Source organism: Diceros bicornis, chromosome 23, assembly GCF_020826845.1.
Source record: "Diceros bicornis minor isolate mBicDic1 chromosome 23, mDicBic1.mat.cur, whole genome shotgun sequence".
In the NCBI taxonomy this organism is placed as follows: domain Eukaryota; kingdom Metazoa; phylum Chordata; class Mammalia; order Perissodactyla; family Rhinocerotidae; genus Diceros; species Diceros bicornis.
Window position 1 is genome coordinate 49240999 of NC_080762.1, and position 288358 is coordinate 49529356.

The 288358-nt window shown below is 37.9% G+C and overlaps 1 protein-coding gene across 8 annotated transcripts; it reads left to right on the forward strand.

Annotated features, from left to right (window-relative positions):
- The first annotated feature begins 28580 nt into the window (after window positions 1-28580).
- Window positions 28581-158337, forward strand: IBTK (inhibitor of Bruton tyrosine kinase). Of its 8 annotated transcripts, none has more exons than XM_058566713.1 (29): window positions 28581-28745; window positions 37951-38647; window positions 43935-44031; window positions 52761-52885; window positions 56086-56196; window positions 57754-57924; window positions 59430-59547; window positions 59637-59817; window positions 62109-62232; window positions 64356-64533; window positions 67537-67714; window positions 69163-69762; window positions 70641-70727; window positions 71573-71655; window positions 71740-71777; window positions 72255-72351; window positions 79725-79826; window positions 82356-82473; window positions 85069-85129; window positions 85685-85806; window positions 93742-93854; window positions 97720-97868; window positions 99240-99403; window positions 100827-100919; window positions 101474-101617; window positions 117414-117563; window positions 126118-126189; window positions 126580-126712; window positions 156782-158337. In XM_058566713.1, exons 2-29 carry the CDS (start codon window positions 38327-38329, stop codon window positions 156836-156838), a joined length of 3987 nt encoding a protein of 1328 aa, XP_058422696.1. In that variant the 5' UTR covers window positions 28581-28745; window positions 37951-38326; the 3' UTR covers window positions 156839-158337. The 8 variants fall into 8 exon arrangements, with proteins under 8 accessions (XP_058422696.1, XP_058422692.1, XP_058422694.1 ...); XM_058566709.1 differs by lacking the exon at window positions 156782-158337 and adding an exon at window positions 129027-130299; XM_058566711.1 differs by lacking the exon at window positions 156782-158337 and adding an exon at window positions 129027-130299 and having other exon boundaries at window positions 97765-97868.
- The last annotated feature ends 130021 nt before the right edge of the window (window positions 158338-288358 follow it).

Consider the following 288358-nt stretch of genomic DNA (forward strand, 5'->3'; position numbering starts at 1 on the left):
GGATCATGTGGTAGTTCTATATTTAATTTTTGAGGAACTGCCATACTGTGTTCTATAGCAGCTGCACTATTTTACAATCCCACCAACAGTGCACAAGGGTTTCAATTTCTCCACATCATCACCAACACTTTTTTTTCAATGGTAGCCATCCTAATGGGTATGAAGTGATATCTCATTGTGGTTTGATTTGAATTTCTCTAGTGATTAGTTATGGTGAGCATCTTTTATATGCTTGTTAGGCATTTGTATATCATCTTTGTAGAAATGTCTATTCAAGGCTTTTGCCTACTGTTTATTTGGGTTATTTGTTGTTTTTTCTTGTTGTTGAGTTGTGAAGTTCTTTGTATATTCTAGATATTAGCCCTTTATCATATATATGATTTGAAATATTTTTTTCCACTTTTTAGATTGCCTTTTCACTCTGTTGATTGTGTCCTTTGAGTCTCATAAGTTTCAAAGTTTGATATAGTCCCATTTGTCTATTTTTGCTTTTATTGCCTGTCCTTTTGGTATTGTAACCAAGAAATTATTGACAAATTCATTGTCATGAAGATTTTCCTCTATATTTCTTTTAGGAATTTTATAGTTTTGGGTCTTACATTTATGTCTTTAATCCATTTTGAGTTAATTTTTGGTATTAACTTTATAGCATAAAGTTATGCTATAACATAAGGGTCCAGGCTCATTCTTTTGCATGTGAATATCCAGTTTTCCCAGCATTTATTTAAGAGACTATTTCCCACTGAGTATTCTCAATACCTTTGTCAAAGATCATTTGACCATATATGCGAGGGTTTATTTCTGAGCTCCAGTTTATTTTTGAATGGACTCAAGTCTACCATGATTAGGCTACTCCTTGTATAGAGATTAAATGCATGGCTTCTTGTATCAGTCTGCATGAGCGTAAGTACTCCATCATTACTAACTGTGTGATGTTAGACAATTTACCTTTCTGTGCCTCATTTTCCTTCAAATTTTCAGATCACAGCAAATCTCTCAATTCTAGATGCCAACATTATTCATGCCTACCAAGCACTCCCATTGATGTTTCAACACCTGCGGATTTATTTTTCATTTTATCTTAACCCCATAAGATCACTTAGCTTTCCATATTAAAAGACCATCCCACACTTTCCCTAATTGTAGGAAATAAAGAATGATCAATATTTGCCAGAATATAAAGGAATGTAAAGCTCTTTGTAGTTTCTCAAAGTTGGTGTTTAGTATGTATTGATCCATGCACCTAAAATAGATTTGAAAAAGATCAAAGACTTCCTCCCTTTTCTGTGGCCTATTGTGAAGTGACTGAGGTCAGGTGGAGAAGGTGAAGGGGAAAACTAAGCTCTTTGGTACAGCTTAGTTTGAAATTGACAGGCAGCTGCCACAAAAATCTACCTGGTAGATTTAGAAAGCTGCACTGCCCAATTCCTTACCTAACTGATACTGCTGCTTGAATAAGGATAAAACAAACTTATGTTAAACAAAAATGAGTGTATTAACCATAATAGCAGCAGAATACATTACAGCAACCAGGAAAATTGCATAAATCTAAGCAAAGATGAGACTTAGTATTTGTTGCATCCATTGTGGTCTGGTGCAGCTGGGGTTAGCCATGTCTGTATTTTCAGACAGAGCCATATCTCTGTACTCTCAGTCCTTTTCAGATGAATTCTTTTTGTTAGAACTCATGTTGTTTCCATTATCTTCTGATCTCCTTCCCTTTCCGTATTAAAAGATGTCAGGAAAACCAGAAGTATAAATGTTGTTTATAAAAATTTTTCCTGGGTCTGGCCCCGTGGCGCAGCGGTTAAGTGTGCGCGCTCCACTGCTGGCGGCCAGGGTTCGGATCCCCGGGTGTGCACTGATGCACCGCTTGTCAGGCCATGCTGTGGCAGCGTCCCAATAAAGTGGGGGAAGATGGGCACAGATGTTAGCCCAGATGGGCACAGATGTTAGCCCAGAGCCAGTCTTCCTCAGCAAAAAGAGGAGGATTGGCATGAATGTTAGCTCAGGGCTGATCTTCCTCACAAAAAAAAAAAAAATTTTTTCTTGTCCCAATATTAATGTAAATTAACCAGCTATGCCTGAAACATAAATGTCCAACTAATCTCAATATAAAAAAACTCAGCCATAGTGAGTTTTAATTAAATTTATAGCTATCATTAGCTCATATTATTTCATCTCAGAAAAGACAAAAATGTCAAAAGTGGATATTAAACATTAAGAAAGCTTTTATTCTTAAAATACTTAATACAGTATATATCAGTATGTAGTTGTCAAATATAGAAGGTTAATAACTTTTAAAAACCTTAGAACATAATGATTGCAATGTCAGAGAAAAATTTCATGGAAATTCTTAAAGGTAAAGACTCTAAATATAATTGGATAATATTACTTTTGAAATGAACAAAACTTCCAAAATTATTCTAGATACCAGCAAGGTAAGGTGTTTCCTTCACCTTCCAAAAGTTCTTCTTATAGAAATAAAGAACATGTATTCTATGGTATTGAATCAAGACCTATAATCTTAATTATAGGCTTCCATTGTTTCTCTGATTAAAATGAAGTCAAATGTAGGAGAATCGCACGTTATTTCAAATCAAATTCTTATGCACGCATGTGTGTGTGTGTGTGTGTGTGTGTGTATCATAATTCACTTTTGGGTTTCCCTGCATTTGCTAAATCCAATGCTTGGTCATACAGCCAGCAAGATGCACAGCAAGCACATTCAAGAGACTCATTCAATATTTAAATAAGTGAATTATTTTCTTTCAATTTATTTTCTGGAAAAAATTGGTTTCCTAATGTTTTTTGTTTTAAGATTGGATTTAGATGGGATCTAGTAAAGATGGCATACAGCCATTGATCCAAAGATGTCAATTTTAAAGTTTTATTTATATATGTAATAAGGATAATATTTATTGCTGTTTGGTTCTCAGTAATTCCTGTTTCCAAGTTACAACAAGGCTCCCATATTAAGAGCTATACTTGGTCCGCTCAAATCAGAGTTTCTTTCGAGGTGTGGAAGGACGACTCATCCACAATTAAGGCTGAGCCACTGTGCTTAGTGCCACAAGGAAAAGGAAGGATAGGATGTAAAGGAAGTCCCCTGCAGGGAGGAAGAAAAAGAAACAAGTCTCCTCCCTTCCAGAGGAAAATAGTCAAGTTGGATGTGCAACCCTTGCAGTGGAGCTTTGAGGGAGGATGCTGATGGGAACAGCTAGAGAACCACAAATGACTTGGTAATACTTCAATGGACGCTAGTCCAGAGACTACTTCAGACTACCCACCAGGTGGCAAAGACGAATAGAAAATAATTCATGAATGCCAAGTGCCCACATTGCCAAGAGTACCTTCCCCTATGGACACTATCTTGAGTAGAAAAAGAAAGTGGGAGGAACATTCCCAACAGGGAGCTAACCTTTAAATGGACAAAATATTTACCTGAACACAACTCTTTAATCCAGAAGTTATTTTAGTTGGCAAGTTCAAGTGTCTGTTATTCTGTCACTGAACTGTACACTTAAAAAATAGTTAAAATGTTGTGTGTATTTTACCACAATTTTTAAAAATTAAGTTCAAACAAGTGTCCCTTGTTCCTTTACCTACTTTCCATCCCAGTTATAGGAAGTAAAGATGCTATATTTCTTTGCATATCTGATTATAATACAACTAAATTTTAACCCTGAATACCACCCACCCACATACACAAAATCACATATACTTTCTATTAAGATTCATGAGGCTTTCAGTCCTAGGACCCTTTCAAACTTTTCTTTCTTTTAAGGGTTCTCCTTTTCATGAGTGGAATTCCTCCAGGATTTTGGGTTCCAGGTGTGATCTGGGACTGGTTTTTTTTCCTTCTGAGTCCTTAAAGATCACAAATCATATTCACTCATATCTCACTAATAAATATAAAAACAAAATTAGGCCCAGGCCTGTACACTAGCTTGTCTTCCCTATAAATCTCAAAATCTAGAGTATTTGAGGAAGTGAGAGCTTTGAGGAAGTCATGTCTACATATCACATTCCACAGGGCACTTTGGGGGTGGTTTGGTCCACAAAGTCTTTTAATAATAATATGTACCCTTATCAGTATTTCTCGTCCACCCCCTTCTCCATCTCTAATATATACTGAGAGTCCATTTTCCCAACTCCTGCTTTCTTCGTCTACGGTACTATTACGGCCCACCTCAGAAACCTCTACCCCTGGATAAACGCAAGTCAAATGAAATGGAATGTGAAGCCAGATTGGGCTGTGCCACTCATAAACTGTATGACTTTGGGCAATTACTCAATCTCTCTGATTTGTAATTTTCTCCTTCATAAAATGGGGATAATTCAAACTTCATGAGGTTTGTTGTGAGGATTAAACAAAATAATGAATACACAGTGCTTACTCAATAATCTATGTTTCTGAGTATCTCCTCCTTAAGTTTACCCCTCTCATTTCTATTTCTGTCTTATGAAACACTTGTGAATAAACTCCTCTGTACTTTCAACATTTTCTTTTATTCCTTTATTGGGCACCTACTACGGACCAGATAAAATACTAGTTTCTGGTGATCCAAAAATGAATAAGATACAGATAGTTCAAGATGCCCTCAGAGTAGCAGAGATGACAATCAAATGCTATAGAAGCCCAGATTAGAAAGCCACTGAGTCTGCCCAGAGTGGGAGGAGGGTGAAAGAAGCCCTTCTAAAAGAGAAAACACTTGAGTTGCACAAAAGAGAGAGTGGGCAGCTCATAGTGTGCTCCTTGGGCCTCTTCCCTATGAAGAGGATGCCAAAGTTATCCATGAGTCTCTGAGTTGCAGTTGAAACTTTGCCGATATCTCTGAAAACCCTCTACAATAAGACTGAGACACAGAAAAGACAAGTTTCTCTTCCTCATGGAGAAATAAAGAAAATCATTGTTGTTGTTCCCTCCTTCTCCTTCATGCATATATTCCTCCATTCTTTTATGCTCTCAACAAACATTTATAGAGTATCAATTAAATACCAGGAACTGTGATGCTAGGGATACAGAGAGACAAGAAACTCAGTCTAGTGAGAGAGACAAACAAGAAAATCAAAGATTAAGTACCTTTATGAGAGCTCTAATAGAAGTATACTCAGGGGATGGGGGGAGAAGCATTAGGGTGACAAACCACCCCAATGTACCTGCTACTGCCCCATTTTAGCACTGAAAATCCCACATCCTAGGAACGTTCTCAGTCCTGCACAAACTAGGATGGTGGGTCACCTTAGCTCCCGGCACAGGGTAGTTTCCCCTATTGCAGACTGGGATGGGGGTGGGAGTATGGTCATGTCAGAATTGATGTCCACCATAAACTTAATGAAATACTAGATGGATGAGGACATTGGAACATTTGTTAAGTGGATGAATTTAACACACGGGAACTAGATTACATTGAATGCTTAGGAAAACCCCAGCAATGTGCCCACAGTTCATGATGAACGTTATTCCTAGAGCTGTATGGAGATGAGGTGATTTAAATATTTTTGAGCATCAGTTATCTGAAAAGATAATTCTGACAAAGTCACAGCCTGCAAGAAGCTAATAGTTCAATAAAGGATAGAGCTGTATATACGAATAATGATAAAGTAAGCTAGAGAAGGTACCCGAAACTTTATCTGAAATTCAGGTGGGTGTCTTAGAGGGCCCAAGGATGACTTCCTGGAATGACAGGGTGGGAGAACAAAGGAGAATCGCAGAGAAGATGGGAGAGAAGGCTCCCCAGTGAAGAAGCAAGAGCTCCTCCATAGAAACAAAGCCAAAAATCCACCTGAAACCTTGGGCCCTGGCACAACAACTGAAGTCGTGGGACAGAGACGCATCCCAGAGTCTCCTCCAAGCTTGATGTTCTTGCCCTCAAAATTTCACTCCTGCAAAAGATTTCCCAGGGATTCTGCAAAAATGTGCTTATTTGGAGTCAGCTGGACAATGGTTATGCTTTTTTTGTAGAGTCAATAGACCAATATTTTGTTACCTGAAGGCCTTCTTCACAGCGCTAACAGGAGTTTAGTTGAGCATGCTGTGGACTCTTTAGTAACTGTTCCCAGTGTGTGTTTATTAACCATAAATTTTATTTTTCAAGCTAAATCTGAATGATAATTGATGGCAAAATCCAAGTTTTGTGATTTGTTTTTCCCAGTTGCTGGTGCCTCCCACTTTCTCGCTCTGAACTTCCATAAATTCAACCACACTGTTCATCCTTGTTCCTCTCTCTGCTCCCCTCCTCCAACTTTTGCTACCATGAAATGCAGTGCTCACATCTCATTTTTCAGCAAAATTATGAGATGTGTTGAGTAAATTCACATTAATAACATTTTAGCTAACAACACTTGGAAGAGTCTACAGACCATTTACCAAGGAAACTAAATTATTTCAAATAGTTGTGTCAAAGTAAATGAACCAAGTCTTTTCTGATGTAGTGGCCTAACATTTTATTGTGGGTATAAACACAACTCCCTGATCTCCAAAATTCAGCAATCCTTTTTAGGTTGTTTCTTCATTAGTGAGGGTAAAAAATGTTCCCCTATAGCTTTTTCCATAACTTTTAGTGGTGGAATAGGGCATTTCTTTCCTAAAGTAATTCAAACTAATATGAAACTCTTTTCTAATATAAAAGTGTCTTCAGAACACCTTAGAATTATTTCAAAAGATAAGTAGAATTTATTAAGGTTATGAATCAAAGAGAAACATTGTGTGTTCCTGTTGCCATTAAAAATTTAGAGGTTAATCTTTTCCCCATTTTTTGGCTTAGCAATGACTCTGTTTTTTTTTTTTTTCTCTCCTAATAGGTTCACTTTGGTTCCAAGGTATTCCCCGCTGCTGAGACTCATAAATTCTGTCTGAATGGCAGGGTGACCTTTTCAGAGAGGACCAATGTTTGTCAGCTAAAATACGAAGGAAGAGAAAAAGTTTACAGAATGACTGTGTGCTGGAAGAAGGAAGCTCATTCAGAGCAGCCCTCCTCCACCCTCACTCCCACTCCCACCGCAGTGTTCCGGCTCCTTCATCTCTCCATTCCTCCACGATCTTACTGAACTAGCAGAGCTGCCAGCTACGAATGTGGCAGTCCACTCAGGCTCTTTGATGTCTTTATAATTCTGCCTCAGTGTCTGCTTGTCTCTTGCAGGGAGGAAGCAGCATCTGGCACCTCAGTTCTCTTAGCACAGCTGACTGCTCCTGGGAGCGGAGTCAAGCAGCAGCTGACCTGCCTTAGGAAGGCGGGCGACTTGGGTGACTCCTACCCACTGCCAGTCGCACAGATTACATTTTGTCTGGATACGACCAGATGTCCTCAATTCCCCGGGCCTGAATACATTTAACCTTGCTTCTCCAAACTGCTGTGATTTTCTTACCCAACCCCTCCTCCCCTCCATTCTCAGCTCTTAAAAAAATATCACAGACACTGCAGTTATCACACATCTTCCGATTTTTCATCATAGCTTTGCATACCCCTTTCAAATATTTTCTTCGTTTCTCTCTCTTCTTTTTAACCCCACAATTTTGCTTTTTGGCAGCCAACCAAAGATTTCTCCTTGTGACTTAAAAGAACTATTACAAGACAAACCCTCTCCTGGTATAAGAGCTACAGAATTATTTGCATATAATCTCTTCCTGTGCCTCCTGCTAGCATGGGCCTTTTTGTCTCCAACCTTCCAGGGTCATGGTGTAACAAAAGAATAAATTATGGTACTACCGATAGAACATTAAACTGACAATCTTTTGAGGCACTGGCAGTTTTAATGGAAACCAAAGAAAATTCAAGATTACACATTTTCTTGTAAATGTATTTCTTTCTCCTGTCTGCCCTCTCACATATTATCAATTTTCTTGCCTTCTTATTATTCAGTTTCCTGTCTGCCAGATAACAAATCTAAAGCTGCCTTTGAGCCAATCTCTCATCAATGGAACTCTACTTGCTGATAGAGAATTAAAGTATTGGCAAATTGGTTACAAGGTGTTTAGGCTTATAATTTAAAGATTTAGTTAAATTAACAAACCATAGGAATTTTTTTTTTTTTGTGAGGAAGATCAGCCCTGAGCTAACATCCACGCTAATCCTCCTCTTTTTGCTGAGGAAGACCGGCTCTGAGCTAACATCTATTGCCAATCCTCCCCTTTTTTCTTCTCCAAAGCCCCAGTAGATAGTTGTATGTCATTGTTGCACATCCTTCTAGTTGCTGTATGTGGGACGCGGCCTCAGCATGGCGGGAGAAGCGGGTGCGTCGGTGCTCGCCCGGATCCAAACCCCGTGCTGCCAGTAGTGGAGCGCACACACTTAAGCCACGGGGCCAGCCCACAAACCATAGGAATTTGAAAAAGACTAAAAGGGTTACCTTGCCTAATATTTTGCCTCCTTCCTGACCACTTTGGGAAGACAGAAAAAGTGAAAATAAAGGTGTGTATATAGTGCCATCTAGTGGCAGATACATTAAAAGCTCTGTTTCATTTAGGGATGATTTAGATGAGCCTGGAAAACAATTGCTGCTGTTAGGGTCTGGTTTGGAATCTCCAGGTTTAATTCCAGTTTTATTTTACCTCCTATGGGGATAATCCAATCCTGGGAGCTGTTTTTGGTGTCACTGAGTGTTTTAATATTTAATCTGCTTTGTGGAGAACCAAAAAAGATGAAAACTCTGAAAAGCCAAGGAATTACTGCCTTGGTATTTTAATAAGTTTAAACTTTTCCTTGCCACTCCACTTCTGTCTTGCTAAAATAAAACACTAATTCTGCTGAGAATAGAAAAATGTTAATAATCTAAGAAAACTGCAGTGATGATGCCACTTAAAATATAACACTACTTCCCTCTTCCAACTCTTCTCACCTAAATCTATCGTTCTTAAGTTTTAAATATATGAATGTGAAGAAACAAAGGTTTCTTCAATTATATTTGTTAAAGAGATATACATCTATGAGGACAAGATCAGTTTCAGACTTGGTCAACTGTTAGCAAAGTTGAAAATCAATAAACAACCTGCCCCCTACACACATATAGAAAGAAAACAAAATTAGAGCAAGTGGCCAAATCAGAAACTGTTGTCTAATTTGTTCGTGTTTCCAACAATCAGCTTGCCCTTTCAAAGATTGATCTCTAACTCATAGTTGAGGCTAGCTTTGCTCTGACTGTGAGATACTACTGGGATCAAGTCTCCATCCTGACCTTGAGTTACTAGCTGCTGTTTCCAAAGCACTTCGGCCTTTTTACAGGGCTCTCCTCAGGTACCAGCACTGAGAGGCTGATCAAATCTTCATGTGTCAATCGTCGCCTGCTTCCCAACTGGTGACAGAGGTGAGTTCTTATCATGTTTACCTCGAGTTTCTCAGGACCTCTTCCTGTTGTGCATGCTTTATTCTGTCATGATCTTGTGGATAAACTAATAGACGTGAAAGTGAATTGAAATATAAAACACGCTGCGCAAATCTAAAATGCTTTGAATAGGAAGAGGTAGTTAAAAGGATGACTCTCAGACCTCATATGATATCTGCTGAGATACATATCTGCTAAGTCAGGTGGCCGGATCCCTAATTTTCCAGTACAACCCATCATCTGGAAATTCCTCCTTAAATAAATTTGATCTTCCTCCCATGGTTCCCTGACACTTATGAAAGGGTTTCTTTGGTCTTAATTTTTTCTTCATTCAGATACTCATGACTGTGAAATAAACATAATTTTTCAGGATCACAGATTTTAGAATACTATACTTTTATTGTGTTAATTAGAATGAGAGTAACTGAATGAGGGACACCTGTCTAAAGCAGTTTCAATTAAAAAACTCAAAAGTCTCTGTTTTTAATTTCAGATAAACTACCATAGAATTTTTCTGTCAGAAACAGGATAGTGATCTCTTGATCGCTATGGTTTCAGTATCCCCCCACAACCCTTAGTCAAATGCTCCCATTTTATTGGTGGTGTTACCAGCGATTTCATAATTGGTGGTTAGAATTGACATGCAGTGAAGTTTAAGTGGTTGTTGGGATCTTTGTTGAGTAAAGATTTTTAAATTAAATACCAGTTTAGTATCTGGCGCTTTTTGAAAGGGCTAATCTTCCGCAGCAGGAATTTTAGTGGAAGAATGCCAAGCCATGCTCACTTCACATCCCACTTCCAACCCTCTCTAGTGGTGCCAAGTTTATTATGGGTTAGAAACCAAACTGGATCAAGTGGTCCATCTCTAAAAAGTAATCATTTAACTTTCATAGAATTTTACGAAGGCAGTTTATTTTATAATTATATAACCAGAACATATGATTCAAGGTCATGATGAATATACTATCTTCCAACCTTAAATACGGCCAAAAAAAAATCTTAATCAAATCATATACCAAGATTCAATTAAAGTAATACGTAGTCTGCATTGGCATCTCTTTTTCTCTTTTTCGAGCAGCATTAACTTAGAGATTTCCTGGGGATATAGTAAGCAAAGGCTTTGTTCTATGTTAGTCTGGTTTCTCTTAGAGCATGAGCTTTCTAGTAACCTATAAGACACTATTTTGTGCTGCTCTTAAAAGTAGAATGAGACACAATAGTAAGACAGAATAGCAACCATACATGAGAGAACCCTCCTCTGGGAATTTGTCTGCTCCTTTCTGCTCAGCTCTCATCAACGATGTGCAAATAGAGCAGCATATATGCTGGGCCGTGGGCTTCATGCCCTCACTTCAAAATGACAAACAAAAAGCATGTCTGTGCTTCCAAAAAATATTTCTAGAATATCTAGTTTTCTTATTAAAATTTCATGGGTTTGATGGACATAATTAAGAGGCAAAAGGACATTTCATCTTATGAGACAACCTCATACTCTGAGAATTCTAGGGTACCAACGATCCCTTGTATTACAGTTCTCCTTTTCCTCAGAGGGATTTTTATGCTTCAGGTACTAAAGAGAAGGTGACTGATGGGAATAAACATAAACAGATATTTGTATCTTCATGGTCTAGAAGCCACAGTCTATAGTTATCTTGTCTAAGGAAGCAATATAACTGTATATTCAAAAAAGGGACAAGGTGATTCCTGTGTGTTAGGGATAGGAGTGAGAGGAAGGTGCATGGGCAGGAACTGGGAAAAACAGTTATTATGAACTCCACTGGGAAAGAGATCCAAGCCTGCTTGGACATCATGCTCTGCAGAAGAGACCTCAGTGGGAGAGGCAGTGGAAGTGCTGCTGACAACCTGGGCACTAGGGCTGTGGCTCCAGGAGTCTACCTGAAGTGTCTGCACTGAAGACAAGTAGTGGGGAGGGACTATACCAACAGCAGACAGTTTCGCATGTCTATGAACAGGAATTATCGGCATTGCTATCAGTTATCCACAAATTATAGAGTTATAAAATAGCTCAAAGACAATGAAAGCCCCAGTGACCCTATAGAATCAGCTAATTCACCTAGTTTTCCATCAAAGTCATCCAGGAATCTTTTTGGTCTATTTCAAAGTCTTTCACAATTGTTGCCTACACTGGCAAACGTGAAAATAAAAGAGTGCTTTCAGATGCTCCACAAAATCCCATTCATCCCTAAACTCCTTCACAAATAACTCAATTTAGCAGTTTTTGCTGATCCCCTCAACCTATTGTGATCTCTCTCTTGTGCGGCTCCACGATTCCCTTGTCTCTCTTCTATGGCAGTATTTCTTTTCACCATCAGTGATAATTCTGTATCTATCTTATTCCCCATACTGGATTTTAAGTTGCTTTTTCTTTTAATCTTCTGCAGTAGCTATTAGAGTGCCTATATACATAGTGTGCTCAATAGATATGTTTCATTGAATTTAGTGTAATTCTTATATCCATTCAGCTAGTCCTGATTAGCTTTGCTTATAGGTAAAGATGGCAGCTTCCTGCAAAGTAAGATCCCAGGAACTGATCTTTACATGGAATCCTCTTCCACAGAGTTAAGATAAATTGAATAACTCCAGGCCATGCTTGCTTTAGATCCAGTCTATTCCCAAATCTCTCCCTCTTGAACTACTATGAGCGCCTAAAAACATTTCCACCAATGGATTTACCAGCGAATTTCATGAATTATGGCATCATCTCTAAAGTCTATTTCAGTGCCCCACTAGCCATTAGCTCCCATTAATAGGTCAGCATGGAGTAGTTTACCAATTTGATAGATTTCAAAAGAATGGTAAAGAAAAGGAAGGGTTTTCCCCCCTTCTTTTAAACAGTAAATGAAGAAATAGAACACATCGAGTTGGGCATGTGCTGGGTTCACAATCATTAAAGATGAATAGAAGTCCTTCATGGTCATCCTTATGAGAAGACTTTACCGTTGTTTTCTCCAGTGAGATTAGAAGTTTAGAGAAATATTTTCATGAAAAGTGTGAATAAAAAATTTTTTAAAACATTTTGAAGGATGCCTCTTATTTTTTGAAGTGCAGGTTAGATCGTGATCATCAGCTAATATTTATGGGTTGGTACTAGATTGAAATCTTCTTTATGTCATTGGGTATGTGAACAGATTGAGGAAGTTTAAAACACTGCCTTCCAAACTGGAAATTATTGCATTGGGACCCAGAAACAGTTGGCATCCTTGCATAAAAGACACTTGGTACCAATTATTTATGCACTAAATGGGTCTAGAATCCCAGATTAAATTACCCACAGTTTTGATTCAATTAGCTTTTGATTCAGTGCCTATGTCTTTAACGATAAAGTTATTCCAGGAAAAGTTGAGCCCTGAAAAAGTTTTACCTAGCTAAGAGTCCCCTGAAGGGAGGATGTGAGTCACACAGTACTCACATTGGCAAATAAAACCACAGTGCGTGTCTGCTCCCTGTGGATTTTAATTTGCAGCAACACTAAACTGCAAGTAATGGGCCTTTGGTTAAATAGTTGAAGGTAAAGTTCAAATCAGAATTGAAGAGTTGTCTTGAAAAAGGTGAGGTAAATGTCATAGGCCAAATGGTCTGAGAAGCCTTACATACATGCCTCCCCTCTCACATCTAGCCTAGTTTTGTCTCCCACCACAGATATCTTTATAGGAATCTTTTCATTTTAACTAGTTCTTTTAACTCAGGTTACACCTTGCACTTACAACCCCAGGGGAAAGGAACAGTGAATGTGACTAGGAGAAAATTTTAAGCTGTCAAAGAATGAATTTCCCAATCAATACCTCCCCTTTGGGTACACTTTCATCTCCAAATATAGGGCTCATTGCTTTTCTCCCTCTTCATTTATTCATTAATTTATTCTTTCATTTTTATATTATTTTACCTATTCATTCATGTTAAATTATTTATTCCTTCAATAAACAAATACCCTTTGAGAACCTATGGTGTTTCTTAATGGAGATGCTATTGGCATTTTGGGGGAGATAATTCTTTGTGCAGTACTGTCCAAAATATTGGAAAATATTGTAAATTATTTATTACCTCTGGGTCCCATCCACAAAGCAGTTCTCAACCCCTGAGCAACCTAACTCCACTTTCCACTTCCATTTCCAAACATCAGAGGAGAAGAACCGGAGTATGACCACTGCCAGAGGATGTCAGGATGAATAAGATGGTTGTGGACCTCAAGAAGTTGGTAGCCTCATAGAGAAAACAGATAAGTAAATACAGTACAGTGTCACGCATGCTGTGAGAGAAATAAACATAAACTAATGGCTCCCAGAGATATTCAAGAAGGCTTCTCAGTGGACAAAATGCTTGAGCCAAATCTTTAAGAACAAGTAAAAATTGTTAGATGAAAAAGATTTTTTAGGCATTGGAAGAGGTCCAAAGGTCATGCCAGAGTTCAGAAAAATGCTTTGGACGAGTTTCAAGCAAATTCATTAAGGGTGGTACATGGAATTAAAATTGGAGAAGTAGTGACTAATAAGACAGGAGGTGTGATTGTAAGGAGGGTGTCACAGGCCAGGCTAAAATGTTTAAACTTTATTCTTACGAATAGGGAGGCATGGAAGTGACATGATCAGATCTGAGCTTCAGAAAGATCACTCTGGAAAGGACCCTGGGATGTAGATTAGAGGAAATAAGGCTGGGGATAGGAAAAACCATTTTTGAGGATGTTGAAGTAATTCAGAAGAGAAATGAAGGATACTTCAATGGATACAGTAAGAACTGCCAACACCCTCCAGCCAAAGACCACCAGAAACACGCCTTTAGTTGAACAAGTTGGTGTTATTACTCATTGTAAGGGCCATGAGGAACTGAGGGGTGTTTCCATATGAGAGTGTTACGAAGCACCTATTTATTGAATTTGAGCGTTAGTTGGGTAATTTTGGGGAGAGATAGGGAAACAAGGATTTACTCACGATGAAAAAGTGACGGCAATTCTATAATTGGGTACCTCAATAAATCTTATATATAGGGAGGACAGACTTGGAGGATTGGTAAAGAAGTAGTAATCATTCATATTAACTGAGAGAGGGTCAGGATTGATATTTTGTGGTTTGCAGTGACCTTGTTTTTGTCTCACTTTATCATGGTTTACATTGTGTGTAGACTTCAAGTACTTGGCTGTGAGAGAAGATAAACAAGGTAATAATTAAGTGGTATTGCTTTGAGTGAGTTTTGTTCATTTTTGTGAAAAGAAATATTTCACCAAGTTAATAAACTGAGGAAAAGCCCTTAGTAGAGAGTGAAATATGAGAGGGGAGAATAATTAACGTAATAAGAAGCCTGCAGACATTGGAGATCACAAATTTTCATTTGTGCATTACACATGGTTGTTTGATTTCTTCTATTAACACCTCTCAGCCAAGATAAAGTAGAGAACATGTGTTAGTTATTTCTATAGTATCTTATTTCCTTCTTTCCAATAGCTACTAATTTCCATTTGGGATCCATGTGATTCCAGAGAAATTGATTTCATTTCCAGCTCCAATATGGGAACACAAAACTGAATTTAAGCTTATCAGTTTATCCAGTTTACCTGCTCAGAGTGATTGGTTCAATGGACACATGACCTAGGACTTTTACCGAGTATACTGGAACATGTTTGCTTTTCCCTACCAGATATGAATAAAGGATTATTTTGAAATTTTAAAACCATAAGGTTTCTAAGAGGGAAAAATAGGTCACATACCAGGACTGGGAACAAGAATGGCATCAGAATTCTCAGTAGCACTGCTGAAAAGCAGAAGGCAATGGAGCAATGCCTGGCCTGAGCATGCAGCCACCCCTGAGGAAGGCAGAGGGAAAAGACAAAAAGAAACGTGGTCTTCTTCACATCATTTGAGCTGCAAGATCAAGTCTCATTTGAAGTCAGTTTTAACATTTGGACTTTTCAGTCCTAATACCCTTTATTATTTAAGCAAAAGTATGCTAATCTTTCTGTTGCTTATAATCTTGTCTCTAGCCTAACCAAGGTAAGGAGTGAAGACGGCTGACTTGTAGGTTGATCCAGGGTTATGACTGAGGTGGGCATGCATAACAAGAAGGTCAAAGGAATTAAATGTCTTGGCAAAAGAATGATTAAAATGATGGTGATGGATGAAAGGACCTGGTCTACGTCCAGTAAAATTTTCTTTTTCTCTATCTTATCTTCTTAACACCAAAGTCTGTATTTTCCATGCTGACTGTTATCTAATTTAATTAAAATCAAATAAAAAATTATTTATAAGCATTGCACTGTGCTAAATTTTGTGAGAATACAAAAAGTCTAGGTTCCTGTTTCTCATACTTGTACTATATAGTTAGGGAGCTAACATACACACACACCATTCATCCATTCACTTATCAAACTCTTAAAAGTAAGACAAGGCAAAATACGAGGAAGAGCTCTAGCGAATTTTACAGATGGCAAGTGCAATGGGACTTGAGAGGAAGTAGAAGGCACTCTGTGCTATTCAGCTAATGTGGGGTCATTAGAAGAAATTCCCCAGGGCTCTCCTTTCTCCCATTTAATCTGTGAGCAGCAGAGAAGGCAGCAGACTTACTCCCTATTTCTGATGTGAGCAATGAGGGATCTTTTTACTTAGCTCTGTGACCCTGAGCAAGACAATTAACCCCTTTGAGCATCATCTTTTTCATTTTAAACTTTTTGATAATAATTTAAGTCCCTATTTCTTTCTCAGGATTGTTGTAGAGATGCAAAATCATAATGGGAAACGAAGGATGTTAAAGTACATTCCAAACTGGAAACCACCAAAGAGAAGTAGGCAATGATAATGATAATATATGGTGGCCCTTGGTGGACCCAGAGCTACCCCAACTTCCCTGTTTTTTTGTTTTTTGTCAAAAATCTAAATATCTAATGGTGGAAATTTTAGAAGCTGTAGAAGGAAGAATGACAAAGCTGTGAAGAAGAAATTGTTACACAAGTCATAGCATATGTACCTCTGATAATCCTCTCTATAATCTCCATTTTTGGGCAGGCCCATTGGGCAATTATGTAAAATTTTAGAAAGTGCTTATTCAGCTACATTTTACCCACAAACATAAAACCGGGATCAAGAGACAGATGTACTTGAAGACTGGCCTTTTCTGTTTTGGACTGAAGAAAAATTTCATTCAAATTGTTCATGTGGTTCTGCTCTTGCAAACTTTGTAAATTAATTTCTTCATATTTAAACCTAAGTAAATTAGGTATAAAGTCCCAACACCAGCAAGGATTCAAACCCACATACACATTTAATACAAAGCAGTAATAAGAGTAATAGAGGAAATATTGACTGTAGGGTCCTTAAAGATCCTGCCCTGGCTCTCTTCCTCCTCCTTCTTTTACTTAAGCCAAGCTAATTTCTGTAAGTCTTATTCCTTTTTTCTGAACTACGTTTCATTCTTTTCTCTTACTTTCTTCTCTGGTCCTTTGCCTGTCGTCTTGTTCACTCCTGATCTTCTTACAACATAGGGTAATTGTAAAGCTCTCTTCCACATCCCCCTTTCAGAGCCCTTATTTAAGCTGTACTGAAAAGCAGGAGGGTTTCCAGACACAGTCTTCCTTCAATCTAAGAACCAGTATGGACCACCCTTAGGGGGTTTCGGGAGAGCAGTGTTGCATATCATTAGTGAGGTAGAGAAGAAAAATCCATGTTCTGGGCTCAGAAGTACACACAAGACTTCTGGTTTCTTAGGGATTTCAAAATAATAAAAAACCTCAGAAAGTGAGGGCCATCTGTAATTGCAAGGCAGCATCAGCCCCAGTTCTCTCTGCTCCTAGAGGTAACTAAGCGGCTATAATCAGGCTCATAACAAAGAAATTCTTGAGGAGTATTGCATATGTGTTTATTACTTTCTAGCCTGATATCAATTTCTCAGTGGCTTCAGAGTGTAGAGATATATTTTAGCTTTACTTATCACTCCTTAAAATCCCTCAGAAAATTAAGGTACACAATTGAAACGATCAGAATAAATATCAGCCAGCATTCAAAGCTGCAAACAGAGCCCACATTGCCTAGTGTAAGCAGAAAAGAAAGACTGTATTAAGATGTTGGCCACGTTACCAATCTCCGAGAGGGCTTTATAATCAGGTTTACAGGCTTCGTGGCCTGTAGTAACCAGGCTACTGGGCTTTCTAGTGAAGACCCTACCCCTCTCACTTCTGGACAGAACAGAAGCTTGCACTTTCGCATTGTCAACACTGGATATGGGACTCAGCTGCTAGGACCTTCACCCTAGCTACCTTTGAAATCTGTATGCCTTTTTTTAAACTTTATTTCCATTTCTTTACTTTTTAGAAAAATTTTTTATTTCACAATAATTATAGATTCTCAGGAAGTTACAAAAATAGTTCAGAGAGGTCCCTTTTACCCTTCACCTAGTTTTCCTTAATAGTTACATTTTACATAACTATAGCACAAAATCAAAACAAGGAAATTGACATTGGCACAATCCATAGACCTTATTAAGATTTCACCACTTTTACATGAACTCATTTGTGTGTGTATGTGTGTGTACAGGTCTATGCGAATGTATAGATTATGTAACCAGCACCACAATCAAGATACAAAAACTGGTCCAGCACCACTAAGATCTCCTTTGTGCTACTCTTTTATAGTTACACCACTTCCTCCTGTCCCTAATTCCTAGCAATCATTAATCTATCTCCATCTCTATACTTTCGTCATTTCACGAATGTTATATAAATGGAATCCTAGATGACCTTTTGAGATTGGCTTTTTTCACTCAGCATATTGTCCTTCAGATCCATCCAAGTTATTGTGTGTATCAATAGTTAGTTCCTTTTCATTGTTGAGTAGTATTCCAAGGTATGGATATACCACAGCTTGTTTAACTATTCACCCACTGAAGGACATTCTGTTGTTTCTAGTTTTGGGCTATTACAAATAAAGTTGCTATGAATATTCATGTGCAGGTTCTCTGGTCAACTTTTTTTGCTGAGGAAGATTGGCCCTGAACTAACATCTGCTGCCAATCTTCCTCTTTTTTTTTTTTTTTTGGTGAGGAAGATTAGCCCTGAGCTAACATCTGATGCCAATCCTCCTCTTTTCGCTGAGGAAGATTGGCCCTGGGCTAACTCCGTGCCCATATTCCTCTACTTTATATGGGACGCCGCCACAGCATGGCTTGACAAGTGGTGAGTCGGTGCGCACCCAGGATCTGAACCTGCAAACCCCGGGCCACCAAAGCACAGCATGTGCACTTAACCACTACGCCACTGGGTTGGCCCCTCAATTTTCTCCTTTTTGCTTGAAGATTTGCCCGAGCTAACATCTGTGCCAATCTTCCTCTATTTTAAATGTGGGTCGCCGCCACAGCATGGCTGCTGACAAGTGGTGTAGGTCCGCGGGAACTGAACCCAGGCTCCCGAAGCAGAGCGCACTGAGCTTAACCACTAGGCCATGGGGCCAGCCCCTGGTCAACTTTTAAACCAATGTCTTCCTCAGGTGGGTCTGCTTAACAGAGCCCAGGCCAGAGTTTGTGCCCAAGCCTCCTAACAGATCTCCTTTTATCATCATTAGCTCCTACAGGTCATTTTCAGTACAATTTCTAACATATACAAAGTAGACAGAAGTGTAAAATGAACACCCATGTCCATCACTGAGCTTCAATAATTATCATCATTCTGTCATTTTTTTTAATCCATACCTCCACCTACATTCCCTACCAACATTTGATTTTTTTGAAACAAATTTCAGCGAGACAATATAATTTTATCTGTGGATATTTCAATATGTATCTCCAAAAATTAAGAACTTTTTAAAAACACATAATTAAAATGCCATTATCCCAACGTCATTCTTTGCATTCCTCCAGAAGCTTATGCTGAAACAAAGACTTGAATGCAAATAGTCTATTTGAGAGGGAAGACACCCATAGGGAAGTCAAAGGAGTGAGACAGAAAAGGGAAGGTTGTAACTTAGACATTGGCAGAAGGCTGCTTTGGCAAGCATTAACTCCTCAGCACTTGCAGACAGCCACATGAGTAGGCAAGGATTTCTGCAGGCAGAGAAAGCCCTTAGGCAAAGAAATTCAGGTGCTGACAGCTGAAGTCTGGGTAGCATGCACTGAAGTGGTAAAGCTGAGGGACTATGGGCCTGGGAACTGACAGCATCTCCTACACAGGCCTAAAAACAATTAATGAGTAACCAGTCAGTATTCAAATTTCTCCTAGTGTCTGATAATTTTTTTTATTTTTACAATTTGTGTCCAATCATGATCCAAATAAAGTTCATATCTTGTAATTGATTTATATGTTTTTTTAAGTCTCTCTTTCCTCCAACATTTTATTTTGAAAATTTTAAACATACAACACATTTGGAAGAATTTTACTATGAACAACTATATATCCACCAAGATTACACCATTAACATTTTGAATATACTTGCTTTATCACATATCTACCATCTATTCACCTATCCAAATTATATTTTTGATGTATTTCATAGTAAATTGTAGGTATCAATCTACACTTACTTTAGCATAAAAATCATTGCTAAAGTTTATATTTTTTTACTTTATTTTTCTTTTGAGGTAATTTACATACAACAAAGTGCACAAATTTTGAGTGCACATTTGTTGAGTTTTGATAATGTATACACCTATGTAACCCATGTCCCTGTCAAGATACAAAATATTTCTACCACCTCAGAAAGTTTCCTCATACCCTTTCCCAATCAATCCCTATCCCCAACTCCTCAGAGGCAACCCACTGCTCTGATTTTTCAACCTAATGTTGTGCACAGTGTTCTCTTATTTTTCCTTCTAACGTCTGTAGGATCTGTAGTGATGACTACTCTTTCATTCCTGATATTGGTAATTGAAGTTGCTGTTGAGAGACAATTACCCATAAGTCTCTTCACATTTCTGCACATCTTGTGACAGAGGCACCGACAGCCTTTGTTCTCAACTATTTTCTCAAGGATGTTGGTACAGCAAATAGCCTTGGTAAATACAAAGTTGGCTTCCTCCAGAGCAGAGGACAGGTTTGTTTATCGTCTAGTGTAATAAAGATAATTCCTACCTCAGGGTTATAAGTCAGGCAAGTTTGCTTGCAGACTACTGCAAGCAGTAGTAGGATGCCAACCTACTACATTTGCAACATTTATCTTGCCACTCTTTGTCAGGTCTTAAGGGACTGTTGGGCCCAAAAGAAGTGATGTGAACATAAAGCTCACGCTGCTTGCTGTGCCATGAGTAATAAAGTTCTGTCTCTGACCCAGGAATCTCATTTAGTCTGCCAGCATCCAAGAAACTAGCAGGCTAACTTGTTAGCTTTGCAAGTAGGGTATAATCTAAACTCTTGAAATTCTTGACAGTGCTCAATTTTTATTTTTTTCTTGACAACTAACTCAATCAATTAGAGTTTATCAATTTTGTTGCTCTTTTCGAAGAACAATATTCAGCTTTGCCAATTTTCTTTATTGTTTGCCTATATTTGATTTAATTGATTTTTGCTCTTATCTTTATTATTTTCTTCTTTCTTCCCACTTTGAATTTACTTTGCTTTTCTTTTTCTAGCTTCTTAATGTGGAACCTTAGGTCACTGATTTTAGATCTCTCTTCTTTCCTAACACAAGTATTTAAAGCTATAAATTTCTGTATATAAGCACTGCTTTAGCTGCATCATACAAATGTTGATATGCTGTATTTTTATTTTCATTCAGTATGAAATACCATCTAACTTCCTTTGTGATTCCAATCCTTTTAAATTTATTAAGACTTGTTTTAAGACCCAGTATGTGGCCTATCTTGCCAAATGGACCATGTGCACTTGAAAAGAATATGTATTCTGCAGTCATTGGACCACAGTCATTGGGGACCTATACACATTAGTGAGGTTGTATTAGTCAGTGTTCTCTAGAGAAACAACCAGTAGAACAGAATATATATATATATGTATTTATAATGTTATATATATATTATATATAATTTATTTATTTATATATATTTATCTATTTATTATAAGGAATTGGTTCATGTGATTACTGAGGCTGATAAATCACAACATCTGAAATCAGCAAGCTGGAGACCCAGGAGAGCCAATGGTGTAGTTCCAGGTTCAGTCCCTGTCTGAAGGCCTCAGAGGGAAAGCAGATAGTGTAAGTTCAGACTGAAAGGAGGTAGCCTGAGACTCAGGAAGAGCTGATATTTCAGTTCAAGTCCAAAGGCAGGAAAAAAACAGATATCCCAGCTCTAAGGCAGTCAGGCAGGAGGAGTTCTCTCTTACTCAGCCTTTTCTTTCTACTCAGGCCTTCAAAGGATTAAATGAGGCCCATCCACATTAGAGATAACAATCTGCTTTACTCAGTCTACTGATCCAAATGTTAATCTCATCCAGAAACACCCTCACAAACATACCCAGAATAATCTTGACCAAATGTTTGGGCACCCAGTGGTTTTAACCATCACAGAAGTCAATGTGGTTGACAGTATTGTTCAAATCATTTATGGATTTCCTAATTTTTTTGTTTAATTGTTCTAACTATTGCTGAGAGATAGGTGTTAAAATCTCCTGCTATGATTATAAAACTGTCTATTTCTTCTTTTAGTTCTGTCAATTTTTGCTTCATATGTTTTGAAGCTCTGTTGTCAGGTACATAATATTCATGATTAGGCACATACACATTATTTCTTCCTGATAAATTGATCCTTATCACTATTAAATATCCCTCTTCACCTTTGGTAATACTTTTTGTCTCAAAGTCTATTTTTCTGTTATTATAATAGCCACTCCTGCTTTATTACGTTTATGGTATATCTTTTTTCATCCATTTCCCTTCAATCTGCCTCTTTATATTTAAAGTGAGTCTATTTTAGACAACATATACTTGGGTCTTTTTTTTTAAATTCATTTTGACAATCTCTGCCTTTCAGTTGGAGTGTTTATTACTTAATCATTTAATGTAGTTATTATAGGGTTGGATTTATTTCTATCATTTTATTATTTTCTATTATTTGATTTTTGTTACACTGTTTCTGGTTTCTTGCCTTTTTTGGATTATGTGAATTTTTTTATAATTCCATTTTAATTTATGTATGGCTCTTTAGCTATCCTTCTTTGCATTAATTTTTTTTTTTGCCGAGGAAGATTCGCCCAGAGCTAACATCTGTCGCCAATTTTCCTCTTTTTGCTTGAGGTAGATTCACCCTGAGCTAACATCTGTGCCAATCTTCCTCTATTTTTTATGTGGGTTGCCGCCACAACATGCCCACCAACAATTGGTGTAGGTCCATGCCCAGGAACCAAGCCTGGGCCGCCAAAGTGGAGCATGCCAAACTTAACCACTAGACCATGGGCTGGCCCTAATTTTCTTTCTTTCTTTTTTTTTTTTTTACCAGCTGCTTTAGGGATCACAACATGCATCATTAACTTTCCACGGTCTACCTGAGTTAGTACTGTACCAACTCACATAAAATATAGAAACCTTGGCTTTGTACCACCTCCACCCTGTCCTTTAGGCTATAGTTGTCATTTGTATTATGTCTACATACATTATAAACTCACAGGCAATATCATAGTCTTTGCTTTGAAGTCATATGTATTTAAAGGCATTGCTAGGAAAATATAAACTTTTATATGCAGTGATTCTCATTATTTACAGTAGTTACATTCTATAAAGTTGCCACAAACACCAAATTAGTGAATACTGAACCATCACTCCTGGGGGAAATACAGGGTTAGATTCCTGGGAGCCTCTGGTCACAATATTTTTGTCAACTGATCCATACATAACCCTGTTTTATGTATGTTTCTGTTTAAAGACACCTTGTTTAATGTATATTGTTGATTCATTAACATTGAACTGATGGCCAATAGCACTATAAGTGATGCTTGAACGAAGCTTACCTAACACACATATCTTCTCCATAAAGCATATTATAGCCTTCTCGGATGTAGGAACACTAGACAGCACTTCAGCGCTACATTTGGGGGCCATTTTAAAGAGTGAAATCATCAACAAAAAAAAGCACAAAAATACAAAAAACATGGCAATAGATAGACCATGAAAAGACACCTGTTTACATTATGAGAGCTGAAACAAGAAGGCAAGCATTGCCTTGTTTCTACTCAGCTGGGAACGTGCTGGGAATATGTGCACTGGGTGACTCAGATTTTTTGCTGTTCTGCATATGTCCTTGAACGACTGTGAAAGCACTCTGAACACTGACTTTGGGATTACCAATAAATTTTAGCGAGTAGGTGAATTCACAAATACGGAATCTGTGAATAATGAGGACTGACTGTATTTCCTTGAATGGTTTCCATTTCTCATGTTCTTCCTTCTTGAAATTTTGAGTTTCCACCTGGCAGCATTCCCTTCAGGCTGAAGAACTTTCTTTAGCATTTCTTGTGGGGCGGTTCTGATGGCGACTACTTCTCTTAGTTTTCATTTCTCTGAAAATATCTTCATTTGCCTTTATTACTGAGGGACATTTTCTGGGTTGACAGTTTCTTTCTTCCACTCTGTAAAGATAGTGACTTACCGTCATCATCATAGCTTCTGATGTGACATCCATGGTGATTCAAATCATTCTTCCTTTTATGTAATATTCCATTTTTCTCTGAATGCTTTTATATTTCCCTTTATCTTTGGTTTTTAGCAATTTGACTATGATGTTTTTAGGCATAGTTATCTTTGTACTTATCCTGCCTGGGGTTTGCTGAGCTTCCTTGGATCTATAAATTTATGTCTCTCAGGATGTTGGCTTTCCTCAAATCTTTGTTGATTCTTGGTTTTGTGATCATCTGTGTACTTGAGATTCTTTTTTAAAATTGTTTATGCAAGAGGCTGTGTCTGTTGTTCACTCTCCGTGGGTGTGTGTGTGGGGGGGAATAGGACCTGTGGCCCCTGCCTGAATACGTGCCTTTCTTTAGGGCTATAAGGAAAGGGTGGGGCATGCTGTGAATAGGAAGAGCTAGTAGCTAGTGTTCTGAGTATAGAAGTTCCTGATTATTCCAGGTTTCACCAGCCACATGGACACTATCCTATCTATTAAACTGAAAGTCCTATATTCCACCTAGAGACAGATACCCCTATTGCTGTCACAGGATGAGGGGCTGAAGAAGCTATAACTGGCTCACCTGCTCCTGTTGTGATACTCCAATTAATTACTTTGTGATTTAGTCTGGACTCCTTGCTGTTCCTGGTGGCCACCTCTAGATGTGAAACACTTTGGCGCTGCTACTACCTTCCACAGCAGCCCTGTTTTCTTGTTATTTGGGACTGTCACTCCTTTCTTCTGTCCAATGCAGCCTCCTATCCATCTTTCAGGGAATCCTCATAAGTTCCTGACCATCAATAGCTAAATTTCTTGTTTTTCAATGCATTTATAAATTTAATTATTTTAATTAAAATAATTATGTCTTTTCTGCCAGGTCTAGGGATTTGTGGCATTAAGTGAAGGCTGCAGTATGTGTCCAGGCTGCCATTTTAAATCAAACTTGCTTTTCTTCTTCTTCTTCACTTTTTTTTTTTAAGAAAGCAGTGGTGACAACAGCCTGGTTTAATTATGTAGTTAGGTAAAGAAGGAACACAAGCAATTCTAAGTAAGATGGTCTGAGAAAGGAACACTACAAATTCTCAGTCGTAAACTGGAGAGTTTGGGAAGTTCAGATTGTTCTGATTATAAAAGAATGCTAAGCTTGCAAAATTCATAGGTTTGATTTCTTACAAGTTTTCCTTGTTTCACGTAGGGTTTGAATTTGTCTTGAATATCTCTAGTATTTGCCTTGAATTTTTAGATTTGTTGGTGACCTCTGCTTTCCAGCTTATCCAGTTCTAAAGTTATATTCAAACACCGCCATCCTGTGGGTCATTCCTTGTGTCTCCCCATCCCACCCCTCAAACTCTCTCATGCAAATATACCCATCCAGAAGAGTTCAGGTATGTCAACTTTTATTAAGTGCTAACAGCTGTACTAAAAGCTTTACATATATCATCTCACTTAAACTTCGTTAAGGACTTGATGAAGGAAGTACTATTAATTCCATGTTAGAGATGAGGAAACTGAGGCCTAGAGGGTTTTTATAGTTTGTCTGAGGTCTCACAGCTAGTAATAATAGGAGTAAATTTTTATATCCTCGCAGTTTGTCTTCAGAGCCCTTGCTTTAACTGCATCCACATGCAAAACTAATACATCTAAAAACAACACAGTGTGACACAATAATATAAATAAGTTACAGAAGTAGTAGAGAAGAAGGGATAACTGTTAGGAAAGGGCATCATGGAAGGCTTCACAGATTTGTGAGAAGGTGGCATCCTCTAAGTGAGGATTTGAAGGATAATCCCTATGTGGGAAGAATGCAGCTGGGACCATATCTCCCGGATCTAATAGTATAGAAACACCATATAGTTGTTTATTGTTTGTTTGCCCTGCACCCTGCCTTCTTTTGGGGAACTACTCATCACTCGGCTTCTACCATATGACTCTAATAGAGGTTATCAATCATGATACCTTTGACTCCTCACCTAATCTGAGCCAATATGAATACATCAGGGCCCCCGGAATTTTTGTGCTGGAGGCAAGAGGGCTCAGTGCTACCTTCTCTAACAGCAAAGCTGAGGTGTATATCAGAATGCTGCTTCTAGTCACATGTTCTCACATGGAAGACAGTTTGGAGTAGAAGAAAATAAGGCCAAACAATAAGGTCCAGTCATCTCTAGGCCAGGTGCATTGCTGACCTTCCTGTAGTAATAACCATTCTTGCCTCATCAGGTTTAGGTTTTGATCCACTGCAACCATACAAGTTCTGATAATCTCTCTTTTGTCACCAGCTGAAGTAGGAGCAGCACTGGCATTCTTTATACAACTTGAATGACAGCACAATACATTTTTATTGTGAAGGATAGCACTATTAATTCATTTAGGAAGAATGGCATTTAGGGAGTTTATTGCAAATAGCGTGGCTTAAAAACCTTTCTGCAGTGCTCTCTTCTGGCTTCATATCAAACTCCATTCCTGATGTCTAGACTATTCTCCTACTTCTCATCTAAATCACGGCAATCTTCTAAAGTCATCTCCACATTTATATCTTCTTTAAGTCTACTTGAGAAATTCCAGTCAATTATTTTCCTAAACTTTGATTTTTTTAAAGCAATCAAGTAACTTTTAACTATTGCAAAGGAAAAAAAACGACAAAATTCAAAATGATAGAAATTAAGACTCACCCATAATCCCACCACACAGAGATAATCATTGTTATTGGTATATTTCTATCTCTTCTTTCTTCTCTGGGTAAACACAAACAAAATTTTTTAAAAAACCAAACAAAATGGCTAATTTTGATCTCTTCCTCTCCTAACCACACCTAAAACGTATTTTTCATTTAATTGTATTTCATTTGTACTATTTCCTAATCATTTCAATATTCTGTCCTGCAAATAACCAGTATCTTTGACGCCACCTAATTTTCTAGGGAAATGGGGAACAATTCCACATCTCTTGTGCTGGAATGTTCTTTCTTTCCTGCTTATCTAGTTATCTCCTACCATTCTTCTGATCTTAGTTCAAGTGTCACTACTTTGGGAAGTTAGACTAAATTTATCATAGTATTATTTGCAGTACTTGTAAAAGTTATAATCTATTCTTATGTTTGAGATTTTCTGGGTCTATATGTGTTTTTCTTTACTACTGGATCCCCAGTGCTTACCACAAGTGCCTGGCGCTTGGCAATTGTTAAAACGAATGAATGACTGCTTGGAATAATTCTGCTGCTTAGAAAACACTTCTTTATTTATAAAAAGTAATATCTACTATTTATGAAGTGTTACTGTGTGCTAGGCACTCTGCTAAGCGCTATATATCTCTATCTATATAATTACATTTTCACAATCCTAAAATGCATTATTGCTCCTATTTTACAAATGAGGAAACTGAGGCTTCAGAAAGGCTAAATAACTCGCCCAGAGAGAGAGAAAAGATTTGAACTTAGGTCAATGCACTTATTTATATTATTAGCTTCACTTGCCATTCCTGGCTTCTTTGTTCCTGAGTGTAAAAGTCATCATACACAGCTTATTTTCAAAATCACTCAGTTTTTACATTACAGACTGGCTTTTGTTACGTCAAAGTAGGAAGCAGAGCACCTAGAACAAGGGGCGAGGAGACAGAACACTGTGTTGTGAAGGGCAGCAGGAAAGGTAGTTCTCCCTTTCTCCTTCACTGACCAGCTGCGTGGCTCTGGGATTCCACAAGGAAGGCTACAAAAAAAGAGTGAAGCTGAACCGGCCGCCCTTAAGAAAACATCTAGTCCAACTCCTTCATTTTATAGCTGAGCGAGACCAAGTGGCTTGTATAACTGACAACGTGGCAGAGCTGTACAGCCAACTCCTGACCGCTCCTGTTGTTTGTTCTGAGTCACACTACCTCTCCTTGAACAAACATTAACTGAGCGCCTGCTGTATTAGGCATTCGTCGGCAGCATGTTTCCCATTCGGTATTCTAGTATCGATTATTGGCCACTTTCTTTCCTCCCTAATTTTTTTTCACCCGACTACTTTTTTAAACGGCCCTTGGACGCAGAGTTAAAGGGGAAAAAGCGTAGTGCAAGGCTGGCATCAGGCACTGAGTGGCGTGACCTGGTGAGTGGCGGTGAGCGGGACGGCAGCTGGTCCCCTAGTAGCGATCTAAGAAGGCAGTGACACCTTCCGACCAAGGGAGGGACTCCCCGATAACCTGGGTGTAGGAGCGGGCCACGTAGGAGTGAGGCCGCGTCTCCGCGAGACAACGCCTGTGGCTTTCCAGTGACCCCACTGGTAGGGCGACGGGAGGAAACTCTTTTATGCTAGAAGCCCAAGCATTTGGCTTCTGCTGCGTGGGGACCGGCTGCCCAAGGCAGCGGGCCAGATCTCCAGGGCTCCGTCTCTGCACCCGGGTTTCTCCTGAATTCCGAGTCTCCTGCTGCCAGGAGAGCTACGTTTTACCTGGGCGACGGCTGAGCCCGAAAGGGACATTTCCACCACCGCTGTTGGCCTAGAGTCCCCGGGCGCTGCCTTTCCCCGCCCCCGGCTTGCGCAGGCTCCCCCAAGGCCGGCAGGGTCGTGCTCCCTTGGGACGCCAGGGAAAGGCCACAGCTTAGGCGCTGTCACGCGAGGCCTTCTGGGCAGACACCAGCCAATCGTCATGAGGCATACACGAGCCCCAGCCAATCCACGCCCGTCTTATTCCTGGGTCCCGCCCGTGCCGGTCCTCTCTCCCTGCCCCCTTCCCGGTGCCTGTAGTCGCGGCTGTCGCTGCAGCCGCCTCCAGAGCCGACCCAGGTCTGGGGACTGGCCCCTCCTGGCGCCGCTCGGTTTCTCCTGTTGCTTTCACTAAGGATGAGTCCCTGCGCGGCTGTGTGCCCACCCCGCGGAGACTACTGGCGCACTTTCATCTAGCGACTGGTGAGGGACGGCTCGGCGCGGGCGGACCGTGCGGAGCGGGCTGAGGCGACAGCGTCCCTTCAGCCGGGGCCGACAGCACAGTAGTCACTTTCTGGAGGGTGCGGGTGACCGCGGACGCCGGTGGCGCGGGTGGACCGTGGGGAGGGGCCAGCGGCGCCGAGGCTGTGGGGCTTCGCGCGAGGCGGCGCGGGCCGGCCGAACGGCCCGGCTCCCCGCGGCCGCCCTCCCGCCGCCTCCCTCAGCTGATGAATGGTCTGTTGAGGCGGCGCGCTACGTTGCGGTCCTGCCTGACACGCCCTCCAGCGAGGTGGCATGGCTAGTGTCGGAGACTTGTCGGCTGTTACTTCCCTTCGAGCCTTGAATTTGAAGCCATTTCTCGAGGCGTTATCCCCTTCGTGGGGTCCCATAGGTTTGGTCCACTCCGGGAATACTAACTGCAAAGTTTAGTGTGAATTGACTATTGTGTGCAAAGGGACCGGTTCCTTTTAGGAGGGATGGGGGAGACAGAGAGGATAGAGGCCTTTTGTTCGTGTATCATGTTATCAGGTTCTGAGAAAGTTTTAGTTTAGCAGCGAAATAGGTAAGCCAGGACATCCTTGACTCCTGTTTAACAAGGTAGTTAAAACTTCAAGTGTGTTAGCCAGACAAGATATTTTTCATGAAGTAGCATCTTTTTTTCTCTTTTCTTGAAATAGGGCATTTGAAAATCAAAGCAATCATTCAGTATCAGAAATACTGAAAGGATGTGACTTTTATGAGTGGTTGTGTTTCTACGCCCATGATGTGCCAATTCACATCCTTGCATAGCCCCTTCTTGATCTTTTCACTCCTTTTACTGTTTTGAATTCCTTGATTTTCTTTTTTTTTTTTTTTTGTGAGGAAGATTAGCGCTGAGCTAATATCCATTGCCAATCCTCCTCTTTTTGCTGAGGAAGAATGGCCCTGGGCTAACGTCTGTGCCCATCTTCCTCTACTTCATATGTGGGTCGCTGCCACAGCATGGCTTGATGAGCAGTGGGTAGGTCTGCACCCCGGATCTGGGCCTGTGAACCCCCGGGGCCACCAAAGCTGAGCACGTGAACTTAACCACTATGCCACCAGGCTGGTGCCCTGAATTCCTTGATTTTTACTGGTTTTAGGGACTGATACTAGGGTAGATGAGAGCAGAAAGAGCTGTTTTCTAAAAAGAATTTATTGCAGACATTTGCAGAAACTTTAGTCAATGCGGAGTTTGCTTCAAGAAATTTTTAAAAATGGCTGTTTCGTTATTTAAAAAAATTTTTAATAACTTGTACTGAGGGCTTTCAGTATACTAAATTCTATGTAAGGAATTTATTACATTTTTAACCCTCATTATGCTTCAGGACCATAAATTTCAATAGACCATGAATGAGTGAATGTACCTATTAAATAAAGGAGCTCAGTATTACTTGGTTAATTACCATAAATGATATCAAAGTTAGTTTACTATCATTAATAGGGCAGTAATTCTTTGCCCCATCTAGAGATGTGCTTGCCCCTTAAAATTTGGGAGTTTTTTCTATTGTGAAACAGGGTATGGCACTGATGAAGTATTGAATTGAAGTTTCTCTCTCTTGTACCAAGAGAATATTTGAGGAAACATTGGAATAACATACAATATTAATAAAGCTAAATCATTAGTTTCCTAAAGTAGCAAGTGCTTGTGTTTTAAAATTGTGTGAACTATTTTCAAGGCTTACAGAAGGAATTTTAAATTTTTAAAATTCTTTTGTTATGAGTTGCTAATTTGTAGCTTTGTAAGTTATTTGAATTTTATATAGATACAAGTTTATAGGGAAGATATTTTGGTTTTAGGGAGCACTTAACAAAATAATCCTGTTTACTGAATACATATTATATTTTGTGAGAAATATAAAGAAATATGGCATTCTCCCCTCTCTCCTCCCTTAAAGAGCTTAAAATCTTTATGTGTGGACAAGATACACACTTAACAAAGCAGGTTATTATCATTTTGCAGATGAAGTTGAGGATTAGGGAGATTAAGTTACTTGACCAAGGTTTTAGATAGTAGGAACCCAATTCTTATCACTACAAATAAGGGTACTTTTTTTTTCTCCTAGTGTATTCTACTTCTCATGAAGATTTCCTAACTGCATTTTGAGGGAGCAGTTTGGGGGTAGAGTAGAATAGGTAGAATCTAGAGTACACTTTTCTATCTGTGTGATTTTGAATGGGTTCAACTTGCACATCAATTTCCTCATTTAAAATGAAGGTAATCATATATACAGGGGCAACAATGAGGCTGAAAAGAGGATTAAATTAATTAATTTATGTAAAGCACTATACTTATCCATACAAAAGTTCAAAAGATGGTAGATATTATGTTCATAAGCCATGGCAAGTTGGCAGCCTTGTAAAGTTTTGGGTGAAAAAGCCTTACAAGCAGAAAGGACTTGAATATAGTTATGCCATTTTCTGATCTGTATACCAGTATGTCCCTTCCCCCCTTTTTCTTAACATTTGTTGGGTGCTTACATGAGAATGAATTGTCTCATTTATTTTTTAGAACTATTCAGGAGATAGATAGTTGTTATCTTCTTTTTACAAGTGAGAGAATTGAAGGTTAGGAAGTTGTGATGTGTCCAGGGTCATTTAGCTAGTTAGTGGTGTACCTGGGTTACTAGCTCAGGTGTTCTGAATTTAGAGTCTGAACTTGATATGCTACATGCTCGTCAGGCCTAGCTGGCATCCTCTTCCTGAGGTCATAAAGCTATTCTTAACACATGAACTATAGATACTGGTTCATTTTGGGCTTGGATATGTCAGAGAATAGCCTGATCAGATTTGTGTTTTAGGGAAGTAACTCTTAACCAAGGATAAGTAGAAGGATTGGAACCTTTGTTGAAGGCTCAGCCACTACTGGCAAACACCCTTGTGGTGGGCCAGTTTTCCAAATTGAACAACTGCCTGTAGCTAGCTATGCTCCTTCAACTCAATTTCCCATTATCACTTAATATATTCATCACATAAAATAAATTTTCACCTTTAATTTTTATTTGTTCTTTTAAGTTTGTTTTGTTTTTTCTGATTTTCAAAGTATTTACCCCTTACTCTTCTTCCCAGCTGCCCTATCTGTAATCAAGCCAAAAACCTAGGAGTTATCACCACGTTGTATCAATTCAAGATTCTAAATATGTCTCTGAATTGCCCACTTTCTTTATCCCTAAAGAAAGACGTGTAAGGCTGTCTGTAATCTGGTCCATCCTTGTGTATATATTAGGCTTTGTTCGTTTTGGTCTCCTGAATTACTTGGAATTTTCAGAATAGACTAAGATGATTCTAGTGCTTTTATATTTACGGTTCCCTCTGCCTCGAATGCCTACCCACCCTGAATTTGTCAGACAGACATATACTCATCTTAAGACTTGGTTTATACATCTCCTGTGGGAAATCTTCTCTGTGTCCCTCTTTCCATTCTCCATTCCTGTAAGTCACTTGTTTTATCTTTTCCGTAGGTTTATAGCCATGATATATTTTTATCAGTTGCTCAGATAAAATCAGTCAACTCTGCCAAATTGTGACCCTTTGATGGTATAGACTGTGTAATAGATAATAAGTTTTTTTCATTCAATATAGTTGTTAAACGAGCTATATTTTCACTTAAGTATTATCTGTTATCCATGAACCTGTACTTTATCATTTTATCCACAATATTTAAGTCCTATTTATTTTTGTATTCCCAGTGCCTTGTGACCTATTATGAATGCACTGGAGAGGCAGTGTAGTGTAGTAGAAATAGCTTGGATTTTGCTGTTAAACAGAAGTGTGTTTGAATTCTAACTCCTCTTTTATGGGTGGTATGATTTGGGTGGCTCACTTAACATTTCTGTGATGTAAAATATCCAGTATGTATTATGAGCTTAGTAAATATTTATTTGCTTTCTTTGCCTTCAGTAAGCGTTTGTTGAATGCATAAATAAGATTTGCACTAGACATTTGAAATATGGGCCTGAAATTTAGGAGAGATATAAGGGCAAGAGACAGATGTGGGGATTATGAGCATGTAGATTCAAGTTAAAAACATGCAAGAGATTAAAATTATCCAGGGAGAATATGAAGTAGTGAAGAAAAGAAGACTGAAGATAGACTGAGAGAAGCCTAACGTTTGAAGGTCAGGAGAAGGGATAATATCTTTGGAAGAAGTGGTAGGAGAGAGATACCACGCTTAAATGCTTTAGTAGCTCCCTAGTCTTTCAGTATCTCTTCTAGATTCCTTAGGAAAATGTGGTGTTAATGACTCAAAAGCAGGGAAGTCAAGTAAGATAAGAACTGAAAGTATCCAAAAGTATTTGGCAGTTTGGAGGTCATTGTTAACCTTAATGTGTGGAGTTTAATTGGAGAAGTATGTATGGAAACCAGGTAGCGGAGACTTTGAAGCTCAAACATGAATTTTGGGATTAAAATTTGTTACCTTTTTGTTCGCTGAAGAAATAATAGTGATAAAACCTACTATTTGTTGAATTCATATTTGGTGCCAGGCACCATGTTAAGCAGTTTCATTTTATCATTACAGTAACCCTGTGAGATTGGTGGGATTGTCTCCATTTTCAGATGAAGAAATGAGAGTTTGGGGAGAGAGTGTAATTTTTAGAGTTACATAACTGGTAACAGCTGCCATTGCTATATTTGAATCCAAATAAGTAGGACTCTAAGAAACGCTAGCTTTTAGTCACTTCAATATTTATGTTCTTGTGCTTCTGTCTCTATGTATTATAGTATGGTATCACTTTTACATTTAATATTCTTCTTTTTCTCTTTAAATGTTTCCATATAGTAACAAATTAGAGAATTCTCTTCTGTTGTACCTTAGTTCTTTCATGTAGAGTTTGAGTGATTCACCAATCAGTAGTTCCTTTCAGGTGTTATGAATACATTGAAAATACAAAGACGGCAAAATTTTAGAGCCTCAAAAGAATAAAATTCACTACATGTGACTATTTTGCCATATATCGTGTTTTCCGGTTTTACCATTTTAAACTACTTGAGGCTTTGGTACCTTTTTCTTTATGTCAGAAATATCTTTCACTACCAAACACTTTGTTTATTTTGGTTTAAAGCAGTACTTTAAGGTGGGGATGGTTTTTAGAAGAACTATATCAAATTATAAAATGTATAACTAGTAGAAACAGAACTGGAGCTAGAAAGGATTAGGAATCATCTAGTTCTGTGCTATCATTTCCAGATGGGGAAATCAGAATAGTTAAGAACTAGTTAGATTTAGGACTTCTGACTCTTAGTGTGTTTTGAAATGGAAGTAGAAAATGCAGATTTGGAGTGTTTCATATCTAGGTCTGGTACATAGAAGTTTCTCCTATACATATAGTAAACTGATGTATGTCCCTCTGAATAGTCTTCTTGTAACTGGTTTTATCAGTCATTCAAAGGATATATTTTTAAAGTGAAATGAAAAAATATTTTTGGGAATTTAAGTATTTTTAAAAAATTTATTCAATGTACTTAAACTAAAAAAAAAACAGAAAAAACCGGTTCACCTATTTCTCCCACCTCCCTGCCTTCCACCTCTGGCAACTACCAATCTGTATATATGATCTTGGTTTTTTTTTTTAGATTCCACATATAAGAGAGATCATACAGTATTTGTCTTTCTCTGTCTGACTCATTTCACATAGCATAATGCCCTCAAGGTCCATGCATGTCATCACAAATGGCAGGATTTCCTTCCTTTTTTATGGCTGAATAATATTTCATTGTATATGTACCACCATTTCTTCATCCATTCATCCATTGGTGCACACTTAGGTTGTTTCCATATCTTGGCTATTGTAAATAATGCTGCAACGAACATGGGGGTGCATGTCTCTTTTTGAGTTAGTGTTTTCGTTTTCCTTGGATAAATACCCAGAAGTGGAATTGCTGGATATGGTAGTTCTATTTTTAATCTTTTGAGGAACACTCATACTGTTTTCCATAGTGGCTGCACCAATTTACATTCCCACCAACAGTGCATAAGCATTCCCCTTTCTGCACATCTTGCCAACACTTGTTATTTCTTGTCTTTTCGGTAATAGCCATTCTAAAAGGTGTGAGGTGATATCTCATTGTGGTTTTAATTTGTATTTCCCTGATGATTAATGATGTAGAGCATCTTTGCATGCACCTGTTGTCCATCTGTAAGTCTTCTTTGGAAAAATGCCTATTCAGATCTTCTGCCCATTTTTTAATTGGATTTTTTTTTTTGCTATTGAGTTATATGAGTTCTTTATATATTTTGGATCTGAGCCCCTTATATCAGATATATGATTTGCAAATATTTTCTTCCATTCAGTAGGTTGCCTTTTTATTTTGTTGATGGTTTCTTTTGCTGTGCAGAGGCTTTTTAGTTTGATGTAATCCCACTTATTTTTGCTTTTGTTGCCTTTGCTTTTGGTGTCAGATTAAAAAAAATCATCGCCAACACCTCTGTCAAGGAGCTTACTGCCTGTGTTTTCTTCTAGGATTTTTATAGTTTTAGGTCTTATGTTCAAGTCTTTCATCCATTTTGAATTAATTTTTGTGTATGGTGTAAGGCAATGGTCCAGTTTCATTCTTTTGTGTGTAGCTGTCCAGTTTTCCTAGCACCCTTTATTGAAGAGACTGTCCTTTCCCCATTGTATGTTGTTGGCTCCTTTGTTGTAAATTAATTGACCATATATGTGTGGGTTTATTTCTGGGCTCTCTGTTCTGTTCCATTGATCTGTCTGTCTGTTTTTATGCCAATACCATACTGTTATAATTACTGTAGCTTTGTAGTATAGTTTGAAATCAGGAAGTGTGACGCCTCCAGTTTTGTTCTTCTTTCTCAAGATTCCTTTCGGGGTCTTTTGTAGTTCCATACAAATTTTAGTATTCTTTATTCTATTAAGTATCTGTGATAGTTTGATACCTGGGAGAAGGGAATTTATATAGAATTTCTACTATAAAAGCTTTAAAATCTAGACATTATGAATGGATTGACTACTCATTTAAAATCCAAAGGACAAAAATACTGAAAGAAGATAAATAATTAGGTGACGATAAATAAAAAGATGGTGGAGAAATGCTTGGTGTAAAGTAGTCTGCTCTAGATATAAGATTTCTAATATATTGGTGGGTAGTTTTCTAACAGAAAGTGAAGAAACTGAGGACTGGTAGTTTATCAAATAGTTGAAAAATGATATTTCATTTATCCAGATTTGAATGGGGCAAGGCAGACAAAGTAGCATATTGGCAAAAAGGAAGCTAGAAATTCATATATGATGGTTGAGTTTTCTATATTTTCCTACAGCCTCTCTAATCAATATGTTAGCATTTATTTATATTTTTTAGACGTTTATTTTTGAATAGGTATATATACACATGGTAAAGCATTCAAAAAGGGGTTCGTAGTAAAAAGTAAGTCTGCCTTCCATTCCTGTCTCCAACTATTGGTGCTCTTCCCCAGTGCAACCACTGTTAACCATTTTCTTGTGTATTGTTCTAGACATCTTTCATGCATATTCAAGCATACACATGTACATACATATATATTTTTCTCAAATGGTATTATAAATACATCTCATTTAAAAAATATTTTATAATCTTGCAGATTATTTCATATCAGAAAATATATAGCTGTTTTATTCTTTTTGATACATGAGTAATATTCTATTGCATGGACATACCATAATTACTTTTAACTATTTAGATTTTTTCCACTCTTTACTATGCCCATCAGTGATGTATTGAATGTTCTTGTACTTATGCCATTTCATACATAGATTTATTTTTACAGGATAAATTCCCAGAAGTAAAATTGGGTCAAAAAGAATGTGTATTTTACATTTTTATAAATACTACTAAATTGCTCTCCATAGAAGTTGTACTGATTTATACTCTCACCAGCAATGGAGTAGAGTTCCTATTTTCCCACAACCTTGTCAATATATAATAATATCAACCTTTTTGCCGTTCTGATAGATAAAAAATAGTATCTCATTGTAGTTTTAATTTGCATTTCTTTTGAGTGAAATGAGCCTCTTTTCTTTTTAAATAAAAAGTCCAGTTAAATTTTCTTTTTTTTTTTTGAGAAATGTAGTCATATTCTTTGACTTTTATTCTGTTGATCTTTTAACGATTTGTAGAGACTTTATTAAGGAAGATTTTTCTCTTTTTTTTTTTTTTTTTCCTTTTGGTGAGGAAGATTAGCCCCGAGCCAACCTCCATTGCCAATCCTCCTCTTTTTCCTGAGGAAGATTGGCCCTGGGCTAACATCCGTGCCCATCTTCCTCTACATTATATGTGGGATGTCTGCCACAGCATGGCCCGACAAGCGGCACGTAGGTCCATGCCCAGGATCCCATCCCCCGAACCCAACCACTATGCCGGCCCCAGATTTTTCTCCTTTTTTGTCTTTAAATTTTTTGTATGTGTAGGTTTTAAACTGATTGAATTTATTAATCTTTTATTTTATGTCTTTTGGATTTCAGATCATACTTAGAAAAGCCTTTTGTGCTTTGAGATTATAAAATAGAGTCTTCTATGTTTTCATTTAGTGCTTTCTTGGTGTCATTTTTTTGTTTGTCTTTGACCCATCTGGAATTTATATTGATGTAAGTTATAAAATAAGTATCTAAGGTTATTTTTTTCCAGACAGCTATCTAGTTGTTTTGATACCTGTTGTTTGATTATCATTTCCTCCTATGGTGAAGGACTTTCCAGGCAGAAAGAACAGTGTTAGCACAGTGCCTGGCTTTTAGTGAAAACTAAATGATGAGAGTGTTGGTTATTGTTGTTGTGGTGGTGGATGGTGGTCATGATGATGATGATATAGTTTTAAGGAGTAAAGGTTTGGGATGGGATTCCTATAAAGATGGTAGATTTAAGTGTATTTACAGCTTGTGGGGACATAGCTAGTAGAGTGTAAAAATACAGAGGGAGAAGGAATGAAGGTTCTGGAAGGAAAGAGGTGGACTCCAGAGTACAGGCACAGAGGTTAACCTTAAACATGAGGCTGGAAAAAGAGAGGTGAAGATAACTGATGTAGATACAGAAAACTGTAGATGTGAAGGTGAAAAGTTGATAGACTCATTTTTTTTTTCTGAGATAGGAACTTAAATATGGAGGTAGTTGCATTATAAAGTACTTGAGGAGAGTGAGAGATAATTTTGTGTTTTTTGTTTTCTCTTCCTTTCCCCTTCTTTTATAGGTCACCCTTGCAATTATGGATATTTAAAAGGATCAGACAGTGTGGAGGGGGAGTTCCCCTCCTCACTCCCCCTTGGTGCTTAACTCCAGGAATAATTAATAAACTGTGGAAAGTTTTTTTTTTAACATAAAGAACTTGTATTTGATATAAACTTTATAGAGCTATTTATAATTTTTTGATTTAAGTGCCAAAATAAATTGTACAAAGATATATAGTTTTATACTATTGCCATGAGGATTTAAATTATAATCCTAAACAGGCCATTTATTCTCTATAAATCTTTCTGACTAGCATCTTTGTGTCCTGGCTTTTTCATTTTTTAAAATTAGTCTTAACTGACTATTCTGAAGAAGTAAACAGTATAAAAACAATCAGGATGAATTCTTCCATCCCTGACTGCACATCCAAGTGTCAATCTCTGAAGCATGCATTGGATGTCCTTTCTGTGGTAACAAAGGGGAGTGAAAACCAAATTAAGGCCTTTCTCTCCAGTCATTGTTACAATGCTGCAACTATCAAGGATGCCTTTGGCAGAAATGCCCTCCACCTTGTTTCCTCTTGCGGAAAGAAAGGAGTGTTAGATTGGCTTATTGAGAAAGGAGTGGATCTCTTGGTGAAAGACAAGGAGTCAGGATGGACAGCTTTACACAGAAGCATTTTTTATGGACATATTGATTGTGTTTGGTCTCTATTGAAGGTAAGTGTCATTTGTTTATTTAAAACTATTTGGCCTGGCATATGTTTTTCTTAATCTTTTTCATACACCCCACTTGACTTTCCAAAAAAAGATTTCAGTTTGTTATTATCAGTTGTTTGATATCTTTTACTATTGTAACTTATTGTTAGAATTCACATCCCATATATCCTTTTTATTTAAACTTTTTATGATGTAAAATTTTAAACATATACCAAAGTTTACAATATATCGTGAACCATTGACCAATTTTGTGTTATGTGTGTCCCCACTGACTTTCTCCATCCCGTATTATTTTGAAGTAACTCCTAGACATTTTATCATTTAATCAGCACTATGTATCTTCAAGTATTTTTAAGAAATATGGTTTACTTTTATGTAACTATATTATTAGCTACTTTGAAAGGGCACTAGTTATTGAAATACATAACTTAGGGACTCTGTTTTTGAGTGGTATATTTATTTCTTGTTTGGCTAGGATAAAGTGTTTATAGTTCTAAAAAAATTTAATAATTAGAATCAGCTTAATTTATTTGAAATTTCCTGTCAAGTAGATTAAATCTAGGTTTGTTGTACTGTATAGCCAAATAATGAAGTGTTTTGAGATATACCCCAATGTCATTTCACTAATGATTACAAATTAAAAACTCACTATTAGAAGTCATGAGTTTTAAATTGAACAATATTCTTTTGTATAGGCATTTTGTCATGTTTGTGCAGGACCCAGAGAAGAACAAAATGGTCCTGTCTTCAAGGAACTTGTGGTCACATTAGGGAGCTTATCTTTGGTGTCTTCATCTATTTTTGACTTTTAAAAAATTATTTACATAGTGGTCTTTATATAGTAACATTTACTGATCAGAATAATTTTCAATATATATGAATGTAAAATATCCTTTTTTGGAACTAAGCTAGCTAGGTTTACTACTTAATGAGTCATCTTGGACAATTAAATCTTGAACCTTGGTTTCATCTATAAAAAGAGAATAAAAATAGTACCTTTTTTTTTCAGGGAGTTTCAGTGAAGCTTTTCTTAAGTTTGTTAATAGTACTGTTAGTTCATCTTAAATCTGAAAGCTTTGGGTATTGGTTTAATTCCCTTACTGTAATCTTTTTTATAGAGAAAGCTTGGTTAGCATGAGTTAAAGCATCTACCAGCTCTACTCCTACCCTTTCCCACCTCTAAAACCTTAGCTTTTTTCCAGTTTCTGCCAGAAAATGGGATGGCTAGCAATCCTATCAAGCTTGAGAGGTCCTTGGATTTTCTGCTATCCTAGGGATTTCCATTCAGGTGTCAGGATTTGGGGCTTCAGTTTGAAATAAGGTCTGGCCTGAATTTTGAACCTTCTCTTCTTTTGGGGTTTCATTTTGCTTTAGAAATCCTCAATCATTTTCACCACTTTGACTAAGAGAAGCCAGGAAATTGTGCCTTGGGCCGCCTTGCCCTTGGCTTGACTGTCTTTTATCATCATCGGAGTCCTACTAATCAATGATAGATACCTAACAGGGGATGCATTCCACTGATAAAATTTTCCCACAGAAAATTTTATCCGTTTAGTATTCACGTCATAAGCTATCTGCATTTGTTTGGTACATCCTTCTTTCCTTTGGCCTTTCAACACTCCTGTAATTGGAAGGGCTGCAGTGATAAGAGTGTTCATGTCAGTTCCACTTCTGATGAAAACTGTAGCACTTAAGGTATTATGGATTGGCAGGAAGAGACCATACACAAATACATATTTTAAATGAATTGCATTTGATAAAAACTTTATAGCTATAAAATTTTTTAATTAAGTGCCAAAATATTCAATAAATATACACCTATACTATCAATTCTCAATAGCTAAAGATAAAAAACCTTAGCAGAAACTTGTTGTCTACCAAAAGCTAGAGTAGAGACAGCATATCTTATGCAGGTTTTCTCTGGCTCCTTGATTGCATGACAGTATGCATGGCTGGCAAAGACTGATTATGCTTGTAGGTTCCTGCTCTATCTATTATCGCTTTACCATTGTTTTTTAATACTGGTTTACTTACATTACTATTCGGGAAGAACTTGCTTTCATTTTCCCCATTTGTAAATAGAACTAACTGAATCATGCAGTTGTGTGGATGAAATAATATACTATTCGTAAAGTATTTGGAACAAATTTTTGAGTGCCTGATATGTGCTAGGCAGTAATCTAGGTGCTAGGAGTATTGTAATGAGCAAGACAGACAGAATCTTTTTTTTGTTTGAGTTTTTATTCTAGTAGGAGGTAGACCAAAACCAAATAATTAAATAAACAAATAGGAAAGTGCTTAATAAATATTGGTGTATTAGAGTTCTTTTTTCATGCAACAGAAGCCAACTTCGGTAACCTAAGCAAAAGCTATTAGAGGGATATCAGATACCTCACAGAATAGAGAACCAGGTCACAAACCAAAATAATGCAGTTATCTGTCAAATTATAAACAATAAACAAATCTCCTCAAACTAAAGTAGAATAACTATAAACTAAATAGAATAACTGATCTGAAGTCCCACCGCCACCTGTCCCCCCCACCATTCCCGGAGATAATTAGATAGCAGGACCACTCGTTTATTAAAACTCTTCCTAGTTTTTGATGTTAAAACCATGTCATTTGAATATAAAATGCTTATTTTTCTGTTTTCTCTAGTAGGAGGGCACCTAGTCAGTTTATCCAAAAGTACTATCAAAACTTTAAAGAATAGGCTTGAAAGAAGGAGAGTAGAATACATTCCTATTTTACCCCACTGGAAATTACGTAGTCTCAAGCTTTTGTTCCTGACTTTTTTGGCAGTATATGAGCAGCAGTAGCCAGAGAGCCGTATTAAACTCATTCAACTTAGCTCTTAACGAGTTTGGAAAGATTAGAGCATCAGATGCTTTGTGTTATCTTGGCCTCATCTCTTACTCCAGCTACAGCTGTGGCGACCAGTTGTGCACAGGCTTCTAGCAGCTTTGTGTAAGTGTAATCTGCACCTTGTTTCTAGTATGTACTGCATGCCTCTTATTTTATGCCCTAGGGCTTGGCACTTATGCGTGAGCAGCCAAAAGTACAGGAGAGTTAAAGCCCCTATAGAGCAACTCTTGGTTAATGAAGAATGGGAACCAGTGGTAAATACTTCCCCCTTTTATCCCTTGACTGGACAATTATTCTGTGATTTATTTTATAAGGTTCCCAGAATATCCTGGCAGGATCACGCACAAGCTTCCTTAGCAGTGGCCTACTCGATAACACATCCTTGTATTTGTTTTTCCTCCTTTCTTGATTTACTCTCCTGCTCCCTCACTACTGCTCTTTGGAATCTCTTCCCAAGGAGATTACCTGTATGCCAGTCTTTATCTTATGCTTTGCTTTTGGAGTAGACAAAACAAATAAAAACAGTTCTCTGTATTTTCGGAAAGACGTCTCCAATAGTATTACCAATGGTTTTTAGTGGAATAGCTGTCTAAAGTCCATCTGCTCCTTGTTGTAGAGTGTTGGCATGAAATGCTCAGGCTTATAAGCCTGGTATATGCTTAGATGCTATTTTTAAGCTAATGAATTTACCTGCTGTTTTGGGATATGTAAAGAGTTGATCTTTACATATAGACTACACACTGGTCCTACTACCTTTAGAGTTTAAGATGAGCATATTAGAAAGTGTCAGAGCCCACCATATCTAGGGAGCTCTAAAGGCAAAAAAATGTCCATAGTCCTTTATGGAGTTGGGGCTACTTAGGTAATGCAAATGTATGTAGTCTTACTAGGGTCTGGTTGGTATATATAAAGTTTAGGACAAATTTATAAAACTGGCAACATAAACTCTCCAGGGATCTAAGTTTCTGGGATCCCATTTGTCAAATTCATAGCTTGGAACACTCTGCCCTGAAATCTGCCCTTCTTACTCTTATAAAGGCCAAGTTCAGGTCTTCCCACATGGATTTATTATATCTAACTTTTTAAAAGTATTAGGCTACATAGAATTTTAAATTTATTAAAATCTTAGATCACTTCTGATTTTGAGTTTACTTGTTAGCTCACTAACTTGAGCATTTTTTGTTCTTTGACAATCCTTGTGAAATCAAGTATTATAACCATCTGGAACACAATGAAGTTAGAATTGATTTTAGTTTATTAGGAATCCATTGTTACAAGATAAGAGATTTCTCTTTCCTAAGTAACCCAAACCAGAGTATTCCAGCATACCACAGTTAGAATTTAAAACTTTATGGTTCATCTCAGCCTGTAACTACTCAGGTAAAATGTGTATCTAGACAGGAAGTGATGATTTGCTCCAGTTAAAATAGAGGTAAGTCTAAGTAATTGTTGAATGTCCTGTTAAACTATCAGCAAATACTACAAGTTATTCTTGAAAAGGAGTACATTTTATATTTAAAAAACTTTGATGAAGTAACAATAATATGAATTGAATATTGCTTTCTGTCTACCCCTGCCCCCCATTATATTTTAAAAGACAAAAAATGTGGTAGTAGGTGTAGGGTGTGCCTTAAATAAGTGGGACAGAAAATGTTCTATTTCATGTTTGAATTTGAATTGTGGAGATATAAAACTACAGATTACTTTAAATTCATCCTTAAAATAGACATATGCACATTCTTAGACTTTTTTTTTTAGATACGGTCTCACTATAGGTGATTTATAAGAGGCCATAATTAAACAATGCTATAAAAATTTAAGTAGAAAGATGAAAAAATATGTATCACAAATATAAATAAAAGAATATAATTGTGTTAATGTCAATAAAAGATATAAAATTCAAGGCAAAAAGGGATGGGGTATAGGTGATCACGTTATATTCATAAACAGTAAGTCCTAATGTAAGTTTTGTTCTGCCATTGCCTTGAGATCTTTACAGCCCTTACCTGGACATGGAGTATGGCTCTTTAAGTACAAAGTGTGCACGTGTGTGCGCATGCACACATAGACACAGGCCCAGAGCTAGGGCCTTCTAGGCAACCCGACTTGCCTTACCGTGGAGAACTTCCACACCTAGGTCATTTTGATTTTAAATGTTATTTATTTTATTTTCTCATATTTTCTGGTCCTTCTCCTTATTCCGCCAAGAGGATATTTGGTTTTTCTTAATTTTCTCTTCTGTGTGTGAGAAAAGAATGTGTGTGAGCATAGGAGATAATTGTTATTAAATGTTTATTTTTTTAATGTATTTATGGGCTTGATCATCTGATTTTTTGATATATAAGAAATTATTGATTATAGATATATGGTTAAAATATATATATACACACACATACGTGTTTTTTCTTTTTTTTTTTTTTAGCATGGTGTTAGTCTGTATATTCAAGATAAAGAAGGCTTGTCAGCTTTGGATCTTGTAATGAAGGATAGACCAACTCATGTAGTATTCAAAAATACTGGTAAGAAAATTCCACAAATATATTCCATTAAGGTACAGCTTAGAAAATTTTAATGAAATTTTATTCTTATTAAAATACCTGAGAAAATTTATTTGTGTGTGTATATCTGCAAAGAACTTTTACTTTGGTATATGTTGGTTATAATTTTGGTTTTCTATTCAGAACACTTCGATTTATTTTGCATTTTTCAATTTTAATCTGTATTATGTCTATAAGAGTAGAAACACAGCCTAAAGTGGGAAGGCAGTTAGAATTATAACTACTGTAAAGTAATTAATGTGCATCCAGAAAGTAACATCAGCATTTGAGGTAGAGGGATAAAGGAAGAGATTCTTCTACCCACACATATCCTCTAATTTCACTTATCCCTCCAATTTGTCCTTTGGACTTTGGAAATGGAAATTGGTGGAAAAAGAGAAGAGATTTAAATGAGGACACTCTATAATTTGCGTTTTCCTAGGAGCAAGCTAAGTAAGGACACATTCCTCATTTTTATTTCTAATTTGGACACTATATTGCAGGTTACAGTTATAATTCCATTCAAGAACTTTATAAGCCTTCTAAAATAAAAATAAAGATTTATAACATAGACTTAGCCGTGATTAAGTTTTATCCCAGTTTAATAGTTATTACCCTAATCACTAGTGTGATTTTGCATCTATCAAGAGCAAACTATTGAAAGTTAATGTTTCTACAGGAACAGTAACTAATATCACATTTGCTTCATTTAGAACTTTTATATGTATGTATTGATAACGTCTTATATTTAAATAACTATATATTATTTTTATGAATACTGAGTGGATATGGCAGGTGGTATTTTACTCATTTGGCGGTTAAACTTTAGCTGCTAAAGAAACAAGGGACAAATGTTAGATTGCTTATATTGAGACAGGTGCTAATTTGGATTTTCTGATTTCTGTTCCTAGAATTATTTAATATATTAATAGATTCATAATTTAAAAGAGAGCATTGACCTTAAACAAATAGACAGCCAGTTATTTCCCCAGCAAAAATGGGTTTATTCGAGCTTAGTAAAGAATTGCAGTTTGGGTCTGCAACCATGGCAAGCCAGTTGTGAGTCCCCCACAACAGGAGGAGAAACTTTTATAGAGGGGAAGAGGAATTTGGGAGGGCATTTGTAAACAAAGAGTTTGAGGCATAGTGACTTTTCATGGGCTGAGTTGTGACAGTCTCTCATTGCCCGAGCTTCTTGCCAGTCACGAAGAGGAAGTCTTTCTTCCTTTTGGGCTCTGCAGTTGACTTAGGGCATGAGATCTACTCCTTTTGGCTTCCTGACTCCAGTTTATCAAAGTTTCTGTTTATTAATTTTCACATTTTCCCCTTTTGATCAAGATCTTTCTCTGAAAGCATCGCTGATCAAGAGTCAGGTTTTTTCAGTTTCAGCAGCCTTTTGTCCCTCGATGCCAGGAAGGACATTTCCTGAGTGTCACGCCCCACATTGGAGGGCAAGTGCATAGATTGGAAACCTATTGTGGCCACATTTGAGTAACAGGGAGTGGTAGGAGGGTGAACTCTCAGCACTTTTTATCTCAAGTCCATTTGTTATCAAGATCATAGGCATTAGAGATCATCTGAGGTATTATGTCATCATCACAGGTTTGGCAGACAAACTTCCAATAGGCCTGGTCTCAATAGCTTAGGAAAGCTGTTTCATCAGATGTTGTCTGCTTCAGTTCCGGGAAATCTTTACTTTCAGGTCACCAGATGATGTGCATGTCCAGCCAGGGTTTGGTGCTTTCTTTAGGTGTGTCACATGAATCCAAGACACTACTCCCCAGAGTTTTGTCGCACAAGAGTTAGTTAACAGTACCTGATAGGGGCATTTTCAGCAAGGTTCAAGAGTCCTGCTGGAGTTGTCTTTTCCATAGACAAAATCTCCAGGTTCCAAAGTGTGATGCTTAAGGTCTTCGTCTCCCTGGAGTGCACTGTGAAAAGACTGCTCTACCAAAACATGGGTTTTTAAAAAAAATTTTTTTTAACAAATAACTCCTTCTTTTATTTTTTTTTATTTTATTTTTTTACTGGGAAAGATTTGCCCGAAGCTAACATCTGTTGCCAATCTTCCTCTCTTTTTTTTTCCCTTCCCCAAAGCCCCAAAACATAGTAGTATATTCTAGTTGTAAGTCCTTCTAGTTCTTCTATGTGTGCTGCCGGCACAGCATGGCTACCGACAGTCGAGTGGTGTGGTTCTGCACCCGGAAACCGAACCTGGGCTGCCGAAGCGGGACGTGCCGAACTTTTAATCACTAGGCAATCGCTGGCTCAAAACATGGTTATTTATTTATTTATTTTTTGAGGAAGATTGGCCCTGAGCTAACATCTGTTGCCAGTCTTCCTCTTTCTCTTTTTTCTCCCCAAAGCCCCAGTACATAGTTGTATATCCTAGTTGTAGGTCCTTCTAGTTCTTCTGTGTGGGACGCTGCCTCAGCATGGCTTTATGAGCGTTGAGTAGGTCCATGCCCAGGATCCGAACCGGCGGACCCTGGGCCGCCAAAGCGGAACGTGTGAACTTAATCACTACGTCACAGGGCCGGCCCCAAAACATGGTTATTTTTAATAGAAGCAGTTAGGCCTTTGCAATATTGGAATATATCTCCTTTTATCAGCTGTGGATCAAAAGAGGCAGAAGCCAAGTGCATTGGGCATCCTGTGACTGTCTCAAAGGGTGAGAATTTATGAGTTCCAAAGGGAGTGGATCTGAGATTTAGAAGGACCAACAGTAATGATTTTGGTCAAGGTATTTGAAGGGTCTCTAGAAATTTTGCCAATTGAGTCTTAATAATGCCATTAGTGTATTAGACTAACCAGAGGATTGAGGGTGGTAAGCACAGTGAAAATGTTGCAAAACTGGCCAAACAGTGTAGACTTGTCAAAGTACCTGACCAGTCAAATGGGTTCTTTGATCACTATAAAGTTTGAGAGGAGTTCCCTAGCTAGGGATAATCCTTTCCAAAGGGACTTTAGCCACAGAGAGGCAGTAGGCTGTCTGCAAGGGAAGGCTTCAGTTGAGCGAGAAAACATACAAACCGTGACTAAAACATATTTTTATCCATGAGACAGGGAAAGTTGTATGAAATCCATTTGCCAAACCTCAAATGGTCCATTAGGCAGTTTAAAATGTTTGGGAGCACTACAAACAGGCTTCCCTGGATTGTATTTTGGACAAGTGAGATAGGTCCTTTTTGTGGCCTTGTTAATATTTCCCCACCAGTATTGATACATGAATGTTACCATTTTTTCAGTAGATTAAAAATGCATGTACAGTGGTTAGGAGTGGGAATTTTAGAGTCTTTGGTAGGACTGGGTGGTTATTTGGTCCTAACCAGAGCTTTTTCTTTTTTTATGAACCCAACAATTATTGAATTTCCAATCTTGTTTTTCCTCTTCTGAGGCCAATTGTTGGGCTTCCCTAGTCAGTTTGTCTAAGTTATCATTTGGAGAAATATCCCTTTGGAGCATGACAGAGGCTTGGCTGTTGTTGGTTCCTTTAAGTGCTGCATTCCTTGTGGAAATGTCAGCAAGGTGATTTTCTGTAGCTTCCAGAGAGTCAGGTTTAGAATGCCCCAGAATCTTAGTAATAGCTAAAGCAGCAGATAAAAGTATAGCATCCAATAATTCCTGAACATAGGGGCCATTTTTAGTTTTATTTCTGCTGGAAGTAAGGAAGTCATGTTCCTTCCACAGTATTCAAAAATCATGAGCTACTCCTAAAGCATATCTACTATCAGTATAAATATTGGCAGTTCTGCCCTTGGCTAAAGTGCAAGTGTAAGAGTGTATAGTTTAGCCTGTTGGGCCGAAGTAGCCATAGGTAAAAGGGCTGCCTCAGTGATATCAAAAGGAGTTGTAATAGCACACCCAGCACAGTATTTGCCGTGGTCACTTTTTACGTACGAACCATCAGTGAACTGTGAAAGATGCATTACCCAAAGGAGTTTCCTGCAGATCATTATGAGGAGTCAGGAGGTGATCTCTCAATGTTAAGCAGTCATGAGGGACTTCGTAGGTAACGGAGGGGAGAAGAGTAGCAGGGTTAAGGTTATTACAATGTAAAAGAGTTATATGAGGAGCAGTTCACAAAAGGATTTCATAGGAGGTGATGTGGCTGGCTGAAATATATTGAGTATGATGATAATTCAGGAGGGCTTCCTCTGCATGGGGTGCAAAAATGGTTAAAGGGGATCCCATAATGATTTTCTCTGTGGCCTTAACCAAAAAGGCAGTGGAAGTAATGGCTCTAAGGCAAGGGAGTATCCCTGTGCCCCAGGGTCCAGTTGGTCAATGGTGGTCCCTATGTTTTTGGATTAGTACCCTAAAGGCATTCTTTTCCCTTTCATATACAAAAAGGAAAAAGGGAATCCCACAATTGGCATGTCCAAGGGCAGGTGGATTCATCAAACTCTCCTTTAAGGCCTTAAAGGCTATGTTATCTGGTTCTTCCCATAAAGTTGGGTCGGGGTTATTGTTCTTTAATAAAACATAGAGGTTTGGCCATAAGAGACAAATTTGGAATCCAATTTCGGCAATAACCAGCGAGCCTGAGAAAACCTCGCAGTTGGCACTTAGTTTTGGGTTTTGGGGAACTTAGGATACCATGAAGCCCGTCTGGATCTCGGTGTAGCCCTTGTTGTGATATCAGATCCCCTAAATATCGAACGCGGGTTTGGGCAAACTTTAATTCTCTTTGGTGACCTTATGTCCCTTTAAGGCTAAAAGCTTTAACAAATGGATGTTGTCTTTCTGTAAGGAGATTTGGGAAGGAGAGCAAAGAAGCAAATTGTCCACAGGTTGCAACAAAGTAGACCCCCTAGGGAACTTTATATCATCCAGATCAGCCTTCAGGATTTGTGAAAAATAAGAAGGGCTCTCAGTAAAACTCTGGGGCATCACTGTTCAGGTGAATTGTTTTCTTTCCCAAGTGAAGGCAAAAAGGTATTGACCAGCTTCATTAACTGGAATGCTAAAGAAAGCACTTCATAAATTAATTACAGTGAAGAATTTGCTTCTAGTGGGAATGGACATTAGCAGTGTATGAGGGTTAAGAACGAACAGGGTGTTGAGGGATAACAATGTTGTTTATTGCTTGGAGGTCCTGGACAAACCTCTGCTCTTGGCCCTTGGGTTCTCTTACAGGTAAAACAAGAATGTTTCAGGGACTAGTACAAGGGATGATGAGGCCTTGAGCTTTGTAGTCCTCTATTATGGGCTTTCTACCTTGAAGGGCTTCTTTATTTACAAGGTATTGATTAATTCTGGGGAGAGGTTTTGAATCTCTCTGGGGATCTATTTGAATCTTTTTTTTTTTTTTTTTTTTGTGAGGAAGGTCAGCCTTGAGCTAACATCCGATGCCAGTCCTCCTCTTTTTTTTTTTTTTTTTTGCTGAGGAAGATTGGCCCTGAGCTAACATTGGTGCCCATCTTCCTCTGCTTTATGTGGGATGCTGCCACAGCATGGCCTGACAAGCGGTGCTTTGGTGTGTGCCCAGGATCCGAACCGGCGAACCCCGGGCTGCCAAAGTGGAGCATGCACAGTTAACTGCTGCACCACTGGGCTAGCCCCGTATTTGAATCTTGATGAGAGGTGTGCTGTGAATTTTACCAATATCAGTTGAAGATTTTGCCCATAAGGAAGGTGAGGTGGTAGCTGATTCAGTAGGGACAAATGATCAGTGTTTAGAGAATCAGCTCTAGTACCGTCAGAGACAGAGCAAATAAAAGATGTCAAAGGGTCATTTAATTCATGTGATTGACTGTTTTGATGGCTGCTGTCAAATTCTAGAATTATTTTCCCTTTCAGGAGAAAGAAATTCAGGCATGATGCTTTTCTAAGAAGTCTTGGCCTAATAAATGAATAGGGGCAGAGGGACTAAGGACAAAAGGGTGTCTCTCTCTGAAAGGGCATAAACAAAAGGGAATGGGTTCAGAGACAGGAACTTCTTGAGATTTATTAGAAATCCCCACTATTTCAACTGTTTTAGTACTTTGAAGTAGGAACTGCTTTATAGTAGTGGGGTTGAGCACTATGTGTGTGGCTCTGGTGTCAATTAGGACAGAAAAAGATTTATCTCCAATCTAGTTAAATGTTTCTCCAAGCTAAGAGGAAGGATTGGGTAAAGCCACTGTAGTTTCTCAGAGCCCCATCATTGAGAATTTGGAGGACATTTGGTAAGGCTGGTTAGAGGGCTCAGGGTGCTTGAAGTGCCTAAATTTGTTACAGTCTCTTCTCCAGTGTCCTGGCTCTTTGCAATAATAGCAGAAACCAGGAGGATTTGTGTTTCGTTTAGGGGCCTTCATTTGCTAGAGTGAAGATTAAGAATTTTAGCAGTCTTTCTTTTAGGTGACTCGTCTAGAATGCGAGAGAGTTGGTTTGCCAGATTAACTAAATCTGGGGTGGATATAGTTTTCCATTTTATCCTGGTCCTTTTTGCTAGAAGGGAAAGGTCCTGGTTCAGCCCATTAATAAACATGGAGGTAAAAGCTACCTGGGTGGAATCAACATCTGAAGGAAGACCAGAATTTTCTTTAAAAACAATCTGAAGTAGATTGTAATAGTCATGAACAGGTTCATAGGGTCCTTATGTACAAGCTGACTTTTGTTCCAATCAACAGGCTTTGGGCAAGCCCTAGGAATAGCTGATGAAGTTGTCTAGCGATTGCCTGAGCCTGATCATACAATGGGTCAGTGGGTTGGTCTCACGGTTGTAATTCTAGAGACCTTTCAGGATTTTCCCAATTAGCCGTTTTCATCCCATTCTGCGCCTGGCCTTCACTGACAAGCATATGAACTAGCTGATACAAGTCAGAAACCAGGTTGATGTGTTTGAATGACTATATTAAATTCTTCAGCAAATCTGTGAGGATCTTCGATTTCTTTGGGAAAATCTTCGGCTATGGCTGAAAGTTCAGCTTTAGTCCAGGGAATATAAGAAATTAAGGGTTTAGCCTTTGGTTCTCAGAAGGCTTAATTTTAAAGGGACAGGTTCTGATAGGTTCAGAGGAAGAAGGAGTGGGGAAAGTTTCAGGGAAAAGGAGGAAGTTCGGCAAGAGAGTTAGTATGAGGGAACTGAGAGTATAGAGGAGGTGTAGGCTGTGTAGAAGGGAAGGAGGAAGATGGTGCTGGAGGTGGGGCCTGAGCATGAGGAGCTGAGGGAGAGGAACATGACAGTGCCAGATGCTGAGCCTGAGACTAAGAAGCTGACGAAGAGGAACATGAGCTTCAGAAGCCATTTACGTTTATTTAATCGTTTGTTTGCCTCAATTAATCTTAAAATTTTACTTTTCAGAGAAGCAATTTTAGACTCTTGATAACATTTGGAAGCCTCAAAATACCAGTCGAAATAGGCGTTCCATTCAGTTTTGGAAATTACAGAGCTATGGTTGTCCAATTCGGTTTTAAGAAAAGTATGTTTGGGGAGTTCAAAAGTTCCCCACAATTGCCATGATATTCTAAATTACTTTTGGTTAATCCGTCCATTTAATTAGAAATGCGCATCGGGAATGACCTTGGTTTTTAAACAGAAAGTCAGCTGGGGTCCTTGTAGGGGAGGGCACCCTCAAAATATTTAGATAACTGAGATTCCATTTCTTAGAGATTTTTTCTAAGAGCAAAGGAATAATTCTCAAATAGCCTAAACAGCTCGAACAGCTTAAACAGCGTGCAACTCAAAACAGCTTCAACAGCTCAAACAGCCTGCCTGTATGCTTAATACCAGCCAGTTCCAATAGAACAGTCCTATTTCAGTAAGGAGCATCGAAGGTTGATCAGTATAGTTCCAGGGAACAGTCTGCTCCCGTGGAAGTCAGGCCAAAGGCTGGACCCGCACAGTTCCAATGAAACAGTCCAGAGGTCGGACCAAAAGCTAGCACAGTTTCAGTAGAAACAGTCTGGTTCCAAAAGGAATCAGACCAAAGGCTAGCACAGTTCAAAGAATCAGGCTGAAGTGCCACCTGAGTACTTGTAGACAAACAAGGCCTTAACCAGAAAAGGATGAAGCCTTAAAACAGATAGTGAATAAAGCCTGGAGAGCTTCAAAATGCAAAGAGCACAGAAGCTTGGATTCAGGAGAAAGACTTAACCCTTAAACTCCAGTGTTGGTGACAAAAATAGCGAGCTCAATGGGCTTTGTTGTGGGTACTGCATGTGTTTTGCTCACCAGCCTTGGAGTTGTTAGGGGTCTTTTCTGGATCCCTGGAAGGGCCACCAAAATGTTGACCTTAAATAGACGGCCAGTTATTTCTCCCACAAAAAATGGGTTTATTTGGGATCAGTAAGGAATTGCAATTTGGGCTCTGCAGCCATGGCAAGCCCCCACAACAAAGGGAGGAGAAACTTTTATACAGGGGAAGAGAAAGTTGGGAGGGCTATTGTAAACAAAGAATTTTCATTGGCTGAGTTGTGACAGTCTCTCATTGGCTGAGCTTCTTGCCAGTCAAGAAGAGGAGTCTTTCTTCTTACTGTTTGGCTCTGCTGTAGAGGTAGGCTAGGAGAGCTCCCCCTTTTGGTCTCCTGACTCCAATTTAATGAGGTTTTTGTTTATTAATTCTTCACAAGAGTGTTGGCATTATCTTTCTAAATATGGTAGTTAAATTAGTTCCTGTAAAGAGTGATATTTGAGGTAAACTAATTAGTGCAGTATATCTATAATTGACCTAAACTGATATTTGTTTTAAAATATAAAAGAATATAAAAACGAATTTTCATTTTAGATCCTACAGATGTCTACACTTGGGGAGATAATACAAATTTCACCCTGGGTCATGGAAGCCAGAATAGCAAACATCATCCAGAGTTGGTGGATCTGTTCTCCAGGAGTGGGGTTTATATCAAGCAGGTATTTTGAAGTGCAATCTGAGTACTTTTAGAGATTAAAAAGAACTTTTGTATTTGATAGCTCATCTTTTCATTTGGATTATGTTAACTTTGTTGAAGGTACAATAACATATTTGAATGAAGAAATTGATCAACAGAACTTTTCTAATTCTATTTTAGATTTTGTTAGCCTTAATCATATTTGGGTTGTGTAAAATACCGTAAAAATATGAGATGTTTGTGCAAGCAGTGTTAGAAATTAGAAAGCACTATACAGATATTAATTTAATTTTTAAAAGGTAGAGCTTCTGTTGATTTTCTAGCTTTAGTTTCAATTTAACAAAAATTGGAGTTCTTCAGGTTGTTTCTCAAGTGAATTTGTTGTTGAAATTCAGTGTTCTTAGTTTTCGGTAAGTGTACCTGAGTTAAATATAAGTAATTGTAAAATTTTAATTTATATAATTGTAAAGGTTTGGTCTTTAGTCTTTTATCATTATGCTGGGTGATATCTTCTACTACCATGAATTTTGCTGCTATTGACATACTCATCTTTCTCTGTAACACTTTGTGTGTGTGTGTGTGTGTGTGTGTGTGTGTGTGTGTAATTTATATCCCTAATCTCAGCCTTTCTCTTGAGCTTCATTTCAGTTGTACCCTGGACATTCTTTCAAAGTGTTTAAATTTAACATGTCTGAAGTGTTATTTTTGCCACCTGTAAATTTTCTCTACTTAATTTTTAAAGCTATAAATCTCAGTTTGTGAATCCTGAGGATTATACCTCAGAATATGTCTACTGAGTTCATCTTTGTCTGTTTATTTTCCTGGTGTAACGGTTAATATCATCACCTTTCATTTCCAAAATATTTGGATGATAAATTATATGGCCACCGTATTTAGGGCCTTGTAGAACACTGTTTTTCCCACCAAAAGTCATTACTAATGGATCACAACTAGCAGTGTTTAAAAAGTGAAATAGAAGAGTTAAACTCTGAAGAATATTAAATTTTGAGAGGCCAGGAACAAGAGCCCGTATGGGAATGAAGAATGATAGAGAAGTAGGGAGTAGAGTGGTGTGAAAGCCAGGAGTCTGGTAGGCCATTTACATAGACCTGGAAGGAACTTAAGATAATGAAAGGACTTGGGATGGACAGGACTTATAAGCCTGGTATCAGAGTCTCTAGTAAATGTGAGGGAGATGAGCAATATGGTAGCAGTTAGAGCAGGAGTGGCAAATATATGTGTTGCACCCACCCTCACCTAGTCCAGAGCCTTTGGTAGATATTGCTAATCAATCACAGCATGCTCACGCACTCGCTTGCTTACTCTCTTTTTCTTTCTCTGCATGTGTGTTTTAAACTGAGCTTGAACAGGTCCTCAGAATCCTCCTTAAAATGATATTCTACCATTTTATAGACATTTTTCAGGAGCAAGGATTTTTATACAAGAGTGAAGCAATAAATGGTGGCTGATTGTACCTTCAGATTCTAAGATACATGTGCTGTAGAAGATCTGAGCATATTTTACTCGGTAGGGTTATGGATGAAAGAGTACCCTCAAAGAGAAAGCTACGTTTCAGTTAAGGCAAGGAAGTGAGTGTATTTTGTGAAGAGATTAAGGATGTAAGGGATTTTATGTACCACAGAATGAGGGTTGAAGCTAGCACTATGGACAGGTTTGAGGAAAGAAAGCAGTGTAAATTTCAGTCAGAAAAGAGGAGGCAAGTTAATGGGAGTATTTACTGAGCACCAATTATATAGAGAGCCCTATTAGTCACTGAAAAAGGGCTGATTCTGTAGTATAGTACCAAATGAATTAACTACTATAGGACAGAGATTATTAATATTAGCATAATATATTCCCAAGAATTAAGATGAAAATCCATGATCAATTATCTCCTTAAAAAATTCAGAGGTTTTAAAGTTGGAGGACTTAAACTCTGGAATTGGTTGTTTTATAGTAGAAGTCAGAAATTGTAAAATGGCATTTTAATATTGAATATAAAATTGAACAAAATGTATTATTTCTGGTTTTACAAAATGATTTTTCCCTTACAGATTCTTACTTTGTATTACAAATTAGAATATAATCTTGAGTTTTATTTTTAGACTTTTCAGGTATTTGTGGTACAACTAAATGCGATAATGCCTTCTTGCATTACTTAGGATAGGCACATGTATTTACAGAACTTGGCAAGTGGTTTAAGGATATGTATAAATAGAGCTTGCAATTCAGCTTATAATTGTCTTATTTTCCAACGGACTTTGACTTTCTGGAAAATAATTCTAGGATTTCTTTATTTCTTAATCATCTTTTTATATCCTAAGTTAGAAATATTTGTAGATGGTATAAGAAATATAAATGCAAATAATTTTTAGAAGTAAGAGAAAAGGATTTTTAAATAGTACTAGGGTAAAATGATATATTGAATATTATATGCATTGAAAAATAGCAAAATGTGGCCTGGGGGTTAGGTATATAAATATATGCATGTTTAAAACTGCTGTTGGTTTCCTGTTATTGCCTTCTGCTGATGCAGTCAACCATTTCAGTACCTTTGTCTTCTGGTAAGAGTATATGTGTATCAGAAGGCAAAGAGTATGTTGGGAAGGAGGCCGATAAGAAAGGAAGTGGGAAAGAGAGAAAAACTTGAAAATAAATATAAAGTTATTTAAACCCATATAATGATATTAAAGATATATTACATAAAATCAGAGGTATAAAAAGGACATACTGTCTACCCTCCTCCCCATGAATAAGTGATGTTATTGTTTTAAAAAATATTCTTAAGGCATTTCCGCTATTTTCTTTAATAACGTATATCACTATTTTTAATCTTTATGCTTCATATTGCACTCTGCTCAATTCTTGCTGTTTGGATTTTATGAAATTGGAAAACAACTGGCTACTACGTTTTGCAGTTAAAGTCTTAAGATTTGCATTTTCCTTTGTTTAGACTCTTCTGTGGTAACACATGCTTAATTCCTTCTTTGTTCTTTTTCCCATAGTGAGTGTTTTTAGATATACTTTTAAAGTAAAGCATATATAGTTTTAATTTTTATTACAGAAAACTTTAAACGTGCAAAGTAGAGAGAACAGTATAATGAATCCCCATGTATATATCATATAGCTTAAACAATTAGTAATATTCAGTTATTTCTTTTTTATAAAATAAAGGATATTTTATTCAGAAAAATTTAATAATATTCTCTTGTTTTCCTTTAGGTGGTGCTTTGTAAATTTCACTCAGTGTTTCTGTCTCAGAAAGGGCAGGTTTATACCTGTGGTCATGGTCTTGGAGGACGCTTAGGCCATGGAGATGAACAGACATGCTTGGTAATTGAAATGTCATTACACAGTTTAGGTAACTGCAGTAAAATTTTGATAAACTGGAAGTTTCAGTTAACTAAAAGAAAATTTTTTTAACCATCTATAAGGAGAAAATAATATAATAATTGGTAATAGATTTTAAAAACTTGATTACTTTCCTAGTCTTGGAGGACGTTTAGGCCATGGAGATGAATAGACATGCCTGGTATTATGTTTAAATGAAAGAACTTAGATATGATGCAAAATTCTGAAGCATCAGTGAAAAATTATACTTTGCTTATAGCAAATATTGAGTCAGGAGAGTATATAAATAAGCTTTAAGATATTTCCACAGGTGAAATAAAAGAAAGGCAGACTGGGGCCAGCCCAGTGGCATAGTGGTTAAGTTCGTGCACTCTGCTTCGACGACCTGGGATTCACGGGTTCAGATCCCGGGCGAGGACCTAGACACCGCTCATCAAGCCGTGCAGTGGCGGCATCCCATATACAAAATAGAGGTATATTGGCACAGATGTTAGCTCAGGGCCAATCTTCCTCACCAAAAAAAAAGACTAATTGTAAAACCCTTTTGCTGAAGCAGTCTACATTTTTATTTGTTTTTAACTTCTCATTAAAGTACTTGTGGTCTAAAAATTGAGCCAGTGTTTTCATAGTATAATCACAAAATTGACTCTCGTGCTACTAAAACTTAGTGCTACTTGGAAGAAACCTAATAATTACTACATACAAGAAAATTGCCTTGCTAGGTTATTTTTAAGGTAATTTTTTTGGAAATGACTACTGGTATATTTATCATCCATTTAAAAAGGAGAGAGAGCTATGATAATAGTTCCCATTTTTTGAGGGTACATTATATTCTGGGCATTGTTAAGCTTGTCATGCAGTATCATTGTCTTGACTTGGGCCTCACAACAGCCCTGTGAGGTTAGAGGCATTATTATCCTCGTTTTATACACAATGACAATAGTAATATTAGCAATCAGTTATTGATTGCTTACTCTGTGCCAGAGACCGTTATCTTGCATACTTACCAATTCATTTACTCCTTACACTAATCCTACACTAATTTATCCTCTAAAATACTATTATTATTTTGTATTTAGGTGAAGAAAATGAGGTACAGAGAGGTTAAGAAGTTTCATTGAGATCAAATAGCTAGTAAGTAGCAGAATTAAGATGTGAACTCAGGACAGAGGACACCAAAGGAATATGATATTGTATGTTTGGTTACTCACTGAAGGATGCATCAATTCCTGTATTTTTATTTATTTCTTCAATACACCCGTGAATACTTTGGCTGAAGAGTTCTGTTTATTCATACCAAACGAATTTGCACTTGGTGTATAAGGGCTTAAAAATCATTTGTTGAATTATTTTATTGAAATGTCTTACGTATTGTTATTTTACTCATAAACCAGTGGCCATATTCTGTTAAACTCATCTGCCCCTTGCTGAATTGTAGAGTTTAGCTGTGATAGATACAGGATGTAGCATCATCAGATTCTATTTGCATTTCTAGGTAAATGGTTAATATATTATACTAAAGTTAAGTTTATTTTGTAGGTCCCTAGGCTTGTGGAAGGACTGAGTGGCCATAATTGTTCCCAGGTAGCAGCTGCTAAGGATCATACTGTTGTATTAACTGAAGATGGGTGTGTTTACACATTTGGTCTAAATATTTTTCACCAATTGGGAATTATTCCTCCACCTTCCAGTTGTAATGTACCCAGACAGGTAAACTTCTCTTTTTTAAACAATGAGGTGACTATTTGCTGTAAAACCTATATGAACAAAAAGATGGAAAGTATTGACAGCAACCTATTTTACTTATATTCAATGGTATGTACTTTATTTTTCACAGGGGAAATTGAGCATAGTAGAAATTAACATTTGTTTAGAGTAAGAAAGAAAGCACTTGGGAAATGAGGCACCAAACTGCCTTAGATTCAACTTTTAAGTATTCATAAGCAGAGAGAGGGATCCAGATTTTTTGGGTTTGAAACTTAAATAATTTTGAGACCCTCCTTAAGAAAAAGTATGAAGTTTATAAACACAAAATGGGCCATGCAAGTGAGGCACCCAGAAGCCTAAGCTTATTGACGTCATGGTAAATCTGCCTCTATATAGAAATCACACCTTCCAAGTTTATGTCAGGGGACATAGGTCCAAAAGCCACTGTTCTTTGTTCTACTTTACCCCTCCCATTTGCACAACTACCACCACAAGTTACCTTTACTCAACTTCAGGGACCTTGTACACAGAACTGAGACTGGTGCTCTAAATTAGTATGTCAATAGAATCATCACCCACAACAAATGTGTTTTCAGCTCATAAAATTTTGCATTTTAGATGTTAAATTTCTTCACTGGTTTAATCCCCTGGATTTAAAATTATTATTAGATATACATTTTTTATTAATAGGCTTTTAAATCCAATGCTTTCCCATTCTGGATGACTAATGACTCAATAGGAATTACCTCAAAATAATTAGAGGTAGTCTCCAATCTGTGGTACTTTTTAGAAGATCCATGTTCTCCAACCAACTGTGGAATTTGTGTATATTTAATCAGTTTGTAAACTTCTTTAGGAATGGTAGATTTTACTCCTATTTTTATTCTCATTGGCTGCTTTGGAACTCTGGTTTGATGTGGACATATCCAGTATTCTCAACTGCGGACAGTTTTGCCTCTCCCACCCCCCCGAGTTATTTGGCAATGTGCAGAGGTATTTTAATTGTCACACCTGGGGGTAGGGGTGGGAGTGGTGCTATTGATATCTAGTGGATAGAGTCCAGGGATGCTACTAAACGTCCTACAATGCACAAGACAATCCCCCACATCAAAGAATCATCTGGCCCAAAATGTCAATAGTGCCACTGTTGAGAGACTCTGGATATAGCAAACTTAAAAGTACCATACTTTATAATAAGAGTGAGAACGCCTGTTTTGTATGTTGCTTGTTAACAAAAGTTGAATGATTTGGTTTTTATACTGTGTCAATTTTTTATATGTTAAAACTGTTGATTTAAAGTGGTTGCATCAAAATGTCTTGTGCTCCGAGAAGAGTTGGGGTCTCAGTATTAGTGCTGAGATCTGTTAGTGATGACTGCCATTAGCACTTGAGGGGGCACTGGCAACAATTATGCTGTATTTGCTACCCTGGTCTACTGGATCTTTGTAAAATGGTACTAGTTCATAGATTTATAATAAACCTCAGTCTTAACTTGTCTTTTTTAATAGATGCAGGCAAAATATCTGAAAGGAAGGACAATCATTGGCGTAGCAGCAGGCAGGTTTCACACAGTGTTATGGACTAGAGAAGCTGTCTACACTATGGGACTAAATGGTGGACAACTGGGTAAGAAATCTTTGATGACAATATCTGAAAAATAAATTGGATTCTTAAAACAGATATTTTGTGATTTGTTTATTTGTATAATCTTTTAGGTTATTTACTAGATCCCAACGGAGAAAAGTGTGTAACTGCTCCTCGTCAAGTCTCTGCCCTTCATCATAAGGACATCACTCTGTCTTTGGTTGCTGCAAGTGATGGGGCCACAGTCTGTGTTACCACAAGGGGAGATATTTACTTATTTGCAGACTATCAGTGCAAGAAGATGGCTTCTAAGTATGTGTATTTCTGTGAGAGAAACATGACTTTAATAATAGTTTAACTCTTCCAGCAAATATCTGAGTATCAGCTTTATGCTGTGCTCTGAAATATCAAATGGAAAAAATTGCAGGGGAAAGTCGGAAAAAGTCAGTTTTGCCTTTGATGATTTCAGTCTTTTGGAAGCATCCAGTGAATATATGTGAAAGTTCTCTGTAAGTTGTAAAACAATATTTCTGAATTATGTTTAGCTTATGGTTAAATATGACATATAAGTTTCCTGATTTTATGCTTCAGGTGCACAGAACCAGATTAACCATAACTCTTGGTTTGTGACACAATCATCATTGGTTCATTTGTAGCCGCTTTTATATTATGCACTTATTTATTTTTAAAAAATAGTTTATCATATACCGTGGACCGTCAGTCCAAGTGTTTATGCCTACTGGTACATTTTTTATCTTTGTACGTGTGTAGCTTGTTGTTATCTGAAACATGTTATAGTAGCTTGCAGTAAACTAGCAGTTGGTTGGCTAATCAAAAAGTCACTTGAAGGAGCCGGCCCTGTGGCTTAGCGGTTAGGTTCGCGTGCTCTGCTACTGGCGGCCCGGGTTCGGATCCCGGGCACGCACTGACGCACGGCTTCTCCGGCCATGCTGAGGCCGCGTCCCACATACAGCAACTAGAAGGATGTGCAACTATGACATACAACTATCTACTGGGGCTTTGGGGAGAGAAAAAAAAAGGAGGAGGATTGGCAATAGATGTTAGCTCAGAGCCGGTCTTCCTCAGCAAAAAGAGGAGGATTAGCATGGATGTTAGCTCAGGGCTGATCTTCCTCACAAAAAAAAAAATGTCACTTGAAGCAAGGAATCATAAAACTAAGCTTTAAGTATGGATAAGTCCACCAATTGGAGGTCCCTGTCTTTTGTGCATAAACTCTACTCATAGTATATCACCTGTGATTTCATTTTGAATAATTTAAGGAGCAAGTGCTTAAAAACAATTGTAAAGTAAGTTAAATATAGAATCCTATATTGTTCATATTTTCAATTTTATAGTTAATCCATATCTGATTTGATAGCAGTTTTTTGCTACTCATATTTATTGTGTCATTCCAAAATGTTCAACTTTGATAGAAAACATTCTTTTTAGACTAATATTTCATTGGTTTATATAATATTTCATTATATTATATAATTATAGTAATGAATACAAGTAGAGAACCAAACCTTTGAACAAATAGAATTCCTGGAAGAGTATAGCTCAATTAGTGGCAGCAGTAGTATGTAGGAATTCTAGAGACTAGCCATCTAACTTTTAAAGCAATCAGGGATTTAAATTAAAATTGAAATGCAACAGATGTGCCTTTGCTAATGTAAATGAGACAGTAACTTCATAAACAAGTACCATCCATGAAGTTAGCTCATAAGCAGAAAATGTCAGCCATTAATTTGTCACAACTTTTCTATATATAACAAAATTGGAAGGTTATCAATTATAGGTCATATTTCAGTTTTAGAAACATCAAAATGTGAACATAAATGTTTCTTAGAGCTGACTAAATAGATTTTTTACTGAATGTGAGGTGATTTGTAGGATGTCAAGTTTTGTTTTTAGTTATTTATAAAACTTGCCATGATAACATTAAATTACATAAATATGTTACATCCAAATTTTCACTAAGAAAATTCTTTTGTTACAGATTGTTACAACATAGTAATTTTGAAAAGAAAAAAGATTTGTTTTGAATGCAGGCCAAGTATCTGAAAGGAAGTATCACTGGAGTATCGGCAGGCAGGTTTCACATAATGCTATAGGCATATCACATATACAGATATGAAATGTGTAACAAAACGGCTAGTGGATCAGTTATTAGCAATACTGATGATTTTTCTGGTAGCTATCTGTTTAGGGTTGTCCATATTTGAAATTAAGGATTTCTATTTCATTTTCAAAGGGTTTAAAATTTTCCTTTTCTATTAAAATGCAAATACACTTAGGAGCTTTAGCCTTATCAATTATTTAAACTAGAGTGAATGTATGCATTAGCAAGCGAGGCTTTAGATATTTGATGTGTGTATTTGTGTGGGTAGAGGCGGTTGGGATGGAAGGACTTACTATAGAAAGAAACAGCCATCGGGTACGGGGAACTTACAGAAAGGAGGGATTAAGGATACTGAAGGCCAACTCGCCTTATTTCACCTTTCACAATAATCACCCTAGGTTATTGTTTGAATAGTGATTTCTTTAAAATTGAGCATGTGTATTTTAGAGAACACATTAATCTGGAATTTTTTTTCATGCAGACAGCTAAACTTGAAAAAGGTTCTTGTGTCTGGGGGGCGTATGGAATACAAGGTTGATCCTGAACATTTGAAGGAAAATGGGGGTCAAAATATTTGCATTCTTGCAATGGATGGAGCTGGAAGGGTGAGTGTATATATATATATATATATATATATATTTATGCAAAAGTGTAGTAAACTTGTTCTCAGATGATTGCTATAGGGGACCTGATAACATGGAAATGCTGTGATAGTGACAATTCCTATTGACTTTCTTTTCTTACTTATTTTTGACATCCAGTACTAATTTGTATGGAGCTGTTATTTCAAAGAAAGTATGATGACATTTAACTAATGTTGCGCAGTACTGCTTTGTGAAACTAGTTTAAAATTTCATTTACTGTGCTTAAATTGGAAATAAGTAAGGGATTTTGATGGGTTATTTGATATGTATGTGTAGTATTGATAAATGATACTGAATTGCATAGATATAGCTTATATAACTAGTCTTTTAAAAAAGTAAAAGCTAGGGGCCGGCCCGGTGGCGCAAGCGGTTAAGTGCGCGCGCTCCGCTGCGGCGGCCCGGGGTTCGCTGGTTCGGATCCCGGGCGCGCACCGACGCACTGCTTGGCAAGCCATGCTGTGGCGGCGTCCCATATAAAGTGGAGGAAGATGGGCACAGATGTTAGCCCAGGGCCGTCTTCCTCAGCAAAAAGAGGGGAGGATTGGCGGATGTTAGCTCAGGGCTGATCTCCTCACAAAAAAAAAAAAAAAAAAAAAAAAAAAAAGTAAAAGCTATGCAGGCAATATTAAAAATTCAATGTGTAATGGGAAAATTTTCCCCAGATTTAGTTTTAAACAAATATATACACAATATATATATATATATGCAGAGATTATAGCTGTCATATGTAAAAGATAATGTATTTCTAGATCACTGTATAAAGAATCTCATCTCTTTTCATTTAAGGAAGTAGAGTTCTAATTTTAGTTCCTTGTGCAAACATACATTTCTCTAATAAAATTGTTAATTTAAAAATTATACATTAGTAACACAAAAATTTTACACTTTGGCTAGCAAATTTTACACTTTACAGAAAATTTCTGCCTTTTGCTTATAAAATAAAAACATACAGTAAGAATGTTTTCTGAGGCTTATAAAGTGCCATAAAATTTGACATTTTAGAAATTGAAGAATTAATCATAAAGCTCCACCTACTGGTGTATTATGGGCGTAAAACTACAGTTCGTCATTTTAATATGGGGAACTGTATTTAAGAATTAGAGCTGGAATTTGTACTAATGGAAAGAAGCAGAGGCATGGAATTACATAAAAAATTGAGTATAAAAAAGCATATTTGACTTTGGGATATGTTTCACATATTAATATGGATCTAGCTTATACCTCTGGTTATTTACTGCCCACAAAATTAGATTCTTAACTATGAAAACCAAGCTCTGAAGGAATCGGTCAATCAATATAGTGTTTTTTTTTGTTTGTTTACATAACTTCTGAGTGACTTTTGGCAGGTACCATTTTGTGCTTTAGTTTTCTTCATTATGAGGGAGTTGAATTTTAAAAATCAGCAGTATTAACTTTTCAAATGAAATCTTACTTGAAATGCCAATATATGAAGCAGACAAAAGGGTTTCTGCTCCACATCAGGTGGACTGGGAAGCCTAGCACCCCATCTCTCATCATTCTCTCCATCTCTGAGCAGCAGCCACCGAACCATTTCTCAGGAATGGTAAGGTTTGCAGAACCACTTGGTAGCCTTTGAACTCTATGATGATTTTTCTGCTTCTAAGATTTTGTTTTAGTTATATATTCGAGTTATACATACATCTCCGTTTTTTCTTGAGAGTAGAATTTGAATTTTCATAGGGTGATTTTCATTCTTCTTGTAAATAAATGGTACTAGAACAAGTCTGGCATCTAAGTTTTAGCTTGAGGATTTTTGGGGTTGTTTTTAGCATTGTAGCAGATCTATTTGCCTCAAACAAGTAATACTGAAAATTACCTTTTTGTGAGAGGTGTGTCTTTGAAGCATTTTTAATGCTTCATGTTTGCTTGATGTACTTTTTCTGAAAGACAGTTCTTTAAAGTCAAATTGACTTTTATAGTATTGATCTTTTTCTGTGGAAGAATAAACATTGAAACATATTAATCAGAGCTTTTATTTTAGAGACATTATCTCTTGATTTCTGTTTTTGGTTGTTCAGATGCTATATTGCTTTATATTCCAAGGTAATTTGGTTTTGTTTTAGGTATTTTGCTGGAGATCAGTCAGCAGTTCTCTGAAGCAGTGTCGATGGGCCTATCCACGCCAAGTCTTCATTTCTGATATTGCTTTAAATAGAAATGAAATTTTATTTGTCTCACAGGATGGAGAAGGGTTTAGAGGGAAATGGTTTGAAGAGAAAAGAAAGAGTTCTGAAAAGAAAGGTCAGTTCATACATGTAAATGGCACATAAAAGTACCTTTCAGTTAACCTTTAATTTCACAAGTATTTGTTATTAGGTTTAATTGACAAGTGTTAAGTTTACCTTTAGGTCTCTTCTTTTGATTTTGGTTTGTGTGTGTGCAGGTAAACAGGGAATTCGATCCACTTAAATCTGGAGTTTTCAACCTTTTGTCTCTCTTAATATACCCTGAGATCATGGTATCTTCGCATCAGTAAAGATGGCTCACTGCTAATTGCTGGCCTTGGCTCTAGGGGCAGGGAAGTGTAAAGTTTAAAAAAAAAAAATTCCCAGATGCAGGGCCTGCTCATTGGCATAGCGGCGGGCTCCGCTTTGATGGCCCGGGGTTCGCAGGTTTGGATCCCGGGTGCGTACCAACGCACCACTTGTCAAGCCATGCTATGGCGGCGTCTCATATAAAGTAGAGGAAGATGGGCATGGATGTTAGCCCAGGGCCAATCTTTCTCGGCAAAAAGAGGAGGATTGGCAATGGAAGTTAGCTCAGGGCTAATCTTCACCCCCCCAAAAAAACCAAAACAAAACAGAAAAAACTTCCCAGATGGTTTTGAACCATCTTCCAAGCTCTTTTTTTCTGCCTCAAATTGAGAATTGAGTGGCTTATGCAATATTTTTGTTTTGTTTTGTTTTGTACATACTTGTGTATATAAAATTAAAGTTTTAAAAGGTACATCTCATGACTTAGAGGAAAATCTCAGGAAGAATAAAGTTTTTGTGTTCACTGGAAATTTTAAAAAGTACAAGTAGTTTAATTAAACAATTGCTGAATAATTGGAGACAAGTTTTATTTCATTCCTCGATGAATATAAAGGATAGCTTTAATTAAGACGCCACCATTGCAAATAGAAGTTATGTGTTATATAGTTCATTCTTAATTATCTGATTATAAATTTATAAACTTATGGATTACTTAGATTGTTTCTTGTCTTGGGTTAGCAACTTTTTTCTTTCTTTCATAATTAGTGATCTGTTGATTTTTTTCCAGAAAAACTAGAATTCATTTGCCTCTATATCTCATTACTTCTACCCTAGCTCAAATCACATAGGCTAGTGCAAAAAATGTTTTCTTATTTCCACTCTTGTTTCTTTTTATCTATTCTCAACTGATTACCATAGTGAGCTTTTAAAATCTCATTCTAATATTCCTGTGTTTAAAAACTCTTTAATGGTTTCCTCACTTCCTAAACATGGCCTATAAGGCCCCTGCTCTGACCCTTGTCTGTGTCTCAGAATTCATCTTGACTTCTCTCCCTCTCACCACTCTCTAGTCACATTGACCTTCAGGTTTTCAGTCTTGTCTAGCTATCGTTAGTCCCAGGGCCTTTCCTAATTTTTCACATCTCAGCTTAATTTAAACTTCATCAGAGATATTTTCACTGATCCCTCATTCTAAACTGAGTTACCCTGTTTCACTTCTAATATTCCCTTTGTATTTTCATCATGCAACTTATTTTTACTGGTTTTTATGAATTTATCTTTGTGATTTTTTAATGCTTATCTCCTATTAGACTATAAGATGTCAAGGATCATGACTGTTCACTGTATCCTTAGCATTCAGCTTATTTTTTGGCACATAGTAGTCTTTCATGAAGTCATCTGTTGAATGAATAAATCAGTTGTATGCTAAAAATAGATAAAATTTATAATTACTCAGAAAATTATAAACATATCCTTCAAAATCATAAAGCCACCAAGGAATGGTTTTTGGATAATTTATTGATTTGTTTCTTTTATTTCTTTATAGATTATTCAAGTCTGCAAACATTTAAGGTATATTTACTATGTGCCAGATATAGCTTAAGATGGGCCTCTGTTCTCAGATACTCAGAAGTTTGTAGGGGAAATAGACATGTATATAAATATTTAGAGTTCACAGAGGCCACTACTAATATGTACATAGTAAGTTTTTTGAGAACATAGAAATTGGAATAACTGAGTGTCAGAGGAAGATTAGTAAAGCCCCCTAAGACTAAAATAGAGTGAATTTGAGAGTAACCAGGATGCAGTTTCAACTTGTAAATGTGGAAAGTCCTTAGAATTGTGTCTTAGTCATATTTAGTGGTCTAAAACTGAATTCATGATCTCATGCTCCCACATCTGCTTCAGGTGTTTTCTAAGTAAATGGTTATCTTTGACACTCTATATTTTCTCACCCCCTACATCCAATCAGCCACCAAGTTTTGCCACATCTGTCTCAAATATTTCTGAAATCTTTCCTCTTTTCTCTAGTTTCATTGCTGCAGCCTCAATCTGTATTATTTATTCTTTTTCTGGACTAGAAAAGTAGTTTCCTAAATGATTTTGTCATTATTTTTATTTACTTTAAGTATTCTTTGTACAGTAGCCAGAATTTTTTTTTGCATGCAAATTTTATACATTTCTTTCTTGGCCTTGATCTGACTTGTAAAGATATAATCATTTGTTTAATATCTCTCTTCTCTGTGAGACTATGTACTCCAGGATGGTAGGGACATGCCTATCTTGTTCACTATTGTATCACTAGGGATAGACTGATGATTACTATCACAGTAGCCCAGTGTGGTCGCTCAGATATTTGCTGAGTAAATGGAAGAAAGGGCGAGGAGGAGAGAAGGGAGGGAGCAAATAAGCAAGTAGATTATGAAGACGCTAAGTTTATGTTTTAATGCAAGCTGAGGAATTTTAGAAGCTAGTATAATACTAGATTTGGCTTTTAGAAAGATAACTTTGGTGGAGGATGTGTTTCTTGAAAGGGATAAAATGATGGATAATTGAGAATTGATCCACCAAAATTTCCTATATAATACAACCAATATATAGGGTGCAAATTGTGCTGAAGAGAGAGAGGATGTATTTCTTCAAAAGGATTTAATACATACAAAAGATATTTCCATTTCTCCTAATTGTTTTTCTATTCTATTTACTCCTAACTCATTTTAATAGTTTCAATAAAGCCTTGATTAATGGAAGTTTATTTTTTTCTTTTTAGCAGAGATTTTATCAAACCTTCATAATTCCTCATCAGATGTGTCTTGTGTCTCTGATACAAATAGTGTGTATGAAAGAATTCGACTTGAGAAGCTTACTTTTGCCCATAGAGCTGTTAGTGTCAGCACAGATCCAAGTGGATGTAACTTTGCAATCCTGCAGTCAGATCCTAAAACAAGGTATACCTGTATATATTAAATTTCATTTTTAGAAGGAACAATCACTGGGGTTTCTTTTGTTTTTAGTAGCTCCTAGAGCAAATTTAATTGAAGAGCTGTTGCTAAGTCTTATACAGACTTTAGACATATAATCATGTTACCTGGATAACTCAAAGGTGGAATTTGTTATACTGCAAATGATGACTGTTCCTTTTAGTTTGTAAACTGATATTTATTGAAAATATTGAAGATATATATATACGCACACACACACAAAATGTATTTATATCTTTAGTACTTTATGATGTTACTCTAGGTTCTCAGATTCTGAGAAATATATTATAAATGTTATGTAGTTTGCAAAAATTGCTTACCCTTGAATATGATGAGAATTGACAAAAGAAGAGGTAGTATAATCATCTGTAGGGTAGTGTGAATCTCAGTGCAAATCTTCTAAGTCACATTAGTAGAGAGATGACAGATTAAGATAAATATCAAGGGTACTATTGAAGAGGAAAGAAGTCATAGAAGCAGGGTGACCTTCCATCCTGGTTTGCCCAGGTCTATCCCATATTTAGCACTAAAAGTCTCATCTCCTGGGAAACCTCTCAGTCCCAGGCAAACCAGGAGGGTTGGTCCCCCTACCTGGAAGGGTAAAATGTGGGTTGGGAAGGTGTGACTGCATTCCTATAGTACTGAAATAACCATGGTTACAGACTGTATGTCTGTGTATGTATTTATGTTTACTTCCTTGAGTTTCTGACCTATGGATCAGAAACCTGAGGTATTTGCTCAGTTCTCTGTATGTTTGTTTTTCTCCACTTGTAAAATAAAAGGATATAAAAGAGGAAAAAGTTGCATACTGTACTCTACTCTTTTAGTCATTTAAAAAATTTCTGTGGGGGTCAGCCCAGTGGCGTAGTGGTTAAGTTCGTGCACTCTGCTTCGGTGGCCCAGGGTTCGTGGATTTGGATCCCGGGTACGGACCTACACACTGCTCATCAAGCCACGCTGTGGCAACATCCCATGTACAAAATAGAGGAAGATTGGCACAGATGTTAGCTCAGGGACAATCTTCTTCAAGCAAAAAGAAGATAGGCAACCGATGTTAGCTCAGGGCCAATCTTCCTCACCAAATGAATAAATAAATAAATAATTTCTATGAAACAGTCATTTAAATTTATATTCTAGTGTTTCCTATAGAAATAGAAAACACTTCTTTTAAAGGAAAGCTTAATTCTTATCATTCTAGTTTAGGAGAAAAAACAAATATAAAAGGAATACAAAAAATTTAAAGAGTGATACAGTAAGACTGTGTGCAGTATTTTTGTTTTAGGAAATGCCAAATTTAAATTTTTCTAAGTTTAATAAATAAAAAAGAAATTGCACTTTAAAAGGAGAACTGGCTAGGAATGCTTTTGTTTTTTTTATTCTCTTGAAAGTAAAAATGATTTTTGTTTCATTTCTAGCCTTTACGAAATCCCAACTGTATCCTCCTCATCCTTTTTTGAAGAGTTTGGCAAATTGTTGAGGGAAACAGATGAAATGGACAGTATTCATGATGTGACATTTCAAGTTGGCAGTAGAATCTTCCCTGCACATAAATATATTTTGGCAGTGCGTTCTGACTTTTTTCAGAAATTATTTCTTTCAGATGGTACTACTTTAGACTTTACAGATGTTTACCGGAAAGATGAAGATTCTGCAGGATGCCATCTCTTTGTAGTAGAGAAGGTTCATCCTGACTTGTTTGAATACCTTTTACAATATATATACACAGATACTTGTGACTTTTTAACTCATGGGTTCAAACCAAGAATAAACTTAAACAAAAAACCAGAAGAATATCAGGGCACTCCGAATTCTCATTTGAATAAAATGAATTGCCATGAAGATAATCAGAAGTCAGCATTTGAAGTTTACAAAAGTAATCAAGCTCATACAATTAGTGAAAAGCAGAAAAGCAAACCCAAATCTTCCAAAAAAGGAAAAAGTGTTGGGGAAGATGATCCTGTAAAAATGTTGCAAAATGTTGCAAAGAAATTTGGTTTCAGTAATTTGAGTAGTAGGTATGTAGTAGGTATCCTCCTACTTAATATCTATTCTTGTGCCTTATTATGTCCTCTTAAAAATTCTTCTTGTCTTGTTCTTTTCCTTTGCGTTGCCCTTCCTACCTTTCCTCCCCTCCCCTCCCCTCTTCTCTTCCTCCTTCCCCCCCTGTTTTGCCAGGAGGTACATGAGTGTGTTCTTCCTCCATTTTCTGCTAAAGCTATCTCTGTGGGACTCCCTGGATTAAACATTAAAGGGTGGGAAAGCTGTTAGTGGGTTTGAACTCTCTATGGTGATTGTATAACGAATCGAAATGGCAGGCAGTGTGGTGTGCTAGAAAGAGTACTGTCTTTGAAGTTAGAAAGACCTGTATATGCCTCTTAGCTCTACTATGACTAGCTGGGGCAAATTTCTTACTGTTCTTGAACCCCAGTCTCTCAGTATATAAAATGAGAGGGATAATATTGATCTATATCGTTAGTGTAGTTTTGTCATGCAGCATGTATAAAGTGCCTAACACAGTATTTGTCATATTATAAACCAGATTCTTTGGAATTTTCTCTTTTTATAAGGTATTTATGTTCCTTGTGGCAGTATAACCTTAGTTGTAGGGTGGGAGCGGGAGAGGGTGTATGTGAAGGGCTTTGTGCCATGGCTTAGATTTGTTTTTTGTCAGTAATGATATTTAATATATTTTGAATTCTAAGTAAAATTGAAGGCGAATGAATGGTATGTCTTTATCACAGAGTAGGGGGTTTGTTGAGATACTTTGCTAGGGTGATATAAATTATATAATTATGTTCAGATGTAAGCTAATTTGTTGGATTTTTGTTGTTATTTATTTATTTTGGTAGGGGACTGTATCTACCAATTGTTAATTTTTTTCTATTCTTGACAGGTTAGATGGAGTCAGATTTGAAAATGAAAAAATTAATATTATTGATAAGAAATCTGGTAATAAACCAAAGCTAAATCAGAAAAAATGGTAAGTTAGGAAATGAAGATAAATTTGTTATCTCTAGATTTTGGGACCTAAGTGTGGAAATAGAGCTCTTCTTACTCACATATGAAGCAAAATGTGTAGATAGATACCTTCTTACTCTTACTAGTAGTTCATTTCTGGAAATGTTGGAGAACTCTTGAGGGAAATGGATAAAATAATAATCGCTCAATAAGACATTGAAACAGTTTGCTTTTTTCTGATGACTTTCTAATTAAGAAAAGAATTTTTAATTTTTATTTTTCCTTGCCTGAATTTTGTATTTTTTTATAAGTAGGAAATGATGGTAACCCAGAAACCAAACTAATTATGCCTCTTCATCATTACAATGATTATTTCTTTTAGTGTAAATTTTTTCAATAATAAATATACTATTCTAAATATGTTTGTTATTAAAAGTGTTTATTTTTAGGTATTTGTACTTTGTAGGTGAAATGTTTCAGAGAAAGAGACTGGAGGTGTCTAGACTGTGCTTATTAGCACAGGACAGATTGTACAAAAAAGTGAATTAAGGACCTTTGAATATGATGTCACTTTTCTTATTAACACTGGGCCTGTAATGAAAAAGGAAAATTAGAAGGAAGACTTTTTTTGAATATTTATCTGTATTCAATTCCCTTTTCAAATGTTAGCTTTTTTGTAAGGCCCTTATTATTTTTCCTATAGTGGAAGGAGATGAAGTACTTTATTTGTATGTGTACCTTCAAGTTGTATATTCTCTGCTACCTTTAAGAAAAATCAAAAGTTAAGCAAATCCTATAATGAATTTTCTTATTTACTAAATATATAAAGAAGTCACTCTTGCTTAAATTAAATGTTTTTTTTTGCAGCTCATTTCTGTGTGATGTGACTATGAAATCAGTGGATGGAAAGGAATTTCCTTGTCATAAATGTGTTCTTTGTGCTAGACTTGGTATGTACACTTTTTGTTAGTTGCTGATTTATTGGTGTTAGTATTGTTTCACTATTTTTCCTGAATTGAACTTTTTTCTTTCAGAATATTTTCGTAGTATGCTGAGTAGCTCATGGATTGAGGTAAGATCTAAGTAGAAACCAAGTAGGCTCGTAACCACACTTCTTTCTGTATACTTCTTTCTGTTTTTGGGAAATTATGTACTAAAGAAATTCAAAATGGGAACCTGATATTTTAACTCAGTTTTTCTTTTGTATTGAACTTTATTTATGCTTAAGCCTGCTGGAAAATAGCAACATTTAGAAATCAAAATTGTTGCAAAAAAGCTACTTAAAAAATATCCCCATTATTATTTGGATATGTATTGGGAATACCGATGTGTTTCTTTCTTCCTCAAGTTTTCTCAGTTTTTCTTGATCCGTTTTCATGTTATAAGGTGTATTAAAATTAAATGTATGCCATTTTAGCATTGTGTTTTATAAATGTTAGGTTCTTTTGCATTTGATGTGATTTCTGTTCAGAGTTCAATAACCTAAATCAGAATGTAGTAGTATTTTGTAGTTTAAAATTACTTATTTTATTTTTTAAATTTTATTTAGGCTTCCAGTTGTGCAGCCCTGGAAATGCCAATACATTCTGACATACTGAAAGTTATTTTGGACTACCTCTATACTGATGAAGCTGTGGTGATAAAAGGTATTAATAAGAGTTAGGATATTTTAGATATTTAAGATACAATTTAATGGTAAAATCAACATGAATTTTAATTTCTGTTCTAATTGAAATTGGCCGTCACTGGAGGCTTAATTTAGACTAAGCAATAGGGATAATTACTAACAGTAAAGGAGTGGAGAATTTTCATTACCTATGTGAAAATGAATTCTTTATAATGGTTAACATTACCCTGAGCAGTTTCATACTCATCTACTTCTATGATTGAGGTGAGGAATTGACAATAGGGAATATAGTTTTGACAAATACTCTGCGAAAGTTCTTTCTTGTCTGTATTTACCCTTGTGATAACATATCTGACGTGAAAGGAATAGACTAAGAATTGTACCAAAGTTTATAAAGAGAGTGCATTTATATACTTTGTTAGGCAGCATACCCATGTTTTAGTTACCAAGTGTCTTTAGTTATGGGAGTGGTGTACTCCTGTGTTCCATTGTATGTATATACCACATTTTCTTTATCCATTTGTCTGCCAATGGACATTTAAGCTGTTTCCATATCTTGACTATTGTTTATAATCCTGCAGTGAACATGGGCATGCCGGTATGTCTTCGAGATCCTGATTTCAGTTCCTCTGACAAAATACCCAGAAGTGGGATTGCTGTATCATATGGTAGTTCTATTTTTAGTTTTTTGAGGAACCTCCATACTGTTTTCCATAGTGACTGTATCAGTTTACACTCCCACTGGCAATGCACAAGGGTTCCCTTTTCTCCACATCCTCGCCAACACTTGTTATCTTGTTTTTTTTTGGTAGTAGCCATCCGAACCGGTGTAAGGTGATATCTCATTGTGGTTTTAATTTGCATTTCTCTGCTGATTAGTGACATTGAGCACCTTTTCACATATGTGTTGGCCATTTGTATGTCTTCTTTGGAGAAACATCTATTTAGATCTTTTGCTCATTTTTTAATTGAGTTATTTATTTTTTTGCTGTTGAGTCGTAGGAGTTCCTTATATATTTTGGATATTAACGCCTTATCAGATATAGTTTGCAAATATTTTCTCCCATTCTGAAGGTTGCCTTTTCATTTGTCGATTGTTTCCTTTGCTGTGCAGAAGCTTTGTAGTTTCATGTAATCCCACTTGTTTATTTTTGCTTCTGTTGCATGTGGTTTTGGTGTCATAACCCAAAAATCATTGCTAAGACCAATGTCTAGGAGGTTTTTTCCTGTTTTCTTCTAGGAATTTTACAGTTTTAGGTCTTATGTTTAAGTCGTTAATCTATTTTGAATTGACTTTTGTGTATGGTGTAATATATGAGTCTAGTTTCATTCTCTGGCATGTGGATATTCAGCTTTGTTAACATCCTTTGTTGAAGAGACTGTCCTTTCCCTGTTTTGTATTCTTGACACCGTTGCCAAAGATTAATTGACTCTATATATGAGAGGTTTTTTTTGGATTCTCTCTTCTGTTCCATTGTCCTGTGTGTCTGTTTTTTATGCCAATATGTACTACTTTGATTACCTGTGGCTTTGTAATATAGTTTGAAATCAGAAAGTGTGATGCCTCCAGCTTTGTTCTGCTTTCTCCAAGATTTCTTTGGCTATTCAGGGGTTTTGTGGTTCCATATGAATCTTAGGATGGCTTTTTCTATTTCTGTGAAAAATGCCATTGGAATTTTGATAGGATTTCACTGAATCTGTAGGTTGCTTGGGTAAAATGGGCACTTTAACAATATCAGCTCTTCCAGTCCATGAACATGGGATATCTGTCCGTTGTGTCATCAATTTCTTTCATCCATGTTTTATAGTTTTCAGTGTACATATCGTTCCATCTCCTTGGTTAAATTTATTCCTAAGTGATTTATTCCTAGATGTTTTATTCTTTTTGATGCAATTGTAAATGAGATTGTTTTCTTAATTACTTTTTTGGATAGTTCATTGTTCATGCATAGAAAAGCAACTGATTTTTGTTTTGGTTTTGTATCCTACAACTTTATTGAATTCATTTATTACTTCTAGTAGTGTTTCGGTGGAGTTTTTAGCATTTTCTGTATAGAAGATCTTGTCATCTGCAAACAGAGACAGGTTTACTTCGTCCTTTCCAATTTGGATGCCGTTTATTTCTTTTTCTTGCCTAATTGCTCTGCCTGGAACTTCCAGTAGTATGTTGAATAAAAGTGGTGAGAGTAGGCATCTTTGTCTTGTTCCTGATCTTAGATGAACAGCTTTGAGGTTTTTACTGTTGGGTATGATGTTAGCTGTGGACTTGTCATATACAGCTTTTATTATGTTGAGTTACATTCCTTTTGTACCCAATTTGTTGAGAGTTTTTATCAGGAATGGATGTTGAATTTTGTCATACGCGCTTTCTGCATCTATTGAGATGATCATATGATTTTTATTCACTCTGTTAAGATGATGTATTGTGTTTATTTATTTGCATATGTTGAACCATCCTTGCATCCCAGGCATAAATTCTACTTGATAGTGGTGTATAATCCTTTAACATGCTGTTGAATTTGGTTTACTAGTGTTTTATTGAGGATTTTGTGTCTATGTCCATCAGGAATATTGTACTGTAATTTTCTTGTGTTCTTGTTTGCCTTTGGTATTAGGATAATCCTGGCCTCATGAAATGAATTTGGAAGTATTCCCTCCTCTTCAGTTTTTTGGATGAGTTTGAAAAGGACTGGTGTTAATTTTTCTTTAAATGTTTGGTAGAATTTACCCATGAAGCCATCTGGTCTTGGGCTTTTCTTTTTTGGGAGATTTTTTGATTACTGATTCAGTTTCCTTATTTGGTATTGATCTGTTCATATTTTCTATTTCTCCGTGATTCAGTCTTGGTAGATTGTATGTTTCTAGAAATTTATCCATTTCTTCTGGGTTATCCAATTTGTTAGAATATAATTGTCCATTGTAGTCTCTAATGATCTTTTGTATTTCTGTGATATTAGTTGTAAATGTCTCCTCTTTCATTTATAATTTTATTTATTTGAGTCCTCTTTTTTCTTAGTTTGCATAAGGGTTTGTTAATTTTGTTTATTTTTCAAACAACCAACTCTTAGTTTTGTTGATCTTTTCTCTTGTTTTTCTATTGTCTTGTTCACTGTTTCTGCTTTAATCTTTATTCTTTTCTTCTTTCTGCTGACTTTGGGCTTTGTTTTTCTTTTTCTAGTTCCTTGTTTAAAAAGCTTAAGATCTCTTTGGAGATTTTTTTTTTTTTGTTAAGGCATTTAACAGTATAAACCTCCTTGTTAGAACTTCTTTTGCTGCATCCCGTAACGTTTGATATTTTGTTTCTATTTTTATTTATCTTAAGATATTTTTTTCTTTCTCTTTGATTTCTTCTTTGACTATTTGGATGTTCAGGACTATGTTTAATTTCCACATGTTTGTGAATTTTCTAATTTTCTTCCTGTTATTCTAGTTTTATACCATTGTGGTTGGAGAATATACTTAGTGTCATTTCAGTCTTAAATTGTCAAGACTTGTTTTGTGGCCTAACATATGATCTTTCCTGGAGAATGTTTTATGTGCGCTTGAGAAGAATGTGTATTTTGCTGCTGTTGGATGGAATGTTCTGTATATATCTGTTAGGTCCGTTTGGTCTGCAGTGTTGGTCAAGTCTGATGTTTCCTCACTGATTTTCTGTCTGGATGATTTATCTGTATTTGGATATGGGATATTGAAGTCCTCCATTATTATTATATTGATGTCTATTTCTGCCTTCAGTTCTGTTAATATTTCCTTTATATATTCAAGTGCTTTGATACTGTATGCATATGTGTTTATGATAGTTATAGCTTATTAATGTGTTGACCCCTTTATGATTATATAATGACCTCTTTGTTTCTTGCAACTGGTTTAGATTTAAGCGTATTTTGTCTGATATAATGATGGGCACCCCTGCTCTCCTTTGGTTACCGTTTACATGGAATATCTTTTTCCACCCTTTCACTTTCAGCCTATATGTGTGTTTAAAGGTAAGACGTGTCTGTCGTAGGCAGCATATAGTTGGATTTGTTTTTTTATCCATTCAGCCAATTTGTCTTTTGATTGGAAAATTTAATTCATTTACGTTTAATTATTGATGGGTAGGGACTTACTACTGTCATTTTGTCAGTTGTTTTCTGACTGTTGTATAGTTCCTTTGTTCCCTTCTTTCTGTGTTACTGTCTTCCTTTGTGGTTTAATGATCTTTTCGTCATGGTATGCTTTGATTCTTTTCTCTTTATCTTTTGTGTGTCTACTATAGGTTTTTCATTTGTGGTTACCATAAGGCTTACATATAACGTCTTATACAGTCATGCATTAGTTAACGACGGGGATACATTCTGAGAAATATGTCATTAGGCAATTTCATTGTTCTGTGAACATCATAGAGGATACTTAACATAAACTTAGATGGTATAGCCTGCTACATACCTAAGCTATATAGTACTAGTCTTATGGGACCATCATCATATATGCAGTCTGTTCTTGACAAAAACCTCATTATGTGGCACATGACTGTAGTTATAACAGTCTGTTTTAAACTAAACACACCTCAACTTCAATTGCATACAAAACCTCTACACTTGTACTTCTCCCTCCCCTGCCATTATTTCTTCAAATATTCTTTATGCCTTTTCTCCTTCTGGGACTCCCATATGTGTCTTGGTATGCTGGATGGTGTTCCACAAGTCTCTTATGCTCTGTTTATTTTTATTTATTCTTTTTTCTTTCTGTTCTTCAGATTGGATAGTCTTATTTGACCTATAATTTGTATCTCTTCATTGATATTCTTGATTTTGTGAGACATTATCCTCATACTTTCTTTTAGTTTGTTAGATATGATTTCCTGTAGTTCTTTGGACATATTTAAAATAGCTGATTTAAATTCTTTGTCTAATAGTTCAGCATCTTGGTTTCCTCAGGGACAGTTTTCCTTAGCTGCTTTTTTCCCATATATGGGCCAAACTTAGATCTTTCTTTGCATCTTTTATATTTTTTTTTTGTTGAAAACTGGACATTTTAAATAATATAATGTGGCAACTCTTAAAGTTTGATTTTCCTCCCTCCCCAGGGATTGTTGTTTTTCCTTTTTATTGACTTTTCTGAACTAATTCTGTAAAATCTGTATTCTTTGTCATATGTGACCACTGAAGTCTCTGCTTGGTTAGCTTAGTGATCAGCTAATAATTAGATAAAAATTTCCTTAAATGTTTAAAACTGATAAATCTCTCAGCCTTTGCCTAGGAGCTCTTTGTATATGTTGGGGCATGCCTTAATTTTTAGGCAGGCAGTTTACAACTCTTCCTTTGGTTTTATTTCCTGCTTTTGCAGAGCCATATGTTCAGACAGAGGTTAGAGTTTTGGGCCTGCTTAAGCTTTTCCTGGGCATGTGCACAGCCCTCCACATGTGTGTGGCCTTTTAGATTCTCAAGAATATGTTGGAACTTTTCAGAATTCCTATGGACATCTGTGTTAGTCTGCTCAGGCTGCCATAACAAAATACCATAGACTGGGTGGCTTAAACAACAGAAATCTATTTTTTCACAGTTGTAGAGGCTAGAAATCCCAGATCAGGGTCTGGCAAGGTTGGTTTCTGGTGAGGATTCTCTTCCTGGCTTGTACATGGCTGTCTTCTTCTTCTATCCTCACGTGGCCTTTCCTCCATGCTTGTGTGTATGTGTGGAGAGAGGGAGGGAAGAAGAGGGAGAGATCTCTCTTTGATGTCTCTTCTTAGAAGGGCACTAATTCTGCTGGATCAAGGCCCTGCCCTTATGACTTGATTTATCCTTATGTACTTCCTTAGAGGCCCCATCTCCAAACACAGCCACACTAGAAATTAGGGCTTCAACATGTGAATTTTCGGGGGACACAAACATGTAGTCATTAAAACATTTCTTTCCCTAGCTATTTTTTTAAGTTTTTTTGATCTGCTTCATGTTTGCGCCATCCGTTATCATTGTCTCAGTCAACTTCAATGTTAAACAATTGCTGCTGATTGTTTTTAATAAATGCCCCTAGGTAAGAGGCTGTTCACTGGGCAAGCTTTGAGTCAGGTCAAATAAAGCCAAGCCCTGCTAGTGGTGTTTCCAGGGAACTGCCAGACATGTCAAATAATGACAGTTCTTTGGTAATGTTGCTCCACAACTGCTATGTCTCCTCCAGTGGCTATAGCTGTTTGTTTCCACTGTGATTGCAGAGTTGTTGGTTTTCAAGACTCCTGTGGAGAAGGGGAGAGGAGGATCTAAATAAGAGAAGCTACTGTGTCCCAGAGCTCACTGTTCTTACCAAGATTCAGCCATTTTTCTTGAGTCAGTGCTCCCCAGATTATTGCAAGTCTTTGGTTAATTTCTAGAGTACCGAAAAAGTTGATTTAGACAACTTTTTGCAGTATTCTTGGTGCTTTTGTGGAGGAAAGGAATTTTGGAAGTAGTCCTTAGTCTGCCATTCCTAATGATTTCACCTCTCTCTCATTTTTTAAAATGATTTTTCTACTTCATTTTCTCTTCTTGACTGTTTTTTTTTTCCCTTTCTTCCTATGGTGGTGGTTTTTTTTTTTTTTTTTTTTTATGTTGTTATTCTGGCGGTGGCTCAGAGGCATTGCTTAATAGGCCATTAGTAGTACTTGGGATCAAGAAGTTATTTTAAATCAAGGAACTTCTATAGTTTAAAAAAATGTACTCTTAAATGACCAATTTTTTTTTAAATAGGGAAACCTGAGAGCATTATTCACCCCTCCCTCTATCTCTCTATGTTCTTAACATATATGTGTTATATGTGTTTAACATATACCTATATATTAAGTTTGATTATGCAATTTGACTTTCCCCTCTATTTATTAGTTTGAAAAATGTTTGTCTAACAACATGGGAGATTTTAAATAAGTCAGGCATTCTAGTAGCCCTCTAGAATAAAAAGATCAACTCAAGTTCCCATTTTATGGTCCTTGTGTGAACCAGGACATTTTGGTTTGTTTCTTTCCAGTTTTGTACCTAAAGGGAGAAATATTTTCATGTTATTACTATTTTTCATAGTTGCCATTCCGACATTTAAAAAATAACCATGGGGCTGCCCCGGTGGTGCAGTGGTTAAGTGCGCATGCTCCAGGGTTGGCAGGTTCGGATCCCAGGTGTGCACCAATGCACCGCTTGACAAGCCATGCTTGGCGGCGTCCCATGTAAAGTGGAGGAAGATGGGCACGGATGTTAGCCCAGGGCGGATCTTCCTCAGCAAAAAGGAAGAGGATTGGCATCGGATGTTAGCTCAGGGCTTATCTTCCTCACCAAAAAAAAAAAAAAAAAAAAATCGTAATTTTCCCTTTTAATAACTTGAACTTGTTTTCCTAGGTATAATGTTTACAAAGTAATAAAGTGTGATGCTTGTTTTCTTTTTTTTTAGAATCTCAAAATGTGGATTTTGTTTGTAGTGTTCTTGTGGTGGCTGATCAACTTCTCATAACTCGACTGAAAGAGATTTGTGAAGTAGCATTAACTGAAAAACGTGAGTATTTATGAATTAGAATATTAGTGTGTTTTCAAGTTGATCAAGGATTATTTTATTGACTGTGTTGCCATTTATAGTAAAATGCACCATTATTTTATCATGAAAATTGTTAAAACATTTAAATTATTTTGTTTCATCATTTGTAAGCACATCCTTATTTCAGAGATGTTAATATGTGGTGATATATACATCTTAGAATTGGAATACGTTAATTTTTTTTGAAATGTCAAAACCTTGAATAATAGAGATGGTGTGACATTTATTTTGGAATTTCAAAGATTAGTGTTTGAAAGGAGACATTTTTTACCCTTGTCCTGGGCTTAGCTGTAAATCTGTGTTTAGCTACCCATTTCCTACTGTTTGCTGGAGTTTTTATGTAACTGGTCCATTAATATATTTGATCAAAACATATCTCTTCTCTCAAACTCTTCTTTCTTTCTTAGTTCATTATTTCACTTACTTGCATGGCTGTCCTCCTGAACACTCAATTTTGAAATCCAGTTTTTTTGTTGTTGTTATTTTGTTCCTTACATCAGCATTCTTTCAGTTGTCAGAACTGATTCATCTTAACTATGTTGATCACATTTCTCCCACCTTTTTATTCTGTCACTAGTTGAGGTCACTGTTTTCCATCCCTTCTGTGTAGTGTCACAGTAGTCTTAAAAAGTCCTCTTTCTGGGGCCGGCTCCATGGCTTAGCAGTTAAGTGCGTGCGCTCCACTACTGGCGGCCCCCGGTTCGGATCTGGGTGTGCACCGACGCACCGCTTCTCAGGCCATGCTGAAGCCATGTCCCACATACAGCGACTAGAAGGATGTGCAACTATGACATACAACTATCTACTGTGGCTTTGGGGGGTAAAAGAAAAGAGGAGGATTGGCAATAGATGTTAGCTCAGAGCTGGTCTTCCTCAGCAAAAAGAGGAGGATTAGCATGGATGTTAGCTCAGGGCTGATCTTCCTCACCAAAAAAAGAAAAAAAAAAAAGAAGTCCTCTTTCTTTTCTACTTCTCTTTCTTTAACCTTTCTATAGGAAGTAAGTATGTTTTCCTCTGTTTAGGTATTTTCAATTGCTTACTGTGAGATAAAGGTTAAATTTCTTTAGTCTGATATAAAAGTTTCATTCTAATCTTACGTTTGTTCTCCTTTATTGTCCATTTCTACTTCAGGAAGTATGAAGGAATTTATTATTAAATTTTTCTTACTTGTACTTGCTAGTAGTTTGTCATAGCTCTAGGGTATTATTTACTCACTTTTCTTGAGCTCTGTGGATATCTTCTTGGTTATCACAAAGAACAACAGCTCTGATCTTTGGAGCAAGAAAAGAGAAATATATTAAAATAAAGGACACAACATACAGTAGGTATAAAGTATACATATAGGTAATGTTTTCAGTAGTTCAAGTGAATTTCCTGGCATCCCTTGGATTTTCTTTCTTAGCTCCTGCTACATAGTTGCCTTTATTAATGAATTTCTTGATCTTCGTAGAACCTAGCAAGAGAAGAATTCAACAGAAGTTTGGTCTCTGATTATTGGGCAATCGTTCCCAAGTGAACAACTCTAAAGTTTTTATATGATCCATTTTTCTTTCTTTGCAATGGGAGACTTTGGATACATCATTACTTGAAATTTTAGGTTAGTCAGGAGTGAGGCAAAGACCATTATTGGCTGCAGTTAGAAGTTTTGACAGTCACAAGGGAGAGAAAAAAAAGAAATGGAGAAGCCACATGCAGAAAACAGTTGTATTCCTCTGTTGATTGAGACTCAGAGTAAATAAGAAAAAAAAACGGTGGGGTTCAGGAAGCCAAAGTTACTGCTAGGTAGGTAGAATTTTATGGGACAGTCTCTAGCAAAACAGGATACTTCATATATAAAGTTACTAAGATTGTAACAAAATCCAGAATCTTTTGTACAGTATACCAGATTCTGTACTGACATGAATAATAATATGGTAAGATTTAGATGAACTTGTTTTCTAAATATATAATGTGTGTATGTATTTATATATGTAAATATACCCACATAAATTCTGATAGATTACTCAACATGTTTTATAGAATGATTTCATCAGTTTCTCTTAGTCTTAGTTTTTAGTTTTATAGTCTTTTTAGCTTTCTCTGTCTTTAGTTTTATAGAAGAGAGAATGACTATTCTGTGCTACGTGTAAATGAAAAGGAAAGTTGTTTATCAATTAAAGTTAAAAATATTCGAAAATATTAGGTGGAAGATTGTTGATTATGTGTTTGATTTTAGGTGAACTGTAATGCACCTTCTGTACTTTCTTTTGTTTAAAATTTTTTTATGTATGCTTTTTTCCCCCATAACCAATTATTTAAAATTACTTTGGCATATTAGGATGGAAAATGAATTCTATATTTGCCCTAGTATAAGTTATTTTTGGCAGGAAACTACTGTCAGTTTCCTTTGTTTTAAATGTTCAAACTTGACAACTTTAGAAATAAGTATATTTTATTTGCTGTAAGAACATGGCTTTCATCTTATTTTGCATATCTTCTCTTCCTTTGTAGTTACCCTTAAGAATGCTGCTACGCTACTGGAATTTGCAGCAGTGTATAATGCTGAACAATTGAAACTGTCTTGTTTACAGTTTATAGGACTGAATATGGCAGCTTTACTTGAAGCAAGGTAGGTTGGGTGCATACATTATATAACTGTTACAAAAGTAATTCTTTATATATATAAATAGCAGATATGTTAGTAATTTAATTGTGAATAATGATAAATTCCAACTTTGTAGAAAATGAAAATGTAATAAGATTCAGTCACTCCATCGATATTGGAGTGCCTAATATGTATGCCACCCATTGCCAAGATGCAGCAGTGAACAAAAGAGACAAAATCCTTGCCCTCAAGGGAGCTTATATTCTGGTTAGAAAGTGGTGGAACAGTATTATCGTAAGAATATTTTTTATGTGTATGCATATCTCTATTTAGGCTGATTTGTAACTATGTAATTGTTACTTTGGCTTTTGGAAACTAACTGTAATACTAATTAAGTCAGCATTTAATTACTTCACATGTAAGCATGTATAAAATTTGGTACTGGTTGATTTCTCTTTTCTTTTTGTATTTATTCTCTTTAAGGCATTTCCTATACTACATATTGATTCTTTGGTCAAACTTAGGCTGTAGCAGATAGCTGAAAAATTTAGTTGCTCTAGTTTGTTGCAAGCTCATATGTATATTGAAGGCTTTATGTAGAAATCAGTGAGTAATGTAATGTTACCTAGGAAAAATGACAAATTTTACGTAAAAAATTGGCTGAATTATATCTACCCTGTTTTATAAGCTAATATTTCATATTATTGATGGTTACCTGGACAGAAAGAATTTGATAAATGCTAATGATTTAGGAGTCATCGACATGTTAGAATTAGAAGGATATTTGAGATTTCATCCCATTTTTTTTCAACTGTTGTAGCAGTGAGATTTTTAGTGAAATAAATTTACATTTATTTTTAATATAAGGTCAAAATTTTATTATGTTTACTCACTATAAAGTCAATGGTGAGAAAAATGAGTTTGTTTTGCTGAACACAAATTTGAGATTAGAATTCTTGGTGTCAGTTTGCATTTTTAAAGCTTCAGTATCCAGTTTATTTCTGTATTTGTTTTAATCGTAACAACAACAACTAATACTGCCATAATAGTAGTTACTAATAGTAATAACTAATAATAACAGTGGTAATAATGATAACTAATGCTAATGTGCCAGGCAGCATTCCTTATAAAAGTGTTACATAGATTCAGTTGATTTTCATGAAAACCTTATGAAGTAGATTTCTGTTTATATCCTCATGTTACAGATGAGAAAACCCAGGAAACTTTTTTTTTTTTTGCAAAGAATCAAGAAAATCTTGATCCATATTATAAATGGTAACTTTTTTTGATAACTCACCTTTCAAAGTCAGGATGATCTTTAATGAAACTAATTCTAAAACGTGAGTGAAATAAAAGTGTTCTACTATTTTTTAGAGGTGAATCACTAACAGATTCTTAATAATTGCCACTTCGAGTTCAATTTAGAGGAAATTCTTTTGGCAGTTTAATACTTTGTTATTTTGTCAAAAAAGCTTTTTAAATGCAAATTAATGTTATGGGATATTAGACACTGTCATTTTAAAGTGCCTCTGGTATTTTAGTGTCAGAACTTGGCTAGGGTTTCAAAATAAATTTCTTTGCTAACATGACATTAGTAATTCTAATCATAGCAATTTTTTTTACCTTGCATTACCAAAGTAAGCTCATTCAGTTTGTCAGTTAAGAATCAACCGAAATATAAAACAAGCACCAAATCTGTCTAAAATATATTGGAAAATGATATGTCATACTATTGTTGTTTAATTATTATATTGTGACAAGTGTGTCAGCTGAACTATTAAGCATGGCACATATGCTGTGGTGATGTCTTCACTTGTATAATTTACGTGAGTAGACATGCGTAACTTGTGTTAAAGATTTGTAGAAATTTCACCATTCCTAACCAAATGTGTTTGCTAGAAGTGTAAATCAATATGTACAGAGATGTTAAGAAAAGGAGGGCTACACTAAAATTGACGTAGCATCACACTTTAATTATCCTCAAAATGTTAAAAACTAGTGTAGTACAGATGTGAATTTGCAAGTTGTTTTGTATTCGTTGTAAAAATAATTTAAAATATAAACTTTGATTTAAATTTTCACTGATGACTTTAAGTACCTCTTTGGAACCTGAGCGTGCCTTGAAATCTACTTTGAATACAACTATCTAGTCCAAATATCATTTTACACATGAAGATACCAAAGCCCAGGAGGGTAAAGTGAGTTGCTCAAGGTCATGCAGGTAATTGGTAGCAGTGATAATTCTAGATAGAGTACAGGCATCCTGATAGTTAGGCCATTGTTCCATCAATATGGTACTCCTTCTGTAGTTAAAGATTATAATTTGTGGAAAATGAAGTTTGGAAAATGAATACTTCCTATTTCATTACCATGGAAAAGGGTTTTCTATCACTTATTTATAAGAGTTACTTGAATTTTATTCAAGATATTTTGGCTATATATCTGTTTATTTGAAATATATAACTACACATAATTCCAAAAAGAATTTGTAGCAGTGGTATATTAATATTTTAAAAAATAACTTATCCAGCAATATAAAATGTCTCTACATATTTGAAAATCTTGACAAGTTTTAGGTTACTCGAGCCTTAAGATAGAATTTTGTGTCTTATTTTTTAGGTCTCTTGATGTTTTAAGTGATGGTGTTTTGAAGGATCTTTCTGTGTTTTACCGAAAAATGGTAAGTTTTATGTTTTTTCCTGATATTATCAACTAAAGCAGCATATTAGGTCGGACTTCTCAGTGGGATAATTTCCTAGTGAATTCTAATACATTAGAATCTTTAAAAATGAGGACATAAGATTTCTTTACAGATCTCAAGTTAATTATGATAATCTAAATTGAAGCTATTTAATGATAAAATTAATATCTATTTGAATTCCTTTACAAATGAAAGTTATTGAAAGCTTCAGAGAGAATCTTTCATTATTTATTGTTTACCAAAGGTCAGGACAGTGCAAAAACATGGACTCACATGAGATGGATTAATTTGTATTTTATAATAGAGTGGAGTTTTTTGTCTAGTTGTTTTTTTTTTGTTTTTGACAGTTTTATGGTATAAACTGTTTAATGAATCTAATCAGTTTTTCCTCTTGTAAATTTAGGAAGTCATTAGGCATTCTAGACTTTTTCTAGTTAACGTCACCACATATTAAAACAAATGGGATATTATACCTATTTAAAAAAAAAACTTTACCAATTTTATATTTAAAAAGTCACATCTTTTTTTCTATAGATACCAGCAATGGATAGAAGAGTCATTACACCATATCAAGATGGACCAGATATTAGCTATTTGGAAGTGGAAGATGGCGATATCTTTCTGAAAGAAGAAGTAAATGTGGATCAAAATTATTCGTAAGCTCTGTTATCATTTTTTTTTCTTTTACTCCCTTCCTTCTATCCTGACACCCCCAACCTTGGACACTTCTGACACTTTTATATTGATATTGAAAGAAAAAAATTGAGAAACCTGACATAAGTATGTATTTATGTTCATTCTTAGCCTTGGTATAATACAAAGTGAATGCGTAGTTAATATTTGCCATATAACAAAATTAAGTATATGTATGAAAGGAATGTAGCCTTCGTGTTAAACATATTTGGTTGAAGAAGTGCATTTATCCTAGCTACCTTCCCAAACACTGCTGAAATTATAATAAAGAAATAAAAAAGGCAGACTGTGCTAAAGCAGAGAGAACAGGAAAGGAGAAAACAGCAGTCGGGAGATGTTAACAGTTTTGGAAATTGGAAAGTGGTTGCTGTGCAGTAGTGACTTAGATCAGAAAAAACTAAAACAGAATTCTGGAAAGGCTTAAGAATTAGAGGTACCAGGTTTATGAAGACCAGGGTGAGGGGTTAGATTTGGAAAAGTATCTTTTGAGATTCTTTCAAAGAGGATTGATCTCTTCCTGAACCCCATTCAACCAAGTGATTGCCCCTCCTCCTTCTTGGTCGAAGACTCGAGATTTGCCCTCTGGAGAGGCTGAACCAGAGAGGAGTGCATCAGCCACTCCTCTAGATTCGTCTGTAGAGAACCTGACTGGTTCAAGAGATATGACCTACTGTGACTGACATTTGAGAGTCCTCCAACAAAATATCCCAGGTTCTACGTAGTCTCCCTGTAGTGGGGCTGACCATTTGTCAAGCCCTGCGTAGAATTTCCAATCCTTGTTTTAGGCTTACTTATCAACTGGTTACAGAATTACTTTTCTTCTTCCTTTTTTTTTTTTTTTTTGTGAAGAAGATCAACCCTGAGCTAACATCCATGCCCATCCTCCTCTTTTTGCTGAGGAAGACTTGCCCTGAGCTAACATTCATTGCCAATCCTTGTCCTTTTTTTTTTCCCCTTTTTCTCCCCAAAGCCACAGTAGATAGTTGTATGTCATAGTTGCACATTCTTCTAGTCGCTGTATGTGGGACACTGCCTCAGCATGGCCGGACAAGCGGTGCATCATTGCGCACCTGGGATCCAAACCCAGGTTGCCAGTAGCGGAGCGCGCACTTAACTGCTAAGCCACGGGGCTGGCCTTACTTTTCTTCTACTTGGTAAATGACCTGTTAAAGTCTTTGGGTGTTCAAGTCATTTACTATATGTATAGTAACCAACTATGTAACTCACTGGAAAACTGCTCTTGTGTTTCAGAGATGTTCTTTTTTGTTTTTTAAGCCCTTTTTCTATAATTTGGTAGCATTTGTAATACTTTATAATTATTTGACACAGATGTATGACATTATTATATTAAAAACTATAATAAAATTATTAACATAAATGTTATTCTTTACAAAATAATAGTATACACAGCTGACCTGTGTAACTACAGATAAATTATATAATGAGATCTATAATTTTTAGGTAAAACAAGACAATTGTAGTCCTCGTAGATAATTTTATTTTCCCTTTCTTTTTTTTTTATTGATGTCTTAATAGTTTATAACATTGTGAAATTTTGGTTGTATGTTTTTGTTTGTCAGTCACCATATACGTGTCTCCCTTCACCCCTTGTGCCCACCTCCCACCCCCATTGCCCTTGGTAACCACAATACAGTTTTCTCTGTCCGTGTGTTGGTTTATATTCCACATATGAGTGAGATCATATTGTGTTTGTCTTTCTCTTTCTGGCTTATTTCACTTAACATAATACCCTCCAGGTCCATCCATGTCATTGGAAATCGGACGATTTTGTCTTTTTTTATGTCTGAGTAGTATTCCATTGTATATATATACCACATCTTCTTGATCCAATCATCAGTTGAGGGACACTTGGGTTGCTTCCACTTCTTGGCTATAGTGAACAATGCTACAGTGAACATAGGGGTGCATAAGCCTCTTTGGATTGTTGATTTCAGGTTCGTTGGATATATTCCCAGTAGTGGGATAGCTGGATCATAGGGTATTACTATTTTTAATTTTTTAAGGAATCTCCATACTGTTTTCCATAGAGGCTGCACCAGTTTGCCTTCCTACCAGCTGTGTACGAGAGTTCCTGTTTCTCCACATCCTCTCGAACATTTGTTATTTTTTGTCTTGGTGTTTATAGCCATTCTAACGGGTGTGAGGTGATATCTTAGTGTTGTTTTGATTTGCATTTCCCTGATGGTTAGTGATGTTGAACATCTTTTCATGTGCCTATTGGCCATGTGTATATCTTCTTGGGAGAAGTGTCTGTTCATTTCCTCTGCCCATTTTTTGATCAGGTTGTTTGTTTTTTTGTTGTTCAGTTGTGTGAGTTCTTTATATATTATGGAGATTAACCCCTTATCAGATACATGTTTTACAAATATTTTCTCCCAGCTGGTGGGTTGTCTGTTCATTTTGATCCTGGTTTCATTTGTCTTATAGAAGCTCTTTTATCTGATGAAGTCCCACTTGCTTATTTTTTCTTTAGTTTCCCTAGTCTGAGTAGGCATGGCATCCGAAAAGATTCCTTGATGACCGATGTTAAATAGTGTGTTGCCTATATTTTCTTCTTTGAGTTTTATAGTTTCAGGTCTCACCTTCAGGTCTTTGATCCATTTTGAGTTAATTTTTGTGAGTGGCGATAGCAGATGGTCCACTTTCATTCTTTTGCATGTGGCTGTCCAGTTTTCCCAACACCATTTATTGAAGAGACTTTCCTTTCTCCATTGTATGTTCTTAGCTCCTTTGTCGAAAATTAGCTGTCTGTATATGTGTGGTTTTATTTCTGGGCTTTCAATTCTGTTCCATTGATCTGTGTGTCTGTTTTTGTACCAGTACCATCCTGCTTTGATTACTATTGCTTTGTAGTATGTTTTGAAGTCAGGGATTGTGATGCCTCCATCTTTGTTCTTTTTTCTTAGGATTGCTTTAGCTATTCGGGGTCTTTTGTTGCCCTGTATGAATTTTAGTATTCTTTTTTCTATTTCCATGAAGAATGTCATTGGGATTCTAATTGGGATTACATTGAATCTGTAGATTGCTTTAGGTAATATAGACATTTTAATTATGTTTATTCTTCCAATCCATGTGCATGGGATGTCTTTCCATTTCTTTATGTCATCATCGATTTCTTTCAGTAATGTAGTTTTCATTGTATAGATCTTTCACCTCCTTGGTAAGATTTATTCCTAGATATTTTATTCTTTTTGATACAGTTGTAAATAGTATTATCTTTTTGAGCTCTCTTTCTGTTAGTTCGTTATTAGTATACAGAAATGCAACTGATTTTTGTGAGTTGATTTTGTGTCCTGCAACTTTGCTGTAGTTGTTGATTATTTCTAATAGTTTTCCAATGGATTCTTTAGCGTTTTCTCTATATAAAATCATGTCATCTGCAAATAGTGAGAGTTTCACTTCTTCGTTGCCTATTTGGATTCCTTTTATTCCTTTTTCTTGCCTAATTGTTCTGGCCAAAACCTTCAGTACTATGTTGAATAAGAGTGGTGAGAATGGGCAGCCTTGTCTCATTCCTGTTCTCAGAGGAATGGCTTTCAGACTTTCCCCGTTGAGTAGGATATTGGCTCTGGGTTTGTCATATATGGCCTTTATTATGTTGGGGTACTTTCCGTCTATACCCATTTTGTTGAGAGCTTTTATCATAAATGGATGTTGGATCCTGTCACATGCCTTCTCTGCATCTATTGAGATGACCATGTGGTTTTTATTCTTTGTTTTGTTGATGTGGTGTATCACGTTGATTGATTTGCGGATGTTGAACCATCCCTGCATCCCTGGTATAAATCCCACTTGATCGTGGTGTATGATATTTTTAGTGTATTGCTGTATTTGGTTTGCCAATATATTGTTGAGGATTTTTGCATCTATGTTCATCAGGGATATTGGCCTGTAATTTTCCTTCTTTGTATTGTCTTTGTCTGGCTTTGGTATCAGGGTGATGTTGGCCTCGTAGAATGAGTTAGGAAGTGTTCCATCTTCCTCCATTTTTTGGAATAGGTTGAGAAGGATGGGTATTAAATCTTCTTTGAATGTTTGGCCGAGAGAAGCCATCTGGTCCTGGACTTTTATTTTTTGGGAGGTTTTTGATTACTATTTCAATCTCTTTATTTGTGATTGGTCTATTCAGATTCTCTATTTCTTCTTGGTTCAGTTTTGGGAGGTTGTATGAGTCTATGAATTTATCCATTTCTTCTAGATTGTCCAATTTGTTGGCATATTGTTTCTCATAGTATTCTCTTATAATCCTTTGTATTTCCATGGTAGCCATTGTAATTTCTCCTCTTTCATTTCTAATTTTATTTATTTGAGCCTTTTCTCTTTTTTACTTAGTAAGTCTGGCTAAGGGTTTGTCAATTTTGTTTATCTTCTCAAAGAACCAACTCTTTGTTTCATTAATCCTTTCCACTATTTTTTTTGGTCTCAATTTCATTTATTTCTGCTCTAGTTTTTATTATTTCTCTCCTTCTGCTGACTTGGGGCTTTGTTTGTTCTTCTCTTTCTAGTTCTGTTCGATGTAATTTAAGGTTGCTTATTTGGGCTTTTTCTTGTTTGTTAAGGTGGGCCTGTATTGCTATGAATTTCCCTATCAGGAACACTTTTGCTGCATCCCATATGAGTTGGTATGGCATATTTTCATTTTCGTTTGTTTCCAGATATTTTTTGATTTCTCCTTTAATTTCATCAATGATCATGATGAATGGTTGTTCAGTAGCATGTTGTTTAATCTCCACATCTTTGTCACTTTCCCAGTTTTGTTCTTGTAGTTGATTTCCAGTTTCATAGCATTATGGTCTGAAAAAATGCTTGTTATGATTTCAATCTTCTTAAATTTAGTGAGGCTTGCCTTGTTTCCCAGCATATGGTCTATACTTGAGAATGTTCCATGCGCGCTTGAGGAGAATGTGTAGTCAGCTGTTTTTGGATGGAGTGCTCTGTATATGTCTACTAGGTCCATCTCATCCAGTTTTTCATTTAAGTCCACTGTTTCTTTATTGACTTTTTGTCTGGATGATCTATCCATTGATGTAAGTGGGGTGTTAAGATCCCCTACTATTATTGTGTTGTTGTTAATATCTCCTTTTAGGTTTGTTAATAGTTGCTTTATGTACTTTGGTGCTCCTATGTTGGGTGTGTATAAGATGTCTTCTTGATGGAGTGTCCCTTTTATCATTATATATTGCCCCTCTTTGTGTCTCTTAACCCATTTTATCTTGAAGTCTACTTTGTGTGATATGACTATGGCAACACCTGCTTTCTTTTGTTTGCCATTAGCTTAGAGTATTTTCTTCTTCACTGTGAGCCTGTGCTTGTCTTTAGAGCTGAGATGTGTTTCCTGGAGGCAGCATATTGTTGGGTCTTGCTTTTAGTCCATCCTGCCACTCTGTGTCTTTTGATTGGAGAGTTCAATCCATTTACATTTAGAGTAATTATTGATATATGAGAGCTTAATGTTGCTGTTTTATCGTTTATTTTCTGGTTCTTTTGCATTTCTTTTGTTTCTTGTCCCATGTGTTTCTGACTGCCAATTCAGTTTGATTGTACTGTCTTATGACTCTTATAGTTTTCTCTTTATTTATCATATGTGATTTTGTTCTGATTATTTGTTTAGTGGTTACCTTGAGGTTTGTATAAAAAATCTTGTATATGAGATAGTCCATTATCTGATGGCCTCTTATTTCCTTATACTAAGTCAGTTTGATCTCTTTCCTCTTCCCCTTCTAAGTTATTCTTGTCACAACTTATTTTATCTTGTTGTGGGTGTGTGTTTAAAGTGATGAGGTTATATTTATTTTTGGTTATTTCCTTCTTTTCATCTTTGATTTTGGTGTTTAAGTGGTTGCTAACCTATTCTGGTAAAGATCTACTATTTTTCTGATTTTGTCTACCTATTTTTCTCCTTGCTCCAAGCTTTGTATTCCCTTTCTCTTCTTTTTTTCAGGCCTGAGGGCCTTCTTGAGCGTTTCTTGTAGTGGGGGTCTTGTGGCCATGAACTCCCTTAGCTTTTGTTTATCTGGGAAAGTTATTATTTCTCCATCATATTTGAGGGATATTTTTGCTGGATAGAGTATTCTTGGCTGAAAGTTTTTGTCTTTCAGTATTTTGCATATATCGTTCCAGTCACTCCTAGCCTTCAAAGTTTCTGTTGAGAAATCTGCTGAGAGCCTGATGGGAGTTCCTTTATACGTTATTTTTTGTTTTTATCTAGCTGCCCTTAATGTTGTTTCTTTGTCATTGATTTGAGCCAGGTTTACTATTATATGTCTTGGAGTGGGCCTTTGCCTGTTGACATATTTAGGCGACCTGTTGGCTTCACTTACTGATATTTCCTGCTCCTTCCCCAGATTTGGCAAGTTCTCAGCTATTATTTCCTCGAATAGGCTCTCTGTTCCTCTTTCCCTCTCTTCTCCCTCAGGAGTACCTATAATTCTTATGTTACATTTCCTAATTGAGTCGGATATTTCTCAGAGACTTTCTTCATTTCTTTTTAGTCTCAGTTCTTTCTCCTCCTCCATCTGGAGCGTATCTGTATTCCTATCCTCTATCATGCTAATTCTTTCCTCTATATTGTCAGCTCTGTTCTTTAAAGATTCCATATTCTCCTTTATCTCCTCCATTGTGTTCTTCATCTCCATCAATACTGATTGTTTTTTTTTTTAATGATTTCAATTTCTTTTGTGAAGAAACTCCTTATCTCGTTGAATTGTTTATCTGTGTTTTCTTGTATTTCGTTGAGCTTTTTTATGATAGCTATTTTGAATTATCTGTCGTTTAGGTTATGGGTTTCTATGCCTTCAGGGTTGATTTCTGGGTGCTTGTCATTTTCCTTTTGTTCTGGCGATTTAATGTACCTTTGCATTGTGGTTCCTGTATTCACTTTGTTTTTCCTCATCCTGGAAATATCTGGTTGCAGTTTCCACCTGCAGCCACCATGTGGGGGTCAAGGGCTGTGTAATCTGAGCCCCCTGCCCTCCGCAGCGGCTGCTCTGACTGGTCGGCTGAGCTGCAGTGTTGGGCATGGAGGGGGGGCTCTCTCTTTTGCCTGCTGGGTCTGTGGCTTGGGGGGCTTCTCGCTCACCCCTTGTTATCAGCCCTCCTGGGGTGCTCAGATGTTGGTGGCACCCCTGCAGCAGTTCTGAGTCCTGTGTGTGGAGTTTCCCACTGGCTGAGAGAGCCTGAAGAGCTACGGTTTCCCTGCAGAGGGCCACCCCTCCCCCCTTTCTGGGAGCTGCGCAACCCGAATCGTGGATCTGATGGGGAGGGAGAGGATTTCTCCTTACCTCTCCCCACTTCCTCCAGGGGCCCCAGCACATCTACTCTCAGATGTGCGGCAGTGTGGGTCTTTCCAGTGTCACTTTTTGCTGTATGAGACTCCCTTGTTGGTCTGTGACTGTCCCTTTTGTTGTATCTTATCGGGGGAAGAGTTTATGGGAAAGCTCACTCCGCCATGATGCTGATATCACACCTTATTTTCCCTTTCTTGATTAATAATACTTAATTCAGGGAATTAAGCATTCTCTGAAATGCTTTAAAAATTATCACCAAATATTTCTAGTTCAAGATCATAGTTTGTAATAGCTGGTGTGTGAACATGTGCAGTATTTTACTTTTCATAGTATTTTCCTATATACCATCTTGTTTCTAACTTTTACAGAAATGCTAGGGGTAGAACAAGTAATTGTATCACACAGACGTTCAGTAAAATTGAGTAATTTGCTCTGGGCCATATAGATTAATATGACTAGAGCATGTGTATCCTTTGTGTTTTCTGTTTGACCAAAATGCTATATACTGTAGCTTAAAATGCATAGTTATGCTGTTTCATCTCTAACTTAATTTATTTTTAAAAAGTGACTCTTATGTTTGCTTTTTCCTAGGGAAAATATGTTGAAGAAGGCAAAAACAAAAGCAAAGAGGAAGCCACGTAAGCGTTCAGATAGTTCTGGAGGTTATAATCTTTCAGATATTATTCAGAGTCCACCATCTACAGGTTAGTGGAAAGTGTTTTAGGATATATTTCCCAGCTAATCTTTCATGTCTCTATTCATTATCTAATTCATTTACCATATATTAAATACTGTTATATATCGTCTGCTGGGGCTACTGAAATAGAAGATAGTCCTTGTCTTAGGAGGGCTACAGAAAATGATAGTATATTGTGGTAAGTACTCTGATCGAAGTTTGCTCTGTGAGCACAAAAGAGGCACGCAGACTAATCTGTGCTGATCAGGGAAGACCTCTTAGAGGAAAGTTATACCTGAGTTGGATCTTGAAGAATGAAGAGAGGTTGGCCAAGAAAAGGAGGCAATAGACATACTAAGCAAAGGGGGCAGTATGTTCCCAAGCCTCAAGGCACTAGAAAGAACTGTACATTTCTTGTGCATAAAGTTCAGCATGGCTCAGCCATACAGGCTATGTGCAGATATGAGATAGGTTGGAGAGGGTTAGATTTTGGAGGGTATTGTATGCTAAACTAAGGAATTTGGATTTTATTCTAAAGGCTGTGGGTAGTTATTGATGGATTTTTAAGGCAGGGTATGACTGGATAAGATTTATGTTTTTAGAAAGACCACTCTGTCCAGTGGCATAGAGGGTTAGAGGTGGGCAAAACATGACAGAGATACTATTATTCTGTGGATTCAGTTCATAAATATCAGTGCTCCAAGCGAGATGCTATTCACATGCATAAGAGGTTATAATTCAGTAGTAGAATACAGCACATTTTACATCTAGGCATTATGTGAGCCTGTTTGAAAGTAACAATTATGTAGTTTTTCTACAATTTTTTCCCCAATTTTTAATTTTGAAAATCTTTAACTTACTGAAAAGATGAAAGAAAAATACGATGAACACCTTATGTACACTTCATCCAGATTTACTGTTAACCTCTTACCACATTTGCTTTTTCTTGCAGGCTTTCTATTGCCTACTCTCTTTCCTCATCCTCCAAACATTCTATACACGCACTGTATACTGATCCACTTGGAAGTAAGTTGTGTGACATTTGCCCCCAACTTTAATATGAATCCCCTAAGAATAAGGATATTCTTCTACACAACCACAATACCATTATCACATCTAAGACAATTAACATTAACTCATTAATATTATCCAGTATTACAGTCACTATTCAGACTTGCTAATTGTCCAAAAATGTTTTTATAGCCTTTTTTTTTTTTTTTGAGGAAGATCAGCCCTGAGCTAACATCTGTTGCCAGTCCTCCTCTTTTTGCTGAGGAAGGCTGGCCCTGGGCTAACATCCGTGTCCATCTTCCTCTACTTTATATGGGACCTTGCCACAGCACGGCTTGACAAGCAATGCGTCAGTCCATGCCCAGGATCCGAACCTGCGCACCCTGGGCTGCTGAATTGGAGTGTGTGCACTTAACCACTACACCACCGGGCCAGCCCTATACCCTTTTTTTTAACCTTAAAAAAATCTGGTATCGTATCAAGATGGACATTGCCTTTGCTTATTAGTGTCTTTTTAGTCTGTTTTAATTAGAGCAGTACCACTCAGACCTTTTTGTTTTGCTTTCAGAAGTTTAGGCCAGTAGTATTATAGACCATCGCACAATCTGGATTCATCTGATTAGATCCAGATTAAACCATCTAAATTTTAGTAGTTTCTTTAGAGAAAAATATGAAGTGAGACTAGAACGTAATGAGAATACAGTATGGCTTTCAGAGATGATAGGTGTGTCTGTAGCAGTAAGACATAAACTGGTGCAATTTCTATCAGCAGTATTTTTTTTTTTTTAATTTTTATTGATTTATTTTTTCCCCCAAAGCCCCAGTAGATAGTTGTATGTCATAGTTGCAGAGCCTTCTAGTTGCTGTATGTGGGATGCAGCCTCAGCATGGAAGGAGAAGCGGTGCCCCAGTGCACGCCCAGGATCCGAACCCAGGCTGCCAGCAGCGGAGCGCATGCACTTAACCGCTACGCCACGGGGCCAGCCCCTCTGTCAGCAGTATTTTTATAGTCAATCAGCCTTATACAAGCAACTTTGAAAAATACAAGTGCACGTTGTTTTGTGTCCCTGTGAAAAAAATAGCTATTATTCACGGCAAAGAGAGAATATCTTTTTATGTTTAAGATCTATAAAGGAGGTATTTGACTTGTTCGATAATGTTCAAGGTAATAAAAAATGTCAAGAATAGTTGTTTTAGATAACACAAAAGATATAAAAAAGATAATATACCTAAATTGATTGATGAAGCACTGAAGATAGGTCTTTTCCATTTATTACATCTCCTGATTTCTATTTTAGGACCTTTCAAAATGTAAAATTCTGCGATTTTGTGTTCTCTGCGTTGTGTGAATTACCTTTACTCCTTGGAAGGAGGCATAGAATAAATGGATAGACCGTCATGAAACTATTGATTTTTAGTCACCTAAAAGACTAATGGAAAAAGCAGATATTTGGTTTATTTCAAATAATGTTATTAGCACATGTGTTAGAGTCTTAGCATTTCAGAGCTGGAAGAGACATTAGTAATGAACTAATTTATGTCCCTTCCTTTAAAGCTGAGGAAACAAACTCAGAAAACTTTAGTGATTTAGGGTGGTTTCAGAGAGAAACAGAATTTATTTTCATGATTCCAGTTCTGTGTTCTTCCTTCTGTACCACTTTTTCTGTGGCCGAAGTAGATAATGATTAAAAGGTTAAATTTAATTGGGGGCCAAAAAGACCTATTCCGGAAGAAAATTTGAGTGTGAGGCAAATTTCATCAAAGATGGTTGTGTGAAGGCTTAACATTTATTTGTGGTGATCCTTAAAGATAGATGCAAGACACTCTGTGAAAGTGTTTTTTTACCAAAAATAATTGTTGGCCACTTTAATCATCATCTTTATTCATTAGATTTATTTCTGATTGACTTTTAGGGAGCATTCCAGTATTAAATATACTCTCTTAGATAAAAATTTGCTGCTTTTAAAAATATTTAAAGGATTGTGGGGGGAAAAAAGTTTGAATGTGATTTTCAAACTGTATTTTAGCAATGGTAACAAAAGAGGCATATATCTTGTCAAAGTGATTTATTATCTGGAAAATAATAAATGAAAGAGATGGTATGTTTTATTTATTTTTAAATCAACTGTACAACTTTTAGTTACAGCTCATATAATTGTTTATTTTGTTTATTTTTCTACTTCATTTAGATTCTACTAAATTTGAAATATGTGAAAATAAACACATGAACCTAAGCAAAAGTTTACTTTTTACTCTGTTTATATTTGAAATAACTCTGATCTGCTAATGAACCTGGATACCAGATGTGGCAGGGAGACAGGTATTTAGCTTGCCTAAGAGAAGAAATAGTATATACATTTCATAACAACTCTTTTGCTTTAAGTGAAAGCAGAAGCCCAGGCTTCTGCTACTGGGCCAGTCTGCTGGCTAGGTGAGAAGCAGAAAGGGTACAAAGCTCCTCCCACACAGAATGGGGCCATTCCTCCTCTGCAGGGGTACAGAGACCTCTGTACAGGGAGACAGATGAGAAAGGCGTCTGGAGTTTATTAATTTTGTCTTCTTTCTTTATGGGGAAAAAACATTCTGAATCACTTCTTAAAGCAGATCCCAAAGAACTGTCTTCTTCAGGTTCATTGCATAATTTGTGTAATTGAAATGAGTAAGACTGTTGTTTTAAAATCTCCTCCATTTCATTTTTTCACTTCAACTGATTTCTTTCTTCAGTTAGCTTGAATTATTAAGATTTTGGTACAGTGGCTATAATTTAAATGTTACTAAATCTGGATAAATGGAAGCTTTTAGTTCTTTTTGGTTCATTGAATATAATACATATATGTTTAATGTATATGTGTTTAAATATTTTTAAAAATTTTACCTTTTAGGATTATTAAAGTCTGGTAAGACCACTTCTGTGGAATCTCTTCCAGAACTATTAACATCAGACTCTGAAGGAAGCTATGCAGGAGTGGGTAGTCCTAGAGATTTACAGTCCCCTGATTTCACAACAGGATTTCATTCAGATAAGATTGAGGTTTGTTTTTATTTGTTTATTAATGTACCATTTTTTTAATTTCAAATTTTATGTGTATAGACAGTTTATCTTTAGTTTTCCGTTGGTTTTACTCTTAACTTTAAAACAGTCTCCTGGCTGGTTTATAAGAAAATATAATTAATGGCAATATGTAGTGTTAGTTTTCTGCAATTTGCATAATTTTTCTAGTTTTAAAGATTTTAATGGCAGTTTTGAGCCTTTTATGACAATCTTTCTGCAACTAACATATGGTGTTGCTGTAAAATATAACACTGTATAGACATATTGAAAAATATAGCTAAATTACTTGAAATTATTTTGTGAAATGTCAGTTAACACCAGGTAAAAATTGTCAAGGGAAAATTATTTTGAAAGGAAACCTAATTTCAAATTCTGCATCGTCTCTTTCCTCCATGGTGTAAACTGGAGCAATACAATCTGGAATGGAGTTCTCCTCCTAGTTTAGCACAATTGACGTTAAGGTACAGAATTCCTAGTCTTGTCAACTCTGGGGAGGCTATTTTTTAGACATTTCTTAACATTTTATTCTGTAATTGTTAATCTATGGGGAAGGAAAATGTCTAACTTATTAGATATAGAGTCATTTTTTCCTAACCCTATACATCCTCAAAACATATTAGAACTTCTAGAAATTTTTAAGACAATGGAAAATTTACCCTTTCTTCTTAGAGTCTTCTAGGCCTCAAAGATCGATTTAAAAAAATTTTTTTTTATGTAGGGTAGAAATTTGGGGGCAATTCATATGAATACTAAGGTTAGGCTGGAAGACAGTTGAGGTTTAAAGGAAGGTTGGAGGCATGCTGTGAATGTCTGGCAATAACAGAAGAATCTGTCGTGGCGGTGGAAGTACCATTTTAATAACTTTCTTGACCTATTGTAATAGCAATAGTTTTAGGGTCCATTTTGAAGTGTCAATATTATTTGACTTTAATTTTATTCAGAATACTTTAATTATATTCAAAGTGAATTATATGACTTTTATACTAAACTTTCATTTTGTTTCATATTAAAGTCATGGACATTGTTTTAAAGTTACTGCTTCATATCTTAACAACTTTTATTTATTAACATTGTTAATACTCATGTAAATAGGGATTTAATATGCAAACTTATTTTCCTAAAAATTATTCCCAAAGCTCACAATAATTAAGTTAGAGTCACTGATATGGTTTGTGAATTGGTTAAGGCATTAAACTGTAGAAGAACTCAATTGAAAATGCTAGATGCCAATTGTCATAAGATTTTAGTATAATTTACCAATATTTATTAAGTACCATCTATGTGTTAGCTACTGTGCTAGGTGCCTGCTATTATTCACTTTTTTAATGTTTTTTCTTTTTTAACCCCCAGGGGAAAGTTAAACCATGTGCTAATGGTACTCCTACGGCATATTTTAGGGAAGATTTGAAACCATGGGAAAAATCACCAATACTTAAAATATCTGCTCCACAGCCCATTCCCAGTAACAGAATAGATAATACAAGCTCTTCTAGTTGGGTTGCTGGTTATTTCAGGTAGGGTTTTCATTTTGTTCTGTACCTGTTAGTCTGAGAAATATTCATTTTTTAGTCAAATGAAAATTTTAATGAAGTACATTTAAAAATATTAATATAAATGTCTAATACACAGAAAATTACCTAACTGCATACAAATTACTACTACATACATAGAAATTACTAACCTCAGAGCTAAAATAGGCTCTTTTTTTCTAGATAAAAATTTACTTGCCTTTGCATTGTCATCAGTGAGTACTAGTAAATACTGTTAAAACACGTGCACCCACACACGTGTATGTATATATAGTGACTTGATATCAGCTATTTTTTTTTGATAGTATATATTAGTTAAAATTCCCACTCAGGAAGACCATTTTGTCATCTGTAGGCTGACTTTATCTTTTTTTAGCACATTAAGAGGTATTTAAGATATCACAAAATGTACTCTTATTCACAGTTAATTTTCAGAGGATATTCATTTAATGTTATACTGTGCTTTTAACTTAGCTATATTTTATCCATATTTTTCTTTTACTTAGAAAAGTCAGTTTTTAAAACTGAAGGAATAGATATAATTAGAATGCGCTATTGTTTCATTCTGCTTATTGAGCTTGTGCTTCATCTTTATGTATCTACTCTGGTTTATAATAGGGTGAAATTGTTAGTTGACTGACCAGTTATATTATCATCTGGACCATTTGTGTAATTATTTTCAGATATGCTGTATTTTGCACAGTTCAAACAAAGATTGTGATGTCCCAGTTTTTGTTGCTTCATGGTCTAAAGGTGGTTCAGAAATTAATCTCAAATTTTTTTGCCTTTTTAAGTAAACATATTTGTGGGAACACCTGGAAGCATCTTCTAATTACTAATGTTAGACTATTTTATTAAACATGTTTTAAGAATAGCTTGGTGTAAAGTCAGCAAAATAGCTTGCCTCTTTCTAAAGATCATAGAATTTTTTTCTCATTATGCCACAACTCCCTCTGGTGGGTCTCTAATATTGTTGAGTATCCCTAAGTTTTTCCATTAAATGTTCTTTTATTCACATTAGGAAGTAGTAAGAATTTTGTTTGTTGAAAATAGAATATAATTTTCAAGATCCATTCATCTTAAAGGATAAGAATTTACATAGAACGTTCTTCTACCTAAGTTAGATAAGAATCTTTCTGTTACTTGGCTTTTTTTTTCTTTAAGAGTTTCAGTTATATCACTTAACATTATGACTTTGGATGCATTGTAGTTGTTATGTATGTATGTGTATATAAAAGCAGCTTTCATTCAAAACATCCTTTTTGCAGATGGCCACAGCTGACTAAATAAACCTAAATTATCCTCTCATTATCATCTTTATATATAATTTACACTTTCAGTGAAGTTTGAGGGTTGGACTTTGTGGATAAATGAATGCATTGTAAAGTAACTTTTATATGTCTTTTAGTCCTGTCAGCCCTCCTGTCATGGATCTCAGAACCATCATGCAAATTGAAGAAAGTAGACAGAAATGTGGAGCTACGCCAAAGACGAATTTGGGGTTGGTTAAAAAAAATCATAACAAAGGAAAGACCATGTTGTGTTACAGTTCTGCCCTAAAGAATTGGAAAGACCTACTGGAGCTTTCCTATTATTTTTCTGCATTTGATATTAAAGTTAATTAAAAGCTCTTTTCTAGATAAGTTAGCCCCTATAACGTTATTTCTTAAATATATACTAAAGATTGAGTTGGGTTGATAGTCCAGCTCTTGTGGCATACAATATTACGTGCCAGAAACTTGCCTTTAAAATGATCATTGGACTATTTCTGATGCAAGTGTGATGGAAGTGTATTTTAGTAGGAGGGCTCATATGTAACTATTACTTGATCATTGATCGTATAAACTGATACTGTCACTCTTGAAAGTTGTGGCCATTTTGATGCAGTAATAGTAAAATCTCATCAAATAAACAGAAAGCAATATAATTACCTATAACCTTCTTTAAGCAGAAATCAAGGCTAATTGGTTTAACTTAATTTCTAGCAAAATGATTTCTCGTGGAATTAAACTTTCTCAGAAGCAGTGAAACTAATCGGTTTAACTTAATTTCTAGCAAAATGATTTCTCATGGAGTTAAACTTTCTCAGAAGCAACGAAAAATGATTGCAATGACTACCAAAGAAAGTAATTCAGGAATGAATAGCGTGGAAACAGTTTTAACCACTCCTTCAAAAACCCCAAAACCAGCAAATGCATGGTATGCTCTAATTTTTATTAAAATAAGCATAGATCTGTGCATTAGCTTTTAAGGTAGTTATTGGCTTCTGGGTTTTCTTTTTTTCTCCCTATCTTTTCACTTACTTTATTCCTCTCTTTGCTTTTAAGTTAAATATTGGACCTTTGGAAATAAAGACTTTATTGTTTTGACAAGTACATCATGGTTTTCAAAAATTTTTTGTACATAGATATAATTTCTTCCTGGTGTTCTAATTAGTGTTTATTGCTAAAGCAATTTAAAGGAGCATTCTTATTTTTTTTATTTTTTATAAGAAATAATATGTATCAGAATTATTTGATAAAAGCAAGCATTAATTTCTTTGTTTTTCTGTATGCATCATGAATATCTTTATGTTGCTACAGTCATAGCTTGTCATTGTCACCTTTTTAAACAGGGCTATTTACTTAACGTTATATCATGTAAGTTTTCTCCATTAGAATTTACTTATAATGGCAGCATTAATAGGAATAATCTCCAAAGAGGTCATATAGCAATTTTGAGATGTGTAAAATAGGTTGTACTTTCTGCTCCCCTCTCATCTTCCCTTTTATTTATTTCCATTGGGAACCATTTCTAGAGGAAAAGTTCATGGATAGTGTGAAGGGCAAGGAAGAGATCAGTAGAACCCTGTTTCTCCCAGGCATTGAAGAGGATCTTGCAGGCTTCCCTTGGTTTTAGGAAATCCCTTCATTGCTTCTGATGTCACATTTTTCTGTTTGTAAGAGGGAATATTTTTCCCAATTAAGATGTAAATTGTTTTAAGAGAGTGGCAAGTCATTTTATTTTGAGTGCCACCAATGGGACTAAATCAGTGTCTGTCAGAGCCTCTAGTACATATAAAGCATGATCACAGAAAAAGTAAAACAATAGGTGGGAAAACCCAAGTGAAAAAAGAGAGAGTAAAACTTGAGATAATGGGTTTAGTAGAATGTTTTAATTCATCAGTATTGTTGCATACCTTCTGTATGCGAGGCACTGTTCCAGTTGTGGTGGTAAGGCAATATACAAGACTGATTTGGTCACTGCCTCTGTAAGGTTGATGGGGTTGCTGTTACAACATTGAGTTGTGTTTTGCCTAAACAAAAGTATGGAAAAGACAAAAAAAGTTCTTGGATCAGCTCTAAGGTACTAAATATATTGCAATTTGAGAGAATTAACTAAGCACATGAGGAAGCTTTGGGCTTAGTAATAGAGTTTTAGCCATGCCGTTAATCAGTTTCCTTATTTAAAAACAAAAAGTAAATGAACAAAAGAAGAAAGAAAACAATGATCACTCAAACCAGGGAATCCAGCTAATGGGCAAATAGTAAATTTCTTGGTTCAGAATCTGTTTCAAACATAGGAGTTCTTTCCAGCCCCAATAAAAAAATTTCTTTAATCAAATTAAAACACAAACATAGTTTAAAAAATTTAATAGCATGGTAATACTCCAAGGCTTATAATGCAAGACAGCAGTTCCTGTCCCAAATCTTCCCTTTAGTGACTGGTTAATTAAGATTCACAACAGAGTCATATTGTGAGTATGAGTATATTTCATTTTTTTTACACTTCTCTGTACTCATCACTTATTTTCCCCCCCAAACTCACTAAAACATAGCTCTTTCCAATATGGTGAAACTGTATTACCATATAGGTAATATCAGTTTGATTTGTTTTCTTGGAGGCATCTTCCTTAGAGCCCTGTGTTCTCTGGTCTGAACTGGGTCTTTTCCAGGCCTGCTAAGTCTGTCATCTTGAGACTTCCCTTAACTGTCATCCTGAGAATTTCCTTTGCTTCCCTCCAATGTTTGATTCCAAGTTTCCTAGATCCTGTGTTTTTCTCTGTCTTGGTGTACTCCTTGTTTTGATGTAGCACAACTCCAGTAGTTTTCTGATAAAGGATGTGTAGGACATACATTTTTGGAGCTCTTATATCTATAAAAATGTTTTTATTCTCTCGTTCATTCTTGACTGATAGTTAGATTGGAAGGGAATCTTAAATTGGAAATCATTTGTAGAGTTTGTACCTTTTTCTTTCTCATCGCTGTTGAGAAGTCTAATGCCATTCCAGTTCCTAACACATTATATGTTGCCAGTTTCTTTCCTCCCACCTTTTTTTCCTTGAAGCTTAAAGGGTCTTTTCTTTATCTCCAGTGTGCTGTAATTTCACAGTGATGTACCTTGATATGGGTTCTTTTTTGATACATTGTACTTGGTGGGCTCTTTTAATTGGGAAAAACATATGCTTAAGTTTTAGGAACATCTTATGTACCTTCTTTAGGAACCTTCTTCCTCACTGTTTTCTCTAGAATGCACATTAGTTGGATATTACTCTTCCTGGACTTCTCTAATTTTCTTCCTTTTGCTCTTCTATTGTCCACGTAATTCTCTTTCTATTCTACTTTCTGGAACATTTCCAAGACTTTATTTTACAGCCCTTCTTCTCAATGTTTTATTTCAACTACTAAAATCTTTAATTGCCAAGAGCTCTTTTTTGTTCGCCAATAGTGCCCTTTTTATGGTATCCTATTCAATATTCAACTGTTAAAGATACCTGTACTTTCTAAACTTTTTCACTCTTTAATATATACCCAGCAGAAATATATGCACGTGTGCACCGGGCAACATATATCAGAATGTTCATATCATCATTATTTGTAAAAGCCAAAAACTGGAAACAATTTGAATGTCTATAGCAGTAAATGGATAGGTTATAGTTTATTTTTATTTTTACTGTAAAATACCACACAATGAAAAAATGAATTATAACTACATACAGCTGTGTAGATGAGTCTCATCAATATAATATTGAGCAAAAGAAGCCAGTTAGCAAAAAGAAAAAAATCAAACTATATGATTCCATTTGTAAAAGTTAACAATACTCATTGATTTATATACGTGTTTATTCACTCTTTTCCATGTATGTTTTAGTTCATTTTAACTGTTTTATTGGATTGATTGTTTTGTTTTTAAGTTTTGATTGGGAGCTGTGTGTGCCTGTACAGAACAGGTTGACTGATAGGTAGGACTGTAGGATAACCTAGCAGTATCCCCATATGTCACTATCTCCATGTCTTTTCTCCTTGGTCTGTCAGTTTCTCTAAAGACGAACCTTTTAATTTTTATATTTGCTTGCCAGCATTCTGGAAGCTAATCAGGGTAAGGAGGTTAGGGCTGGAACTGAGGTTCTCACCATTTGGTATAGATTTTCACATACCTCACTGTTGACTGTATAGACTTTGTACAGAACAGTTCACTTCTGCCTGCCTCTATTACTAGTGATTTTCAATCAAATTTTCCTTCTACCAAGGTAAAGGAGGGTACAGTCATCTGACCACATGAAGATAGGGGGGACATCTGACATTTTTTCTACAAGTAAACTTTGAACCAGTTTTCATCCTCCTGCCTACTTCAGGATTTGATACGTAAGATGTCTCCAGTATGAGCCTTTTCAGGGTTCTGAAGTTCACACTCTACCACCCCCACTTGATGACAATTAGGCTTCCTTTATTTCCATTACATCACTGATCATTTTAGCTCTTTTTCCTTCTCCGAAAGAGTATTATTACTTTTAGTCTGCCATTGTCTTAATGCCTTATTCTTTTTGCCTTTGTGGGTTTATGCCTTCCTGATTACTTTCCTGTTTACTTTGTATGGGTATTTCAGGGGAAAGGATTAAAGTACTCATTTATCTGAAACTTCAGACTTTGACGTTAAAATTCAGGAAAAATTTTTCCCAGGTAATTATCAGCAACATGAGCTTAGACTCCCACGTTGACTAGACTATCTAAATTTCAAAAAAAAATCTATTATGGCATATTAAGGAGAATTCTAGGAACATGGGAAGAAAAATGCCATAAAATGTGACCAAAAATATAATCAGGATACTTTTCTTTGAAAAATAACTTGGCAACTATGAAATATGGTGATGTTTATTATACATTTATTCTATGAAAATGTGATTGGAAATTTAAATAAAAACAAATGAATAATGGATTTTCTGTATTTTAGGACACTAAGGAAATTTATCTAACTGAGCAATTATAGATAATTTTATTCTGAATTATTATCAAAGTTAGAGGTATCTGAATTGTCATAAAATTAATCATTTATGCCCTTTTTATGACTTCAGAGATTATGTTGGTAACTGAAGGATCTTTTAAAGTTCGTTTCTGCTAAATTCCTTTGAATTTATGTACTGCTTTTATTTGTACTCATTAAGCTGTGGACTGAGGTAACTTAGTAATATGTATGTTATATGTGTCAATATAATACGTATGTTATATATGTCAATATAATTATACATATATATAAAATAAACATAAAAATATATACATATAATTTGCTGTTTCGTTATGGAAATTTCATCCTAAGTTAATGGCATAGATCAGAAGACATTTCTTAGAAATTTTAAGAACATATTTACATAAATGGTTGATGTTTCGTATTATTGAATTTTGATGCAGATTTAGTATAAATGGAAATTATTATTATTATTAGGTCGTTGAATAATTTTCTTTCTTGAATCATTAGAAGGCTACAAGTTTAGTATATAACTTGATTTTTAATCAGATACACATAGGGTGTAAATACATATAGTATATCCTTGAAGAAATTAAAAATGCAATAGATTTGTTTTCCTGAGAATATCGCTTGTAAATGTTGGTCTAAAGAAAGTTGGTAGAATTTAAATTTTGCTCTGCTTTGAGAAATGTAGAAAATTAATCTGAAATTAGATTTTAATCTCATTTATAGATTGTATTTATAGAATATATTCATTACTGTTGTTGAAATAAAAAACAGACCAACCTTGAAAATTCCCTGAGCAGATAAAACCAATTTAGTCATTGACTTAGGGTCATTTCTTGCTTATGTCTCTGGAAATCATAAACAAACTTGAACTGTTTCCCAAGGTTGATATGAGGTATCCACTGACCAATTTAAGAAAATTCTAATATTATAACCAGTCAGTATGAAGAATAAAGACTGCTTTCTCACTAGTTAAGCTGCTTTATAACAATATACCCCTGAGCCTCATTCAGTGTTTTGATTTGAGTGCTCCCGGTTTGCAAACTTTCTTTTTGGTGTGTGCACAATAAAATTTTAGCAATTACTACTTTGGTAATTCATTGGTTTTACTTCTGTAATTTATGAACTTTTGACATTTCATGACGTCAGAAATGGCATCCAAAGAAGGCCCCCAATGGCTCCGAGGCCCATGAGCAACCAGGTACTGGTACCCACAGAGCCCATTGAGCTCACTGGTTGCTGTTCAAAAGGCAGGAAAACACGTGATTCCCTATGTTTTGGAACAGCTGTTGGAAAACAAGGCCCCTAATAGTTAAGACATCTTAGGGAATCTGAAGGCAAAGATTTGTTCCACCTGGTCTGTGGACCAGGCTATTGTGCCTTTTTGGAAAATGGGTGCTTTTGGGATTGTAGTGGCCACTTTGGGGAACCTTTAACTTAGTTAAGTCTACCTTAAGGGGCACCCTTAAAAGAGAGAATCTCAAACCTCTCAGAGACAATGGAACACATTCTTTGGTTGGTATGCAGAAGCTTCTAAAAGACAAAATGACTCCAAAAATAGCTCTAAAAGGATCCTTACAACATGCAAATAAAAATCTTTAGTAAAAAACTTTGGCTGTCTGAGCAGGTAACCTCAGCTTAGTCCATCTACTGGAAACACAGTTTGGACCCAAGTATTCTTTTGAGTTTTGTACCTGAGACATGGCTAAAATTTTTAAAACAAAAGCTGTCAGATCTCTGTGTCTGTATATTTATGTATGTCTATGACTGTATGTGATAGATACATGATATTTTTCTACCTCTGGATGGCATTGCCAAAATTGTGAAGATCTCTATTTAATTGGCTTAAAGAAAATTAAGTGTTTATATAAATCAAGTACACTCTCAGAAATATAGAAACTAACCCAAATCTTCTTCAGGTTCACATGATCTGGGATAATCTTTGATAAACAAAAGTTAAAGTTTGTTAGTTTAATAAAAACAAGTGTGTCTTCAGAGTTATCAATATTAAATGTAATACAAACATGCAACTTTTTCTCTCTGGGTTTACTAATCCAATAAACTCATGCTATCTCTATGTCACAAAATTTGTCAACAAGAAAAATAACTTATGATGATCATTAGCTGTTTGATGTCTAATTCAAGCATAATATAAAGCAAGTAATTTAAATAAATGTAAATAAGATAAAAGTTTATACTAAATTAAACTAAATAATGGATATTCATTGAATAGCTAAATCATTTCTGAATAAGATAAACATTAAATGCTGAATGTAAGTTTAAGTTTATGTACTTTTGGCTTTTTAATTTTTTACAGAGAGAGAAAAGATATTGAGGTCTATTAACATGTTTTGTGCCACATTGAAAATTTACTATGAGGAAGAATATACTTCTAGAAATTATGAGAAATGTATTTATAAATTGCTAATCTGCTACAGGATGCTAATTTTTGATAGACGGTTAACAATCGCCTGCTTCCTGGTTTTCAAGATTGGAAAGAAAAGGTTACAGATAGTTAAAATTTATAATCAATATGTAAAAATAAACCTACTAGAAACAATAAGGATGAAAGAAAACAACTGTATATGTAAAGCAGGTAATGAAAATAGAATGTGTTCTTTGGATAAGGAAAGATATGCAGGACACGGATTTTTTTTTTTTTTTTTTTTCTTGGTAAGAGAAAAAAGAAAGTAATTTTGTCCTAAAGTAAAATAATTGTTCCAGAGTAAGAAAGGAAAAAGGACAAAACCTAAATGCATATAGCAAGTTGTAGAAGGTTTGTGGGAAAGGAATCTTGAGAAAGGAATTTTATGTGTGGTCAAGCTGACTAAGATTGGAATGGATTTACTTAAGTTAAAAAAAAAAGAGTTCTAATACCAAAAGTGTACTGGTGCAAAATCAGAGTTTGGTTTTCTTTCTGTTAAAATCACAAATTTTTTTAGATTGTTGATCTGCTCTTAATAAGAAATTGTAAACAAAGGTTTTTCTTTACGTTTAATGTAATCTGCTTAGGAAATAAAGATTCTGTGTCTTGTAAAAATATTTCCTAGGCTCCACATGTCTTTATTAGGTCTTTGGTTACTTAGAAAAAAAAGCAAAACAAAACTGAGTCTTCTCTATTAAAAGAGCTAAAGTTTTCTTTTCTTTTCTTTTTTTTTTTTTTACCACTATATAACTTTCTTTACTTGCCTTTGAAATCTTTTGTCACTTTGGTTGAATGGATAATTAAGTATTGTTTCACAGCGACCTATGATCCTGTTTGATCAAGTGTTTTAAATCTTTCAACATTAACAGACTTCCCCAAATCAAATTCTAAATGAAGTAAAAAGAGAAATGTTAATTTATGTAGGCTTATTTGATGTATTAAATTGCATGGGAAACATTGTCAAATCAAAAGTAATGTTTAACCTTCTTAAATCATATTTTAATGGGATATATATCATTAAGGAATTCAGAAATTATGTGAAATTCTTAATCTGATAGGTACTTGTATAATGTTAATCAAACATTATAATCATACAGTGTTATCCGTCAGTCCAGCTATTGTCTTAAAATATTGTATATCACAAAAATAAGCAAATTTACTTCTGTTATTTATGAACTTTTGACACTGTAGTGATTATCTTTAATTTTTTTAAATGCTTCTCAAAGGTACATCTTCATTATCCTGACGAATCATCTAATGCGATCTTATTTCCTTAGAAGATGTGTTTTTTTGTTTGTTTGTTTTGTGTGTGTGTGAGGAAGATCAGCCCTGAGCTAACATCCATGCCAATCCTCCTCTTTTCACTGAGGAAGACTGGCCCTGGGCTAACATCCGTGGCCATCTTCCTCTACTTTATATGGGACACCGCCACAGCATGGCCTGACAAGCAGTGTATTGGTGCGCACCCAGGATCCAAACCCGGGCCGCCAGCAGCAGAGCCTGTGCACTTAACCGCTACGCCACAGGGCTGGCCCCAGAAGATGTTTTTATACTATGTTTATCTTAATATTAAGGTTAATGTGTAATTCAGTAGCAAATCACAAATTAGCCCTGTAAGTTGGCTTCTGGTTGTGGTAAAGATTTTCAGTACTTTGTTCACACATTCATTCACCTAGTCTATATGACTCCCAGTATATAGTTGTACTCCTCTTGCCTGTAGTTAGTGGCAATCTTAAATATTAAAGATGACTGGTTCTTGCATCAGAATGAAGTTCTAACCAGCTGAATTTTAAATCTAATGTGAAAACACCAAGTGTATATGGGAGTTGGCCACTTTTCATTATCAAGTGTTTTACTTGGAGAAATAATACAACATTTCTCACCAGGCATCTTGAGTGGAAGAATGTACAATCTTTGTGGCCTGGCTTGATGTATGAATGTGAATTCTTCCAAATTCCATTTAGAGCTAACTATAAATTATAAACTAATTTCAAGTATTTAACATTTTAGAGCTAGAAATTTTATTCATTAAAGCAAAAATTTTAGGGCTGCTTTAGCTGAGGATCAAAATCTTTGATTAATTTTTTATGTGGCTACAAATGTCTCCAAATGCTTCTCCGGAAAGTTTCTCTGGCTGCTTCGATGGAAAATAGCCAGAGCCTGTGAGTTAGGAAAGTAAAATGGTGGGAAATCAGACACTGTTTCCAATTATGGCATTATCAGTGGAAAGAATAGTAGAACTCATTTAAAGCAACCTGTGTAAGACATTTTATAGGTAACCACTGTGCGTAATTAATAAACATATAACTTTAAGATGTTTTATAAGCACTGTTACCTATATTTATTCTTTTTTTTTTTTTTATGAGGAAGATCAGCCCTGAGCTAACATCCATGCTAATCCTTCTCTTTTTGCTGAGGAAGACCGGCTCTGAGCTAACATCTGTTGCCAATCCTCCTCCTTTTTTTTTTTTTCCCCCCAAAGCCCCCATAGATAGTTGTACGTCATAGTTGCACATCCTTCTAGTTGCTGTATGTAGGACACGGCCTCAGCATGGCCAGAGAAGTGGTGCGTCGGTGCGCGCCAGGGATCCAAACCCGGGCCACCAGTAGCGGAGCGCACGCGCCCAACTGCCAAGCCACAGGGCTGGCCCCCTATATTTATTCTTAAGGAGATGTTATCATAAGTAACTTTTTGAAAAATAACTTTTTGGATATATAAATTATTTACTACATTTAGGAGTCCCCAAATTAATACTAGGGTGAATCTGACAACTTGTGCTTTTTTTTTTTTTTTTTTTGTGAGGAGATCAGCCCTGTGCTAACATCCGCCAATCCTCCTCTTTTTTTGCTGAGGAAGACGGCCCTGGGCTAACATCTGTGCCCATCTTCCTCCACTTTATATGGGACGCCGCCACAGCATGGCTTGCCAAGCAGTGCGTCGGTGTGCGCCCGGGATCCGAACCAGCAAACCCCGGGCCGCCGCAGCGGAGCGCGCGCACTTAACCGCTTGCGCCACTGGGCCGGCCCCAACTTGTGCTTTTTATACAGATCATTGTGGAATTTCTGTATTTAGAGACATTAATTTACTTAGAGGAGACATTCCCTGGACTTTCTGGCAAGAGTACTTGCCAACAGTGTTCCCAAATGACCGATGATAACACTGTACTTTACACTATAGTTACCTTGTTTGCCAATGGGAACTTTCAGGTATGTGTGCACAGGTATGTGTGCTTTTGAGGGAGCAGAAGTTAGTAAGGAAGTGGGGAGTGATTCTTTTGTGTTTGTATTTAATTTTTTTTGTGTTCTGTGTATGTATTTGGAGAAAATTTTATGATAAAGTCGAAAGGTTCCTTTTGAAGAAATTAACATGAATGCCTTAGTAGGTCATGTTTTTGATACAAATCTATAAAGAAAATTTTTCTCATATGATTTAAGATTTTATTTAGGGTAAATGACTTTTCAGTGTGGACACAGCAGTAGAGTATAGTGATTAAGCCTGAGTTCTGGAATGAGCCTTGCCTGAATTTAAATCGTGGATCTGTTATTTGGTAGCAATGTGAACTTATATCAGTTATTTAATCTTTCTCTGTCTTACTTTCCTTGTCCATAAATAGGGCTAAAAACAGTACCTATTTCACAGAGGTATTGTGACGATTAAACTGAGTTAATACATGGGACACACTTAGCACAGCACCTTTAATTGTATAATCAAATACATAAATGTTAGCCATTATTATTTACTTAAATAAATTGTAACTTAATTTGTAATATGTTCACGTGATTAACTGATTTCCTTAACATGTATTAACTGTTTGCTGAATTTTTTTAAGAAAAATCATATGTGAAGCAGTTTGTATTGATTTAACTTTTATTGAGTAAATAGAAATTTGGTAAAAATTTTTAGTCAGTTTTGTTATGAATGGATGCTTAGCTCATGTGCTAACAAAACAAAGCGTGAATCATTATTTCCTCCCATCTGTGTTACCTTTGGCACTTTATAAGGAGTGTTCTTGTCTTGATTTCTTATTAAAGGCAGTGGTAGACTAGATGGCAAAGCATGAGTTTTATGATCATTAAGAATTGGATTTGGATCCCAGTTATGCCTGATCTTTGGTGATTCCTTTTCCCCTCACCCCACCAATCCACTATCCTGACTTCTATTTCCATAGACTAATTTCTCCTTTTTTTATGTGTATGTAAATAGAATCCTATAGTGTGTCTGGCTTCTTTTGCTCAACATTATATTTATGAAATGCATTCATATTTTGAGAGTACTGTCTAATATTCTATTGTGTAAATATACCACAATTATTCATTCAGCTCTTGTTGGCATTTGAGTGGCTTCATTGTTTTACTCTTAGGTTTAGGGCTGCTATGGATATTCTAGTTCATGTTTTTGGTGAACACATATTTGCATTTCTGTTGGATATATAACAAGGAATAGAATTACTGGGTCATGGACTAGGCGTATGTTCATTTTAGTAGCTACCACTAAACACTCTCTCCAGCAGTATGTAAGAGTTGCACTTTCTCCACCTCCTTACCAAAACTTGGCATTTTTCATCTTCTTATTTTAGTCATTTGGGAAGGGGGACAGATTTTACTACGTATTGTTTTTTTGAAATACCTTGATAAAGTTATAATTTACATACAGTAAGTGCACTAATTTTAAGTGTAGAGTTGGAATTTTGACAAATGTGTACACCTGTGTAATCACCACCCCAATGAAAATTAAAAAAAAATTCCATCATCCAGTACCTTTTCTCAGTCAATCCCCACCCTCCAACCATGCCCTACACCACCATTGAATTAGAAATTAGAAATTTCTAATAGTATAGCTTAGCTTTTGCCTATTACTGTAACTTCATATGAATGGCATATAAATACGGTATGCTCTCTTTTGTGTCTGGCTTCCTTCATTCAACGTAAAGTTTTGGAGCTTCGTCCATGTTGTTACATGTATCATTAATTTCTTCCTTTTTTATTGTTGAGAAATACTGGATTGTTTCCAGTTTATTTTTATGAAAAAAGTTATGATTTGTGTACAAGTCTTTTAATAGACATGTTTTTATTTCTCTTGAGTAAATAAATACTTAGGAGTGGAATTGCTAGGTCATATGTTAAATGAATGTTTGACTTTATGAGAAAAGTACCAGTTTTCCAAAATGGTCGTATCATTTTACGTTCCTACCAGCAGTGTATGAGAGTTCCCATTGTTCCACATCCTTTCCAACACTTGTTATAGATAATCTTTTTAATTTTAGCTATTCTAGTAGGTGTGCTTTATTTTGCATTTCTCAGGGGCTTATTGGCCATTTTAATATCTTTGGAATGTCTGTTCAGATCTTTTGCCTTTTATTGGGCTGTTTATTTTCTTAATATAGATTTATAAGAGTTTTTTATTCTGGAAATAAGACCTTTGTTGGATGTATGTTTTGTGAGTATTCTCTTCCACTTTGTAGTTTGGCTTTTCATTTTCTTAACATTGTCTTTTGAGGAGCAGAAGTTTTTAATTTTGATAAAATCCATTACATCAATTTTTTGTTTTCTTTTAAAGTTAGGGCTTTTTGTGTCTGACTACTCTAAGGTTACAAAAATTTTGTTCTGTTTTGATCTAGATGTTTTATAAGTTTAGCTTTTATAATTGGGTTTATGATTCAGGTTTCTTTTTACATATAGGGTAAGAAAGAGGTCAAAGTTTTTATTTTCTTCTTTTTTCTCACACAGATACCTAGTTATTCTAGCACAGTTTGTTGAAAAGGTTGGTCTTTCCCCATTTTGTTACTTGGCACTTTTGCTGGAAATCAGTTGACCATGTATGTGTGGTCTAATTCTGGACTCAGTTCCATTTGTCCTATATGTATATGTGTATGCCCATACCATACTGACTTGATGATGATTCCTTTTATAAGTATTGAAATCAGCTGGTATAATTTCTGACTTTGTTCTTTTTATTCAAAATTCTTTTTTTCTATTTTAAGTTTTTTCTATGTTTATATAAATCTTAGATTTGGCTTGTCAAAAAAAAAAAAGCCTACTAGAATTTGTCCGGTGTTGCTCTGAATCTGTAGATGAAGAGGATTGACAGCTTATCAATATTGAGTCAATCATGAACATGGTATATATCTTTTAGATCTTCTTTAATTTATCTCAGCAATGTTTTGTAGTTTTCAGTGTATAGATCACACCCATCCATGTTTTGTTAAACTTATCTGTAAATATTTCATATTTTTGATGCATCTATTGACTTTTCCATAGGATTTTTCTCCTTTATACTGTGAATGTGATGAATTATATTGATTGATTTTTTGAGTGTTAGACTAACTTTGCATTCCTGGAATAAACTCCACTTAGTTGTTGTTTATTATCTTTTTAATAAATTGCTGGGCATTACCATTACCCCAGAAAGTTTTCTTCAAAACGTTCTCTTTAATCCTTGTCCCTGTCTCACTCCAATGTCAACCACTGTTGTAATTTTTCTTTCTTGACCAAAGATTAGTTTTGCCTGTTTTAGAACTTTATGTAATTAGAATGAAACGTAATGTACTTTTTTCTGTCTGGCTTCTTTCACTCAAGATGTTTTTCACATTTATCTGGATTGTGAATAACAATAGTTTATTCCTTTTTATTACTCAGTAGTATTCCAAAGTATGAATATACCACAATTTGTGTTTACTTCTGTTGAAGGACACCTGGACTCTTTCCAGTTTTTGACTATTATGAATACATCTGCTGTGAATTCTTGTTTAGGGCTTATTGTAGACAGGTAGAATTGCTGGATTATACAGAAGATGTATATTTACTTTTTAAGAAACCGCCAGACCTTTACCCACAGCATTTGTACCATTTTATCCCCTCCCCTCAACAATGTATGAAAGTGTTGATTGTTTTACATCCTTGCCAACATTTGGAATTGTCAATTAATTTTACGTATTTGTGTGTGTGTGTAGTGGTCTCTGATTATGGTTTTAATTTGTTTCCCGGATGAGTAATGAGCACTTTTTCATGTGCCTGTTGGCTATTAGCATATCTTCCTTTGTGAAGTGTCTTTTCAAATCCTTTTTGCTTGCCTTTTGAAATTGCCTTGTCTTTTATTATTTGTGTTTTTTATTTTTGAGTTCTAGGAATTGTTTTTAGAGTCTGGATACAAGTCCTTTGTCAGATTCATGTTCTGCAGATATTTTCTGTTTTCATAATGATGTCTTCTGATGAACAGAAGTTTTTAATTTTGGTTAAGTCTAGTTAATCATTTCTTTATTTCATAGTTGTTGCTGTCTATGTCCTAAGACACCTTTGCCTACCACCAAGTAATGAAGATAGTCTTCTGTTTCCTTCTAGGATATTTGGCTTTTACATTAGGTCTATGATCCATCTCAAGTTAATTTTGGGATGTGGTGTGAGATAAAGATTTATTTTGTCTCTTCTGTAAACTATTTGTTTATTATAGAAAACACTTTTACCACTGAAATGCTTTGGCAATTCGATTTTTGAAAGCAAAATGATTGTATACATGAGAGTCTATTTCTGAGCTCTCTGTTCAGTTCCATTGGTCTTAATTCTTATATCAGTACCATACTGTCTTGATTACTATAACTTGTTTTATCTTCTTCCAACTTTGTATTTCTTTTTTAAGAATACTTTGGCTAATGTAGGTGTAGGTTTTTTGTATTCCCATATAAATTTTAGAATCAGTTTGTCAATTTCTATAATAAACAAACTGGTGAGACTATAATAAAAAAAACTGATGGGATTAATTCAGTTTTTAAAATAGATATAGGTCTATATAGATTTTCTGTTTCATTTTTTGATATCTTTGGTAAATTTTTTTGAGATATTCATTTCATGTAAATTGTCAAATTTATTTGCGTAGAACTATTTATAATATTTTTTTATTATCCTTTTAATTCCTATGGTGTCTTGTCTTAGTTATCTATTGCTTTGTAACAAATTATTCCTAAACAGTGGCTTAAAACAACCAATGTTTATTGTCTCACAGTTCCTTTAGGTTAGGAATCTGGGTATGGTTTAGCTGCGTTATTGCTTAGGTGGATGTCTCTGGCTCAGGGTCTCCCACATTGCTGCCATCAAGGTTCTGCTAGGACCGTAGTCATTTCAAAGCTTGACTTGGAGAAGATCCTTGTCCAAGCTCACTCATATGGACATAGAATTCTGGGCTGACAGTTTTTTCCCCCTTTTTATCACATTAAAGATGGCATTCCACTGTCTTTCGGCCTTCATTGTTTCTATTAATAAGCTCGGTGTTTTCATACTGTGTTGTATTTCTGTGGCTGCTTTCAAGATTTTTTTTATCTTTGTTTTTTAGCAGTTTGCCCATTGTGTGCCTAAGTGTGGGGTGTTTTTGTATTTCTCTCCTTTGGGGTTTGCAAAAATTCTTGAATCTTTAAATTTATGTCTTGCACCAAATTTGGGGAATGTTTGGCCATTGTTTCTTCAAATATTGTTTTCTGTCATATCACTCTCTCCTTCTGGGACTCCAATTGTGGTAGACCTTTTGATATTATCAGATAAGTCACACCATGGCTGACTTAAATTTTTTTTCAATCTTTTCTTCCCTCTGTTCTTCAGATTCAAAAACTTCTATTGATTTATCTTCAAGTTTGCTGACTCTTTTCCAATCTGCTGTTACATCCATCAAGTGAATTTTGTTTTTTAAATATTGTATTAAAAGTTCTGAATTTCTATTTTTTTTTCATAGTTCCTTTTCCTCTGCTGAGCTTTACTTATTCTTTAATTTATCCTGAGCGTATTTTTTTGTTGTTGTTACTTGAGGCATAAAAACAATAGCTATTTTTAATATCATTGCCAATTTCAACATCTGGGTTATCTCCAGTGTTGGTCTCCATTGATTTTTTTTTTTTTTTTTTTGGTGAGGAAGATCAGCCCTGAGCTAACAAAAATGCCAGTCCTCCTCCTCTTTTTCCTTTTTTTTTTTTTTTTTGGCCGAGGAAGACTGGCCCTGGGCTAACATCCGTGCCCATCTTCCTCTGCTTTATATGGGACACCACCACACCATGGCTTGACAAGCGGTGTGTCAGTGTGTGCCCAGGATGTGAACCTGCAAACCCTGGGCTGTCGCAGCGGAGCATGCACACTTAACCGCTTGCGCCACTGGGCCAGCCCCCATTGATTTTTTTTTTTAATCTCATAATTTTGATTAGTTCACAGTTGACAGCAAGAATCCAATATCACATTGAAAACTGTAATTATATAATATCATTGTAAAATTTTTGGTATACATTCTCTGCATTGTTCGCTTGTGACTTCCAGCAACAACCTTTTAAAAAATGGATGTTTAAACATGATCTTTGTTGTCTTTTACAGGGCATCTGCTCTACATTCAGTTTCATCCAAGTCATTCCGGGATTTCTCAGTAGAAGAAAAAAAATCTATTATTGGCCATAGTTCAGGAGATCATGTCAAAAAAGTTTGTTTTAAAGGAACTGAAAATTCCCAGACTCCAAAAGTTGTAAGGTAATGAAATAAGCTTATATATTTTCTGCCTTAAAATGTTCTAAGGTGGCTTTACATTCTGAAATAATCTTCAAAAATTTGAGGGTGATTTTTATACATTTTATACATCTTTTACATTCGAAATTACCATGTATTTGTATAAGCTTTATTTTGGTATAATTGGCTTGCAATAAACTGTATGTATTTAAAGTATACAATTTGAAGTTTTGGCATATATACACCTGTGTAACCGTCATCACCAACCACATTCAAGACAGTGAATATAACCATCTTTCTCAGAAGTTTCCTCATGCCCCTTTGTAGTCCCTTCCTCCCTTCCCCATCCTGCTTCCCATGCAACTACTAACCTGCTTCTGTCAGTATAGACTGGCTTGTATATTCTAGAGTTTTATATCAATGGAATCATTTACCATATACTTTCTTTTAATCTTTTACTCAGCATATATTTTGGGATTCATCCAAGTTGTTATGTGTATGAATAGTTCATTCCATTTTGTTGCTGAGTAGTATTTCATTGGATGAGTATAAAACAATCTATCTGCATCTGTTGATGGACCTTTGGTGTTTCCAGTTTTTTCTCTAGCTATGTTTGATACTGGTTTTTAAAGTCCAATGTATTTTAGAAAGATGTTTCATATTTTAAATGCCTAAATGAAACATGAAAATCTAAACCTAATTTAAAAGCAATATTTTAATAAAAATAGCTTCCCCACTGTGGTATGTAAATTCTCTTAATCATTGTTCAAAAGGGAACATTCTTGGGCATTAACTAGGCCAATGTTGGAAGAAAAAACTGTTTCCAGTTGGTTGACTAAATGGAGATTTTTTTTTTCCTTGTTTCTGCTAATATGACATCTCTCAAAGATACTAATCCCTAGGGTATTTTAGACAAAACAAAAATGTCATGTTGTGACCAGATTTATATTTTGTTTTACATAATGATAAACCCTTTTTCACTGGTCATCAAACCTTTTTTTTCCCTTAAACCGTTTCTTAAAATGAAATCTTATGTCCCATTCCAGTATATCAAACAGATAATATAAACTTCTCTGTATTGAAGTGAGGAGAGGAGTCTGGGAACCATACTAGTTTAACCTCACCTTACCTGCCCCTCAAGCTCCTCCTGAGGAACTGTCAAAGTCTTCTAACAACATTGGAAACTGCTGGTTTAGATGAACTATTTAAACATATTTTTATTGTTGATATTGTGACAGCCTTCCTTATTACAGACTAGATACATTTGCGACTAAAGTTCTTGAGCCATTTACTTATAATACAGAAAATCAGAGATCAGAAAGGATCTGAAGAAGTCATCTGGTTTCTTTCACTTTTCAAATACTTTTAGCAGTGGAATGCTCTTTTAAAATAAAAGTCTGAAACTCAATATAAAACAGATAAACCTTTTTACATAATGTTTGCTTATGAAAAAGTGAAAATACTAAGGCTGTTTTGATAGGCTCATAAATACAAAATTGGATGTAAGACATTTGTAGTCTTAAAATTGACAAATATTTATTATCTGCTTCGTATCAGACATTATGCTAGGTACTAGAGTTAGGACAGTGAACAAAATTAACATAGCCTCTGCTCATATAGAACTTAAACAGCCCAAAAGAGAAGAGAAACCTTACACAAATAATCAAATCATTAAAAGTGTACAAAGCATTATGAAGAGGAAGTATATCAGCTTCAACATTCAATTTATATTTACATTTTGTTTTAATTGTCTAATATTAAGAAAATTCTGATTGAAATAAATAAGTAGTTATAAATGATATTTTTAAAAATCAACTCCTCTTGGCATTCTCTAAGAGCACTCTTCATTTAGACAGAGATGGAGGAAGAAATTTTATTCTTGAATTGATACAAAAATGAATGAGCCTGGCAACAAATGTTAACGTGCTGGTGATCTTCAATGTATTAAAAGTATTTCAATGTATATATTTTTTATTAGTTTCAAAAAATGTATTTCAGGACAAAAATACCAATAAATGTTTGTTGAATACTGTATGATACACTGAAAACAACGAAACCTAAACCATGTACAACTATTCAGTATTTTATAAATTGTTTTCTTAAAGATGTTGAGGGAAGCGCATTTTATTTCATTCCTGAGTGACAGGCTATCTCTTATTGTAGTTAAACATCAAGTCTATGTCCAACTACATTTGAGTGCCATTGTACACACACTTATACATATGTTTTATGTATATTGACTTCATAAATGTATTGATTACATAATTATAATCAAAACAAATGTTTTAAAATTATCATTATGTATACATCTCTCATTAGGTTTTTCTATTCCAAATTTTTTTTAATTAGGAAAAATTTTTTAATTGGTTATTTGTTATTCTCTGTAATGACCTTATATCTCTTATAATATTCTTAAAAACTGAATATAGTATAGTCTTTTTAGATATAAGAAAAATATAAGAATACCATTGGTTTTGTAAGTTGTATGATGAGAGATGTCCTGTAGACCATGCTTTTAAATAGAAAGATATGTAACTTCGTTATTTTCCTACTGTGAGACACACAAATCTGCTTCTATTTGTATTCATCTTATCCTCCTTTCTTGTTTTGCAATAGAAGAGTTATCTTTCCTATCTAAGGCTAGTATTTATACCTGTGCTTATATCTTAATTCCTTTCTACTTTAGAAGCCTTAAACTATTCATTACCCTTCTCTTTTCTGGTGGATATTCAGTGTTTTCCTTTTAAGTACATTTTTCCCATCTGGTTTTCAATATACTCAGGTTTCTCTCATGCAGTCTGGGTTGGGTAATCAGTCCCTTACTCAACCCTCACACTTTCTTCTAGCAATTTTCCTGTAATTACCAATCCCCTACTCCCTTCACAGCGAGATTTCTCAAAAGAGCTGTCAGCTCCCACTCACTTCTTAATCCGTTCTGGCTTCCAGTCCCTTTACTAAACTGAAACAGGTCAGGCTGAGTTCAGCAGTGACCTCCGTATTGCCAACACCGTGGACTTTTTATTTTTATTATTACTTGAAGTTCAGTTACAAGTCATCTCCTCATTTCACTTTATACTCTTTCTATGCTGTCCATTTCATGAGTTTCTATGTTCAGTTATCAGCTATACAATAAAGACAAAGTTTATATCGCCTGCCTGCATCTCGCGTCTTAGCTTCAGACTGAGTTATCCAACTGCCTCTTGGTATCTCCATCCTATTTGGATGTGCCTAAGCACCTTAAACTTTATGTCCAAAACCAAACTTAATGTTTTCGTCGTATCCGTCTCATAAAACCAAAGTCAAACAAAAATACAGACAAAACGTAAAACAGCTTACTCTTCCTGATTTTTCTTCCTTGGTAAAGGGCATTTGCAAGTGTTTGACATGTCCAACTTCCTCTCCAATACCCAGTCTATCATCAGGACATGCTAGTTCTCTCTTAAATATTTCTCAAATCCAGATACTAAACTTTATCTCCAGTGCCATCACCCTCCTCAGATTACTGTGCTCTTTCACCTGGGCCACCTGAGTAAGTCTCCTGACTGATCTTGCCACAGCGTTTCTTCATTTCCTCCAATATACTGAGCCAAGTGTGTTCTTTTTTAAAATGCAGATCTTACTGCTCTTAGGATAAATGGTAGTATTCTTGTATGGCCTGCAAGGCCTACATAGTCGGGCTCCTGCCAACCTCTTTATCTTTTAACGTGGTCTCTGTATTCTAGCCATAATTGTGGCCTTCTGAGTTTCTCAAATGCCCTTTACTTCTTCTACCTACCTGCCCTTTGGCTAGTTGACTCTGACTCTTCTTTCAGTCTCTGTTCAGTCATATTCTTTGGAGAAGTCTGACTTCCCTTTACATGTTCTCATAGCACTTCTCACTCATCACACTTTTCACACCTATTGTTAGTGTGGTTTTTTGTTTAATATTTTCTACTACAAGTATTTTAATGTCTGTATATTCAATTATATGTTCAATGAGAACAAAGAAGATTGATCTCTTTGCTCATCCCTGAATCACCAATGCTTAGAATGTTTCCTAATGTGTAGTAGGTGTTCGGTGAGCATTTGGTGCATGATGGGATGCATAAATAAAATAAAATTGTAGCTTTGTTTCAAATAACATTTATTTTTAATGTAGTGAGTTATATTGTATGCCTTAGATGTAATTTTAAAGTATGAAAATTAAGTTCATTTTTAAACTATTTTTACATTTTAGATATTAACACTGTACACTGAAATTTTCTTATGTTCTTATAAATATTTTTATTTCTCATGGAACTCTTAAAATGTTAAGGATCTGTGGTTTCGTAGTTGATCACTAGAGTGTGCTGTAACATCAGGGCTGTTAATTGTGAAAAGTGTTTTCTGCTGTTATACTGCTTTGGAAATTTTAGTTACAGCAGTGTATGATAGTATCATGCCATTTATAGCTTGAGTGTTTGGTAAGTGGAAGTTAATGTTTTAAATAGCTATGCGTTATCATCTGATCACTGAGGAAAAAAACAGCTTGAGTTTCATTTTTTAATTTCATCATAAATATGTAATCATAAGTGAGCTTTTTTTTTTAAAGGAAATAGTAAAACATAACAGATAATGTAAAATATTTATTAATTCACCAAATTATGGGACACCTGATATATACACAATATTCTGCTGGCCTCTCTTGGGTATATATAAAAGTATAATACATGGACCCTGCCTTAAATGTATATTGAAGTCTAGTTGGTAAGTCTAAATATTTAGCACACATGGAAGTTAGATGACAGAACAAGAATGAAATTACAGTACAAATAACAGTATTAAAGAAGTCACAAAGCAATATAAGATTAAGTGCCAGATGAATGGTCCAGAGAAGGAAAAAATGACCATGGGGTAGAGTTTTCAGGAAAAATTTCATTGAAGAAGAAGGGCTTGAGTATTAGTTCATAAACATTTTTCATATTTGATCATTATATTAATGGCCATATGAATAATATTAGAAAAAATACTGATACATTTCATTGCCACAAGCTTTTGAACATAGGATAGAATTTTTAAAAGAAGAGAAGAGAAAGGACAGTTGTTACAGAGGAAATAGTGGGAATTAAAGCAAGAAGATAGGAATGTTATGGTCCTTTAGGGAATTGCAGAGGCAGGGATGGGGGTCTCATTTCAGGAAATTCCACAAATCGTACATTCATGTTTTAATTGTAGAAAATGTGATTTTTTTTTCCCCCCAGGGCTAGGGAAATCCAAGAATGGCAATGTTATTTGGGGATGTTAAGCTGTAGAAAAGAGGGATTTATGCAATTTCTATTTATTTATTGTTACTTATGTGTTGTTCTTCATTTTAATGTGTTTTCTTTCATTTTCCTTTTGCTTAAGTACCCCTTTATGTAATTCTAGGCAGGAAATGTAATCCTGTGTTTGTAATTAGTAAGAAAAACTACTTGTGAGGCAAAATCATTATATCGGTTCCAATCTTATATAAAAATCTTTGTAATTAAGCTAATACAAAATTCTTTAAAAAAAAATAAAAAGCCAACTCTATGAGCAAAAGGTAATTTAGTTCTCTTAAGTCTAAATTCAGCAAGATTAATATTCTTAAGTTTGAAAAAAAAATCTTTGAAAGAAGATTTTAGGCAACCTTTTTATGTTGTTTTTATTTTCAGAAGGCTAAATTTTATACCGATTGTCTGTTGGGATGTCTGTTTCTGTGTTGCATATACCTAAAGCTTAATAATGCTATATTCATTATCTGAAAGCTTAGAATGTTTTTGATATTTGTTTAATCATAGCTTTAATTTATTTAACAATTTTGCTTCATTATAAGATGAAATTTTGACAGACTTTGAGTTGTAAATTTATAAATTTGTAACTAATAAAAGATTATCCACTGATAAATCATTGGTGCAAAGAATTCTGGGATTATAATTTTATGAAAGAGATTTGAGTTTCAGTCTAACGCTTACAGTAGCCCTCTGTGAACCTTTCTGAACCTCAGTTTCGTCATATGTGAAATGAGAACAGTAATGCCTATCATACAGGTTTATTTTATAAGGCTTCTATCAGATACTGTATATGCAAGTACTGTATAAATAATAAAATGTTACATAGAAAAGTTGTTATACTTAAGCTCCAGTTGCTTAACTTTGATTTCACAAGGCCTGTATAAGATACTTTAGTCCTAATATTCTGTTGTTAGCCAGTGACATGCCATTTTCGAAGACAGAGCTTTTAGCTGCTGCTTTTGACTTAACAATTAAATAATAATTGGTTCTACATAATTTTGCATTTCTTTCAAAGTGTCAGAACACTTTAGCAGATCCCCAGGATGATTTTTGAGCACCACTTAAGTCATTATTTGTGTGTGTTCTATGTTATGCTTTAATGCACTAGAAGGCCTCTGATCTCTAGCCTTGGACTGACTTTAGGACCTTTCAAGGAACTTAACCAAGGGAATTTGCATTTAATCTCTGTCTAAGGTAGTTATCTTATTCTATCAGAATGTAGAATTTTTCCATTTATTTTACTGTTGTTCTAGTCTAGATTCTCATCATTTCATAACAGGTTTATCCCAACAGTTTCCTAGTTCATCTCCTTGGCTTCATTTTTTCCTAGCCAGAAGTCTTCTTTTACTTCATCCTGGAGATTTCTCTTATTTTGTATGTCATAGGTCAGGTTTCCAGCAGATTTCAAGTCATAGAACTTCCTTAAAACTAAGAATAACTATACCTATTTTCATTTCATTTTGTATTTCAGTACTTACATCTGGCAGAAAAAAGTTACCAGTAATTCAAAGGAATAGGAACTTTTTACAAAAACCTCTGCTTTTATTTTATTCCATACTTAAAATCCTTTGGCTTTCTGTTTCAGTTATTTATTCTCTAATTACTTTTTCACAAACAACTACACCTGTTCCAGGTGTTCTGCTGGACACTGAGATACAGAGATGAATGAAACATAGTCCTGTACCTTGAGAGACTAGTCTAGCGGTTTAGACAGATGTGTAAATAATAATAACACAGTGTGTCAAGCTCTGTAATAGAAATTGAAGTGCTGTAGGAGCAGGAAGAAGGTGATATTTGAGTCAGCCCTTAAAGAATGAGAAGACATTTATAGTGGAATGTATTCTAGATTAAGGGGAATAGTAGAAATAAAGTCAACTTTGTGATAATGGAAAACACACTGTACTCTGACTGACAGAGGCAGTTTTCTGCCCTGTTTCTGCCACTCACTCAATTTGTGAATCAGGCAAATTATATAATGTTCCTTGAGTCTTAGTTTCCTAATCAGTATAATGGAAATAATGTGTTTTCTTCACAGAGTATTGCAAAGATTAAATGAGATAATATATATGAAAATACTCTCAGTAAATTTGTTTGCCCACATATCAGATCTAAACATTTTAGCTTTCAGTGCATTTTGTACTCTGGCCCTCCTGTTTCATTTTAACTTTATTTGCCTTTTAATCTCTTCCATAATTCTGTTTACGGACGAGAACAGTCTGCCTTGACTTAAGCCACCAAAATCTTTTGCCATTCCATGTATTTGTACAACCAAAACCCATCTCAATGCCACTCTCCTCAGCTTTAATGTCATTTTTTCAGTGACTCAAACAGCATATATCCTCCTTCATATTATGTTAATTTCTCCTGTGAATCCATAGTACTTTGTATATATTCGTATAGATATCAATTATAGTACTCTTACATTGTTTTATCACTACTTAAATACATTTTTAAATCTCTCCTACCAGAGTTTTTTGAGAGGATGGAACTGAGTTTAATCAGCCTGATTTTCAGCACCAGAGTGCTGACACATATCCAATAAATATGCAGTCTCTATAGTACCTTAGTTAATTTTTCTCCTTATAGGAATGTGTCCAACCTCCCTCATCCTACACCCTTTTATTGTCTTCTCCATGAGGCCCTCTCAGATGACCAAATCTTTTTGATTTTTATAGTCCTTATAGTCACTAGACCTCAGTTTGTTAGACATTGTCTTAAATTCTTTTCTGTTGCATTATATGTCATTTTATATGTTGTTTCCATGTCTAGTTTGTGAGTTCTTAGAAGATAGAGATCACGTTTTTATATTTCTGCCCTATCTATAAATCCTAGCTTTTCGAAGTATTCACTATATTTTAGTCATTCATAAAATTTAGACTATATATTAGTTGCTCACAAAATTTGGCTGCTAATTATGTTTTTTATATATTTTGAAACTTAATACTAATTTGTCACTTTTATTCATAAAATATTATTAATGTAAGACATTCTGCACAAAGTTGTCTGTATTTTTGTATATTTGATTATAATCATGTATATTTGATTATAATAAATGGCTATATGAATATTATTAGAAAAAATAGATCATTTCTTGCAAGATCTTCCCCTATCGTATTTTATACACAAGATTTTATAACTACCTATAGATTTTTTAATTTACTTACAATTTTAAAGGTAAGTCCGACTGCCCACATTAATTTGTCTCCTGAATCAGGGACTTAAAATTCTTTTTCTGTATTTCTATTAATGAACAATTTTACTAATGTTACTAGAAGCTTTATTCTCCAATTTTGGCATTTGTGTTTCAGATGCTCCACTCATGGTACCCCAGGACCAGAAGGCAACCATATTTCAGATGTACCACTTCTGGACAATCCCAAGTAAGATTAATTGATTAGCTTTGAGGCCTCCAAAGCTGGGCTGTTGCTTAGCACTGAAAGAGAATATTAAGAAATTGGGAATAGTATGATATTGAATAGGATGTATTATCTGAATACTCTCTGTTCTACAGTTTGAGTTACCTTTCTATTGCTTCCGCTCCATCCCACTTTTGGTGTTTTTCCTACAACACTGATCCAAATAAAATATTAGTTCTCCTTTTTTTTGTTTCTCACCACGTCATTCTGTAAGTGGAATGCAAAAGCTTCCAGGTTCCCTTATGTTGTAGGTCACTGGGGAAAAATGTAACACTGTTAAAAGAGTATTTCAGGGGAGATTTTGTGTGCAAAAATTTGAGGAGATAAATGACAATTCATTATTTGTCATTTCAGTCCCTGGCTGTCTTCTTCATTGACTGCTCCTTCCCTGGTAGCCCCAGTCACTTTCGCATCTATTGTAGAGGAAGAACTACAACAGGAAGCAGCTCTTATCAGAAGCCGGGAAAAACCCTTGGCTTTGATTCAGGTAAATAACATGCCTTAGGTCTTAAGAAAATTACGTTTGTTTGCGTAGGTGCATGGTTTGCGTAGGTGCATATATTTATCACGTTAAAATGTAAATGCAGTGTAAAAGTAACCTGAGGCATTCAGCAATTGAAGTCTTGAAGGTATTCAGGATAATTAATTTAGAATTAATAAATTGTGATAAAGCTAATGTTTTTAGCACTGGTGATGCTTTGGACTGTTAGTTTTTAAAAGTGACCATTAGAGCCAAAGCAATCTTGAGAAAGAACTACAAAACTGGAGGCATCACGCTTTCTCATTTCAAACTATATTACAAAGCTATAGTAATCAAAACAGTATGGTATGGGCATAAAACAGACACATAGACCAATGGAACAGAATAGAGAGCCCAGAAATAAACCTACACATATATGGTCAATTAATTTACAATGAAGGAGCCAAGAATATACAATGGGGAAAGGAGAGTCTCTTCAATAAATGGTGCTGGGAAAATTGGACAGCCACATACAAAAGAATGAAATTGGACCACTATCTTATACCATAAAAATTAACTCAAAATGGATTAAAGACTTGAATGTAAGACCTGAAACCATAAAAATTCTAGAAGAAAACATAGGTGGTAAGCTCCTTGACATAGGTCTTGGTGATGATTTTTTGAATCTAGTACCGAAAGCAACAAAAGCAAAAATAAACAAGTGGGACTACATCAAACTAAAAAGCTCTGCAAAGCAAAGGAAACAATCAACAAAATGAAAAGACAACCTACTGAATGGGAGAATATACTTGCAAATCATATATCTGATAAAATATATGCAAATCATATGTATCCAAAATATATAAAGAATTCATACAACTCAATAACAAAAAAACCAAACAGTTCGATTAAAAAACAGACAGAAGATCTGAATAGACATTTTTCCAAAGAGACATACAGATAGCCAACAGGTACATGAAAAGATGCTCTACATCATTAATCATCAGGGAAATGCAAATTAAAACCACAGTGACACCTCATATCTGTTAGAATGGCTATCAAAAAGACAAGAAATAACAAGTGTGGGTGAGGATGTGGAGCCAAGGTAACCCTTGTGCACTGTTGGTGGGAATGTAAATTAGTACGGCCACTGTGGAAGAGTTTGGAGGTTCCTCAAAAAACTAAAAATAGAAATACCATATAATCCAGCAATTCCACTTCTGGGTATTTATCCAAAGAAAATGAAAACACTAACTTGAAAAGATATATGTACCCCCATGTTCATTACAGCAGTATTTATAATAACCAAGATATGGAAACAACCTGTGTCCATTGATGGATGAAAGGATTAAAAAATTGTGTTTTTTATATATATACATACACACACATACTATGGAATATTATTCAGCCATTAAAAACGAATGAAATTTTGCCATTTGTGACAACATGGATAGAGCTTGAGGGCATTAAGCTAAGTGACATAAGTCAGACAGAGAGAGATCACATACCGTATGATCTCTCATGTGGAATGTAAAATTAAATAAGTAAATTAAAAAAAAAAAAACTGATAGATATAGAGAACAGATTGGTGATTGCCAGAGGTGGGGTGTAGGGGGTGGGAGAAATGGGTGAAGTGGTTTTTTTTTTAGTTTAAATAAATTGAATAGAAACAAAACAAATAAAACAAGTAAATGGATCTTTCAAGATGCCTGACTAACACTCATTGAGGAACCGGGTATGTCCTAGTGGTATTGATTGAGAGAGAAACTTTATTTTAAAGCAAGGGAAAAAAAAATAAAAGTGACTGGTAGAGAACTTGCCATTATCTAGAACTACCCCTGGCTTCTGTATCAGTAAGAGTTCTTAGGTTGTGAGCAACAGACACCAACTCTGGCTAACTTAAAGAAAAAAGAATTTATTTGAGGGATACTAAGATTTCACAGACTTAGCTGCAAGACCAGAGAGCCAGGCTTGGAAACAGATAAGACCCATAGTTGCCCTAGAAAGCTTAGAAGCTAGAGTGAGAAGAGTTATACTAGTATACAGAATGCATCTCACACAGTGAAGCTATAGGAATGAATGGATTCCAACAACTATTTTCAGTTTCTTTTTCCTTCTGCTCAGGATTAAAATTCAAGGGAAGGTGGGTATCTGATTATTTTAGCTTAGACCTCAAGCCTTCTCCTTGCCAAGGAGATAGCATGATACCTAATTTAATTCTGCTGTATTCATAGAAAGTGGTAGTTTTACCAAAGGAAATTGGAAAGCTAATATAATCCTGCTTAGTTTATAACTAAAAGAGTAAAACAAGTCTTCTTTTTTTTTTCCTCCCTCTTTTCAGATTGAGGAGCGTGCGATACAAGATTTATTGGTTTTCTATGAGGCATTTGGAAACCCTGATGAGTTTGTCCTTGTTGAAAGGACACCGCAGGGACCACTGGCAGTACCCATGTGGAATAAGCATGGATGCTAGTTTGCTGTGGAGTTGAGATGCATTTTTCATAAGTCGTGATTATTATAAAGAAAAGCTGTGGAAAAGAGTTCCTACAAATTTGGTAACAGATCACTCTAGATAGAATAAGAAAGGATCTAATTTCTTTGCTGCAGTTTAAGCATATGTTTGTGTGATTAAAAAGAAATTCCTCAGAATTGTGATTTTAGTAACTTTTTATGTAAAAATGTGTGAGAGGAAAAACTTATTAGGTTAAGTTTAAGTAGAGTTATTTCATCTGAGTAGTCTTAAAAAGAAATCATGCATGATTGAAGTCTAAAATTTGAGTGATGCATTAAAAATAACTTTCCATTTGAGATAAATAATTTAGAAGATTTTGCCAAATATGTGTTGTCACTCTTCCTTTTTAATATGACATTGATGAGCTTAAAGTAGGAGCATTATCCATTACTTCTTATCCATTAATGGCCCAAATTTTGTGTTTCCTTCAATAGTTATGTCTCCATTCTTGTATCTTTTTTCGTCATGCTATGAATGTTCTAGGTCTGTTTAAAGCTTGAACTGCCATATTAATTCAGTTTGGACAGCACATTCTCCACTTTGCATTAAACTGTGGAGTACAGTGGAAAGGAAATGTGAACACCATTCTGAACAGCTTAGTCCAAGATAATATAAGATTTGGAGTCATTGTGGGTTGTTTTCAGGTGGGGAGGGAGACCTTATAAAAGCCTGATTGTGAGAGAATCAGTATCTCAAAGTGTTAAAATTTTCTAAAATAAATGCTTAATGATACATGCAATAATGGAATAGTTTGGAAGAAGGTTGGTTTATAGTTACCTTTACAATATTGTATAATCAGAAATTCTCTGAGCCTGGGTTATCTGAATAGACATAAACATTGTTTTTTTTCTTTACAGTATGCTGTTTGGTTTGTTTTGAGTGGGTAGATTTTTTAAAAATAAATGTTAAATCTGTGCTCCAGTACCTAGACAAATTGAGGAGGTTAATGTTCTAGTTTCTGGGATGTAAGGAACATACAGGCAATTCACTGCTATAATTCAGTTGATGGAAATGTGGCTGAAACTAACTCAATACTTGATGTTTAGCTCTACTGAAAAGGAGCAAACTTGTAAGCAAATGTGCAATAAAAAAATAATCTTGATCCATTTCACTGCTAATGTGTGTTTGATATCTTGTACTATATTGACATCTATTGTCGGAGGCATTACTAATTATTCCTCCTGATATTATATACTATAGCCAGTATTTGTTTAAGTTGATGCCATTTCCATTCTTTGCTTAAAAAGGGGCAGTTTTCCTAAAATGCACCTGTGAAAAGTTTTATATTATGTGTTTGAGTACATTGAGAAGAAATTAATTTTATAATGTTTTATTGATGTTGCAGTAAAGAGGCCTTCTGAATTAGTTGATTTATTTCATTTGAAGCTTTGATTCTTCCACGTATATTGGCATCTTTAATATTGAAAGATGCTGTGAAAGTGATGATTTTCATGGTGTACCCCATGCTGCCTGGGAAGCACCCTAAAGGTCCTTTGTTGGATGGGATGTGAAAAAGGGAAAGGGGTGACTGAGTCTGTGGGGTTTTAGGTCTTTATAAGCCTCAATTAGAGCAGTTGCACTTTATGGCCTGTTTTATATAGTGAGATATTATATAAAATTTCATTTGGGATAAAAGACTTCTTTCACTAGTAAGATGAAAGATAAGCACTGTTATAAAGTATAATTCATAAATGATTCCATGAAGATAGCAACCTGATATACTGCTACCAAAAAAAGCCCAGGAAATTGATGGGTTTTTTTCCCTAACAATAACATTATTCTGCCTGCAATAATTACTTCATCTTTAATTCTGTGACTTCCAGAAATACTTATAGAATTGAAGAAAATCTAGTAATGGGCAATTTAAAGGATCAGTGAGATGGTGAGGTTTTTAAGATTGACGAAGAGGTGGAGAGAAGTCAAGATGGTGGCATAGGCAGACTCTGAACTCACCTCCTCCCGTGGACACAGCCAATTTACAACTACTCGTAGAAAAATTACCCCTGAGAGAGAACTGAAAACTGGATAAGAGGAACTCCTGCAACAAACCACAATCCTAATTGAGGTGGAATAGGCAGAAATTCCCTTCTGGAGAGAAACAAATGCCACCTTCACAAGCTGCAGCACTTCATGGCCGCCCGGGAGCAACCCAAAGGTACGCAGCCTTCCCTGGAGGAGGGGGTACCTGAGCTGTAGAACGCCCCCACTATAGGCATTTTTTGGACCCAGCACAATTGAGACGAGTGTCACAATATATGACTTTGCTTGCTACTGCAACATTGGGGAGTACCCCCAGAAAAGCTGGTTCACAAAGAAATTAAAACCAGCTCTTGAAGGGCCCACGCACAAACTCACCCATTTCAGAAAGCAACCTAAAATCACAAGAAAGGTGCACAGTCCTTTGGTGAAAAGAGACTCACCTGATAGGCTCTGAGTGCATCTCAGTGAGAGGTGAGACCTCTCTAGGGACTGGGATGTTTGCAGCCATTATTGTGGCCTGGTGTGGGCATGCTGACACAGATGCTGGCAGATGCCATTGGCGTTCCCCCTGTGGCCTCCTAGCCCAGGGTCTGCCCCACCCACTAAAGCACCAATTTAATCCAGCTCAGCCACGACAGGCAGCCCACCCTAGGGACCTAGGGACTGGCCCCACCCAACAACAAGCCCTCGGGCAATTTGTGGGCCTGCTAAGTGAGCTGCCTGGATTCTCTGCAGCCTGGCGAGTGGGTCCACCTCTGTGGGGCAGGGCGTGCGCAAGGAGCGGGTGGCGAGTGTGGGGCGGTGGTGGAGTATGTGGGGCTCCTGCCATGGAGATACTTGGTCTGCTTCAGGAGGTCAGGACACGCACATGGGGTAGGAGCGTGTTGACTGTGTATGTGGACCTGTGGGTGGTAGGGCTTGTCAGCTGCAGAAGACTTGTGCTTCTCAAAGACCCACATAGGGGGTTGTCCCCACCTTCCAAAGCCTGAAACAATTGGGTGCTCCCGTGCCTGAGGCCAGCCCCACCCAGCTGCAATCCTCAGAGAGCTGACAAGAGACCTAAAGGCTGGAGGCTTATACCAATTGTAAGCCCCTGAGCCTAACAACCAGCCATGCTGGGGGCATACTCACTTAATAGAAAAACTGCAAAAGGAATGTGGTATTAGAACTTGCAGCCAACTGTGCTGGGGCTCCCCACACCTGATAAAGAGACTGAAGGGCCCACAACAACTACAAGCAGCTGAGCATTACAACAGCTGGCCAAGGGCATAGTTCAGCCTCCCTGGACACCTACGGGAAGAGCAACCATGCCACAACAGAAGGACACACGTGGCCCACATAGGGGTCACTCCTGGAACATTCAGAACTGAGGAAAGCACATTGCGGGCCTCATAAGGCATCACTTATATAAGGTCACCTCTTCAAAAACAGGAGACGTATCTTACCTACCTAATACATAGACACAAGCACAGGGAAAGAGACAAAATGAGGAGGCAAAGGAATTCGTTCCAAGTAAGGGAACAGGACAAAACCCCAGAAAAGTACCTAAGTGAAACAGAAATGAGCAATCTACCTGACAGAGTTCAAAGAGTATTAAGGATGCTCACTGATTTTGGGAGAAGAATGGATGAACTCAGTGAGAACGTCAACAAAGAAATGGAAGATATAAAAAAGAACCAATCAGAAATGAAGAATACAACACTGGAAATAAAAAATTCACTAGAGGGACTCGAAACCAGAGTAGAGGATACAGGCAAATGGATCGGCAAGCTGGACGAAAGACTAGAAGAAATCACCCAAACTGAACAGATAAAAAAGAATTAAAAAGAGTGAGGATAGGGGGGAGGGAGGAGGGTGAAGGGGATAATTTGGTACATGTGTGTGGTGATGGGTTGTAATTGGTATTTTGGTGGTGAACATGATGTAGTCCATGCAGAAATAGAAGTACAATGATGTACACCTGAAATTTTTACAATGTTATAAACCAATAAAAAAAAAAAGAGTGAGGACAGTCTAAGGGACCTCTGGGACAATATCAAGCGCACTAACGTCTGCGTTATAGGGGTCCCAGAAGGAGAAGAGTGAGACAAAGGGGCAGAGAATCTATTTGAAGAAATAATAGCTGAAAACTTCCCTAGCCTAAGGAAGGAAACAGACATCCAGGTACAGGAAGCACAGAGAGCACCAAACAAGATAAACGCAAAGAGGCCCACACTAAGACACATCATAATTAAAATGTCCAGAATTAAAGGTAAAGAGAGACTCCTAAAAGCCGCAAGAGAAAGACAAGTTACCTACAAAGGAAACCCCGTAAGGCTATCAGCTGACTTCTCAGCAGAAACCTTACAAGCTAGAAGAGAGTGGTATGATATATTTAAAGTGCTAAAAGGAAAAAACCTACAGCCAAGAATACTCTACCCAGCAAGGTTATCATTCAAAGTGGAAGGAGTGATAAAAAGTTTCCCAAAGAAGCAAAAATTAAAGGAGTTTGTCACCAAGACACTAGTACTACAAGAAATGCTGAAGGGACTGATTTAAGGGCAAAAGAGAAGACCACAAATAGGAGAAATTATCTATTTCCATGATAAGAGGGTAGTGGATACAAATGCACAAAAAACAGATGAGATATGATATCAAAAACATAAAATGTGGGAGGAGGGGACTTAAAGAGCAGAACTTTCAGATAGAGGTCAAACTAAAGAGACCATCAACTTAATAGAGATTGCTATATACCTAGGTTACTGTATATAAACACCATGGTAATCACAAACCAGAAACCTGTAATAAATACACAAAAAACTAAGAGAAAGGAACTCAAACATAATACTAAAGAAAGCCATCAAACTACAAGAGAAGAGAGCAAGAGAAGAAGAAAGGAACAGAGAAGAACTACTAAAACACCAAGGAAAAGACGTTAAAAAATGGCAGTAAGTACATACTTATCAATAGCTACTTTAAATGTCAATGGACTAAATGCTCTAATTAAAAGGCATAGGGTAGCTGATTGGATTAAAAAAAAAAAGACCCATATATATGCTGCATACAAGACACAATTCAGAGCTAAAGACACTCACAAACCGACAGTGAAGGGACGGAAAAAGATACTCCATGCAAATGGCAATGAAAAGAAAGCTGGGGTAGCAGTACTCATATCAGACAAAATAGACTTTAAAACAAAAACTGTACTGAGACAAAGAAGGGCACTACATAATGATCAAGGGAACAATACAACAAGAGGATATAACACTTGTAAATATCTATGCACCCAATGTAGGAGCACCGAAATATATAAAGCAATTATTAACAGACATAAAAAGAGAAATAGATGGTAACACAATAATAGTAGATGACCTGAACAGTCCACTCACACCAACAGATAGATCATCCAAACAGAAGATCAATAAGAAAACATTGGCCTTAAATGACACACTAGAACAGATGGACCTAGTAGATATATACAGAACATTACATCCCAAAACCGAAGAATATACGTTCTTTTCAAATGCACGTGGAACATTCTCCAGGATTGATCACATATTAGACCACAAAACAAGTCTCCATAAATTTAAAAAGATGGAAATAATACCAAGCATCTTTTCTCACCACAACAGTATGAAACTGAAAGTCAACTATAGGAAGAAAAACAGAAAAGCCACAAATATCTGTGGAGATTAAATGAAATGCTACTGAACAACGATTGGGTCAATGAAGAAATCAAAGGAGAAATCAAAAAATTCCTGGAGGCAAATGAAAATGAAAATGTGACATGCCAGAATTTATGGGATACAGCAAAAGTTCTAAGAGGAAAGTTTATAGCAATGCAGGCCTATCTCAACAAGCAAGAAAAATCTCAAATAAACAGTCTAACAATGCACCTAAAGGAACTGGAAAAAGAAGAACAAAGCACCAAATCAGTAGCAGAAGGGAAATAATAAAAATCAGAGCAGAAATAAATGAAGTAGAGACTAAAAAATCAGTAGAACAAATTAATAAAACCAAGAGCTCGTTCTTTGAAGAGAGAAAATTGACAAACCTTTAGCTAGACTCACCAAGAAACAGAGAAGGCTCAAATAAGTAAATCAGACATGAAAGGAGAAATTACAATGGACACCTCAGAAATACAAAAGATTATAAGAGAATACTGTGAAAAGCTATATACCAGCAAATTGGACAATCTAGAAGAGATTGATAAATTCCTCGAATCATACACCCTTCCAAAACTGGATCAAGAAGAAATAGAGAATTCGAATAGACTAATCACCAGTAAGGAGATCCAAACAGTAATCAAAAACCTCCCCAAAATAAAAGTCCAGGACCTGATCACCTCCCTGGTTAATTCTACCAAACATTCAAAGAAGACTTAATATCTATCCTTCTCAAACTCTTCCAAAAATTGAAGGGGGGGGATGCTCCTTAACTCATTCTATGAAGCTGACATTACCCTGATACCAAAACCAGACAAGAACAACACAAAAAAAGAAAATTACAGGCCAGTATCACTGATAAACATCAATGCAAAAATCCTTAACAAAATACAAGCAAATTGCATACAACAATACATTAAAAAGATTATACACCATGATCAGGTGGGATTTATTCCAGGGATGCAGGGATGGCTCAACATTCGCAAGTCAATCAATGTGATACACCACATTAATAAAATGAAGAATAAAAATCACATGATCATCTCAATAGATGCAGAGAAAGCATGTGACAAGACACAGCATCCATTTATGATAAAAAAAAAAACTCTGAATAAAATGGGTATAGAAGGAACGTACCTCAGCATAATAAAGGCCATATATGACAACCCACAGCTAATATCCTCAATGGTGAAAAACTGAAAGCTATCCCTTTAAGAACAGGAACCAGACAAGGATGCCCCCTCTCACCACTCCTATTTAACCTAGTATTGGAAGTCCTAGCCAGAGCAATCAGGCAAGAAAAAGAAATAAAAGAGATCCAAACTGGAAAAGAAGAAGTGAAACTGTCACTATTTGCAGATGACATGATTTTATATATAGAAAACCCTAAAGAATCCACCAAAAAACTCTTAGTAGTAATAAACAAATACAGTAAAGTTGCAGGATACAAAGTCAACATTCAAAAATCAGTTGTATTTCTATACACTAACCACAAAGTAGCAGAAAGAGAAATTAAGAATATAGTCCCATTTACAATTGCAACAAAAAGAATAAAATACCTAGGAATAAACTTAACCAAAGAGGCGAAAGAGCTGTACACGGAAAACTATAAAACATTGCTGAAAGAAATTGAGGAAGACACAAGGAAATGGAAAGATATTCTGTGCTCTTGGATTGGAAGAATTAATGTAGTTAAGATGTCGCTACTTCCTAAAGCAATCTATAGATTCAATGCAACCCCTATCAAAGTTCCAACAACATTTTTCACAGAAATAGAACAAAGAATCCTAAAATTTATATGGAGCAACAAAAGACTCTGAATAGCTAAAGGAATCCTGAGAAAAAAGAACAAAGCTGGAGTTATCACACTGCCTGATTTCAAAATATACTACAAAGCTATAGTAACTCAAAGCAGCATTGTATTGCACAAAAACAGACACTCAGATCAGTGGAATAGAATTGAAAGCCCAGAAATAAACCCACACATCTATGGACAGCTAATCTTCGACAAAGGAGCCAAGAACATACAGTGGAGAAAGGAAAGTCTCTTCGACAAATGGTTTTGGGAAAACTGGACAGCCACATGCAGAAAAATGAAAGTAGACCATTACCTTACACCATACACAAAAATTAACTCCAAATGGATTAAAGACTTGAATGTAAGACCTGAAACCATGAAACTTCTAGAAGAAAACATAGGCAGTACGCTCTTTGACATGAGTCTTAGCAACATATTTTCAAGCACCATGTCTGACCGGGCAAAAGAAACAATAGAAAAAATAAACAAATAGGACTACCTCAAACTAAAAACCTTCTGCACAGCAAAGGAAATCATCAACAAAACGAAAAGACATCTTAACAATTGGGAGAAGATATTTGCAAACCATACATCTGATAAGGGCTTAATCTCCAAAATATATAAAGAACTCATGCATCTCAACAACAAAAAATCTAACAACCGAATTAAAAAATGGGCAAAAGACCTGAACAGACATTTCTGTAACGAAGATATACAGATGGCCAACAGGCATATATAGAGAGATGTTCAACATCATAACTATCAAGGAAATGCAAATCAAAACTACAGTGAGATATCACCTCACACCCGTCAGAATGGCTGTAATTACCAAGACAGGAAACAACAAGTGTTGGAGAGGATGTGGGGAGAAGGGAACTCTCATACATTGCTGGTGGGAGGGCAAACTGATGCAGCCATTATGGAAAACAGTATGGAGATTCCTCAAGAAACTAAGGATGGAAGTACCGTACAATCCAGCTATTCCACTGCTGGGTATTTATCCAAAGAACGTGAAAATGCTGATGTGTAAAGATACGTGCACCCCTGTGTTCATTGCAGCATTATTCACAATAGCCAGGACTTGGAAGCAACCTAGGTGCCCATCAAGGGATTAATGGATAAAGAAGATGTGGTATATATACACAATGGAATACTACTCAGCCTTAAGAAATGATGAAATCCTGCCATTTGTGACATGGATGGACATTGAGGGTATTATGTAAAGTGAAATAAGTCAGAGGGAAAAGGTCAAATACCATATGATCTCACTCATTAAGTAGTAGATAATAACAACAACAAACACATAGCGACAGAGATTGGATTGGTGGTTACCAGAGGGAGGAGGGTCAAAGGGGTAATTAGGCATATGTGTGTGGCGATAGATTGTAATTAGTATTGGGTTGGTTAACATGAGAACATGATGTAATCCATGCAGAAATAGAAGTATAATGATGTACACCTGAAATTTATACAATGTTATTTACCAATGTTACAGCAATAAACAAAACAAAACAAAAAAAAAGATTGACTAAAACAATTGTAGCACTCTTTATCCTGTGAAGGTGATGATTAGATGAGGAATTGGGGCGGGGGGGGGGGTTGGAGATGTCAGAGCAGAACATGCTTAAAATTGGAAAATCTAGAAGTCTACCAGTCAGGCAAAATCAAATTTGTTGACAAAATACTAGGATTAAGGACTTCTCTTAAAGTTCTAAAGAGGTGGCTTTTAAAATAAATTTAAGAAAATCTTACTTTATATAAGAACAACAACAGATACTCTCAGTTGAGAAAGGTATTGCTAGTTAATATCTGGGTTGGTTCTGTAACTCTTTTGGAGACTGGAGTATATGTATTTCTTCATGATAAGGGGGTTGATAGCTATTTCATAAAATTTTAGATCTGAAGAAGCCTTATAGATTAACCTTGCATATCCTCTTCATTTTATAAATTGAAGAAAGTGTACTCCAGAGAAAGTGACTAATGAGAATGAAGTTTTCTATGTTTTCAGTATGGTTCCCCTACACCTACACCAGACTGCCTCTTAGAAATTGCTAATTGTCTGTAGTAATTTAGCCAAGACTAAGAAAATATAAAAAAGCAGTTAGTAAAAATAAATGTAACCAGAAGCTTCCAGAATTGGCAGTATAAGAGATGTTTTCAGAAGAAACTACAACATCCTTCCACCAATGAACTGGGGACAGGTGATTGAAGATATTCATGGTAATGTTTATGTATATCTTTTTTGCTTGAGGTGATGCTCAATTATGTAAGATACCAAAACAATCTGGTCTTTCCTACACACATGACCATCAAACTATAAGCCGTTATATATTTCATTTTCTTGTCTACTTGGCTGCTTTGCTGGAATTTCTTTTGTGTCAAAACTGAATTCCTGCCACCTCCAAACTCTCCGATCTTTTTTATTTCCTTATTTCTTAATCTGTCATTCTCCCAAGTCATTCAGGTTGAACTTTTGGATTCTTCTTTGTCTCCTTCCCCATTTTGCCCCTACATTTATTGGTTGTCCAACTCCTATCAATTCTGTGTCTGTAATATCTTTTATTTAATCTTTTCTGTTTCATTCTTATTGCTACTACTGTTTTATAGCCTTCTTTCCAAAAATTCTCAAACTTTTTGGTCTCAGGACCCATTTATACTAATAAAAATTACTGAGGACCCCAAAAGAGCTTTTCATGTTTAACGTATTCAAAATTAGAACAAACTTTAAAAATTTAATTCATTTAAAAATGGTAAACCATCACATGCTAACACAAATAACATTTTTAATGAAAATGTAACCAAACAATTTTACAAAACAATTAGTAAGAAGGGGATTGTTTTGTATTTTTATATATAAAGATATATAACTCAGTCTTTCAGCTTTAGGTCTTTACTGTCTTGTTTAACAGAGGATTCCTAGATTCTCTTATCTGCTTCTGCATTCAGTCTGTTGCAATATCACATGTCATAGAGTGTATGGAAACTTGAAAGATTGAGATTGAAAAAGACAAAAAACATGTTATGAAAATGGTTTGGCTCTCACTAACTCCTGAAAGATTGAGATACCTTTGGTGGGGAACAAACATTTAAAGGAGAATTAATACCCATCCTTCTCAAACTCTTCCAAACAGCTCATTTTATGAGGCCAGCATTACCCTGACATCAAAACCAGACAAGGAATCTGTATAAAAAGAAAACTACAGGCCAATATCCATGGTGAATATAGATACAAAAATCCTCAACAAAATATAGCAAACAAAATTTAACAATACATTAAAAAGATCATACACCATGATCAAGTGGGATTTATTCCAGGGATGCAGGGATGGTTCAACATCTGCAAATCAATCAGTGTGATACACCACATTAACAAAATGAAGAATAAAAATTACATGATCATCTCAATAGATGTAGAGAAAGCATTTGATAAGACCCAACATCCATTTATGATAAAAACTCTCAATAAAATGGGTACAGAAGGAAAGTACCTCAACATAATAAAAGCCATTTATGACAAACCCACAGCCAACATCATACTCAATGGAGAATGAAAGCCATTCCTCTGTGAACAGGAACAAGACAAAGATGCCCACTTTTGCCACTCTTATTCAGCATAGTACTGGAAGTTTTAGCCAAAACAATTTTGGTAAGAAAAAGAAATAAAAGGGATCCAAATTGGAAAGGAAGAAGTTAAACTCTCAGTATTTGTGGATGACATGATACTAATATAGAAAACCTTAAAGAATCCACCAAAAAACTACTAGAAATAATCAACAAATACAGTAAAGTTGCAGGATACAAGATCAACATACAAAAATCAATTGTATTTCTATATACTAATAATGAACTATCAGAATGTGAAGTCAAGAATACAGTCCCATTTACATTCTCAACAAAAAGAATAAAATACCTAGGAATAAATTTAAGAAAAGAGCTGAAAGACCTTTACACTGAAAACTATAAAACATTATTGAAAGAAATTGAAGAAGACATAAAGAAATGGAAAGATATTTTGTGGTCATGGAGGGTAAGAATTAACACAGTTAAAATGTCCATATTATCTAAAGCAATCTATAGATTCAGTGCAATCCCAATCAGTGTCCCAATGATATTGTTCATGGAAAAAGAACAGAGAATCCTAAAATTTATGTGGAATAACAAAAGACCCCAAGTAGCCAAAACAATCCCGAGAAGAAAGAACAAAGTTGGAGGTATCACCCTCCCTGAATTCAAAGTATACTACAAAACTATAGTAATCAAAACAGCGTGGTACTGGAAGAAAAACAGACACAAAGATCAATGGAACAGAATTGAGAGCCCAGAAATAAAACCACACATCTATGGGCAGCTTATCTTTGACAAAGGAGCCAAAAACATACAATGGAGAAAGGAAAGTCTCTTGAGTAAATGGTGTTAGGAAAACTAATGGTGTTAGGACAGCCACATGCAATTAAATAAGACCGTTATCTTACACCATACACCATACTGAAAATGAATTAAAGACTTGAATGTAAGACCTGAAATCATAAAACCCTTAGAAGAAAATATAGGCAGTACACTCTTTGACAACGGTCTTAGCAGTATCTTTTCAAATACCATGTCTACTCAAGCAAGGGAAATAAAAGAAAAAATAAACAAATGGGACTACATCAGATTAAAAAGCTTCTGCAAGGCAAATGAAACCATCAACAAAATGAAAAGACAACTCACCAAATGGGAGAAAATATTTGCAAATCATATATCCGACAAGGGGTTAAATTCCAAAATATATAAAGAACTCATATAAGTAAACAACAGAAAAACAAACAATCTGATCAAAAAACAGGCAGAAGATATGAACAGACATTTTTCCCAAGTAGATATACAGATGGCCAACAGGCACATGAAAAGATGTTCAACATCACTAATTATTAGGAAAATGCAAATCAAAACTACAATGAGATAGAACCTCACATCCATCAGAATGGCTATAATTAAGAAGACAAGAAATAGCAAGTATTGGAGAGGAGGTGGAGACAAGGGAACCCTCTTACACTGCTGATGGGAGTGCAAACTGGGGCAGTCACTATGGAAAACAGTATGGAGATTTCTCAAAAAAAACTAAAAATAGAAACAGCATATGATCCAGCTATTCCACTACTGGGTATTATCCAAAGAATATGAAATCAAGAATTTAAAGTGATTTATGCATCCCTATGTTCATCACAGCATTATTCACAACAGCCAAGAGGTGGAAGCAACCCAAGTGCCCAAGAACAGACGAATGGATATAGAAGATGTGGTGTATATGTATATATATACAATGGAATACTATTCAGCCATAAAAAAAGACAAAATTGTGCCATTTGCAACAACATGGATGGACCTTAAGAGTATTATGTTAATCAAAATAAGTCAGACAGAGAATGACAAGTACCACATCATTTCACTAGTATGTGGAAGATAAAAACATGGATAAGGAGAACAGATTAGTGGTTACCAGAGGAGGAGTGGGTTGGGGGGAGGGCGAAAGGGATAAAGGGGCACACGTGTATGATGATGGATATAAACTAGATTATTGGTGGTGAACACGATGCAGTTTATATAGAAACTGAAAATATATGTACACCTGAAATTTACACAATGCTATAAGTCAATATGACCTCAATAAAAAATGAGTAACTTCTGTATAGAGGGTAGAATTCAAGGAAAGGAAATAGAAAGTATAGTCCCTTCTGTCTCAGGACTGACATTTGAACTGAGAGTGACAAAAAATAATATAATGTAGTATGTTCTAAGAGCCTGTAAGAAGAGATATAGGTAATAAGTACTAGAATTAAACATAATGACTGAGATTTAAAGAAAATAATTTTATTTGGTTGTAGGTTAAACAACATTTGTTTTGCCTTAGTTATATAGAACCCCTAAAATGACCTTATCTTAAACTTTTCAGATAGTACACCATTCAAGGCGAAAAGCAGGCTTACTAGGAAGGAGATTTATGTCCTCTTTAACATCATTTGCCCTCATATTTCTTGGTGTAAACTTGCTACTTCTCTAGGGTTATCATCAGAAACCAAAGTCATTTGTATATAATTTCACTAAGTTTGCCATAAGATTATTTCTTTCATCGGTAAGATGCTGTAATGCTACGTAAGTGAACTAGTTGAGGAGTTCTTATGGAGCTGTAGCACTTTGGTATTACTCATCAGGATTAGATAGTTTACAGAAATATCAAGGATTTTAAAACAGGGCAGAATGTAGGATCAGTACAGGGGTCCCTAAAATGTTTTCTATGGAATGCAAATTCTGAGAGGTTCTGATAGTGCTATATATTTCTAAAAATCCCTGTGGTTAAGTTAATTTTGGAAATGCTGGGTTAAAGACTACAGGACTTCTCAGAACCTGTAATCTGCTAATACACATTGCAAACTCTCAAGAAGGGACTTTTACAGCATGCTTTATTTTAAAATTTATACTAAATTTATTTAACCAGTGAACTCCTTTTTTTGAGTAATATTCCTAGGGACTGGAGTTCTTTGGAGAATATTCTGGATTATACTGGCATCAAAGTTAGATATAATAGCCCTGGAATTAGACTAACTAGCAAGTCATTCTACCTCTCTGAGCCCTGTGATCTCACCTATACATTAAGAATAGTAATTCCGAGGGGCGGAGTGAAGATGGCGGCATAAGCAGACTCGGAACTCACCTCCTCCGGTGGACACAGCCAATTTACAACTACTCGTGGAAAAATTACCCCTGAGACAGAACTGAAAACTGGATAAGAGGAACTCCTGCAACAATGGACAATCCTAACTGAGGTAGAAGAGGCAGAGACTCCCTTCTGGAGAGAAAAAACGCCGCCTTCACAAGCTGCCAGCTTCATGGCCGCCGGGAGCAGCACACAGGTACGCAGCCCTCCCTCGAGGCTCAGGGCCCTGAGCCAGGGAGCGCCCCCGCTGTGGCCATTTTGTGGACCCAGCACAATCGAGACCAGCGGCATAATATCTGACTTTGCCTGCTACTAAAGCATTGGGGAGTACCACCAGAAAACCCGGTTCACAAAGAAACTAAAACTGGCTCTTAAAGGGCCCACACACAAACTCACCCATTTCAGAAAGCATCCTAAAATCACCACAAAGAAAGGTGCACAGTGCTTTGGTGACAAGAGACTCACCTAATAGGCCCTGAGTGCATCTCGGTGAGGGGTGAGACCTCTCCAGGGACTGGGACATTGGTGGCGGCCATTGTTGTGGCCTGGTGTGGGTGTGCTGACACAGACGCCATTGGAGTTCTCCCTGAGGCCTGTTAGCCCAGATCTGCCCCACCCGCTAGAGCACCGATTTAATCCAGCTCAGCCAGGGCAGGCAGTCCACCCTAGAGACTGGCCCCACCCAACAACAAGCCCTCAGGCAACTTGTGGGCCTGCATAGATTGGTGACTGGATTCTCTGCAGCCTGGCAACTGAACCGACTTGAGCGGGGCAGGGTGTGCACAAGGAGTGGGTGGAGAGTGTGGGGCGGTGGTGGAGTGTGTGGGGCTCTGTGGAGACTGGGTCCGCTTGGGGAGGTTGGGGCGCACACACGGGGCAGGACTGTGTTGACTGTGTGTGTGTGGACCTGTGGGCGGCAGGGCTTGTCAGCTGCAGAAGACTTGTGCTTCTCAAAGACCCACATAGGAGGTTTGCCTTACCTTCCAAAGCCTGAAACAATTGGGTGCTCCTGTGCCTGAGGCCAGCCTCACCCAGCTGCAATCCTCAGAGAGCTGACAAGAGACCTAATAGGCTAGAGGCTTATAGCAATTGTAAGGCCCTGAGCCTAACAACCTGCCACACTGGGGGCATACTCACTTAAAAGAAATACTGCAACACGAATGTGGTATTAGAACTTGCAGCCAACTGTGCTGGGGCTCCCCACACCTGATAAAGAGACTGAAGGGCCCACAACAACTACAAGCAGCTGAGCATTACAACAGCTGGCCAGGAGCATAACTCAGCCTCCCTGGGCGCCTACAGGGAGAGCAAACAGGCCACAACAGAAGGACACACGTAGCCCACATAGGGGTCACCCCTGGAACATTGAGAACTGAGGGAAGCACACTGGAAGCCTCTTAAGTCATCACTTACATAAGGTCACCTATCCAAGAGCAGGAGACGTAGTTGACATACCTAATACATAGACACAAGCACAGGGAAAGAGGCAAAATGAGGAGGCAAAAGAATACATTCGAAGTAAGGGAACAGGACAAAACCCCAGAAAAGGAACTAAGTGAAACAGAAATGAGCAACCTACCCGACAGAGAGTTCAAACTAAGAGTGTTAAGGATGCTCACTGATCTGGGGAGAAGAATAGATGAACTCAGTGAGAATGTCAACAAAGAAATGGAAGATATAAAAAAGAACCAATCAGAAATGAAGAATACAATACTGGAAATGAAAAATTCATTAGAGGGACTCAAAAGCAAAGTAGAGGATACAGAAGAACGGATCTGTGAGCTGGACGAAAGACTAGAAGAAATTACCCAAGCTGAACAGGTAAAAGAGAAAAGAATTAAAAAGAGTGAGGACAGTCTAAGGGACCTCTGGGACAACATCAAGCACACTAACATCTGTGTTATAGGTGTCCCAGAAGGAGAAGAGCAAGACAAGGGGGCAGAGAATCTATTTCAAGAAATAATAGATGAAAACTTCCCTAACCTAAGGAAGGAAACAGACATCCAGGTACAGGAATCACAGAGAGCCCCAAACAAGATAAACTCAAAGAGGCCCACACCAAGACACATCATAATCAAAATGTCCAGAATTAAAGATAAAGAGAGAATCCTAAAAGCCGCAAGAGAATGTCAAGTTACATACAAAGGAAACCCCATAAGGCTATCAGCTGACTTCTCAGCAGAAACCTTACAGGCTAGAAGAGAATGGCATGATATATTTAAAGTGCTAAAAGGAAAAACTTACAGCCAAGAATACTCTACCCAGCAAGGTTATCATTCAAAATGGAAGGAGAGATCAAAATTTTCCCAGATGAGCAAAAATTAAAGGAGTTTGTCACCAAGAAACCAGTGCTACAAGAAATGTTAAAGGGACTGATTTAAGGGGAAAAGAGAAGACCACAAATAGGAAAAAATATCTATTTCCATGATTAGAACGTAATGGATACAAATGCACAACAAAGAGGTTAGATATGATATCAAAAACATAAAAGGAGGGAGGAGGGGAGTTAAAGAGTACGGCTTTTAGACAGAGGTCAAACTAAAGTGACCATAAATTCTGTATAGAAGAGGAAAGGAACAGAGAAGGACTACTAAAACACTGAGAAAAAAAAAAAAGTTAAAAAATGGCAGTAAGTACATACTTATCAATAGCTACTTTAAACGTCAATGGACCAAATGCTCCAATTAAAAGGCATAGGGTGGCTGACTGGATAAAAAAACAAGACCCATATATATGCTGCATACAAGAGACACACTTCAGACCTAAAGACACTCACAAACTGAAAGTGAAGGGATGGAAAAAGATACTCCACGCAAATGGCAATGAAAAGAAAGCTGGGGTAGCAATGCTCATATCAGACAAAATAGACTTTAAAACAAAAACTGTAAAAAGAGACAAAGAAGGGCATTACATAATGATCAAGGGAACAATCCAACAAGAGGATATAACACGTAAATATCTACGCACTCAATGTAGGTGCACCTAAATATATAAAGCAATTATTAACAGACATAAAAACAGAAATAGACAGTAACACCATAATAGTAGGGGACTTGAACACTCCACTTACACCAACAGATAGATCATCCAAACAGAAGATCCATAAGGAAACATTGGCTTTAAACGACACACTAGATCAGATGGACCTAGTAGCTATATACAGAGCATTCCATCCCAAAACCGAAGAATACATGTTCTTTTCAAATGCACATGGAACATTCTCCAGGACTGATCACATATTAGGCCACAAAACAAGTCTCCATAAATTTAAGAAGATTGAAATAATACCAAGCATCTTTTCTGACCACAACGGTATGAAACTAGAAATCAACTATAGGAAGAAAATCAGAAAAACCACAAATACGTGGAGATTAAACAAAATGCCACTGAACAACGACTGGGTTAACGAAGAAATCAAAGAAGAAATCAAAAAATACCTGGAGACAAATGAAAATGAAAATACGACATGCCAGAATTTATGGGATACAGCAAAAGCGGTTCTAAGAGGGAAGTTTATAGCGATACAGGCCTATCTCAACAAACAAGAAAAATCTCAAATAAACAATCTAACAATGCACCTAAAGGAACTGGAAAAAGAAGAACAAACCAAGCCCAAAATCAGTAGAAGAAGGGAAATAATAAAAATCAGAGCATAAATAAATGAAATAGAGACCAAAAAAACAATAGAAAAAAATTAATAAAACCAAGAGCTTGTTCTTTGAAAAAATCAACAAAATTGACAAATCTTTAGCTAGACTCACCAAGAAAAAAAGAGAGAAGGCACAAATAAGTAAAATCAGAAATGAAAGAGGAGAGGTTACAACAGACACCTCAGAAATACAAAAGATTGTAAGAGAATACTATGAAAAGCTATATGCCAACCAATTCGACAATCTGGAAGAAATGGATAAATTCTTAGAATCATACAACCTTCCAAAACTGGATCAAGAAGAAGTAGAGAATTTAAATAGACCAATCACCAGTAAGGAGATCGAAACAGTAATCACAAACCTCCCCAAAAATAAAAGTCCAGGACCAGACAGCTTCCCTGGTGAATTCTACCAAACATTCAAAGAAGACTTAATACCTATCCTTCTCAAACTCTTCCAAAAAATTGAGGAGGGAGGGAAGCTCCCTAACTCATTCTACAAAGCCGACATTACCCTGATACCAAAACCAGACAAGAACAACACAAAAAAAGAAAATTACAGGCCAATATCACTGATGAACATCGATGCAAAAATCCTCAACAAAATACTAGCAAATCGCATACAACAATATGTTAAAAAGATTATACACCATGATCAAGTGGGATTTATTCCAGGGATGCAGGGATGGTTTAGCATTCGCAAATCAATCAACGTGATACACCACATTAATAAAATGAAGAATAAAAATCACATGATCATCTCAATAGATGCAGAGAAAGCATTTGACAAGATACAGCATCCATTTATGATAAAAACTCTGCATAAAATGGGTATAGAAGGAAAGTACCTCAACATAATAAAGACCATATATGAGAAACCCACAGCTAATATCATCCTCAATGGTGAAAAACTGAAAGCCATCCCTCTAAGAACAGGAACCAGAGAAGGATGCCCACTGTCACCACTCCTGTTTAACATAGTACTGGAAGTCCTAGCCAGAGCAATCAGGCAAGAGAAAGAAACAAAAGGGATCCAAATTGGAAAGGAAGAAGTGAAACTGTCACTATTTGCAGATGACATGATTTTATATATAGAAAACCCTAAAGAATCCACCAGAAAACTTTTAGAAGTAATAAATGAATATGGTAAAGTTGCAGGATACAAAATCAACATACAAAAATCAGTTGCATTTCTGTACACTAACAGCGAAGTAGCAGAAAGAGAAATTAAGAATACCATCCCATTTACAATTGCAACAAAAAGAATAAAATACCTAGGAATAAACTTAACCAAAGAGGTGAACGATCTGTACACCGAAAACTATAAAACATTTCTGAAAGAAATTGAAGAAGACACAAAGAAATGGAAAGATATTCCGTGCTCTTGGATTGGAAGAATTAACATAGTTAAGATGTCCATACTTCCTAAAGCCATCTATAGATTCAATGCAATCCCTATCAAAGTTCCAACAACATTTTTCACAGAAATAGAACAAAGAATCCTAAAATTTATATGGAACAACAAAAGACCCCGAATAGCTAAAGGAATCCTGAGAAAAAAGAACAAAGCTGGAGGTATCACACTCCCTGATTTCAAAACATACTACAAAGCTATAGTAACCAAAACAGCATGGTACTGGCACGAAAACAGACACACAGATCAATGGAATAGAATCGAAAGCCAAGAAATAAACCCACACATCTATGGACAGCTAATCTTTGACAAAGGAGCCAAGAACATACAATGGGGAAAAGAAAGTCTCTTTAACAAATGGTGTTGGGAAAACTGGATAGCCATATGCAAAAAAATGAAAGTAGACCCTTACCTTACACCATACACAAAAATTAACTCCAAATGGATTAAAGACTTGAATGTAAGACCTGAAACTGTGAAACTTCTAGAAGAAAACATAGGCAGCACGCTCTTCGACATCGGTCTTAGCAACATCTTTTCAAACAGCACGTCTGACGGGGCAAGAGAAACAATAGAAAAAATAAACAAATGGGACTACATCAAACTAAAAAGCTTCTGCACAGCAAAGGAAACCATCAACAAAACGAAAAGACAACCTAACAATTGGGAGAAGATATTTGCAGATCATACTTCTGATAAGGGCTTAATCTCCAAAATATATAAAGAACTCATGCATCTCAACAACAAAAAAACTACCGACCCAATTAAAAAATAGGCAAAAGAACTGAACAGACATTTCTCCAAAGAAGATATACAGATGGCCAACAGACACATGAAAAGATGTTCAAAATCTCTAACTATCAGGGAAATGCAAATCAAAACTACAATGAGATATCACCTCACGCCCGTCAGAATGGCTATAATTAACAAGACAGGAAACAACATGTGTTGGAGAGGATGTGGAGAGAAGGGAACTCTCATACACTGCTGGTGGGAGGGCGAACTGGTGCAGCCACAATGGAAAACAGTACGGAGATTCCTCAAAAAATCAAGGATAGAACTACCATATGATCCAGCTATTCCACTGCTGGGTATTTATCCAAAGAACTTGAAAACACCAATTTGTAAAGGTACGTGCACCCCTGTGTTCATTGCAGCATTATTCACAATAGCCAAGACTTGGAAGCAACCTAAGTGCCCATCAAGGGACGAATGGATAAAGAAGATGTGGTATATATACACAATGGAATACTACTCAGCCATAAGAAACGATGAAATCCAGCCGTTTGTGACAACATGGATGGATATTGAGGGTATAATGCAAAGTGAAATAAGTCATTGGGAGAAGGTCAAATACCGTATGATTTCCTTCATTAAGTAGTAGATAATAACAACAATAAACAAACACATAGGGACAGAGATTGGATTGGTGGTTACCAGAGGGGAAGGGGGGAGGGAGGAGGGTGAAAGGGATAATTCAGTACATGTGTGTGGTGATGGGTTGTAATTAGTATTTTGGTGGTGAACATGATGTAATCTATGCAGAAATAGAAGTACAATGATGTACACCTGAAATTTTTACAATGTTATAAACCAATGTTACTGCAATAAACAAACAAACATAAAATAATAATAATTCCTATCTAATGAGAATATTAGAGATTGCTAGTTCATATAAAGAACATAGTTTATTATAAGCACTAAAGAATTTTTACTTATAAAAACAGCATTAATTGGAGAAGGAGAGATCCACAAATGCAGCCACTGTGATTCCTCAGCAGAATGTAACAAGTCTAGAAAAACTGAGCAGTATGAAAAACAGACAACTGTGAAACAATAGGAAAAATTTCAACTATTTTATATTAACATAAGTTTTGCTTTGGTTCATGATTCATAATTTGATCCCATAATTGGTTCACTATTTATTAAACTGAGTATTTTCACATACATTATCTAATTTAATCTTCATAAAAAAATTGCTGAGATATTGTCTTTTTTTTTTTTTTTTGGTGAGGAAGATTGGCCCTGAGCTAACATCTGTTGTCAATCTTCTACTTTTTGTTTATGGGATCGAGCCATGCTCAATGAGCAGTGTGTAGGTCTGCGCCCAGGATCCGAACCTGCAAAACCCGGGCCGCTGAAGCGGAGCACGCGAACTCAACCACTACGCCACCGGGCTGGCCCCTATTGAGTCTATTTTTATATTTAATTTTACAGATGAGAAAACTGTAGTAATAAATAAATAACTTTCCCAAGCTCCAACAACTAATCTGTGGAGCCTGTATTGAAACTCGGATCTGATTCCAAAGCCCACTCTCCATTTTTGAAAATAATGTATTCACATAGTTAAAAACTCGAGTAATATAAAAAGATGAAAAGTCACACCTCCTACCCTTGCCCATTTCCTCTAGTTCCCGCTACAGATTACCCACACATTTATTAGATCAGGTGGTCTTCCAGTTCCTTTATGCAGACTGAAGCATATACAAACATATGTTCTTGGTTTTTCCTAGAGGTGCGGAGTTCTCAGACATGACATCAAAAGCATGATCCATAAAAGAAAATAGATTTAAAAACTTTTGTGCTGTGAAAGACCGTATTAAGAGGATGAAAGACAAGCTACAGACTATATCTAGAATACAGGAAGAAAAGCATTTTAAAAATAGAACAATCCAATTATAAAATGGGCAAAAGATATAAACAGATATTCCACCATAGAGGAGATAACGGATGGCAAATAAGCATATGAAACCATGTTCAACACCATCAGCTATTAGAAAAATGCAGGTTAAATTCATGGTGAGACGTCATTATACACCTACTAGAATGGCTAAAATGAAAAACAGTGATATCTAACACTAAATGCTAGTGAGGGAGAACATGGAAAACCTGGGTATCTCATTTGCTGGTGGGAATGTAAAATGGTACAGCCACTCTGGAAAATAGTTTGGCAGTTTCTTGCAAAACTAAACATGTGCTCACCATTTTTATGACCCAGCAATTGTACTCTTGGGCATTTATCCTAGAGAAATGAAAACTTATGTTCACACAAAACCTGTATACAAATGTTCATAGTAGCTTTAACCATAATAACAAAATACTGCAAGAAACTTAAATCTCTTTCAACCCGAATCTCCTACATTATGGGTGAATAGTTCTTAGTCTTTGTGCCCACTATTTACTCACTAAACTGGAGGATTGTGTAACTTGTCTCCAAGATGGCGGCAATAATCCCTCCTATCCTGCATTCAACTGAACAGACTCTGGCACATCTCTACAATGGAATACTACTCATCAGTAAAAAGGAATGAACGATTGATACAAGCCACAGCCTGGATAGACCTCAAGGGTCTTATGCTTAGTGAAAAAAATCAATCTTGAAAGATTATGTACTGTATGATTTCATTTATATAACATTCTCAAAATAACAAAAGTATAAATATGGAGAACAGATTAGTGGTTGGCAGGGGACAGTAACTTGGGGTGGGAAGGGTTAGTTGGGAAAGGGGGGCACAGATACAAAGAGGCAGCTTGAAGGAGTTCTTTTGTGGTGATGGAACAGTTCTGTATCTTGATTCTGGTGGTAGTTACACGAATCTATACATGGTATAAAATTGTATGGAATTATATGCATATACACATGCATACACATGAATATAGGTTAAAATATGATGAAAATTGAGTAAGGTCTATAGTCTAGTTAACAATAATATACTAATTTCAATTTCCTGGTTTTGATATTGTACTGTATCACTATATATTGTCCTATAATTGTAATATTGTACTATAGCTATACTTTTGATATCACTATTTGGGGAAATTGGTTGAAGGCTACATGGGACTCTTTGTACCATTTTTGCAACTTCCTGTGAGTCTATAATTATTTTAAAATACAAAGTCTCAGAAAAAAGTACATGTGGGGTGAGAAGGATTATTGCCACTTTCTTGGAGACAAGTTACATAGTCTTCCAGCTAAGTAAGTAAATAGTGACACAGAGACCAAAAACTTGGGCTCTTGGAGCCAGCCAACAAAAGTCATGATCCTGATGATCTGCCCATGTTTGGTGAGAGGACAGAGGGCAGGAGCCAGCTCCAGATGTACTTTGGCGAGAACCCTCAGGGCTCCATCTCCATTAACTCAGGCTTAGATGTACTATCTGTCTTTGAGGGTGAAGAGTCTACTACACAGGGTAACTAACTGACAAAAACTAAAGGGAAATGTAGGCAAAGACCCAATCCTGAAAACGAGGCCAAATTGGAGAAAGGAACGGGCAATTAATCCCAGAGATTAGGCAGACTTGAGGAGTTTCGGCAGCAGGGGAATCTGAGCCAGTGTGTCCTGTGCTGGCAGTGTGACTCATCTCCAAATCCTACAGTGTGGGGTTCAGATGCAGGTAGAATGCACAGACTGTCGAAAGGGCCCTAGGACTGGGAAGATCCGAGCTCACAGAAGATATCATGGTGAGGGGCTACAGAAGGCAAACAGTGGAAATCAAGCAAGGGTCAAAGTACAACCAAGAGAAAAGAAGCATTTTGATTTTCTAAGGAATCCTAAATTCTACCTTCTTTCCTTTACCACTGCATTTCTTGCACATATTTTCAATTAGGAAATGACTGCAAAGTATTATACTTCTTTTTATAGAACTGAAATACTGATTTACCAAGAATTGTTAACGTTAGACTTAGACGGAATCAAGCCACATATGATGACTGAAGTCATTCTATATTTTTGGTGTGGGGAGTGGGTTCTGAATGGCAGTGTGCTTTATGGACACTGTCCCTACTTTTTTCTCTGAACAAGAAAGAAGAGCTTTTAAAATAATCTGAATGTAATTCCCCAACAAAGCTATGTCAATATGTTTAAATATTTGGGCTTAAAATTTTCGCTGACCAAGTAGCTCTCTTGTTTACTTACTAAGACGGTAAAGAGGCGAGTTACTTTCTCTTTTGTTCCATCCCTGCACCCCAGGGTAATGGGAGTAGACCAATAGGTTGAATTCATGTTCCCACTAATTGTGAGTGGTCATGTGAATAAACGCTGATTGTCTTATTCAGAGTCCCTGCCTTTCCATCCCATCCTCGAGAATGTTCTATATAGAACTAACTCCAAAGAGTTGCCGCAACTCTTTGGTCCTTATGCCCACACATTGCTGTGACTCAGTCCCCTACCTGAATGTTAGAAATGTCAGGTCCTGGGCACATGATCCAAATGCTTTCGTGGGACCTAATTTGATTTCAGAATGCCTGGCTTTAAACAGATCATATTAAAAAAATCAACGTGATAGTCAATTATTCCACACAGATGAGAGGCCTGTTTTCACTGGCTACTGAATAAACAGTGCTTCAAAATTTTGGATTAGTGTGGGATACTATTTAAATGCATGCTCTTAGTTAAACAGAACACTTGGAATAAATAACAAAACCTGAAGCATTTGTGAATAATAGTTTTAATAATAAATGCACTTGTTCAGTTGCCTTTATAACTTTTAAATTTGGCATTTGTTTCATATAGATTTTTCCATTAGAACATAATTCCACGTGGTACCAAATATCACAATGGCTGTATTTTAACAATGACAATAGTGGCTATAAAAGCCAGGATTTCAATTAGCAGAAGGTTTATATACTAATTTAATAGGAAGATGATTCTGAATTTAGTTTCACATATTGAATAAGTGTGTTGCACGAAAGCATGAAGTGATGCTTCTGCAGGAAGCCAGGCTGGTGGCACATAGACTGGAAATTAGTGCAAAGATGTTTAACCCCAGGTGTTTGATTGTACCGCAGTCTGCTTGCTGGCATACCATGACCTTACCTGCCTAGGATTGCGATCTTCCAATAAGAATCTGGTTAACACCTGTTCCTTATCTCAGTGGGTTGCCATCAAAGTTGGTTTTTTAAAAAACACAAAACTCTTTGAGCTTCTCTGACATAAGTGGGAATTACCTTTCATTTTCTATTCCAAAATAGCTTAGTCTTGGGAAAGCAGGACCTAGAATTCTGGGCCCAGGCCCTGGGTAATAGCTCATAGTCCCCCTTACACACTGTCAATGGCCATTAGGTTACCCTGATTCCTCTATAGAAAGAACAGCCCAGCACTGGAAACCCTCAGGGGATAGCCAGGATTATAAACTGCTATCAGAAGAACCAAAACTATTTACTATGTCAGAAGGAGAGATCTGCAAATATTTTTTATTAGAAAAGGAATGTGTCTAAGAGTTGTGTCTAGTTTTATATTGACTCTGTGTCTTGGTTTCATGACTCTTGTCTATGAAGCATCTTGTGATACTTTCAAAAAAGGTTTGAGTGACTGAGTATATATTGCCAGGCTCTGCTAATCACTGCATGTTTTAATCAAAGAGAAAATATGGATTCTGTGGGTTCTGAAAGTCAACAGAGAATTAATCAAACTTCGTTCTGAGCATTGAGTCAAGACTTGAGTAATGAAGCAGGGAGTGGACTGGCCTTCATTAACACACCTTCATCGAGGTAAATTTTACTTTGGGCTAACTCCACCCAGAGCATGTTTATAATCAGCAGTCCAATTTGTAGGGTAGAGCCAGTGTAGAACATTTTGGCTTGATAATATAGCAATGTCATCTTTGTCACTATAGTGGTGGTTACATTCTGTCGATGACTTTGTAATTGATCTTGTGGTGAGTTTACAGGCCTTTCATCACAAAGTAATACGGTAAGTGATATAAAACAGTAATTTGCATTTACCAGTATATACTGATATACACTAGGTTGTCAATAATGGCTTCACTTTTCAGAAAACATCCTCTTGATGGCAAATCCCTCAATAAGAAATGTATGAGGGGACTAGGTGTTTCAGCAATACCTAATATGGATGAAAAACATGGCAGAATCCCAGGAAGGCTGAAGCTCTTAGCTGTGGTAGTGAGGACTGCAGGTGGTTTTCCCTGTGTTAATTGAGGCCAGAAGCATTCATGATGTGGCTTAAGAAGAGGATGCTCTGACACCTGAAGTGATGTATGAGTAGGACTTTAGGACTTCCTACAGAGAACCACTTTCTTCCCCAGTGGCTTTATGCTACAGCCCTGAAAATGTCAAGTGGAAGCTTTCGGCCACATTACCTGTTTGAGCCCTGTAATCTTACAATGCATGGTGGCGACAACAATTTTGGCAAAAGGCCTTGATAGAAAATCCTTGAAACTCAAGAGACCAAGCAACTCAGATGGTTTGGACTCTCTAAGCAAGTACGCAGAGGATCTACTGCCTTGGGCGTAGAGCAGCCGAAGACTTTTCCCAGCTCTCACTGAACCATCATTGATAAGGGCTCATGGCATCCTGCCTGTCTGCTCACCTTAACAAGGGGCAAAGAAGTCTGCACTTAGTCAGATGTTCTTTCTGAGCCACAATGTGGGGAAGGAGAAGCTTACTCAGACAAAACAAGGCTTGCCAACCCTTTCTTGTACTTATGGACATTTATGAACATTGCTACAAATTGGGGAGAATCCTAGGCATCTCTCCCGGCTCCCTTGCAATAGCATCCAGTTCTTTGGCTAATTAATTCCAGGCGAGGTGAAGAACTATAAGCAGTAGCATCATCACCATGCAAAACCAAGACATATGGGAAAAGTTAAAGATGTGGTGTTCTTGTGACTGTGGGTTATATTCCTCAGTGATGTGAGTAAGGCCCCCAGTGGCAAAGAGCATTTGTATTTGGACTTCAAACCAAAACTCTTACTGGGATCTGCTTAAGCTTGGTTTTTAATTTCTTGAAATAGTTTCAGAATCTATAACTGACATGAGGATATTAACATCTGCATGTCGATTTTGCTTTTAAATTGCATCAAGAAATATTGGAAGGTTTTAAAACTTTAATATTCAAGCATAGAATAAGATAGACTCAATCAGACTATGTAAACTTTCCCATTGAATCTTGAATCTCCTCTGTGTGTGTGTGTGTGTGTGTGTGTGTGAGCGCTCTGAATGTTTTCTGTTAGGTTTTTAGCTATGTAGTGTACATCAGCTTATTTACTCTCCAGCATGGTGAGCTGCAGGGTAAGCCTGTGGTTCCCTTGGATCCAGTAAAGCTGTGATTCTGTGGGAACATTTATAATATCACGTTTTCTGTCTCTCTTCTCCTAAAGGGCTACTGAGGGAACCGAGGACCCCTCTGGGGCTTTTGCATGCGTTAGTCAGCTCTGCTGCTCGTGAGCTATTGGCAAGCACCAGCTATCCCGCCCTCCCCATCCCCCATCCTGGGAAGCACATCTTTATCATTATAATGTATTCCTTATTCTGGTCTGAAATTTTTTTCTTAAAAGAGAAGGGTGAATGTGTGTGTGTGTGTGTGTGTGTGTGTGTGTGTGTGTTTAGGGAGAAGGATGTAGAAGAACGGGTGATTTATATGCTTCAAATTCTCTTCCATTTTACAGGAGGGTCGCATGCTATTTCCAAGACAGAGACATCCTATGAGAAACAGATTTTATTAGAGTCTGAAATGACAGGAATGGTTTAAATTTAGCGCTGGGGAGAGAATGCTGCCTCTAGGTAACGTACATCTAAAATGATTCCAAATGTTTAATCTGATGCCAGCTGTGCAGCCTTCTGGAGAAATCATTTCACATCATACACTTCAGAGCATTTAGTGCATATGTATCCCTCGGTCACAAATACCCTTAACTGAAAACAAGCAGCCCCTGCAGTGCTACCCCCTGAAAGGAGCTGCTCCCTCCCCCGGCCCGTCCAGTCACATTTCCAGCACCAGCACTTCATCCCACGAGCTCAGTGATGAGCTCGGTGTGATGCAGACCAATAAACTCTGCCCGTTGGGACTGAGTTTCCCTGGGTACACTAGCCGTTCACTCCTGCTTATTTTCCTTGGGACCTGGTGAATCGTCTTTTGTACTGTCATACATTGTGTGACTCATTTCAGGCTGTTTTCTGCCCAGTCTCAGCCGAGTGGCTCCTTTCTGGAGGGTCCCTTTCCTGCGCTGGTAAATGTCACGAATCACAGCACAGCACTTCATAGGAACTCCACGCTGGCTTCACGGGAGGCTAGTGCAGTTACACAGGAAGAGCAGAACAAGGAAATTGCCTTCCTGAGGTGAGGGTGCCCAGGCCCCCCGAGGCTTACTTTAAGACCATATTTTGCATATTGCTCTGTGTGATGACAGTGTTGGACTTGGTAATGTTGCTCCCTTTGCTTTTGTCGACAGGAGGCCTGTGTGTCAAATGCAGAATGTGAAATCAACATCTGCTTAAAGAAGTTTTCAGAGCAGACGTGGCTGGTGGTCGCTCCCATTTTCCAGTGGCCCCCTTCTGCTCCCTTCTTCCATTGTTATTTTCTCCGTGAACAAGTTTTATTTCTCCTTGCATGCCCTTTCTAATTTATGACAAGACAGTTTTTCCAGAGTAAGCATTGCTAGTTTAATCAGAAAAATAAGTTTGTCCAGTATACCTATAATTGATAACCTTCATATTCTCTGGAGATTTGAGAACATTTTGGTGCCTCTCTTAATATTAAAGCAGCTAATAATAATCATTGCTCCCACTGAAGGGCCAAGAAGAAGACACAGAGACGTCTGGTGTCTGGTTCAGGTGCTCAGGGCAGGCTGGGCCGCCTTCACACGTTGGCCGCGACTCCTGATGGCCAGGGCTGCTGTGGCCCTCGGGCAGATGTTGAATCTGCTCAGCAGAACAAAGGAAATCTTTTCCCAATTGTTTTATTTAATTGCTTTCATTTTTTTTCAGGGCACATTTTAGGTTTATACAAGCGTAAAACTCAGCTTTTGCTGGATTAGGAAATGGATTGTAAAATATTTTGCTGGGACACGAAATACCTCACCCCGAGATGAGCTCAGGATCTTGGTCAAGGCTCAGATGCCTCGAAAGTTTAGGTTAGGAAGAAAATGTGACAGGAAACAGTTGCATCTCCATGCTAGATAGTTACCTAGCGAGCAAAAGAGATCCTATGTAATAGACGCCGCAGTCCTGATGGAGCGCTTTTCCTGGTTCCTGAGCCAGCCAGCCCTGACTCGGAGACATGCAGCCGCTCCCACAGCTGAAGCCCACAGAACGTAAGGCACGGCATGCTTTTGCTATGTGTTTTAAATTAGCTTAGTCAAGCTATAAATATTTTTGGTAATTTCTAAAAAACGAAATGTTTCTAAGACAGAAGACTGAGTTGTGCAATACAAATTAATTTCTTATGGAGGTTGGGTCTGGAAAATAGAATGAAAGTGTGTTTCCATCCCTGGCTGGTCCAATAGGGTTATAAATAATTGGTCAAATTTGCTCTGAGGATTTCTCAGTTACCTCAGGTATGAAATTCAAATTCCTGCCCGTGGACTCTAATAACCTCTGTCGCATGCCAACACCAGCCTCGTACAAGCGTCCCCATCTCTCTCTCTCTTTTTTTTTTTTTAATAATTTTATTTATTTATTTATTTTTTCCCCCAAAGCCCCAGTAGATAGTTGTATGTCATAGCTGCACATCCTTCTAGTTGCTGTATGTGGGACGCGGCTTCAGCATGGCCGGAGAAGCAGTGCACGCCCAGGATCCGAACCCAGGCTGCCAGCAGCGGAGCGTGCGCACTTAACCGCTAAGCAATGGGGCCAGCCCAAGCATCCCCATCTCTTGATGCACACCTCCTCATGAGCTGCTTCTAAACTGATTGCTTTTACCCCACTTTCCCTAACTAGAATAATTTCTGCCTTGCTTTCTGCCATGCCCTGTCTCCATTTCCCTTGTCAATACCAATGGAGACTCTTTTATCCTAAGAACCTTTCCTGAAGAAATTCAAACAATTTCTGATCACTTACCTCTTCTCTTTTCATTCTGTAAGTGACATTGATAATATATACAGTAGACACCTGGCACTCACTGAAGATCCATTCTGACAGTCCTCAGAACAGGAAAATGCTTCAAATACCATACTGTAATAGAATGGTGATAATGTTTGAGCAGATGGAAATGACAGGACAGATACATAGCTTTTTCTTCTTTTCCTCTTATTCTTCCTCTTTCCCTCTACTCCTTCATAGTATGAAAGAGACAAAGAGTGATCAAGGAAATACTGGGAAAAGCTGGAGTTCTTAAACTGGACAAACCTGGCCTGGAAACACTGGGCTGAATTGGATGATACTGAGATTTTTCAAACTTTGAAACTAGTCTTGATGTCTTTACCAGACTGCTGCCAGGGCCCTGGCAACATTGTCTATTGTCACTCCCCATCCCCTTGGTCAAGGAAACTAAATGTCAGTGAGGCAGATAGCACCTAATTATTATTGTAATATGCAGAAAATAATGCTGGCACTAGGGTGTGTGGGAGGATACAAAAAGGAAAGACTTAAAAGAAACTTAGAAAATGCTACCATACTCCAAATCATCAAATCTCTATCATCTGTTGGATTGTATCTTGTGCTATGATGGGTGCCACCCAGCAGCAGTTACACAACCATACTCTTTTGGTTCTAATGATTGGAGGAGGCACAGAGCAGTGGGAATTGGGATTGAAGAGGTGGGGTCGGATATAAGAATTCAGATATAACAGGGTGGTGAAATGCAGAGAGCTTGAGCTGATTAGAGGAGGGATGGCTGGCAGGGAAGAGGAAAGCCTAGTCTGGGATGACATTCAGGTTTTCTCCATCGGATACAGGGTGTATGGTGGTGTCATTCTACTGAGATGAGGAATACATCAGTCTAAGTGCAGCACTGGGACCCACAGGCTCTACATTTACTTGGACAATTCAAGACATTACCAAGTTAACATGGCCAAATCAGAACTCTTAATTTCCCATCCTCATCGCCAAACATATTTCTTGACCATATTTCCCTGTCTCAGTCAATAGCATCCACCATCCACTCACTTTCTCAAAAGAAAAACCTCAGGGAAATTCTTAGTTCTTTTTTTATTTGCTGATACCCCAACTGTCAATACTTCCAAGATACATCCCAAAGACATTCCTTTCTCTGTATCTCCATTGCTGCTACTTGACTACACAAAAAAGAGGGTTAACTCTGTGAGTATTTTAATTCTCTCTTCTCCTTTGAAAATAAAAATAGGAAACTAACATCAAAGTGTGGGGTTATGAGGCCTGGGGCTCCAGGCACATCACAATGTCTAGAACACCAAAATTCTAATCAAAAATAAATACATTTTTTTCTTTCTCTTTTTATTGTATCTATATGGGATGCATGCTAACTAAACTTATAGAGGTAATCATTTCACAATATATGTAAGTCAAACTCTTATGCTATACACCTCAAACTTATACAGTGATGTATGTCAATTATATCACTAAAACTGGGAAAAAAGGTCAAGTTGTTATAGGAATGAACATTGTCACAGTACTTGAGACATAATTTTTTTTCAAATCAGAAGCCCATTGAATGGCATATGTCATTTTTTCTTTTATGGTGAAGACTAATAACTGATCCAGTAAAAAATATTTTCTAACTTCTTATCTTCCATCTAGAACACATGAATGTTCCTGAATTAATTCTGCTTAAAGGCAATATATGATGATAGTCATAACCATGAATAACGATATTCAAAGAAAAACAAGATAGTAAGGAAATGCATTAAAATGTAAAATGCTAATAGTAGTTATCCATAAATAATGAAGGTTCGGAAACATAGAATATGGAAATTTTGTACTGGAAAGTTGCAGGGGTACATACAGTATTAAGAATAAGAGACATATATCCTAATGTAATTGGCCTAAGTTCAACATAGAGGAAGGAGAGGAAATGGATTAATTAGCTTCTAGAAGTCTTTTGCATATCTGATTTTATCTCAAAATGTATGTTTTTATGTGCTGTCCATTATACATGATAATATCCTATTATCAGTAGACCATGCAGTTTATTTTTTGAATACTAGATAAATTTATACCAATATTACCATATTGTTGGCAAAGAGTTGATGGCTGGCTGGCTAGGAGATGAGTAGAGTTATTTGATCTTCATAAGACTGGCATTCTTGATCTGGAACTCATGACAGCAATGCTTTGCTAAAGTAGTCTCTGCTCTCTTTAGAACAGCACCAATTATTATAGAGATTCAACATTAGTACATTTGTTCATTTTGCTATTCTATAAGCATTTATTTAATATTTACTGTGTGCCAGGTAGTATTCTGGGCACAGAAGTTACAGAGATGAAACTATTCCTGTCCTCAAGGAGTTTACAAACCAAGAAGTATAATACAATGAAAAATTTCTCTTATGAAGATATATGCAAAGTACACCCAGAATATAGGAGTGTTTTTCCTATAACTGTTTTTCCTATTAATTGTTTTCTCTGAGTTATTCAGAGAAGACTTCACAGTGGCAAAGATGCTTACTGAGAGTTTTCTGTGTATGTGAGTGAGGAAAGTACATTTAAAAAAGACAGAACAGAATGTGCAAAGGAATGGAAGCATGAGAAAGCATGATGTGTTCTGTACAAATAGTTCAATATGGTGAGAGAGTAATATCAGAGTAATGAGAGAGGGGAGGAAAAACAGAAATTGAGGATGGACAGATTGATAGAGTCTATATCATGCAAGTCCATGCATAAATAAAGAGAAGTTCAGTTTTACCCTTTGGGCAATTTTGAGCCAACATGTATAATAGAAAGGCATTTCCGTAAAAGTTGGCTAGGATAGATTAAAGGTGCACAGGAGGACCTAGAGACACAGAGAACATTCAGGGCTACTGCAATGGTCCAGAAAGAGGTGATGAGTTTCTGAATATGGACCCAGCACCTGAGTATGGATTTGGGAGATATTTAGGAGGGAGACTCACAATATTGGGCTTTCACTGGAATGAGAGTAGAGGAAATGGGAGAAAGTAATATGACTCTCAATAATCTAGTCTGGATAACTGATGTCAGTCACACATATCGGCAATGCAGTGGCAGTAGCTTTGGAGGAAATATAATGAATTATAGTTTGGAGATGCTTGGGAGATATTAATATGTAAATGTATAGAAGACAGTTGGATATATAGATCTGGAATTAAAAGAAAAAAAGAAGGTCTTGACTGGAGATAAATTATTGGGGGTTATTTGCATTTTCCTGGAGAGCTGATGGTTAAACATTTACCAGCACACACTGCACGTGATCCAATCCTGATCATGGACCCTGGGAACAGGATGCATGGTTGCTCCTAGGGAGGATTTTCCCTTCTGATAAAAGAGATACATGGAGAGATCTCACTACCAACCTTTCTGCCTTTGGACTATATTGAGTGAGGAAGTGATGCTTAAAGGCAAAGGCCTACGTGGTGATGATTGCAGAGCAGAAAGATGGAAAGGAGTTGGGTCCTTGATGACATCAGCTACTGCATCAACCCTGAAACTTCAGACTTCTTGTGATGTGAAGGTTTATATGTCCTTGCTGTTTAAGTCACATTCATTTTAGTATTTTGGTACTTACAGCAGGAATCATCCAAACTAAAAGGCATCTTTCTATGAGATAAGGTAGAAATAATTAAAAATAGACAGACAGGCATCTTATTTTGTGGGTAAAAGGGCAGTAGGCTGAGGGAGTCTTTATTTTTTCTGTGGTTTAACAAGTTAGGTAATGAGAGAGGAGATGACATGGAGGATTGGTGACAGTTATGAAGAGAATTGGAGAGGATCTTTCTAGAGTTATGTATAATATTGTGAAACAGTATGTTGGGCACAGTTAAGGCCAAAGGTCATATCAGACAATGGCACTAATTTCCATGGTTGTATTTTTTCTGTGTTGTCTTGGTTGGGTAGGAAGGAAGTGCAGGTGGAGGGACTGATAAACTTGTGGATCAGGGAAGAGTCAAGGACCTGGAGAACATAATGAGTGACTGAAGTAATAGAGTGAGGGGACTAGAAGGATAAAAAGTTATGGTCAAAGAATGGGCTATAGGGATCTAGAAGTTCAACAGTGAACTATGTGCAAGATGTGATCCAAGCTGACTATGTGCAAGATGTGAAAAAAGGCCTATGTCTGGAACGTAGAGAATAAGGGGAAGTGATATGAGATGATGATGGAGAGGGGGGCATGAGCCAGATGTTGTAGGGCCTCCACATAAGGAGTTTAGGTTTTCATCTAAATAGGTTGAGAAGCCATGAAAAGGATTTAAAAAGGGAAATGACATTGAAGAGACTTTAAAAAGGCAATGATCTGGGCCGGCCCCATGGCTTAGCGGTTGGGTGTGCGTGCTCCGCTGCTGGCGGCCCGGGTTTGGATTCCAGGCGCGCACCGACACACTGCTTCTCCAGCCACGCTGAGGCCACGTCCCACATACAGCAAGTAGAAGGATGTACAGCTATGACATACAACTATCTACTGGGGCTTTGGGGGAAAATAAATAAATAAAATTAAGAAAAAAAAAAAGCAATGATCTGATATTCTGAAAAAAGCAGTCTGGAGGTTGTGTAGAGAATGGATCATAGGATGGCAAGAAAGGCATCAGGACAATGGTTGGTTGGTGATTGCAGTAGTTTAGGCAAGAGATAATGACGGTGTGGACGTAGCAGGTGACGATGGAGGGAGACAGAGAAATGAATAGCTTCAACACGTAACTGGGGAGAAACAATAGGGTTTATTGATGGATTAGACTGTGGGGTAAGGAAAAGTAAGAAGTCAAAGATAATCTCTAAATTTTGTTTTTTACCAAGTGATAGATAGTGGTTCCATTTACTGATATGGGAATATTGGAGAAGAAACCGGATTTAGTGGGGGCAGATGGGAGTAAAAGAGAGTCAAGAGTGCTAGTTTGATCATGTCACAAGGAGATGTCAAATAGACACTGGATATTTAAGTCTGGAGCTTAGAGAAGAGATCAGAGATAAAGAATAATTTTGGTAATTGTATATGGGTACCTCCTCACCATGCTTTCTTTCCCACCACCGTTGTGTGGCATCCATATTATTTGGAAAGAATTGACTCCTCACCGGGAGTCTGGCATGGATCTTGATTGTTTTATCTCAATTAGGATAATCTTTCCTCTCCCACATCATTCTTATTGATTCAGGTAACTTAGATTTAAGCCACCCTACACATGGCATTACCCTATCCAAAGGACTGTGATCAGAAGCAGGTCTGTGGAAAATTTGGGCAAATGGGATATGTAGAGTCTCATTTCTGGGTTCTTCTAAGACAGAATGTTTCCTGTCCTTCTCAGATCACTGAGAAAACTACTATAAATCACTTTTCTGTCTCATTTTGGATGGCATTATTTTTGGATGTAAAGTCTGGAACCGCTGCAGCCATTTTGTCAATATGAAGGACACTGGTTTGAGGATGAGGCTAACAACATGGAAGGCAGAAAAGAGACTTGGAAAGAAGCTGGTCCCTGATGACATCATTGAGCCCTGAAGACTACCTTGATTCTGGACTTTTCAGTTATGTGAGCCAATAAATCCCCTTTATTACCTAAGACAGAGTTTGATTTTTGGTTTTTTGCAGTAGGAGTCCTAACTGATAACTTCTGAGTCATTAGCACATAAATAGTATTTAATCCCAGGGAGAAAATGTAGAGAAGGAAGACTGAATCCTGAGGCATTCTAACCTTAGAGATTGGGCCAAGGAAGAGAAGCATAAAAGAGAGAGAACAAACTGGCAGAAATATAGAAGGAGAATGAGGAAAGTGTGGAGTCATTGAAAAAAAAAAAAGTACTTGAAGAACTAGTTACCGCTTTGAGAGTCCCTGGGAGTTTGGGTAACATGAGGGCAGATACATGACCCTTGGCAATATACAACTTGTCAGTGACCCAAGCAGGTGCAGTCAGTGGAAGGTAGGATGAGCGACTGATAAGAGTAGACTGGAGGGGTTAAATGGTGAGAGAGTGAAGACAGTGAATAGATACATGTTCCAAGAAGTTTTGCTGTGAAGAGGAGCAGAGCAGTGAGTCAGGACTAGAGGGTGCTGTGGGATCCAGGGGAGTTTAATTGATATTATAATTTGTTTTTTGAGAATGGAAAACACAAGCATGTCCATATGCTAATGGAATAATCCAGAGGAGAAAAATAAATAGAGGAGGCAGGAAAGAAAAAACAATGGCAGAGGTGATGTCCTTGTAAAGGTTCCAGAGAATAAGAGGAGATACTTCATAGGGGCAGGAACACTTCTTCCCTTGTCAAAAGAGAGAACAAAGAAGCTGAGTGTGGATAAAAGTAGATTTGTGGATTTGTGATAAGAAGTTGGAGAAGCCTCTGTTCTACTTTCTCCATCGAATGAACATCTCCTGCCCAGCTGTGGGGAAAGAGTGATAAAACGTGTAGGTGGGCATTACTTCTCAGCAGCACAGGGATTTTCTTTGTTAGGCTCTTGGAAAATGACCTTTTACATTCCTGAAGTTGTAAAACTCTTTATAGTGAATTTCTTGTCTATCAAATTCTAAAATGGATGCTTTATAGTTTTTTGAAAGTTTTGCTATGCATAAATGGGGCTGGAGGGGGTGATGGAGGGAGGTGTTTCTTTTACTTTAAAGTTTATGGTTTAGGCAACTAGATTCAGATTCTGTTAAAGCTGATTTTTGTAAAACGAAAGTTTAAAACTTTCCACCTAAAATATTTATAAGCCAATGACATATCTATTATTTTCTCTCCAAAATGGAGGACCTATTTGCTACCATCAAGTTAGCTCACGTCTGTGGTCTTCAGGGACAGAGCCCTAGCCTTTTCTTCTTTCTTTAAATTTCCTCTAGTTCTTTGGTATTGTGAAAAGCTGAAAAAATAATTTATAAGACTTATCCAAAGCTATAACTAAAATATATATGCTTAATAGACTGGATGAAGAATAAAATATCATATTCCATTTCTCTGGACAGTTTTATAATAAGCATGAAGTTGAGAAAGTGCTTGATGTTTCAAGATGATTAGCTATGACTTCTAGTTATAAGTTAGTGGGAGGTTCTTATTACATCTCAAATATAGGTTTTAGCTAACAAAATAATTTAAGTTAATTAGACTTTTATAAAGACCATGTGGAGGAGGAAAGAGTGTGGGTTATGGTTCTGTGAACATTCTGCTGGCTTTGTCTTCATTTTAGGCAGTGCAAAATAACTTACTTTGTATAAAGCCACTTAAGGGACTTAAAATACAACTTCTTTTGTATGCAACCTCTCTAGCTGTGCACTTCTGAAGAGCTGGCACGTCCATCATATCCACTTGAGATATTGGCTTCGAATCTCGATGCCACATGGCTGAGAACAAGGACTAGTCTCATTCCGCAAAGTCAAATCCAGATCAATCCTACTGTCTATGAACCAAAGAAGCTTGGGGCAGAGATGAAAACACAAGCCTTATTAGTTATGCTCTTCAAAACACATGGCCCAGGAGAGAGTAAACCCACACATGCACAAAACACAGTCATTGGGCTGGTTTCAGGCTTTTTGAACAGGCATTAGTTAAAATTGTCATAAAGATATTTTGTTAGAATAGAAGATTTCTATCATGGTCTCTCTAGCTATCAATGTATGACTATTCAAATTTAAAACTATTTGTATATATATAAGTTATACATATGTATATAAACTATTTATATATATGAGTTTTAACTTAGATATACAACTGCATAACTGTATATGTTGTGTGTGTGCTAAAAGTTCCTTGAATGAAGGGACTTTAGTGAATGGTAGGGGCAGTGACAGGTGAGATAGAGCCCAATGGCTGTGATCACATTTTTAAAGCTGATTTTGAAAGTGGTTCTCTTATTGCATTGAATGGGTCAGCAGCCTTAGGTCATGAATATAAAGGTATTTCTTACAGAAGTGGAGTTCACTGAGTAATCCTTACTCTAGAAATGTCAGATACGGATTTGTTGGGATGGAATTGCTATTGGGATTATCAGTAAAAAATTCAGTGTGCTTTCAGGTGTAGCCAGGAGAGTGAAGTTTGGGATCAGTAATTAGCCAATCAGTAATTAGCATGCCTATTGTTTTCTTTTCTTAATTGGGGCAAGTTATCTCTGTCCCCTGCCCAGTTAGAAGTAAAGGAGGTGAGGGCAAGAAGTAGAAAAAGAAAATAAAATCCCAATCATTAACCTTGGATTTGCACCTTTTCTCTGGAATCCTCTTCTTTTTCTCAGTAAGAGAATGCCATGCTCTATCATTGGGATTTTGAAGCCTTTCACCAACTTTGTTATTGGTTCAGATATAGCCCAGGGTCAGGTGGTTATTTAGACAAAATTGTTTGCTTTTCATCAAGTCATTTGGACCTATCTGCAGTGACACATTGGTGGGGCCAAGTGGGAAAGCATACACAGCCCTGTCAGGAAGATGAGCCCAGTCTTTTGAAGAGAGCAGGGCATCGGGTGGCCTGCGTTAAGTTACAACTCATGGAGCTCCATCCTGTTAATAGCTAAAAGAAGAAAACTAAACAAAACCCTATTCTCTTCCAAGAGAAGCAGGCAGGTTTCAATTTTCTCTTGGATATGTCCAACAATCAGAATTTTTCGGCAGACGTTAATGGAAGATTTAATGTTTTTCTTCTTTAAAAAATATTTAGGCATATTAAGCTAAAGGAGTGAAAATTTGGATAATTATACCATTTTCTTTTGTTTACCGTATTTCTCAAATTGAAAGAAAAGCATAAACTACAAGCATAACAGATTTGGGAGGAAATCCAAGATTTGTATGTGGCCCCATTTGCACTGCCCCATGGTTCTGATTCCTTCCTCTGTCATAGGGAATACAGGGTGCCTCCAGGTCGGGGTGATTTTCAAGTTCCGTGTCACTAATGTGTGGTTTTTCAAAGTGTGCTGCACACAGAACCAATGTTGCCAAATGTCCCCTGTGGGAGGATTGTGTATCTTCTCCCTGTTTACATCAGGCTGGGCCATATGACTTGATGACTTGCTTCAGCCAATGAAATGGCACACACAGTGCCGTGTGCTACTTCCAGCAAAAGCCTTAAGACCGTCACAAGGTTCTACCATTTTCCTTTTAGCTCTTCCTAGAGACCAGCAATGACCCAAATGGGAGCTGCCCTTTTAGACTTGATCCAAGAGTGAAGATGTTGAAAGGAGCTAGTCACCCAGCATCCGTCACGTAGAGTGAACAAGAAATAAAGCACTGTTGTTATAAACCACTGAGATTTTGTTCCTGTAGTATTACCCAGCTCATCTTTGCTGATACATTCCCAGAAAAAAGGGATTCTTTGTGTCAAATAAATTTTGGAAATGCTGCATATGCTATCCCACTCAAAAAATAATAATGTACATTGGTATTTTAAAAGATGTAAAAAAATCTTGCAGGAAAGAAATCAGTTTACCACTATGATCTACTATTTTCCCAATATTCTTGATTAAGGAATTTTTTTTTATTTTTGGTGAGGAAGATTAGCCATGAGCTAATATCCATTGCCAATCCTCCTCTTTTTGCTGAGGAAGATTTGCCCTGGCCTAATGTCTGTGCCCATCTTCCTCTACTTTATATGTGGGATGCCTGCCACAGCATGGCTTGACAAGCTGTGCGTTGGTCCACATCCAGGACCCAAACCTGTGAACCCCAGCCCGCCAAAGCAGAGCATGCAAACTTAACCACTATGTCACTGGGCTAGCCCCAAGAATTATTTTTTATATAATATGTAATAACTTTTCATCGAACACACTTTTCTAAAGAGCTGCCCTAATGCACTTTTTTCCCTGTTACCTGAAAGAGAGATTGATTCAAGAAGCTGGTGGCTCTTGTGAGCTTTTGCAAACTATTAATTACTAGCTTCATTCCTTTGTTCATTCGTTCATTCAATAATGAAAAAATATATCAGGTACTATAGTTAGTGTTGAAGATACTAAGGTCTCTTACTGCTGTCTTGTGGGTGTGCAAGAAATATCACTGTCATTAATTTCTATAGCTCAATTTAATTTCTGACTGCATGTCTAAGCTTTGACACAGTACCATTTCTTAAGAGTCTGATTACTGCTGGTCACTTCTCAGATGTCCATTGCCCTGTAGATGGTGGCTTCAGGTCTGGGGATTTGAGATTGTCATTCTAGTTTCATGCCAAGCCTAGGGTATGTGAGAAGCTTGGCAGGGCTCCCTGTGATCCTGTGTTCTTGGGCACGTCATCCAGCCGTTCCCTCCATGGCCTTAATGGTGCTGCCAAGAAGCAGTTCCTTGCTCTGGGACTACAGTAGGCAGAATTTTATGATGGCCTCCAAAATTCATGGTCCCACAGGTACCCATACCTTTTCTTAGTTATTCAACAAACAATAATCTAAGTACTGCTGTGAAGGGATTTTGCAGATGTAATTGAAGTCCCAAATCAGTTGACCTTAAATTAGGAAGAATATTTAGGTCGGCCTGACCTAATTATGTAAGTCCTTTAAGAGCAGAGTGTTTTTTCCTGCTGGTTGCAGAAGAGCAAGTCAAAAATTCAAATCATGAGAAAGATTCAACACCCCACTGCTGGCTTGAAGATGGAATGGAGAGCAGCCCTGACTGACAGCCAGCAAGGAGACATGGGCCTCAGCCCCACAACCGCAAGCAACCAAGTTCTGCCAACCCGAATGAGCTTGGAAGCAGACTTCTCTGAGTCTCCAGACAAGAACTCAGCCTGGCTGACATCTCGATTTCAGCCTTGTGATACTCTGAGCAGAGACCCAGCCACACCGTACTGAACCTGTAGAAATGTGACCTGTGGAACCCAGAGCACGCTTGATCTGTAGAACTGGGAGCTAATGAATGGTGTTTTAAGCTGCCAGGTTTGTGGTAATTTGTTATGCAGTAATGAAAAACTAATACAGGCACCAAAGGTCTTGCTCGCTCTCTCTTCTCCTCCCACCTGGAGTCTCTGTTTCCAGATTCGAGGGGGAGTCACAAAGCGAGAGGGAAGGCTGTGTAATCCTTATTTCTTCAAAACACTCTCTATAACCTCTTCCTTTTACTTCTTTCAAACCCCGTACATGTTTTCTTAAAGGTTTAGACTTTTAGAAAGCAAAATCCAGAGAGACCTGCAGGCTGCTTCTCCCTCCTCCATAACACACTCAGAGCCACCGCCTGCTCCCCCTGAGACAGTAAGACCTGAGCCTACTTACCAGCTGAAAGTGGGGAGAGGAAAGAGAACAATGCAGGTAGGGAAATACCCCCCAAACTCGTGTCTTCGCATGTTGTTCCATGCCAGCAGCTTCGTCCCGCAGCCATGTGGATGAGACGCGGCGGAGGAAAGCTTTCTAGCAGGGACATCAGAACAGCGTCTGAGCAGGAGACAGTGTGGCCTGTGCACGACTGCCCCGGCCCTTCCCTCGCCACGTTCCTGAAGTGAGGCAGGGTAAAAGGCCACATCAGCCTGTGGGAAACAGAAAGGACACCAGTGCCCCAGGCTCTGGCCGGTGGTCACGGCACCCACAGGGAGCACTGCCCTGAGGGTGGCAGCATATGGCAAGGAAGGGTGTTTAGATGGTGGAAATCTTCGAGACTCAGGCAGACGGAGAAACCGTCTGGTGACTTCTCCTGGTATCAGACTCTGGACACCGTGGACCAAGTCCTGGCTGGTAATTTCATAAACACACATGTCTCTCTGGGGTCCACCGAGGGGGCGACTGCAGGCCCTGGAACGTGGGCTTTGAGGGATGGAGCTTCTGAGAATCACAGGGAAAGCAGCCTCCATATTTCTTTCCCCAGGGCAGCCTCAAGGGGAGGGGGCAAACAGAACAAGCAGTTTCCAGTTATTCAGTGCCCGTTTTCTGCCGGGCAGTGCACCACGCATTTTCCGAGCATTATATCATTTAGCCCACAACAAATCTACAAGGTCCGCAAATTCGCATTTTAAAGATGAGGAAGATGAGCCACAAAGAGGTTAAAATAAGCTGCCCAATTCAAACACCTCCTAAATGGTAGAGTCAGAGTCGACCAGAAAAGAAAGCTCAGGGGGTGAACGTCAGGGCTCAGCCCAGTAGACCCCGGCCGTCACCGCTCTTGTTCTCCACTTTCCAAGACAGGTTTCCTGTCATGTGGGGATCCCCAAAATGAGATCATCTGCATGTTGGAGGTGGGAAGGAAAACCACATGGCTCAGAGGCTCACCTGGGGCCCAGGTGAGCTGTGGGTCTGAACTGCACGTAAGTAAAGCTCATTTAAAGGGGCCTCCACCAGGAAAGACAAAAACAGAGAATCTCCACTGCGGCTGTTCTCCTTGGGCTTCCTGCTAAAACCATTACCCAAGAAAGTAACTGTCCTTAAAACCTCTGTTCCACCATCTGGCTCTGCCTCCCTTCCCCATCTGGTTCTTTCCACCACACTCCACCTAAATCCTCCTCCTGCTTCCACCAGACCCAGTGGGGCCTGTTTCTGTAGAATCCCAGGTGAAGCTCTCACTGGGGCTTGGCTCTATAATTCTTGCATCTGGAGGCTACCACATACTCCTCCTCCTTTGCTGGAAGCTTCTCCTCAACGAAGTCCCACTCTGTGGATACCGCATGCCTTGCAGAAGCGAGTCCCTGGGCATCCCTACACCAGCCTTTCCTGGGACTGGTTCCACACACAGGCCTTCTGTGTGGCTCAGTCCTTCTGTGGCTCAGCGGGATTGGAATTGGAAGATGGGGGAAGATCTAGCCACTCAAATGGGGAAAGCAAGAGGGTTGGGGTTTGAGACTTGTGATGTGTGTTCTCAGAAGCAGTTATGATTAGGTTCTAGAATGTTGTTAGTGTAGTACTATCTTGGCTATGTGATAAGTGCCATTGGCTGTGGCGGGCCATTTCTATGAGGAAATATATTCTGAGTTCCCAAGGTTGTCTTAGAAATGAACTTTGATTCTACAACTGATGGGAAACTGCCTGTTTCTCAAATTTATCCCGAAGGAGCTTATGATTTTTCTGTGTTTTTGAGCTAGTTCTGGTTTTATGATGAGTACAAATCAGAGTCAGATCTCAGGCTCTTGGAACTGAGTAATGCTGAGAAGGGAAAAAGTTTTCCTGAAAACACCTTCCCAGAAAGCAACACAGAAGCTGGACTCCTCATTTTGAACAAAACTCAGAACATTCTGACCTTAGATTTGATTCCTGTTTTGAATATTTAGGAGGAGGGAAGTAGGACAGGAGTCGAGGGGCAGCCCAACCCCAGTGGCTGTGCACCCAAATCCCGGGTTTCAGTGAAGTTGTTGTGTCCTCCTCTCACATCTGCCCTTTCTTTTCCTGTTCTTTTCAAGATATCATCATGAGAACACGCATCTAATCTGATCTAGGAACAAAGATTTTGAAAATATCTCCTTAATGAAGCTTTTGTCTTTAACTTTTTTAAGTTTTTTTCTGAATGAAAGATGTCATAATGTTTCCTTAAATTGACTCAACCCTGGCAAACTTGGCTTACGATGTTGGGTAAGTTCTGAGGAATGATTAGACTCAGTTCATACATTCTTACAACTTGGTCCCCACTCTTGTCCGTATCATCCCCTTGAAATGTTATTAGATGAGCAGCAAAAATAATCCCTTTCTTTCTTTTCTGGCTCTCTGGTTTCCTTCAGCTTTCTGACATTGACAGTGGCCTGAGCAATTCCACCGTTTGTTTGCAGCAGCCTGAAGTGACCTGGCTGCGTGTTTAGCACTCTGAACTTGAGAAGGACAGGGTTTTCAACAAGCAAAGGAGCAGGAGCAGTACTTACTATTATTTTATTAACAAGGCAGTGTTGTTCCTCTTATATCCTTGAAATGAAAGGTGAGCTTTTTGTCATCTAAGAAAATTCGTAGGCAGCGAATACCCTTCCTTCTTATTTTTGCCTCATGGTTCCTACTTAAGTAAGTCTTGGAATAGTGAACTTAGGACGTGGAAGAAATAAAAACTAAACCCAAACAGAAAAGCCAAAAAACCCCTCAGGGGATGCCTGTTGACTATGCTAAACTCTGCTCCATACACACCTCCCACTGGGAGGGTGGAGCCAGAAGATAGTTCAATGAAGATCAGAAGTTGAAGCTCAGGCTTCTATTAAGAGACAAGCCTGTCTTTGACATTTTTGTTTTCCTCCAGAGACCTTTCACAGCACCTCTCATTGCAAAAATGACTCTGAATAAGAGCCAATAATTACCATAATGGACGTTTAATATTTATCATGTTAAGTTCTTAATAACTTTTAATAGCCATTAATCATGTAAACTTATTAAAAATCCCAGCAAATTCGTGAGGAACCATTAACTACGGTGATTTATAAAACCACAGAGACTATGAAATTTCAACAAATTATTCCTTGAAGTGAAGATAATTTAAAAATGAATATAAATCAAAACGAATTTGGTGTCTGACTGTGACTTACATGGACTATTAATGCAAGTTCGTTGATGCTATTTGTTAAGCCAAGGAAAAAAATAACTTTAGGTTTTTATTACTAACAATAAAGCAATTTTACGCAAATAGTCACGATTCTGAAAGGCTTGCAAAGCCTCAATGGGTCTATGGTCTGTCATACTGAAGTTAGGAGAGCATTGTCTGTGGGCATGAATTTTGTTTTGTTTTATTTTTTTGGTGGTCCACTCACATAGAAGGAGAGTGACTGAGTCTAAAGAAAAGGTAGGATAAATACAAGTTCAAACACAGGAATTTTTGGGTCATATATTAGGAAGTTTGAATTCATACTTTTTCTAATTTGTATGCTTTGATGATTTAATAACCCTTGCTATTCTCTTTTTCACTTTGAATGATAGCCCCTGCTCTCCTTCTGCACCCACTCCAGGACTTTCAATTGAGGGAGCTCCATGATGGATATGTATATTTTTTCTTATTGGGAGAAAAGATCCTTCACATCTTGAATTCCTGGGCTTAAATCAAATGTTAGCTCTCCAGCTCACCCATGGGTGACGATTATGGGTCCTCATAGTCAGCTAATCCTTTTGCCCACTGTCCAGGAGAGGAACATAGATTCTGCTTTCTGAATAACTAGGTTTTCTTTGGATGCCAATATCTAAATATTAGCCTGACTTAACACAGTCTCACAGTCTTTTTTTAATGCCAATTTTTAGTTCTGATTATAAAAATTATGGTAAGAAATTTTGAAATTTCAGAGAAGTTTAATGAAAATTTTTTTAAACTCAGCAGAAATTCCATCATCTAGAGAGAACCACTGTAACATTTTGTGTGTCCCAAATGTTAATAGTTCCTTTTTCTCTTTTAACTATTTATTACCACGAGAAATACATATAGGGTTGCCAGATAAAATAGATATCCATTTAAATTTGAATTTCAGATAAACAATGAAAATTTTTTTTGTATAAATATGTCCCATGCAATCTTTGGGACATACATACACTAAAAAGTTACTCATTGTTTACCTGAAATTCAAATTTAACTGGATATCTTCCATTTTTATTTGCTAAATCTAGCAACCCAAATGTGTGCTCACTGCATATATGTAACAAGAAAGAAACAAATCACCAGGATTCTCACATTCTCATCACCCTTATTCTTTCCTTGATCCCTTAATGTAATTGGAACTAATCTGAGTGTTTCCAAACCAGATTACTGTAAATTAAAGTGTTTTAAAAATGATGTATTTTCAATGAATAGTAGCATCTTTAACCTCCTTGTTTTTCCTTCTCCTGGAGTCATCTTGTTAAGAAGAATGAATACGGATAAAGCCCAGGGTAAAGAAGGCCAGAAGCAACACCAGAAGTATAGATTTTCACGATGTTAAGAATCTGCTAAAATATTGATAAGGAAGCCTAGGTTACAGATAACTTACTGTTTTCATCTTTGAGAGCCAGGAGAATGGCAAGGACAGCACTTGCTTGCTGAAGGACATGTGTGTCTTGGTGTGCATCTCCATTCTTCTATCTTCCTGAAATATAATGGACAGAGCAGAAAAAGGAAAACATACTGCAGCCCAAAGAGTTGAGCAAATTTCCCTCACTTCCTATTTTTTTTGGTTGATCTAAACAGGTTATCTTTCCACTCTGCTAAGGTAAAATGGGAGAATGGGCATTGACTTTCCAAGGGATTTTTATGCTGTTTCTCATACCAGGATGCTCATATGAGTGGTGGATTGATTGACTGTGTGTATGTAAGTGTGAGTGTGTGAGTCTGTGTGTGCATGTGTGTGTGAAGGGTTGAGCAGAAAACAACTTGTAGGGTAAAGATGGCCCCCTTGACAGCAAGATCTAATGTGGAGGGAGCACCTCTCCTGGGCTTTCAATGTAGTGCCTTAGCAAGTAAAGATATCAACACTATTTTAATAAAGAGTGTAATTGTTTTTGAGGAAGGAATAGTGGTCAAGTAGGCTTCTATAATTTGCAAAGAAAGGAGCAGATTTCTAGGGAAGTGTGCAAAGCTTCTATTCTCTTCCTCAGCCTCTCCCCAAGGGATGTGTCAAGAGCAAGGGTATTGTATGAGCCCACATTGCTGGGAGGGAGCTCTTTCTCTGTGATAAGTAGAGGGGGTAGGGGCCTGAGTCCACAGGGGAGTGACTCTCTTTGGCTCTTCTGACTTCCTTGGACTTTCCATGCCTATTTGAAGTGCCAGCTCTTCTCTGGGCCTTGGGGACAAACTCTCCCATTGACTTCTCTTCTGGCCTTTACCCTAATAAAAGGAGCTCTCCTCTGCTTGCTCGTATCTGAAGAAGAACCAGATAGCTGTGAATGTCATTCACAGCTTTAAAATGTCATTGGCATAAGAGAGGGCCTATGATTGAACAATTGAACTTTTTTTTCTGTCTGCTGGACCTCAAGGTCATGCCTAATTAAAGACACCCTTCTCCTGTCTGGGTAGGTATTCAAAAGAAGATTCTTTCTGGGTGGATCATCTCAACGCTTCACACCTGGCCAGGACTAGGAGCATGCCAGGCACAGAACAAGTTGTTGGAGAGAAAACAACGAAAGTCTCAGTACTTTCCCTCAAGGAGCTCATCTGGTAGAGAAAACAGAGAAGAAACAGTTACCGCATGAGAAGTGTTATGGGAGACTTCCACGGAGATGGAAGGCCCTAGTTGGTGTGTGTGTGTGTGTGTGTGTGTGTGTGTGTGTGTGTGTGTGGTGCAAGGTAGAGATTGTTTAAGGTTTGTTGGAAGAGATGGTGTTTAAATTAAGCCTTGAAGACCAGTAAGAGTAACCTAAATAGGAAAATTACTCCAGGAACAGCATTAATGATACTTAGAGACAGGGAGAGGGCTGCACACTCGGGAACTACACATCAGCGTGTCTGGATTCTGGAGCAGAGGAAGAGAAATGTGAACAAGACTCTGGGGATGAGGTGGGACCATCATGCAGGGCTTTGTGAGCTTTGCTAACGGGCTTGGGTTTATGCTGAGAATCACGGCAAGACACCAGAGAATTTTAGGCCAGTGTGATGACTGAACTTAACCTTTATAAAGACATCATTTGCAACAGCATGGGTAAGTGACTAGAGGAGGCATAAACAGAGGTAAGAAGTCCAGGTAGAGGAAGCAAGAAATGAACTAAGGCAGTGATGATGGGGGCACATACAAATACTTCTGTCAGCAGAATCCAGGAGTAAAGGATGGAGTGGGACAGTGAGGAGGGGGCACAACAAGTCCCCTCTCAAGTTTCTGGTTTGTGACAGTGGATGGATGGTGATGTCATTCATTAAGAAAGAGAAAACAGGAGGAGGGACAGACTGAGTTAAGATTTTGCTATTTTGAGTTTGATGCTTGTGTGACACCCAGATAAGGCCTTGAACTTAGAAGAGAGGTTGGCTAGATTTATAGATTTGGGAATCATTGGTATTTAAATGTTATATTGAGCCTAGGACCTAACTGTGGTGTTTAGGAGTCTCTGTAATAGGCAGGAACAGGTTTAAGTACATTATTTATTAGTATTTTATATAGTGCCGTACAGATTTTTTTATAGATAACTAAAGATTTTTATTTTTAATATCTCATGGCAGTCACAACAATTCTGAAAGATGAGAAAGGCACCATTAATTTCATTTTATGGAAGAACAAACTGAGGCTCAGATTGAATGACCTTCCCAAGGTCACACAGCTAGTAAAGTTGCACCGGTCTTCTGTCTTCAAATCCAGGACTGTTTCCTGCACACCATGGGGCCTCTCATATTACAGTGAGCAACTGCATAACTAACCACATCCTCCTTCCTGGAGCAGGCAAATGTGGATCCCTTAAGTTTTAAAGCCTGAAGGTACAATACCGCACAGAAATTATACCACAGCACTCTTGGCACACACAGCACCATCCTAGAAGTCCTTATTTTGTTGCTAAATGTATTCTTTGTACATGCTTATTGTCTGGAATACAGTATAAAAACAAGTATGGTCACGTAAAGGACTCCAGTTTATCTGGGTCCTTGCTAATATCTTTCTTTCAGTGCCACAGCAAGTAGAGTCTCTGGGGTTGGCACAAGGTTGAGACAAAGCTAAGCTGTCTTCAGCATGATGCCTTTCCCACAGGTCTGCGGGTGTAGCTGTGCCCACTGGAAATGGATTATACAGAAGTATGAAAAAAGCATGTGAGTGCTTAGTGAATTCCCTATCCCATTTCCTAGGCTGAGAAACTGTGATTGTTCATACCAGTTCTGAGTCCGTAACTTTGCCATCTTCACCCATGAGTGAGGCCACAGACCTTCTACAAAAACTCCTTAGGGGCTCTCTTCAGGGTCTGCGTCCTACTCTCCCCTCTGAGCTCGGCTGATCTGACATTCTCAGGCCCTGCTTCTTTCTCCACGTCCGGCCTCGCTGGAGTGATGCATGGAGCTGGATGCTCTGCTGGACCAGCCTTTCAGATCACTCTCTAGCCACAAGCAAATCATGCCTCACCCTCACATCCTTCCCAGACTCCTGGAAACTCTGCCAGGCCTAGCAACCTTGGCTTCAATAATAATTGAGAGGTGAAGACAATCACGAAGAGCCCCCTATGGAGTCTTTCCGTCTTAGGTTTTTACACCCAAACATTCTCCTAATATACCATCATACGAGGTTATTTCCCCTCACAGAGATACCTAACATCTAAAAGGACTTGAGAGTCCCCACATCAAAAATGACCAGTCTTGGTAATTCAAGAGATCCATAAGCTAAACCACCAGATCTCAGAACTAAAGACCACAGTTTCGGATAAACACAATGCCTGTGTAATTGGTTGCTCTTAATCTATTATTGAATATTTTCACTCTTTCATTTGAATAGTAAATCATGTTGAAAAAACACTCACATGTAAATGTGTTAAGGCATATTGTGGGATGACAACAGATTGTCAGCATGTTAACAGATACCGTTATTAGAGGAAGTGGATGAAGCACTTAGATGAAGCACTGACTTAGAGTTATAAAAAACTTTTCAAAGAAGTTGTGCCAAACCCCAGACAACTACGTTCAGTATTCATAAGGCCACTGTGGTTAGATGCCCTGTTTGCGAAAATGTAATGGCGTTTGATAGATGCTATAAGATTTTTAGCACAGTAGCATAGCTGATAAGAGAAACTATAATTAACGTCTTTTTAAAAAATTTATTAATGGCTGAATTTAAACTGTCATTACTTCCAACTACCTAATGGTACTGAAGTGATGTATAATCACCTGAAAAGTACTAAAGGAAGGTGTTATATCTTTCTAAAAATCTCACATCAGGCATGTTTCTATGATATATTGTATCATAGAAAAGTAAAAATAAGCTGTACAGTGTTCAACTGAAATAAAACCATAAAACAAATAAACAAATTAACCATGTCCACTTCTTACGATTGGTTAAAATAAAAGAATAACTTAGTGTTAAGTGGATACTTAACTCATGTTTAAGACTGTTCAGGAACATAATACATAAATATTCTCAACACCAATACAATGAAGTCGACAAAGATGTACTGTTGGTGCAGTGCAAAGAGACTTTGTGGCAGACTAATATTCCTTTGCAACTAATCAAGAGAGAAAATAGGGAAATGTAATTCCACTAGGGCTAGTAGCTGCTGATATTGCCTATTTTCATATTTAATTTTCTTTGCTCCTGAATGGCATTAAGATTTTAATATTGTACTAAAAATAGGTTTTCCCTTGATAAGAAAAATCTTCCAAAATAAGTGTTACCTTATTAAAAAAGAAAAAAAAATTCTTAAAAAAAAGTAAATACAGCCCTTCACATACTCATTGCTCCTGCCAAACTGGAGCTGACCCTCTCCATGCTTTCACTTAAACGGTTCCCTTTGCTTGAAATGCCGTTCCTTCCATGACCTCATTGTTGAAATCCCTGACATCCTGCACTGCCCAGCTCCACTGCCCTCTTCTTCATGAAGCTTGCCCTGAACTTCCTTTGATCTTCCAACCAGCAGTGGCAGAATACCTGCGAACTCACGTCTAGCGTGAGAAGGTCAGACAGGAGATAAGTCTGTATTTAACATTGTGAAGGGAATCATTTTTAGGAACTTAAGCCATAGGAAAACACTCTAAGTTCCAGGACTCATTTGAGGAAGCAGAGGCAAATGGCAAAGACAGAGAAGTGGAAAGAGAGTGGGCTCCTGGGAAACAGGCGTGGATTTGAACCATGGCTCTGCTACACATCAGTCGTGCGCCTTTGGTTGGTTAAGGGGGCCTCCTCAGGTAGCTCACCTGTGGAGATGAGTGTGTCAGGCAGGGATTGCATTTGGCTCAAATTATCAAAATGACAGTTGCTGAAACACATAGGGCTTTATTTTTCTCATGAACAGAGAGGTCCAGAGGAAGCAGTCGAGGGCTGGTAAAGGGGCTCCGTCTTTCTGCCCTGACGCCCTTAATTCAGCCTCTCTTCCTCAGGATTGTAACTTGGCTCATCTACCTCCAAACATGGTACCTTTAAGAAAGAAGGTGGAAGGTGGAAGGTGAAAGGTGAAGGGAAAGAGGCACAGGCTGCTGAATTTGCTGCCTTTAAACAAGGCTTCCCGGGAACCCACTATCAACAACCAGCACTTACATCTCACTGGACAGAACCGTGTCACATGGGCATCTGGAGCTAAGAAGGAATCCTGAGGAAAACCGTGTGTGTGCGTGTGTGTGTGTGTGTGTGTGTGTGTGTGTGTGTGTTTAGCCTGCACACACTGTTTCCTCCAAACAAAATTAAGTTTCTCTTAGTAAGAAAGAGGAAGAGATGGGTACTGTGTGGTAGTGTCTTCAAGGCACAGTGAGAGTAATGTGCTCCCTTGAGGATGTGGAAGCAAGATAGCACAGAACCCGGAAGCCTCTGACTTCTGTTCTTCAACCTCTGGGTTACTCTGTAACTCAATTTTCTCCTGCGTTTCACCATTTCTTTTATATCTTGACTGTATAAATTGAATGACTAGGGAATATCACCATCTCAAATCATGTCCTTTTCCTATAAAGAACGGTTACTCAATTCATGTTTGAAATTCTCCAAGAGAAGTGCGATAGAGCAGTATCACGTACTGTTGTGTAGCTTTATTATTTTACAAAGACTCATTTTTCTCTTTAATAAGTTTGTGTTAAGTAGTGAGGAAACAGTTGGTTTGTAAAGCAGTACAAAACATCGCTTAGTTGTAAGGTTTAAGTGCCAGCCAACACAGGCTGCAGTAAAATTTGCTCAGTGACTCCAGCATTTTCACACTGACAGCTTAGCCCGGAAACAAACGAATTCCACCGTCTCTCAGCTCTGAGCTAGCTGTGGGAGGTCATGAGCCCTGGTGACAAAGAAGTCTAGGCACCATTATTTAGAGAAAATCCTATCTGATGCCCAACTCTTACTCCTTTCTCCTTCTTGGTTCCTCCTTCTGCCCTGACCCTCCATCTTTTAGCCTCGAATGAAGAGGGTGCCAGATTAGGCCCCCTGGAAAAAAGTGCATCCGAGGGAGTTATGGGGGATGGGAAGTCAAATAAGGAAAGAGGATGATATTCAGGATCCATGCACTGCAGAGTTGGAGAAGGCTCGTCAGAAACCACAATGGTTGACTTCATGTTGACCTCTGCCTGAAAACCTGCAATAAAGGAAAAACTCTTGTCTGAACCATCCACCCCCTTCAAATTGTATCATGTTATTTTTAGTCTAACCATAGTCTTTGTGGCCATGGTTTCCCAAAGTTATTTCTAGCTCTAACTGATAGTGTTTATGGTTAGAAAAATCAGACTACTCTATCCTCACTGAGTTTCCTTCAGATATCATTATAGGATTAACAGTGAATTCCTCTAAAAAGATTACACCTACAAGAGAGAAGGGAAAAAAAGGAAAGCCTGAATCACAGCACGTTACTATTCTAGATACTCTCCTCTGGGAAATTTTAATTCTAAGTTAGAATGCTATAGTCTGACTCCTGTATTCTATTAAAAAATCAGTTATTTGATATAAAGTTAATTAGAATTTGAAAACTGAAAATGAGTCTATTTTCATACAAGGTTGACTTTGACTAGGTATTAACACAAATAACCCATTAATTTTTTTTTCTGTCCATAGTTTACACTGAAGCCTGAGCAGGAGGTGACCAACCAACAAAATCAAAGTGGAAGATAGCTCTACTCGAGTATCTTTTCTGAGCTCTCAATTATTCCTTGACTCACAATACTTCATTCCATGAACAGTCCTGAGCACTCAACCTTTACGGTGACAGTCCCTGTTGCTGGTTCTTCTACAACTCTGAGATGGAAGGTGGAGGGCCTCAGGGGTGCAATGTCCATTTTCATCACTATAATGGTTAAAGAATAGGGCAGTGGCTTGGCTGGCTGAGGTCACAATAGCCACTGACTAGATACTAGGTCTCTTGATGAATGGATTCAGTGAATCATTTCCATGTAGCTTCTTTTCAATGTAAATTATAAATGAACGTGATATAGTGCCTTCTCTCTGAAGAGTGCTGCCAGATTCCATGAACCTCAAGGGAGAAAATTGTAGAAAACCACTCTTTATCACAGCTCCAAAATTTCACATCTAATTGTTAATAATGTTTTTCTTTGCTAAGTGACTTTTACATGTCACTTCAGGAATGTTTGGCCCTTAAAACAACAAAACAAAGTCTTCCTTTTATTTCTTGAAAAAATACAGCACGGAGAGTGGGGGTGTTTTTGTTCTTGTGAACGGTTTTGCTTAATATTGCTGAGTTGGTGGCATTATTGATTTACCCACCAATGACTTAAACGTAAGTATTTTTAGTTTAAACATTTTAACTCTGGAAATGGGCATCACATGACATCAGCTCATGCTAAAACTCCCAAAGCTGATTTAATTTACAAACATGGTTATAGAGCAAAGGTTGGCAAACTATAGACCACGAGGCAAATCTAGCTTGTCACCTGTGTTTGTACAGCTTGCAACCTAAGAATGGTTTCTACCTAAAAAAAAAAGAAGAGCCAGACAGTCATTAGGTAGTGCTACTGGGCTGTCAAAGGGATGAGTAGGCAGCAAGGTTGGGCAGAAGGAGAAGTTGAGCTCTAATGAAGGCCTCATGAAGGCCTCTGCTGACCCCAGAGAAAGCTCTGGAATTGGGATGGCCCTGCAGAGTTTTCTGGAGTAAGGATGAGTTGCTGCGAATGCAAGCTGTTCCTGGAAGGAGGTAAAACTTTGAGCAAGGCAGCTTTCCTAGTTAAGGCAATCCTCAAAGAGGGTTGATGATCGAGGATCATCTTCTGTTAACTTTCTCAGCAACTGGGGAACAAGTCCTTCTCTCCTGCAGAGGCTCCAGACTGGTCTATGGCCTTCCTTAAGAGTAGGCCCAGCACACTTCTGGGTAAGTAGATAAAATTGATGTTGACATCTATGTTCCAGTAAGAGGATGCTCTAGACTTTAAAAAGATAAAAGAATGAAAGAAACCAATAATAACAACATCAACAATAATAATAACACATAACTAAGTGCTTTTGAAGAATGTTTGCAACCAAGATCTCTGGTCCACTTTTAGGGGTCAGTCTCTTCATTTAATGCTCTGCCCTGTTGTTCCCTGGTTTCATGACATGGGACAGCAGAGAAAGAAGGACCTAAGGAGGAAAGCATCTGAGAAGAGAAGGGAAGGACATTTCTCTTGGAGAGCTAGAGTAGAATCTAAGCTATTCACTTCAAGGCTGCTCAGGGTAGGTACCTCCCAAGAGAGAAAAAAGAAGTAATAAAAAGAGATTGTCAGTCTCAATAGTGGAAGAGTCAAAAAGAGAACAGACCCTCAGAGGGCACAGTGTAGGGCTTCATATGATTCCCTGATCATGGCAAGCATTCCACCCTCTACTAAAGGGCCCTGTTCATGCCTGACCCTGTAACCCACTGGATAAAGTAATGCAGTAGCAAAGAAGGGGATGTCTTGAGCTCCCTTTTAAAGCTGACCACCATTTTCTCCCTCTTAACAATAAATCTCTTTGGTTAACCCTCTGACTTCTACCCTAAATCTCTTCTGGTAGGACAGGCATCTTTCTTATTTGTTGGCAACTTTTCTCTTCTGCATAACTCACTTCAGAGTTCACCTCATCTAGTAAGTAGTCAGGATCGAGGACTCTCTCACCAATACTGGGCTGCCTGGCATCCCCTCCTACCCTCTTGGAGTTTGTGGTATAAGTTTACAAATGTAGAGAAAGAACAAACTCTGAGGTGCTGTGCTATCTCATCTCAGGGATTGTGTTTTGCGTGTCATAAGCAGTCAGTAAATATTGAACCGTACAACAAATATGATTCATGGAAAGATGAATGACTCACCTGACACTAAATGAAGAGAGTGACCCATAAAAGTGAACCAGAGATCTTGGTTACAAACATTCTTCAACAGCACTTAGTTATGTGTTATTATTATTATTGTTGTTATTGTTATTATTATTGGTTTCTTCCATTCTTTTATCTTTTTAAAGTCTAGAGCATCCTCTTACTGGAACATAGATGTCAACATCAATTTCATCTAGAAAACTTGTACTATAGTGCTTATGTTTCTATTTATTCTTTAGTATTTAAATCTAACATTCTTACAGTAGTTTCTGATCAATCAAGTAAGTTTCGACAGCAGGAATTATTGCATCTCGATGGATGAGGAGATAAAAAAGAGGGTTGATTTGAAGGCATTTATACTTATGGCTCTTCAGTAAAGAAAACTCCTCTTGCAGTGACATAAAAACCTTGGTGGAAATAAAGCAGACCTTCAGGAAAAGGACTAGCAAACTTAGCGCTTGAACTGAGATAAAGCCAAACTAAACAACTGCTTCAAACACTTAATAAAATGAGATAGAAGTGCATAGTAAAAATAGTGAATTATTATTTTCCTTGTCTAACTTCAAAAGATGCAAAATAAATCAAAGGTAAATTTAAAGTTAATGCCTCAAAGCATGCAAAAGTACATTTCTTCTAGTGTTTTCCTTTACTTTTAGTGATTATTTGTTGCATAACTCATCCTTGCTGTCCAAGGGAAATTTCTTGAGGTCAGCAGCTACATAGTCTTCTTTGTTGCTGTTTTCCCTCCAACAAGAAGAGTCCCTGGCACCCAGGGCTTAAGAAATAAGTGAAGAAATTTTGTGACTCCATATTTCCATCACAGTGTATTAGTCCCAAACTAAGGTTTTATTGGAACAATTTTGATAGATTCAATTAACATTAAAACATAGAAGTAAATATAGTAAAAGTTATTCTTCTCTCCCCATATAATGAGTCCGTTATTTCAAGTTTTATAGATCTTGTGTTTCTCTTCAGTCCCCAATACGTCATCAAAATCTGTCCTGAAAAACTTTGATATCATTGTTAATTAGTTGTTTTATCTTCTGAGCCTCCATAAGAGAAGGCAACATTTTCATTTTAAATTTTGTTGCTAATGGTAAAACCAAAACTCTTTTTCATGACAAAAGCAACAAAAGTAGTCAGTAAATTTGGGTGATTTTCAAAACACGCAGGTAACCATTTACTGTGTTTTTGTAACAGGTTGTCTTTAGGTCCTGTAATATACTATGCATACAGGCAATGTTAAATAAGTAAGTTGCCTGAAGACAAACTAGAAAAGTTAAATGATGGAAAAGTGAAAGAAATTTTTAGATATAGAATTATAAGTTTGAACAGAAGCTATCATTTATAGTGACTGTAAACTGTACTGTATTGTCCATTTGAACATACACAATTATCTGAATACTACCAATGACCCATTATTATTTTGCCTTAAGAAAAAGAAATTGGAATTTAGTCAGGGGACTTTTGACTGACCATGCATATGATAAGAATCAGTGCTTCAGCTCAAATCTCACTTCAAAGCTCATGGTTTTAATTATTATGCAATCTCCCATTAAAAAACTTTGATGCTAATTAAAAACTTGGCCAAAAATCCAATTCTTACAAAAGCCTGTGCTTACAGCAAACTCTTCTGGAATGACTGTTTCATGCAGAAATGAACGCCTACAGCCACGCCTAAGCTCAAGAAGCAACATGAATTAGACACCGTGATACAACCTGACTATTCAGCGACCATCACCTTGTGGATCCTACTAGAAGTGCCCTCTTTGTCAGTGTACTGCCTGCTTTGCATGGCTTGCCTTCCTTGATAAGAGATACTCTGTCTTAACCAACTTGGCTCTGGGAAAAAAACTCACACTGTCCTACAGAGGCAACAGAAAATCCAGGGCTTTGACAATAATATTAGGGGTTAAGAGTCAAGAGAAGTACTGCCCCAGTTAGGATGAGCCTTCTGTAGGAGTGAGGACCCAATGTTCTTCCCATATTCTATACTAATTTTCTTTCAAACTAGATGTGTCTGGAGAAAGGAAGATTTAGCTTTTTGGAAGGAAGATACTAGTAGGTCATTAAATTAGAAAAATTTGTTACTTAATTTCAAGCCTGAAGACCTGGGTTTAGGTACTCAACAGCTACCGATCTAGAGCAAACGGCTTAATTTCTCTGGGCCTTGATTTCCTTTCAGCAATATAGAGGCAATAATATCTACCTCTCAATGTGGCTCAAGGCTAGAATGCAACAATATACCTGAAGGTGTTTTTTATACTGTAAAGAACTAAGCAAGTATATTACCACTCCAGACAAAAAGTTTTATCAGTATATTATTCCCAACGATAGTTTAAAAATGTACTACAATGCATCGTTCAGTTCTAGGAAAGCATTTAGCAGATAATGTGAATTCCAACCAATTGTTTCTTAATCTGTTCAAAATTGAGCAGGATGTGGGCGTGTACCAGAAAACACTTTATTTTTCCATAATTTCCACATTTGGAAAAATTGCAAAGATTTATGGAAAACTGGAAGGGGTTACATGCTGAGTTTTATACTAAAATGTATGACAAAAAGAAATAAATGTAAAACGGTTGTCAGGTTGTACTGTTCAGATAGAAATTATGATGCTCATTCTTAGAAGCAAGAGTGAATACAGACTTAGTGAAAGAAATACCTCTAAATATTTACCTCAGTTTTGATATGGTAGTTGAAAAATGTTAATTTTATTAATTCATAATCATCACTAGTATTTGTATAGTCTTATGTAGTTGGTTTACTGAATAGTTTAAACTTAGTAGGGATATATATATATACACACACACACACACAAATTTATTTTATATTGTTTCAAATTATGTAAAATATTCCTTTCCCATCCATAATAACATTTTGTTTAGAATACATAATTTCCCGTCACTTTTAGTTATTTAAAAACTCAATCTGGTCTAATCTCAAATGTAAACTTGTAATTTCAAATCTGATTTAAACCTTATGTCCTTCTTACCTTCCCAGGCATTCGTATCGCATGGTAGCTGGTCCCGCAAGATGGCCCTCAACACACCACGCACTTTGTTGTCCCCATCCACACTGAATCTGAGCTGGGCCTATGACTCATACTAACCAGTAGAAAGGATGCTGTGCCCATTCTGAGCCTAAGTCATAAGAAGGCCTGGTAACTTCTTATTTTGTGCTTTTGGAAGCCCTGAGCTATCATGTGAGAAATCTGGCACATCAACATATCACATAGAGAGACCACACAGAGAGGAAGCCCTGAACTCACATGGAGAGACAGGGAAGCCCAGTTATTCCATAGTCCTAGCTGAGCCCAGTCTTCTAGCTGTCTCTGCCAAGGGGCCAGGCATGTAAATGGGCCATCTTGGGCACGAGAGGCTAGTTAAGGACAAGATGATTGCAGCTCCAGCTAACTTCACGCGGAGCACGAGAACCACCCACATGAGCCCAGTGACCCTCAGAACAATGAGAGAAAAGCCACTACATTCTGGGGTTATTATTCAGCAACAGAAAACTGGAACATTTCCCACTCCCATCTCTAGCTGGCCAAGAGAGAGAGGACATGATGTTTTTCTTTCTCTTCTCCCTCTTCCTCTTCTACTTCTAGCTTTTTTTGTTGGGGACTGGTAAGAGGACAGAAAGGGGGGCAGTCTTTTCCTTACCTGCTCCTGCATCAGGTGATGTGTGGAGTTGGCCTGTACCAGCTTGTTAGAGCTGAGTGTTAAATTTTCAGGAATTTTATGGGCCAATTGTTAAATATGCCATTATTAAAAACTGAATTATATAAAATTACAATTAAACAAATTATATTAAAAATAGAGGTAATAAATATTCAAAACATGTCACTTCCTATTTGTTTTATTATATTTTAGTATTATCTAGCCTCTTAAGGTTATTTACACGTATTATACCTGTATGGTGGAAATACTATGTAATGGTGTGCTACTGCACATTTCTCTCCAACTTCACAACCAGTGATGTTATATTGGTAGCTTACGATCAGTCACGGTGGGAGTCTACAGCATGGAAGTAAGCAAACATTATACATCAGTGCTTTTTTCCCCTCTGGATTGACTGCTGGTTGTTAAACCTTTGCCAGAAGACCACTGCCTGCAATCTTCTGTTGTATATGTACGTATCATGGTTGGTCCATCCTGGCTAGTGGATGATGCCTTCTTTGTGGTAGGCATGAAAATGTTGGCCCTTTTAAGGGGTACATGCATGAGTTTTTTGAGGGTATCCTGTGAGACCTCCTACTGTCACAGTTTCTAATGTGAGAAGCTCCTGCTCCATCTCCTCATTTTGGCCTGTAGAAGAAAACCTCTCAGCCTCTTGCTACTAGGTCTTTTGCCAGTGCATAGCCCTTATTTGTGGAGCGTTAGCAAAGCAGATGCAGCCTGCCATCTTCCTTGATGTCCATCTGACCCACCAGATAAGGTAGGGCCTGAAGATGAAGGAGTATGATTATCTGCATGAAGAGTTTACTGTTAGTCTAAGTAATAGTGTGTGCCCTGAGTTGGGTTCTCCAGGAAGCAAATTCTGAGATGGAACTTAGTGTTCAGCAAGTTTATTAAGGCGGGGGTTAAAGAGGAAGAAAAATTGGGCAGAAGGAGAAGTTGGGCTGAGGTGCAGTCACAACAAGTCCTCTTTCTACAATGTGGGGGCTCTGAGGCTGGAAAGGCCCTTCAGAGCTGTCCTGACTTGCACTGATTAGTCATCATATGTGGTCTGCCCAGAGGGGCGCATGATCTCGGGCAGGGGCCCTTCTTCCACTGAGGCAATTCTCAAAGAGGGCTGACAATCAACACCCTTCCATACACTGGGGGGTAAATCTTTGTCTGGAAGGGAGGATCTGACTGTGGCACTGCACTCATGACAGCCCTCTCCTTGTGCTGCTTTGATCTACTTTTGTTGTTGTCAGTGCCACTGAGTTGATGAGACTCCTAGCGCCCCCTGTGTACAGCACAGTGGAACTCTGCCGGTCTTTTTGTGCCATCCTCTTATCTTTTGGCACTATATCAGACTATGCTCCACTGCTATTCACAGGGTTTTCATGGCCAATACTTTTGGAAGTGGGTGGCCAAGTCCTTCTTCCTCGTCTCTCTTAGTCTGGAAGCTCCCCTGAAATCTGTCCACCATAGGTGGTATTTGAAATACCAGTGACGTAGCTTTCAGCATCACAGCAACACGCAGCAGCCACAGTATGACAACTGACAGATGGATGGCGTGGTTCTCTGACCAGGAAACAAACCTGGGCCGCAGCAGTGAGCACAGAATCTTAACCACTATACCTCCAGGGCTGGCCTTGGATCTACTTACTTCACATGAATTCTGGGACCAGCTCCTACAGAATTCTGGTGGGCCTCTTTCCCTGAGGGAAACTTACAGGAGGATGATTAGTGAGACAAACTACTGCCCTCACCACTGCAGTTAGCCTCAAGGCCACAAATGATACTCATTCTCTCTTTCCTTTGCTAACCACTCAAAATTCCCTTCACCCTTGGCTAGCTTCTCGGCTGGTCTACAGGCTTACTTGGTGGGAGATCTAGACTTTTATCCCTGAGAGGTTCAATCCCCTTTCTCAGGCTGTGGCTGCTGTGTTTATAATGGATAAGTGATGTTAATGAGTATCACAATTGGCTGAGGGAATACTAAAAGAAGCCCAAGCGGATCACCTATGTGCCAAATGTATTCCTCTCTGCCCTCTTTGGGTCACAGCAGGTCTTCCTCCTGATGATTGATGATCAGGGCAGACTACCCCTGCCAAGATGGTGATTCCTCTCTTTACCCGCTAGTCCTTTGGCATGAGTTGCCCAAGGTGGCTGGGAAGCAGATGTAGCTCAGCAGACAGTGGGACTCTTGCTAAGTCTCCTGGGGAACATGTTTCCCCTCTAGGATCCCAAACTCTAGACTCACAGAGGTCAAACTTGTGGGGACCAGAGAATGAATTCCCTAAGATAATGTTATTTAACTTAATAAGTAAATTAATTAAGCCTTTATTATACATCTTCTGTTGTGTATCACTGTGCTAGGAATTAGAAAAGATAGAACTTTTACTCTATGTGAGATGACAAGTAAAATATATGAATAACAAAATCCAATCCATAAGCCACTTATAGATAGTAAAATGGTAAAATATAAAATAAACCAATTAAGTGATCAAGATTAGTGTGAAATTTTTCAGAAATAAATTTTAGAGCAGATAAATAGGCAATATTTGGATTCCAGTACATTGAGATTTAGTTCTGCCCTTAGATTCCTTCCTGTTTGACTAAGAAGTTGGCCCTATGTGGGCTAAGAGGAGCCTCTGAAAGAATTCTCAGGGAATTAAGAGAACATAGATTGGAAAATAAGGCACATTAGGTGTGCTTCTTGATAGCTATAACACAACACAGGTTTTAATTATCACTAGGCTCTAAATTTGTAATTCTCTCTGACCCACCTTAACACACTGCCCTGCTTTTTCATCCTTTTAGTCTAAGAGACCAACTGCATCTGCCACTACACACTCAACAATCTTTCTCATGCCACAATCGACACTAACACTAATAACACTAATATGAACACTAATAGTATATTGATAATGGCAAATTTTATTGAGGGATGCACTAAGTAATCTATATATATTACCAATTTAGTCCGTACAACAATACTATGATGAAGACCTTATTATTATTTTTATTTTACAAATAGGACACGGGGGCATAGAAAGGCTAGGAGGAATGATTACTACCAGAAGGAAGAGAGAAAAGAAGAGGAGCTGTAAGATTTCTTTTGTATCCTTTAGCTGCTCTTCATTAGCTGCATTACCTAAGTTCTTTTGCTCTGGTGACAATTTCCAAATAAAAAAATCAGTACACAGGGCTTTAACAGATGCTTTTTGTGCCCCTTGAGGGAACACAAGGCAGCCAGTGCTGCAAGTGTGAAGAAGGGCAGGGGCCAAGTGTGCAGGCACGGAGGCAGGCTGCCATGGTCACACCTCGGCTCCCGTGCTGTGTACCACTTGGGTGACTCTGGGCAAGAGTACCATCTCCGCGTCCTGGTTTCCCACTGGCAAAATGAGGTCAATGAAGGGTGGTTTTGACAATTAAGTAGGATAGCCAATGCAAAGCACTTAACCTAATGCCCCAGTTACGTAGTTTCTATGTCAAAATAGTCCTGAGTCATATTTGAGATTTATAACCCGTGGAGGATGACATGCAAACTCTGTTTTGGAAAATGCAAGACCCACAATTGTTCTTTTTCAGCTTATCTGGATTTTGTTCCATTCCTAGCTCAGTGTTCAAGGCTAAATGTCATGGGGCTTTTATTTCTCTTTTCTTTCTTAATATTCTCTCCTAAGATCTTATTTTCCAGGCTCCCCCAGCTGCTTCTCTGACCATCTGGTTTTTGGCCCAGCTAATAAGAGGACACTTTTTTGTTTGTTTGGGTTTTCATGATTTGGTGGCTTCTGTGCTGATTATCTGATTAGGGCTCCTTCATTAACCACGTTCCCTTTAGCTTGTCAACAAAGGAACTCAGAGAGCTTTTCTACTTACAAGTTCATCCTCACGATTAGTTAGAAATTCTTGAGCCTGACCTCAAGATTTTAGATCTCTGAACTCGTTTTATCTACTGCTAAATTCAAAATGAGGAGAGCTGCCCTGGGCAGCGCAGTGGCTCCTTGGCTAGCATTTCTGCTGTAGGAGTCTCTGCTTGGACATTGTCTCTTTGCTCCTTGTTTGGGTAGACCATTGTCACCTGACTGATTAATGCCTAAACTGAAGAGCTAAGCTTCAGCAAGTAGGGGTTCTGAGAAAACTTCAGGGCTTAGCCAGGTTCTCAGAACCAACTTCATGGGCATCACCAGTGCTGCTGCACCTGGCTCTGTGCTCAAAAAGGCCCCGCACCTGGGGTTCAATGTTCTGTGGTCAGTGTCTTGAAATTCTTAAAAATTTTATCTCTGAATTTGTGTTCGTAAGCGAAGTCTAATGGGACCACAGAACATGTGACTGGGGCTTGGAGCCTGCTTTACACATGGTCCCTCTTCTTGCCATTGCACTGCTTCCATGGGACAAGTTCTTGGCTGCCCATTCCCCAGCTTCGGTCAGCGACTACTGTCCTCTGCCCCTCAGTGGGGCTGAGTGCAGGTGCAAGGATAGTTGGAGGCAACCCCATGTGCTGAGTTGGGTGGCTGGGGAACCCCATCATGATGAAGGTCTGCATTTGCCCAGCAAGTATCCCTGTGCCCAAGGGAGTGCTACATAAAATAGCAAATAAAAGGGGCTGGCCCGGTGGCAGAGTGGTTAAGTTTGCACACTCCACTTCAGCGGCCTGGGGTTCACAGGTTTAGATCTCAGGCATGGACCGACGCACCACTTGTCAGGCCATGCTGTGGCAGCGTCCCATATAAAATAGAGGAAGATGGGCACGGATATTAGCTCAGGGCCAGTCTTCCTCAGCAAAAAAAAAAAAAAAAAGCAAATAAAAGTAAATAAATAAAATAAAGATAAAAAGCACCACAATAGGTTGAGAGCGAGACCTTAGGAAAAAGAAAAACCTGTTTTCTTGCTTTGTGAATAAGCAGCCTGGCATTTTCATCTTTCACTGGGCCCTGCAGTTACTGGAAGGGGGTGCCGGGTTTTAGACCATCTCTCAGTGTAACACTGAGAGTTTACCTACCCTAACAAGCAGAACTTGAGAGCTGCTCACAGGTCCCATGATCTCTGGAGACTGTGGCAGGACCACGTCTCCCCCGGCTGTGTCAAGTGGCAGCTCATCCACTTTCAGGCACTTCAAGGCTTTTTGACCAGGTGCCTCCCCCACTCCCAACACCCCTAGGAAACTGCGTTCTGCAGTGTATGCTTAGTTTTTGCTCCTACTCCTCATATTGAATGTGGGGAAAATGCAAACATGTTTCTGCAGAGCTTCTCCACAAAAACTGAATTCCAAGAGAATCCCCAATATTATAATAGCAGAGTGAAAAAAATCAGTGAAATTCTTGCTGGTCTGTTTCTAAATATATTGTCTACATGTTTTATATATTTATATAAACTATAACTTAGTACTAAATCAGAACATTTAATTGCCCTTCCAATTAATGGTCATTACTATTGTGGTCTTTGCTTCTGAACTGTGCTTGCTTGGCTCTTTGGAGCTGGTTGGTAATCCATGCATGGAAGGAGTCTCGGGTTCCTCTTCAAGGACATCTAGGTAAATATTTGTGTTCAATTTGACGCAGGTTCTCCCTAGGGAAGTTAAGCTGGGTGGTTCAGTTTGGTTCCAACAGGAGGGTGTTATCATGAACTTTGGTTTGTTTCTTCTTCTTAAGAAAATAGTCTCTTTGGACAGTCCCCATTGAGGTTGCTTATACTCACTGACCAAGTGAAAAGTCCCATTGTGCTCGAAGTAGGAGCTTTTAATTTCACACAATCTCTCCAAGAGAAATTAAAAGCAAACTGTTCTCATTCTCAGTTTTACCAAATGGGTTCCTCTTACAAAACGTATTACATAATGTCTACTAAACAGCCCCGAGAAAGATTTCCAAGTAAGGTCACAAAGCCAACATAGCACCTTGGTACCTCGTGTTTGGTTCAGCAAACCCAGGTTCTAACTCCCGCCCTGTTATTTACGAGCTGTGGAAAGAAAAAGAGATGACATATGAGAAAGAGACTGGCAGAGTCTGGGACAGAGTAGGTATCTAATAAATGTTTATTGTTAAAAGGTATGAAAATAACTTTTATTTTCTGTGCTTTAAAAAGTCTCACTTAAATTCTTATTATCTACCACAATGCAAGAAGCATATTTGTTACTTTACAATTTGATTAATATTATATTTAGGATAATAATTTATTTGAGTTAATTTAATTGCAAATGTAATTGTGGACTATTTTGCGAATCTCTGTACAAATTTCACAGGCAGCAACAACGGAGACTGGGATTTCCCAGCAGTAAATTCCAGTCTGCTGTGTGTCTGAGAGCCTCTCTCTCCAGGAGCCACGTCACTATGGGTTCTCCGTGGCTCCTGGGGGTCCTCAGCAAGGAAGCTCACAGGCCTTCTCACCAGTGGTGATTCGTTCCCTATTACTCAGCAACAAGCAGAGGTGTGTCAGCTCAGAGCACAAGCCACCATGAGCATCAGAGAAATCACAATACTTACTCAAAGCAAACATGGCTTCTTTTAGGGATGATGTTAGGGGTTCTAGGTCTTAAGTGTTTAAGGTGCTAGTGGGCTATATATAATCAAAGTATCCAAGCAAAGAAAGCTTCCCATAAAAAAGTAATTTTAGTAATAATATAGCAAACATTCCATATGTTAAGTTAGAAATCTACTAACTTATAGTAGGTTGAACAAGATTCAACTCTCTCTGACCTAAAAAATAGCAGATTCGTATCATTCTATGACTCTAACATTCACACACATTTACCATATAACAATTCGTTTTGCTAATCCTGTGTATCAGCTGAACCCTAAAAGTATACACGGGGTTTTAGTGTAATTTTAGCATCAATTATGTCTTTGGACGGGAAGTATGTCATCGAGCTTTGTACTGCACTTCGGCACCTAGCGCTTTTTGCCCAGAGGAGCCATTCAAGTCATACTAGCCACTGATTAGCTGAAATGGTTTATAATTTGAAATCCTCATAAGGAATATGTGGTAACTGTCTCTATCCAGAATACCGTCTATAATTTGACCAGAACCCTCACTTCTCTGCCTTCCCAAATAAGCGATGTTCAGAGTACTGGAAAGTTCCAACTCCTTAACGTTTTGAAATGTTCCCAGAGTGATGATTACTCAGCCAAGGGCCATCTGATTTTAGGCTACATATAACAACGTTATTTCCACTCGATTTTGTTACTGATTAAAGAGCCAGGAAAAATGACATCCGTATCAGAGAATCAATGCACTCCTGGCCAGAAAAAGCATCTACTGTTTTCAGGATGTTGGCCTGTAAAGGCCTTTCACTGGTGCCATCGGCTTGGGACCCAAAGCCATCTTTGTGTTTTCCGCCTCTGACATTTCCTTTTACAGACAGTAAAGCTTAATCTTCTCTTCCACGCGTAAAGGCATGTCATTGTTTATCCCAGATATTGGTCTGATGTTATCAGCAAGGCCTAAAGATGATTTAGCTTCAACTGCTGTTGTGCGCTAATCATTGGGTTATGTAAAGATGCACTACTGCAATGTGCCATCTGGAAACATAAATGTTGTATTGTTATTTGCATTGGGAGGCCCTTGATAAAAGCTTCATTCTTTTACACAGGGAACAGGAGTTCCTACCTGCCAGCTCTAAAGGAATGAGGGTCCTCTTTACTCTTTGCTTTCTGTGGCTTGTCACCAAATGTCTGACTTTGACTTTCTGTACAGCTGAGAAAGTGAGGACATTAAGGGTCTGAGTGAGCTCATAGAAGGCTGGTAACAGCCTTAAGAAGACTTCCCCCACATCTTCATCTCGTAACACAGCCCCCAGCATGCTTCCCAGTGACCCAGCGCTTTAATGTCAGAGAGATTATTTAACAAGAGGGATATTCCAATCAATGTGTCTTTTTCTGTTGGCAGAAAAGTGGTATATGAGCTTTCAAAAGAAAGATATGCACATAGAGAAAATGATCTCCATTATACTAGAATGTTATTTACACTACACTAATAGAACGTAGCTGTCTGACCTCAGAAAGTAACTTATCCTCTCTTTGCTTCAATTTCTTTATTCCTAAAATGGGGATACAATACTACCTGCTTCATGGGTGGTTGAAAGAATTAAGTGAGCTAATATATGTAAAGTGCTTAGAACAAGGCAAACTACGGTCCATGGGCCAGACCCAGCCAGCTGCCTGCCTTTTTATGACCCATGAACTAAGCATGTTTCTTACATTTTTTAAGTGATTGCATTTGAAAATGGTTATATAAGTACCTACATAAAATCCTCAATTTTGCCTCTTGGCCCATAAAGCCTAAAATATTTACTATCTGACCTTTTAAGAAAAAGTTTGCTGACTCCTAGCCATAGAACAGTGCCTGGCACATGGTGAGCGCTTTCAAAGTATGAGCTATTATTAATAGCATTATTTACTACACTACCTTATGCCATACCAAACCACACCTTATGCTCTCTGAACTAGTTGCTAAAGCTGAGGAAAAAGACCTAAGTCTCAGTGGAACACTTCACACAGTCTGTTGTGTAGGCTCAGGAGTGGCCCAGTTCTCAGTTCTCTTAAAGGTGCTCTGACGTGACAGTTCAGGGAGGGTTCATTCAAGATTAACATCCAGAGTCCAGGGGCAGGATTCAACCATCCTTATAGATCACCTATTTATTCAAAATTTGGGCAATGGTTTCTGTGTCCTTTGTAACCTATCAGGAAACAGAATTCTCCAGAGTTCACAGCTGGGCACAGCAGTATTTGTGTCATCCCTAAGGATAAAGAGTACAAGCCTCCTTGGGTTCTTTTACTTGATTCATGTAAGGGTGGAGAATGCGTCTAAAGTAATTTTAGCCCATTCACATTTTTCAAGTTTCATCAAGGAAGTCTATTTCTAACTTTCATCACGCTAGTTAACAGACCACTATTTTCACTTATAGAAACCCCTTTCCGATGTTGCATATGCACAGTCACAGACGTTGGTTGTTGATCATGATACAGATCCCTTGTAGCACCACCTTTGGATTGCTGGCTCCCTGATAAGAACACCAGCATATTATCCGATCTAGATTAGCATTTGGGTTACAGTTTAGCCTAAGTAATACACTCCATGTCACACTGCATATGCTGAAGTGTTTATACTAAGTTATAGACATTGAAAATTGCCTATTTAGAAAATATTTATTGTATGTGGTTTGTGTCTAAGCTTACAAACTTCTAGATTTCTGCTAATTTCTGTGTACAGTTCCTATATTTATTAACTCACAACAACATTTATGTTTTATCTAAAAAAGAAAACATTGAATAGTCTTTTGGAAAGTTGGCTGATGATTCTGCATGTCAAAATCAATGGTTATTAAAAGTTTACTGCACCAAACTTGAGACATAGAGTATATTTTAAAGAACATACCATACTCTTCTCTGAAGAGGATCTGTTATGATTTCCAAGTATATTTTATCTTCCAGTGTGTGTGTGTGCATGGGTGGGGGAGGGTTGAAGATAGAAAGCTGGGATATTTCCAGTGATGCAGAAACTGGCAAATATTCTTTAATAAGTTGGAATGTTTAGACAAGATATACGCATGCATTAGAGATGAAGATCTAAGATACTGAAGATAGCATAGTGAGTAGCCCTTTGTGTGGTAGTCAGATTTTCACATGTATCTTCATTATGCCTCACCCAGATTACAGGTTCCTGAGACCAAGAACCTTGCCTTACACTCCTTTTACCTGCACAGCCTCTAGAACAGTGCTCAGCTCCTCTGTGATGCTCAGCTATTCACTGTTGACGTCAATGAAGACCAGCTATCTTTCACATTGACTATTAAGAAAGACAGTTTATATGAATTTAGTTGTAATTCTTAGAGCTCTCTCTCTCTTTTTTTTAGGCAAGAAATCATCTGGTTTTATTTAGAAGCTGCTGGTAGTCTTATGATGGAAAGGCATATATGGTATAAAATTACAGCGGTTTGGTTCATTACACAATACAAATCTTTATCTTTACAATTCATTACAGAGTCTTTGGATTTTTTTGAACTCCCATTTCATGTGTAGCAAATCAATATCATCCCCAAATCAAAATCACTTCTTTTTTTGTGAACCCATCACATTTACAGAACTCCACACATAGAGAAGATGTTCCAAGGCTCTCCCAATACAGTGTCAGCAGCCAGGCAGAAGGCACGATGGACTGTTCCGAGAGAAAGATGTGTGTGGTACAATTGAGTCAGTGTCTTGGGCATAAAATAGACCACACTCTCAGTCCCCGGAGGTCAGGCAGGATGGACAGGTAGGTGGCACTGCCCATCTGAGGAGGGCCCTGGGCACTGACTGCACCTTGAGAGGCTGGCCCACAGGCAGGGCTAATCTTAGCCGGGAAAATAAATACCCATGAACTTCTTGTCTGTTTCACATATGGGGAACTTTAAGCCAAGAAGAGAAAATAGAAGGAAGTAACGGGATCTAAACAGCTTCTAAGCCTTTTAAACTCAACGGGGTCCAGTTCACTGCTCAGTTCTCTCCATAAACACACAAGCCCATCACAGCAGCCCATAGACGCCCACTCTGGCCACACACCCAGGCCATGTTCTCTCCTCCCTCCTGCTGCCTCCAGTCAGGCCTGGGCACCCAGGACAGCCTCCCCCACTGCCCATCACAGTCCCTTGGCAGTGGGGGCCGGCAGTAACCGTGGGTGTGCAGAGTGGGAGGAAGCGCCCAGGAGGGTCCCTGCCGGGTCTCTGACATGTCTGGGCACGGCGTTATGGCCCCTCCAGTCCTGTGCAGCCTGGGGTTGCGACTGTGGCCCCTGCAGCCACAGACCCGCACTACCCACACATCCCCTACCCAGCCCCAGCGTCCATGCGACCCACCCCTGTTGCTGCCGTACAAATCCCAGAGTCTGGGACCCTCTAGGAACTGTATCTTGAATCCTAATGCTGATACTTTATTTAAAATTAGGTCTGTTTATTAGTAAGGCGAGAACAGAAGCTGGATGAAATGGAGCCCTTCCCTGTAACTCCTGCTGTCACACTATTGTCAAGCCCACACCTTCAGCCCAATAAAGGCTGGGGAGTGGGGACCACCTAGGCTTATTGCTTTAGTGTCCACGTCTACATGTCACTGCTTTTCCAATCACAAGTTAACATTAGTCTGCACCAGAAAGTGAGAGTGAAAACGGTAGACTGGAGCAGGGGAGGCTTCCTTTAAACTACTGCTCACCACCAGGAGGGCTCCCCTGAGCTGCCCAGGAAGACAATGGCTGCAACAGAGTGACGCTGTGAGTGTCCTGCAGTGCTCCCCGCTCGATCCATGAACACTGGCCCTAAATGGAAGTGCAGGTTGTAGAGCAAGAAGACAGGAGGGTAAGGACCGGAAACTCCTGCACCCCTGCAAGGATCCAGCACAACTGCCATGCTATTTTTCGGGAGGCTGCCTCACCTCCCCTCGTGGGTCACCTCTGGGATGTCCTGGGATGTCCATGGGGCCAGAGCTGGGTCAGAAGAGCAGGTCAACTACGCTGTGTTGTCATAGTGATGCCGAAGGATAGGGATGCCCAGGGTGGGCAGACCTGCCTCTCTCAGTACAGGGGGTGGCTACGTGTTGACCTTCCAGCTGCAGTAACAGTTCACCAAGAACAACAATGGGACAAACATCTCCTCTCCAGGACAGAGGCCCCAAACTAAGAGGCCCCCTTCTAAGAAACCCCAGGCAAGCTGAGTAACACGGTACTTGAGAACAGCTGTAGAGATTTCCTCCTAAGAGAAATCACCACTTTTCCACAGAATGGGCGAACACCTTGCCCCTGTGGGAATAGCTTAAAGCTATAAACAAAGCTGTCCTGGCATCGGCCAATTTTGGTCAGCTCCTCGCAAGTCTCAGGGGGCCTCAGCACAAGGCCATGGGCTCTAAGGAAATAGTGCTTCCCTGGGAGGCAGAGACGCTAAGAAAGATCCTAGTGGTGAGGTAGGGATAGTGGGAGACTCTCCGGCAAAGAAAACTGGGAATGTTTAAAAAGCAGGCCCAGGAGAGAAAGTGAAGCCATGGTAGGCTTCCTGAGAAAGCGAGATTGGGAGAAAGAGACAAGGTGGTCCTGAAACCTCTTGAGATAATAAGGCTGACCTAAACTAAATAATTCAAGCTTCTTCCATTGTTCCTGTGAGTTCCAGCTAATAAGAACCTGTTCAAGTGAATAATTCCATTATATTCTATTCTGTTTAAATGAAACCAAACGATAAAAAGAGAGTGCAACACCCCTCATCCCCCAACTGACCTTCCCAAGACAGTTCTATGGAAGGTTGTTGACGTCATGTTACAGGGCAGATGGGCTCCAACAAGTATTTCACTAAGTAAATAGGATCATAAACACCCAAACAACCTTCCATTTCTACAGTGTCTTCTCTCCAACAAGCTTGGTGCTCAACTTTCTGCCCCAGGCTAGGTCATCTGAGGCTGTGGGAGCAAGAGCTGCTCTCTGAGCGAAAGGGATGGTGCTGGTACCCACGTTAATGGACCAAACTCATGATGGTGTACACAAGAGAAAAATCTCTACCTGCAAATATTTTTAAAAGAGAACTTCTGTGCTGGGAGGGAGGTTAAGTAGAAAATCAGAGCACAGAATTGACAGTACTTAATCGAGGGACACACATTGAGCAGGTGTTCCTCAAAATGCCAGCTGAACACAGGAAGGAATGCAAATTAGTACCTGCCTCCGGCTGGGTGAGCTCCCCCTGCAAGGCCTGGGCCGCCCCCTAACGGGAAGGAGACAGGATTCTCCCTGGCAGGCCCTCTCGGAGGGCAAACCAACAGCCCCGCGGTGAGGGGGCACCCTTAGGTCTGGCCAACAAGACTGGAGAAACAGAGACACCTACCTCCCAGGCCAGGGGTGCTGTGCGGGCGACGCTAGGACGCTGAAGGCAGCTGTCACGGTGGGGTGGGGGGAGCTGACTGCTCAGGGCCCCCACCAGGGAGCCCTGGGCCACTCTCCAGGCGTCACCGCGTCATTCACCAAGGGCTGCTTCCGGCCCAGCCATGTGCTGGGTGCTGGCATGAGCAAATTCTGGAGAGGGAACACTGGATTAAATTAACAAAACCTAGCCGACTCCCTGAGCCGCTAGGGCCGTTTGCTCCCTGTGCTGAGTGAGCTGTGCCGCCTGGCCAGACACAAGCTGAGTGTGAACGGTCGCACATCAGCCTGCAGTTTATCCAAACCCGGGTACCACAGGCAGGGCGGGAGGGTAAGCTCATCACCTGAAAAACAGCTGACTGTTAGGAAGCTGGACCCGAGGCAGCGGGACTGGGGAGCACCACGTGTAGTAAGTCGCGGAAGCTGATTAACTTTGGGCTCCTTCCCCGTGGGGACCTGAGCGCGCAGCAGCCGCGGACCCCGTGGGTGCCCCGGCGGGTTCTGCCTCCCAGGCCCCACCCAGCCACTCCCAGCGGCAGGGAACCTGGCACTACTTCTCGTGAGGGGCTTCAGATTCCCAGGGAACCGGAGATTTTTCAACAAAAGCTTTCTGGACTTTTGGTTTTTGAAGAGTCTACAGGTGAGAACTGAAAGCAGGCAGCCAAGAGAGCTGTGCGCAAATCCCGACCCAGGGCTTCTGTCCGGAGCTGCAGGGGACAGGCGGGGAGGGCGGCGGAACTAGCCCTGGGTCACTGGGCTACCGCCTGAGGAAACACACAGAAGCACTGTCAGAGCTTTCTCGTTGAACCTTGACTCAGAGGGATGGTTTTCCCAAGCTCAAACTAAATTACATTTTTAAAAAGATTTTATTTTGAAAGGAGGGTACTTACAGTTTTTGCAGGAGTGACCATCCGTGAAGAGGCTTTGTTTTGTTTTTTACGTTTTTCCCAGGGTTATGTTGTAGTTTCGTTAGTATTATTAAAATACACCATAGACTCAAAAGGAATGAATGGTGGTTACCAATAAGGTTTTATATTTTTATTTTAGAAGCAAACATATAATACCTCATAAAATAATGATTTCTGGGATACAAAGAGAGAGAAATTTTCTGTGCAAAATATTTTCAAAACAATGTCTGAACAGTAACAGCAAATAAAATTTATAATATACTTTCTGTGACCTTGGTCTTCATATCCTATAACCACATTTTGAATTTGGAGAGAGAGGCAAGGAAAAATATTTATTTTCATTTAGATTAAACAATCAGTTGTAGGAGATAGTGTTACTAAAATTAAATTATTAAGACAATAATGAAGAAACTTTGGCATATATCTTAAACTTTAGCCCCAGCCTAATTATTCCTTAATCAAAGATTAAGCTATTGTCTTAATAACAAGCCCCTAGGGCCATGGGCCTTGGTTATTATTCTCACAGATAATTAAGAAATTTATCTTTTGATAAACTTGACCCATAGAACTAACAAGTTTTTCCTTCTTTCCTTCCTTCCTCCTTTCTTCACTCTCTCATTCCCTCTTCCCATCTTTTCTCTTCTTAGATCTTCAAGTCCTAAGGCTATCATAGTAGACAGGCAAAACATATTCTATTCTATCATTAACTTGTCAAATCACTTATTATGTTCAGATTAGAAAAGTTATGTGGTACCATATTCTAATATATATATTCCTTTAGAAGTTTTTGGATGAATGTTTTAAGTTGTACAACGGCTGTTTTGGAGTTCTAGAGCGGAAAGAAAGGAGTAATTTATCTGAGTTATTAGTTCTGTGACATTTTCATTGTAAATTGTATTATGATAAATTGATTAAAAGAATAAATTATAAACTAAAAAGAAATACAACATATGTTGGTTTTTGTGTGTTGATCTACTATCCTGTAACTTTGGTAAAATCGCTTATTAGTTGTGAGTTTTTTTAAAAGGAAATACACACACATACACACACACACATATTCCACTTATTAGAGATGTTTTTTCTTCCTTTCCAATTTGTATGCCTTTTATTTATTTTTCTTGCCTCATTGCAATGGTCCTCCTCCATTTTTGTTGGGAAGTTGGCCAATAATCATCTTGTTGTTTCTTCAGTGTAATGTGTCATTTTTTTTCTTTTGTTGCTTTCAAGATGTTTTCTTTGGCTTTTAGCCATTGTTTATTACATACCAAAAGTATGTTTTTGCTCTGTTTAGGTAGGGTTTGTTGAGCTTCCGGGATCTGTAAGTTAAGTTTTTCACTAAAATTGGGAAAATTTTGGCTGTGATTTCATCAAATATTTTTCTGCCTCTTTCCCTCTCTCTTCTGGAATTCCAATTGGGTGCATATTTGATATTGTATCTTGTCCCATAAGTCTCTGAGGCTTTTTAAATTTTTCTTCAATTTTGTTTCTAATTTCTAGAGTACATAATTTTTATTGATCTTCTCTCAGGTATACTGATTCTTTCTTTAGTCATTTCAAACCTGTCATTGAACACATTGACTAAATATTTCATTTCAGTTACTGTACTTTACAGCTGTAGGATTTCTTTTTGGTTCTTTTTATACAGTTTCCATTTCTATGTTGAGATTCCCTATCTGTCTCCTCATTAATAGTATATTTTCCTTTAATTCTTAGAATATACTTATAATAGCTGCTCGGAGTCTTTGTTTGCTAAATCCAACATCTGGGCCCAGTTACTATTGACTAATTTTTCCCCCCGAGAAAGGATCACATTTTCTTATTTCTTTGCATATTCGGTAATTTTTGTCTGAAAAGTGAACAAAATAGATAATATGTCACAGTAAAATTTGTTTTATTCTTCTGAGGATTATTGGAGTTTTGCTACTGTAGGCAGTTAACTTGCCTGGGCTCAAACTGTGAATGCTATCTCCAATGCAGTGTGCTGTGGCTGCTGTTTTAGACTGGTTTCCATGGATTTCTCTGCTGCACCTGTGTAGTTGAGCACCCAGGAGTGGACTTGGGCAAATTTTATACTCAGATTTTAGGTCTCAGCCCTGGTACAGTTCTCATGCTTTCAAAATTTACCACTTAAATGTATAGTGGCTCTGTTGCACTTAACTCGGTCATCTGTAACCTCTAGCAAAGGTGTAGTTTTCTGTGTCCGGGTTGGGAAGGGGTCATTGGGGAGGACCCTCCAGGTAAGAATGCCACAAATTCAGTTATTACCCAATTCAGTAACCTCTTCTAGAGTAAATTCTTTTCAAGTTTCTACCTGCCTTTGGTCATTTTCCAATACCCTCAAATAGTTGTTTTTAATAATTGTTCCCAGTTTAAATAATTATTATCTGCAAGAGGAATTGCTCAAATTCTTTATGCCTCTATTATCCAAATCTAGCTTCTTAATGGCCAGTTTCTTCACTTTAAAAATGAGCATAATATAATATCTACTTTATAGGGTCATTATAAAAATTAAATGACATAATGTATGCACAGAGCTTAGCACAGTATCTGTTATATGGCAAGTATTTGATAAATGTGATGTGTTATTGTTTAATATTACTTTTCTCATCTGTTTTATTTATCCAAAGTCATACACAACTGATTCTTGGACCCAGGTCTTTTGATTTCAAGTACAAGGCTCTTTATATCAAAGAGTTACTTGTTAAAGTAATAGAGTTTCAATGTTTTAGTCACTTAAATGGCACTGACTAAAATATAGATTGTGACATATGAATATGACAATAACTCTTATTCTTCTTACTGCTGCCTTAAAAATAATTTATTCAATGGATATATATAGTACTAATCAACATCTCACCTTGGATGACATCCTTCTACTGGCTTTTTATGCCTTTAAGGAATATTTACCGAGCACCCACTAACTAGAGGTCACTGAAGTTTCCGTGGGGGCTCATAGTGGCTTAATAAGTGCATTAATACCTCCTATAACAGGAAGTCCTGAGATAGGTTAGACACCAAGTTCGGTTCAGTGGCTCAATAATTTCATCATGAACTCAGGTTCTTTTTATCTCTCTAGTCTGGCATGCCTGGTGAAAATCTCTTCCTTGGGCTGATAGCAAGATGGCTGCCACATTCCAACATGATATCCAAGGGAAGATAGATCATAGCTTTCTGTGGTTCTCTCTTAGGAGTAAGCCAGTAGTCTTTACTGTCTTTCTTTCTTGTCTCATTGATGGGAATTGAGTTGTATGCCCCTTCTGTAACAAGTTACTAGCAAGAGGAGTGGAATTGCCCTGAGTGGCTTAGATGAATTATCTGGGGTAGAATGAAAGTTGGAGCTTTACCTACAAAGTCCATCATACTATCCTTACATGGTCTTTTGATCTACCAGTAGCCATAAGTCATATACACAATAATCATTGTGAACAGTTAAGAAAATGCTACCAGGGGCCGGCACTGTCGTGCAGCGGTTAAGTGCGCACTCTCTGATGCTGGCGGCCCAGGTTCGGATCCCAGGCGTGCACCGATGCACTGCTTGTCGGGCCATGCTGTGGCAGCATCCCACATAAAGTGGAGGAAGATCGGCACAGACAGTCTTCCTCAGCAAAAAGAGGAGGATTGGCATGGATGTTAGCTCAGGGCTGATCTTCCTCAGAAAAAAAGAAAAAAGAGAAAATGCTACCATACTTCAGAGTTATGGTAATAAGGATGTAAATCAGGGTGTTGGTGATAGAAATGGTAAATATACATGCAAATAAATATATATCTAAATAAATATATACGTAAATAAACATACCTGTATATATGCATATGTATGAGATAAATTTATAAAATAATAGTTGGCATTTCTTGAGTGTCTACCCTGTTCCAGGCACCATACTAAACAGGTAATTTAGATTATTTTATTTAATCTGTATAAGATAGTTCCTAATACTGTTCCTATTGTGTAGATGAGAAAAATATGACTGAGAGGTCAAATGATTTTCTAGTATTCAAACAAACCTCTGCAGAGTGGCTTCAGATCTCTTAACCACCATGCTACACTGACTTGTTATAGCTAAATAAATGTAGCTGGGATGGGGATAACAGACACTGTTAATAAACACAAATAGTTGTTGACCTTTAAAGAGACAAAGTTTGTGTTATGTGTCCATCTGTGGTAGACATTATAGATTCCAACATTGATGTTAGCCTGACACCTGGTTTAGCTGTTGTGTCAACATTAAAGGTTATTGTGTGATTCATTCTTTTTTAAGGAAGAGTAGCTTTTGCCAACATTGTCCTAGATTAAATCATCACATAATTTCTGTTGCTTTTGTTTAGAATCTATGTGTGTGTGTGTGTTTTAAATGGATTTTAGAAACTCTACATCATGACATTTTAATTAAAATATGTTTCTTTTTAGTTACTAGTTTTATTCTCCACCACTAAAGTCTTCTGAACTTGATTACTTTATACAGCTAATTTGTTTAGAAGAGCAAAACTAAAATATGTTTTAATGTCATCATTCATTCACCTATTCATTCTGCTCAAAGGTTGAACTGAATAAGTAATTATTAAACGCCTACTACATAACAGACATACTACTATGTAGATTTAGGAATATTTACTAACATTGCTTTAAAGTCTCTTGAGGTTGAGTTCCAAATTTCCTGGTATCTACCCAATTTACTTTGAATAATTTCTTTGAATTGAATAATTGACCCTCATGTATATAATGAGAAGGATAATTACTGACATCTTTTCATCTCTAACCCTTTGTAGTTTCACCTGCTTGAGGGTCACTTCTCTGAGTCATGAGCAACTATCTCAACCAACAAAGTAAGATAGCTAGGAATACTTATTTGGAAAGGCCATACATATATTTGATTAAAATAAAAATTCAGTTAATGTATTTTTTTTCCAAAGTAACCTATATTTTAGATTTTTTATTTATGTATTTATTTCATTATTATTATTATTTTGGTGAGAAAGATTAGGCTGGAGCTAACATCTGTTGCCAATCCTCCTCTTTTTGCTAAGGAAGATTGGCCCTGAGCTAACATCTGTGCCCATCTGTCTCTATTTTATGTGGGATGCCGCCACAGCATGGCTTGATAAGTAATGTGTAGGTCCACATCTGGGATCGGAACCTGCAAACACTGGGCTGCCAAAGCGGAATGTGCAAACTTAACTACTACACCACCAGGCTGGACCATAGATTTTTTATATTTTTAATTTATATTTGTATTTTATAATATTATATAAATTTGTAATATTTATATAAATTTCAGGTGTACATCATTATATTTTGACTTCTGTATAGAATATATCGTGTTCACCACGAAAAGTCTAGGTGCCAATGGTCAAAGTACAAAGGTGCTTCTTGACCACTTTCACCCTCTCCCCACACCCCTCCGCCTCTGGTAACCACCAATCTAATCTCCATATCTATGTGTTTGTTTGTCATTGTTGTTGTTTTATCTTCCACATATGAGTGAAATCAAATGGTATTTGGCTTTTTCCGTCTGAAATATTTCGCTTAGCATAATACCCTCAAGGTCCATCCACATTGTTGCAAAAGGCAAGGTTTCATCTTTTTTTTTTGGTGGAGTAGTATTTCATTGTGTGTACACACCACATTTTCTTTTTCTATTCATCCATTGATAGGCACTTAGGTTGTTTCCAAGTCTTGGCTATTGTGAATAATCCTGCAATGAACATAAGGGTGTATATATCTTTTCAAATTAGTGTTTTTGTGTTCTTTGGATAAATACTCAGAAGTAGAACAGCTGGATCATATGGTAGTTCTATTTTTAATTTTTTGAAGAATCCTCATACTGTTTTCTATAGTGGCTACACCAGTTTACATTCCTGTCAGCAGTGTATGAGGGTTTTCTTTTCTCTACATCCTCTCCAATACTTGTTATTTCTTGTCTTTTTAGTAATAGCCAATCTGATGGGCGTAAGGTGATATCTCATTGTAGTTTTGATTTGCATTTCTCTAGTAATTAGTGATGCTGAACATCTTTTCGTGTGCCTTTGACCATCTGTATATTTTCTTTGGAGAAATATCTGTTCAGATCCTCTGCCCATTTTTTAATCAGGTTCTTTGTTTTTTTTGTTGTTGTTGTGTTGTATGAGTTCTTTATATATTTTAGATGTTAATCCCTTATCAGGTATATGATTTGCAAATATCTTATCCCAATTGGTAGGTTATCTTTTCATTTTGCTGATGGTTTCTTTTGCCATGCAGAAGATTTTTAGTTTGATATAGTCCCACTTGTTTACTTTTTCTTTTGTTTCCCTTGCCTGAGGAGACATATTAAAAAAGATACTGCTAAGATTTATGTCAAAGAGTGTACTGCCTATGTGTTCTTCTAGGAGTTTTTATGGCTTCAAGTGTTACATTCAAGTCTTTAATCCATTTTGAGTTAATTTTTGTGTATGGTGTAAGATTGTGATCTACTTTTATTCTTATGCATATAGCCGTCCAGTTTTCCCAGCACCATTTATTGAAGAGACTTTCATTTTTCCATTGTATGTTCTTGGCTCCATTGTCAAAAATTAGCTGCCCATAGATGTGTAGTTTTATTTCTGGGCTCTCAATTCTGTTCCATTAATCTATATGTCTGTTTTTCTGCCAGTACCATGCTGTTTTGTTTACTATAGCTTTGTGGAATACTTCGAAATCAGAATGTGATGCCTCCAGCTTTGTTCTTTTTTTCTCAGGATTGCTTTAGCTATTCAAGGTCTTTTGTCATTCCATATAAATTTTAGGCTTCTTTGTTCTATTTCCATGAAAAGTATTGTTGGGACTTTGATAGGATTGCATTGAATCTGTAGATTGCTTTAGGTAATATGGACATTTTAACTGTGTTAATTCTTCCAATCCACGAGCACAGAATATCTTCATTTCTTTGTTTCTTCTTTCATTTATTTCAACGATGTTTTATAATTTTCAGTGTACAGATCTTTCACTTTTTTGGTTAAATTTATTCCTGGGTATTTTATTCTTTTTGTTGCGATTGTAAATGGGATTGTATTCTTGATTTCCCTTTCTGCTAGTTTTTTGTTAGTGTGTAGAAACACAACTGGTTTTTGTATGTTGATTTTGTACCCTGCAACTTTACTGTATTCATTTATTATTTCTAATAGTTTTTTGGTGGATTCTTTAGGGTTTTCTATATGTAAAATCGTGTCATCTGAAATTGTGACAGTTTTACTTCTTCCTTTCCAATTTGGATCCTTTTTACTTCTTTTTCTTGCCTAGTTGCTCTGGCTAGGACTGCCAATACGTTGTTGAATAAAAGTGGCAAAAGTGGGCATCCTTATCTTGTTCCTTTTCTTAAAGGGATAGCTTTCAGTTTTTCACCATTGAGTATAATGTTAGCTGTGGGTTTGTCATATATGGCCTTTATTATTTTGAGGTACTTTCCCTATATACCCATTTTTTTCAGAGTTTTTATCATAAATGGATGCTGAATCTTATTGAATGTTTTCTCTGCATCTATTGAGATGGTCATGTGATTTTTATTCTTCGTTTTTTTAAATGTGGTATATCATGATTAATTTGCAAATGTTGAATCATCTTTGCATCCCTGGAATGAATCCCCCTTGATTGTGGTGTATGATCCTTTTGACGTATTGTTGTATTCAATTTGCTAATATTTTGTTGAGGATTTTTGCATCTATTTTCTTCAGTGATATTGGCCTGTAATTTTCTTTTTTGTGTTGTCCTTGTCTGGTTTTGGTATCAGGGTAATGTTAACCTCATAAAATGAGTTAGAAAGTGTCCTCTTCTCCTCAATTTTTTGGAAGAGTTTGAGAAGGATAGGTATTAAATCTTCTTTGAATGTTTGGTAGAATTCTCCAGAGAAGCCATCTGGTCCTGGACTTTTGCTTTTGGGGAGGTTTGTGATTAATATTTCGATCTCCTTACTAGTGATTGGTCTATTCAGATTCTCTATTTCTTCTTGATTAAGTTTTGGAAGGTTGTATAAGTCTAAGAATTTATCCATTTCTTCTAGGTTATCCAATTTGTTGGCATATAGCTTTTCATAGTATTCTCTTATAATCCTTTGTATTTGTGTGATAACAATTATAATTTCTCCTCTTTTGATTCTGATTTTATTTATTTGAGCCTTCCCTGTTTTTTTCTTAGTGAGTCTACATAAAGATTTATCAATTCTGTTTCTCTTTTGAAAGAACCAGCTCTTAGTTTCATTGATCTTTTCTTTTGCCTTTTTAGTTTCTATTTCATTTATTTGCACTCTGATTTTTATTATTTCCTTCCTTCTACTGACTTTGGGCTTCATTTGTTCTTCTTTCTTCTAGTTCCTTTAGGTGTAAGGTTAGATTGTTTGAGATTTTTCTTGTTTCTTAAAGGTAGGCTTGTATTACTATAAACTTCCCTCTTAGTTCTGCTTTTGCTGTATCCCATAGATTTTAGTATGTTGTATTTTTATTTTCGTTTGTCTCTAGGTACTTTTTGATTTCTCCTTTGACTTCTTTATTGACCCAATAGTTATTCAGTAGCATTTTGTTTAATCTCCACATATTTGGGACTTTTCCAGTTTTCTTCTTGTAGTTGATTTCTAGTTTCATACCATTGTGGTAGGAAAAGATGTTTGGCATTATTTCAATCTTAAATTTATTGGGACTTATTTTGTGACCTAATATGTGTTCAATCCTGGAGAATATTCCACGTGCATTCCAAAAGAATGTGTATCCTGCTGTTTTTGGATGGAATGTTCTGTATACGTCTATTAAGTCCATCTGGTCTAATGTGTCATTTAAGGCTAATGTTTCCTTATTGATTTTATGTCTGGATGATCTATCCATTGATGTAAGAGGGGTGTTAAAGTCCTCTACTATTATTGTGTTACTGTCACTTTCTCCTTTTATGTCTGTTAATATTAGCTTTATGTATGTGGGTGCTCCTATGTTGGTTGCATAAATATTTACAAATGTTATAGCCTCTTGTTGAATTGTTCCCTTTATTATTTGTAATGTCCTTCTTTTTCTCTTGTTTCAGTTTTTGCTTTAAAGTCTATTTTGTCTTTTATAAGTATTGCTGCCCCAGCTGTCTTTTCTTTCTCATTTGCATGCAATATCTTTTTTCATCCCTTCACTTTCAGCCTGTGAATGTCTTTAAGTCTGAAGTATGTCTTTTGTATGAAGCATATATTAGGGTCATGTTTTTTTTATCCATTCAGCCACCCTCTTTGATTGGAGCAGTTAAAGTAACTATTGATAGGTATGTACTTATTGCCATTTTGTTACTTTTTTCCTGTATGTTTTTGTAGTTCTTCTCTGTTCCTTTCTTCTTCTCTTGCTCTCTTCCTCTGTGATTTGATGACTTTCTTTAGTGTTATGTTTGGGTTCCTTTCTGTTTATTTTTTTGTGTATTTTTATTATAGGTTTTTGGTTTGTGGTTACCATGAGGTTCATATATAATAACCTGTAAATATAGCAATCTATATTAAGTTGAAGTTCTCTTAAGTTTGACCTCATACTAAAAGCCCTACACTTTTACTCCCCCCTACTATATTTTGTTTTTGACATGTTTTACCTGTTTTAATTTTGTGCATCTCTTAACCTCTTATTGTAGATATAGATAATTTTAGTACTTTTGTCTTTTGACTTTCATACTAGCTTTATAGGTGGTTGATCCACTACCTGTACTATATATTAGCCTTTACTAGTGATATTTTTTCTTTGATAATTTTCTTATTCCTATTTGTGACCTTTTCTTTTCCACTTAAATCAGCCTCTTTAATGTTTCTTGTAAATCTGGTTAGGTGGTGATGAACTCTTTTAGGTTTTGCTTGTCTGGAAAACTCTTTATCTTGCCTTCCCTAATGATAACCTTGCTTGGAGAGTATTCTTGGCTGTAGGTTTTTTCCTTTCAGCACTTTAAATATATTGTGCCACTCCCGTCTAACCTGTAAGGCTTCTGCTGAAAAGTCAGCTGAAAGCCTTATGGGATTTCCTTTGTATGTAACTTGTTGCCTTTCTCTTGCGGCTTTTAGGATTCTCTCTTTACTTTTAATTCCTGATATTTTAATTATAATGTGTCTTGTTTGGGCCACTTTGGGTTCATCTTGTTTGGTTCTCTCTGTGCTTCCTGTACCTGGATGTCGGTTTCCTTCCCCAGGTTAGGGAAGTTTTCAGCTATTATTTCTTCAAATAAGTTCTCTGCCTCTTTGTCTCTCTTCTCCTTCTAGGACACCATAACACAGATGTTAGTCTGCTTGATGTTGTCTTAGAAGTTCCTTAAACTGTCCTTGTTCATTTTAGTTCTTTTTTTCTGTTCAGCTTAGGTGATTTCCTCTACTCTATTGTCCAGACCTCTGATCTATTCTTCTTCTTCTTTTTTTTTTTGCAGGGAAAGATTTGCCCTGAGCTAACATCTGTTGCCTATCTTCCTCTTTTTTTCCCCTCCCCAAAACCCCAGTGCATGGTTGTATATCCTAGTTGTAAGTCCTTCTAGTTGTTTTTGTCTTTATGTGAGCCACTGTCACAGCATGGCAATTGACAGATGGATGGTGTGGTTCTGCAACCGGGAAATGAACCCAGGTCACTGAAGTGGTGAGAGTGCCGAACTTTAACCACTAGGCCATCAGGGCTGGCTCTCTGATCTGTTCTTCTGTGTCATCTACTCTGTTGTTGATTCCCTCTAGTGAACTTTTCATTTCCATTATTGTATTCTTCAGCTCTGATCGGGTCTTTTTTATATTTTCTAATTCTTTATGAAGTTCTTATTGTATTTATCTATTATTCTCCCAAGTTCAGTGAGCATCCTTATGACCATTACTTTGTACTCTTTTTCGGGTAGATTGTTTATCTCTGTTTTGTTTAGTTTTTTTCCTGAGGATTTGTCCTATTCATTTATTTGGAACATATTCCTCTGTTTCCTCATTTTGCCTACTTCTCTGTGTTTATTTCTATGTATTAGGTAGATCAGCTATGTCTCCCTATCTTGGAAATGTGGCCTTATGTAGGAGATGTCTTATGGGGCCCAGCAGCATGTTCTCCTCTTGTCCCCCATGCCAAATGCTCCAGGGGTATGTCCTGTGTGGGCTGCATGTGCCCTTCTGTCGTGTTGGGGCTACTACTGCTGTGGGTGTGTGGGTAAGCTGGGCTGGCCTCCTGACCAGCTGGTTGCAAGGCCTGGCCATGTGTAACTCTTATGGGTGCATTATTGGGCAGGGCAAGCCTCCGGTGCAGGTGGCTGTGAGGTCTGGTAGCCCACAACTATTGCAGGTTTGCTGGTGAGCAAGTCAGGCCCCCATTGTGGCCCATTACTAGGTCCAAGGGCACAAAACTGCTGCAGGTCCCTGGTGAGGCTGGCTGCATGGCAAGTGGCTGTTGCTAGCTGGCTCTTGGATGGGGCAGGCCTCAGGCTCAGGCTGGCTGTATGGTCCAGGGTGTGCAACTGCCTCAGGTGCACTGATGGGAGGGGCAGGTCCCAGTCGCAGCAGAGTGCAACTATTTTAGGTGTGTTGGTGGCTGGGGCCAGTCCCTGGGGTGGGCTGCCTATGCTGTCTGGCTGTGCTCGATTGCCTTAGGTGCTCCAGTGGGTGGGGCAGGCCCTTGTGCTAACGTGCTAGAGGAAGGATTCCAATGGCTCCTGCCAGCATCTGTGTCAGCACGACTGAACTAGGTTACAATAATGGCTGCTGCCAGTGTCTCTGTCCCTGGGGTGTGGGCCCAACCACCTCCTGCCTCTCTGGGATGTGGTCTAAGCTTAGTAAGTGAGTCTCTTTTGCCAATGGACTATGCACTTTTCTATCTGGTGTTTTTGTGCGGGTTTCCAGTCTAGTGAGTCTGTGTGTGGGCCCTTTAAGAGCTGGTTTTCTTTTCCCTGAAGTTCTGTAGTTTTCCTAGGCACATTCCCCATTGGTTTTCAAAGCTTGATGTTTTGGGATCTCATCTCCCTTGTGCCGGATCTAAGGGCTGGGGTGCCTAATGTGGAGCTCAAATCCCCCGCTTCTCCAGTAAAGCTTCGTACCTTTGAGATCACTCCCAACTGCAAAGCAGCATGGCTAGGGTGTGTTTTTTCTTCAGTAGGGCTGTATCTCTGCCTCTTATACCCCTCTCTGTATTGTCCCTTGTTGTGGGGTTCTTTTCATCCAGTTTCCAGATCTCTCTCAGAGGAAATTGTTCCACAGGTAAATGTAGGTTTGTTGTGTCTGCAGGAGGAGGCGAGCTCTGGATGTTCCAACACTGCCATCTTCCAAACTCCTCTTTCTTCAGTGACTTTGAATAATACTTCATGTACATACCTTCTAATGCATTACATTTTTACTTTAATCTGTCTTTTTTGTTTTATTTGTTTGCTTTTATTCTTTCCTTGAAATAGAAGAGAAGTCTTTAAAACACATAATCTATATATATTTCTGCTTCTGGGTAGAATAAAGTAGGTTAGGGAAGGCTACTCTCTCACTAAAACTAATAAGAATAGAATAAGTAGCAAAAATAATACTTTTAATAGCACTGAAAAACTGTGAAAATGATGAGGACTAGATAAATAAAATGCCAGAGACCAGAAAGTTCTTCTGAGATGAATTGATATATGCTAGCAGTTTTGTTCCTAGAAACATCGACGGTTTGCATTGTGGACTGAGGATCAGGCTTTTCCTAAGCAGAGGAAGTTTACTGGGGAAAAGAAGAGCTAGCAAGGTAGTGTGGGACTGGTGTAACAAATAGGAAAGGACGGGAGGCCAGAACACAAGTTTAGTTTTCCCTATTGACCAGTTACTAAGTTCTGGTGATGGCACAGGAGTCTGTGGTGCTGGCCATAAAGGCAGAAGGAAGTTTCCCATTGTCCTAAGGTGCTGAGGAGAAAAAGTCCTGCTAGAGAGACAGTGTGCAACACAAATATGAAAGGTCTCTCCCTAAAGACATTTGCCAAATTATGAACCTATGTGGGATGGGAGGTCATTGAGCCAATCTTAAACCTCCAAAGGGAAGCCTGGAAGAGCAATGGCTGTGGAGTAGGGACAAACCAGAGCCGAACTGAGGCTTGCTAAAACTTCAGCCCACCCTCAAGCTAGCTCAATCTCTGATGGAATTGAAGTTATTGGTCCCTTACTGCATTAACCACGTCTTTTATTTCCTGTATTCTGATGGTTTGACATCTTGAGGCCTTGCTGATCCTAGAGAGACCACCCCTTCGAGAGTTATCTAGTTCATGAGATAGTAAAAGCTTGCACAGCCCACGAGCGTGCCTTTCAAATGCAAACCAACCAATCCAGAGCCCACACCCCCCAACTACCTCACTGTCACCTGTCCTAATCACCTCAGGGTCAGGTACCAGACAACTTAGGACAGCCCCTATGCCCCGTAACCTACTGAAATTATTCAGACTAATCAATCCTAATCCTCTTTACCCTGCTTCACCTGTTCCTTCTTACAGGAACCACAATAAAGGCTCTTACCCAGGGTTTCCCCCTCCCTCTGCCTCCTGACCAACCTGGAACTTCCTCATGTGGCCCCCTGTGGTATGTCATGCCCCTTTCTCTTGTGATCTGTGAGTAAAACAAACTGTCTTTTCAACGTCAGTCATTTCTGGATCTGTTTTACTTGCCATACCTAAATAAAAATAAAACCTATATTTTAAAACACCCTATCTGTGTAACAGAACAAAGAACAAGCCCTCTCTGGGGGAAAATAACATCATCTGTAGCTTCTGCGTACTTTTATATACCGTGTATCACTTATATATAAAAAAAAAACTAGGCTATGAAGAGGCAGGAAAATGTGATTTATATAGTATTAATTTCAGAATTAGTAAGTCATTGGACGAGATTAACAGCAGATTGGGCAAGAAGAAGAAAGAATGAATCAAAGTGAAGATAAGTCCCTAGAAAATATCTATTTGAAGCACAGAGAGGAAAAATTATGGAATGCACAGGACAGAGTGTAGAGACATGTGGGACCCAATCAAAAACTTAATAAGCATGTAATTGGAATCCCAGAACAGAAAAGAAAGATTGGAAAAGAAACAATGTTTGAAGAGATAATGGTCAAAAACCTTTCAAAACTGATAAAAGACTCATCAGTGAGGCTCATCAATAAATGTTTATTAACAGTGGAATGGATAAACTAATTGTGGTATATTCATACAGTAACAGAGAAAGAATAAACTAGTTACACACAACAATAGAGATGAATTGCACAGATATAATGAAGAGTGGAATACACTAAAATTTCCTTTTATATGAAGTTAAAGAAGAGGCAAGATTAATCTATGGTGCTAGAAGTCAGATTAATGGTTAACTCTGAGGGAGTATTGATTAACAAGTGGTATAAAATATCTTTCTGGGGTGTTGAAAATATTCTATATCTCGATCTGGATGGTGGTTACATTCAGGTGTGTATGTATATATTTGTATGCATACACATGTATATAGGCATACCTCAGAGATATTGTGGGCTCAGTTCCAGACCACTGCAATAAAGTGAATATCGCAATACAGTGACTCACAATTTCTTGTTTCCCAGTGCATATGAAAGTTATGTTTATACTACACTGAAGTCTATCAAGTATACAACAGCATTATACCTTAAAAAAACAATGTACATACCTTAATTAAAAATACTTTATTGCTAAAAAATGCTGACCATCACCTGAGCCTTCAGCGAGTTGTAACCTTCTTGCTGGTGGAAGGTCTTGCCTTGATGTTGATGGCTCCTGACTAATCAGGATGATGGTGGCTGTGGCAATTTCTTAAAATAAGATAACAAAGAAGTTTGCCACGTTGGTTGACTCTTCCTTTCATGAATGGTTCCTCTGTAGCATGTGATGCTATTTGATAACCATTTTACCCACAATAGAACTTCTTTCAAAATTGGAGTCAATCCACTGAAACCCTGCTGCTGTTTTATCAACTAAGTTTATGTCATATTCTAAATCCTTTGTTGTCATTTCAACAGTCTTCACAGCACCTTCACTAGGAGTAGATTCCATCTCAAGAAACCACTTTCTTTGGTGTCCATAAGAAGCAACTCTCATCTCTTTGAGTTTTATCATGAGATTGCAGCAATTCAGTCACATCTTCAGGCTCCACTTCTAATTCTAATTCTCTTGCTATTTTCACCACATCTGCAGTTACTTCCTCCACTGAAGTCTTGAACCCCTCAAAGTCATCTACAATGGTTGGAATCAACTTCTTCCAAACTCGTGTTAATATTGATATTTTCACTTCTTCTCATGAATCACAATGTTCTTAATGGTATCTAGAATGGTGAATCCTTTCCAGAATGTTTTCAATTTACTTTGCCAAGATCCATTAGAGGAATCATTATCTGTGGTGGCTATTGCTTTACAAAATGTATTTCTTAAATAATGAGACTTGAAATTTCTCTTTGATCCATGGATGCATGGATGCAGAATGGATGTTGTGTTAGCAGGCATGAAAACAACATCAATCTCACTGTACATCTCCATCAGATCCCTTGGATGACCAGGTGCATTGTCAATGAGCAGTAATATTTTGAAAAGAATCTTTTTTTCTGAGCAGTAGGTCTCAAAAATGGGCTTAAAATATTCACCATGTTGTAAACAGATGTGCTGTCATCCAAGTTTTGCTGTTCCATTTATAGAGCACAGGCAGAGTAGAGTTAGCATAATCCTGAAGGGCCCTAGGATTTTCAGAATGGTAAATGAGCATTGGCTTCAACTTAAAGTCACCAGCTGCATTAGTCCCTAATAAGTCAGCCTGTCTTTTGAAGTTTTGCAGCTAGGCATTGACTTCTCCTCTCTAGCTATGAAAGTCCTAGATGGCAACTCCTTCCAAGAGAAGGCTGTTTTGGCTACATTGAAAATCTGTTGTTTAGTGTAGCACCTTCGTTAATTATCTTAGTTAGATTTTCTGGATAACTTGCTGCAACTTCTATATCAGCACATGCTGCTTCACCTTGCACTTTTGTATTATGGAGATGGCTTCTTTCCTTAAACCCCATGAACTAACCTCTGCTAGCTTTGAACTTTTCTTCTGCAGATTCCTCATCTCTCTCACCTCAGCCTTAATACAATTGAAGAGAGTTAGGGCCTTGTTCTGGATCAGGCTTTGGCTTAAGGGAATGTTGTGGCTGATTTGATCTTCTATCCAGACCACTAAAACGTTCTCCACATCAGCAATAAGGCTGTTTCACTTTCTTATCATTCATGTGTTCACTGGAGTAGCACTTCTTTTAATTTCCTTCCAGAACTTTTCCTTTGCATTCACAGCGTGGCTAACTTTTTGGCACAAGAGGGCTAGCTTTTAGCCTATCTCAGCTTTCAACATGCTTCCTCACTAAGTTTCATCATTTCTAGCTTCTGATTTAGAGTGAGAGACATGCGATTCTGCCATTCACTTGAACACTTGGAGGCCATTGTAGGGTTATTAACTGGCCTAATTTCAATACTTTTGTGTCTCAGGGATAGGGAGGCCCAAGGAGAGGGAGACAGATGGGGAACAGCCAGTTGGCGGAGCAGTCAGAACATACACAACATTTATTAAGTTCACCATCTTATATGGGCACAGTTTGTGGCACCCCAAAACAATTATAATAGTAACATCAAAGATCACTGATCACAGATCATTATAACAAATATAATAATAATGAAAAACTTTGAAATATTGTGAGAATTACCAAAACGTGACACAGAGACACGAAGTGAGCAAATGTTGTTGGAAAAATGGCGCCAATAGACTTGCTCAATGCAGGGTTGCCACAGACCTTTGATTTGTAAAAATGTAGTATCTGTGAAGCACAATAAAGCAAAGCACAATAAAATGAGGTATGCCTGTATGTATTTGTTGACAATGCTTAAGATTTGTCTGCTTCATAAATTTTGTATTTTTTTTAAAATTTTTTGTTCATTGCAGTAACATTGGTTGATAACATTGTATAAATTTCATGTGTACATCATTACACTTCTATTTCTGCATAGATTACATCATGTTCACCACCAAAATACTAATTACAACCCATCACCACACACATGCCAAATTATCCCTTTCGCCCTCCTCCCTCCCCCATTCCCCTCTGGTAACCACCAATCCAATCTCTGTCTCTATGTGTTTGTTTATTGTTGTTATTATCTACTACTTATGGAAGGAAATCATACGGTATTTGACCTTCTCCATCTGACTTATTTCACTTTGCATAATACCCTCAATGTCCATCCATGTTGTCACAAATGGCTGGATTTCATAATTTCTTATGGGTGAGTAGTATTCCATTGTGTATATATACCACATCTTCTTTATCCATTCGTCCCTTGATGGGCACTTAGGTTGCTTCCAAGTCTTGGCTATTGTGAATAACGCTGTGGTGAACACAGGGGTGCATGTATCTTTATGCACTGTGTTTTCAAGTTCTTTGGATAAATACCCAGCAGTGGAATAGCTGGATCAGATGGTAGTTCTAGCCTTGATTTTTTGAGGAATCTCCATACTGTTTTCCATAGTGGCTGCACCAGTTTGCACTCCCACCAGCAGTGTATGAGAGTTCCCTTCTCTCCACATCCTCTCCAACACATATTGTTTCCTGTCTTGTTAATTATAGCCATTCTGACGGGCGTGAGGTGATATCTCATTGTAATTTTGATTTGCATTTCCCTGATAGTTAATGATTTTGAACATCTTTTCATGTGTCTGTTGGCCATCTGTATATCTTCTTTGGAGAAATGTCTGTTCAGGTCTTTTGCCCATTTTTTAATTGGGTTGGTAGTTTTTTTGTTGTTGAGATGCATGAGTTCTTTATATATTTTGGAGATTAAGCCCTTATCAGATGTATGGTTTGCAAATATCTTCTCCCAATTGTTAGGTTGTCTTTTCGTTTTGTTGATGGTTTCCTTTGCTGTGCAGAAGCTTTTTAGTTTGATGTAGTCCCATTTGTTTATTTTTTCTATTGTTTCTCTTGCCCGGTCAGACTTAGTGCTTGAAAATATGTTGCTAAGACCAATGTTGAAGAGCGTACTGCCTATGTTTTCTTCTAGAAGTTTCATAGTTTCAGGTCTTACATTCAAGCCTTTAATCCATTTGGAGTTAATTTTTGTGTATGGTGTAAGGTAAGGGTCTACTTTCATTTTTTTGCGTGTGGCTATCCAGTTTTCCCAACACCATTTGTTGAAGAGACTTTCTTTTCTCCATTGTATGTTCTTGGCTCCTTTGTCAAAGATTAGCTGTCCATAGATGTGTTTGTATTTCAACATAAACAAAACAAAATGAAAAACTAAAACATATTGTCTGAGTTGATCCAGGGTTGTGGTGGAAAAACAGCTGAGAATAAAACATATGGAGAAATTACATATTCTTGTTCAAACAGACGGTGAGTTGAATAAATGTGATGCTTCAAATAAAAGGAAGATATTGGATTCATTTCAAAATGACTTCTGGAGTTGAATTAAACATTGTTTCTTGGGCCAAGGACTTTCATTTTAAAGATAGGTAAATTAGTTATGAATAATTTCAGCAAGATCTTAATTTGTCATTCCATAGATAAAAAATAATGTATACTATTGTACAACTAGAATGTAAACAAAAGCTCATCTATAACCTTATACATTGTTGTTTAAGATTCTAAGTGGAATGTAGGTTGAGTTAGGAAGATGAGAGTAAAACATCGTCTGTTCTGGCAAAGGGAAGGCCAGATGATTATACATGTGCTGTTTAAAGGGCTTGTTTTTATAAAGATAATCCCAGAGAATATTTAGAAGTTTGTAGAGTAATGAACTGAAGGATAATTTCAAACCTGAATGTGAACAAGAATCAGCAGAAAAGGCTAACAATTACAGTCAGTTAACTGGTTTACTCAATTAGTAGGTAGTCTAAAAGACTCAATTAGTCTTTTAGAAATTTCTCCTCCTTCTTTTGAAAATTGTTGGCATTCTTGTATACTAACTGACATTTGTTAAAGTCAGACTACCATAAATAATCTAAGGAGGATTTGTCTTTATTTTTTTTCTAGAAATACTTATTGTTTAAACTCCTTAACAGAAGTAGGTCCATATTTTGTGGGGCCCAGTACGAAATGAAAATGGAGGGCCTCTACTTCAAAAATTTAAAAATGGTGACAGCAGAGCATTCAATTAGGGTTGGGGCCCTTCTAAGTGTGGGGCCCTGCACAGGTCACATGCAAATGGAGCTGGCTCTGCTTCTTAACACGGCATTCAGCCCTCTGTGACGACAGCCCGGCAAACTGCAGCCTCAGCATCTACCTCCTGCCCACATGCTTTGGTGGTAACACTTGGCTTGCCGTTCCTGAGACACTTCATGTTGCTTCATGTGTCCATGTCTTTATGCATATGGCTCATTTTCTTCCTAGAATGTTTTTCACTACCTAGTCTGTCTGATATATTCTACTCATTTTCACCTACTAACTCCTCTGGGAGAATTACTCCTTCCTTGAGCCATCTATGACCCTGTGAAATCTCCATTATTATACTTATATATTTTATTGCCATTTTTGTTTACTTGTTTGCCTTCTAAAATGTGAGCTCATTGTGGTCAGGAATTGCTTGTTTTATTCAGAAATTTATAAGTTTACTTATAAATTTATAAATTATTTTATGTATATTATTTCATTGTACAAAATGGACATCTAATAAATATTTGTAAATAGACAAAGGAGTAGAATTATAAAGATACAAAATGGAGAAAGTTCAGCAACATTTAAAATAATAAATATACTATGTTTTCCTATTGAAATGTATGCCATACTTTTTATTTTAATAAGTGCAAAAACATAAGAGTGACTAGACAATCTTTCTGATCCTCTTATTCTCTATTTGATTAACCGTTAAGATTTTTGTTATTCAAATTGGTAAAATAATTTGACCTCATTCCATACACTTTGATTTAATCTAATATTTTTTACTTGTACATTTTTGTCTTTTGGTGCTAGGATTACTATGTCTACTTCACATAAATAAGATGACAAAAGAATTATTAGGAGTAATTGTTTTGGAATAAACTTTTCCCAAAGAGATTATTATATCCTGAATGAATAAATGAAGCAATGACTGAGCCCTACTAGTAGCTGGACTAGTAATAATTGTTTCCTTAATTTTTTATATACAGAATAGTTTTTTATTGCTATTTCCATACAACATGGCCAAATTCTTTCTTGTTTTTTCACAATAATTTCCACCAACTGCTGGAAAGTTAACAGGTATGAGCTGAAATATAAACTACAGTTTGTCTCAAGTTTTAAGCTGCCTTTTCACTCAATGAGACATAACTTTCCAGCCCCAAGGGTCAAGATCATGAATCATTTTATTTCCTTTTTTTTTCCCCCAGAAAAAGTAATTCGTCTGAGAAGACTGACACAGTCTGGGCACTATAAAAAGCTCTGTTTAATAGCAGGCAAGATGAAGGAGGGAGGAGGCACCCTTAGCTGAGTAACGGGTAGACTGAGGAGCTTTCTGGCTTTGACTGTGGTCTGGAAGAAAACAGGGAAACATAAGCAAGTGGAAATATAATGAGGAATAAGCGTCCTCCAGCAGCGGTAACCTGGAATAAGGCTAGTCACATGGAGACCCTTAGTCCTCCCAGCAAGACGGTTTCAAATCATATTTATTGGACATCCACAATTTTCAGAAGACACGGTCTCAGACCTGTTGGAGCCTAAATTCTAAGAAAAAAGGTGGATAGAGTAACTGTTACATGATGTCTTTTCCTGTTTATTTCATCCTCTATCCCAGGGTGTGAAAGGTATACTGATTATGGTTATGGTAGGTTGGAAAGTACTTTTGCTTTCAGCTTATTCAAGGTAAATTCCATGAGAGAATTGAGGTGGCTTTTGAAAAAAAAAGAGGCATGGGAAAGAATTATGACAAGCATAGTGGATGGCATGTGAATATGTGTTTTTTTCTTATGTAATATTTGCCTTGTGATCAATTCAAAGGCTTTTCACATGTGAACCGATTTGAAAAGGAAATTGAAAGAGTGGAATGGAGGGAAATATCAAGAAAAAGACAACCTGAAAACAGACTACAACAACTAATAGTAATTCATTCACCCATGAGATTGCCTCATGTTTTCCAGGCAAAGTGCTAGATCCCACTGGCCTCTGTTCCCTATTTTTTAATGGAATGGCTAGAAACTAGAGCTAGCCTTAACCTCAACTCTACAATAACTAGTTTATTGCCTGTTTTCAACTAAGTTACATCTCTTTTTTTAGTCAACTTTGCTAGGATCTACAGGCTGGCAATATAAAATTAAAATTATATGTATAATTAAATATATAAAAATATACCACATTTTATATATTTATAATACATACATATATAATTAAATTTATATGTGTGTATTGAGAAATAAAAAGAAAAGTAAAATATCTAATTATTTTCATGAAGTTTTCTATGTCATATCATATGTATCTGGGTGATTAATTTTCTCCAGAACTTAGAGAAATTTATTTTAAAAACAAAAGATTCCTATTATCTGGAAGATCTAGAAGTAACATAAATATCACTGAGGTAATGACAGTAATAATAATAATAGCTAACATATATTGTGTACTTACTGTGTGCCAGGTACTATTCCAAATACTTGAAGTGTATTAATGAACTTAATCCATGTAACCTTATGAGAGAAGGGCTGTTATTGTTCCTACTTTCTATGAGGAAAACCGAGGCTCAGGATGTTTGAATCACTTGCCAGGGTCACAGAGGTAGAGAGGAGCTCAGATTGAAGTGTAGTCTAGCTGGCTGGAGACCCCAAATCCTTACCTCCCACACCTGAGTGAATGCACAGGGTTAGTGATTTAGCAAAATCCTCAGTAGATGTGTAATTTCACCAGAGTGTGATGCTACAGCCTAACAATTCACCACTAGCACTTCACGGCAGACAGATGTATCTTGGGCATTACCAGACAGAACAGTGGAAAAACACAAAATTTTACACTCTTCTTGATCTCTCAGCTCTAGTCATTTACGAATTTTACCATTTCCTTCTCTGGCCTGTGGACCATTGTTATTTTTCATACTTACAATTCAAATTCCCACAGGAACGGCATTAGGAGATTTTTCTTTTCCCTGGTAGATAGCCAGACAGCTGACAGGAAATGCTAGAAGGAAACCTAAGAATCTGAAGAAATAATTTCAAAGTTACCTAGAATTCCTTTCATTTAGTTCACTTTTCTTCTCTTGACAATTATTTTCTTTCTCTCTTTCCTTCTTTGCCTCAGCCCCTGCTTTTCTCTTTAATTTAACACATACAATGGGGATTCCTCTTCATTTTACATTTTAAATCTCCCTCAGACCCATCTCCTTATTTTATCCTGAACATCTTATTTCTATATTATTCTGAAGGAAACAAAAGTGTGCTCCGGGTGGTGTAAATGTCATGGCAGTATCTCTCCTCTTTCAAACCTGGGATGACCGAGGGTGAGTGAATGGCCACAGGATACTGCAGCTCTAGCTGTGCTAAGGGCAGTGGAACGCAGGCTGGTCATCACCAAGTTCCCGGAGACTCAAGCGTCTCTAACAGGCACCAATGACCTGGTACAGACAGGGCCAGTGGGTAGCAGACAGGAGCCGGCTGCTTACAGCCTACACACACTCACCTCCCGCAGGGCTCAGGCGGCAATACCAACCATGCCCCTTTTTCACTGTACGGAGATAACTAGTTCTACTTTATTTCTCCCTTCAGTTTTGAGTTCCCTTTGGTATTTTCATTTGCACAGCAGTGCCATCCACCTCTGTACCCCAACCAGCCTCCCCATCTGCTAATTGCTCTGCAAGTTGGCACTCTGTCCCGAAGGCAGGGAACTGCTGCATAACGCACTTGATCTGGTGTGTTAATAACACATCTCCTGTAAGTGACAGTGCAAGGAAGAGCAGCTACGGCAGGCTGGTGACGTGCTCTGACAAAGCTGCACGAGTGTGAGCCCCATGCTGGGGCAGACGCCACATGGGCAGCTTGAGTGGCCTCTGAATTCAGATTTAAAGACCTGGATTCAGTTGTTAATCCTTTTGGGGATACGGAACCATGTGCCAGAGGATTTCTAAATTTTTAAATATTATATTTGATGTTGTCAAAGTATCATATGTTGTTATTTTTCCCAATGAATGGAGTTTATTTCCAACGCAGTATAAAAGGAGCAGTATTTTCTGCCACTTCTGCTTGAGGCTACTTTAGTAGTTTATTCATAAATCTTACAGACTTAGCCATAGGTTATGTGACTTCTGGTAGAGTTGTAAATCCACTCTGTGTGTGTGTGTGCGATGCATCCTTCAGGAGCCAGTATAGGGTAAGTTTTCAGTGCCTTGGGCCCCAGCCACAGATGCTGTCCGCGCACACTCATGTTAAAGTGGTGTGCACAGGGTCACTGCTGTGGGATGATCTCATTCATGATGTGATGGGAAATGGAAATTCCAGTTCTGTTTTTACTTCAGAATGTTTCTGCTTTTTTGGTTTCCATTTAAATACTAAAACATTTAAACACAAAACACAAGCAGATTTTTTTCCCCAACATACCTTATTTCATACTTAACATTTTACCCTTAAATTACTTTTACTCGCTAATAACATATTAGTGGATGAAAGCGCTGCTTAATGAACTTGGATCAGATTATATTACCTGACGATCTTTTTACCCTGGTTGGGTTGGTAGTTGGAAATTTAGTAGGCAGAATAAAATTTTGCTAATTTGACTTATTTCTAATTGGTTTTTTAAAAGAACTTTTAAGTGGTGAGTATTGATTCTTGTCAATAAAATCTTATAGTAATGTTATTTATTTTTTCCTGGAGGATTCTGAGTGTGCTTATATTATGCTATATTCAGGAAGGGCTCATGCACATCTGGGTAGTTGTGAGCAGCTGGGTAACAGCACATAAGGAAGCCGACGCAAAGCTCAGAACGCTAATTGAGAAAGAGCCTGGCGTTTAGCTCCAGAGCGGAGGGGAAAGCAATGTGGGAGGTAATTGTCCAATTTGGGATATTGCTTGGGTGAAAGACTTACTGTGTTAATAAAAATATAACGAGGCCTAGCTGCCTGGGGCTGCTGTTTATTTTTGCATATCTCCCCCAGGAGATATCTCCAGGTGCAAGACGGCTCATGAGACCATGTTTTACCCTTGGCACTGACTCAACTAGAGGGTGGGCGTCTACTTCCTGACAAACACTGAATCCCAAACTGACATGACACCGGGAAATTAAATGACACACAAGGATCGCAAGATAGTCCTCCCACTATTCCTGGCATTGGGGAGGCTTTTACGTCGCATTCAGGTTTAAGCATTATATTTTCATTTTAAGAGAGATGAGTGAGAAGGAAGAATAAGAGAATGAAAATAACTAAGATTATAAAATGGGATAGGAAGGCGGGTTAGAGACACAGCCACTGGTGTGGGAAGAGGCGTCTACACGAACAACATTTAACTCAAAGTGAAAGTGCATTAAGAATCAGATGAAAATCACCTCTGAAGATGGGACCGTTGGAAATTAGCTTGGAAAAAAATCTAACCCTCCTGTTTTTCTGTAAATTCAAACAAATAAATAGCTTTTAAAGTAAGAGGTGTTTTTGGTGTGAGAAATAACAGATAAGAAAATTGTTTTTGGTCCTTCTCAAAAGTTCTCTTCTCACCTAGCGTGATTTGAAGACCAGTGAGAGGGCTTCTGGCCTCTGGTCTGTTCTGGTTTTCACTGTTTATAACATTAAGAGTCTTTCTCTTGGGTTTCTTCTCATTTCCAGCTTACTCCCTCTGTTAATTCAATAGTCCTTCGACTCTCCCTGACCCTCTGGCCTTCTACCGACTGGCCCCACCACCCAGTACCACGCTTCATCCCCTCAGTTGCCTCTTTCCTTTCCTTATCAGCCTAAATTCCAGGCCCAATCGTGATGTTGCTCCCTTGTGCACACCCTGGGCTACCTTTTGCCTCTCTCATTTTGTGGAACTCTTGTAGTAAACCTGAAACTCTGGTTAAATCCTAGAGCCAGCCTGCTCTGTGCCTGCTGGACGCGGCTGGAGCAAAGACTCAAATGTGATGACCGATATCACCTTAAATTTATCACCACAAACGTCAGTGGAATAGCTGGATCATATGGTAGTTCTATCCTTGATTTTTTGAGGAATCCCAAGAACTTGAAAACACCAATGTGTAAAGATACATGCACCCCTGTGTTCATTGCAGTGTTATTCACAATAGCCAAGACTTGGAAGCAACCTAAGTGCCCATCAAGGGACGAATGGATAAAGAAGATGTGGTATATATACACAATGGACTACTACTCAGCCATAAGAAATTATGAAATCCAGCCATTTGTGACAACATGGATGGACATTGAGGGTATTATGCAAAGTGAAATAAGTCAGATGGAGAAGGTCAAATACCATATGATTTCCTTCCTTAAGTAGTAGCTAATAACAACAATAAACAAACACATAGAGACAGAGATTGGATTGGTGGTTACCAGAGGGGAAGGGGGGAGGGAGGAGGGCGAAAGGGATAATTCGGCACATGTGTGTGGTGATGGGTTGTAATTAGTATTTGGGTGGTGAACATGATGTTATCTATGCAGAAATAGAAGTATAACGATGTACACATGAAATTTATACAGTGTTATAAACCAATGTTACTGCAATAAACAAAAAATTATTAAAAAAATATATTTATCACCACAAACATCAAATGGGCCTTCAATGCTGCTGGATGATCATTCCATACTTTCCTAGCTATTTACTCGCCCACTCTCCTGGACATTTATTTCATACCTTCTCTCTGCTCCAACCTCCAACACTTCCTCTCCCATCTTGACTCTCAGCTGGTGACCTCACTTCCTGCTTGCCAGAGCATATTGAAGCCAACAGAAGAGAACTCCCCCGATAACTATTTGCCCTACCCACGTGCTCGCTAGCATCCACATTCTCTCCTTCTGGTCTGCACAGGAGAAGCACCCCTTGCCAATCCCTTCACCCTTGCACTAGATCCCATCCCCCTGGATGTTGCTCCAGCAAGTCTCCTCCCTTTCTTCTACATTGTCTTTTTTTCTTTCTCTCTTTTCAATGGCTACCATCAGCATACATACATGACGTTTTTCCTTTTAATTTCAGAAACCTTTCCTTTGAGCCTCCTTCCCTTGCCAGCTGCCATCTCATTTCTTTGCTCCCCTTTGAGTTAAAATTCCCCTAAAGATTTTTCCATGCTCACTGTCTCCAAGTCCTCCTTCCTCCTTCTCTTTTAAGCCCACTTCAGCCAGGCTTATGCCCCTAATATTTCATCAGGACTGCTCTTGTCAAAGTCACCAGTGACTTCTATGTTGTTAAATCCACTGGATAATTCTCAGTCCTTGTCTTACTTGTTCTAACCATGCACTTGACACAGTTTATTCACTCCTTCTTCCTTGATATACTTCCTTCACTTAACTTCCAGGATACCACATTTTTTTGGATTTTTTTCCTATCTGATCGATTACTCCTTCTTGGTCTCCTTTCTTGTTTTTCTGTTTCCCATTCCTCCTAATACTAGAGTAGCCCAGGTTCTGCTCTTAGTTCTCTTCTATTCTTCATTTACACTTACTCTCCCTTTGTTTTCACCCAGTTCCATGGTTTTGAACATCATCTGTATGCTGATGTATCCTAAGTAATATCTCTAGCCCACATTCTCTCCTGAACTTCAGAGTTTTATATACAACTGTGTGCCTGAAATTTCCACTTGAGTATTTAATAAAAACCTCAAATTCAACACACCCCAAAAGATTTTTCCTTGATCTTTCCCTCCATATCTGTTCTATCATCAACCTTTCCCATCTCAGTCAATGACAACTGCATTTTCCCATTTGCCTACATCCAAAATCTTGGAGTCATCCTTGGCTCGTCACTTCCTCTCACACTCTAGGTCCAATCTATCACGAAATTCTATTCTCTTTACCTTGAAAATATATCCAGAATCTAGCTACTACTTGTCCCCACCACTGCTGCAATACTGGCCTGTGCTGCCATTTTCTCTTTCTCATATTAGCCTCCCAACTGGTCTCTTCACTTCTATTCTTAGGCCCTTATAATTTATTTTCAAACTACCAGTTCATCATCTTTTAAAAATGTAAGTTGGTTGGCTATAATCACCAAGACAAAAAACAACAAATGTTGGAGAGGATGTGGAGAAACAGGAACCCTCATACACAGCTGGTGGGAATGCAAATTGGTGCAGCCTCTATGGAAAACGGTATGGAGATTCCTCAAAGAATTAAAAATAGAGATGCCCTATGATCCAGCCATCCCACTACTGGGAATCTATCCAACGCACCTGAAATCAACAATCCAAAGAGGCTTATGCACCCCTATGTTCATTGCAGCATTATTCACCATAGCCAAGAAGTGGAAGCAACCTAAGTGTCCCTCGACTGACGATTGGATTAAGAAAATGTGGTATATATATACAATGGAATACTACTCAGCCATAAAAAAAGACAAAATCGTCCCATTTGCAACAACATGGATGGGCCTGGAGCGTATTATGTTAAGTGAAATAAGCCAGAAAGAGAAAGACAAACACTGTATGATCTCACTCATATGTGGAATATAAACCAACACATGGACAGAGAAAACTGGACTGTGGTTACCCGGGAAGTGGGGGTGGGGGGTGGGCACAAGGGGTGAAGGGAGTCATATATGGGGTGATGGACAAACAAAAATGTACAACCCAAAATTTCACAATGTTAGAAACCATTAAAATATCAATAAAAATCAAAAAAAAAAAATGTAAGTTGGATCATGTTGCTTCTATGCTCTAATCCTGCAATGGCTCCCATTTGCCCTTAATTATAAAATAAAGTTCTTACAATGTCTTAGAAAGACTATATTGGTTTCCTAGGGCTGCTGTAACAAAGTACCACAGACTTAGTGGCTTAAAACAATAGAAATTTATTCTTGCACAGTTCTGGAGGCCAGAAGTATGAAATCAAGGTGTAGGCATGATCTGTCTGAAGGCTCTCGGGGAAAATCTTTCCTTGTCTCTTCCAGCTTCTGGTGGCTCCAGGTGTTACTTAGCTGGTGGCTGCAACACTCCAATCTGCCTGCATCTTCACATGGCCTTCTCTCCTCTCTCTTATAAGAACACTTGTTATTGTATTCAAGCCCACTCCGATAATCCGGGATGATCTCATCTTGAGATCATTAACTTACTTGCATTGGCAAAGACTCTTTTCCAAATAAGGTCACATTTACATGATCCAGGGTTAGGATATGGGCATATATTTTGGGAGGCAATCATTCAACCTACTACAGAGTCCTACCTACTGTGGACCCCTGTTACCTCTTGGACTTCTTGTTCTACCACTCTTCCCCTTGATCACCTTGTTGCAACCATGCTGGATTCCTGGATTTTTTCAAACATGCCAGGCACTCATGGATTAGTGCCTCTTCACTGGCCATTCCCTCTGCTTGGGACACTCTTCCTCCAGGTATCAACATGGCTTACTCCCTCATGTTACATTCTCATAAGGTCTCCTCAGGTTACTCTATTTGAAATGGCACTGCTCATTTTCCTTCTTACCCTGTTCTTATTTTCCATTTTTCTCCTATTCTGGTTGAATGGGCAAATCTTTTACTTCATGTGATGTTGGCTGGGGTACTAGCATGGCTTGAAGGAAGTCGTTTCTGGTTGCCAGATGGGAGTTCAGTTGGAGCTGTTGGCAACAGGCTTTAGTTCTCCTCCACGTGGCCTCTTTATGTAGCTGCCTGGGCTTCTTTACTGATTGGTGGCTGAGTTCCAAGAAGAAGCATTCTAAAAAGAAGGAAGTAGAAGCTATCAGTCTTCCTAAGGTCTGGACTCAGAAGTGTTAGGATATTACTTCTTCTGTAGTCTTTTAGTAAGTAGTTATAAAGGCAATCTAGATTAAAGAAGAGGAAAAATAAACTCCACCTCTCAGTTGGAGGAGTGGCATGTTTGTATAAGGAGAGAAGAAACTTATGGTAACCATCTTTGGAGACTATCTACCAAAAAGACCTTCTTGTGTCCTTAATACTATATCATGGTGTGGCTGCCCACCAAAATGGATAGCTTTATCTTTGTGTTCATTCTCTTTTTATCCCGCCATTGTGTTATTGAGGAGTTTCTCTGATCTTAAAAAAAAGGCAAATATATAAGCAATATTTTAAGATTTTAAAATTTGAAACATAGAGATAAATCAGTTCACTAGCAATCTTCAATGTTATTTGCATTTAAGCTTATAAAAATTGCTTTGTGTGCAGTGTGTAGAGGGGAAATCCATTGTTAAGCTTTAATAATTAGTTGAAATTTTGTATAGTTTGCCTAAGCTTCACATTAAAAAAAATTACTCTTTGATATTATTACTTTTAGTTGATAGACAACTGATCTATAATCATATAGAAGAGGCAATCATTAGTATAAACAATCTTTTGAAGGTCTCAAACCGTTCTAATGATAGTTGGGTTTTAGAAAATCCCAGTATATTTGTGTAAGATTTTCTACTCTTATGTGATGAAATTAGTGATTAAATAAGACCATATCTAATAAAATCTAAAGCTTACTTCTTTTTGAAGAGATTATGCTACCACCACTATGAAACTACATTTTCCTGGATTGACGCTAAGAAGATGAATCTCTTTTACTTATACCTACTTCTCTGACTGTTTTAGTCAGCTTGGGCTGCCATAAAAGAATACCCTAGACTGGCTGGCTTAAACAACAGAAATTTCTTACAGTTCTGGAGTCTAGCAGTCTGAGATCAGGGTGATGGCATGGTTGGGTTCTGATGAGGGCCTTCTTCCTAGCTTGCTGATGGCCACCTTCTCACTGTGTCCTCAAAAGGCAGAAAGAAAGAGAGAAAGCTCTCTGGTATCTCTTCTCATAAGGACACTAATCCCATCATGAGCCTTCATGATCTCACCTAAATCTAACTACCTCCCAAAGGCTCCATCTCCAAATACCATCACATTAGTGGTTAGGGCTTCAACATACAAACTTGAGGGGAGCAAAATTAGTCCACAGCACTGACTTATTCCTTTCATCACTCCACGTAGACTCTATTGGTAGAAGATGAGAATAGAACAGATGAATGAAGCAAAGAACACTTTCCAATTTAAGTTCTGTAAAAGTAATTTGTCTATTGGCAAATTTTATTCACTTGAAATCTTTTGGTAAGCTTATTATTTTCAGTAGAGGAAATTATTGTTCAGCCAATGATATATAAGATTGGCATGGAGGATAGGATAATGGGCCCCCCAGGATGTCCATGTCTTAATCCCTGGAATTTATGAATATGTTTTCTTACATGGCATAAGGCACTTTATATGTGAATAAGGGTACAGACCTTGAGATGGGAAAATTATCCAGAATTATCTAGATGGGCTCAGTCTAATCACATGAGTCCTTAAAATTGGAAGAAGATAGAAAAAGAGTAGGTCAGAGAGATGAAACATTAGAAGGACTCAACCCACCATTGCGGCCTTTGAAGACGCAGGAAAGGGGCTTCTAGAAGCTAGGAATGGTCCTCAGCTGACAGCAAGCAAAGAAACAAGGACCTCAGACTATTACCTATAACAAGGAACCGAATTCTGCCAACAACCCAAATGAGCAGAACTGATTCTCCACTAGAGACTCCAGAAAGATGCACAGCTTGCTAACACCTTGATTTTAATCCCATGAGACCTGTACTGGGCTTCTGACCCACAGCACTTTAGAGTATGTGTTATTTTAAGCCACCTAGTTTGCGGTAATTTATGTTGTAATGTTTTATGGCAGCAATAGAAATCTAATACAATTGGTTATGAATTCAAATCTTCAGTGTCCAAATTCTAAATGTCACCCAAACATAGAAGAATTCTTCACTTCTAATCAAAGAGAATATATGACCTTTGTTTTAGCAAGTATTCTAGAACGATCAGAGACATTTTAAGGATCCCTGTCGCACCCTGTTCTTTGAAAGCAATTATATCATGTTGGTGAACTCTGGCTTTTGTCATGTTTCTATGTGAGTCAGAAGAGACTTAGATAAAATGACTGGATTGGGAGAGTAGGGAGGTCATGTTCAACAACAGAGTGTAGGAGTTGTGGGGGCATCTGGAAAATTCCGAAGTTGTACAGACACTCAATCCCATGGTTCTGCTATAATATTTCTTATTAAAGGAAGTGGTGCCTTTGTTTTAGAGCCATGACAAGAGGCTCATAACCCTTGTTTTCAATCTCCATCATGCCTTGTACTTGTCTGCAGGGATGAGAGACATCTGAAATGCTGTGCTTTTTTGTCAGTGTATGAAAGAACCTTGAAGTCTTCCATTCCTCTGAATTTGATTGCCATGGAGAGCATGGTTTAGAGCCAATGCTGTTGAGGCATCCTGCCTGTCCACTTAGTGATGAGCCTTGACAATGACTAAATTAGTAGCCTCGGTGGTGATATTTTAACATAATAAAATTTCTTGCCGTATTTAAAATTAAAGCCCTTTTCACGTATGAATATTATTATTCAATAGACTTAAGAATCAATAAATGAAGAGAAAAGCTTATGGAAATTTCAAATAACAATACTAAAGCAATCATCTATTTATCCTACCAGCCACTTACATGTAAAATACACCTCACTCCTGATAGTCTTATTTATTTGTTAATATTTTTCAACTGATAAACCTGAAGTGCACCTATTACTAAGAGACGAAAGATACAAATAAAGCACGATGATTATTAAAATACATTAAAAATATATTTCAAAAATAATCCCTGTAATAATAATAATTAAATAGTCACTTTTCTTTTTCTAAAGTACTATTTTTAAGAAGGGGAGGATTTCTATTGTGCTGGGAATTTCTATGACTATGGAGTCTTACGCTCAGAGTAAGGACAAATGAGTTAATTTGGAGATCCTCCTTGGGAAAAGCTGCCTTCCATGGCTCATAAGTCAATCTGGAGACCATGCATAAAGCCACACCATCTGATATGTTCACTTCACCTTCTTTTCATCTCTTCCATCCTCTGTGACCAGGAAGATATACAATCTTGAAAAACTAACCAGGTTGCCACTCAGGCTTCTCTGTTTTATCATATGCATCACTTATTTATTTAGCCTTTTCTCACATATTCTCCTTTCCATCCATTATCTAGCATGGATAGTGTGTTTTTGAATTTCTATTTTTCTTATTCTATATCTGTCCAAGATATTTGGTTGTAAAGTGAATATTCCAGACAGGCCCTAAGCAGAGTTAAAGTTTGGGTTCTTGCATTTTCCACATTTATAATACACAGAAAAATCACAAAACATCACTGAGGACCCACATCTATCATGTAGCCTTTCCTTACCCCTCTGACTTGCAATACAAAGGCACCCAAGCACCAAGTCAAAGGTGAGCCAGGGATTGTAGTGCTGTTTTAGTTACCTGGGAGCAAAGATAAGCGACCATCAGTGGACTCTTTAAACACACTGAGGAGCTTCTCGTAGTTTTTTCCAGATTTAAAAAAATAAAAATCTACACACATCATAAAAACATTTAAAAAAGAAGAAATGGGGGCCAGCCCCAGTGGCCTAGTGGTTAAGTTTAGTTTGGCAGCTCAGATTCAGCTCCCGGGCATGGGCCTACATTGCTCTGTTAGTGGCCATGCTGTGCTGGTGGCCCACCTACTGAAACATACAGGAAGATTGGCACAGATGTTAGCTTAGGGTGAATCTTCCTCGGCAAAAAAGAAAAAGAAAGAATCTTCAAGTTAATCTTTTATGCTATGCCACACTAAGAAGCACTTCAGTGCTTGGTAAATAGAGGAGGAATGAAACTAGAAGCGTGAGGGGGATCATTTCAGTTCAGGCAGATTATTAGGAGTACAGGAAAAATTAAAATAAGACTATTTGCTGAGCAGCAGTACAGTGAATTAATCCTCCATCAAGATTGAATCCAAGTGACGTTATTATTTTTTGTGATCATGGACACATTGAGCCTCTCTGAGCTTCATTTTCTTTATCCATAAAGGGGGATAATAACAATAATACCTGCTCTGTGTAACATGTGGCTCAGGGGAGAGATGCTGTATGTGAAAGTAGAAAGTACTTTACTAAACAAAAAGCATCAGGTATACCAAAGCATTATAACTATCAGCACAAACAACTTCTTAGTTTATATTATTTGTTTAGTTTAGTGAAAGGAATTATTGTACCACTTCAAGAAAAATATGTACTCTTTGTAAATTTTTGGTACTTGTTGCTTTTTTGTGGTAGAAGAAAGGGTTTCAAAGAATATACTTTCTTGACTGCAAAGAGGTCAATTAAAAAAAGAAATGCAGGGGCCAGCCCTGTGGCATAACGGTTAAGTGTGCATGCTCCACTGCTGGCTGCCCGGGTTCGGATCCTGGGTGCACACTGTCATACCACTTGTCAGGCCACGCTGTGGCAGCATCTCACATAAAAGTGGAGGAAGATCAGTATGGATGTTAGCTCAGGGCCAGTCTTCCTCAGCAAAAAAAGAGGAGGATTGGCATAGGATGTTAGCTCAAGGCTGATCTTCTTCACACACACACACACACACGTAAAAGGCAGATTTCATCAATTATAATGTACAATGTTCTCTGTGGACTGAAAGTGTTTTTGTGAAAATGCAAGTTAGTCATGTCCAATTTGCTTTTTCTTTATTACCTCTTTGAAGAGCAGGATAAATACAGAAGAGCCCTCTAATTATAAATATACCACTTACTAGTTTCACCTACAAAATGAACACCTCTTCTAAGCAACACTCAGATCAAAAATTAGAATATTACCAGCACTCAGCAGCCCTCTCGTGTGCCTGCTCCCTCACTCCCAAGAGTAACCTCTTCTAACAGTTTACATTAGTTTTGCCAATTTTATACTTTAGTTAACCGGAATCATATAGTGTATACTCTTTTATGTCTGGCTTGTTTCACTCAACGTTATGTTCGTGATGGTCATCACACTGTTATACACAGTCATAGAGTGATTATTCTCAGTAGTAGTAATTTACTGTGTAGTAATTTGTTGTGTGAATATACCACAGTTTGTTTACTCACTCTGTTGTCCACGGGCATTGGAGTAGTTTCTGGTTTGGGGCTATTATCAATAGGGCACCTATGAACATTCTAGCACTGTCTTTGGTGAACATAGGCACACATATCTGTTGGTGGTGAAACATGCTTATGTTCAGGTGTAACAGATCCTGCCAGTTTTCCAACCAATTAACATTTCCACCAACAGTATATGTAAGTTCCTATGACTCTACCTTTTCACCAACACTTGCTATTTCCCTTCTAGGTCACTTCAGTCATTCTTGTTTATGTCTAGTTATATCTCCTTGTAGTTTTATTTTGCATTTCCCTGATGATTAATGAGATTGAGCACATTTTCATTTATTAATTGGCCATTTGGATATTCTGTTTTTGAAATGCCTGTTCACGTTTTTACCCATTCTTCTATTGGGTTGTCTTTTTGTAATGATTTGTAGAAATTCTTTGTAAATTGCTAATATCTTTTTCCACTTTCAGTTTAGTTTTCCTGTTCGCTCTCTTACTGTGCCTTTTGATGAATACAATTTTTTTGTATACATTGTGAAAGGATTCCCCCCATGCAGTTAATTAACACATCCATCATCTCACATATTTACCACTGCCCTTTTTTAAAGAGCATCTAAGTTCTACACTCTTAGCAAATTTCAATGATACAATACAGTGTTATCAATTGTAGTCACCATGTTATATATTAGATCCTCAGACCTTATTCATCTTATAACTGAGATTTTGCACCCTTTTATCTCTCTTATTTTAATATATTCCAATTTATTAATTTTTTCTTTTATAGTGTTTTTTTCCAATTAGTAACTCTTTGCCTAGTTTGTAGTCATGAAGATATTCTCCTATCCACAGGGTTGTTTAATAATTGGAAGTCAGTACCAACAATAAAGCTATACAAAGGAAAAAACACATTCAGCTTGGTTAATCAAATGCAATTAAGCAAATGATTGACTAAGCAATGAACATGAAGAGATGAATCTTTTAGCTTCATAATCAGTCATTTTAAATCATGTCAATTTTTTAGGGTGAAATAACAGGCTTGTTTTTTTCTTTCTTGTATATCCGATTTCAGGAATATTAGGAGATTATTTGTGATGACAGGCTTCATCCTCTCTTACATGCCATAGAAAAAACACGTAGCTCTTGACATGATTGTCAAGGACACAACTTTGCAAATGGGATAGTGTGAGAGATCTCAAGATAGGAATGAAGAGACAAAGAGGAAATGCAAACTGTAGTTTGTGGCCTAAACTTTTTGCAGGTGTACATATATTAGCAAAAGTTGGTATAACTTATTCCTCCATTTTCATCTCCATTTCTAGTAAATGTTGAAGTCAGTGCAATCGCCTTTTGGTGTATAGGTAGGGGTTCCTTCTTTGAATATCAAATATTCTTGAACATCAGACTGAAATAGCTCTCCCCAGCCCTCTCCCCTGGCCCAATAAAGCTAGTGTTTTGCCACATGAATAGACTTAGCAGGTGTGATCCATCCTATTTTTTTGCTCCCCATGTAAGGCAATCAAAGCAAGCATGTATTTCAGCCCCTGTAGTCAATTCAGAATATTTGTGGCAAATCAAAAAATGCTTGGGAGGGGTAATGTAATTTCTTTGAAAAAGGATTTGTTTTTAGATTGAATGAAGAAAAAATTTCTTTGTGATTTATGTGAGAGCCCTCAGAAGCTGTCATATGCTTTTGGAGTTTAGGGATTTTTTGAGGACAAGAGTTGGGCATAAAGTGTCTGAGGTTCTTTGTAGGAAGAATGAAGACGTTAATAAGAGTTTTGAATGACATGCTTCAACCGCTCTGGTTGAGCCACACAGAAACCCTCATCTCCTTAGTTGGCCTCTGATTCGCCTGAGTTTAGACCAGGTGGAAGCAGACGCTTTCAGGGTAAATGCAGCCTCTCCAGGACTTGGGACGGCCCCCTGTTCGTCTGGATCATCTCAGTTGGGTTGTCCCGTTTGCTGCCTGTTCTTTATCTATAATTTAATGCCTCCAAAGATTTGGGAGGTTCAGTTTATGTTTGTCTTGAGGGGTTAGTCTGAATTTGTTTCTGTAAAAGAGATTTTTAATTTTTTTCTAAGTCTTCAGGTCAAGAAGGCAAAAGTTAAATGACCCCCACACAATTCGAGGACGAAACTAGGAATCAGAGTGGACATTAAGGGCTGTAAGTTTTCTTCATCTATTTTCATACTTGGCCTTTCTGGAAGAGTCTTGCGTGCGAACAGACCCGGGGGCTTCCCAGCACCTTTAGAGATCCAAATCCGAGCTGCACAGCTCACATTACAGCCACCTTTCCAACCAATTCCTCCCGTGGTGTGTCCTCAGAAGTCTATGGAATTAAAGCAGATCATTGATTTTCTTTTTTTTACTCCTTATTGTGATATGTAGAAAATGATAAAATTAGGATTTGCATTTTAAAAAATTTAGATTGTGGAAAGAGTTAAGCAATGAGTCACTGAAGGAGACCAACCATGATAGAACTTTCACTGGGGGTGTCGAGAAATCAAACAGAACAAAGTAATGAAATGCATTGGTGATTTAATAAGTTTTAACAAACGAGTTCTTGATTATTTTATGGGGATGAATTTTAAATGAATCCCTGAAGGTCTCCATTCAGCATTTGCTTCCACCTCACAAAGAACAGCAAAGGCCCCAAGACATCTTGGAGCAGAGAGTGTCTGGGGAGTAGAGGTGAGGCATTGTTGAGTTATGACGCAATCACATTTTGTGAGAGAATTCCTACACCCTCCCTTGTCCCCACTTTATGGGAAAATCTCTCTGGAGTGTGTGGTATTCCTTGACGTCGCTTGGGGGGTTTTGATATTGATCCAATTTTAAAATGTGACGTTGAGAAAAGGGGCTGTCCACTTTTTCCTCCAATTTAAAGGATGTCCCTGGAGTAGCCATTGGTGACAGATGATTTAGGTCCTAGCCATCTAACATCCTTGGCTCCCTCTGTTCCCGAGAACCCACAAATCGCTGAGCTTTGTTCCGCCCTCTCATGCGTGGGCAGATCTCTTCATCTGTTCTAAGAACTCTCATGAGTGTTTTACCGACAGTAGGGAGTTTGAGTCAAGACAACGCAGGAATGGTGTGTGGTGTCTGTGGGTGCACACACATGTGCTTTTAAGGACTTCAGTATGAACTAGATTGTTTTGGTTCTCCTACTAATTTGTTAGCTTCTTGAAAGCAGGAAGATTTCTCTTAATCTATGTATTCCTTATACTGTTTAGCATGGTACATTGCATATTAAAGATAATGAATATTATGAAATGGATCGGGCTTCTGTAAGTTGTGTAGCAGTATTTACAAGAGGCATTAAACACTTTGTTTCTGGACTCAGATAGCTTCTGTGGATTCCTGGCTGTGCCACTTGACAACTGTGTGACCTTAGGCAAGTCACTGAACCTTCCTGTGTCTGGGTTTCCTCATCTAGAAAATGGGGATAATAATACAACCTACCTCATAGACCCTTGTGAGCATTAACTGAGTTATGTAAAGTAGAATCATACGTGATATGTGATAAGAGTTGGGTAAGTGTTAGCTCTGTTTTATTATTATTATTATTATTATTATTATTATTATTATTATCAGCACTTTACCATTTACAGAAGGCTCTTCCATACAGCAACTCATTTGATTCTCACAAAAATCCTGTGAAATGTGAAGGACATGTATCTTCACTTCATTTTGCAGCTGGAAGGACTAGATCTTACAACTAATCAGAGGCTGCGTTACAGGTGACATGCACACAAATCTAGTCTCCAAAACCAGCGGTCTTGTCACTGCCCTCTCTCTACCATCATGCACTCGCTATCATCCTAGAGAGAATTAAAATCATACAGGAATATTCAATTATATCGTTACAAGAAAGAATCACAGAGAGGTCAGAATACTGGCTCCTGCATCACACTGGGAACCCACATTGACTTAACTCTTACCATGGTCTGGTGTCTCTGACTAGATGGAGAAACCAGCAGAGATGGTGTTACTTACACATACCTGAGAATGAATAGACATGGCTGTGGTTCCTTTGGGGACGGAACTATTCTCAGAAATGATGAAAACCACGCTGGGTCCTTAAAAGAATCTCATTCCTGGGGCACTGGGCAGAGAGAAGGCCAACATCTCCATACAGAAGTTTTTGTCCCTGAGGCTGTATTACCACAGTCTTCTTACTGTCTCGATCATGTCCTCCTTTCTTTTTTGCTTTTTATTTTTTTTGTGAGGAAGATCAGCCCTGAGCTAACATCCGTGCTAATCCTCCTCTTTTTGCTGAGGAAGACCGGCTCTGAGCTAACATCTATTGCCAATCCTCCTCCTTTTCTTCCCCAAAGCCCCAGTAGATAGTTGTATGTCATAGCTGCACATCCTTCTAGTTGCTGTATGTGGGACGCGGCCTCAGCATGGCTGGAGAAGTGGTGCATTGTTGCGCGCCGGGGATCGGAACCCGGGCTGCCAGTAGCTGAGCATGCGCACTCAACCGCCAAGCCACGGGGCCGACCCCCATGTCCTCCTTTCTGAGCCCGATGCCTGACTTGGGCTTTGCATATACAGTCATGCGTTGCTTTAAGGATGGGGATACATTCTGAGAAATGCATAGTTAGGCGATTTCATCATTGTGTGAACATCACAGAGTGTACTTACACAAACCTAGTGCACACCTAGGCTATGTGTTACTAATATTATGGACCTCTGTGGTATATGTGGTCTGTTGTTGACCGAAACATCCTTATGCAGTGCATGACTGTAGTAGGTGTTAATTAAATAGTAATAACGAATGAATAAACACATGACTAGCATGTATATGAGTACCAAACTAATATAAAAAAGTTGTGAAATTAGAAATCCATTTTACGTTTTACATAATCCTTGGTAAAAGATTTGTTTGGAGGAAGAATTAGGCGTCATCACTAAAACAAGTCTTTGGAATTTTCAGTGGATTTAATGGATGCCTCCCATCCTGCTCCACCATTTGATTAATATAAAAATCATCTCTTTAGCCTTTTAAAATAAAAATATTTAACCAGTTTAATGTTGTAAGCTGTACCACTCCCAGTAATCCTAGTAATCCCCTTTACCCTATCTTACTTTTCTTTTTGTAGAACTTCTTACCACCTACCATGAAATATAATTTACTTATCTAGTATGTTCATTATTGATTCATATTTGTTCAAGGTTGGTTCATTACTGGCCATCACCACTAGGATTCTACTCCCTTGTGGACCGGAATCTTTGCCTGCTTTTTTCACTTATTTATTTCAGGGTGCTAGAACAGTTTCTGGAATGCATTAGTGCTCAATAAGTATATTTTGAACAAATATTTAATAGCTTGCTTCTATGTGCAAGGCAATGTGAGTGATATTGTATATAGGAATAAATAATTAAAGACCATTTCAGCGAATATATATGTCTTTGTATATATTCATTGATACAAAGGGCTTATATATTTATACACGTAAATATATATTAAATTTAAAAATATTAAATATTTAAAAAAATATATTTATATATATATAAAACTTAAACAAAGGGCTGTTCCCATCTTGACCAGTTTTACCTGGCCAAAGTGTGTCTTTGCTCCCCTGGGTTCCCCACCTCGTGAATGATGAGCTCTGGGGTGTGCAGGTCACCTCTGCAAGGCCTCACCCAGCCTGCCCATCCCCCTCCCTCCTACCCATGCTCTAGAACGCAGCTCACAAACTAGAAGTCTGAAGGTAGCATCTGGTCTGCATATGTTTATTGTTGGGCTTGCCGGGAGTTAGAAAATTCTTTAAATCAATTGCCAACATTTAAAAATCTGGAGAATTCTCATAAATATCCAGATTTCCGCCTGCTTTTGCAAAGCCTCAGAGTGTCTGTCGACACCGGGCTGGCACTCCTACTGGCCTCGTAGGCTGGGGCTGAGCAGCAGCCTCAGCAGCAGATGAGGTGAGTACCCTCCTGGCTACCAGCGTCCCCTCTGGGCTCACCTCACCTGCTCACCTCCTCGCCTGGCCCTGCCCATCTCCTGGCGTGGGAATTTGATAGTGCTGCCAGCTGCGGGGAAGACGGGAATAGATAACAGCGCTCAATTTGCGCTGTCTGATAGCTACACGCTCTCTTTACATCTGGAGTCCAGCCTGTATATAAATAAAACTTGATAATTCAGAAAATGGGCATACGTCCTTTTAACAAATACTTAGCTCTGACTGGTGACTAAACTTTATTTTTCATCTAGCCATTATGTCTTCTGAATTTTCTTCTTCTACCATAATTATTTATATAATAATTTGTTGATTACATATAGCAGCCAAATCTCAAGATGATGAGGGCTCAATATCTTTTCCAACTTTGAACCCAAGCCTCCAAGAGGTATTTTGTCTTCAGTTTGTTAGATGGCTTCCTTCCAAATGGGAGCTGACTGCTGGAATTGAGACAAGGTTTGAAGTTCCCTCGCTGCCCCTCAATACAATGTGCTCATTAGATGAACAATCTCAAAAATAGCGTAATTTCTCTTTGAGGAAAAAAGTGGCATTAGAGAATCGTGGCTCAGCATGCCACAAAACATCTTCCTGATGCTTTTCCTTCTTTGAAAGGCAAGCCTTCCACTTGTGTTGTCCAAGTTTGTCCATTAGACAAGTGTGACTTTTTGCTGTTAAAATAATCCGCCATATAAGTCTCTTTGGGCAAGATAGCACCATCGGCTTCCCCACTCTGTTATCAGGGGGGTGGTGATCTGATGTAGGGAGGAAACAAGAGGAAGCCCAGCACACTTGTGTAGATCCAGATGGAAACACCTCGGGAGAAAGCAGACATCTTAATGTTAGTGGATGGAAGGACACCACTTGTCTCGCCCTCACCACCCTGAAAGGAGAAAACATGATGTGAATAAATCTCCTTTGGTTATTTCTGTATTCTTTTCTTTTTCTTTCCTAGTGATCCTGCTGACAGGATGAAAAGGCTATAATGTGAGAGCTAATTCATGTTGGATGGTACTGAGCCAGCTCAGGAAAGCGTGGGTGTAAATGTAAATTTTCATTGCTTTGAAACAACACTGCTAAGGAATTAATTAAAATGTTGTCACTGATACCCCTACTGCAGTTTGAATAACCCAATGCTCAGGAAAGGATAGCCAATTTTAAGTAAAAGAGCAAGACAAATGGCTCAAAATATTTGACAGAAAATAAGGAACATGCAAATACACAGAGAACCAGACGCTGGGGCATCTGCAGTGGGCTGGTGGAGAAAGAGGGGGGCACCAGGACCAGGCTGCACCAAAGTTAGGGGAAGCCATGCTGGGGTTGATTCCTGATGACAGTGGCCCGGTTTCAGCACCCAGGGGGAATCTGATCTGGCGGGTGGGCTGTGGCAGCTGAAATCTCCAGGAAATATTTGTGGGCCGACGGGCACCTCAGCCAAGGGGTCAGGACATAGAGTCTAGTGGCCCAGGACAAAGGACATAGAGTCTAGTGGCCCAGGACAACGGAGACCACTGGCAAGAGCTAGGCTGAGTGTGAGACCCCAGCCGAGGAGTTTGGGTAGAACAGGGTTCCAGGTCTTGGATGCGAAACAAAGACACAAATCTGGAAACTGAGGCAGCCCAGCCACCCAGTCCTATGGATTGCACAAACTCGGCATGGGCCAGAAACGCTGTAGCTCTAGATACTCACAGGAGCCCAAGACTCACTTGGCCTCCACAGAACCACAGTAGTAGGATGAGTTCTAGACCCTAGCCGCTGGGGGGAGCTGTGACTGCTGTTGTATAACCAGTGTTGGCCTCAGAGAGGTCAGGAAAAGGCTGGGGCAGGACTGAGAAGCCAGGAGCTAGTAGGCACCAACACTGTCAAGGACATTTGAAAATCCACAAACACACCCCCACCATCTGGAAGGATACACTCCAGAGAGTTAACAGTGATTAGCATTAGGTGGTGGAATTATAAATGGGTTCTTTGTTGCTTTTTTTTTTTTAATTGATGTTTTAATAGTTTTTAACTTTGTTGCTTTTTTAAAACTTATTTTTATGTTCTCTTAATTTCTTTTACCATGGAAATAAAACTAATATGAAAACTTTTGTAATAAGAAAAAAAGGTTCTTAAATTATGCTTCAGTTCAATTGAATTTATACTTGAAGCAGATTTAAAGGTGGGCCACTTGAAACAAAAAAAGGAACAGGGAAAGTTTTTTCCAAAATAGCCCTGATTTTAATCTAATTTTAATCATACCTCATCTTCAAACCCTCTCTGGCTGTCCTCACACGCTGGAGTGGGGACAAGAAGGGGAGAAGAAGAGAGAGGGTAAAAAATCATTTTTAAAAGTTCATCCGGAGTGGCCTTGAAATATTAAATTGGGGAATAAAAGGAAAGGTGCTAAAATAAGAATTGAAGTGCTCGTACTTGGATGGAGAGCAAGATCTTACTAGTTTACGTTTTAGTCTCTATTTCCAAGAATATGTGTAATCTTACTCCCTTTACTCATATATCTATTCTTAGCTATTTAATTTATGGAGATGAGTCTCTTTGTAACATGCTGGCAATATACTGTCTGGCTGTCAGGAAATACCAGGTTACGCTTATTCACTGATTTGTAATCTGAAGGCGGCAGAGATACGCAAAGCTACACTCCCTGGGGTCTCCAAACCAGTTCCTTCTATTCCTACTCTTGCTGGAATTACAGTGTTCAATTATAGAAATGGCAATAATTACTCATAATTGTGCTTCTCATATTCTCTGAATGATTTCAGAGTTATTAGCACAGCTCAGTATCTCAGTATCAGCTCATTGCTAAGGCTGCCTGTTGCCCATTATTTGTGTCATTCAGTTTCTGTGAAGAGACTAGAGGCTGGGGAATGGATGGATTGCATGGTTAGCTTTTTCAAAGGGAGAGAAACCCATCTTGTACTTTTGATGAAGCGTAACTCTAGGTACATTATTCAATCTCTTGGCGTCAATATCCTAATCTGTAAAATGGGTTGGATTTAGTGATCTCTATTACATGCCCTCTACCTTCAAAAATATATTGACTTCAGGGGCCAGCTCGGTGGCACAGCAGTTAAGTTTGTGCGTTCTGCTTTGGTGGCCCGGGGTTCGCAGTTCCGATCCCAGGCGCAGACCTACGCACTGCTTATCAAGCCACGTTGTGGCGGCGTCCCGTATAAAGTAGAGGAAAGTGGGCACAGATGTTAGCCCAGGGCCGATCTTCCTCAGCAAAAAAGAGGAGGATTGGCAACAGATGTTAGCTCAGGGCTAATCTTCCTCAAAAAAAAAAGGTATATTGACTTTAACTTGCCGACTCTGAAACAGTCTGGGAGTAGAAATGGGATGGCTTTTCAGGAGTGGGTAGTTCAACCAGTATATGGAAGGAAATGTCAGAACCAAGAAAAGGGTTGATCGGTAGAGAGGCGTTAGATCTCAGTTGAAGATATTTCTCTATTATCTGTTACGACTATGACACATTCCTCCCCTTGCTTCCTCCAATAGGGAAAGACTGATGAGGAAAAGTGGAAGCAGGGAGTGGATGATTCAGAGAGGGCACACCGTTCAAAAGCACAGATGCCCTGTTCTAACTCCAGACCTGCTGTTGATTATTTCCTGGTCTTAGTATTTGTCCTTTCTTCTCTCTTTTCAGACCTTGGGGGTTGACTTTTCCTCTTTTTGGGTTTCACAAAAGTAAAATATCTATTTCAGCCACCTGACAGGAAGAGGAAAACTCTTACTTTTGACTGAAAGGATGCTTGTTAGAACACAGATATTATACCCTTTGGGTGAAGCTCAAGTCTTCTGAACACTTCCTATTCTGTCACCGTTGCACAGCCACTGTGCACCTCGCTGCTGACTTCCAGAGGGCCACCAAGGAAGGCAAATTAGACACTGATGCCTGCTGTAGTGCTGGCATCCGCGTCCACAGTCTATGACCCAGGGGACATCAATTGTTTCTCTTTTTGGACCAGTTTCATTACTGCAGAACTAAAGGTCCGACCTCAAACAGGCTGCCAATCAACTGGTTTACTGACCGTTCCCTGCATGTGATACCAGTGCTCCCGCGCTCACAGGTGAGCAAGAAGAAGGAGAGAAATCAAGAACTGGCTGGACTTTAGGTGTCGGGGAAAAGTCTGGGATTGGCTCCTGCCACTGAAATTCACAGATAATACGTATTTAATAACTCCAGGTGGAGCTTGGCCATTTGTCCTATTAAAAGTTAGAGAATGTCTGGAAATGGATAAAGAAGAAAGAAAAAGGGAAATGGAAGGTGAGATTACACGAACAGGTTATCAGGACGCCGTGAGTGATTCCTGGCTCCACTTTTACCCCTGGCAGCCTCTGGTCAGCGATTTTCCCTGGAGAGAGTCCAGTCTTTGTCTAAGGGGCCTCTAATCCTCCTAAAGATTCTACTTTTAAGGTGCTTTTTTGTTTAAAGAATACTCAGAATTATAATGCTTGTAGTGCATTTTTTGATGCTATGTTAATGATCTCCATGGAAAGCGGCTGGGTGATCATGACTGCAGAGTAACAGAGATACAAACTAGCATTTTATAGAGGAAGAGATCTAGATCAAATCCGTTTCTTTCTGAATGGGACTGGGTGTTGACAAGAATAACATCATTTAAAATATTGACAATCAGGCTGATAGGATTCTGTCAAATGAGGAATGATTCAGAGCCATTTTAGGTAAACTTGTGGGGGAGGTGGGGCATGAGAGATTTTTCTTCAGTATACTCTCCCCTGAGGTGCACAGACCTCATGCCACATTCATACCTTAGTTATTCCAGAGACCTCTCCTGGAATACTTGTTCTGACGTCCCTGTCCTGCAACCCCCACTGTGGATACACAGCTTTCCGTCTTATCATATCGAGCTCTTCCCTGTCTCTACACTTTTGCCCATGCTATTCCCTCTGTCTAGATGTTCTCTCATCCCTTACTTTTTCTTCCCAGTAAACCATTATTTGCCTTTCAAGGCTCAGCTCCAAATTTTATTCATCTGTTCAGTCTTTCCTGACCTTTTTTTATTTGTGGTAAAAAACACATACATTAAATTTACCACCTTAACCATTTTTAGGTGTACAGTTCAGCAGTATTAAGTATATTCGCATTGTTGTGCTACAGATATCTAAACTTTTTAATCTTGCAAACCTGAAACTCTATACCCACTAAACGCTAATTCTCCCTCCCCTATCTCTCCAGCCCGTGGTAACCACCTGTCTACTTTCTGTTTCTATGGTTCTGATTAGACACTTCTCATGAGTGACTCATGCAGCACTTGTCCTGTTGTGACTGGCTTATTTTACTCAGCACAATGTCCTTGAGATTCATCCATGTCACAGCATGTGACAAGATTTCCTTCTTTTTAAGGGCTGTATGCCATTTTATATACACACCACATTTTATGTATCCACTCATCTGCCCTGCCCTGCCCTTCTTTTAACATCTTCTCTGTTCCCCATTGATAGGTTAACGGTCCTAAAGTATTGATGATGCTCTGTATCCTCTTAGGTTAACACACTTGCCTTTTTCTTTAGTCTTAAGCAGGGTATAGGTTGAGGAAAGATTCAGAAATAGTCCTTTTCCTTAGAAAGCCTACAATATAATTGTGGAAATAAAGACCAACACACACAAAAATTACTGTACTGTGCACTAATTACAATATGATATGTTATAGATTTATAAGAGCTACAGAAATTCTTGAGAGGGCTGTTAGAATCTGAGAAGGAATATGATAAACAACTTTAGACCAGTAAAATTTGACAACTTAGATGAAATAAAAATATTTCTTGAAATTTTCAACTAACATGAAAAGAAATTGAAAATATGAATAGTTCCATATTTGTTAAAATAAATTGAATTTATTATCAAAAAACTTTCTCACGAACGAAATGCCCAGATGGCGTCATTGATAAAGCATATTAATAATTTAAGAAATAAATATGTCCAATTTTATACATAATATTTCAGAAAATAGAGATGAAGACAGTACTTCCTATATCATTCTATGAGGCCAACATTACCCTGATACCAAAACCAGAAAAAAACATTGCAAGCAAATAAAATTATAGTCCAATATCCCTCATGAAATCGATGTAGAAATCCTTAATAAAATATCAGCAAATAAAATCCAGCACAATATGTATATAACCAGAGTACATCGGGGCCAGCCCAGTGGTGTAGGGGTTAAGTTCACAGGTTCCGCTTCGGCAGCCCGGGGTTTGCTGATTTGGGTCCTGGGCGCGGACCTACTCACTGCTCATCAAGCCATGCTGAGGTGGCGTCCCACATAGAAGAGCTACAACTTGGGGCTGGCCCCGTGGCTTGGCGGTTGGGGGCAGTTGGGTGTGCACACTCTGCTACTGGTGGCCCGGGTTCAGATCCTGGGTACGCACCGATGCACCGCTTGTCTGGCCATGCTGAGGCGGCGTCCCACATACAGCAACTAGAAGGATGTGCAGCTATGACATACAACCATCTACTGGGGCTTTGGGGAGAAAAAGGGGAAAAAAAAAGGACAAAGATTGGCAACGGATGTTAGCCCAGGGCAAGTCTTCCTCAGCAAAAAGAGGAGGATTGGCATGGATGTTAGCTCAGGGCTGATCTTCCTGACAAAAGAAAGAAAATACCCTTTAGAAGAGCTACAACTCTACAACTATGATACACAACTATGTACTGGGGCTTTGGGGATAAAAATAGAAAAAGAGGAAGATTGGCAACAGATGTTAGTGCAGGGCAAATCTTCCTCAAAACAAAATAGAATCTCCTTCCTTTAAAAAAAAGCAAAAACAATATATCGTGATCAGGTGTTTTTTCTAAGGAATACAAGGGTTTGTTTAAGATTCTAAAGTCAATCAGTGTAGTTCACCATATTAAGAAAAATAGGAGAAAAAACATATAATCATTTCAATAGATGTAGAAAAAACACATTTGACAATATTCAACATCCATTCATGATTAAAAACTCTTCTCAGCAAATTAAGAATAGAAAAGAATTTCCTCAATCTGACAAAGAATTCCTACTAAAAACCAACAGCTAATATATTTAGTGGTGAAACTGAATGCTTTCCCCTTAAGAATGGGAACAAGGAAAGAATGTTTGCTCTTATCCTTTCTTTTGTAGTTGAGGAACTACCTAGAGCAAGAATACAAGAGAAAAGAAATAAAAGCAACAAAGATCAGATAAGAAAGAAGCAAAACTGTTTTTATTCATGGAGAAATCATTATTTACATAGAAAATCCTAAAGAGTCTACAAAACAACTAGTAGAAAAAATAAGTGAATTTAGGAAGGATTCAGTATATAAGATCAATATTAAAAAAACAATTTTCTTTCTGTATGTTAGTAATAAACAATTGGAAAACAAAATAAAAAATAATTGATAAAGCCTTAAAAACATAAAATTATCAGGAATAAACTTAACAAAATATGTACAAGACCTTAACACTGACAATCACAATACATTGTTGAAAGAAATTAAAGATCTAAATAAATAGAGAGATATACAATATTCATGTATTGGAAATTCAACATTATTGAGAAATGAATTCTTCCCAAATTTAAAAATAGGTTGAATGTAATATCAACCAAAATACCAATAGGTTTTTTTTTTCTTCTGTGGTAACTGAGAAACTGATTCTAAACATATATGGGAAATCAAAGGACCTAGAATAGTTAAAACAATCTTGTAAAAGAAGAGCAAAGTTAGAGGCTTCACTTTACCTAATTTCCAGATACTATTAGGGTGTAGTACTCAAGACAACTTGGTATTGGTATAGGTATAAGGATAGGTAGATAGACAAAGAATAGAGAGTTCAGAAATAGACCCATACATGTGTGGTCAGTTGATTTTCTCCAAAGGCACCCTATTTTAAGGGGAAAGGAAAGTCTTTTCAACAAATGGTTCTAAATGTATAATTTTTTGGAAAAAAAAAAATGTAACAACACTACCTCATACTATACTCAAAAATAAACTTGAGATGGATTATAGACTTGAACAAAAAAGTTAAAATTATAAAAACTTCTAAAAAACATAAAAGAATATCTTCACAAAATGGGGTAGGTAAAGATTTCTTAAACAGGACAGAAAAAGTACTAATAAAGAAAAAATAATAATTTGAACATCAAAATAGAAAACTTCTAATTATCAAAAGACACCATTAGGAAAATGAAAAGGCAATCCACAGACTTGGAAAATATATTTGTAATATGCATATTTGAGAAATATTTAAATGTAAGGAACTTCTACAAATCAATAACAAAAAGTCAAACAGCTCATTAAAAATGGACAAAACTTGAACTGACACTTGTCTTTGGGGAAAAGGATTTTAAACCTACAATGAGATACCATAGATAACATTTTACTCCAATTAGAATGGCCAAAATTAAAAAGACTGATAGCACTAAATATGGCCATGATATGAAGTACTGACAATATCATACATTCCTGATAGGACTGCAAAATGGTACAACCACTTCAGAAAACTATCTGGCAATTTTTTAATAAAGTTAAACATACATCTACCCTATGATCCAGCAATTGCATCCTTAGGTTCTAACCAGAGAAATGAAAACATATGTCCACAAAAAGAGTTGGACAAGGATGTCCAGAGGACTTTTATTCAAAATACCCAAATATCCCAAATGTCTATTATCAAGAAAATGAATAAACAAATTGTGATATATTTATGCAATGGAATACTAACAGTGGTAAGTAGGAATGAATACTGTTGGCAAGGATTTAGAAAAATTGGAACACTTGCACATTGCTGGTGTGAAAGTAAAATGGTGCAGCCTCTGTGGAAAGCAGTTTGATGATTCGTCAAAAAGTTAACATAGAATTACCATAGCAATTCCACTCCTAGATATATACCCAAAAGAATTGAAAACAAGTACTCAAACAAATACTTGTACACAAATGTTCATAGCAGCACTATTGACAAGAGCCAAGAGGTGGAAACAAATGTCCATCAACCAATGAATGGATAAACAAATATGGTATATATATGTAATGCAATATTAGTCAGCTATGAAGGAATGAAGTACTGCCACGTGGTACAATGCAGATGCTTCTCAAAAATGATGGTAAGTGAAATAAAGCAGACACAGAAGGTCACATATTGCATGATTCCATTTATATGAAATGTCCAGAATAAGTAAATCTATAGAGACAGAATGCATATTGGTGGTTGCTAGGGGCTGCAGGTAGGGGAGAACAGGGAGTGACTGTTTAATGGATATGGAGTTTTCTTTTGCAGTGATGAAAATGTTTTGGAACTGCATAGAGGTGGTGGTTGCACAACAATGTGAATGCAATAAATGCCACTGAACTTTACACTAAAAAATAAAAGGAATGAATGACTTACATATGTACCATTGTGGATGGACCTCAAAAACATTATTTTGAGCAAAATCAGTCAGATACAAGAGCATGTACTATATGATTTAAGTCAAAACTGTGGTTGCTTATGAGATGTGGGGATTGACTAGAAGGGAGCATGAGAAATGTTCTGCATCTTCATTGGGGTTGCGATAATACAGATGTATATATTTGTGGAAACACTGAAGTATCGCACTCAAGGCCTGTGCATTTAACTGCATGTAAATTTTATCTCAATTAAACAAATAAAAGAAAAAATGAGGAAAAGAAAGGCCAAATCCTATTAAAATATGGGCAGAAATGTGGACAGTTGACAAAAAAGATGTTTAGCCATTCATAATAAGAGAAATGCTAATGAAAACTTCACTGAGCTGTTTCTCATCTATCAGACTGGCAAAAATTTAAAAGCTTGATATTATACTCTGACAGTAAGTATGTGAAAAATAGTCATATACATAGTTCTGGTGAGGAATTGGACATTATCTAACAACACTACATATGCATTTATTCTTTAATCTAGCACTCTCACTTCTAGGAATGTATGTGTCTTAGTCTGTTCAGGCTGCTATAACAAAATATATTAGACAGGGAAGCTTATGAAAACAGAAATTTATTTCTCACAGTTCTGGAGACTAAAAGTCTGAAATCAGGGTGCGGCATGGTTGGGTGAAGACAGACTTCTTGTATCCTCACATGATGGAAGGGGCTATGGAGCTCTGTGGGGTCTCTTTTATAAGAGCACTAATCCCATTCGTGGGAGTTCCCTGCTCATGACCTAATCACCTCCCAAAGGCCCTACCTCCTAACACCATCACATTGGGCGTTAGGATTTCAACATGTGATTTTTAGGGGGACACAACATTCAGACCATAGCAGTACCTATGAGACGCACCTCCAATAAAGCAAAAATACATATGCAATAGGTTATACATTGCAGCATTGCTTACAGTTGCCAAATATTGGAAGTGACCTAAGTGCCTAAACATAGGGAACTGGCTGAATAAACTGTGGTAAGTATACAGAATTGAATAGTCTGCAGCTTTAAAAAAGAATGACAAATATCTCTATGATATAAAGTGATTTCCAAGATATATCGTTACATTAAAAAAGTATTAAATAGACTTCTGGTTTCGGGTTCCACACGCAAGGAGCTTGGAAGTCGCCATTCCATCCTAACAACGAGTAAAAAGCTGAACAGACTGAAAAATCAAGAACTCTTTTTGGATCCATAAGATGCACAGGGCAAACTGCTGCCCCCAAGATGGAAGAGACGGGTGAATACAGGTCATCACAGCTTTCCCAGAGCAGAGGGAATCAGTGCCGGGGTAGGAAAACCGCCACTGTAATTAACGAATTGCTGGAGGCTCAGTGTGAACAACTTTGTGAGTTACAACTCAGGGGGACCCAGTCATAAGGGAGTTCCCACAATATTGTGACATTTCCTTTCAGGAGCTTGACTAGGTTCCCACAGTAAATATTGGAGAAGAAATCCCCTAGGGGTTTGGGCAGGAGAAGGGGAAAAGGGATCATTTTGAAATATGCCAGAGTCCTCTGTTCTTCTTAACAAAGCCTGCCCTCAGGTGAAACTAGTTAACCAGAGCCTAACCTGCTGGGTGTTATTAGAGCCTAATTGACCTTCGGAAAGGGAAATACCCAACTCTAGTCAGCTCTAGCCTTTCATGTAGAAGAAGGGAAATATCCAAGTTCGGTTCAGCCCACTTGAGCCATCCTGTCCCACCAAAGGGGAGAGGAAAAAACTGAGAAACAGTTGTGAAGTTCACAGTCCAGAGGCACAGGCTCCCTAAAAGACTAAGACCTAATCACAGGACTACAGAATGCTTCCTCTCACCCTACACCTTACCACCACATCTCTAAAGGCCCGTTTATAGCAGTTCCTTTTACCTGGTACATACAGTCTGGCTATCAAGAAAAATTACAATATATACCAAAAGGCAAAAAACACATCTTGAAAAGACAGAGCAAGCATCAGAAGCAGACGTGGAAAGGATGTGAGAATTATCAGACCAGGAATTTAAACAGACCAGGATTAATATGCTAAGGTCTGTAATGGATAAAGTAGACAGCATGGAAGAACAGATGGGCAATATAAGCAGAGAGATGGAGATTCTAAGAAAGAACCAAAAAGAAATGCTAGAGATAAAAACACTGTAACAGAAATGAAGAATGCCTTTGATGGGCTTATTAGTAGACTGGACACAGCTGAGGAAAGAATGTCTGCTCTAGAGGATATCTCCTTAGAAACCTCCAAAACTGAAAAACAAAGAGAACAAAGACTGAAAAAATCAGAACAGAATATCCAAGGACTGTGGGACAACTACAAAAGGTGTAACATATGCACAATGGGAATGAATACCAGAGGGAGAAGAAATAGAGAAAAGAACAGAAGAAATATTTAAAACAATAATGACTGAAAATTCCCTAAATTAATGTCAGACACTGAACCACAGATCTAGGAAGCTGAGAGAACACCAAGTGGGATAAATGCCAAAAAACTACACTTGGGCATATCATTTTCAAACTCTAAAAAATCAAAGATAAAGAAAAAAACCTGGAAGAAGCTAGAGGAGAAAACACATTAAATACAAAGGAACAAAGTTAAGAATTACCCAGCTTCTCTTCAGAAAATCTTAATAAAATAAAATACAAAATAGTTTACATATATGCTACTTTGGTTAAAAAAAGAAAGAGAAATAGAACATACATCTATTTGCTTTTTCGAAAGGGAGCACAGGAAGTACAAACCAGAAGCTAATGGAATCTCTTACCGTCGAGGGTGGCGTACGGGCAAGAGCAAAAGGGCAGGAGCGAAACTCCCCTGAGTAGACTGCTTTATACGGTTGTGACGTTTGGAATCATATTAATGTATTGTATATTCAACAAATAAACTTAAATCAACAAGCATGGGGGAAAAGTATCCCCAAACTGAATGTAAACCGAAACAAATGATCCCATGTGCATTTCAAATAAATAGCATAATCACAATGAATCCTCTACTTTGATTTATATACCCCCAGTCTTAAGGGAAAAGAAAAAGAATTGGGAACGAATTTTTATCTTTTTAAAAAGATTTTAAAAAATAGTGGTATGAATACGGCAATCCTGCAACTCACAAGCTTGTATTGTAGGACTGAGAAAATGAGCAAAAGTATTGAGGTTATTGTGAGTCCAGGTTCTCACTGTGAAACAAGGAAGATACAAATATGGCATGGGGGAGGTAATAGATTGTGGGGTTGGACTGGAATCAGGGCTGTTTATATAAACTCCTGATTTCATTATATATATATATACACACAAATGTATATATATATACACATTTGTATTATATATACATATATGGTATTATACATATGTTAATATATATGTATATATATTTAAATACATATTTATGTATATACAGGTTCAGAAGGAATGACACTATAGTTGTGATGAACAAACATAGATTACCTGTCCCGGCTCCTAAATAACATTCTTCACTAAAAGGAACCTAAGCTGCTTGAAGAAATGGCTGAGTCCAAGGCCGGGGCAGGGAGGGTTCAAGATGAATCTGGAACATCTGGTGGTAACTGAAAGTTAGAAAGTCAGAATAAAATGGTAGGGTCATGTCACAAAAGATACAGGAGCCAGTTTGAGTCAAATCTGGGACAATTTGAGCATCAGTGGACTATAACCCATTGAATAAATGAAGAATCTATGAGTCCATACTGATAACAAATAGCTCATTAAGTAAATGCAGAAGACAGGAAGCTGTTGTGAGAACAGGTTGCTGACTAGTAAATATGAAAAGAATGGTGGTGCTTTCAGCCTCAAATGGTATGGGTGTTCAAGGACAGTAACTGGACTAAGTCTCCACTTTGCTCCTAGGACCAATCACAACCTCAGGTATCCTTCTATCAACACTCCACACACTCACTGCTCCAACCACAAAAAAAGGACACTTTCGTTTTCACCCTCAACCCAGACCAAGTGATTCTCATTGAAGCCAAGTGAGTGCCTCTGACTACACTGGTACCTAACACTGATTAAACCTTGGAATCACCTGGAAAGCTTGTGCACCTGACATTGCCTGGGCTCCACCCTCAGAGATCCTGATTTAATTGGTGTGGGGTGGGGTGCAGGAGTCAGCATTTTTTAAAAGCTTCCGAGATGATTCTTTCATGTACCCAGGTTGAGAACTACAGGAATCAAAAACAGTAGAGCTGTGAGGATAGAAAGAAAAACACAAGAATTCATCAATATTCAAGACCTTACCTTGCTACATAAAACATCAGAATCTCTGTCCTATCTGGGTGCTTATTTCAATTAGTTTCCTCTGTGACTACATCTGCTATGGAAAGAAGATGGAGGTTTCATCTTTACTCTGGTGAGTCACGCAAACTTCTGTTTTGGGGAGGATTAAATGCCTTTAAGATTAGGTGCTCCCTTAAGTATTTTGCGGTGTTCCCGCCTACTGCCTTTCTCTGAGGTCAGTAATTGGGAACCCCACAAAGAGATTTCTAGGTCATCCTTGCCTTTACTGGCAGTGGCATGACCACTTAAAAAAAATAGGTGTGTGAGTGAGGCAAGGAAGGGCAAAAGAGAGACATCAGCAAAAGAAAGTTACGTTGTCATCCTACCATTTGTTTGCATATTTGTTTGGCTTGTATATTCCTGATTTCCAGGTCAAAATGTTCTCTTTACTTTTTTTACAGAGAACAGTGAGGGAGAGAAGCTTCAGAGCATTTTTAATGGCACAGCTTGATGATGTGATTTTTCTAATTCCTTGGTCAATACGGATTCCCTTTAGCTAGTAGGGAATGGTATTTGATTGGGACAGACATAAACTAGCATTAAACTGATATCATGGGTAATGGAAAAACAATGTAATGGACTTTTAAACCTAGTGTCTCTTCAACCCATACACAATCAAATTAAAAACCTGTGAAGTTAATCTTTGTGAACTTTCACCAGGAAACTTGCTGTAAACTGCCCTCAGGGTTGATTTGGTTGCTAGTGGAAAAAAGGAAGACAATAATGTAACTGGTGGAAAGTGAGGCAGCTTTTTGCATCTGTCTAGTCAATAGTTGAACTGTGTTCTGTTCACTACCAGTAGCTGCTAACTTCTTTCTAAATTTCTGTCTTCATCCATCTATCTTCAGAACTGATGGAGGGAGGTCTATGTGAATGAGCAGAGGTGGAAGGGATTGTCATCTCAGATTGCTTAGGTCTATTTAGATCTGAAATAAAAATATGGCCCATTGTTTAAAAGAGGCACAGGGTTGAGGATCTGCCTTGTATTCTGGAAGTTAGTTTTTCAGTTTCAGACTGTCTTGCTACCTTCTCTACCTGTTCCCACTTTGCACACCTTCCATTTCTTCTCTCCATCTGGAGAAATTGTCCAGTGCTGCTTACACACTTCCTGTTTTTTCCATGAAGTCCCCCTCAACATTTTAGCCGTCATTGCTCCTGCAGTCTCCTAAAGCTTTTGCAGAATGCACCCCAAACTTTAGAACAAATTCTGTTTTTAATGCTTGTTCCTACTTCATATGCATATGTGTTGTCTTTCTAACAAAACTTTAAGTTTTGTTAAACTATAAGCTGCTTAAAGAAAGGAATAGCTTATACTTCTGAATCTCCCCGAGCATCTGGCATAGCATTGAGCGTATTCTAGGTAAAGATTTTAGGTAATGAAGAACTAACCTTGAGCTACAGAGATTTCGCATCATAAATTATCCTGGTTTGAGTGTAGTGTTTCCTGTTGGGACCTTGACTAATACAAAATGATATATTTTAGGTGTAAAAAGGGACATAGTCATTTTTAAAATGCTGTGACCTTTTGTGAAGCCAAGAATCCTTTAAAGTGGAGAATCACCTTTTAATTTATCATTTATGTTACATCTATAATTTTTGAGTTTTTTTTTCCATGACATTTCTATATAGAACTAAGGAAAAATGAATAATAGCAAAACCATGGAAAAGGATGAAGTTTTACAAGCAGTAGTCTTCCGATGCAGTCAGAACATAGGTCTAGATGTGTCTGGGTTTGGTGGTGCAGTTTATGGGTTGTTCAGTCCTTAGTTTCCCTCCCTCACTTCAATCTTAGTCCAGAGTTCCTCTCTCTTCCTCCCTTGGCTTCCCTCTCTTGCTCCCCAAGGACGGGGTTGCAATTTGAGCTCTGAGTGGATCTTGTGGCTCTCAGACACTGGAACCCCTTTTGGTCTGAATGAGTCATTACAGTTTCCACCCTCAGAGAATTAAAGTCACTGGTGGTCTAGCTGCTGTCTGTTCTATGACCTTATACGGTATTGCTTTGCATAATTCTTTAAATGATTCAAGTCCTCTGAAATTTCTGCCCTGAGTCTTTCCCAATTCATCAAAACCTCAGAAGAGATTCTGGTCTGTAATGCCAAGTAACTATGTCCACTTAACAAAAAAAAAATAGAAAAATGGGTACTGTATATGATTCAGCAATTTATGAAAATAGAAGATTACAAATTGTTCCAATGGTTATAAGTATTAGATGATTACCATGACTAGCTTGCAAAGTCACTGGAATCAGTAGTAGGTCTCTGATCTGCCGCTGAATCTGACATTGATTTGAGCTCATGGAGAACTACGTGCCAGTTTTAATGTTGTACATACTTTCTTTGTAGCTTCCCAAGCTTTCTTTACGTATAGGGCTGCTTATTTAGCACTCTTTGTTCTTTGCATACATCTTCTTACTAATTCATGTAATGGGTGAAAACCAAAAAATAAACTGTCACCAAAGAGACAAAGGCTATGGGCGGAGCAGACATTCCTCCACAGTGACTGAGACGGACAGAGCCAACAGCCAGTGAGACTGTCGCCTACCTCCAGTTTGGGGATAGGGAGGGGGTGAGGGAGGGATCTATGTATCAAGTCTCCCACTCCCAGCATTTGCAGTATGATCCAGTGAGGTTGGACACTGGGCAGTGTTGCTGGTGAGGGGAACCTAAACATGTGTCTATCTCCCTTACCTCCATTGGAAAGCAGTCTCGAGTCCCATGAGAGGACAAATTCCTGGGGATAGGGCAGCCCATGCCCATCTTCGGACTGCTATAACTATTGGGATATGTTCCTTTATATTTAGTGTTTATATTTATTGTATTCAAGCTTTCCTTTTGTATGTGTGCTTGAAACTTTTGCCCACTTTATTTGAGACACTTCGAGGACATTCTGGTCTGCATTTTGTGTAACTGCATCTAAATGTAGCCAGTAGAGCCCCTAAGGTGATGGGAAAAGGAGATCTTGAGTAAGATTTGGCAGCTTGAGAGAGTTAGAAGGATTATGCATTTTATTAATTGTCATAAATTATCATATTTATGACATATAAATTGTCATATTTACCAGGTAGCAAAATTTATTTACTTATTTATGCCCCACCTCAATTTGCAAATGATTTTAAATCACATAGTTTATATTCCAAATAGGTAAAATTAAATGATAAAATATAAATAGAAAACCAGGAACATGGGGAAGGAAAATACAAATATACCACCCATACAGGGGGAAACAATTGCTGGGATGGACCTTCGAGTCTGACTCTTGGTCAAAGAGGCGAACATGACCAGTGAACAGTTATCTTAATTAGAGAGGAGAAAGTAAGACAGTCCTTCAGCAGAAGAAAAGCTTTATTTAGCACTGAGATTAAAAGAGACTTGGGGACTCTATATACTGAATGCTAGGTCATGCAATAAACAATGTCCTCAACAACAGTTTTACAGTAAACAGGAAATTTTTCTTTTACGGTTGTTTCTCAAAGCAACCTTTGATGAAAGCTCGCACATTAATGTTGGCACTTTAAAGTCAATTCTGAAAGGAGCTAGACTTCACCAAGTTCTTATTTATATAAATTTTTAGAGGTCCTATTTGATTCAAAAATAGTATTCATGGATTTTTAAATTACTTAGTTTTTTTAACACTTTGAAAATAATGTATGTATACACATGCTCCAGGAAATCAAATGACATGGAAGTGTGTGAAATTAGAGGTAGAGCTCTCCCCGCACCTCCTCTCAGTGACTTCTACTCCCCGGAAGTAGTCACATGCTCTTTACTTCTTTTGGAATTGACATAATTCTAAATTACACTTTAATTTCTTGATTTATCAACTTTAGACTATATCTATTAGCCCAGTGATTTATAAGATAAAGAATTAAAAGAATTTTAACCAACTTTTATCTTTCCTTCTCTTTCTTAAACGTGTTATTTTTGTCTTGAGTATATGGTTTCTAAATGTTGAAACTAATGAATAACATTTAATATATATATTAAATGATATATATATTATTATATATATCAGTATATTACCATACATGTGTAGTGATATATAAGTGTCACTATGGAAGTGAGTAGTGTGGTTAAACCCACAGAAAGGAAAACGTAAGTTTTTAAACAAACATCTTCTCAATTGAGTTCATTAAAGGAGATTATTTTAAGCATCAAAGTTGCATTGATTTTCTTTCTATCTCTGGTCTTAGTCATACATAGATGCCACTCTTTCCTCTTGTCCTGACTTCTACCCTCGTTCTAAAGTAGATGGCACTGAGAAAACAGCAGTCTGAAGACTTCCACGAGCTCCCATTAGCTCATCTGCTCACTCCTGTGTCTCTTAAAGCAGACTGTCCTCTGTCCCCTCAGCTGAGCTCTCCATGCTCCTAGCTAAGCCTGGCTCCTCTCATTCTGCTTCCTGTCCCATGCCCTTTTGCCTACGCAAGGACATCGCTCCACAAATTCCCCTTTTCACTCCGGCTTCATCAAGTTTAATTTCTTCCTCTCTACTGAATCTTTCCGTTAACCCTCAAAGATGCTGTTATTTTTCATAACTTAACAAAAAAATTCTTTCTTGACCCCACTTTCCCTCGCAGCTACCTTCCACTTCTTCCTTCCCATTACAGTAAGAAAAATCTAAAGATTTGTCTATACTCACTGTCTCCAATTTCTTCCCTTGGTTCCACAGAAACCCCTCTATCAGGTCACGCTGATCACATTCATGTTGTGGAATCCAGCGGTCATCTTACTTGGCCTGTCTGCAGACTCAGTCACTCTCTCCTCCTTGAAACATGTTCCTCCCTTGACTTCCAGGACATGGTACTACCTCGATTTTCTGCCTATTTCTGTGGTTGCTACTTCTCAGTTTTGTTTGCTCCTTTCTTCTCATCTCTTTGGCCTCTAGACATTGATACATCCTAGAACTCAATTCTTAGATCTCTTCCCTTTTTCCATCTCCACCCACATCTTTGGAACCTTATCCAGTTTCATATTTTTAAATATAATCTCTACTTTTATGATTCATATATATATGTATGTATGCATACATGTGTGTTTGTATATATATATTATATATAAATTTCTATGTATGTATATCTCTCCCTTTATCTATTTATATATCTTGTATCTTCGCCTGAAACTAGACTTGTTTATCCAACTTCCTTCTCTATAACTCCACTGGATATCTAACAGGCATTCTGCACATAACATATCTCAAACTGAAATCCTGGTCTTCCCCTTTACGTCTGCTTTTGGCCGTCTTCATCTTAGGCAATGGCAGTTCTATCTTCCAGTTCCTCAGGTCAAAAACATTGGAGTCACACTTGATTCCTGTTAGCTTTACCTCTAAAATGTACCTAGACTATGACCCCTTCTCACCCACCACTCTGTTACCATCCTGGTCCCACCCTCTCTCATACATCTCTTGCCCGAATTATTGTAATAAATTCCTACCCAGTTTCCCGAGGCTTCCCTTGACCCCCTTCAGTTTATTTCCAGTACATCAGCTCAAGTGATAGATCACGTCACCCCTCTGCTGAAGCTCTTCAGTAACTTCCTATTTCAATCTGAGTAAAAACTAATGTTTACCAGTGGCTGAATAAGTTCCATGTAATTTGTCTCCTATTACCTCTCCTCCTTGTTTACTCTACTCCAGCCACAGTGGCCCCCTCGGTCTTCCTAGAACACAAGCATGCTTTTGCCCCAGGGCCTTGGCCCATGATGAACACCATCCCTCCCCCACTGGGGTTGCTCTGCCCCAGACATCTGAATAGCCAACCCTTCTCCTCTTCCAAGTCTTGACTCAGATGTTACTTTCCTAGTGAGGCTGCCCTGATAACACTATTTAAAATTGCATCCCTGCAACGTTTCCTGTCCCTGCTGGATTACCATCTAACAGTCTAGATATTTTACTTATTTATCTTGTTCTTCATCTGGTTCCCTCTACTAGAATGTAAGCTCTATGTGGGAAAGAATTTTTGTCTTTTCTGTTTATTGCTGTGTCCCCAGCACCTAGAGTTGTGCCTGGTTAAAAAAAAAAAAAGTTTTTAAATGAATGAATTATGTTGTCTACTTTCATATATGTCTTTTTCATTTTGTTAAAATACGTGCTGGAAATTTTTTTTTCATATAAGATACATGGGTAGTGATGTTTTAAAATGTCTATTTGTCCTGAAAAATGGATTGATGATTTGACTGTTTAAAGAATTTTAGGTTCAAGATAATTGTCCCTCAGGAATTTGAGGATGTTGTTTATTGTTCATGATCATCCTTTCGAACTGCGGAAAACTCTGCTTCTTTTAGATGATTTGTATTCCCAAGTGGAAGCTTTAGGATTTTCTTCATATCCTTGGTTAATCGATTTTCTAGAGTATGTGTCTCAGTTTACTTCTTGAACTTTCCCTGCCACCACTTGGCTATTGGTCCTTCATATTTGAAGACCTGTTGTCGTGTCTAGCTCAAAAAAATTTTCTTCTGCCTTTTTTCTGTTTTTCCCCTTCTTCTATATAGTCCCTGCAATCTCTTTCTCAAATGCCTTTTGAACACAGGTTGGACCACCTAGATGACCTGCCATGTCTTTTGACTTCTTTCTCATATTTTCCATTGCTTTAAACTTCCTGTTGTGGGAGATTGCCTTAGTTTACCTTTCAGCTCACTAACTTCAGCTGTGTATATTTTATTATGTAGCTCATTCACTGCCTTTTTGCAAATGTATTTTTAATTACATAAACCTCTTTCTTGTTCTCTGCCCTCTTTCTCATAGCAGTTTGTCATGATAAAAATAGCATTCCCCAAATGTCTCTGAGGATGCTAATTCAGATTTTTAAAAAGACTCTTCTGTTCTGTTGTTTACCCCATGGTCAGTTATTTTATAATTTCATTTTAGACTCTCTCTTTCATGCTGTTAGTTTTTCTTTTTCTGGTAATCCTTTGTGGTCCAGCCATAGGTGGCTGGCAGGCATTTCCTCTGAAATTCAGTTGATTAGCTGTTTAATAACATAACACGTTGATTTTATCTGTTTATATATAAACGTATACCCATTGTATAAAGTATATAAAATATAGAAAAATAAAAGAAGGAAAAATTCACATCTAAGCCCATCACCTAGAAATAACCACTGTTAACATTTTTGTGTATTTTTTTTCCTCACATTTTCTAATACACACACACACATAGTGCCTGCCTCTCACTATTTCAAGACACACTAGCACACTTTGGGAAAGACAGGGTCTCTGCTGTCTTGAAGATTATAGTCTCGTAGCAGGAAAAGATAGAACTAAAATAATCACATAGATTAGGGCATAATTACAAATTGCTATAAGCACCATAAAAAAAAGACATAGTTCTATGCTTTCTTGTACAAAACAACAAAAGAAAACTGAGCAGAACTGGGGTGACAGAGACGCCTTCCTTAGGGCGTTGAGATTATATCCTGAGTAGGACTTAGCTAGGTGAAGAGAGGGAGAAGATAATTTGAGACAGAATAAACACATACAAAAAGCCCTGTGGCAGGAGAGAAAAGTAGCTTTAATGAAAGAGAAAGGGGGGCCGGCCTGATGGCGTAGTGGTTAAGTTCACATTTCGCTTCAGTGGCCCAGGGTTCACAGGTTCAGTTCCTGGGCCCTGACTTGTGCACCGCTCATCAAGCCATGCTGTGGCGGCATCCCACATACAAAATAGAGGTAGATGGGCACAGATGTTAGCTCAAGGCCAATCTTCTTCACCAAAAAAAAAAAAAAAAAGGAGCCAGAGAGCTGGAATTGAGAATGAGGGAGAGAATGGGGTAGAGAGACCCGGAAATGTAGTTAGAAGTGAGATGGTGTGGAGTCTGCAGGCTGCGTTTAGGATTTTTTGTCTTTATCTTAAAAGCAATTGCAGGATTTTAAGCAGGTGGATTGGCATGATTTGAAAAGATTATTCTGACTGCAGTGAGGATAACCCATCTCATTAACAGAGTGGGTGTTAGGACACAAGTGAGGGTATTATTACAGTTGTCCAGGTGAGACAGGATGATGGCTTAATTGGTGGGGTGACGCAGGAGGTGGGGAGAAGTGGTTAGAGGGAAATGTCAAGGATGCGTCTGAGATTTCTAACACAACGAAATGGATGGAGGTGCTATGTACCGGCAGGGAACACTATCAGGGGACCATGTTTTGGGGAGTTTCTGAGTTCTATCCTGCACATGTTGGATTTGTAGAACCTCTGAGACAGTCAAGTGAAGACAGTTCACAGGTTCAGATCCCAGGTGTGGAACTACATGCCTCTCATCAAGCCATGCTCTGGTGGCATCCCACATACAAAATAAAGGAATATTGGCACAGGTGTTAGCTCAGGGCCAATCTTCTTCACACACACAAAAAAAAAGTTGAGCCTAAGTGTGGTGGTGATCATATGGCCTCAGATTTGGGATCCCAGTGCAGACTGGGCATGTCTAGCATATTCCACATTCCTCTCTTCTCCTTTCTATGTATCCAGCCTTCCTGCTGCTAGCACTTTCCTCCTCTCAAAACAAGGAAGATCTGGTGATGTTTTCATTACACTGTGACTGAAACTCATTCCCTCCAATCTCCTAATTTCTAGATATTCAGCTTGTCAAATATTTCTTTTTAATCACAGAAACACCATCAGCGAATGTGTCAGGCAGTGGGTGGGGGAAGTGAAGGTGCACTTTCAGGGTCGGCTCTCTCTTCTTTGCTATCAGTGAGGTGTGGTTTACCTCATTGAAAGGCATTCCTGTGGCTGTCACTAGGGGGAGTGTGAGTCAAATTTTTCACTTGGAAAATGCCAGAAAGGTGGGTTGGAACGCTGGGACATAGAAAACACTAAACACTCAGAAAGGATTTTGTGGGGCTGTGTCCTGACTCTTACGCTGAATGTGAGTCCAGGCCTGCTGGAAGCGTAGCCCTCAGTGGAGGATTCACCTGCAGCCGGGAAGTCTAGGCAGGGCTGACAGCGGAGTCCAGGGAGGTGGAGGAAGGAGCCACATTCCTCACTCTTCCAGGGCCAGGGATTCGTGCATACGCTCTCTAAAGTAGGTGCATGCCACTTTGTCGGTGTGCACACTGTCTGCTCTAGCATATCTTTTTGTAATTTTATTTATTTATTTTCCCCCCAAAGCCCCAGTAGATAGTTGTATGTCATAGTTGCGCATCCTACTAGTTGCTGTATGTGGGACGCGGCCTCAGCCTGGCCAGAGAAGCCGTGCGCGCCCGGGATCCAAACCAGGGACGCTGGCAGCAGAGCACGCGCACTCAACCACTAAGCCACGGGGCCGGCCCTAGCATATCTTTTTGGATGTGTCCTCTGGCAGCTAATGTTCAGTGAAGGAGGATACTCTAAAACATAAGCCCAGCACATGACATCAGGTGGTAAATAAACACTAAGTGAGTCCTGCTTGGTCCAAACCACTTTTCTAAAGACAATATAGGGTAAGTAGAAAAGAAAGAAACAAGATATAATCCTTGGACATGCAGTTTAAAACCTTGTGTGGAAATTTACAGTATTTTCACTTCCTCCCTTGCCTCACTTCACCAATATTTCCTCTTTATGCTGTATTTTTCATCTTTTTGCCCCTGTGTCTGTCTTTGAAAACAAGCTCCATTCTGTTTCCCAGTCTAAAAGTGACTTTCCAGGCCGGCCCCGTGGCTTAGCGGTTAAGTGCACGCTCTGCTGCTGGCAGCCCGGGTTCGGATCCTGGGTGCACACTGACGCACCGCTTCTCCGGCCATACTGAGGCTGCGTCCCACATACAGCAACTAGAAGGATGTGCAGCTATGACATACAACTATCTACTGGGGCTTTGGGGGAAAAATAAAAAAAATAAAAAAAAATAAATTTAAAAGTGACTTTCCGTGGTCTGACATTTCTCCTCCACCCCCACCCCACAGCCTGCCCTGTCGCTCTCTCTCCCCACAGCCAGATCCCAAAAGTGGTCTCGTGTCCGTCACTCCTCATCCATCCAGTCCTCAACCTCACTTTGGGTTCTGCCCACATCACTCCATGAAGGTCACAGGGAGAAGGTCACAGGAGATGGCACCTGTTGGAAAGGATCCCTCCTAGCCCCACCTCCCAGCCACCCAGGTCCCTTCCACACAGACAATCACAGAGGGATTTTTTTGTTATTCCAGAGATATTTTACACATATACAGTAAAATATGTCTTCCTCCTTTACATAAAGATATCACGCCGTACACACTGTTTTGTACTTATGTTGTCCATATACAATGTATCATGGTAACCTTTCCATATAAGGAGGTCATTTATTTTTTTAAAGTGCAAAGTGTCCATCATATTGAGCTAATAAAATGTATTTAGCCAGCCTGCTTTTATGGGCATTTAACAGTTTTTGATATTTTGCTATGATAAACAATGCTGCAGTGAACAGAGTTGTGCATATGTCACTCCAAACGGGTGTGAGCGTAATTGCCGGATAGAATCCGAGAATTAGAATTGCTGGGTCAAAGGAATATGTTTGTAATTTTAATATGTTGTCAAATTGTTATTACTCCTGCCGGAAATATGGGCAAATGCCTGTTTCTCTACCCTACTCAAATGTTCTGCTTTTTGCTAATCTGATAGGTGAAAAGCGGTATCTCTGAATTTTCACTGAGCATGTTTTCTTATGTTTAAGAGTGATTTAAGATTGTTTTTAAAATATGAATCAGCTCATGTAACACTTTCTTGATATTTCTGATAGCTCCCCATCACCTTGAGATACAGCTCAAACTCCCAAGACGGCCTTTCTGCTCCCTCCAGCCTCCTTTGTCTCTGCATCCCTTTCCTGCACTCGGCACTCCAGGATCCCTGAGCTGCTTTCTCTTCCTGGAAGACTGCTCTCTTCTGCCTCTGTCTTCAGTGTCTTCGCCCAGGCTTCACGTGGGTAACAACTACGGTCTGTCAGGACTCAGCTCCCCAGGGAAGTCCTTCATGACCCCTACCTGCATATGGCTTGCGCTTAGCAGTATTAGGTTCTTGTGATTTTTGTGTCTCGAGCATAATTCTTGACAAGATGTTGGCCCTTAATAAACACTTGTTGAATAGATGAAAGGCTGAATATCACTACAACTAAATAGACTTTGTAATTAAAAACAAACCCATATATATTTATGTTCTCTGATATTCTTCTGATTTCTAAGCAGGAATTCAGCTGCCAAATGAAAATTTCCAGATATACTTATTCTATTGCTATCCATGAATTTTCTTTCCTCTTCTTTTCCCCTGTAGTAAAAAGAATTAAAAACAATCATGGAAATAAATGCCTCTGAGAATCCATGCAATTTAAAGTCATTTTGCTTAGAAAAGTGATGGTTCAAAAGAAGTATGCTCTTTGTGGTCGCTTTTATTAAAGAAAAGATCAAATTTTTGAGACACTATATAGTTCTTTCTTTTAATGGGAATGGAAAATAGTTGGCTTGTTTGTTGGTAGGAGCCATTAATGCTGATTGGCCTGACCTGGACATAGGGCTCAGAGCCCGATTCTCTTCAGTGTAGACGTCTTTCCTTGTTCCAGTTTGGCTCCAGGCAAAACTGACTTCCACGTCATGCTTTAGGGAGTGTCTGTTCTGGTACAGAGAAGGGTACAGTCCTCAGCAGGCCTGGTTACTGGTCCCAACTCAGTCAACAACAAGCCATAGGACTGGAACATTCTCTCCTCAAAGCAAGGGATTCAGATGGGTAGGTTGCTAAGCTCCCCAATAGTTCTGACATTCTTTAATTTTAAATATTTTTCTATTAGGATTTACTAAAATATTAACATCTTAGAGAAGAAAAAACTGTTTTCTAAGAATTCAGTTTTACTAGACATGATCATTCATTCATTCATTTCTCAAATGGTTCCTAGCCCACCCTTGGGCAAAATGATGTCACATTAAACAGTAAAAACAAATCTTACCAGCTAATGACAGCCATATTTTTATATAGGAACTCCATTCCCTTGTAAATCCCACCCATACACTTCTAGGCACACTGAGAGGGGTCTTCCGTGAGTCCGTGATCCGTGTGGATCGTTCCCGGCCTCCTCTGCTATTCCAGGCACAGAGTGAGACTAAGATTCTCCAGCTTTGCGGCCCTTGTCTCTAAAAAGCTGAGAATCCTCCACTACAAGTGCCTTTATCTTCCCTGAGCTGAACCCTGAGGAGTCAAGATGCAGCAGCTGCCACCGAGAGCCAAGGTGACACAGTGGCCATCAGCTCTCCCGGCCTGTGGAGTTCAGCTCCTTGTTGATCTTCGCAATCACCAATATCTTTACTCCTCCTGAGGCTGAGGACGAAAGGATGCTCTAAGATGTGGAGACATACTCTGTTAAAACAAGTCAAGACAAAGTTAAATTAGGCCTGGCTATGTCGCAGAATTTAGTTCGTTATTTATTGAACTCCTGCTATGAGCCGGGTTCTACTCCCTACACTAGAAGTTCAGGCATGAATTCCAATTGTGGACACAGAGTGTTTTTTCCCAGGAGACTCAGCATCTACATAGACCAACTATTGTAGAATAGACAGAGGAGTTTGGGCTGGGAGGGCAAGGGTCACTTAGTTTCACTTGCCTGAAAATCGATCAAATTTCAGTTTTGGCAAGCCAGGACTCTTACTATAAATTCATTCAACAAATGTCTTAAAAGTGTTTTTATAAAAATATCTATTTGTGCGAGGCATTCTTTCAAGGCACAGCAGAGTAAACTAAGGTATATAAGATATGACTATCATTCTCAACAACTTACAATCACATACATAAGCATACAAATAATTGAAAGACAGTGACAAATGTCAAAATGAAAATAAAAAAATTAATGTCTAGGGAAATATGATTTGCAGTAGCAGAGTGAAAAGGGGGATCCGTGGGGGCTACCTGGCGTGGGAAAGATGGGAAGAGCTCGGACTGTGGATATGGGGACCAGGGAAGAGTCACAGTCACTCCGTCAACAAACACGCCTGAATAAAGGCTGCAAGTGCCAAAAGTGAGGGCTGTGAAGGGGACTAGGGAATGGTCCATTTGGGCTAAAGCTCAGGGTATATGAGGATGGAAGTAAGAGATCAAAAGGGAATGCACATGGCACCAGGTCACGGATGTTCTTAATCAGCAGTAGAAAATCATGATGCCAATTTATTAACAATGGTAAAGTTATGTTCAGAAATTGAGAAGGCAAGGAATAGTGTAATGGTACTTGAGATTTTATTTTGTCAAATCAATCATATTTAAAAACATTTTGATACTCAAAAAATTATTTATTTTTCTGTAACATTCACATATAGAGAATCCCTGAAAAATACTGCCTATACATTGGGTTTTACTGTTGTACTATTTCTGAATCATGCTGGGTTTTTTTCCAAGTGCGTTTCCCCAAAATTCACATCTGTGGTATTGAACATCCCCTCGGGACTCTAAAGGAGAGAGTGCTCTAAGTGGGTAGTGGCATCTTGACCCATGCTGCGGGCAGAGGCCAGGAGAGGCGAGGCATAATTGTGGTGGTCTGGGAGACACAGGCTGTCTCTTGTGGAGGGTCATGGCTATCACTTAGAAATGGCATCTCTCCAGAGGTGCAGCAATGTCACAGCTCAAAGTCTTCCATTCTTCCAGAGCCATTTGGGAGTGTAAAGGGTTACTCTTAACCTATACCCTGGATACTGCATTTCGTATGGAGATTGTGGGTTCCGGTAGTTGTCTGCTGCAACTCTCTGGGATTTGGTTCTCCAAGGATTTTGCCCCAATAAAGTGCTATCCTTAAAGGCTTTTTCTGTGCACTCACTATTCTGTTCCAACAGTTACATGAGAGAATCTTCTCACTTCACATTTATACTTTTTATCTTACACAAGAATAACATAACCGCCAAATATTTCTTATAGGTGCCTTTGAGGAGTTATGAAGTTAAACTCTAACAAAAAGGTAGCATAAAAGCAAATATATATGTATGTATATACGTCTGTGTGTATATATGTGTATGTGTACATATGTATTTGATTTTATACATTTTCTTACATAAAATCAAACACAAGGGGACAGAGCCTTTCATTCCATAATTGGAATCTTGGTCTCTAATAAGAAAATGCATCTTCTTATGACTTACAAACGTGGTATCAGAATCTTTTACATTTTGGTGGGAGGTAGACAAGAACTCCAAGAAAATTTTCTTGGGGCCTGCTTTGCTCACAGGCAATAAGGTCAGAAGCCTATCAGACCCCACAGAAGAAGGATGGGTGCTTCTCCCAACCCCCTCAAAGCTGCCCCAATTGCTGAGAGTAATCCTAAACCCGTGTATATGGAAGCCATCAACATCAGTCCAAAGAAACATAACATGTAGATGCTGTTTCAGGGTGTTTCATTCCAAGAATGTGGTTTCTTTCTGTATGTGGTTTCTTTTAAATGTGCAATACTTTACTGCCCAGGTTTGGGAAAAGAAAAAAATAAAGATGGATACATGTAATTAAAATAAAACCAGGGCCATAGGAGACTGTTTATAGAACAGTCAAATGTTTTAACAACAAAAAAAAAAGAATCAGAAAATCTCAGCCCCCCTAAAGGAGAAGGCATTTATTTTTCTTCTATATAATTTATGCAATGCCAAAGCTACGTGAACCCTGGTGAGGGGTCCTCCAGGGGCATAGGCAGTCTGCACCGGCAGTGCCGAGGCATACAGCAGCCTTCTGCCAAGCTCACCTGTCAGAGACGGATTTAATTCTCTCCCCGCACTTTGGTGGAGGAAATCATTCTCAGCTGAGGCCACTGACAGATTGAATCAAGATCCTGAGAAGTAACTGCTTAGTGGTATGGAGCAGCGTCCACTGGTTAGAAGTGTGGGTCATATTTAACAAACCAGATGAAAACTAGCTGCTGCTATCTGCACCCTCGTTTCACCAACCCATGCTTTGATGAATTTAATCCTGAGGCGTTGATAAGAAACTAAAAAGAATTTGAAAGATTAAAATAACCGGTTGCAACAAGAAGTCAAAGGTAATGCCATATTTTATCGCTACAGCATCAGGGGGTCCATTTGTTTCCCCCAGATGCTTTCATCCAAGAGGCCAGGCCAGTCAAACCCTGTTTTTATGGATGATATTTATTTCCATCATTAGCCAATTTGTTTCCATCATTGGGGGTTATTTTTGCAGGGGCTTAGGAAGGCCACTCAAGCTTGTTTGGTATTTTCTAGTTATTTCTTAAAAGTGTCTGGATAATCTTCCCTTCCTCCTCTCACTCTTGACTCCTCACCCCACATTGTCTGAACTTTATTCCTACCTCCTCTCTCAAGAGTAGATCATTACTTCATCCCAAGAATGACAGGGCTTATTGACTTCAGGGACCGCTGGCAGGTCATGGGGGGCACTTTCTCTGCATGTCAAGCTGCCCCCATGTCTCACCTGTTCTCCCCACTCTGGGATGGAGCCCAGAGCTAGGGTCATAATGCTGGAGCTTGAGCAAACTTATGTGAAGCTCTGATCATAGGGACATTTGGAGACACTCAAAAAGTTCCATCTTGACCCCCACATGTTACCGCCATAAGAATGTTTTCCCTTAAACTTTGAAAGATGAGTCAGAGATAGCAAAAGTGAGAGCTGGAAAAAATGAGTCTCCCAGGAGACCTGGCAGTGAAAGTCTGCCTTTAAAGCAAGTTCTTCATGGAAAATGTCCTTTCTCAAGAATACCAAATCTACTAATTATGCAAGAAAACTTTGGATTGGCCGTTGCTACCCAAATGTGTTAGTGCCTGTCAGCCTGCCAAGGTGTGACTTTTGGAAATACCATTTGCACAGTCTGTTTTTCTCATAGGGCTTATTGACACACACTGCAGCGACTCTGTGGCCTTCCCAACTGCAACATGTTAAATATCAGTTCAACTTAGCATTATGTCTTGACCACATTCCTATGAGTCTGGCCCTACGTTGCCGAAGGGGAATGCAAACTTGGCCCACTGTCCTTGCGTTTGTACAGATGCTGTCACCCCTCGGATTCTTCTATCCAAACCAAGTGCAGACCGTTACACAGAGCAGGAGAGTGGACTTGGCATCCAGCAAAGGCAAGAACATCTCCACACATGTGTGCACAGTTTTGAGTGAGGTGCATAAGAGCACATCAAAGGTACCTCAAGATTCTTTAAATCCTGGACAAGGTTGTGTGCAGTGTTGCTAATAAGCATATCTTTTGCATTTCCATTCTTTAAACTTTGATGACCCAAGTGTGACATTTACAGTTACTTCCTATTGACAAAGCATTTGACTGACCTGTATTTGATTGGATAAGACCTTTAAACAGTATTTAGGGCAGGTAGTGTTTTAGAAATTGTCATTCCTTAGAGCATTATTATGTGGTTCTTGATTCTACTCTGGAGGAAAACATAGTTCTCCTTCATTTTCTTAAAGAGACATTTAATTAATTAAAAAAAACCCCAGATACTTAGGCCTTTTATTCTCTAAAACTAGGTTTTCAAATGTGCACGAGTTAGAAAGGAAAAGGATGATACAGAGGGGGGTTTGTCTTCTGTGCTCAAACTCCATAATGCTCCAAACTGGACCTCCTGCCCCCAAACCTGTTTTTCTTTCTGGGGTCCCTCTCTGTGACTGGTTCTACAGCAGGTCTGAAATGTCTCATTAGTCACCAAAATCCCACCAATTCCACTTCCCAAACCTCTCTGCCCCATCTCCTCGGCCATGGCTTTAGTTCAGTTCCTTCCCACCTCTTTCCCTACCTATCTTCTCACTTCCTCTCCAGCTCATATGCCCCCTCCACTCTGCAGCTGGAGTCATCTTCCTGAAATGCCAATTTGAGCCTATCACTTAAGTGTTCATAATCTTTCAGTGGATTTTTATTGCCCATAAGAAAAAGCCTTTGCTACTGGAATGACCCAGAAGGCCCTTTAGGAGCTAATTGTCTCCTTCTGTGTCACCTCTTGCTGTTGTCTACTCCTAGCACTTTGTTTCAGAAATGTTTAACCAGTTATAATTTCCCAAATCTATAATTTTGTTTCTTGCTTCCATGCCTTTGAACATTCTGATTGGAATGTTTCTCCATTTTTGTGCTGAATAAACTCCTACTTATCCTTCAAAACCCTACTTGGGCATCACTGCCTCTCAACCTTTTTCTGTGTGTTGAATCCTCTTGTTTTACTGTATGTATTATTCTGTATTATAAATAAGTGTTACCTCATTTATATATGTCTTTAGATTTAAAAATCATCTGACAAGGTTTATAGTAATCGTTAAAGGTGTGTTGAATTGAATATGGTAAAGAATTTTTATGAAATTGCTATTGCAGAAAAGGTACCTGAGAACCTAATCCTAAATCAGTTGCCTAGAAGGTGACATTATTGAACTTGGAAGCATCAAGCTTAGGGATATATTACAGCTCAGATCATACTAAGCAGTATACTAGGTATGAATGAGTTTACAGAAATATTTATAAATAGCTGCTATAAGGTCCTCATAATTTCATTGGTAATACAAAGCTAACACTTCATGTGTAATCATTAATATGCCAACTGCTTACAACTTCCCTTTTATTTTTCATGAAACTCAAACAATCTTTGTATGTAGACATTTGGCTTACTGGCACATGTCCATTTACAGTACATATTCTTATTGTTTTGATCCTTTGCTTTTGGTTCCAGTCTTTTAAGCAGTTACATGGGATGTTTCTTACTTTTGGCCTTTTAAAGTCAAACATTCCTATGCCTTTATTGTGTTAAAGTATTTCTTCACTCCCTACCTGTGGATAGTCATCTGAGTCACAATTTGACAGCTGGATGGAATTGTTAAAACATCATCTGATTCCTTTTGTTGTCGTTGCTTTTTAATAAGAGAGCAAAGTTAGAAGCAGAGATGTGTTTTGTGTGACCTCGTGCAGCTGGTTGGTGGCAGAGCCAAGACCAACTGGTCTTCAGATTTCCTTCCAAACCTGGTGCCCTTTCTACTGCCCATGTGGTCTCCTTCGATTGGCCCATCCTCCCTGATATCTTCCTCCCTCCAAACCTCTTTCAGAGAAATCAGTTCTCTTCACCAGATAGCATCTGTTTTTCCTATTTCCTCTATGCTCTTGGGTATTGGGGGAAAAAAATGTTAGTCCTTGTTGAATTTTCTATTTCCTACCCTAGATTTCATCTTTCATATTTGTTCTATAAAAGTTGCAATGCTACTTTTATTTTAAAATTCCTATGCCTTGGATAAGATTTTTGCTTTCTCTTATTTGACTTTGTGGTTTTTCTATAGTCCTACTGAGTATATTTTATGTTTATTTAACCCATCTATTTTTTATTTATGCAGTTAAAATATGTGATCTCTCATTTTTCTTTCCTCCACATTTTCTTTAATAGAAAATAATCCTAAATTTTGGTTAGCACATTCCATTTCCTTATAAGATATTATGAGTGACTTTGTCTGGGCATTAATATTCTTTAGTTAAAAAGAAGAACTTCTTTCATAGAATTCTTGAATATCAAGGTCAGAAGACTCATGATCCCAGCTAATTTCTAAAGCTTTCAGTCCCTTTAAAACACTCTTCCTCTGTGTCAAGTCTTTGCTTAAAGACATCCAAAGATAGGGCATTTGGTATTTCCATGAAATTTCAACTGCCTCTGGACACACTACTTTTCAAAATCTTCCTTTCATGCAGTTGAATCAGTTTCGCTCAGTAATATAATTCTGACTTCAGAGCCACAGAAAACAACTCCAGTTCTCCTTTCAGCCAGCTGATCATGTATTTGAAAGCAGCTTTCATTTCCCCCTGTGCCTGTTCTTCCTCAGGCTAAACATTCCCATTTCCTCCAAACCATGGTCCAATAATTTGGTTTTAAGTTCTCTCGTCATCCTGATTGCCTATTAAAGGCACAGAACGGACTGCAGCTCCCCAGGTGTACCCTGACCAGAGAGGCAGAGCTCTCCCCATACTTCTCATCTAGGCAGACATGCTTTTCATGTTGGGCACAATTCACACTGAGTGGTTTGTTGTAGGTTGAATTGTGTTCTCTCCAAAAGATATATTGAAATCCTAACCCCAGTACCTCAGAATGTGACCTTGTTTGGAAACAAGATTTTACAGAAGTAATTAAGTAAAATGAGGTCATTAGGGCAGGCCCTAATCCAATGTGGCTGGTATTCTTATGAAAAGGGGAAATTAGGACACACCCAGACAGAAGGAAGATGATGTGAAGACAGAGAAGATGGCCATGTGACTGAAGTGACGCATCTACAAGTCAAGCAAGGTCAAGGATCTTTGGCAAACACCAGGAGATAGAAGAGGCGAGGAAGGATTCTCCCTTAGAGACTTCAGATGGAGTATAGATCTGCCAACACCTTGATTTTGGACATCTGGCTTCCAGAACGCTGAGATGACAAATTTCTGTTGTTTTAAGTCACCCAGTTCTTGATGCTTTGTTATGGCAGTCCTAGGAAGCTAATACACTGCCCTTCACCAAAGCTCCCTGCTTTCCATTCCCCATTCTGTAATCTTTCTTTCCTTCTCTCAGAATAATGTTCTAGTCCTGCCAATCCATGTGAAAAGCTCTTTTTTTTTTTATTTCATTTTTATTTGATTTGGCTGATTACTTAAGCCGATTGAGATCTTTTATGTCCTGTTTCCGTCACTTGGGTACTTGCTGTCAGTCCAGCTTAAGCACTTGCAGAGTCACTCAGAATCCTATTCAAACCACTGGTAAAAGCATTGAATGAGATACAATAGATGATCTTGGAATTCTCTTTAGGTCAACATAGACTTTTTACCAATTGTTCAACTTGTTTTAAACCCAACTAACTTACTTTATCCAATTCATAATTCTCTGTTTTGAAAAAAGACAAAATATTATGCAAGATATTTTTTAACATCTTGCTGCAATCATGATATGCCATGTTTATATCATTCTGTCTTGACAATTTAGTAACTCTACCAACAATTAGTCTAATCTGAGAGGATTTATTCTTTATTATCCTTACTTTCTTTTCGTGTATTACAAACCAAGTTTTTAATAATCCAGTCAAGAATCTTGCCCAAAACTCATATCAAATCTTTTGGTGGAATCTGTCTCTCCTCTTTGGAAATGTGAACCACAATGGTTCATCTTTTGTTTTCTCTGGCTCCTCAAAGATTCAATTCAGAGAACTCATTTGCCTCCCCCAAACCCCTTCCCCTGAAATATTCATATGTATTTTTCTCAGACCGTGAGACTTAAGTTCTTTTACAATTCCACTCTTATAATCTCTACACTTATCTTGGTTTGGGTTCTCTCTTATCATTATTTCTTCTGACCTTTTCAGGCTGAAGATTGTTCTTCTTGACATAGAAGATGAAAGCATGAGTTTAAACTAAAGTCCTATGCAAATATCTGATAACAATTACATCCTAACGTTCTTATGTTGTGAAATAATAAAAGCATTTTGATACATACTCCATTCTATAGATGGGTAGCTACCATTATCACATATGTTTTCTTGCTTAAATTTCTACTTGACACAAAGATCAGCCACTGAATATTTTCTGTCAGCATCCTTTTCTCAGAGTTGACTACAATTTCTCTTGCCAAGAAATAAAGATTTGTGTCTACTTGGTAAAATTTCAGAATGTCCTGGAACAGCCTAATACAATTTAACTAGATAATTTTAGAAAGGGCAGGATGTAGGTCAATACCAAAATATAAATTTATATGCATTGTTGTATGCATTGTTTGTGAGACTGCGTACCACACTAGAGAAAGTAAGTTCCATATATAATACGTCAAAGTACCCAGGGCTTAGCTATTTAAGGAGCATTACATAAAATTTGAGTTAACTTGGGAAATCAAATTCAAAATAGGTGCTTTGTCAATGTTAAGGCACCCGTAAGAGGCATTGGACCTAGGAGTAGATTGTTGTTGTCACATTTTGGAAATTATTGGCCAGGGCTGCCTGTTACCTAAAGGAGGACATGGCAGCCAGAGGAGTAAAACCCAGCACTAGGCCCCCTACACTGGATGATAGCCTGACTGGCGGCAGAGTTGCAGCTGGGCAAGCAAGGAACAGCACAGAGGGTGGGTGGGAGGTGGCAGTCCTCGCACACTCTTCAGGTAAATGGTTGGCACTGGTGTGAGGGAACCCAGAGCAAGTCATGCCTCAGTTCAATTCAGCAAATATTTGTTAGGTAGCCGCTGTGTGCCAGACATTGTGCTGAGTGTTGGCAGTCCAAGTAGGCGGCACACAACACAGACGCTTGGCTGGTGTTTAGAGTGGGATCTTTACTCCCTGAGAAGCAATCTTGGAAAGATAAAGGCAGGACCACAGGCCTATCGGAGGAGCTAGGATCCCAGGAAGGTATCAGAATAAAGACTGAAGTGGTCACATGGAGAGACCTCGGATGGGGAGCTCAGGGCCCGAGTGTGATCAGAATGAGATCTCTGTTAGGTGTGCAGAGATATGACTTAAGCAGCATAGTGGGCACTTAGGGGTCAGCCTTTTGTTACCATAGCCCAAGTTCAACTGTGATTAGAGTGCTTGGCAGAGCAACTGCATTTTAAGTCTGGCTAGATTGGATGAAAGTGTGGTGTGGTGGGAAGGGCAAGATGATAAGGGAGGCCAAGGTTGCTTCTGTAAGCCTTAATCTGGGAACTGGGGTAGGATTGAGCCTGTTAGCGTTTTCTAAGTCACCATGGATTGTTTGCATTATTTCCCTTGCATCTGTTATCATCAAATTGTAGATTAGGTGACTCAAAGCTACTCATTAGAGTTGTATATTCCATAGATCCTGCCAGGGAGACTCTAGAACTAGGGAATGAATCAAAAGAAATGACATCTGTCCCTCAGAAAATTCTGGAAGATGTCAACCTTGGGAAATGCAGGCACCCAAAGAAACCCTAAAGTCCCCCCATGATGTCTCTGATCCTATGGTCATAGTTACTCCTAGGCCCCTTTCCTATTAACCAGGACCCCTTCTGGCCTGGACAAGGCTTTGAATATCAATATAACTTCTGATTATTTTAAAATTTCTCTTTTAAAGTCACAAACTTGGCTAAAGAGCATTTTTTAAAAAAAACCACCCACTGAAGTGTCCCTTCATGCGGATGGTCTATCATTTGAATAACTAACACCACTTTCCTCTGAAGAATTATCTGAGAACATATTTGATAGGCAGAAATACATTTTATCTAGTCCTTGAGATTACTTTAGTAGCTGCCAGACATTTATCAAAGATCTGGCAAGATAGATTTATTTTTGAACATATCCTTGGTAACGATAGTAAATTGTGCCATTTTTCCTATCATTTTCACTAACAGACTTTTTGATTAATCTGATATTGCTGTCAGAAACAGACTGCACATTCTTTTAAGAATGAAAACTTTATGGACACATTATTGACTGCCTTATATGACTTTTCTTTAGTTAATATACAATCAACATGCTTTTGACATCTTCTAAAGTAAATAAGAGATTGGAAAACAGTCCGCAGCACATTATTTTGTACTCTAAATGTGTAGCAGGTGTTTATCCTTTGATAAAGGGGAACAGGCTTTCCAATAACATGAAGGACAACATAACCATTGGTTCTAAACAAAAGCTCTAAAAGTCCTACTACTCTCCCTTATTTTCTTCCTCCCTTCTCCTCTCTCTCCTTCCCTTTCTGTCTTCTATGCTTCAGCATCTATTTGTTGAGGGCTCTGACTGGGTTGGTCTCTGTATCCTGCCCTCACGGGGCTTACACTTCAGTGGGCGAGCCATTTGCTAAACAACTAATTATAAAAATTAATTTAGGAGAAATTCTGGCTCTTGCTTATTACCAACTATATTTCTCTCACTGCTAATCAGCAGTCCCTCACTCTGTGACCTTTGCTTGTACCTGTCTAACAAATTCCTGAGCTGTTGGAGGAACTCACAAACCACATTGATTGAACCTCCTGTAATTCACAAAGCCTTCTGCCAGCACCTCAGGCCCTCGGGGCTAATAACTCTGTATTATATCTCTGACATGTATTTCCAAGGCAGCTCTTCCTAACCTTTTCCACTCTTTTAAATAAATCACCAAACCTCCACTCTGCACAATCTCCCCTCCTCTTCTTTCATGAGAGGTCAAGGCCAACATAATTCTTCAGCTCAGAATTGCTCTGTATCCAGCTCAAGATTTATGTTCAGAAAATCTATTGATTGTTACATAACAGAATGTCTCCTCTCTTCCTCTCTTGGAATAATGATCACTTTTCCTTTCTGAGGACTTGGTCTCTCTATCCCATGTCCACAGATCTTCTTTGGACATTTGCTCTCTAAAGCGTGTTCTCTCTCCCTCCACCCCTACTCTGATTTATATCATTCTTTAATTGTCTTTTCTCCACAACTTGTACAGGGGTTCAAGTCTTCTTCACACTTAAAAACAAGAGGCAAAAGCAAATAACAGCATCGTCAACCACCACTAACACAAAAACCCCTGTTAACTTCTCGTGCTATTTATTAATTTGTCTCACTATTTCCTTTCAGAATATTTCAGCCTGCATTATTTGCTTCTCATTCCTTACCACTCACTTTTTGACCTCCTCCCTGATCTCATAATTAACAACATTTTCTTTTGAAGGTGACATTGAGTGACTAGCCATTGATTCATTCACTTATTTAAGAAACAATTACTTTTATATGTCAGGCGCTATAGTAGATTTGGAGTAAGACCCCAATCCATGCCTTGGGGGAACATCTGCACTGCAGTATACCTATTAGAACAGACGTGGTATGTGCAAGATAAGGCGATTCCCAAGCACCAGAGCCTTTTTATTCATTTCTGTGGAAATGGATGGTTTTGAATACTTTGTTCTTCTTGAAACACTCCCTTATAGAGTCCATGGCATTGCCCTATCTAGGTTTGTTCTTACCTTTTGGAGGCACTCCTTCTCTGCCTCTTTCATTGGCGGTTGGACCTCTCCATTAGTTTTTGCCCCTTGTATATAGACACAGCCTACACTTCTCTGTGTGATCCTTTTGCTACAATGCCAGCCATGGTACTGTTAATTGCAGCAGAAAGATGAAGACTGGGAAGAGTTGGGACCTTGAATTATGCATTTTCACTGAACACCAGGCTCAGAGGGACAGATTCAGCAGTAAATCATGGGAAAAAGTCCAGCCAGGCAGGTGTAGCACGGTGTACAGAGAGAGGGCAGATGCTCTGTCAACACACAGCATCGAGAGATGTTACACATGTAGGACATGACGATCTTGAGAATCAAGACCCTTGTTAGCTCTCCTGAACTGTCTTGGTTGCCTCCTATTTACCTCACCTCCATGTTCTATTCACTACATGAACTCCAAATTTGTCTTGGTGAAGCATAGCTCTAATCATGTCATTGTCTTTTAGAAACACCTTCAATAACTCCTAGCATTCAAGACTCCCCATGACTTGGTATTTTAAGCCTCATTTCTCCATTTTTCCTCCTTGGGTATTATATGTTTCAACTAAACTGTACTACTTGCTAGATCATGAACACATTCTATATTGTTATCTTCTTTGTCTTTGCTTTTCCAGTGGCTCTTCTCCCTATGACCACACCCTCCACCTCTTCATCTGTATCCCTAATCATGTTAGCCTTTAAAATTAGCCAAATGCAGGTTCATCCAACATGCTCTTGATCTTATCATCCAGAAGGGATTGCATCCGTTCTCCAAATTCCCAGTGCTAATTTTTAATACTTCTTTTGACATTTGCTACAATAAAAAACACAATAACATATTTGTGTGTTCATCTCTCTTATTAGGCTGCAAATTTCTTGAAGGAAGAAGCCATGTCATAACATCTTTGTATATTTTTTCAGTTCCCAAGATAGTGCTTTGCACATTGAAAGTGCTCAGTAAATGTTGACTGAATAATCCCTTAAAGTGCACTTCAAAGGAAAGTTGTCATTATTAGTTTATTCTTTGATTCATATAAATTCATCTTCCTTATTGGAAATAAAATATCCAAAATCTGTGTTTTGAAGTTACATTAAGCATATGATCCAGTGAATGACAAGCTTATCTGGGAAACATTAAATTGAGAATGCTATGTTCCATCTTTTCAGTCAAATGTGAATTTCCCATTAAAAAGAAAAAAAAACATATTTTTAGAAGGTTGAGTAGGATGGCACTTTCGAAAAAGCCTTCTGACTGTGTAAGTTTAGATCAATTCAAGGAAATTCTCTGACTCTGAGCCCACGCCTTTTTCATTTAGTGTCAATTGGAGCATTTTCATTCACTTTAAGCTTTTATCTCTCCAGTCCTGTGATCTCTAAAAACTAGTTTTAGAGGAGAGGGTTCAACCAGATCAAGGCTGAGATGGACAGTGGAGCAGAGGGCAGTGCGTGCAGGCAATGGTCCATCCACAGTTGTAAATCAGTAATGGGGACCTAGGTGAGTACCATTTGTAGCTGATGAGGGAGGAGGAGGAGATCAACAACAACCAGAAAAACATTAGATTTATTGATTCAGGGATATCTAGCTGATCACCAAGTCTGAGTTATCGTTACTGGACTGTACACATAAAAGAGCTGGAGATGCAGTGGAAAGCCAAGGTAAAGAGTCCTTGGCTAATCAATCACTGAAAATGAGAGGCTACCATGCTCCCATCTTTTATGGGCATTAAACAGACACAAACGATTATTGAACTAAAAAGAGGAGAATTTGGAAGTTATTGCAAGTACTTGCACAGTCTCCAGCTTAAAGTGAATGAAAATGTCCTATGCTACCCCGTCCATCTTAACAGCCTTGATCTGACTGAACTCTCTCCTCTAAAATTAGATTTAGAGATCACAGAACTCCCAAATGCCATTCACTTTCCAAAGTTTTGGTCCTTATGCCCTCCTTAATATCTGCCCTCTGCTCTCTTCGGCTCAGCATCAGCTCTGTCAATATGGTCCTCTCCACAGCTTGGGCTCCCTTCCTCCTTTTTGTCTATTACATTGGGTACTTCAGCCGTAGAAACTCAACTCCTCTTTGGGAAACCTACAGTGTCTAGTATCAACTGACTTCTCCCATTACGAATTTATATCATTGTGCTTCTGAAGCATTTGTGCTTCTGTTTTGCTCAAACTTACTGTTCCTCTAATCAAAAATCCAAACCAGCTATTTCAGAACTTCAGTTCTATAAACCCACAGCCTGCCAAACTTATTTCATAAATAAAAAAAGTAATTTACTACAAATTCACAAACATTATTATTCTTTAGTTATTTCTTGACTTGCTAAACTGTACCAGATGTTTCCATCTCACTCTAACTCCACCTTCCATTCACAGCCATTTAAAGCTGTTTCCTAAAAGTTTCAGGCAATGAGGTGTATTTCTCATTCTAGAATATTAATTTTTAATTTGCACTCAAGTTTTCAAGTTCTATTCTTTTACACACACACACACACACACACTTCTGACATCTGCAGCCCTATTAAACTTCACTCATTCTTAACTTTTCTATCATCAAGATGATTACAGCTTCTAAGGCAAAAAGTTGGACATGGTGTCTGACAAATGATTTGTCATTCCCAGAGCAGGAGAGAAATTTTAGATCTAAAACGGAGGAATTTCTAGTCCTTTTTATGGTTATATCCACAGCTGATCAGGATATCTGAAATTTAGCTAAGTCTGGAAAAGCTGATATATGAAATAATCATATTTATAGCCCTCTCTTCTTGCTATAATATATAATTTGGCCTTGATTATATTCTCTTTTATGATCTGTTCTCTAAAAATTTGGCCTTTGGAGGGCAGAGGTCATACTTTTATTCCTTTCCATTTCTTTTAAAATTTTTTGTGGACAACTAGATTCATGATGCCAGTCACAGGATGTGTCTCCACTATCAAACAAATCATATAAAGACAGTGTATTAAATATAACACAAAATCCTGTTGTTTGCCAGGCATTTATACAAGATAATAAGTGACTCTCTTCTCACACATCTTATCTTTTTAACTTCAAGCACCTATATTAGTTTTCTATCGCCTCTGTAACAAATTACAAACTTAGTGGCTAAAACAACACAAATCCGTTATCTTACAGTTCTGTGGGTCAGAGGTCGCACATGGGTCTCACAGAGCTAAAATCAAGGTGTGGCAGAGATGCATTCATTTCTGGAGGCTCTAAGGGAGAATCTTCTTACTTGCCATCCTTCCTTGGCCTGTGGCCCCATTCCTCCATCTCAATGCCAGCAATGTTACATCTCTCTGACCCTTATTCTTTAGTCACTTCTCCCTCTTACTGATCACAGCCGGGAGTTTCTCCACTTTTAAGAACTCATGTGATTAGATTGGGCTCACTTGGATAGTGCAAGATACTCTCCCTACCTCAAGGTCCAGCCACTTGAATGAATCAATTGCAAATTATTTCAGATGCAAATTATTCACATCTGCAAAGTCATTTTTTGCCATTTAACATATTCACACATTCCACCGTTTTTCTGTCTACCATAGCATTTTTACATCTACCAAACTCTTAGTAATTTCATTAGATCAATAGTGATCCAAATACTTCTTTTTCGCCACGAAATTTCTTAACGATATTTCCTCTAAACTCTTTGCACATATGAACATCAATAATATTCTGTTTAAGAAGTATATTACCCATTTAGGGTTGAGTCTTCAAGTTGGAAACTATCTTAAAGATTTAATCCATTGGGATACAAATTGGCAGTCTAAGTACAGAATTTAGCTCTCAAGCTTGTTTAGACCTTCATCATGCTATAAAAATGCATAAATTCAAATACCTTCAGGCAGGCACATGTTCTCTAGTCTCCATGACAGTCCCCACCATCTTCTACTGTCTTATACCCAACCTACTTCACTCATGCAGACTAATTGCTGCCTTGTTCCTAAAGACATTTGAGTTTGTGACATCTAATCTAGTCAGTGTACTAAGCAATGAAGTTATCATTTAAACAATACATTGAGGATTGTTAACATAACTTCTGAGTATTTTCAGTCATAGAGTTCTTATTATGTTATAAAACATATTACTCCATTTATTAACAACTCTTTGAAGATTATTTTTCTGCCTATTCATCCTGATTCTATCTGTGTTACATAGAATAAGTCTAATTTCTGTTTTTCATGGGCCTCTTGAATAATTACAGTGATCAAACTTCCTAATTCTTCTCTTTTCCATTATAAACATTCCCTATTCAGTTAACTTTTAAAATTTGATATAGTTTCCAAACATTTCAACTTTTTCAATGTTCTTATAATGTGATGACAAGAAATAATAATAATACTCCAGATGTGGTCTGGTCAGTGTCAGGTACCACAGACCTATTCTTTTTTTTTTTTTTGTATACACTGTGCTTTTATCGGCACAATGAATATCACCTTTACTCTTTGACAGCTTATAAAACACTTTTGGCTCATATTGTACCTGCATTCAGTTAAAAGTTCAAGGTCTTTTTTGTTCAAGATCTTTTGTTGCATGAATGTCTGATACTCTATTTCTCCTCAAGTCTGTAGTTTTGGTTCATTCATCAGGTAACAAGCATTTATTGAGTAGCAGCTGCATGCAGGACACTGTGCTTAGCGCTGACTGGTGTAAAGAAGAATACAATACAATGGAGGAGTTCATAGTCTCATGAGGGAGAGAGAGACTGATGCGTGTGTTTTGTCCAGAGTGAGAAATGCAGCAGGAGAAGTATCTGTAAGGTAGAATTCTACCCAATTCAAGAGGAGCAAGTGGTTACCCATGTGCTAAGGACATAAGTAGAGATGGCCAATAATTGAAGATTTAGGTTTGTTGCTGATGAGAGGTCTGGGCTAAAGTTAAGGAGTATAGTAGACTTGTCATTTTGCACCCACTTATTCATTGTTTCTTCTTTTGCTTTGGGGGCATGAACCTTCCCCCTTGGATACAGCCAGGTTGGATTGACAATCACCATGTTCTATTCTTGTCTTCCCTACCCATGGGGTTAGCATGTGTCCCAGCCAGACTGATATGATGCTCAATCTCTGGAATTTCAGTCTTGACCAAGTTGCTAAAACAATTGGCAGCCAATTCATTCAAGTGACTGGGCGCTGACGAGACCGCTCCTTGGTTCTTACGACCCTGGTGCTGCAAGCCATCTCTTTTAAGCCCAATTCTCCAGCTTTCCTTTCAATTATGTGAATTACTTCCTATCCTTACCACAAGTTCCTTTTTAGTTTAGGTTGTCAAACCCAGTTTCCATTGTTTGCAACTGTATAATTCAATTATATAACTTGCTATTTAGGGTTGTAGCAGCTTAATTTAGTGGTTAATGCTATAGAACTAGATAGAAAAGTCTTAAGAGCACAAACTCTGGAATCAGTTTCCTGGGTTTAAATGCTATCTCTTTCACTAATTACTTTAGTAAAATTAAGCAAATTACTTTATTTCTTTGAACCTAAGTTTTCATATCTATAGAATGGCATTTCTAGTAATCCCACCTACCTAAACCACAGCTTTAAACACAAAGGGAGAGAATACACATAAAACTTAGCATGGTGTCTGGCACATACAAAGTTCTCAATAAATGTTAAATTGAATAGGCATTAAATGTTGCAAGACCTAGTGAGGATATTAGCATGGAAAGATCAGAGTAGGGAGAGAAGAGATAGGAAAGAGTGAAGTCATGTGGTCAGAGGGGGAGATCATTCCAGTTAGAACAGGGGCAAATGCTACAGAGAGATCAAATAAGAAAAGGGCTAAATATGACACTTCTCAGCAACAAAAACACTGAACAACACAATTCAAAAATGGGTAAAGGGCTTAAATAGACATTTCTCCAAAGAAGATGTACAAATGGACAATAAGCACATGAAAGGAGGCTCAACATCACTTGTCATTAGGGAAATGCAAATTGAAACCACAATGTGATAACACTTCACACCCACTAGAATGTCTACTATTCAAAAAACAGAAAATGACAAACATTGGCGAGGACGTGGAAAAATTGGAACTTTTATGCATTGGTGGTCGGAATTAAACAGTGCAGTGGCTGTGAAAAACAATTTGGTAGTCCTAAAAATTTAAACATAGAATTACCTTATGATCCAGAATTCTACTTCTGGGTATATACCCAAAAGAATTGAAAGCAGTACAGATACTGGTACACCATTGTTCATAGCAGTGTTATTCACAACAGCCAAAAGGTGGAAACAACTCAAATGTCCATCAGCTGATGAATGGGTAAACAACACGTGGTCCATCCACACAATGGAATATTATCCAGCCTTGAAAAGAAATGACATTCTGATACATGCTACGACCTGGATGTACCTTAAAAACATTATGCTAAGTGAAATAAGCCAGGCACAAAAGGACAAATATTGTATTAGTACACATAAATAAGGTACTTAGAATAGGCAAATTCATAGAGACAGAAAGTAGAATAGCAGTTACCAGGGGCTGAGGGCAGAGGGGCATGGGGAGTTATTGTACAATGGGTATGAAGTTGGTGATGATGAAGTTCTGGAAATGGTTAGTGGTGATGCTTGCACAACGTTATGAATGTAGTTAATGTCACAGAATTTTGCACTTAAACATGATTAACATGGTAAATTTTATGTTACATATATTTACCTCAATAAAAAATACACACAAAATGGGGCCAGCCCGGTGGCACAAGCAGTTAAGTGCACGTGCTCTGCTGTGGCGGCCCGGAGTTTTCCGGTTCTGATCCCGGGCACACACTGACACACTGCTTGGCAAGCCATGCTGTGGCGGCGTCTCATATAAAGTGGAGGAAGATGGGCACAGATGTTAGCCCAGGGCCAGTCTTCCTCAGCAAAAAAAAAAAAAAAAAGAGGAGGATTGGCAGATGTTAGCACAGGGCTGATCTCCTCACACACACACAAAAAATACACACAGAAATGACTCTTGTGTGTTGAGATGTTATAGGTGACTTTTCCAGTCAGTTTCAGGATCTAAGGGCAAGAATCACCAGTTTACACTATGGTATGGGGAAAACGGGAAGCAAGGAATTAGAGTCATCAAGAATAGCCTCCTTCAAAGAAGTTTGGTTGTGAAGAGAAGGGTAGGCAGGGTGATAGCTACGGGGATAATGCAGAGTCAAGATAGAGTTTCTTGAAGATATCTTGAAATATTTGGGCATATTTATGTGCTAAAGAGAAGTCAACAAAAAGGGAGAGGGGTTATATAGCAGAAAGAGGGAGCTGATAGAGCCAGGCCATGAGAAGGAAACAGGAAAGTGGAGGGAAGGAAGTATGGGTTAGTGGAAATGAATGTAACTTTGTAGACTGGGTGGAAGGTTGAGGAAGTTGACACAAAAAGCATTTATTTCTTCTGCGAAGTAGCAGGTGCGGCCGATGATGATAGTGAGGCACACGAAGCTGAGGAGAGAGCAGGATGTGTGGAGTGGCCGCTGAGAGGGCTGCAGAGGGAGCGGATCAGTAATAAGTAAAAGGAATGCTGTGTATTGTTGAGGAAGTCAGAATCATACATTTTTATGTGATTGTATATATTTTTTTGCATTTCTTGCCAGTGGCTTGGGGGAGGACTAGAGAAGGTAGATTACTGCATTCACTCTGTGTTCAGGGTTTTTAGGGCAGGGGTGGAAGGACACCAACATAAGGAAATTGAAACCCACTTTTGCTGGGAAAACAGTTTAAGTAATTGGGGTCCAGGTTGGTTAACAAAGAAATCAAGTAAGGAAGAAAATAGATTGGTTATTGGTAGTTTTCACCAACTGAACAGGTAGAATTCTGTTACTTCTTGTGAAACTGATGTGGAAAGATCACTGGCCTTAGAAACCAGAAAGCCTGTGTTCTAGATTCAGCTCTGCCACTGACCAGGCACATTGTATTGAACAAGTCATTTCATGCATTGGCCCTCAGTTTCCTTAACTGTAAAATGGGACTGGGATCAGATGATATCTGAATCCCCTTCCAGTTCTAATATTCTGGGTCATAGGTCACATGATTTGCCTGATTAGTAATTTTCACAAGCCTCTAGCGTGGGAAACCCTATTATATAGACTTTTTCTTAATATCTAGAATAGAAGTTTCTTTTCCAAAGAACTTGGCCACTTACATACTGTCAGAGTATGTAATCCTGTCAGAGGAAGATGTAATCCACATTTCAGGTGTGTTGGGTATTGTAATCCGTATGTCAGCCAATAATAAGAGAAAATCAGAGTTCAAGTGTCCAAGCCATTTACCCCACTTCTGCTCAGCAGTGTTGGCATTCCTGATGTATGAGTCACTTCAGGAAATCTTAGCTACCTTCACTGGGGCATAGCCCTGCATCTTGCTTTTCTTTTTCCCTTGCTTCTCTTTGTCTCACTACTTGGCAATGGTCTGGCCTCTAGCATGTTATTAAATAAATTAGAAGATATTTATCAAGGGATCCATGGGGTGCCCTGCTCCATGCTGGGATATTAGGAATTCAGGATAGTTATGTCACAGCTATTTTACCCTTACATCCTGGTTGGGGAGACAAAACCCAAGCATGAAATCTTAATAAATAACATAGGACAATATATAATTAAGTGCCAACCTACGAATTCAAGACAAATACCCTGGGGCTTCAGCAGTAAGAGGTCATCATAGATCTGTGAGGGGAGTGGGATTTGAACTAGGCCTTGAACATTGGATAAGTTCAAGAAGAAGGCTCTCTTGACCGTAAACTGGCAGAATCAGACTAGGCAGTGAGAAGGAACCTGCTTTGGTCTAGTTAGTCATTTTCTGCTTCCCTCTGTTTTTGTGAACATTCAGCTCATTGACAGTCCCCTTTCTCAGTTCTCTACATCCAGTTTCTTCTCATCACTCCATAGCTCCTCATACTTTATACGGATATCCGGGTGGCTTTTGCTGTTTGAGAATAAACTGAAGCCCCTCTTTAGGTTTGGAGGGAGGTTGTGGAGTCAGCTGCTCAGATTGCCGAGCCACCTGCACTACTGGCTCTGCAGCTACTCTTAAGGATTTGACATGTTGTGTGAAAAACAGCTCCTTGCAGTCTGGACAGCATACCTGTTACGTGTTGATAAGCATGCATTCCAAAATAGCATTTCCTTTGCCCACACCTTTCCTGTGTGGTGTATAACAGCATATTGCAACAAGGTAAAATTATACGACTCAAAAAGGGATGAGATCAAATTTTTGACGCCACCAAAATTTCCTATTGATGACAGTGTGAAGCTGGGTTTGAGGTGGGATTTTACTTCATTAAAGAGGCAAAATCCTAACTGGACAGTGACTGCAGATGAATCCAAGACTATGGAGGACATGAGGCAAAAAAAACATAGTCTCAGCACTAACTGAGAATTCTCAGAAGAGATGAGTTAACTCCGTGCTCTGAGCTTGGAGGCTGAAAGGTTCGGAATCACAGTGTGCTGAGACTGTCGTCACTGGACTGTGATGTCCTCACTGACTTTTAATTTCCCCGAAATGCAGACTGTTTCTGGTGGAGAGGGAATCTGCCTGCACAGCATTCTTTGGGGTACTGTGGCAGAATAGAAAAGAATTTGAGACAGTCCCCACTTCTGTGAAACTGCTGGAGACTGAAGGTACACACGTGTGAAAAGGACTTAATAAAGCTTATGAAGGAGTATATAAACAGGACTAACTGAGCTGTAATAATAACAGTGAATACATGTTGAGCACTT

Excerpts from the sequence above, each read along its gene's own strand:
- IBTK (XM_058566709.1), top strand. The coding sequence starts at position 38,327 with ATGAATTCTTCCATCCCTGACTGCACATCCAAGTGTCAATCTCTGAAG. Across the intron at positions 59,818-62,108 it reads TGCAAGAAGATGGCTTCTAA|ACAGCTAAACTTGAAAAAGG; the intron begins GTATGTGTATTT and ends TTTTTCATGCAG. Across the intron at positions 100,920-101,473 it reads ACGCCAAAGACGAATTTGGG|CAAAATGATTTCTCATGGAG; the intron begins GTTGGTTAAAAA and ends CTTAATTTCTAG.